General features: G+C 38.2%; 5 protein-coding genes and 1 long non-coding RNA gene across 7 annotated transcripts; 3 read left to right on the top strand and 3 right to left on the bottom strand.

The window, feature by feature from the left end:
• Positions 1-15,533: 15,533 nt before the first annotated feature.
• LOC135086077 (UDP-glucose 6-dehydrogenase) lies at positions 15,534-28,968 on the bottom strand. The gene is made up of 2 exons (XM_063980838.1): positions 27,357-28,968; positions 15,534-15,878 (listed from the first exon to the last, which is right to left on the bottom strand). The coding sequence occupies exon 1, from the start codon at positions 28,805-28,807 to the stop codon at positions 27,368-27,370; it is 1,440 nt and encodes a 479-aa protein (XP_063836908.1). The 5' UTR covers positions 28,808-28,968; the 3' UTR covers positions 15,534-15,878; positions 27,357-27,367.
• Positions 28,969-31,887: 2,919 nt separating this feature from the next.
• LOC135086148 (zinc finger protein 892-like) lies at positions 31,888-45,412 on the top strand. Of its 2 annotated transcripts, XM_063980951.1 has the most exons (9): positions 31,888-31,966; positions 32,290-32,414; positions 34,750-35,292; positions 38,101-38,250; positions 39,084-39,209; positions 41,283-41,408; positions 42,330-42,436; positions 43,035-43,133; positions 45,208-45,412. In XM_063980951.1, exons 2-9 carry the CDS (start codon positions 32,292-32,294, stop codon positions 45,239-45,241), a joined length of 1,308 nt encoding a protein of 435 aa, XP_063837021.1. In that variant the 5' UTR covers positions 31,888-31,966; positions 32,290-32,291; the 3' UTR covers positions 45,242-45,412. The 2 variants fall into 2 exon arrangements, with proteins under 2 accessions (XP_063837021.1, XP_063837020.1); XM_063980950.1 differs by lacking the exon at positions 31,888-31,966 and having other exon boundaries at positions 32,119-32,414.
• A 1,800-nt stretch (positions 45,413-47,212) lies between these two features.
• On the bottom strand, positions 47,213-82,130 carry LOC135085975 (U4/U6 small nuclear ribonucleoprotein Prp3). Its single transcript, XM_063980759.1, has 14 exons — positions 81,769-82,130; positions 78,247-78,613; positions 77,567-77,750; positions 76,525-76,605; positions 75,431-75,549; positions 74,317-74,508; positions 73,029-73,156; positions 72,509-72,696; positions 58,581-58,728; positions 57,346-57,499; positions 55,477-55,532; positions 51,361-51,510; positions 49,819-49,951; positions 47,213-47,401 (listed from the first exon to the last, which is right to left on the bottom strand). Exons 1-14 carry the CDS (start codon positions 81,894-81,896, stop codon positions 47,291-47,293), a joined length of 2,139 nt encoding a protein of 712 aa, XP_063836829.1. The 5' UTR covers positions 81,897-82,130; the 3' UTR covers positions 47,213-47,290.
• Positions 82,131-82,636: 506 nt separating this feature from the next.
• Positions 82,637-131,625, top strand: LOC135085951 (U4/U6 small nuclear ribonucleoprotein Prp4). Its single transcript, XM_063980735.1, has 14 exons — positions 82,637-82,976; positions 83,526-83,635; positions 84,783-84,877; positions 86,835-86,993; positions 88,767-88,872; positions 89,705-89,775; positions 91,512-91,647; positions 92,635-92,759; positions 95,828-95,958; positions 97,746-97,830; positions 122,602-122,743; positions 126,648-126,717; positions 129,024-129,145; positions 131,165-131,625. Exons 1-14 carry the CDS (start codon positions 82,811-82,813, stop codon positions 131,255-131,257), a joined length of 1,611 nt encoding a protein of 536 aa, XP_063836805.1. The 5' UTR covers positions 82,637-82,810; the 3' UTR covers positions 131,258-131,625.
• Positions 131,626-135,393: 3,768 nt separating this feature from the next.
• LOC135085950 (AT-rich interactive domain-containing protein 5B-like) lies at positions 135,394-244,054 on the bottom strand. Its single transcript, XM_063980733.1, has 16 exons — positions 243,535-244,054; positions 203,032-203,173; positions 201,647-201,756; positions 160,878-161,086; positions 159,266-159,455; positions 156,363-156,548; positions 155,468-155,669; positions 153,710-153,833; positions 152,124-152,289; positions 149,048-149,294; positions 148,036-148,112; positions 146,645-146,729; positions 144,881-144,997; positions 143,928-144,025; positions 136,494-137,316; positions 135,394-135,715 (listed from the first exon to the last, which is right to left on the bottom strand). The coding sequence occupies exons 1-16, from the start codon at positions 243,553-243,555 to the stop codon at positions 135,468-135,470; spliced, it is 3,045 nt and encodes a 1,014-aa protein (XP_063836803.1). The 5' UTR covers positions 243,556-244,054; the 3' UTR covers positions 135,394-135,467.
• On the top strand, positions 219,398-220,632 carry LOC135086016 (uncharacterized). Its single transcript, XR_010260262.1, has 3 exons — positions 219,398-219,556; positions 219,687-219,871; positions 220,374-220,632. It is a non-coding gene; the product is annotated as an uncharacterized LOC135086016 (long non-coding RNA).
• Positions 244,055-257,439: the final 13,385 nt, after the last annotated feature.

Raw genomic sequence — 257,439 nt, 5'->3', positions numbered from 1 at the left:
CAGGTGCTGTAATAGGCTGCACAGGTGCAGTAAAGGCTGCACAGGTGCTGTAATAGGTTGCACAGGTGCTGTAGGCTGCACACTCGCACTCCAGCGGCTCAGAGCGGGCGCGCGAGCGGCCTGTGCTGTTCCTGTAGAGCACAGGTACTAGCACAGGTGCTGTAGGCTGCACAGGTACTGTAGGAGAGACGCTGTAGGCTGCACAGGTGCTGTAGGAGAGACGCTGTAAGAGCACTGGTGCTGTAGGAGAGACGCTGAAGGCTGCACAGGTGCTATTACAGGCGCTGTAGGCTGCAAAGGTGCTATTACAGGCGGTGTAGGCTGCAAAGGTGCTGTAAGAGACGCTGTAGGCTGCACAGGCGCTGTAGCACAGAACAGTCAACCTCAGGCGCGCCGCTCGCACTCCAGCGGCTCCACTTGAAATAATCCAGCTTGGATTATTTCAAGTTGTTTATTTAAAACTTAAAAATACTGTTTTGTTTGTTTTACAAGGTCTTTTTAATTCACTACGCACTACTTTTTTATTAGTTTGTAACCAAAAATCATTTCTTTACAGAACCAAACCAACGCAACGCGGTAACTGCCAAATATTCCTAGGAGAACGTACGTTTGTATTTAGTGTCTATAGCACACTGGGAGCGACGCTATAGATATAAAATAATATATTTCATTATTTATTTTTATCGAAAACAAAGATCTTGTACAGTCAGCCTCAAATAATGACACCCAAAGTAGCCAAATCGCAACACGTCTTTGTTACAATGAGGGTTTTCGCGAATGAAAAATCCGCCAGATGGCAATACGTTGACGCGAGGTCCAAATGCTGCATGATTGGTTATTTTTGACATGACATTGACAGATATGTCAAAATCCACCAATCACGCAGCAGTCAGACCCCACATCCACGTCCCGCCATCTAGCGGATCTTTCATTCGCGAAAACCCTCATTGGATTATAACACACTTTGTACAGCACACAAGACAAGAAAAGAACGAAAGAAATATACAAAAGATAAAGAACAATTTGGATTATTCCACTTTGTTTGTTCGCCTGGGTGAAGATAAAACAACAATGTTTATGTCAAATTGACTGAATTTGACAGTAAATGACCGGTCATTTATGGTTTCTGACAATCCTGACTTGTCAGATTCAGTCATTTTACATCTCTATTCTGCATGAATTATTTAAAAATATTATATTTTATAGCGTCGCTTCACAGTGGATTGTGTACTTTATAAGTATAACATTAAAGTATGGAATAATAAGTTTTATACAACATCAATATCCAATTTGTATATTCGAAAATGTTCTAAAAACGCATTTATACAACACTAGCTTTTGCCCGCGACTTCGCCCGCGTGGAATTTTGTCTGTCACAGAAAAACTTTATCGCGCGCGTCTCTGTCTCAAAAACCGGGATAAAAACTATCCTATGTCCTTTCCCGGGACTCGAACTATCTCTATGCTAAATTTAATCAAATTCAGTTCAGTGGTTTAGGCGTGAAACCGATACAGACAGAGTATGGTTTTGCACATGGCAGGATTCAAACTACCCCGTTTATGGGGAAACTTCAAATAATATCGAAAATTCTAGAACATTTTTGAATATATCTCAAAATAATTTTTTAGTGGAAGATTACAGGTGATGTACATACATACATAGTTTAGATTAGCGTATAATACTGGTATATAACATTATATTTATAACATATAAGCTGTAGTTTCAATGTCAGTTTGTTTCTTTCCTAAATATACACAACTTTGCTTGTAATTATTTTTATTGCAAATTATATTTTATAAAAAAGTTTATTTCTTGAATAAAAATTGAAAATGTTTGCCATTTTTAATCAAAAAATAAATTTTATTACAAAAATAATTAAATCAACACTTATTTTGATAATTTATAAACAAATAAACGTAATTTTGAAGATAACCGCATCATAATCAGTCCAGCCAGCTTACAGACTTTTATCCTGTATTTTGATAAACTTTACGCGATATGAGTCGATTGTAATTATAATTATAATTTACTGTATAAAAATGTGTTTATATGATTTTTTAATTATGGAATTGATATATTTTTTTGATTATGTGCCATTATATTGTTTTATTAATATTAATGTGACAATGTATGAGACGCCATTTTGAATTTTGCGTAGTTTTTAAAGTGCGACGTAAAAAAATGATTATTTTATTTAATATAATTGCTTATATTAATAACGCCTAGAAGGATACTTCAAATTGTGCAAATAAATATTTGAATTTGAATTCGTACAAGCGCTTTGTTTAAAGTGAGCCAAAAATCATATGTCATCCAATGTCATACATACATTTTAACTAGTGTTTGACATTGTCAACTGTCAGTTTGAAATGCCTCACTTTTCTTGAGATTACTGAGTTTCTAGGCGTTATAATTCTTTGTTTATTGTTAAAAAATACGTTGGCTACGAGAAATTTTAATTTGAACAAGGACCGTATTACAAAATACTTGAATTGAGTTTAATTTTTTTGTTCAATTTAACGCATTTTTTTTTGCTATATTTTGGTACGATTTATGAACTGTCATGGTATTTTGACATAAAAATGGGCATAATGACACATAGTTTTATTACAAAATTATATTTACTCCAAAGTAAAAGACTCATTTTGAAGTCTCTTAACAAAACAAATTGATAATGATTTCAAACTGTCAAAAACTGTAATTTAGAAAATAAATGAATGTTTTTTACAATAAACGTACTAAACCACAGTTCCAACTGTTCATTTCCGGTCATGTCGTCTCGTTCTATCGCAAAGAAACACCGTTTGATGAGAGCGAGAAAAAAAACGGAAATGGGTAACTGGCACTGTGGCCCAGTACATCAATATTATTAGAGATGTGAATGTGACGTCACTTTTAAAGTCAACTGTCAACATTTTCAATGATTTCTTAGCTGTCAAAAATTAAAATTTAGAAAATAAATGAAACTTTTTTTATAAATACCTATGTGTTATTTGCTGTCATTTATATGAATTAAAAATGGTGTCATTGTCCCTATTTAACAAAAAATACTCTGGTTTTTATAATAGAATGTTGCTGTAAAAACAACTTTATGTACATATAATTAAGGGAATGGAAGGATTGCAATTTCGTTGTGAGCTCGCGAACAATTTTACAGTGAATTCATAATTGATTTATTGAAAAAACATAATATTACAATAGGCACACATAGTACTGGTACATTCAGCGTCAAATGGTTCGTGACACCCAAAGTAGCCAAAAAGTTCGCAACACGTCTTTGTTACAATAGGGATGTTTCCTGGGTCAAAAAGCAAGAGTTTTAATTAGTCCGTCAGTTAACTTATCAAAAAATACTCTACACGTATTTTTCACTTTTTCAAACTAATGAAAATTTAAAGAGATAAAGCGCGCCAAAGTTCATAAGATGAGGCCCGTGACGTCAATGCGTGCATAAAAGTGCCGCACGTTGTGACGTCGTGCGGAACTTCAACGCACCATAACTATGTAATTATTTGTTAGATTGACAAATAAAAATATATGTGTCCAATATTTTTTGATATTAAACATGACGGACTAAAAAAATTTTTTTAGGAAACTAGCCTATTGAAATAAGGTTGTGTTGTCAACTTTTTGGCCACTTTGGGTATCACGAACTAATTGACGCTGACTGTACTGATGTAATTTTTGAATACAAAATACAAAGCTTTGCTTGCGTTGATCGCTCCAACTAAAATAAACCATGCATTGAACAAATATACCGTAATAGTGACTACAAGTTGCTATTTCTTTAATGAACAAACGTTCCATCGAAACTGTTCGCGAACACGCTCGCGCGAGAACATTCGCGGTGTAACGTCAAAGAAGGTTGTATCGAAAAGTATTTGCATTTATTCGGTTTAATAATTTATTTGTATTCCATAAAAAAGTATTTATTGAATTGTGCTTTTAAAAAAATAGGGCACATTTGAAAATTTATGTATACGGGCAGATTTCTATTGATTGTAGAGTATGTATGAGGGTAATTGAATGTATGGGAAAGGAATAGAATGAATACACACGGTTATTGTAACCTCTGAGGATATTGAATTGAAAGATTTAGTTTTTTGAGTCAGTTTCAAAAAATCTACAGACTTTTAAAAGCGTCAAATGTCTCGTGACATCCCAAAGTAGCCAAAAAGTTCGCAACACGTCTTTGTTACAATGAGGGCTATCGTTTTTATACTTAACAGTTGGCACCCCTGGCGATTGACAGGACCTTACTCTACAGTGGCGCCATCTTGATGAGTGCAAATGCGATAGTCCTCCTACCACTTTCGCGCTCACCAGTTGGTGCCACTGTCTTCGCTACTAGCAAGTGACAGGACCTTACTCTACAGTGGCGCTAACTGGTGAGCGCTAAAACGATAGCCCTCATTGGAATAAGGTTGTGTTGTCACCTCACTTGGGGGGTCACGAACTATTTGATGCTGACTGTACGAGTATATGTAATAAGTTTTATTTTGAAACAAAAATGTATTGTCCGATTTGCAATCCACTACAAATGTGGAAACACCAAACTTCTCAATTACAATTCTTTGTAATCTTAAATGCAACTGTCAAAATTTCTCAATATTGAGGTTTCATTTTTTTTAGAATTATTATTATTTATTTATGCATGAATAGAACGGTAGTACCAATTCTATTCAAACAAGACGTAACCAAGTTCAGAATAACATTTAAGTACTTATAAACAATAATTTATAAGAAATTAAGTCTGTGAATTTTTTGAAACTGCGTTATTAGCTGCAGTCTTTGCTATATTATTTTTTTCATTTAAAGTCGCAAAATGTAAAGAAATGTTAATTTAATAAATTAATTTGTGAACATATCAACGGCTTTTGAAATGCTAAATTCGCCAAATCAATATTTATATTATTAATTGATTATAATTATTATTGTAAAAGAAATTACGCTGTTCAGCTGAGAAGTTATTTGGTGAAAATATAGATAAATTGATGTAAGACAGAATTTTCAGATAATCACAAAAAATGTACCATTTTCAATGACATTTTATCTCTTTGTACCCAACGAGTATAAAAAACTGTCATTGAACATTAATCTTAAAAAATATGTAACTCTTAGTAAAAAAAAATATGTAACGTCACCCAATTTTTTTAAAAATATATTTTCATCAAATAAATTCACGAAGCTATAGTAGATATTTGCAAATACATATGTTTATTGTTGATAGCTATATTAATCTAGTAGGTACTAAAATAATTATGGAAACACCATGTGTATCATATTCGTTATTTGTAAGGACAATTATATTATTTTCTTTATTTTTTTAGTCTTTGGGTGGTAATTTTAAACTAATTTATTTAATTTTTTTACTGATTTAAATCAGTCAAAAAAATGTAATTGACGTACTAAAAGTAAATTTACGCCATCTGGTCCCAAAATAATCAAAGTTTGAACTATAGGTACCAGATGACGGATATAAACATAAATACTTTTTAATTTACTTCAATATAAGTATTGTGCCATATTGCATTATAATTATACAGTTTGAAAATATTTTTCAACTTAAACTCACTTCTACTTTGACATTATTTTATTATTTTTCAAATTTTACATTTTATTTTTGATATTTTTACAAACGAGATTTTTTTTTCAACCTTTTTTCTGCTAAAAATATTTACCACTCACAGACTAAAATATAATAAAATTTCAAGCAATATTTAAACGATATTGTTTATGAGAAGTGTAGACCCATACTACCCACCCTATGTATGTCGATAGCAATTCAACTTACCCAAAATATTGTCTTTTGCATAGGGCTCAAAATTGATTGAAGCAATTTAGATTTTTACGAATTTCCTCAAGCGATTTTAAACCAAAAATCTTTAGCATTAAAGTCTAAAGTCGATTGAGGAAATTGTTCATTTTTACGAATATGTACAAAGGATTTTTGACCTTATGTTTTTTATGATAAAAAATGAATCCAGAAAATTCATATTTTCTACGAGTATTCTTACTGGATTTTGAACTACACATCTTTAGCATAAGGTTGGAAATCAAATGTTTTAAGTTGAATTGGTGACGTATGTAACTTGTGCTATATTTTCTGATTTTATTTAACGAATATAACAAATTGTAAATAGAAGTTCTTAATACTCAATTATTTTATAAAGTCACATTTATTATGCATTTTTATTGTATTTTTTCGACGGATTTTGGTAATTTTCAAACGCAATAATCCTATCTTAAACTGTAATAAACACAAATCATAGACTACCAAAACTAAACCATAGATTAGAATCGCCTAAACTGCCATTTAATCTATGGTTTGCGTCATGTATTTATTGGCGGTCAAGCTGTAGATCCTGGCTACACAGGAGTTGCAGTTCTTGAAATGAAATAGCATTTTTTCAAGATCCAATTTCGTCGAATTGTTTTATTAATCTCATAAATATTAATAATAATTGTTTATGTACTCTGTACCGGCGTTTTAAATAGGATCAAATTAAAATTATATTAATACTCAAATAATTTAAAATCAGTAAACAGTCAACAAACGCAGCGTGGGACGTCCACCCACAAGGTGGACCGACGACATTATAGGTAGCAGGAAGCGCTAGACACAGGCCGGTACCTACCGGGTAACATGGAAAGCATTGGGGGAGGCCTATGTTCAGCAGTGGACGTCCTATGGCTGAGATGATGATGATGAAATAGTCAATTGACTTTTTTGCTGCACAAAATCTAAAAGGGATAAGTCCACTGCTGGAAATAAGCCTCCTTAAAGATTTCCGCAAACGAACGGTCCTGCGCTGCCCGCATCCAGGTGCTTCCCGCGACCTTTACCAGATCGTCAGTCCACCTAGTATGAGGCCTACACTATGTCTTCCGGCCCCTGAGCCCCGATTACGGTAACTTTTAACGTTTCCAATCCAGACGCGCTTCATCGATTCTGCGATACGATTGGTCAAAACAGGTGACGTACGCTGTTGAACGACCAATCGTATCGCAGAATCGAGAAGCGTGTCTGGATTGGAGACGTTAAAAATTACCGTAATCGGGGCTCTGGTCGCCACTCGAGAACTTTTCTGCCTCAACGGCCATCAGCTCTACGAGCTATGTGCCCCGCCCACTGCCACTTAAGTTTGACAATTCTGCAGGCTATGTCGGTTACTTAACTTCGAACTTATATGTTCTCCTGATTAATTTCGTTGCGGGGTCCAATGACAGTAACTTTCCCCCGGGACAAACTTGACCTTCACTGGTTGGGTTTGACGGTCAAGCTGTAGATCCTGGCTACACAGGAGTTGCAGCGGTGGGAACGAGAGGTGGGAACAGTCCCGCTGTGTCGGTTACTTTGGTTCTTATTTTACAGTAAATTTATTATTATTATGAGATTAATAAAACACAATATTTTAGTTGTGATATAGGCAGCCCATAACACTGGTGTGTAGATTGTGTACATTGATGCTATATTATTATTTTTGGATATATTATTATTTAATGCGATAGCGATGTTTATGACATGTGTAATTTTTAATAAACGAATAGCATTTTGTAATTTAACTTTTGGCTTTCATTTCTCGTAGTTATTTGCAGTTTTTCATAACACTATTTTTGGTACAATCGGTTATGGATACGGTTACGGATATAGGAATAATATTATACCGTTTACGGATATTTTTTTATTTCGGATATCCGAAAGTTTTGGTTACGGTTACGGATATCCATAACATAACATCCCTAGTACAAAGTTGTAAAGATAGGTCTACATTTACCATCATTCACTTACAACTTTTTAAAGTGCGAACTGTAACGTGGCGTGGTCAGTTCAGTCTGCACATATTTGATGTACTCGAATTTGGTTATTCTTACCGTTAGATAATTCCTGGCAATTAGTGGTGACTGAGTTTGTTCCGGCGTTTCTTCTCAGCACTTGCCATATGTTTGTCTCGAAGCGCTGGTAGGGCCCAAAAGATAAGGAGACATGTAAAGTGCCCCATAAGGGCTACCTTTTCTTTTTTTATTATTTACTATATTTTGACGTTCATAAGTGCCACTTGTGGTCTAAACTGAATAAATACTTTTGATTTTGATTTTAACACTCATGTATATTGCTTCCTAAACCTAAAATTGTAAGCCCGTATTTTTTGCGTCTACAACGGATGTTAAGCTTTTTTTTAGTTTTTTTGCTCATCAAATAAGCTCTGAGTCAATATAATGGAATGTGGTTTTAGTAGGTCCATCTACATAAGCATTAAAATGACGACTGGGAATGCGAACATTAATTTAACCCTTACACAAAATTCGTCACAGAAAAGCATTTGTAAATTCGTCACACTTCTTACATCTTTCTTAACAATTTTTTTGAACGCATGAAACTTACAAGTGTGACGAATTATTATGACAAATTTTTAATTTCCCAGTTGAAACTCAGAAACTTACATAAACTGGGTTGCACCATCTTACTTTAACTTTGACAGACGTCAAAAATCTGTCAAACTCCATACAAAAAACACCAGTTATCGTTAAAGTTAGCTGGTGCAACTCAGCCTTAAATTGATACTACCGAATCTTCTTCTGTTACATTCCAACGTAAAGGAAAAAACGCAACACGTTTCCTCCACAGATTCTCGCTAAATCAATTTGCAGACTGGTTTCTGACGCAAAAAGGTCAAGTTACAAGGAATCAGCATTAAAACCTCTATACTAATCTTATCCTGGGGCTTCTACTGCTAAGCTGTCGTCACCATGGTGGAACACGTCATGCAATATTTTTCTTAGGATATTGTAGTGAAAATACTGACGTGAAGTGAGCATTCTGTAGGTATTAGGTACTGTGTGACGAATTTTCAATGAAATCCGTCACGCCTACTTTTCATAGTTGCCTATTGTAAGTAGGTAATTCGTTCGTTCGTTTCAGCCAAATGACGTCCACTGCTGGACAAAGGCCTCCAAGGTTTTCCTCAATGCACGGTCCTGCGCTGCCCGCATCCAGGCTCTTCCCGCGACCTTCACCAGATCGTCGGTCCACCTAGTAAGAGGCCTGCCCACGCTACGTCTTCCAGCCCGTGGTCGCCACTCGAGAACTTTTCTGCCCCAACGGTAGGTAGGTAATTACGAAATAAAAATAATAGTTTTTGCTACTACAGCTACGCAGTTAAAAAAAGCTTGTAATTAGTGATGGGCCGACTATGGTCTTTGCCGACTAACCGACTAGCCGACTAATCGGTTTTCACATTGCCGATTAGTCGGCCGACTAATCGGCAATGCCGATCATTCTGATACCTACTTGTCCGAAGAATAATATCTAGATTTCTCAAAGAAATATGAATATCTATATTTCTAAAGAGATAAATACACTCAACATCAAATAAACCGCACCTTCCGCGACGCGAACTTTAAAGATTTTCTTTTGACTCAATCATGGTACCCCAACAATATTGGTGTTATTTGAAAGCCCAATAAATATCCTTAAAGAAAAACACATTTTATTTCTAAATAAATGATTTACATATACCATAAATGTGACTTGAAAAGAGACCTCACTTTGGGCTCACCTCTGGGATCAATTAGACCAATTTTTATGCTTATAAAACCAAATAATGATCTCACGTATCCTCTTTAACAGATGGATAGCGATTAATCCCAACTTAACAGTTTTATAGCCATAAAAATTAGCTCAAGCGTAACTACCTATTTTTTGAAGAAGTGACTCTTGATCCTTCTAAAGACATATTTTTGGGGTAAAAACCTTTCCTTTAATGAAATTAAGTTTAGAACTAGACTTTTAAGTGGTGCCAATATTGGTGGGAAGTGGGGATTCATACGTTTGAAAGTGCTTGTCGCGGGAGGTGCGATTTATTTGATGTCGAGTGTATAAGTTCTTGAGAAATGAGATTTCTTTAACATGAGAAAAAATAAAAAGCAACATTACAATCACCTAACATTACCTAAGGTAGATGTCATAATTTTCGACGGCGGAGGGGTCAGATGATGTGACAATATGATCGCCTCCTGCTGGGCTAGGATGCGCACCGAGATAATATTATTCTTACTTATCGACGTCAAAGTATGGGCAAAATTGCGCTTATCGCGGCATGCATCCTAGGCCCACTGATTCCTCTCCACCATCCACGGCGATGGTCAGCGAGCTGGGGGCGTGGATAGCACGGACTACCACCAATTGCCGGGACGGACTGTGGTAGTTGATGGCTTTGTCCGGATTTCCATAGCTCTTCACACTAAGGGGAACGCGATCTCAGGGGTTATTTATGTGGGGATTCCTCATCCTTCCAATGGGAGGAACCGCACATAATCTACCACTTCCCCGCAGGATAGGTATGAAATTCCATGCATTATTTCCCCGAAAAAAAAAGTGTCATAATTTGTATATGGACAAATTACATAAACTTTACACACATTTTTGATGATTTCCTGGTAAACGTAACTAATCTTAAAGCCAAAATTTTAAATCAGATGAAACCACTTTTTACTGATTTTTGCAATTAAAAGTGGTTTAGATAAACGCATTGATCTACCTCAAATCATCTTGGTGATTATGAGTTCTATTTCATTCACATAAGTATTTAATTTTGTAATGCGCCGATTATAATCGGCATATTTTGCCGAATAGTCGTCACTAGTCGGCCGACTACAAATGATGCCGAATAGTCGGCTTTCCCGACTAGTCGGCGACTAGTCGGCCCATCTCTACTTGTAATTAATATTCTTTGCCCAATATAAAAAAATAACTAGTTTGCTATTAACATAGATTACCTAGCTTGTCTTAAGACAAAGATATCTTTGGAATTTAAAATATCTTACGTCATCATTTAGCATAAATAAAGAGTGGTGGATTGTGGAAAAATTGCCTCGACCTGCAAATTTTTCACCAAAGAAATTGTTTTCATTTACGATCTAAAAACAGTAGCAGTATCGTTTAGGTAAGAATTACGTATTGATTACAATAATACCCCTCTTCCTAAGTAGATAGGCATAGATTAGTAACATTTTTAGTTTTAAGATATCCACAGTAATGGATTGATAACGAAGTTTGACGTTCAACTACAGGGAGATTAATAGCCTAACGCCCGTATTCACAAACATTACTATGAGGTCTCACAGTGCGTGTGCACAGGGTGACACACGAACCAATCACAGAGCTCTATTCGACGCTGTGCGTTCGATGTGCAATCAAGCAAGCATCGTTCGTGAATACGGGTGTTACTCTTCACCAGGACAAAAATAAAAATCAATGCAGGATTAAATAAATTTGATTTATTTAAAATAAAACTATCGAATATATTTCAGAAAATAATCATGCTTACAAGTGACACAAATTACATACAAAACGAACTTAAATAAAGTAGGAACGCCACATTCTTTTTTTTTTCAATCAATATCTTTGCATTTTTCATTTACTTACTTAAACAAAAAAGCTACAAAAGTAGGTAAATTGTAAATACTGGGCATTTAAATAATAATAAAGAGAGACTGGAAATTGAAAAAAAAAATGTAAACGATTTATTTTTAAATTAGGTAAAGTGAGCATTGAAGTAAAATATTGTAAAAAATAAAAAAGAGTAAAATAAATGCTTTCTCTGAAAAAAAGAGTAAAAATTAAATAATTTTAAAACTTTCGAACAAAATAGTAAATTGTATTGTAGACATAAATTCTTAAAATTTAAGTAAAATAATGGAATAAAAGTTATTTATAGTAGGTCGACCAGCGTTTAATGCAATATCTACTATATAAAAATAAGTCGGGTTTTCCTCCCTGACGCTATAACTCCAGAACGCACGAACCGATTTCCACGGTTTTGCATTCGTTGGAAAGGTCTCGAGGTCCGTGAGGTTTATAGCAAAGAAAATTCGGGAAAAGGGGGTAAAACGGGATCCACGCGTACGAAGTCGCGGGCGGCCGCTAGTTTAGTATAAAAAAGTCGTAGGTTTTAAAATAGGGCTAGGCAGTACATTACAAGAACTTTTGTACATAGTTTTAAAAAAACTACAAAAATGTACACTCAAAAAACATTGTTTTTTAGCTAAGAAAAATTAAAAAATATTCTTTTTAAGAATAAATAAGCACTAAAAACCGGTCAAGCGTTAAATAAATTATAATTATTTTTGTGACTCATACAGATGAGAATATTTAGAATATTCTTACAAAAATACAGACGATGAATCACAATTACTTATGTTATTATAGACCTAGCGCATCACTCAGTAAATGCCTGAGGTATGGAAGCGGCACGGGAGGGGTGACATTGACATATTATGACGTGACAGAGCATACAGATCTGAAGCTTAACCTGAAGCAGAGTAAATACAAATGAGTAGGTCATCTTCATAGAAACGCACCGAGCGCGGTTTGTATGTGAGCGCGCCAATACGCGCCAATGCGGCGCGCATAGGGTTGCCAGGTCCAAAATCACAAAAGCCGGACTTTGTACTTCATTTGGCCGGACATTTTACCCTAAAAGCCGGACATGGTGTGTGTGTGCAAATAGTGTCAGCTCATGAGTGAGTACTATCATCATCGGTTGCTAATCAACATCCTGATGCGTGCGCTTCATATGATTCGCCTGGCGCAGCAACCAAATAAAAAGCCGGACAGGCCGGACAAGGCAATATACCCTAAAAAGCCAAACATGTCCGGCTAAAGCCGGACGCCTGGCAACCCTAGCGCGCACGCACACACTGACAAAATTCGGCGCAACCACGACTGGCTCTCCGCTAATCCCCGCTAAATTTTGTCAGTGTGTGCGTGCGCGCCGCATACGTGTTGGCGCGCTCACATACAAACCGCGCCCGTGCGTTTCTATGAAGATGACCTACTCATTTGTATTTACTCTGCCTGAAGTCTCGCTGACGTTTTGACATCACAAAAATACCCTCCCGTGCCGCTCATACCTCAGGCTCTGATTTAGTTAAGCGCTAGTAGACTTACGTTACGAGACAATATTGCTAACTGTGACATTTAAGATTAAGCGTTATTCTGATTGATTGACATAATATTTATGTGAAACAATATACAGACAGACGACGAAACATTTTGGTCTCTATGTAGTTGTAAATAGATTCTATTTAAAAAAAAAGCATTACAATTACAACTGATGTATTGTTTTAAAACTGAAAAATTGACTCAATGTGAATTGTAAGATTTTTTTTTGCACTGGTGTTTAATGTTTTTGTTCAAAAACAGACTGGGATTTTTTGATTTACCAATCATTTACTAGCTACTTTAAATAAATTATGCATTACTTGTTGCAGTAATGTCTCTAATAATATTATTGTATTGCATTAAGCGACGAATAGGGATGTTTCCTGGGTAAAAAGCTAGAGTTTGAATTAGTCCGTCGGTTAACTTATGAAAAAATACTAGATACATATTTTTCACTTTTTTTAAAGAGATACAGCACGCCAAAGTTCAAAAGAAGAGGCCCGTGACGTCAAGGCGTGCTTAAAAGTGTGACGTCACGCGGAACTTCAACTCATAATAACTTCGCAATTACTTGTTTGATTGACAAATAAAAATATACGTGTCCAATATGTTTTGATAATGCAATTGATGGTCTAAAAGTTTTTTTTTAGGACACTAGCCTATTCTTCATTAATAAGAACTGAGTTGCAGTAAAAACAACATAGAGAAGAGCTATCAATCTGGCGAATAAGTAGGTGAATTGAAATAGTTTTATTGCTATTGATTGTTGTCTATGGATCAAATCAAATGTATTTAGCGTTTGTTTGGTTCTTAAAAAACAAACTTGTATTGACACAATGTGTGTTATGTTTAACATTACATCAGTGAGTGAGGAGAACAGAGCGTAACACTTCAAATAGTCGTACAATGTGGTAACCGAACCTTAAATTCGAACTCCTATCTTCTTCTGATTAATTTCGTTGCGGGTCCAATGACAGTTTAACTTTCCCCCGGGACAAACTTGACCTTCACTGGTTAAGTTATTGGCGGTCAAGCTGTAGATCCTGGCTACACAGGAGTTGCAGCGGTGGGAATAGTCCAGTAACGTAGTGTTCAATATCAATTGATTGATTCATTGCAGGTGAAACTGACGATGATAGAGCTATAATAAAAAAAAAATAACCAAAACAAATCGTCATATTATTATCCTTATTATTCGTACGGAACTAAAGAGTTGTATTTACAATTTACAAATCGAGCGTAAATCACTGATAAGAGCTCACTAGAAATTGTGCTTAGTATATTTATTATTTTTTATTTATTTACGTAGGACATTTTGGGTCACTGTCAATTCGCCACACAGTCGATTCGTCACACTTTACAAAATGCCTTATCATCATTTCAGTCATAGGACGTACATTGCTAAACATGGCCTATGTTCCACAATGATTTCCATAATATTGCCCGGTTGGTAGCGGCCTGTATCCAGCGCCATCAACCTTTATGAGGTCGTCGGTCTACCTTGTGGGTGGACGTCCTACGCTGCGCTTTCCGGTACGCGGCCTCCACTCCAGAACATAGCTGCCCCATCGGCCGTCAGTTCTGCGTACTATGTGCCGTGCCCATTGCCACTTCAGCTTGCTAATTCTAAAAATCCCATTGCTAGATGAAATCACACAATCTTTTTTCGTGACGTAACTGTGGCAAATCCACTATAACCCATTTTAACAAATTAATTTAATGTACTGATTAATATCTTAATAGATATAATTCATAGATTAATTAACGTATGTATGTCTAATCCCTATCACAGGATATCTATTATCTACAACGTGTTTAATGCGTGATATTAACAAAACAGTCCACAGAAAAGAATGGTTAAAATATTATTTGTCAGAACGCTAAAAGGGATTTTTTTGCTCAATATAGCTCACCAGGCTGTATCGCATTAACCGTGATAGCTACACAGTTGAAATTTTCACAGATGATGTGTTTCTGTTGCCGCTATAACAACAAATACTAAAAATATAATAAAGTTAAAATTTAAGGGGGGCTCCCATACAACAAACGTGGCTATTCTGCCGTTTTTAGCTCGATATTAATAACGGCTACAGGTAGACGCTTGATATACCCACTTTAAAAAGAAATAATTGAATTTAAATAAAATAAATTAGGAGGGCTCTTATACAACAACAAAATTGTCATACGGTACCCTTCGCCCGACGTCCGACTCGCACTTGGCAGGTTTCTCTCTTTCTTTTTGAGAATTTAAGTAGGTATTATCTTGGACTAAATACGTCACCGTATTATACTTTTATTATCGTAGCTAATCCATAATCGATTATTATCATACTAAACTGCTATGCTGTGTTTTTTTAAATAACCTACTCATTAAGATATCGTATTTCATTTTGCACTTGGCTTTTTTGACGATAAATGGGCAAAAAATTACTACATATTGTGCTAGAGTCAAATAATAGATCGTTTCATCCACGAAGACGCGCCCCACCATTCTTCCGCTAATGTTTGAGTGTTATCAGTACACGCTAAATCATCCATGAGTGTGCATGAGTGCACACACACACTACAATAATGCTCGGATTGCTCGGATCAAACTCCCCGCACCCCACGCGACACAGACTAAAAATTGGTGGGGCGCGTCCGAGTGGATGAAACGATCTATGCTGAAAGTTGATACATAGGCAACGATCAATAAAATCAAATTGTTTTTAAATTGTTTCTGTATGCCCTAGCGCAGACCTAAAGCCAGATTGTAAAAAATATGTTGAATTACTTATTCTCTAATTGAACAATAGTATAAAAAATTACTGGATTATGTTTTAAGCTTATCTATCTTACACAGTAAATTCTCTTAATAATACTATTTTTAAGTAAAACTACTTAACAGTACTTGATTTGTGATTTTTCTTGCGACTCCGTTTGCTAGAGTACCTGGAAAACAAAGAAAAAATTGTCAGAAAAGATAATTAAATATTATTATACAATAAACAAGATACAAAATAAAGTAAAAGATAAGAAAACAATGAAACAATAATATCAGATGCCAACAATCATCCAATCACTGTGCAGGGTTCCGTAATTCCCAAGTTAAAAGTAAAAAAAAAGTAATATAGGTACAAAGCCAAAGTACGCTTTTAAAAATCACTTTTACACGTCTCAGTATTAACCCTACCACTGCTTCGGGACAATAAATATTATGGTAAAGTATTAGAATGAGTCGAATCGAATTTAGAATGAGTGGAGTTCAAATACGTTCACAAGTAAAGACAGCAGTCATCCACCCATCGGGCACAGAATCTTAAAAATATGTCAAGGTCATATTTGGAATGAATGAAGCATCAAAATATTACGTTAAAAGCATTTCAAGTAGTTTCATTTATAAGAGGAAGCGAAGTATTTATTTTTAACACAGGATGGATTCGCGGACTCAAGTGTTTACACGCAGGGAAATACCTAGTTATCTACACCCCAGTTGTTATCATCTGACGCATTGAAAATATTAGTACAGTCAGCGTCACATGGTTCGTGACACCCATCATCATTTCAGCCGCAGGACGTCCACTGCTGAACATAGGCCTCCCCCAATGCTTTCCATGTTGATCGATTGGTAGCGGCCTGCGTCCAGCGCTTCCCTGCTACCTTTATCAGGTTGTTGGTCCACGTTGTGGGTGGACGTCCCACGCTGCGTTTTCTGGTACGTGGCCTCCACTCTAGAACCTTGCTGCCCCATCGGCCGTCAGTTCTGCGTACTATGTGCCGCTTGCTAATCCGTCGGGCACCCAAAGCGGCCAAAAAGTTGCAATCTTCATCCATCATTTCGAAGCAAATGATGGATGAAGATTGCAACTTTTCTTTGTTCTTCTGATTAATTCCGTTGCGGGTCCAATGACAGTTTAACTTTCCACCTGGACAAACTTGACCTTCACTGGTTGGGTTATTGGCGGTCGAGCTGTAGATCCAGGCTACACAGGAGTTGCAGCGGTGGGAACTAGAGGTGGGAATAGTCCCGTATTCCACTGTAACAAAGACGTGTTGCGAACTTTTTGGCAACTTTGGGTGTCACGAACAATTTGACGAAGACTGTGCGTCGCCTCTTACGACATCCACGGAAAGAGTGGTGGTTCTATACTCTGTCAAGTGATAGAAAGTAAAAATTGATTATGTATTGTTAAACCATACAGGAACGTTTCAATCACGCAAACGTTTCACACGCACGTATCACATTTCACGGTTGACGAAGAAATCACTGATTTTACCCGACTTTTAGCACCAGGAGGGTTATGTTTTTGCTAATGAAATCATAATTGTGGATTCGAATCTCAATTTTTTAAAGTTTTTAAATATTAACCCGACGGATTCTTGTCCATTTGCAACAGACAATTCGTCACAATGTAAAGAATGAGTAAATTCGTCACAGTTCATACATTTTTGTGCTAATTTAATGTCTTTTATGTGCTTTATGACGTAAATTCGTCTTTCAATGAATAAAACTTAAAAAACGTGTGACGAATGTTTTTTTTAAATAACTTTAAAAAATCGAATTGCCTAAGGTGGGAAGCGAACGGGTTCTCCCAATGTCTTAGTAGCTTACATGGTGAAAACAGCCGCCCGGCAAGCGAAAGGTCGTGGGTTCGATTCCCACCTTAGTTAATTAGATTTTTTAGTTTGAGATGCGACTCTTAACGCTAGCAAACCGTTGCAGCTCGTAATGACAACTTCTCAAAATGACAACCGGGTCGCAAAATGTCCACTTCTCGAAGTGACAACTTCTTAAAATGTCAACTTCGCTAAAAGACCACTTCCCATATAATGTCCACAATGACAAATTCGCATTTGGTCAACTTCGCATCATGTAATAACTATGTTGTGACGAATGAGTGCCAATTATTGCCAACCCTAACAATCATTTAAGGTCAATGGATCTCAAGTGAGTAATCAATATTAATCAATGCATTACTCATAATAAATAAATACCAGATTCTTAGGCGATTACTGCACGGACATCACCGATTTAATGAATGTGTGTACTGTGTTGTGTGTGCTATAATGTGTTTTAATTTTTTTTGAGCCGATCGCGTCAAGGAGGATTCCTTTAGCCCGCTTGATTTTCTGAGTGATATAATTAAAACATATTTTGTTTTCAAACTCATATTTTCTCAATTCTCACAAAGACCGCCGCGCCGATTAGAAAAAATCAAGTTTTATTTTTATTTAGAAAGTCACTGGATGCGGTCTGTGATCAGGTCAAAGTGCCTATCGCCGTTTCAGCCGAAAGACGTCCACAGCTGGACAAAGGCCTCCCCAAGGATTTCCACAAAGACCGGTCCTGCACCGCCTGCATCCAGGCACCTCCCTAAATACCTAAAGTACCTACCTATAATCATACATTATGCGGGCTGCATTCTGACCTTGACTGCACTTTGACCTGGCCGTAGACCGCATCCAGTGTGACAAATCCTTATTAAGAGAAAAAATCATATACCAGCCACACCGTGACTGACCTGGCACCTGGCAACTTTCTGAAGGTTAAATTGAAAGAGGAAACATTTGGCTAGTAATTATCTTTGCAATTAGTCTTCATATCACGTTTATTGGCGATGACGCGACTTCGTGATGCGCCAAGGTGAAGGCAAGAGGTATGGCTTGCTGAATTATTGTTTGTATCATGGTCATAAAATCAAAATCAAAATTATTTATTCAGTTTAGACCACAAGTGGCACTTATGAACGTCAAATATAAAAAAGAAAAGGTAGCCCTTATGGGGCACTTTACATGTCTCCTTATCTTTTGGGCCCTACCAGCGCTTCGAGACAAACAAGTGCTGAGAAGAAACACCGAAACAAACTCATATGTCCGATAGTAATCGCCCGACTAAACAAAATTAGCATTATTTGTATAGACTAATTGAATTCGTTCGTTCAGTTCAGTTTCAGCCAAATGACGTCCTCTGCTGGACAAAGGCCTCCCCCATTTTCCACAATGAACGGTCCTGCGCTGCCCGCATCCAGGCTCTTCCCGCGACCTTTACCAGATCGTCGGTCCACCTAGTAGGAGGCCTGCCCACGATACGTCTTCCAGCCCGAGCACACAAAAAACGGCCCCTAGTCCCCGGCGGCCCCACTATTTTGGACCACGGTAACGGTGGGGCAAGGGTTGCGAAGAATCATTGGGGGATGCTAAGCTACCAACACCGACGATGGAGTGCAGGTGCGGTTTTGTTCCCCAGTCGATGAAGCACCTGATGTCGTGCCCTGAGTGCCCAAGCAACTGCACTCAGGAGGATTTGATGAGTGCTGCTGACAACGCCACCCTCGTGGCGGAGTTTTGGGCTGACACTGTGTAGGTTTGTTGTCGACACGAAAAGAAGAAGAAAAACACCGACGATGGATCTGAAACGTGGTCGCTTACTATGGGCCTCATAAGAAGGCTGAAGGTCACCGAAAGGGTGATAGAGCGCACTATACTCGGAGTTAATCTGCGTGATCGAATCAGAAATGAGATTCAGGAAAATATCCGACATAGCCCGCAGAACTGCCAAACTGAAAAATGGCAGGGCTTTCCTCCCATTTTTCATTGCCCACCACTTCATCATCATCATCATCATTTCAGCCATAGGACGTCCACTGCTGAACATAGGCTTCCCCCAATGCTTTCCACGTTGATCGATTTGTAGCGGCTTCCGTCCAGCGCTTCCCTGCTACTATTACGATGTCGTCGGTCCACCTTGTAGGTGGACGTCCCACGCTGCGGTACGCGGCCTCCATTCCAGAACCTTGCTGCCCCATCAGCCGTCAGTTCTGCGTACTATGTGCCCTGCCCACCGCTTTGTTTTGGAGTACATACCTATCATTATCATCAACATTTTTCACCTATTCTATAGAATCTTGAAAAGAGGCTGACAAGGGTCAAGTGACTGAGTTTCTTGCGCTGCTTCTTCTCAGCACTGGCCCATTTATTGTCCCGAAGCAGTGATAGGATTAAAGTAATACTTGGGACGTGTAAAAGCACTTTTTAAAGCAAAAAAAAGCTTATTTGCAGAAAATAAATGACTTGACTTTTTTCAGTCACAATCAATCAATCAAGCAAAGATTAGTGTCATATTTTATGATCCACAAGACTTGACTTACTTACAGAAGCTATAGGCGCTTCTTTATAAGATGTTTGTAACTTCTCATTATTTAGATCCCTCGGAACCGGTTTTCACTTCAAACATAAACATCTAGATACGTCTTTTTTACAGGCAAAGGCAGATCAATGACCTTAGAGGCGATGTGTGTACGTGACTATTCCCACCTTTCGTTCCCACCGCTGCAACTCCTGTGTAGCCAGGATCTACGGCTTGACCGCCAATAAAAACCACACCAATGAAAACGGGACTATTCCCACCTCTCGTTCCCACCGCTGCAACTCCTGTGTAGCCAGGATCCAGCTTGACCGCCATAACCCAACCAGTGAAGGTCAAGTTTGTCCCGGGGGAAAGTTAAACGAAATTAATCAGAAGGACATACGAGAAGTTCGAAATGAGGAGATGTGTGTAAGTAACATTAGATACGATTTGCGTGATTGGTTCGTGTGTTACCCAGTGCGTCCACGCGCTCTGTGAGACCTCATAGTAATATTTGTGAATACGCGCGTTAATTTACAAATGCTGTCTGACTCCGCACATAGTATGTTATCGTAATTTCCGCTGATAATGACTGCGCGCGTAAAAAATAATTAGCACCATACATGTGTAGATAAAGCCATTGTATAGGAACCACTGGTGGACCGCGGAACCCTGGGGTTCCGTGGAAAGGCCGCAAGGGTTACGTAAAAAATATGCCACGTTTCGTGACCGACGTTGTTCGCTCGCACCGACTTGTTTACGCAAAAGGGAGGGGCAGGGCGTGCGGGCGGAGTAGTACGGGGGTTCCGCTAGGAAAAGTATAGTCAATTAGGGTTCCTTGGCAAAAAAAAAATGGGAAACCCTGCCCTAGGGGTTAAATTTTACAAAATCCCGTATTTGAGACTCCTAGCACTTGTAGTTTTTGAGATTGCGTAATGAGTGAGTCAGTCAGTGACCTTTCGCTTTTATAGATGCATGTGCATTCGATTTGCTGCTTTACTTAAGCAAGCATCGTTTATGAATACGGGCGTAGAACTCTTTATGCTACGAGAATTTGGCTATGTTTTCTGCTTAGACGACTCCAATGTCAATATACACTTCTATTGTCAACTTACCTGCATTGTATTGTACCTTGATGGCACATCGGGCTATACGTTTTTGTTGAAAAATACCACTTATTTCAACTGCTTAAGGTATGTTATTGTTCTACGGTGATTGCCTTGATGTGCGCTCGCGCAAAAGACAATAAATGTATGTCAAGGAGAGTTATATTAGTACAGTTCAAGTAATTGATTGTTAAACAACTATTTTATCACGTAGATATACTTAATTGAATGTCTAAGCAAACTGCTTCACACAGGTGAAATTTGCTCAAAAGTTGGCCAAAATTACGTTAAGTGTGTTTATGCCTATATATTGCTGTAGTCTGTCTAAAATAATAGTTTAAAGGTGATTTAAAAAGAAAAAGTAACAAATGTTTTCATTGATGTATTTAGTCTTACTAATAATTTGTTAAAAATTTGATAAATTTTTAAAAATACAATTACGATGCAGAAGTTATTTTTGGTTCTTTTAAAAGTTTTATTACATCTTAAGGATAGGGAATACTATTGGAATGCTATTCTGGGAACTGCCTGAAAACATATTATGAGTATTTTTAAAATTCATAAAAATTGTCAGTTTTGCAATATTTTGTTTAGGTGACGCAGTTTGACGCAGCTAATTTTGGTGTCATATGAAAGCCATAGATATGTTCTTTCGAAATATGAAAAAGAAACGGGTTGATCGCGCTTGATCATGAACTTTTTCACTGTTTAAAAAAAATAAACTGTTAAAATATAGACTTCTATTCAAACCTATATATCTATAACATAGTAAGTAATGTAGACTGTTTAGTAATACAGAAATAATAAACTAACCTGGAAGTATAGAATCCATATGTTTTATACCAAATATCCACTAAATAAAAGTTAAACGTTGTTGTTAAACAAGAGCTAAAAATTATAATAAATTACTCAACAAGAAAAACTGTTTATAGCCTGACCAGGAACATAAAAACCCTGGCATAGAGGCGCGTCAATTGCATTTGATAGTGCAACACCGAGTACAGTCGTACCTGTGTTAAATTAATAGGCGAACTTTATGTATCAGGATTCAGGATTACGGGCTAATTTGATATTTTCATAAATTAACAAAAAAATATTATTATAGGTAACCTGATTTAAATAAATTAAATGAAGCCATCAATCGAGCTAGTAGATTTATTTTATTATTCATCAATAATCAAATTCAGAACTTGAATATTCAACTGCAATGTCTGCTCATGAACGCTTCAAACTCGGTACTTCTTTCCCAATCCCATAAAATTCAACACTTAGAAAGTGACAAATTTTTTAAAATAGGTAGTTGAAACAAACCACAGCTAATTTTAATAGTGGACTGTACTATACGATAAACATGTCAGTCAATTTGACAACCTTTGTCGGAAACATTATTCAATGAAAATATTGTCCGAACCCTTAGTATTTCTCTTCGACAAATACTTTAACACATTGTGAACCACTTTTCTTTCACGACTATAAAAATATTTTAGCAATTTAATTCATAAAACCAATTGCGCACATTTAAAATAAAGTTTGTTTACACTTTGACAGCAATAGACTGACATGCAAGGTGACATGTCAATGAAGTTTTCAGTTACTGTTGCCATTAAAAGAAATTAGTACCATTAGTTTTCCGCAACATGGCGAGGGTTTTTATGTTCCTGGTCAGGCTATAAATCAAATGTTGTGGGTATCTGGATAAAAAGTGTTCAACTTTTTAAATATCATTTATAGATGGCTCCATATGTCTTGTTCCTATATTAGGTTACTAATTTAGAATCGGAGTAACTTTGCTTTTTTTAATTTTGGCCACAAATTACGTACATTTCACCTGTGTGTGCTTGGTGGATTTTTATGAGAGAGATGTCATTTTTTGCAAATTGCAATTTTACTTTAACCCTAGCACTGCTTCGGGACAAATATGGGTCAGTGCTGAGAAGAAGCAGCGTCAGAAACTCATGCCCGCACAGGATGACACACGAACTAATCACAGAGCTCTATTAAACGCTGTGCGTGCGTTCCGTTGACGATGCTGCTTCACTTAAGCAAGCATCGTTTGTCAATACGGGCGTAAAACTGTACCTACAATACAGTGTTTAGTAACGGAGTAAAAACAGTTAATGACTGAATGAGCCTGCAAATCTCATAGTCGAAAATAACTAAAAACCCACTTTCTGCAACAGACATTGTAAATATTGTAATGTAAACATTTAACCGTGGATTGGCTGATCTACTTCCTTTGTCTACTTCACAAACGATGCTTGCTTAAGTATAGCAGCAAATCGAACGCACAGCGTTGAATGGAGCTCTGTGATTGGTTCGTGTGTCACCCTGTGCGTCCACGCGCACTGTGAGACCCCATTGTAATGATTGTGAATACGGGCGTTACTGTGCGTTTCTCAATAGAGAAATGTTTTTGTTGGATAATATTCATGAGGTGTGGAATTTTAGAAATTTTTGAAAACGCAACATCTTTTCATCCAAAATACCTAGTGCCTGAAGACGAAAGTCTACAAACAATGTGTGATACCAGTGATGACTTATGGTTCGGAAACGCGGCCTCTCACTATAGGCCTTATACAGAAGCTCAAAGTTGCACAGCGTGCTATGGAAAGGGCTATGCTCGGTGTTTCTTTACGAGATCGAATCAGAAATGAGGAGATCCGTAAACGAACTAAAGTCGCTGATATTGCGACAGATTAGCAAGCTGAAGTGGCAATGGGCAGGGCACATAGTACGTAGAACTGACAGCAAGGTTCTGGAGTGGAGGCCACGTACCGAAAAACGCAGCGTGTGATGTCCACCCACAAGGTGGACCAACAAAGGTAGCAGTGAAGCGCTGGATGATGATGATGATGATGATGAGACGTAGACACTTTTGTGTCCAGTGGCTTCCACTTGACACCATACATCTTGGTTTCCTGTGATGGTGTGCCTTGGCGGTGCCAAATAGTGTCCGTTTGCGTAGCCTTTAAACGGGACTATTCCCACCTCTCGTCCCCACCGCTGCAACTCCTGTGTAGCCAGGATCTACAGCTTGACCGCCAACAACCCAACCAGTGAAGGTCAAGTTTTTCCCGGGGGAAAGTTCGTTGTATTTACCTAATCGGACGATGAAGTAGATTAAAAATCACTCAGTCTAGCTCAGGCTTATCTGCCTATCTACACTCGCGAGCAAAAGTATGGAATCACTTACATGAAGTTGTTTCCACGCGATCTTGTGTACTAACGAATTTGTTAGTAACAAAAAAAGTAGCACCATTTTAAAGATTAAACTTTTAACTTTAAATTGATACCAAATTCATTTAAATCACACCAGTATTTAAAAAGATATCCCGGCTGATGTGAAGAAGTAAGAAAAAAGACATGTACCAACTGTTTGATACGTCGCGAGTTGCGGCCTATTTACCCCCTATAAAAGCACGTGTTTTCGGATTTTTGCGTTCACACGTTGATCCATACACATCTCGGCTTCTTTTGACACTTTACCTGGGATTCTACACCTACAGATGCAGCACAAATCGTTGCACTGTTGCAAATAGGGCTCAGCCAGCGGGCTGTCGCACGTCAGCTCCACATAAGCCAATCCTGGGTTTCGAAAGTTTTAAGACGCTTTTGGGAGACTGGTGGCTTTATCCCGAGACCAAGTTCTCAACAGCACCGGTGCACATCGCAGAGGGATGACCGTTTTTTCATGTCAACCTCTCTATGAAATCGTCATTTGACTGGTACCGACGTCCAGCAAGAGCTCAGAAATGTTCGTAAGATAGCTGTTAGCGAGTGGACAGTTCGTCTAAGATATGAGCAATAAAATTTGACTCCAAATAGGCCTGCCACAGGCTGGAAACTGACGGCAGGTCACCGACAAGCACGCTTTCAATTAGCTCGCTTTCGGAAGGCGAGTAATGGAGGCGAGTTTTGTTCTCCGATGAATGCAGACTGTTTTTGAAGTGCAGCAGTCGAAGAGGTGTCGGGTCTATAGACGGCCTGGGGAGCGATTTGTGCAGTGCTGGTACGCTAAAACATTGGCTTATGGGGGTGGCTTGCTCGACTTCCCATCGAGATGTGTAGGAGCAAATTGAAAGCGTGCTTATCGGTGACCTACCGTCAGTTTCAAGCCTGTGGCAGGCCTTTTTGGAGTCAAATTCTATTGTTTATATCTTAGACGAACTGTCCACTTGCTAGCAGCTATCCTACGAACATTTCTGAGCTCTTGCTGGACGTTGATACCAGTCAAATGACGATTTCGTAGAGAAGTTGACATGAAAAAACGGTTTTCCCTCTGCGATGTGCACCGGCAATGTTCAGAACTTGGTCTCGAGATAAAGCCACCGGTATCCCGAAAGCGTCTTAAAACTTTCGAAACCCAGGACTGGCTTATGTGGAGCTGACGTGCGACAGCCCGCTGGCTGAGCCCTTCTTGCAATAGTGCAACGATTTAAGCTGCTTCTGAAGGTGTAGAATCTCAGATAAAGTGTCTAAAGAAGCGGAGATGTGTATGGATCAACGTGTGAAAGCAAAAATCCGAAAACACTTGCTTTTATGAGGGGTAAATAGGCCGCAACTCGCGACGTATCAAACAGTTGATACATGCCTTTTTCCTTACTTTTTCACATCAGCCGGGATATCTTTTTAAATACTGGTGTGATTTAAATGAATTTGGTATCAATTTAAAGTTAAAAGTTTAATCTTTAAAATGGTGCTACTTTTTTTGTTACTAAAAAATTGGTTAGTACACAAGATCGCGTGGAAACAACTTCATGTAAGTGATTCCATACTTTTGCTCGCAAGTGTAGTACTTACATGATAGCTTGATAATTTTACAATATGATTGCGTTTGTACATTACGAGTAAATAACAATCTATACACACAGATCGCCGCTAAGATAGTGTTTGGTTAATAATTGTTATCCGTGTGTTTTCGGCAAAGCTATCAGAAACTTCTCTGCCGGATAAAGTTTGGTATAAATAATTCGACCAAACTTTTATCCGAGAATAACTCATGGTATAACTGGTACATTGACAGTTTCATTATGGGAAATACGACAAAACTGACAATTTATTCTGAGATTAATATTTACTCTTGTTTGGTCGAATCCACCCTTAGCAGACTTCTGCTCTTTTTCCCCATCAATCTCTAATTTTTAAGTGACCCCTATGAAAAGAAAATTGATGGTAAAACGGGCGATCGATATCAACTCCTCGGAAAGGGGTCAGCACCGTATTAACTATCGCGAGCTGTCATCGTCTTTCGCGCGCTGTCAACCGCCAGGCGAGGCGTTTACGGTGCGGATAAGTGTGCGTTGCAGTATGGAGTTTCATACAAAGAATACTGACCGCCTCGAGTTGAAACGGATACGATCCGTTTCCGGGTTGATAAGTGTGCTTTGTACTTAAATTACCAATTGGATTTTTAGTTTTAGCCTTTAATTATCTAGCTAATTATCCAGGTAGCCGCAACATAATATACATCATCATCATCAACAGCCCTTTACAGTCCACTGCTGGACTATGAGCCTCCTCCACTATAGTGGAGGGTTTTGCCATAATCTCCACGCTTGGCAGGCGGGTTGGAGATCGCAGTTTAAAAGATTGATGTTTTTCAGAGAGCGCTGCTGCCCATTCTCTGTTTGATGTGTAGTCCCTAAGTCGCCTCTTACGACACCCGCGGGAAGAGTAGGGGTTGGTGACAAATGTATTCTACTCTGCCGTCACCACACGGCTATACATATTCAAGTGTATTTCAGTGTAATATATTTTTCGTCAAATGACTACAGAGCTGTGTTTAGTTGTATTATCATTATAGGTATTTTATCAGCTTCAAATCAAGGTCAAAAGTGGAGTGTTACGAATTCCAATTTGGGTTTAACTGCCTCACATTCTTACACGGAATAAAAAGCATAACCCTCCTTCTGGCGCAGTCGGGTAAAAAAGTTATCACGGAGTTTGAGTCCCGGGAAAGGACATAAGATAGTTTTTATTACGGTTTTTGAAACAGGGACGCGCGCGATAAAGTTGTTCTGTGACAGAAATGAATATAATATCTAGTGCTGGACAAAGGCCTCCCCCAAGGATTTCCACAAAGACCGGTCCTGCGCCGCCCGCATCCAGGCACCTCCCGCGACCTTCACCAGATCGTCGGTCCACCTAGTGGGGGCCTGTCCACACACTGTTAATAAAAAATACCAAAAAATAACTTACCTAAGTTTATACTATGGCAACGTCTGACTCCCTTGAGCTCTGATGCTTCCAGTCCTGGACAACCGCTTGCCGATCGTTTGGACGTGGAAACCGATGTTCAACAACGCTTCATGATCCAGTATCTTCCTCCCATCGAATATGTACGCTGGCTTCATCATCACATCGTAGATCTTTTTGAAGTCTAACTCTTTGAATTCGTCCCATTCCGTACATAATACTATAGCATGAGCACCCGTGACTGCTGAGTACGCTGAATCGTGGATTTCTATGTTTTTCCGCACCATTTCTGGCTCTGACGTCACTGATGGATGTGTGAGATCGTAGTAAATCTGCTCAATTTCTACTTTTGGGTCGTAAATGTGTAGTTTTGCTCCTTCATCGAGTAAAGTTTTTGATACGTAGATAGCTGGTGATTCTCTAGTGTCACCAGTATTCTTTTTGAACGAAAATCCTAGTATGGCTATGTTTTTGTCCGTAACAGTGTTGAATAAGGACTCTATGACTTTACGTGTGAACCGTGTTTTCTGGTAATCATTTAAATCGATCACTTGCTGCCAGTACGCTGCTACTTCTGGCAAGTTTAAGCATTCACAAAGATAAATCAGGTTTAGGATGTCTTTTTGGAAGCAACTGCCACCGAATCCAATTGATGCTTCAAGGAACTTCGGTCCGATACGAGAATCCCGACCGACTGCTCTTGCTACTTCAGACACGTCTGCCCCAGTAGCTTCACAAACAGCGGACAACGAATTGATGCTCGATATTCTTTGCGCTAAAAATGCATTAGCTGCTAGCTTAGACAGTTCCGAACTCCACGTGTTGGTCGTTAGTATATTCTTAGCTGGGATCCAGTGCTCGTACACCCAGCACAGCTCTTGAATAGCTTTCTGACCTTCCGGAGTGTCTTCCCCACCGATTAACACCCTTTCTGCCTCAACCAAGTCCACGATAGCCGTTCCTTCTGCCAAAAACTCAGGGTTAGACAGTATCTGATACTGTACACCAGGTTTGGTATTCGCACGAAGGATTTTCATGATGATTTCGGCAGCTTTCACTGGCACGGTGCTCTTTTCGACCACAATTTTGTTGCTTGTAGCCAGATCTGCTATCATACGGGCCGCCCCTTCTATGTATTTTAAATCTGCAGCCCTCCCTTTGCCATTTCCGAACGTTTTCGTCGGTGTATTAACCGATATAAAGATCAAATCGGCCTCCTGTATCCCTTTAGCAATGTCAGTCGAAAAGAATAGGTTTTTACCTCGACATTTCTGCACTACCTCGTCCAACCCTGGCTCGTAAATTGGCAATTTCTCAGAATTCCACTGCCCTATTCGCTCTGCGCTCTTGTCGCACACAGTAACAGTAATATTCGGGCATTTTAGAGCTATAACACTGCACGTAGGCCCACCAACATAACCCGCACCTAAACAACAGATTTTCTGTATCACCATTTTCACTTAGACTTCTAAAAACTAAGCAGACGTTTCCTAAAACCGATGGGCGGAATCCGGCGACCGCGTAGCCTCAATAACGGAATGCATCTGATGGTAATTTATTAATTTAGCTGTATTCAGCCAATCGCAATGCAAGATGAGAACGAGAAGTCAATGACATTTGAAACTACTTAATCTGTGAACTGTAGTGATGTGTGTGTGATTTAAGAACTGGGAAAGACAGCACTGATTATGGGAATGGGGTGAAGTACGGGAATAAATATTTGGGACAGTTTTCTATGAGAGATGAACTGAATATTAAAGATTGTTATTCCTGCCTGCCTGCCTGAAAAGGAGTATGTATGTCAGTCATTAATTTAATTACATAGACAGACTGCTCTCCTTTATTGATTGTGCGCTCGCCGCTCTGTCTATACCTTTTGGTTCAAAATTTAAAACAACATTCAGTTGATTAAGTAATTACTATTTAATTGGTGCATGTTTATGATAATAATTAATAATACACTCGGCATCAAATAAATCGCACCTCCCGCAACAAGCACTTCTAAAACGTATGCATGCATCCCCACTTCCCACCAACATTGGTTCCATTTGAAAACCTAGTTATAAACTTCATTTCATTAAATGAAAGGTGTTTTCCCAAAAAATGTGTTTTTAGAAGGATCCAGAGTCCAAACCAAAGCTTGAGCCAAATTTTATGGCTATAAAACTGTTAAATTGGGATTAATCGCTATCCATCTGTTAAAAAGGACACGTAAGATCATTATTTGGTTTTATAACCACAAAAATTGGTCTAATTGCTCCCAGTGGTGAGCCCCAAGTGAGGCCTTTTTTCAAGTCACATTTATGGTATTAAGTGTTAATAAAAAAAAGAAATGTGTTTTTCTTGGTTTATTATTGGGCTTTCAAATAACACCATGATTATGTCAGAAGAAAATCTTTAAAGTTCGCGTCGCGGAAGGTGCGATTTGTTTAATGTTGAGTATACAGTGTGAGTCACGTTAAAGTGTACATATGAAAATAGATGAAACTAGACCTATTTTTATCGACAAAAAAGAAGTCAAAAAATTTTTGAGTTTTTTTTTTTAATTTTTAAAGAATTTTTTTTCTTCCAATTACTTATTGTAAAGAAAACGTAATAACTTTTAAACTAAGCGGTATATCCTGATAAAATAAAAACAGTAATAATGCTAAATAACAGGCAATACTAAAAAAATACATAAAATACACAAAAAAGGACAACAAATAATAAAAAATGGTACTTTTTGAAAAAAATCTGCTTTTAAATTCATGTTTTTTTGGTTATTTGATAATTTCTTCCATAAAATGCCCCTATAACCGGTAGTTTTTATTACTTTGTATTATTTTCTATCGTATTACCTTCGTAAAACCAAAAATCGCATGTCTCTATCCCTATTACAACGTTTGCAATGATCGTTTGAACTAAGCCTCTCCGGGCGCGCCATTCAAAGCTTCGTTAACAACGAAACTGAAAATGGCTCTAGATTTGTAATTTTGATAAAGTCAAGTTAGATTTCAAATAAAAACAAAAGATTTCGAAGTAAAATAAGCATTTTAGTTAAAATTAAAATTGTCTCTACCTGTAGCGGAGAATAATGTTGTGGCAGGCCTTTGTTCAAACGATCATAGCAAATGTTGTGATAGGGATAGAGACATGCGATTTTTGGTTTTACAAAGATAATACGATAGAGAATTATACAAAGTAATAAAAACCACCTGTTATAGGGGCATTTTTTGGAGAAATTTATCAAATAACCAAAAAAACACGAATTTAAAAGCAGATTTTTTTCGAAAAGTATCATTTTTTATTATTTGTTGGCATTTTTTGTGTATTTTATGATTTTTTTTAGTATTGCCTGTTATTTAGCATTATTACTGTTTTTATTTTATCAGGATATACCGCTTAGTTTAAAAGTTATTACGTTTTCTTTACAATAAGTAATTGGAAGAAAAAAAATTCTATAAAAAATTAAAAAAAAATCTCAAAAATTTTTTGACCTCTTTTTTGTCGATAAAAATAGGTCTAGTTTCATCTATTTTCATATGTACACTTTAACGTGACTCACACTGTATTATGTTCTTTCTTTAATTAATAAATTGTGACCATTAAATTCCCAGAGTATTCGAGTAAATGCCCCATCACTAACGGTGTTGCAAAGTTAGCAATCTCGCAAAACGTTGGTAATTATTACGCAACGTTTACTTGGCAAATTCCATCTGCATAAATGCATTATGAATGTTAAATAAAATTATGTAGAAGTAGAAGTGACCCATTGAAACTTGCAAGCAAGAACGCTTCTAGTGACTGATTTTATGCTTAAAATAAACAATCGAATTATATCTTCAAATCATAAATATATTATGATTTGTTAGTTAAGTTATAAAATTATCTTGTTGTAGGCTTATTACATAAATAACATGGAAACGAATGGCAATATTTATAGGAGCAAGCTGTGGGGTACGCCCCACGGGTTACTGGAGTTGCGCCTGGGAGTTGTTGAAGGCTCGAAGAAGAAGCGCCCGATGCAGAGATATCGCTGTCTCTCTCTCGCCGGTGTTCACGTAGCGGGGTAGCGGGGAGGGGGTGTAGTGAAATAACAACCCCTTATTTCTTGACTGGGCTTGTACTGGCTGCTGTTGGCTTCTAGGGACTTCTTGTTTCTTAGTTGTTACTTCGTAGCTATCTTCAAGTGGACTGTTTCTAACGCTATTTCTTTATACATTGCAGGGTCTATTACAAGCTACGAAACGAATACAAAACAAACTTATTTACATTTACAATCTATTACAAACGTTCTGTACACAAGCAAAAACGGCAACAAACATATCTGAGGAAAGTAAATCGCGAGGGGTTCAGTCAGTGGAAGATAGACAAATGGGACTTTTTGATCGAATCAAAAGTCAAATCCGTTGAAACTCCATACAAAAAAAGGCCTTTCGACCATCTTTCGACATTACATCTTTCACATTTTGCCACTTGTTTATAGGGGCAGAAAAATTAAGTGTGAAAAAATATGATTCAAAGTGGTAATTAAAAGTATTTACTGGCAACAATGAACTGTCAAAAATATAATTCATTCAGTTCTCGAAGACAGTGGAAGGCTTATTTGTTTTTTATTTAATATGGAAAATCGGGTATTTGTTTCTATTTTTATAAAAGTTCAAGAAATATTGTTAATTATCAAGTAGCTATAATTCCAAAGAATATTTTATTTATTTAAAGATTTTATAAATGAAAGTTATGAAATGTCAATGTTTATTTAAAAGAACGAGCTTCGTAAATACAATTTTTCCTTTATTTACTTTTCTCATCATTGCTTTTCTCTGCTCTGGATTTAACTAAAAATAAATACATTAATGTTGGTGTTGTTGTTTGCTTGTATGTTAATGTGCACATTGTTACGTGCTGTGTGGTGTTGTATATTAGTAGTTATTATTATTTCCGATTTGCACTTTAGCGATGTCCGACATATTATCGACTTGCTGTCGCCTCTGCTTATCATCTAAGGACTTGAGGTGGATATTTGTCGAAGAACCTTCAGAACTTCGGTCCAACTTACTGTATTTAGCAACTGGAGTAAAGGTAAACTTTTCTATTATACAAATTCAAAATGATCTTTATTCACTAGCGAATAAGGACCATAATGCCTTAGTTAGGGCGTTAAGTTCGCATAATGTAAAATTTTTTGCATTTAAGTATAAATAAATAAAGAGCCCCAATTCAACAGTATAATGGGAATGGGCCAGATTTAATAAAATTTATTTTGTATGAAAATTAAAAAAATTAAAATGATACCATTTAGAGTAGGCGCACACTGTTGATTTTTAGTTGGCCGATGGTTGTGCCCGATTTTAAATTGTATGAAGAATCGCCCAAATCGAATCGGCGTAGTGTGCGCACTCCCATGCATGCCCATACTGATCAACTGCCCGACTAAACTATCGGCCGACGAAAAATCAACGGTGTGCGCCTACTCTTATATGCCCATGTTAACATGGGCTAGTGTCGGCTCATATACCCATTTACCTAACACCCTGTATACAACGTGTCCCAAAATTCAAGGATAAGCCGGCGCCGCAGGGTGGACCTAGACATGACTGCTTCAGGAAAAATAAGAAAAAAAATCTATCTCAATTATTTTTTAAGTTACACAATAAATTATGAAATTCGTCGAAAATTGACACCCCTTATGATATTTTACATTACCACAACTAAAATTTTTCAAATACTTCAGTTTTTTTGTTTGTATCGGCAACTTAAGTAGTGCTGCTGTCCACCCCAATTATTAAAACCCTCAGAATCCTTGCAGTTTTTACACAAAAGTTAATCAAAATATGATATTTCCTTAAAATTTTGAACGATTTTTACTTACACTCCACTTTGACTCGTCGTTTTGTAAAAAAACAGTATGAACACTACTGCGGCAAGTTTTTTATAAAGTTGACGCAACTATCCAAGATTCCGAAATGGTATAATACACTAAGAAAACTAGTGGCAAAAAAGATATGCGTACCATTTTTACAAGCACTTCGCTTGTTAGTTTGTATGGGATAAATCTTGCAACTGAATTTAAAACCAGTTCTCCTTAACCAATTGAGCTGAAATTTGGTATACTTGTGTAAGTACGATGACAATGCAATATTATGGTACCATTGAGCTGGATGGAGTATGAAGGTGGCCATAAGAACTCTTAATGAAACGGCGGAATTACATCTAGTTTGGGTTCGTTGGACTTGTCTTTTCGAGCACTTTAGTGCTAGATGATGTTCAGGGTCCTGATGATGAAGTCAAGAGGTGGCAGGAGCTGGCCATAGGAACTCCTAAACGAAACGGCGGAAGCTTTTTGAGTTTGGGTTCGTTGGATTTGTCTTCCCGAGCACTTAGGCCATGAGATTGAGAAACAGCTAAAAAGCTTAAAATAAAGTTGTAATAAAAAAAACTTATTTAAAAACAAGCTTGACTTCGTTTGAAAATTATAATTGACTTCATCATCACGACCCTGGACATCATCTAGCACTAAAGTGCTCGAAAAGACAAATCCAACGAACCCAAACTCGATAAGCTTCCGCCGTTTCGTTTAGGAGTTCCTATGGCCAGCTCCTGCCACCTCTTGACTTCATCATCAGGACCCTGAACATCGTCTAGCACTAAAGTGCTCGAAAAGACAAGTCCAACGAACCCAAACTAGATGTAATTCCGCCGTTTCGTTAAGAGTTCCTATGGCCACCTCCATACTCCATCCAGCTCAGTGGTACCATAATATTGCATTGTCATCGTACTTACACAAGTATACCAAATTTCAGCTCAATTGGTTAAGGAGAACTGGTTTTAAATTCAGTTGCAAGATTTATCTCATACTAACTTACAAGCGAAATGTTTGTAAAAATGGTACGCATATCTTTTTTGCCACTAGTTTTCATAGAGTATTATACCATTTCGGAATCTTGGATAGTTGCGTCAACTTTATAAAAAACTTGCCGCAGTAGTGTTCATACTGTTTTTTTTACAAAACAACGAGTCAAAGTGGAGTGTAAGTAAAAATCGTTCAAAATTTTAAGGAAATATCATATTTTGATTAACTTTTGTGTAAAAACTGCAAGGATTCTGAGGGTTTTAAGAATTGGGGTGGACAGCAGCACTACTTAAGTTGCCGATACAAACAAAAAAACTGAAGTATTTGAAAAATTGTAGTCGTGGTAATGTAAAATATCATAAGGGGTGTCAATTTTCGACGAATTTCATAATTTATTGTGTAACTTAAAAAATAATTGAGATAGATTTTTTTTCTTATTTTTCCTAAAGCAGTCATGACTATGTCCACCCTGCGGCGCCGGCTTATCCTTGAATTTTGGGACACGTTGTATATTTAGATTACTTACATGAAACAGGTAACAGCATTATTTGTTTTTTCTTTCAGATTCGTCCAGACGATGGTCTTACCCAAAAAATATGTAAGTTCTGCACAATTTTGGTGAATCAATCGTTAAAACTACGCAATAAAAGTAAAAAAACAGACGCAGAACTAAGAAAACTAGTCGGTGAAAGTATCACAGATTCAGACGTTCAATTAGAAGAAGAGCATGATCAATTTACATCAAACTCTACACAGAAGAAATCTAAATTATTTGACGATTCAAAAACAAATCAGTCGTTCGATGTGCTTAGTTGGAATCACGATATCAAAAGTAACATTAAAAATGAGAATACTAAAGAATTGTCACGCTCAACAAAAATTAAATCACGAACGTCAAAGCGAAAACGGCTAAAACTCAGCGATATACCACAAAATACGAAGCTGGTTCAGAAGCTAAACGAAGAAGTGAACAATGATTACATACCTACATCCGTAGATATTACTGAGTCAGAATTAACGTACTATGAATCTTCTGATGATGCAAATTGCAACGTATCAAGCGAATCAAAGGATACTGAAGTTAGGCCGAGGCCTAGGAGACCAAAGGTATGTTTATAACTTGGACATCCTTGGACATTTTACACTGCACTTCTAGTCCCAAACTAAGCAAAGCTTGTACTATGGGTACTAAACAACGGATATAAACACTTTTTTTTTTTTTTTTTTCTCTTATATCCGTGGTCCCAGCGGCAATCTGTAGGGAACTACAATAATCCACTCCTGTGTCCGTTTGCACTGTTCTTTGTCATGGGTAGGGTGGAGTCCAGTGACTCAGTTGCCCTCAGTGGTCATGGTTTCTCAACTGTCCTGGAATCTACTAAGGAGACCCCTGACACTAGCTCTTTGCAGTCTGCTGAATAGGAAGCCTTCAATGGTCATGAGTTGTTGTACTGAAGAGTTTGGATGATTTGAAAGTCTATCCTTGTAGCGGAGTGTGTGGCTCTTTATTTCCTCTCTGACTGTGGGCTATGGCAAGTCCTGATAGATGAGCTTGTTGCTGATATACCATGGGATTTGGTAAATCAAACGTATGGCTTTTGTCTGAAAGCGCTCGATTATGTCGAGATTGGAGTTGGCAGCTGTTCCCCACAGCTGTATCCCGTAGGTCCAGATAGGTTTAAGGATGGTTTTGTAGACCATCATTTTGCTACTGGTGTTCAGCTGTGACTGGCCTCCGACAAGCCACATCATGTTTCTTAGTTTGGCATCTAGGTGCTTCCTCTTTGTCCATATATGCTTTCTCCAGGTTAGCCTGCGGTCCAGGTGCAAGCCCAGATACCTAACGTCCTCAGCCTGAGGTATTTGGATACCATTAAGTTTGACCGGTGGGCAGGAGTTTCTTCTGAGAGTGAAGGTTACATGCACAGATTTTTCTCCGTTCGCTTTAATACGCCATGAATGGTACCATTTCTCCATTTCCGTCAGGCTTTCCTGGAGATAGAGTGAGGCCGTGACTGGATCGTCGTGTGTTGCCATTGTTACCGTGTCGTCAGCAAAGGTGCCTGTGAATGTATTTGTAGTTGTTGGCAGGTCTGCGGTAAACAATAGGTACAGCACGGGCCCCAAGACACTACCCTGGGGTATACCGGACGCTATGTTGCATAGGCCAGAACAAGAGTCTCCAGATCTGACTTCGAAGCATCTGTCTCCCAAATACGACCCAAGTATTTCGTAGAACGGGCATGGGAGGTTCTGTTTCAGTTTGTACAAGAGCCCTTTATGCCAGACCTTGTCGAAAGCTTGACTTATGTCCAAGAACGCAGCTGAGCAGTATCGTTTCTTTTCTAGTGCTTCTGAGATGATGTTTATGGTTCTGTGGACCTGTTCAGTAGTGGAGTGTCTTTCCCGGAAACCAAATTGGTGTTCAGGTATCAGATCACCGATGTGGGGCTTCATTCGTTTCAACAGAATTTTTTCGAATACCTTCGACATCAGCGGTAGAAGACTAATAGGTCTGTAGGAAGATGTAGCGTTTGGGGGCTTACCGGGTTTGAGAATCATGATAATTTGAGCAATCTTCCATTGGCCCGGGTAGAGTCCAGTTCTCAAGATGGCGTTGAATATATATGTTATTAGCATGATTGCCCTTCTAGGTAGCTCCCTCAATACCCTGCCAGTGATGAGGTCATAACCTGGCGCTTTGTTTGGCTTTAGGTCTTTAATTATGTGCTGTATTTCTCTCGGCGACACATGTCGAATTGGCAGGGAGAGCTGGTTGCAAGACTCGAGGTACGTGTCTATCTCAGTTTCGCTCCTGGAGTAGTTAGTCGGTGGATTCGGTTTGAAGACGTTATTATAAAAACATTATTATAAACACACTTAAATACTTTTTTTTGTAAATACAATACATATTATACGTAGAAAACACCCAGTCCAATACAAACAAATATATTCATGCACACAAATGTTTGTACTGTGCGGGAATCGAACCCGCAACCTCCAGAATAGTAGTCCGTTTCGAACCACTACACCAAACGGCCGACTGACAAAAGTGACTGAGTTTCTTCCGCCACTTCTTCTCAGCACCAGCCCATATGTTGTCCCGAAGTGGTGGCAGGGCAAGCTATATTTGGGACGTGTATGTGCCCTGGAAAGGGCCTAACTACTAATTAAAGTATTTGATATAATTTGTATTTCTTAGCTTTATTAAAGTAATAAAATGTAGAAAGATAAATTGCTATTGCATAGATGGGTTTGACGCAGACTGTACTATTCGCATTTCGTCACGAATTAAAAAACAATCCCATTCGCATTTAGTCCCATTCGTGTCCTATTCGCATTACCAATTTGACGTTAACACTCAAGTAATTATTGACCTACTGGGCGGTTACCTGCGACCCGCTCCCGGGTATCGGTTGCTCATATCTGGGTCAAAATTTATTTTTACCAATAAACAATATTTTGTTCAGTCCCATTCGCATTCGGTCCCATTAGCATTCAGTTCCATTCACATTCCGCTCCATTCGCGTTTGGTCCCATTCGTATTCGGTCCCATAAGCATTCAGTCCCATTCGCATTCGGTCTCATTCGCATTCCTTCCCATTGGCATTCGGTCCCATTAACTTTCAGTCCCATTCGCATTCGGTCCCATTAGCATTCAGTTCCATTCGCTTTCGCTCCCATTAGCATTCAGTCCAATTAGCATTCAGTCCCATTCGCATCTGATGATCTGGGCCCAATTCACATTCGGTTTCATTCGCATTCCTTCCCATTCGCTTTAGATCCCATTCGTTTTTCGTCCCATTTGCATTTGGTCCCACGAATTAGAAAACGTTCCCATTGGGTCGAAATGCGAATGGGAATTTACTTCAAAATCTGCACAGACAAAAGGACGAGAAAAAAATACTTTTACAGGAAGTAATAGAAAAATACATGGCGTTAGCAGTCCAGCCGATAGCAAGCGAGGGGCCAGTGGAGTGTAACCTATGTGGGACGGTCATCAAGTATAAAAAGTTCTTCGTCAACCATGCGAGGACTCACTTCGAACCGGAGTACCCGTGTGATGTGAGTATGAAGACTAATTTAGGCTTTAAAATTTTATTTATTACATAAAAAAGTATATTGGACAGAATGTTATTTACAAAACTATAGTCACGATAGCCAAATGATCCGAAGGACGCGGGTTCGATCCCCGCCGTCGCTTGACTATTGTGGTCAACCCACTCTTAACACAAGCATATTTAGCTTACCACGAGTGGTTAACAAATTGCTTTTATTCTTTGCTAAAAAAAGATTCATCATCATCTCAGCCATAGGACGTCCACTGCTGAACATAGGCCTCCCCCCATGCTTTCCATGTTGCCCGGTTGGTAGCGGCCTGCTCCTTGTTGTCCTATGGCTGAGATGATGATGATGAAAAAATTAATTCCGACTTCAACAATCATTGTCATATTTCGACCAATTTATTTATCCAAAACTATTAATTATGTTTGTATTGTATTGATCGAATACCAATCGAATTCGATTCGATTCGGAAGGTCTAATAGCTAAGCCTAGCCACAGACCAGACTTTTAGTTAATCAGTATAGACATGTATGAAAGTGCGCATATTACACCGATTTGGTATCGGCCAATTCTTCATACAAATTAGAATCGGGCCCAACTATCGGCCAACTAAAAGACGGTGGTCCGCGCCTAGGCTAAATGTTTTACATATGTTAGTTTAAAGTTCAGGAATGACTTAAAATTGGTATGCCCTAATCAAAATCAAAATTATCTTTATTTGTTTAGACTAATTAAATTAGTAGTTAAAATCGTCAAATGCTCTTAAGGAGCCTATACATGTCTCATTCTTTTTTTCCCTACCAACGATACTAATGACCAGTGAATTATTCCAGCAATGCGACAAGAAGTTCTTCACTGGAAGCGTCCTGAAGTACCACCAGCAACGCATGCATGGCGCCGAAAGACGGAAAGTTTGTCCCGAGTGTCCCTTCCGCGCTGTGGACAATAGGCGTTTGCAGGTAACATTGCTCTGTTAGTCACCAACTGCCTCAAACAGTCCCTGAATACCCCAGATAGTCCCCGAATACCCCCGATAGTCCCCGAATACCCCCGATAGTCCCTCGAATACCCCCGGCAGACCCCGAATACCCCCGGTAGTCCCCTGAATACCCCCGATAGTCCACTAATACTACCGACACTCCCCAACTACCTCCGACAGTCCCGAAGTACCATCAGCAGCGGATGCATGGCGCCGTTAGACGGAAGGCCTGCCCCGAGTGTCCCTTCCGCGCTGTGGACAATAGGCGCCTGCAGGTAACAAGAATAACTATAGACCTAGTGCTTAATTGAGTCAGTGCCTGAGATGTCGGAGCAGCACAGGCTCTATCTACCTCCAACAGTTCCAGACTCTCCGGTAGTACCCGATTGCCTCCGGTAGTCCCCGACTGCCTCTGGAAGTCCCCAACTACATCCTGCTGCATTCGATAGTCCCCGACTGCCTCTGGAAGTCCCCAACTACATCCGGCTGCTTTCGGTAGTCCCCGACTGCCTCTGGAAGTCCCCAACTACATCCGGCTGCCTCCGGTAGTCCCCGACTGCCTCTGGAAGTCCCCAACTACATCCTGCTGCCTTCGATAGTCCCCGACTGCCTCTGGAAGTCCCCAACTACATCCGTCTGCTTTCGGTAGTCCCCGACTGCCTCCGGTAGTCCCCGACTGCCGCTGATAGTCCCCAAATACCTCCGACAGTCTATCTACGTCCGACAGTTTCCGACTGCCTCCGGTAGTTCCCGGCTGCCTTCGATAGTTCCCGACTGCATCCGGTAGTCCCCGACTGCCTCTGATAGTCCCCGAATACCTCCGACAATCTATCTACTTCCGACAGTTCCTTACTGCCTTCGGTAGTTCCCGATTGCCTCCGGTAGTCCCCGACTGCCTCTGGAAGTCCCCAACTACATCCTGCTGCATTCGATAGTCCCCGACTGCCTCTGGAAGTCCCCAACTACATCCGGCTGCTTTCGGTAGTCCCCGACTGCCTCTGGAAGTCCCCAACTACATCCGGCTGCCTTCGATAGTCCCCGACTGCCTCTGGAAGTCCCCAACTACATCCGGCTGCCTTCGATAGTCCCCGACTGCCTCTGGAAGTCCCCAACTACATCCGGCTGCCTTCGATAGTCCCCGACTGCCTCTGGAAGTCCCCAACTACATCCGGCTGCTTTCGATAGTCCCCGACTGCCTCTGGAAGTCCCCAACTACATCCGGCTGCCTTCGATAGTCCCCGACTGCCTCTGGAAGTCCCCAACTACATCCGGCTGCCTTCGATAGTCCCCGACTGCCTCTGGAAGTCCCCAACTACATCCGGCTGCCTTCGATAGTCCCCGACTGCCTCTGGAAGTCCCCAACTACCTCCGGCTGCCTTCGATAGTACCCGTCTGCCTCTGATAGTACCCAAATACCTCCGACAGTCCCCATCTAGTACTTCTGACAGACCATAACTACCTCCGACAGTCTATCTACCTCCGGCAGTCTTCTATCTATCTCCGAAAGTTCCTGACTGTCTCCGGTAGTCCCCAACTGTCTCTGATAGTTCCCGACTGCCTCTGGTAGTCCCCAACTGTCTCTGATAGTTCCCGACTGCCTCTGGTAGTCCCCAACTGTCTCTGATAGTTCCCGACTGCCTCTGGTAGTCCCCAACTGTCTCTGATAGTTCCCGACTGCCTCTGGTAGTCCCCAACTGTCTCTGATAGTTCCCAACTATCTCAGATGGTCCCTAACTGCCTCCGACAGTCCTCAAGTACCTCATACTCCTCGTGAGACCTCATAGTAATGTTTGAAATACGGGCGTGAATGACCAGCTGATGACGACTTATATTCTTAAGTCTTAAGTCGTCGTGTATGTAACAAACTATGTAATGGAATCTAAGAATCTGAATTACACGCATTTCTAATTCTTGTATCATCATGAAAGTTGGAAATTATATGACAATACAATATTATGGTACCATCGAGGTGGTCTGATGATGGGATTTTTGGCCTTTTAGTGAGTAATTAAAAGCGTGTTATTAGTTTTTTAAACTATTTTTTTATCCACAGCTTCATATGCGCTCCGTTCACACAGGAGAGCTGCCGTTCGTGTGTAACGAGTGCTCCAAAGCCTTCCTTGAAAGAGAGCGGCTTAAACAACACATGAGGACGCATTTCGGCGTTCGGAATGTGCAGGTAAGATTGTAGTCTATAACATTTTGAATTTTAAAATAGCTAGCTGACATCCCTACTTTTTGAAACAGAAAGCGCGCGATAAAGTTTTTCTGTGACTTACTTGACTTATGGTCCTATGTCCCCTAGATGGGGCAGAGGGCGTCCACAACAGTCCTCCATCGCGTTCGGTCTTGAGCTTCGCGTTTGATCTCGCTCCAAGTCTTGCCGATCTTCTTTGCCTCGTCTGTCACAGTGCGCCGCCAAGTTTGCTTGGGGCGACCACGTTTGCGTTTTCCTTGGGGGTTCCAATCCAGAGCCTGCTTGGGGATGTGATCGGGATCCCTTCGGAGAGTGTGGCCAATCCAAAAGTTTTTCTCTGACAGACAAAAATTTCACGCGGCCGAAGTTGACACAGAAATCTTACCGATTGTTCATAATGGTATTGGACACTGGGAAGAATAATTGAGTTTGTCCCTAAAGGTGGATATCGAAACTAGGGATGTTATGGATTATGTAGTTTCGGTTATGGATATGGTTACGGATATAGGAATAATATTATACCGGTTTCGGTTACTGTTACGGATATCTGTGCTTTAGAATGCAATTTGGTTCATCCATGGCCGCACACTTTACATCGAATAAAAAAATAAAAATTGATACCTGATGGCATTATAAAGGTAAATCAGGCTGTTATGCCTTTACATAATATAATGCTATACAAAAAAAAAAAAACAATTTAAACTGCCTACACCCGAAACTATCCGAAACTTTTGTATCGGTTACGGTTACGGATATTCATAACATCCCTGATCGAAACCAATAATGTTTGTCGTTTGAGAAAAATGGTGGAGAGCAACGGGAATAGACATGTGTCCAAATATGGATCGATTTTGATACGTTTTCTTTTCAAAACAGGCTTAAATTGTATATTGTCGTTCCCAGTGCGACCGCTGCGCCGCGCTGTTCAAGAGCCGCTCGGAGCTGGCCAGCCACAGAAACAAAGTTCATCTCATGAGCTACACCTACTACTGCTACCTGTGCCCGAGCAAGTGAGTTTATTTATAAATAAAAAAGAATAAAATAAATATCCCTGTGGCCTAATTCACGTACATATTTTGACAGTCAAGGTCTCGCTGACGTTCAGAAGTCGTCCATTGAAAAACAGTTCTAAATCCGTATTCACAAGGGTCTTTTCGATAGAACGATTACTCGATAGGATCGCATTCAGTGATTTGTTGTCTTCGAAGTTTTGTTACCTCCTGAATAACTAACTAAACAAAGCTTGTACTATGGGAACTAGACAACGGATTAAAATTAATCATTTCAATTTCTGCCCGGCCGGGAATCGATCCCGGGACCTCTCGGCATAGCAGTCCGTTCCGAACCACTACACCAAACGGCCGACGAGTTTGTTTATTTACTAGTAGCCCGCCCCAGCTTCGTACGGTTGCAATGGAATTTCCCGGCTTTTCTCTTCTATAATATGAATGTTTTATGTCTATAAACCTTCCTCTTGAGTCACTCTACTATTAAAAAAAACCGCATAAAAATCCGTTGCCTAGTTCTAAAGATCTAAGCATACATAGGGACAGACAGCGGAAAGCGACTTTGTTTTATACTATGTAGTCATTTATGTATCTATTTCAGGTTCAAAAGCGTCAGTTCGACGAAGAACCACATCGTGAAGGTCCACGGCATTCCTAGAGAGCAACACCCGCGTATCCGGCAGGACAAAGCTCGCAGACTGTGAGTTACATTCCTTTCATCTATATCTACAGGGTGGCCAAAACAGTGAGGTCTAAAAGAAAAATTTAGATTCCTTACATCAAGGTGTACCTAAATCACCCCCATGTATGTAATACGATTGTGCTTAGTTTAGGAGATAGAGTTAATTTTGTGATATTTTAAAATTTTGTGACCTAGTAGGTTTTAAATATTTTTATCTTTTTTTTGGGTTGACTTTTTTCGGATTTCCTTTTTTCGATAGATTTGATATTAATTTCAGATGTTTGAAAAAAATAATCACCTTCCTATCTTTGATTCAAGATACAAAAGTTTTGCTAGAAACATTAAAATTATGCTTTTATCAGAACACTATCAAATTTTCAACTTAAAAGTTTAAGTAAAAAAAAGACCTTCCATAGGTCCAAAACCATTTTAAAAACTGCGCCGTCTCCTGAACATTCATAATAATACAAAAAAACATGTACTTAATGGGCCACTATTTCCTGTATACGGTCCACTAAAGTGGTAAGTCGGAGATTCCGTTACATGTTTTTGACTTTTTTAGAGTGAATTAATATTGGGAATACTCTAAGTTTACATTACGTAGAACAGATTTAGAGCAGTAACTGGACAGAATATGTTTTTATTCTCAATAAGGAAGTTCTTGCCCTTCATCACACCTGGTGGAAACTGATGATTAGGCTGAAGGTGGAAGGGAACTTCAACTACAGAGGAACTATGGCTTCATACCTCCAAATTCTGGAACACATTGTTATTTTAAGTAAGTTTTAATGAACATAAACCAAATATCCCTCCTTCTTCTTCTCACTTTAGTAGGTATTTCAAGGGTAACAGTAAAATGTAACAACTGCCTCTGTCTTCAAGTGGTAAGAGGTAAGTTTCAGAGGTCCCGGGTTTGATTCCCAGTGGAGGTGAAATTTTCTGCTCGGTTTGGTTGGCGGTAGGGTTTGATCTAAGTCTGCCTGGCTAGCAACTCTATTTTCCTAAGTCTGTCACTATAACAATAATGTTAATAGCATTACTGTATTCCGGCATTTGGAGGAAGGAAGCTATAGTTCCTCTGTAGTTGAAGTTCCCTTCCACCTTCAGCCTAATCATCAGTTTCCGTCGGGTGTGATGAAGGGCAAGAGCTTCCTCGTTGAGAATAAAAACATGTTCTGTCCAGTTACTGCTCTAAATCTGTTCTACGTAATGTAAACTTAGAGGATTCCCAATATTAATTCACTCTAAGAAAGTCAAAAACATGTAACGGAATCTCCGACTTACCACTTTAGTGGACCGATTACAGGAAATAGTGGCCCATTAAGTACATGTTTTTTGTATTATTATGAATGTTCAGGAAACGGCACAGTTTTTAAAATGGTTTTGGACCTATGGAAGTTCTTTTTTTTACTTAAACTTATAAGTTGAAAATTTGATAGTATTCTGATAAAAGCATAATTTTAATGTTTCTAGCAAAACTTTTGTATCTTGAATCAAAGATAGGAAGGTGATTATTTTTTTCAAACATCTGCAATTAATAACAAATCTGTCGAAAAAAAGAAATCCGAAAAAAGTCAACCCAAAAAAAAGATGAAAATGTTTAAAGCCTACTAGGTCATAAAATTTTAAAATATCACAAAATTAACTTTATCTCCTAAACTAAGCACAATCGTATTATATACATGGGGGTGATTTAGGTACACCTTGATGTAAAGAATCTAAATTTTTCTTTTAGACCTCACTGTTTTGGCCACCCTGTATAAACGCGAAAGGTCACTGACTGACTCATAAAATCTCAGAAACTAAATATAAATATCCTTGGACATTTTTCACTACGCTTCTAGTCCCAAATTAAGCATAACTTGTACTATGGGTACTAGACAACGGATATAAACATACTGAAATACTTTTTTTTTGTAAATACATACATATTATACTAACACCAGACCCGTCACAGTACTATAAGTGCTAGGAGTCTTAAATTTTGCATGGGGGTTCGTTTTAGAACGTAGGTGCTCACTTTTTTTAGGGAGTTTTTACACGATTTTGCAAAATTCGATTTTACACAATAAAAATATCGTTTTATTTTCAGGAGCACGGACCAGCAAAGCGGCGGGACATCGTGATTATTAAATGTAGAGATTTTTTTTTGTTGTGTTTAATACTGTATCTCATGTTGGTAGCCCAATAAATAAATATCGTGCATCGTGCTAGTAATGAGCAATGAGCATATTGTGTAACTGATACCTTTAGGAAAAAAATAAAAATCCATGATCAATAAAACACCTATTCCAGTATCACTGATTTTATTTTCTTACTAGCTTTCCGCCCGCGGCTTCGCGCGCGTGGGCTACATTATCTACATATTTTACGGAACCCTATTTTTTTCCACAATAAAATTTTGCCTATGTTACCTACTCGTGGATAATGTAGCTTTCGAATGGTGAAAGAATTTTTAAAAACGGTCCAGTAGTTTTTGAGCCTATTCATTACAACCAAACAAACAAAGTTTTCCTCTTTATAATATTAGTGTAGATTACAGTAACTCCGTATGTATCTTATTCCGTGTTAAGGCGATGATGGCGCAGCTAACACCGCGCCACTGTAAGCCAAGTCCCAGTATAGATGTCCAACAATGTACTGTCGTAGCTGACATTGACAGGAGGGCGCTACTATAGATGACCCACGCTGAACTGTCCCACCAAACTCAATGACAGGGGGGCGCTACCATCGTTCAACTATATGGTTTCCAACATGGCAAAAATCTGAACCAGCGATCCGGTATAGACGGTGGCGCCCCACTGTCAATGTCATCGACAGGACAGTCCAGTATTTTGGAACTATACAGGGTGGAAACGATAAGTGATCTCACTCTATTATTTCTAAACTATACAAGATATCGAAAAACTGATTACTGATCCTGAAAGTGCTTGATAAGCTCTTTCAAACTGTACTAATAATAGGTTACAGAATAAACTGAAACTATCCGAAAATTCCATGTTTCCAGCTTCCATACATTTGGTAAAGTTACATAATATTAAAAACTACTCAAGATATCACAAAACTAGTTACTGATCCTAAAAGTGCTTCACGAGCTCTATCCAACGGTATCAACAATAGCTTACAGAATAAATTGAATCTATCCAAAAATTCAATGTTTCCCTCTTCCATACATTTAGTACTATCACAGTCATGGCACTAATCTCTTGATAATATTATAGCATGTAAAGCCTAAAACTAATGTTTTCCACAAATAATTTTAAATAACATGCAAGTTGCGAGTTTATTTAACCGACTTTTTAAGTTGATTATTTAACAAAAAATAAATTACACTTCTAATATTGTGTGGTTGGCATACATTTAGTATGGAAGCTGGAAACATTGAATTTTCAGATAGTTCCAGTTTATTCTGTAACCTATTTTTGGTACCGTTTGAAAGAGCTTGTGAAGCACTTTCCGGATCAGTAACCAGTTTTTCAATATCTTGTATAGTTTAGAAATAATCGAGTGAGATCACTTATCGTTTCCACCCTGTATAGATGACCCACGCTGAACTGTCCCACCAAACTTAATGACAGGGGGGCGCTACCATCGTTCAACTATATGGTTTCCAACATGGCAAAAATCGGAACCAGCGATCCGGTATTGACGGTGGCGCCCCACTGTCAATGTCATGCATAGGACAGTTCAGTATTTTGGAACTATAGTTCCGATTTTTGCCTCGTTGGACAACCCTAAAGTTATGACACTTATAGGGGGCGCTACTATCAATATTGGATTATTAGTTCCGGTTATTGCCACTTGACGTTTCAGAATAATTTCCTTTAAGCACAGAATAATATAAAAGCCTGGTCCGTGAGCACGTAGAATCCCGTCCAATGACCCCAAGCTACCCATCCTTATCGCTCGCGCGTAATTATATTGCTGTCGCGACTGTGCGACGGGCGCCCACAGTGAGTGTGCGAGCGCGACAGCAACATAATTACGCGCGAGCGATAGAGATGGGTAGCTTGGGGTCATTGGACGGGATTCTACGTGCTCACGGACCAGGCTTTAGCTTAAATTTATTTCATTTTAATTAAGGTTAAATAAAACGCTTATTCCAGTATCACTGATTTTATTTTCTTATCATAACTCCGTGTATCGTTATTCCAAATGTTTATTATAGTTCCGTGTTAAGGCGATGAAGGCGCGGCTAACACCGCGCCACTGTAAGCCAAGTCCCAGTAATGTTCCGCTCCGTGTTGTTGCAAAGCCTCTCGAGCTTGTTTCTCAGTCGGCAACACCTGGAAACAATGATTTATTTATAGAAACTAGCAAGGGAATATTATTGGATATGTTACGGTTAATGTGATAAATTGAAAATTATTAATATTAACCGGTTATTATGAATAATTACCGACAGTCGCGGTAAAAGTGATAAATTAATCACATTTAACAGTGATTATTAATAATTCAACCTTAGTACTAACAAATTTCATAAAAGAGAACAACATCTTTTGTACGTGCTCGTGTACAGCCAAACTTTTGAACGTTTTGATATCATATATTAATATAATTTGGCATAATGAGTTTGGAATGTTTCTTGCATAATATTACTTTTCCATGATGCCTATAACATAATGTTTTGATTTAAAGTGAAAAATAGGTTAAGGTGCGGCGGGGGTTTTATACACACATAAATGACCTCATATTAATCACATTTACCAAATCATGCGGTAATTATTCATAATAACCGGCGATTATTCATAATTTTCACATTTATCACTTTGACCGTAACAGATACACCCGTTCGCGCTAAGTTTGCCGGTCCGTGGAATGCGCGTCCCCTCCCCCAACCGCGATTAAACGCAATTAGTTAGCGATTAAACGCAATTAATGTGTCTTATTTTACGCAAATACACAATTTTTATCAATAATCTATCTATCTATATAAATAAAAATGAATTGATGTTCGTTAGTCTGATTAAAACTCGAGAACGGCTGGGCCGATTGAGCTGATTTTGGTTTTAAAATATTTGTCGTAGTCCAGGGTAGGTCTAAACGGTGAGCAAATACGCGCGCGATATTGTTTTTCTGTGAAAGACAAAATTCCACGCGGGCGAAGCCGCGGGCGGAAAGCTAGTAATAAATAAAAAATATTTTAAATATAGTTTTTTATAGTTATAGATGCTTCCCTTCGAGTGACGTCATATCGCCAGCGGCAAACTTAAAGCGAACGGATAGTACTTCAATGAAGGATCCAGGGAGATAATAAAAATTATCATCATCATCATCTCAGCCATAGGACGTCCACTGCTACACAAAAAATTGTCAGAATAGAATAGAATAATCTTCAAGGCCAAAAGTATACACCACTAAATTTTTATCACCGAAAAAATTTTAACAGGTTATGTAGAAACGTGTGGAATATTGAAAGCAAAAGAAAAAGAAATGGTTTTCATGAAGTTAATTTTTTTATTAAATTTTCGTTAGTCCGTATTTTACGCGTCACAGCTGGGTCACTCCGCTGCTCGCTAGAGTAGTCGTACGCGCTCGCACGTTGCATCGATCTGTCTGTCTCGCTCACGCCTCGACCACGCTTCCAGTGTTATTATTACATACTTAGCTAACTTAGACCAGTTTTAATTCTAATAAGTGTTACATTATCGTACTTAAATAGTGCTAGCGACGCGTGTGTCAATAAATTACCAATTTTAGGAGGATATTTTGAGTCACTTTATTTTACTCTTTTTTTTGCACAAATGGGATCAGTATCAATAACTCATTACCCAGAATTTTTTTTTTCGGTGATTAAAATTTAGTGGTGTATTTACTAGTTTCGCTATAATATTGTGTTCGCTCCATAGTTTTTAAAAGATCCTCCCTATCCCATTCACTTATGCCCGTTTTCACCATCAATCCCTAATTTTTAAGTGACCCCCTATGAAAACAAAATATGCCTGTTACCCTCCCTTGTACCTTTTGTATACTTGACTTGACCTTCTCCTCGTACTTGGCCCATTCCCCACCTTGTATACTTGGCCTAACTCTGTGTACTTAGCTCTCATATTTGGCTCACTTCTCACCTCTTACTTGACCTACTCCCTACCTCGTATACTTGGTCTACCTCTAGTGTCGTATACTTGGTCTACCTCTAGTGTACTTGGCCTACCACTTCCTTTGTCACCTGTCATTCGCTTTGCAATGGAAGGAATTCGAGCTTTAACTTCGAACTCCTATGTTCTTCTGATTAATTTCGTTGCGAGTCCAATGACAGTTTAACTTTCTCCCGGGACAAACTTGACCTTCACTGGTTGGGTTATTGGCGGTCAAGCTGTAAAGTACGGCCAACTAGCAGCGATACAAAAAGGTCGATACGACTATCGAGTTGACAATCTATTCTGTCTCTTCCCATCTTGTGTTTTTGTCGTAATGTCTCGTTCTCCCGTCAAAATATGTCAGACGGGTTCACCTATGACATTCGGTTTTGTTTACATTTGGTATCGCTTCTCGTTGGCCGTACTTTAGATACTGGCTACACAGGAGTTGCAGAGGTGGGAACGAGAGGTGTTTTAGCCTACTTCTTCTATACTTGGCCAACCTCTTGAGTACTTGGTCTACTCCCCACCTCTTTGTGTAATTGAGCCTTTTCCCCCGCGTACTTGACCAAGGTAGACCTACCTCTTAGTATGTACTTGGCCTACATTTTTGTGTACTTTACCTTGAACTTGATCTCTCCGAAGCTGCGTTGCTTGGTGACGCCCTCCCACACGAGCTGGCAGGAGTTCGGTACTTCATTGCCTTCCGCGTCCTTCACTAGGTCGTCTTCCCACTTGATGCGGTGCAGCATCAGTCTGAAGGAAATAAATAACTGGTAAGTATAATAGGCTAAAGCCCGGTCCGTGAGCACGTAGAATTTTGTCCAATGACCCCAAGCTACCCATCCTTATCGCTCGCGCGTAATTATATTGCTGTCGCGACTGTGCGACGCGCGCCCGCAGTGAGTGTGCGAGCGCGACAGCAATATAATTAACAGCCGGTCCGTATGGACATTTTGACACCTGCACATTCCAACCGTTGAGCGTTTTTTCGCATTGACTACCCACTCCCAGAATGGGCATCCCCATACCCGGCGGTCGAGACTCCTAAGGAGGGCTCGAGATATCGAGACTCCTTCTATCAACGGGAGCGCGTGGTAAGTAACTTGCTTCTGAATGTATTGTAACTTCCTACTTTTTTATATTTTTAAACCGGCAGACAGTGGTGACTGAGTTTGTTGCGGCGCTTCTTCTCAGCACTTGCCAAATGTTGGTCTCGAAGCGCTGGTAGGGTAAAAAGATTATGAGACATGTAGAGGCTCCTTAAGAGCAAAATGACGATTTGTAAGAACTATTTATTAGTCTAAACAAATAAAGAAATTTTGACTTTGACTAAGGAGGAGCGTGGAGGTTGTAAACCCTCCTGCGACGCCCTGGACGACGGCGGCGGATCATAGGGGCGTCAGCCGAAGCCTCTCGCTCCCTCTCCGCCGCTTCCTTCTGCGAGATAACTGGCCTACTCCCCCCACCTGTTACTTGGCCTACCTCTCGTGTACTTGTCTTGGCCTACCTAATGTACTTGGCCACCTATTAAGCACTTGGCCTACCACTTGTGTACTTGGCCTACTATCTACTTCTTACTTGGCCACCTATTATGTACTTTGCCTACTCCCATATACTTGGCCAACTCTTGTACTTGGCCACCTACTGACTTGGCCTACCACTTGTGTACTTGGCCTACCTCTTATGTACATACCTCTTATACTTGGCCTGCTGTTTAGGCCCGCCATGTGCAGTTGCTGTGCGTTCACCTCCACTTTGAACTTGAGCTGTTGCTCTAATGACTACCTATAGTTCATGGCTACTACTAAACTAATACTAGGTAAGTCTGTTTCACAAAGCCTATTGCCTTCACACTAACTCGGCCTCGCCCCACGGTGTATACTTGGCCTCGCCCCACGGTGTATACTTGGCCTCCCCACGGTGTATACTTGGCCTCGCCCCACGGTGTATACTTGGCCTCGCCCCACGGTGTATACTTGGCCTCCCCACGGTGTATACTTGGCCTCCCCCCACTGAACTTGGCCTCCCCACCTGTTATACTCGACCTATTGCCCTCTGAACTTGGCCTGTTCTCCTTGTAGTGGACCCTACCTCTAGTGCACTTGGCCTATTCTTCCCATATATTTAACCTACTCTCTCCCCCTACCTCTAACTTGGCATACCTCTTGTACTTGGCCTGTTGTTTCGGCCCTCCCTCCACCACAATCACGCAGCAGCCGCGGTGCAGTATCACGCATCCCGTCATATGCAGTTGCTGTGCGTTCACTTCCACTTTGAACTTGGCTGAAGCGCACTCGAACAGGTCTTTTACCCTGAAAATGGGAGAATAAATAGTCCAGTCATTTAAGCTTAAATTAGGTAAGAATCTCGGAATTAGAGATACCCAGCTGTAAGTCTGTAAATACTTGTATATTGACACCCTAAAAGTTGTCTCAAAACCTACATATGGTAGGGTGTAAGCAACTATTAAATTTTAAGGTCAAAGGTCACAAAAATCGGTTTTTTGCGCTTTTTTTGGAAATATCTCATTTCCTATGGGGTTTTTGCTATTTGTATTTATTATCAATATTGTAGAATACTAAATTCTCTACAAATTTTGTTTAAAAAATTTTTTTATACGGTGAACCGTTTTCGAGATAGAGGGCGGAGAGCGCGCGGTCACTGCATCACTTCAGGTCAACTTAAGCGGTTTAGGTTTTTCATACAAAAGGATTTTCCCGCTAATTCCTGTGGGAATTTCGGTAATTACTTGTTGTAAATAAGCTTTAAGTTTACTAAGGTACCTACATGCCAAATTTCAAGCGTCTAACTTCCGTTAAGCGTTTAGATTTTTCATACAAAAGGATTTTCCCGCTAATTCCTGTTCCCGTGGGAATTCCTAAGTAAACTATAACCTGCCCAGGTGTATGAAGAATAATTGTACCAAGTTTCGTTAAAATCCGTCGAGTAGTTTTTGTTTCTATAAGGAACATACAGACGGACAGACAGACAGACAAAAATTTTACTGATTGCATTTTTGGCATCAGTATCGATCACTAATCACCCCCTGATAGTTATTTTGAAAATATATTTCATGTATAGAATTCTGTCCGTCTGTATGTTCCTTATAGAAACAAAAACTACTCGACGGATTTTAACGAAACTTGGTACAATTATTCTTCATACACCTGGGCAGGTTATAGTATACTTAGGAATTCCCACGGGAACAGGAATTAGCGGGAAAATCCTTTTGTATGAAAAATCTAAACGCTTAACGGAAGTTAGACGCTTGAAATTTGGCATGTAGGTACCTTAGTAAACTCAAAGCTTAGTTACAACAAGGAATTCCCGAAATTCCCACAGGAATTAGCGGGAAAATCCTTTTGTATGAAAAATCTAAACCGCTTAAGTAGACCTGAAGTGATGCAGTGACCGCGCGCTCTCCGCCCTCTATCTCGAAAACGGTTCACCGTATAAAAAAAGTTTTTAAACAAAATTTGTAGAGAATTTAGTATTCTACAATATTGATAATAAATACAAATAGCAAAAAACCCACAGGAAATGAGATATTTCTAAAAAAAGCGCAAAAAACCGATTTTTGTGACCGTTGACCTTGAAATTTAATAGTTGCTTACACCCTACCATATGTAGGTTTTGAGACAACTTTTAGGGTGTCAATATACACGTATGTACAGACTTACAGCTGGGTATCTCGAATTCCGAGGTGAACTTACTATAATGACTGGACTAAAAACCGATCATTCCTTGAAGTAACTCATAACTCATAACAGTTATTTTTATGAAAGGCTCCAAAAAGGATTTTGTGAGGGCATCAAACGAGCCCAAACCAGGCCTGTTCATCTCCGCGAGTTTGAATCGAAAACAAAACACGCGGGACGGCAGCTACAGGGATATTTAATCGACAGGACACTCAAGAGCAAGCATTGACTCACGCACGCGTATTCTTCACCCATTTGCATTGTAAAGACAGTAAATTTATGTGAAAACGGTGGTGTAATTAATACTGTGCAGTATTTTAACTGCCTTTGTAATAATAGAAACACAAAATGAATAAGCATGAATAATTCATGCTTATTCATGTATTTCCTCCGCCATTTTCCGCAGTTTGGCACCTCACGTCACACATCATTTTACCGAAGTCAGCCCTATGGCACAAAATATAACAGAAGACAAACTCCATACTAAACGCGCTCGAGCCACGCACACATAGACACCGCTCTAGCAAGACTGTCTTGGACGAATGCGAGCGCGACGTGGCGCGACAGACGTTCGCCACACGTTCGCTGTGGTTCGCTTGAGTCACGCGCCGGTCAACCGCCTGTGATATTATTTTGTTTTGCGAAATTGACGAAAATGAGTGAACAGAAAAAGTCGTATTATAATTGTTCGGTATTTGGTTGCTTAAACTCATCATTAAATACCGAATTTTCATTTTTTTAATTACCAGTTGATTCGGGGAGGTAAGTAAGTTATTTATTTGAATTTCAATTGAAATTGAACACCAACTCAATTATTAGGAATATCGAATTGTTTTAGAGAGGTTTTAGGAATTATTGGATAACTAGCTTTTGCCCGCGGCTTCACCCGCGTGAAATTTAGTTTGTCACAGATCGTCATAAATTATAGCCTATATGTTATTCAGGGTTATAAACAATAATACTGTAAAGTTACATCAAAATCCGTTCAGTAGTTTTTGCGTGAAAGAGCAACAAACATCCAGACATCCAAACTTTCGCATTTATAATATTAGTTGGATAATAGTGTCAACCACTCAACTAAATACTACTTCCTTCTCGTGTATTTGTTTGCAAACTATTACTATAATAACGTACTAAATATAAATAAGTATACGTGGATATCTGTTATTGTCTTTCTTGCATAGTATTAAGAGTAACATTTTTCTATCATAACGAAATAAACGCAACACATGACAAGACAACCCTAGCGTGACGGCCGAGCGTGCGAGCGAGAGAGGTATGCAAAGCGAGGTACATACATGAGTTTACCTTCTGTTATATTTTGTGCCTATGGCTTCGGCGCAGTGCCGATCACTGACGTTTGTCAACAAAATGGTGTTCGACTCTTGAGACAAGCTAAATTACACCATATTGTTAACGACATTGAGCATACATTTTTTTTAATACCTTCGCGAAGAAAATCTTAGTACGTTCATGAATAATATTAACCACTTATTTACCTCTCAGTGTCTTCAGGCAACTTAAAAAAGTACATTCTGTTTTTTTATTATTATTTAGGCAGTTAAATATACCATTTTCTTTATTTTTTTCCATCATACACAAGAATACGCGTGCGTGAGTCAATGTTCGCTCGTATGTGAGGCCTTGTCGAATAGTAATCCTGTATAGTCCTCTCAACTTAAGCTGAGAATTGCATTTGTGTGAGTGCACACCGATAGTTTAGAGTGGCAATCGGCTTGAAGCGCGGCGCGTCCCGCGAATGGTTTATTATAGCAAGCGGCCTGAAGCGCGGCGCGTCCGCCACGCACCGCTTCCTTGTCGCTCACATACTTCACTTCACCCCCGGTACTGGTAGCAGATACGTGTAATTTTATGTAGTTAATTGTGTTCCAAATATTAGTGAAATGGCTCCTACTGTAAGTGAATTTCCTGTACGAAATCCATTAAGCAGCCAAGTGAAAGAAATTTTATGCAAATTGAATACGTATTTTAAAGGTGTGAACGAAAAGTTTTTAGTCTGTTTTTATTTTGTAATTTTATAAAGTTTGTCTTTTTGTTGTATTTTGTAAGGCTGGCTGGACGCCCTCTCTATAAACGGTGCTCGCAGAATATCAGCGTCGAGGTACTTCGTGCCTTGGCATATGCTGAGCGAGGACCTGCTTTTATTTATTTATTTATTTATTTATTTATTTATTTAAAAGGATGTGTCAAGTGTCGTTACATCGGCCCAATTGGTAGCAAGTGTTTTACTTCCTTCCTTTTAGTAGACTTCCTTTTAATAAAACATTAATTTTATTTGTATGTGTTTTACTAACGGTACTTTTGGCGATCACTCACACAAATGCAATTCTCAGCTTAAGTTGATAGGACTGTAGGGTGCCATCGTGCTTGTTTCGTTTTCGGTGTAAGCTCGCGGAGATGAACAGGCCTGGTATTACACTTGAAAATTTCGACAGGTTCATCCAGTGTCTAAGTAGCTCAGTTGGAAGAGCAGTCGCCCGGCAAGCGGAAGGTCGTGGGTTCAATTCCCGCCTTAGGCAGTTCGATTTTTTCAAGTTATTTATAATATTAAATTTTTACCTGTATACAGCGACATGCACGCCCATCGTCGTATCTTCTCTAAGTTTTCTGTCCACCTAGAAAAAGAAGCAAACAGAAAGTTACAAAAAAGAGCACATTGCCATTGTTTAAACAGAGGGCCTAGACAAGGTGACAGTCCTTCAGACCAGACTTCTAACTACATAAAAATACCAGAAAAAGTACCTTTAATGCCAGGAAAGAAATAATGCACAGTCAGCGTCAAAATGGGCAAAAGTTGACAACACAACCTTATTCCAATTGTAACAAAGACGTGTTGCGAACCTTTTGAGTACTTTGGATGTCACGAACTATTTGTACAAAATACATCAAACATCAAAACGCATAAGTAATCTAAAGTTCACTGTGTTCCACTGTGCATGTGTGTGAGGTGTGTGTGTGTGAGAGAGCATATGAAATAAAAACATACACAACTAAAGCCCGGTCTGTGAGCACGTAGAATTTTGTCCAATAACCCCAAGCTATCCATCCTTATCGCTCGCACGTAATTATATTGCTGTCGCGACTTTGCGACGGGCGCCCGCAGTGAGTGTGCGAGCGCGACAGCAATATAATACGCGTTAAATTTTGTGAGGGCATCAAACGAGCCCAAACCAGGCCTGTTCATCTCCGCGAGTTTGAATCGAAAACAAAACACGCGGGACGGCAGCTACAGGGATATTTAATCGACAGGACACTCAAGAGCAAGCATTGACTCACGCACGCGTATTCTTCACCCATTTGCATTGTAAAGACAGTAAATTTATGTGAAAACGGTGGTGTAATTAATACTGTGCAGTATTTTAACTGCCTTTGTAATAATAGAAACACAAAATGAATAAGCATGAATAATTCATGCTTATTCATGTATTTCCTCCGCCATTTTCCGCAGTTTGGCACCTCACGTCACACATCATTTTACCGAAGTCAGCCCTATGGCACAAAATATAACAGAAGACAAACTCCATACTAAACGCGCTCGAGCCACGCACACATAGACACCGCTCTAGCAAGACTGTCTTGGACGAATGCGAGCGCGACGTGGCGCGACAGACGTTCGCCACACGTTCGCTGTGGTTCGCTTGAGTCACGCGCCGGTCAACCGCCTGTGATATTATTTTGTTTTGCGAAATTGACGAAAATGAGTGAACAGAAAAAGTCGTATTATAATTGTTCGGTATTTGGTTGCTTAAACTCATCATTAAATACCGAATTTTCATTTTTTTAATTACCAGTTGATTCGGGGAGGTAAGTAAGTTATTTATTTGAATTTCAATTGAAATTGAACACCAACTCAATTATTAGGAATATCGAATTGTTTTAGAGAGGTTTTAGGAATTATTGGATAACTAGCTTTTGCCCGCGGCTTCACCCGCGTGAAATTTAGTTTGTCACAGATCGTCATAAATTATAGCCTATATGTTATTCAGGGTTATAAACAATAATACTGTAAAGTTACATCAAAATCCGTTCAGTAGTTTTTGCGTGAAAGAGCAACAAACATCCAGACATACTCCTACGCGCGAGCGATAAGGATGGGTAGCTTGGGGTCATTGGACAAAATTCTACGTGCTCGCGGACCAGACTATAGGCCTGATTCGCCGTGTGTGAGTGATGTACGAGTATAAATACTCGTGTTTATTGAACAAGAATTATATTACCTTTTCCCTTTTCTGGTCTTTAGTAAGCGCTCTAGCCTTGTTCGCCTCCAAATGCGTTTTCTGCCTTTTAGCGATCTGTTCGCGCACTTTCGCCTCGATGGCATGTCTCTCAATACTCAATAATTTATTGCTCTCTCTCTCTCTCTTTGTATGTAAATGTGAGAGAGAAAGAGATAGACATGAGTGTTAGTAAGTTTAAAAAATAACTTACCTTTTCTCTCTTCTGATCTTTAGTAAGCGCTCTAGCCTTGTTCGCCTCCAAATGTGTTTTCTGCCTTTTAGCGATTTGTTCGCGCACTTTCGCCTCGATGGCGGTTGGGTCCTGCACCGCTTCTGTGCCTAACGCACGCATCAGGTTCGATATCCTGTTGGAGCAAAAAGGGGGTAATTAAGAATTATTAATTTGCTTTTATTAAGTTAATATACCTAGCGGAATAGAGCAACAAAGAACTGAGCGAGCGAGATGTTACTAGCAGTAACACTGTGTGATAAAGAGATACGTGATGCCGTCGCCGTCACGTCAAACAGAACCGTTTTTTTTTTGCAACTATTTGACAGGTCAGAGGCTCTTAGTGGCACGCTGAAAATTTGAACTCTGATAATAATATATTTTCAGATTTTACGCGAGTGAAATCGTGGTAAAAGAGAGAGGGGAGGGTCAGAGAGAGAGGGGGAGGATCAGATAGAGGGGGAGGGTCAGAGAGCGAGGGGAGGGTCAGACAGAGAGGGAGAGTCGGAGGGTCGGAGAGAGAGTGGGAGGGTCAGAGAGAGGGGAAGGGTCAGAGAGAGGGGAAGGGTCAGAGAGAGGCGGGAGGGTCAGAGAGAGAGGGAGAGTCAGAGAGAGCTCGGGGAGGGTCAGAGAGAGGGTGTTACCTGAGCTTCGGTTCGGGCGGCGCCTCCAGTCCCAACCGGACCTTCTCCTGTTCTTCCTTCCACGCCTCCCTGCGGCCCTGCCGACGGAGTTTCGTGCGTTCCTTCTTGGTGAGGAACACTGGCATGTACTACTCGCTACAGAGGGAGAGGGAGAGAGAGGAAAAGAGACACTTACCTGAAGTTACGAGATTTAGTGACTAGTATGTGGCTGTCTCAGTCCTACCCCTAGAGAAAGAAGAGAGGGGTGGATGGAAAGTGTGAGAGAGGGAACGGAGATAGAAGAAGTAATAGAGAGAAAGGGAGGGAGAGAGAGAAAGGGAGAGAGAGAAAGAGAGCGAGAAAATGAGGTTAGGTTCCGGCAGGCGCGTACTTTAGGCTTAGTGACTGAGACCTTCTTGATAGCGTGTTGCTGTCTAACTCGTTCCTCTAAAGAGCGAAAGAGAGTGTCACCTGAGTTTTGATTCGAGCTGTGTCTCCCAGTCTCGATTGGATATCCTCTGCTGTCTCACTCATTCTCCTAGAGAAAAAGAAAAAAGAGGGAGGAGAGAGAGAGAGAGAAAGAGAAAGTATTACCTGAGCTTCGGTTCGGGCGGCGCCTCCAGTCCCAATCGAACTTTTTCTTGTTCTTCTTTCCATGCTTCCCTGCGGCTCTGGCGACGGAGTTTCTTGCGTTCCTTCTTGGTGAGGAACACTGGCATGTATGTCGGTTTGAGGGGCTCCGCTGTGGGCAAGCGAGAAATGAGACATGATTAATGTATTTAATATTTCATGACCATCATTCCAAGCATGCTGAAGTGGCATCTTCATCTTAGCAAGCGGAAGTGGCAATGGGCAGGGCACATAGTACGCAGAACTGACGGCCGATGGGGCAGAAAGGTTCTGGAATAGAGGCAGCGTACCGGAAAACGCAACGTGGGACGTCCACCTACAAGGTGGACCGACGACATCGTAAAGGCAGCAGGGAAGCGCTGGACGCAGGCCGCTACCAATCGATCAACATGGAAAGCATTGGGGGAGGCCTATGTTCAGCAGTGGACGTCCTATGGCTGAAATGATGATCATCATTCCAGCCAGCTGAATATAGGCCTTCCCCAATGATTTCCACATCTCCCGGTTCGTAGATTCATTGCCTTCCTGCTACCTTTATGAGGTCGTCGGACCACATTGTGCAACCGTCCACCCGGACGTCTGACGTACGAGGGGCGGCTGAAAAGTTTTGAGCCTAAGTATCTTCAAGTGTTATTATTGACTCGCGCTAAATTTAATTAATTTGCCAATAACCTCCTTAGTATATGTACAAAGTTTCATTTCATTAGCGTCATCACGCTTTTAGTAATTAATCCGTAAACATCATCATGTCTCAGTTATCCGCGCAATGTACGAAATTGAAGTACACAGTTGTCATAAAATTCCTCAAAAAGAGGAACAAAACGCTGACGGTAACATTTGAAGAGATGTCTACAGTTTATGGGGAGTCTGGGCCTTCATTTGTTATCAAGAAATATTGGATCCGATAGTTCAAGCATGGCAGGGAGTCGCTAAAAGATGACCTCAAGTCAGGGCGGCCAGATTTCGCCATTAACGAATAAAATAATAAAAATTTAAAGAATCTTGCTTTAGAGATCAGCGAATTAAGCTGTGACAGATAGCTGAAGCCATAGGCAGTAGCAAGGAACGTATCGGCGATATTTTTCACACTCATTTGCACATGAAATAGGGGTGCACGCGATGGGTGCCAAAAATGCTCACGCCGCTCGACAACCAGCGTCGAGTCACAACTTCGCAGGAGTTTTAGGACATCTTTGGCCATAATCCTAACAATTTTTTTTCTCACATTGTCACTATTGATAAATAATAGATCCGCCAGTACAATCTAGAGTCAAAATAAGAGTCAATGCAATGGATTTAAAAGGGAAAACGCCGCCGCGGAAATTCAAAGTGGAGCGATCGGCACTCAAGCTCATAGCCACTATTTTTGGGATTGTGGAGGAATTTTATTAATTAACTACCTATTAAAAAAAACTACAATAAACGGGGATTATTATGCTGTACAGTTGATAAGAGTGCGTTAAGTGGTTGTTGAAATATTAAGAGGCAAACTGGCGAAAGGAAATCTGTTATTGCAAGACAATTCGCCCGCGCACACCGCGCATGTTGCAAGGCTTGCCCCGGGTAAAACTGGATTTTAAGAAATTAATCACCCACCACACAGTTTAGTCCAAATCCTTAGCTATTTTGTCTAATTATCAAATTGGAAAAAAGAGCTCCAGGAACGAAGATTTTTGAGTGACAAAGAAATGAAGGCGGCGCGAAAGGCTCATTTCGAAGGCAAAGATTGCGAATTTTTTTTCAGTGGGTTAAAAGCTCTTTTATACAAATGTAAGAAGTCCGTTGTAGTAGAGGGAGATTAAATAGAAAAATATATTTTTTATACTTTTCTATCAGCATTTTTAATACCCTAGGCTCAAAACTTTTCAGCCGCCCCTCGTAGAACCAGGCCTGTTCATCTCCGCGAGTTTACATCGAAAACAAAACAAGCACGATGGCACCCTACAGGATTACTATTCGACAAGGCCTCACATACGAGCGAGCATTGACTCACGCACGCGTATTGTGTTGTGTATGATGGAAAAAAATAAAGAAAATGGTGTACTAAATACTGTGCAGTATCTGCCTAAATAATAATAAAAACACAGAATGTACTTTTTTAAATTGCCTGAAGACACTGAGAGGTAAAAAAGTGGTTAATATTATTCATGATAATTCATGCTTAATAATGTATTTCCTCCGCCATTTTCTGCAGTTTGGCACCTCACGTCACTCATCATTTCACCGAAGTCAGCCCTATGGCTTCGGCGCAGTACTGATCACTGACGTTTGTCAACAAAATGGTGTTTGACTCTTGAGACAAGCTAAATTACACCAATTTGTTATTGACATTGAGTATGCTCAATGTCAATAACAAATTTTTTAAATACCTTTGCGAAGTAAACCTTCTTTACGTAGTACTTATTATTATTCTGTGGTAGAACTAAAATGGAAATCGGATTTAATTCCTATAAAAGATTTTATTGTTTTGTTGCCCAATATGACTATCCAAGGTTGTCGACTTGTGAGAGCCTACAAAAGGGGTATTTTTGCGATTAACAGCCGTTTTCACAAACGATGCTTGCTTAAGTGAAGCAGCAAATCGCACGCATGGCGTTGAATAGAGCTCTGTGATTGGTTCGTGTCACCCTGTGCGTCCATGCGCACTGTGAGACCTCATAGTAATGTTTGTGAATACGGGCGTATATCTCGTAAATAACTTACAGTATCAAAAACTGAAAGCTAATGGTTCCTTTCTAGTATCACTACTTTACTCCTCCTATGTACCTAATTAATTTCGTTGCGGGTCCAATGTCAGTTTAACTTTCGACCGGGACAAACTTGACCTTCACTGGTTGGGTTATTGGCGGTCAAGCTGTAGATCCTGGCTACACAGGAGTTGCAGCGGTGGGAACGAGAAGTGGGATCGTCCCGTTTCTAGTATTTAAATCAACTTGTGTACATTTTACATAAAAAATAACTACACCAATGCCAATATTGGCCGACCTTTACCCAACTTATCTTTGAGTGTGTATTATTGTATATTAATTACTATATACGTTTAATTCTTCGAAACTGATAACCTATGAACCTATGCGTAATTTGTTTAGCTTAGGCATTGCATACTGGTTTGTTCGCACAACAAACTACTCAAATATCCAACTAATATTATAAATGTGAAAGTTTGTGATAAATGCGACAAACTTGACCTTCACTGGTTGGGTTTTTATTGGCGGTCAAGCTGTAGATCCTGGCTACATAGGAGTTGCAGCGGTGGGAACTAGAGGTGGGAATAATGCTGTATTATTATTGCCCTTGTATGAAATCTTGAAATAAAACCATACAGACAACATTCCCTATTTACTAACTATACTTAGTGACGCAACGTAAAATCACTAATAATAGCACAATTCTTATAACCGACGGCCATTATCAAATTTATACATAAAGCATCTTGTTTCTTCTGCAATATTATTTCAACCATTCATTTTGTTATTTACTGAGCATAAATACAGAACGATTTGAGTAAAATATCATATTTAATATTTGTGGAAAAAAATTGTAAAAGTGACTGCGTGAGCCAAAAATGTCTACGATACTATATTGATATGAAAAACAGTGACTTTTGTTACAAAAACCAATTTTGTGAGTTGAAAAAGTGATATGAATATGACATTGTTTAAATAGAAAGGAAAACCACTGAATAAATAATATTATAATTAAATAATAGTGTATAACAAAATGATAGCAACTCTGCTAATGGTAGTAGGTGCTATCAACATCATAGCACAGAACTATAACTATAATATAAATGTCACAAGAAACCCAGATTTTGATATACGGGTCAGAAGAAATGCAGAGGGATATGGAGAAGGTATTGTACTGCCCGAAGAAGAAGATATTGAAACGAATCCGGTTAAAAATGAACCACCGCTGCTTATAGACTTATTAAAAGGCATTAAAGAAGAATACCCACCTACCAAGGTTAAACGAGACACGTATCAGTATAATAAACAAACAAATAACCAAATAAACACGAATAACGGAAACTATAATAACGGAAATGGGAATAACGGAAATTCTAATATAGGACATTTCGAAACGAAACCAGATTTTATAACGAAAACGTATAACAAAGTGGCGCAGGTGTTTGGATATGCAACAGGAACGACGACGGTTGTACCTAGAATCAAAACTGCATATACTAAACGAGCATACAGCGTGAAAACAAGTAATGGACTGGCAAACCAAAATAACGGATTCTACGCAAATGGAAATCAAAATAACGATAGATTCTATAACCCGTTCAATTCTACTACTTTTTACAACGCATTGCCGTATGGATACAGTCAAAACGCGACTGCAAACGTTACTTCATTCAATAATTCTTCATACTATAGAAATAACAACATCCCAGTAATGCCATATAACAATTCATTTAGCGTATCTAATAACAGTAGAACGCCGTTAGCACCATATAATAATCAATTTAATTATAATACAACAGCAAATTCGTACAGCCCAATTTATTATAATGTACCAACGAATGCAACGTACAATACCTTCAACGGGGCGTTGCCTTACAATACAAACTTTAGCAGAAATATAAATAACGGTACCAACGGTACGCCATCGTTATACAACAATCAACTGTACAATAACACATATAACCCAGGAAATAATGTACAATATAATGCAACTTATTATAGAATCAACGGAACTGTACCTCATAATGGAAATGGAAATAACGATGCTTTGAAAACGACTACAACGGAAAGGATAATTGCCGAAGGCTGCATATGGTGCGCGACATTCAGCTGCCCCGAAGGACAGAAAAGAATAGGCTTCAAATGCGCGGAAATAAATAATTATTACGATGATTATGATTAAAAATGAATTTCAATACGATTTAGTATGTTTTATTTGTGTACACTTAAAAAAATATTTGTTCTTTTGACTTGTCGGCCGTTTGGTGTAGTGGTTCAGAACGGACTACTATGCCGAGAGGTCCCGGGTTCGATTCCCGGCCGGGCAGAAATTGAAATGATGAATTTTAATTTCTGTGACGGGTCTGGGTGTTACTATGTATAATATGTATGTATTTAAAAAAAAAAGTATATAAGTAGTGTATCCGTCAAGCTAGCACCCATAACACAAGCATTAAGTTGCTTACTTTGGGGCTAGCTGGCGCTGTGTGAAATTGTCCAAAGATTTATTATTTATTATTATTAACTTATTAAAAATAATAGCATCTGTTTTGAGTTTTTTCTGGAATTAATTAATCACATTTGGCGGCACGGGAAGGTGTTTTCTTGTTACATCTAACGTCAAATTCAAATTGTATATTTGCTCAAAAATAAGGTAAATTTATAAGTGGAGATGGCATTTTTCAGCGAAACTTCAAATTTGTTTGTTCTGTCACGTCATAGAAAATCAATGTGACCCCTCCCGTGCCGCTCCCATACCTCAGACACTGACTAAGTTAAGCGCTAGACATATAGCGCACCGTACTATAAGACATTGACGTAATCAAACTAAATTTTAAATAAACAGCGCCTAACGCCCGTATTCACAAACGATGCTTGGTTTTTTTTTATGTGACAGGAGGCAAACGAGCAGACGGATCACCTGATGGTAAGTGATTACCGTCGCCCATAGACACCCGCAGACCCAGGGGCGTTACAGGTGCGTTGCCGGCCTTTAAGGTAAAGATACGCTCTCCTCTTGAAAGCTTGCACTTGCTTAGGTGAAGTAGCAAATCGAACGCACAGCGTTGAATAGAGCACTGTGATTGGTTCGTGTGTCACCCAGTGCGTCCAGGCGCACTGTGAGACCTCATAGTAATGTTTGTGAATACCGGCGATAGTTTATTTAGTTTGAGAAGCGACTCTATTCGCAAAGAAATGTTAATAATGATTGACGTAATCATACACATAGACCGAATCATACTTTAAACTAAGCGATGACGCATTTGGATGATAAAATGTTTTTTCAGCAGACACTAGACTAGATAGTAGTGCCAGAGTCAAATCATAACTCATTAAAGGACTTGCCACACTGGATGCGTTATGCGGTCAGCGTTGTTGTTCATATGTATATTTTAAAGACTGTAAGCCTAGGCGCAGACCACCGACTTTTAGTTGGCCGATAGTTGGGCCCGATTTTTGTATAAAGAATCGGCTGAATACCAAATCGGTGTAATTTGCGCAGTTCCATACATGCTTATACTGATTAACTGCCCGACTAAACTACCAGCCGACAAAAAGTTTGCAGTCTGCGCCTAGACTAACCCTTTGCAAAAGAGGCTGACAATAGTGACGGAGTTCCTTGCGCTGCTTCTTCTCAGCACATTTATTGTCCCGAAGCAGTGGTAGGGTTAATACCAGGACGTGTAAAAATGGTTTTTAAAAGGTTACTTTCAAAAATAAAATGAGTTTTATGAGTTTTCTTCAAACGTCCTCACTAGTTTCCGCTAGGGGCGCTGTACAATCGTCATACATTTAATGACATCTTTTTACGCGCTCGTTAGTTAACGACTGCGTTAAAAAATATATTATTATTTCTTAAAAGTTTCCGCTAGGGGCGCTGTATAATCCGTCATACATTTAATGTCACTTTTTCACGCAGTCGACATCGAATGCCTTTGACGTAAACTGACACTACGCCCCCTGAGCCCCGATTACGGTAATTTTTAACGTCTCCAATCCAGACGCGCTTCATCGATTCTGCGATACGATTGGTCAAAACAGCTGACGTACGCTGTGTTGATCATTACGCTGACCAATCGTATCGCAGAATCGATGAAGCGCGTCTGGATCGGAGACGTAAAAAATTACCGTAATCGGGGCTCTGATCGCTGACCGCGGAACGCGTTCAGTGTGTCAAAATCTTAGCTCATGCCAATCTTAATTAGTTTAATTAATACGCTATCATTTAATAAACAAACCATTGCATTCTTGGAACTCAGTACAAGACATCGCGTATCAAATATTGTAAATACATTTACAATGAATATTTATCTATTTCTCGTGTTTTTTTCTGCGGTTGCAGCAAGACCTGAAAGTTTATCTTTGGAAGACGAAATTATCTACACGAGAGACATCGATGTAGACTTGAAGAGGATAAATACAGACAACGATTTTGAGAAACCGGACATAACGAAAGAAGAACGCAACGATGGTGGATTAGATAATGAATTGGGTAGCGACGAAATGGAGACGATGGTAAACGAAAACAACGGAAATAAAAAGCTAAGCCGGCAGATTCGTTCGAAATGTGTTATGTGCAAACAATTGAGTTGTCCGCTGGGCTATATCAGAATACAAGGTGAATGTATCTCTAAGTCCGAATTTCCACAATAAATTATTTTTATACAGGGTTACTTTGTAAACAGTATCCAAAATTTTTAATAAGCTCTATGGAACAATTTAACAATACAACTTTATCCTATTTATATTAAATCGTGGTATTTTTGGCGAAATGTAATTCGCGGGTGTCCATATCTTAAGTTTTAAAGGATAAGGATTATTTTCGTTATGTCTATTAAGCTTTGCAGTTAACTGTATGTACTTATTTTTCTATGAACGAAGTAAATTATCCACGTAAGCCAACTTTGAAACCGCGCGCAGTTGACAAAAATAATTAAATATGAAAAAAAAATTGTTTTCTCTACGTAAATCTTCTAAATCGCTCCTAAAAATTTGGACACTGATTGCCAATTCACTCTGTATAGCTATTGATACCAGTTAACAATATTTTAAGTAGGTACCAATAAAACTCTCCGCAGACTGCAGAGTTTTTGTCGGTCGATAGTTGGGCCCGATTATGATGAGTCGGCTGATGTGATGTGCGCACTTTCATACATGTCCAATTTCCATACTGATTAACAGCCCGACCCAACTATTAGCCGAAAAAAGTCTGTAGGATAAAAGAAGAATTTGATTCATATGTGTTTGTTAATATTTATTCATTTAAAATTGATTTAATTTTTTATTAAATAAGTATGTAATTATTTGGCCAGTTGACTGAATAACAGTGAAGTCATATTTTTTAAATAAATATTATGTATTTGTATTGCACGAAAATAATGATAAAATTACTAATGTGCATAAATAAGGTTGAGATAAGTCATTATATTATGTGAAAAAAACAGGTCAGAATATTAATTATTAGTTGTTATTTGAAATTATCATAGGGAAATAAAGTTTTCCTTATTTGACTATGATAGGTGTATAATTTAGCAGGAAATTAATACTTTTCAAGATTTAATAAATAAAAATAAATATTTGGTATTCTGTTGTTTTATTCCTCATTTCGTCTGTCTTTTTTAATTTTAAATTAGTAGTTAAATCTGTAGTCAAACATCAAGCTTAAACTCAGTCAGTGCTTGAGGTATGACAGCGGCACGGGAGGGTGTTTTTGGAACGTCAACTTCAGCGAGACTTCAAATTTACTATAGTTCCAAAATACTGAACTGTCCCACCAAACTCAATGACAGGGGGGCGCTACCATCGTTCAACTATATGGTTTCCAACATGGCAAAAATCGGAACCAGCGATCCGGTATTGACGGTGGCGCCCCACTGTCAATGTCATGGATAGGACAGTTCAGTATTTTGGAACTATAACTTCAGATTTGCAGTCTCTGTCATGTCAATGTCACCAATCCCTTACCTCAGCCACTGAGTTAAGCGCTAAATCTACAGTGTCACCACATTTACATTGTTGGTATCCTTTTAAACTAACGCCCGTATTCACAAACGATGCTTGCTTAAGTGAAGGAGCAAATCGAACGCACAGCGATGAATAGAGCTCTGTGATTGGTTCATGTGTCACCCTGTGCGTCCACGCGCACTGTGAGACCTCATAGTAATGTTTGTGAATACGGGTGTAAAACTACTCATGATACAGTCATTCGTATCAGCACCATCAGCCAAATGACGATTTCCACAAAGACCGGTCCTGCGCTGCCCGCATTCAGGCACCTCTCGCGACTATCACCAGATCGTCGGTCCACCTAATGGGAGGCCTGCCCTCACTACGTCTTCCGGCTCGTGGTGGCGATCACTGCGCGTGCATAGGCCAATGACAACGCATGCATGAGCAGTGATCGCCACCGCCGACGCGACCTGCACGCGTTAGTTTGACTGAAGCTTAATTGATATGTGTTAAAATGACAAACAATATGACCACACAAAAAACATAAAGTGAATTAATAATTTCTTATCTAATACGTGAGTTAATGGAATTACCTAATTCATGATTAATTTTGGTTAAACCAAAAGTTAAATGACGTATCACATATTCGTCTATACAGGGTGTGTAACAATAAAAAGGTTGTGAGGATTGCTGGATGGAATAAAGTCGCTGACACAGCCCGACAACTAACAAGCTGAGGTGGCAATGGGCAGGGCACATAGTACGCAGAACTGACGGCCGATGGGGCAGCAAGGTTCTGGAGTGGAGGCCGCGTACCGAAAAACGCAGCGTGAGACGTCCACCCAAAAGGTGGACCGACGACCTGATAAAGGTAGCAACCGCTCAACATGGAAATCATTGGGGGAGGCCTATGTTTAGCAGTGGACGTCCTATGGCTGAAATGATGATGATGATGAAGTCGGTCTTTTTGTGACAAACGCAGGAAGCCGCGGGCAAAAACTAGTACATAATAAGATAAGAAAGTTTTCCGAAACATATCAAACGTACATTTACAGAATACAATACCGAAAGGGAAGTGTTAGTGAAATTAGGTTGACCGAGTTAGTTTGTTTAAATAAAAGAGTTTTATTGTAATGCCACCTGAAGTCTTTTAAAAAATAAAGGAATGTTTTCTTTGAGTACAATCTGTAAGCTGTGTTTTCCAAATAAAGAAAAAAAAATTTAAAAAATCTATCTACAGTAATTGTACGTACTTTTTCTTTTACGAGTACTTTCTCTTCAGGTGACATTACAAAATACCACCCTGTATAACCGAAAAAGTTTCAATATCTCACAAACACGTCATAACAACGCAATGAGTATAAATATCGCCATTCATTCATGGGTAATCGTATGGAAAATAAGTATTCTTATAGTTTTTCCTCATAAATATTAATTTATACATTAATAGTGCAAAATGAAGACCATACTACTAATACTGTGTGTCATTGTAAGAGTTTTAACGATGGAAATCACAAATAATCCGCAAATCACGAAAAATAAGAACAACGATATTACTGCCCGATTCGGGGACGAAGGAACGAAGTTAACGGAAACACTGTTAACGATGCCGAGTGTTGAATTTAACGGAAATAAAGGGGTCGAAAATGTAAGAAGAAAACGAAGAATACCTAGAAAAAAAGAAAGAAAAATACCGGCATTTTCGTCCATAGCTCGATGTGCGATGTGTGGCCACTTAGGTTGCCCAGAAGGTTACATTTTAATCCAAGGGGAATGTGTTCGTATAGGTCAATGAATTTAATTCAATGTGTTGTTTTAAATTGGCATTAAACTTTATTTATTGCTTGTGAAGTGTTTGTTTTTTTTTTATATTTTTTTATTTTATTTATTTATTACTAGCTGACCCGGCGAACCCTGTTCCGCCTTAAAGGCAATAAATAAGCCATCGCAATTTTTCCTTATTTGCTCACCGTTTAGACCTAGGTACCCTGGACTAAGACAAACATTTTAAAACCAAAATCAGCTCAATCGGCCCAGCCGTTCTCGAGTTTTAATCAGACTAACGAACAGCAATTCATTTTTATCTAATAGATAGTTTTTTATTTATTGTTAATCAATATTCTAAATATTTCGTATCGGCAATCATCGCAATTGCGAATTGTGTATGTGAGAGAGAGGAGAGAGTAAGGCAGAGAGAGAGATAAAGAATTTATTATAGTGAATGTGACTAAACATATAAGCGCGGTTTTTCAGTAAGCTCAATAAATTGCGCATCGATAAAAAAGAGAGAGTAAGAGAGAGAGAGAGAGAGAGAGAGAGAGAGAGAGAGAATATAGTGTATGTGATTGGTGACTGCTCTCTGATTCAGGTTGTTGACTATATCATTATCTCCTATATTACACGCCGCCGTTCACTGCGTGTGAGTGAAAGAGAGGAAGAGATGAGAAAGAGAGTAAATAATTGGAGGTTTCAGTTACTGCGGGTGTTCAACTAGATTGTCTTTGTGTAAGAGAGAGAGAAATAGTGTGTGTGTCAAAATTTACTTGGAGGCCTCAATTATTGCGAATGTTCGTCTAGATTGGCGTATATGAAATAAAGAGAGAGAGAGAAAGGGAGAAAGAGTGAGAGAATACTCACTTGGAGGCCTCAGTTACTGCGGGTGTTCAACTAGATTGTCTTTGTGTGTGTGAGAGAGAGAGAGAGAGAGAGAGAGAGAGAGAGAATATGGGGTGTGTCACAAACCACTTTGAGGGCTAAAATACTCCGAATCTTCGACTGGATTGGTGTGTGGGAGAGAAAGAGAGAAACAAAGAGAGAATACTCACTTGGATGTCTGTTACTGCGGGTATTCATCTAGACTAGTGTGTATGTGACAGAAATAGTGTGTCAAAACTTACTTGGAGGTCTCAACTGCTGCGGGTGCTCGACTAGATTGGTCACAGCTCGTTGATTGAGGTTGTTGACTATATCGTCCTCGCCTGTGTTACACGCCGCCACTCTCTGCGTGTGTGTGAGAGAGAGAGGGAGAGAAAGAGAGAGAGAGAGAAATAAAGAGGGAGGGAAAGAGAGGGACCGAACAAGAGAGATAGGAAGACAGAGGAAAAGAGAGAGAGTACTCACTTGAATGTCTCAGTTGCTCAATAGTGTATGTGTGTCAAAACTTACTTGGGAGGCCTAAATTACTGCGAATGTTCGTCTAGACTGGTGTGTATGTGATAAAGAGAGAAAGAAAGAGAGAGTATTAATTGGAGGTCTCAGTTGCGGGTGTTCGATAAGATTGTCTTTGTGTAAGAGAGAAAGTAAAGAGAGAAATAGAGTGAGTGTGTCAAAACTTACTTGGAAGCCTCAATTATTGCGAATGTTCGTCTAGTAAAAGAGAGAGATAGATAAAGGGAGAAAGAGAGAGAGAGAAAGAGAGAGAGAGAGAAAGAGAGAGAGAGAGAAAGAGAGAGAGAAAATACTCACTCGGAGGCCTCAACTGCTGCGGATGCTCGACTAGATTGGTGACTGCTCTCTGATTCAGGTTGTTGACTATATCGTCCTCGCCTGTGTTACACGCCGCCACTCTCTGCGTGTGTGTGAGCGAGAGAAGAAGAAAGAGAGGGGAAGAGAGTAAGAGAGAGAGGAAGAGAGGGACCGAACGAGAGAGATAGGAAGACAGAGGAAGAGAGAGAGAGAGAAAGAGAGTACTCACTTGAATGTCTCAGTTGCTCAATAGTGTATGTGTGTCAAAACTTACTTGGGAGGCCTCAATTATTGCGAATGTTCGTCTAGACTGGTGTGTATGTGATAAAGAGAGAAAGAAAGAGAGAGAGAGTATTTACTTGGAGGTCTCAGTTGCGGGTGTTCGATAAGATTGTCTTTGTGTAAGAGAGAAAGTAAAGAGAGAAATAGAGTGAGTGTGTCAAAACTTACTTGGAAGCCTCAATTATTGCGAATGTTCGTCTAGTAAAAGAGAGAGAGAGATAAAGGGAGAAAGAGAGAGGGATAAAGGGAGGAAGAGAGAGAGAGAGAGAGGAAGAGAGAGTGTAAAAAATTACTTGGAGGTCTCAACTGCTGCGGATGCTCGACTAGATTGGTCACAGCTCGTTGATTGAGGTTGTTGACTATATCGTCCTCGCCTGTGTTACACGCCGCCACTCTTTGTGTGTGTGAGAGAGAGAGAGGAAGAGAAATATATAGAGAGAGAGAGAGAGAGAGGAAGAGAGAGTGTAAAAACTTACTTGGAGGCCTCAACTGCTGCGGGTGCTCGACTAGATTGGTCACAGCTCGTTGATTGAGGTTGTTGACTATATCGTCCTCGCCTGTGTTACACGCCGCCACTCTTTGTGTGTGTGAGAGAGAGAGAGGAAGAGAAATATATAGAGAGAGAGAGAGAGAGAGAGGAAGAGAGAGTGTAAAAACTTACTTGGAGGCCTCAACTGCTGCGGGTGCTCGACTAGATTGGTCACAGCTCGTTGATTGAGGTTGTTGACTATATCGTCCTCGCCTGTGTTACACGCCGCCACTCTTTGTGTGTGTGAGAGAGAGAGAGGAAGAGAAATATATAGAGAGAGAGAGAGAGAGAGGAAGAGAGAGTGTAAAAACTTACTTGGAGGCCTCAACTGCTGCGGGTGCTCGACTAGATTGGTCACAGCTCGTTGATTGAGGTTGTTGACTATATCGTCCTCGCCTGTGTTACACGCCGCCACTCTTTGTGTGTGTGAGAGAGAGAGAGGAAGAGAAATATATAGAGAGAGAGAGAGAGAGAGGAAGAGAGAGTGTAAAAACTTACTTGGAGGCCTCAACTGCTGCGGGTGCTCGACTAGATTGGTGACTGCTCTCTGATTGAGGTTGTTGACTATATCGTCCTCGCCTGTGTTACACGCGGCCACTCTTTGCGTGTGTGTGAGAGAGAGAGGAAGAGAAAAAAAAGAGAGGGAGGGAGAGGAAGAGAGAGAGAGGAAGAGAGGGACCGAATGAGAGAGATAGGAAGACAGAGGAAAAGAGTGAGAGAAAGAGAGTACACACTCGAAGGTCTCAGTTGCTGCGGGTGTTGTTGTGTGAGAGAGAGTAAGAGAGAGAAATAGTGTGTGTCAAAACTTACTTGGAGGCCTCAATTATTGAGAATGTTCGTTTAGATTGATGTATATGAGACAAAGAGAGAGTAAAAGAGAGTGAGCTAAAGGGAGAAAGAAAGAGATAGACTAAGTGGAAGAGAGAGCAAGGGAGAAAGAGAGAGAGATAGACAGAAAAACAGAGAGAGAGAATACTCACTCGGAGGCCTCAACTGCTGCGGGTGCTCGACTAGATTGGTGACTGCTCTCTGATTGAGGTTGTTGACTATATCGTCCTCGCCTGTGTTACACGCCGCCACTCTTTGTGTGTGTGTGAGTGTGTCTGAAGTTGTTGCACTCTTGGACGCTTCCCGTTCCTCTGGTGTCATCAGGATGACGCTGTCCCACCTAGAAGTAAAAACTCATTTATTTATACAAGTAGCCTTTAAAAAAGCACTTTTCAACTTTTACACTTTTATAAGTCCTAGTATTAACCCTACCACTGCTTGAGGACAATAAATGGACCAGTGCTGAGAAGAAGCAGCGCAAGAAACTCATAATAGTAAAGTTGTAGTAAACCTTCAGTGGCTGGGTTTTTAATGGCGGTCAATCACAATAGTTACGAGATCCAATCAGAAATGAGGAGATCCGTAAACTAAGATCCGGAAGTGCTTTGGAAAGGGCCTATGTACTGAATAAACTGTTGGAATTTTTTGGTGGGACGGTTCATCTATACTCACCACTCGATGTCAGGCACTCGGTCCGAGTCAGGCGCGTCTGCAGCGAGTAGAGCCAGCTTGGTGGCTGACGATATGCCGGTCTTGCGGGCTATCTGGGATATCTCGCTTTGTAACTTCTCTAGTTGTGCCTGAAATTAATAAATAATGTTGTGAAAATGAAGCCTCATAAGAAGGCTCAAGGTCATGCTTGGAGTTTCCCTGCGTGATCGAATCAGAAGTGAGGAGATCCGCAGGAGAACCAAAGTGACGGACATAGCTCGCAGAATTGCTAAAATCAAGTGGCAGTGGGCGGGGCACATAGCTCGTAGAGACGATGGCCGTTGGGGCAGAAAAGTTCTTGAGTGGCGACCACGGGCTGGAAGACGTAGCGTGGGCAGGTCTCCTACTAGGTGGACCGACGATCTGGTAAAGGTCGCGGGAAGAGCCTGGATGCGGGCAGCGCAGGACCGTGCATTGTGGAAAACCTTGGAGGAGGCCTTTGTCCAGCAGTGGACGTCATTTGGCTGAAACGAACGAACGAACGTTGTGAAAAACCGGCCAAGTGCGAGTCGGACTTGTATGATAATTTTGAGGTAATATGGGCCCCTTGAATTAAAACTAAATATTATGTGAAAACTTCAATAGTAGTCAGGTTCAGATTAGGTGAAATACTTAAGATGGAGATCTGACGTTGAAAATGGTCACCCATCATCTTTTTGACTCAATAAAGGTTGCTTAACATTCTTTTGGGTGCTTTGAAAATCCATTCTAAACAGTCATCCATCGTAAATCAGACTTGAGACAGGTCTCAGATTAGGTGAAGAGCTTAAGAGTAAGATCAGATGTTGCAAATGGTCACCCATCATCTTTTCAACACGGTGAAGGTTGCTTAACTTGCTTTTGATACACTCTAGTACCAATAAAATGTCGTCAATAAACGCTGCTGCCATTTTATAGTAACTTTTATCAATGTATACTGAATTTATAGACACTATTTCCATTTGACACAGTTTTGATAGCCATTATTTGCTATTATCCACCGATTTGATAGCCACTTTTATCATTTAAGCCGTTTCTAAACACTTTTTATTAAACATCAATCTGACAAAAGCCTTTTAGAAGCTCAACTAAAAGACACTTCCTTTTTTGACCGTTTATGAAAAAAACTTTTGATTTTTTCGCTTCTCCGCTACGCACCTTCATTCTTAGCCTCTCCGCCAGCTGCCTAAACACCGTTTTAAAGACACTTTTACTAATAGACACCATTTTGAAAGCCATTTTTACAAAATTTTCCTTCTCCGCTACGCACCTTCATCCTTAACCTCTCCGCCAGCTGCCTAAACTTGCCGGGCTCGTGGAAGCGGAGCGCTCGCTTGGCCCGCTGCGCCGGCTTGCAGGGCACGCGCGGGTCCTGCCACGCGCCCGGCTCCGCTCGAAGCTCCGCGGCTGGTGTGGCTAATTGAGCGCGGAACTCTTCGCGACGCTTCGCGCGGATGTTCGCCTGGAAACGTTTATTTATGTCGATGAACAACATTATAAGCTTACAGAAAAACCAAAGCGCTTACATGTTTAGTTACTTAATGTAATAAAAATACAAGTTTTAGAAAGAGGAGAGAGAGAGAAAATTCGTTATCAAGTGAGAAAGTAAATAAAAGGATATAGTGTCGAAAATAGGGGATGATTTTCAGTTTTTTTTTTTTAACTTTTATGTAGGGAAGTAACTTCAAAGCATACCCTATGCAGTAAAAAATATTCATATAAAAAAAATCTGCTTTTGGTGGGAGTTGGTACTGGAAACTTCTACTTTTCACTTGTCTTTTCAATTTCAATTGATTTTTCACTAAGAATCACCTCTTCCGACGTTCACCTTGACAGGATTCTACAGGGTGGAAACGATAAGTGATCTCACGCGATTATTTCTAAACTATACAAGATATCGAAAAACTGGTTACTGATCCTGAAGGTGCTTCACGAGCTCTTTCCAACGGTATAAGTAATAGGTTACAGAATTAACTGGATCTATCCGAAAATTCAATGTTTTAGCCTCCATACTAAATGTATGCCAGCCACACAATATTAAAAGTGTTATTTTTTTATTAAGTAATAAACACTTAAATTGAACTCGTAAATTGCACTTGTTTAAAATTATTCATGGAAAAAATTGGTTTTAGGCTTTACTTGCTACAATATTATCAAGACATGTGTGCCATGACTGTGGCAGTACTAAATGTATGGAAGCTGGAAACATAGAATTTTCGGATAGATCCAGTTTATTTTGTAACCTATTATTGATACCGTTGGATAGAGTTCGTGAAGCACTTTCAGGATCAGTGACAATTTTTTTGATATCTTGTATAGTTTAGAAATAATCAAGTGAGATCACTTATCGTTTCCACCCTGTATAAGTAAAAGACAATACTAACCTTAAGCGTAGGCGCAACATGTGTCAACTGCACTCTCTTGCCGCTCATATCTATGGTGCGTCCCTCCCGGTCCAGAATGAGCGGCGCCGGGCCACTGCCTGTGTTTGCTAAAGCGCCACCTGGTGACAGAAACACACTGTACTTAGGAACTAAGGCAAATAATAATTATATAAATGAGCCCAGTGGCTGATTCATTGCATGGATGATTGGAGAGTGATTGCATTTCTTGCCAAATAGCATATTAGCATTTAGCACAGAATAATTTCATCAATCATTATCAACATCCCTTTACAGTCCATTGCTGGACTATGAGCCTCCTCCACTGTAGTGGAGGGTTTTGCCATAATTCCCACGCTTGGCAGGCGGGTTGGAGATCGCAGTTTAAAAGATTGATGTTTTTCAGAGAACGCTGCTGCCCGTTCTCTGTTTGATATGTAAAATAAAAATTCATAAAATTCATTTATTTTTGCAAATAGGCTTTAAAAAAGCGCTTTTACAGTACAGCTTTTGTAGTCCCTAAGTCGCCTCTTACGACACCCGCGGGAAGAGTAGGGGTTGGTGACAAATGTATTCTACTCTGCCGTCACCACACGGCTGACAGAATAATTAATTTGAAAATATATTTACAAAGAAAATATATTTACAAGTCTACTCAATATTGTCAACAATATGGTGCAATCTCAGAGTCGAGTACCGTTTCGTTTACATACTAAAGCCTGGTCCGTGAGCACGTAGAATTTTGTCCAATGACCCCAAGCTACCCATCCTTATCGCTCGCGCGTAATTATGTTGCTGTCGCGCTCGCACACTCACTGCGGGCGCCCGTCGCACAGTCGCGACAGCAATATATTACGCGCGAGCGATAAGGATGGGTAGCTTGGGGTCATTGGACAAAATTCTATATGCTCACGGACCAGGCTTTAGACAAAACCATTGCTCTCTCGTGAAGTCCTTGCGGATTAGCCATGCCGATGGCCGCCACGAATTTGTATGAAGTAAACTTAACGAAATTGATGAATGAAATTTGAAAAGTTGTGTGTGACATGAACTTTCAAACAGGGATTCATTTTTATAGTACAACAAGATATACATACCAGCTAGTTTCCTCTGTATCCTGGCCTGCAGTTCAGCTATTTTCCTCTGCTTTTCTAGTTCTTCAGCCGATATTGGAGTCACTGAAAAAAGATTCCAATAGTTACAATCTTTGCTTCATCATCAGGTCATTTAGTGCCCATTCAAGGGACATGACCCTCTGTAATTTACACTAAGGGAGGACGGAGTAGACCGACGACCTTAGAAAGGTAGCAGGTGCTGGATGCAGGCCGCTACCAACCGGGCGATGTGGAAATCATTGGGGGAGGCCTATGTTCAGCAGTGGACGTCCTGTGGCTGAAATGATGATGATGAAGGGAGTATAACCGTAACGTAAACGCCTCGCCTGAGTTGACAGCTCGCGAAAGGCGATCCCTTTCCGAGTTGTAAGTCTGCTATGATCTTTACGATTCCAGACTGGAATATATCTTATAGGTAAGCCTTCCACTTGTTGGACTATAGACTAAATCAGTGTTCCGCAAAGGGTGTACCGCGGCACACTGGTGTACCGTGGTCATTAGATGGTGTGGTCAACTAGTGGTGACTGAGTTTGTTCCGGCGTTTCTTCTTAGCACTAGCCATATGTTAGTCTCGAAGCGCTGGTAGGGCCCAAAAGATAAGGAGACATGTAAAGTGCCCCTTAAGGGCTACCTTTTTTCTACTGTATTTTGACGTTCATACATGCCACTAGTGGTCAAATTGAATAAAATAATTTAGATTTTAAAATAAGATTACCTACCTTATTTTTGTAAGGGTAAGACAAATGTTTAAAGGTACTATATAAAAATACTTTATTTTTTGGAGGTACACCACACAAAAAAAAATAATAATTACATGTGTGGTGTACCTCCAAAAATTTTCGTTTTCCTACATATTATACCTTATACCTTGAACATAAAAAGTTTGCGAAACACTGAATAAAACCTGATAGTGATGATAAAAGAAGCATAATATACCAGGTTTAGAATCATAACATACCAGGTTTAGAAGCATAACATACCAGGTTTAGAATCATAACATACCAGGTTTAGAATCATAACATACCAGGTTTAGAATACAGCATAGGTTTAATAACGCTCGGCGGTGGGATGGCGTTCTGCTGTTGCATCTGGACCTTAATCTGCTGCGCGGTCTGCGCCGCGGTCGTCACGTTCTGTTTCTCGCCTTTAAGCGCGACGAGCGCACGTTTACGCTCCTCGATCTCTTTTTGAGCGTTGGCCATCATTAGCTGGAAGGAAATTGGTTATTTGAGTTTTTATTTTTTATTTATTTATACAGGGTGGAAACGATAATTACATTATATCTACACAAGATATCGAAAAACTGATTACTGATCCTGAAAGTGCTTCTCAAGCTCTTTCAAACGGTACCAATAATAGGTTACAGAAAAAACTGGAATATCTCAAAATTCTATGTTTCCAGCTTCATGAAGCACTTCAAGGATCAGTAACTAGTTTTTTGATATCTTGTTAAAAATAATCTAGTAAGATCACTTATCGTTTACATCCTGTATGTGGCGATAATGGTCCTGCTGAATTACAGATATCATTCTCCCATCTTTTTGCCAGTTCGACTTATTCCTTTTCCCTTCACAGTGATAAAATTCTGTTACGGCTCTTGGCCATTACTCTATCTTTTCCGTCTCAACAAAATCAAATTGAAGACATAGTTTAGATTAGTATAAATGTTTTAACAACAATTAATAAGCAAAAGGATAAACTAACCTTGATTCTGTCCGCACTTAACACAGCAATCTTAGACCCAACGGTCTCTCCTTCCGGCAAAGCCGCTGGCAGCGGTAACGTCTCAATACCGTTCCCTATTTTTTTATCTTTTTCCTTGTCTTTCTCCTCATGCCTATCCTTGTCTCTGTCTTCATGCTTATCTCGGTCATCGTGACGGTCTTTCTCTTTGTCATCGTGTCTGGATTTTTTAGAATCCTTCTCACGTTCAGGCTCGTGTTTTCGTTTGTGACTTTTTGACGATGAGACTAGTTCTTGAGCGAGAGCGAGCACTTTGTCGGCTAGTTTGCTCGCTTTCTTCGAGTCAATGTGAGAGGATATCTTGTCTATAATCTTGCGACGCTCATAGCTATAAATAAGTTAAATAAAATTAACACTTTTGTTAGTAATTTTAAATATTACCAGGCCTGTTCATCTCCGCGAGTTTACATCGAAAACAAAACACGCACGATGGCCCACCTACAGGATACTATTCGACAAGGCCTCACATACGAGCGAACATTGACTCACGCACGCGTATTCTTGTGTATGATGGAAGAAAATAAAGAAAATGGTGTACTAAATACTGTGCAGTATTTAACTGCCTAAATAATAATAAAAACACAGAATGTACTTTTTTAAGTTGCCTCAAGACACTGAGAGTTAAATAAGTAGTTAGTATTATTCATGATAATTCATGCTAAATCATGTATTTCGTAGGCTTTCTTGTAGGCTTATTAAGTAAAACTTATTTTTATATGCTATCTGTACTAAACTGCTATCATAACTGCTATGTTTTTCAAATACAGAAAATAAATAAATTTACACATGCATTTGGTTTGAAACATTTCTATCTAGATTACTGGTATTAATTTTTAACACATACAAATATATATAATTACAATTTCAATTTAGAAATAAGATTAGCATGGGTTTCTACACATTATTTGTGATTTGTTTGAAATAGTACACAGTTTCCATCAATTATTCCTGCAATTCTCTCATCATGCAGCTCATAAAACTTATTTATATTCTTACAAGACATAAAATTCTAAAGTGCTCTAAAGTGTTCGCAAGAGATCTGTCTGTTGGCCAAAGTCAACTGACCAAGCTGAAGACAGAGGATGGCAGAGCCATTTCGTCGGGGCCGGAGATATTGGAAGAGGTCGAGAAGTTCTACGGTTAATTATACACGAGTGTACGTGCACCTGTCACAAATCTAGCCGAAGACCCAAGAGCTAGACTGACCCGACACTATACCGAAGATATCCCGGACGTCAGTCTGTACGAGATTAGAATGGCTCTCAAACAGCTGAAGAACAACAAGGCACCGGGTGATGATGGAATCACGGCTGAGCTTTTGAAGGCAGGCGGAACGCCGGTACTGAGGGCTCTTCAGAAGCTGTTCAATTCCGTCATCCTCGAAGGAAAAACGCCTACGACATGGCACAGAAGTGTGGTGGTACTCTTCTTCAAAAAAGGTGACAAAACCTTATTGAAGAATTATAGACCCATCTCACTTCTGAGCCATGTCTACAAGCTGTTTTCAAGAGTCATTACGAATCGTCTCGCTCGCAGGCTCGACGACTTCCAGCCTCCCGAACAAGCCGGTTTCCGAAAAGGCTTTAGTACCATAGATAGAGAATACAATCCCGAGCTTGTTTTTCAATCCCGGGATTACGGGATTTTTGATGGGTAATCCCGGGATCCCGGGACTATCCCGGGATCAGCCTTATGTGGGAATTGGGTTCGATCATTGCAAACGTTGTGATAGGGATAGAGACATGCGATTTTTGGTTTTACGAAAGTAATACGATAGAGCATTTTATGGAGAAATTTATCAAATAATCAAAAAAACTCGAATTTAAAAGCAGATTTTTTTCAAAAAGTATCATTTTTTTATTATTTGTTGGCATTTTCTGAGTATTTTTTTAGTATCGCCTGTTATTAATGATTAGCATTATTACTGTTTTTATTTTATCAGGATTTACCTCTTAGTTTAAAAGTTATTACGTTGTATTTACAATAAGTAATTGGAAGAAAAAAAAAACTATAAAAAATTAAAAAAACTCGGAAAAAATTTTTGACCTCTTTTTTGTCGATAAAAATGACTCGCACTGTATAATTTTATGCTAAGGTATAATCTAGACAAGGTCATAGTCAAGGCGCAACGGATCGTAGAATGCAAAATAGACCTGTTTATATCAATCCCGAAAATACCGGGATTAGCCAAGTATAGTCCCGGGATTTTCAGGATCAGAAAAGGGTCGGGATCCCGGGATCCCGGTATTCGGGATCCCGGGATTGTATTCTCTAACCATAGACCACATACATACGCTAAGGCAGATTATACAGAAGACCGAGGAGTATAATCAACCACTTTGCCTGGCGTTTGTGGATTATGAGAAAGCCTTCGATTCGGTCGAGACCTGGGCAGTGCTACAGTCTCTCCAAAGGTGCCAAATTGACTATCGATATATCGAAGTGTTGAGGGATTTGTACAAAAACGCCACAATGTCGGTCCGCCTCCAGGATCGGGATTCGAAACCTATCCAGTTGCAGCGAGGGGTAAGACAGGGAGACGTCATATCTCCAAAACTGTTTACCACCGCCCTGGAAGATGTCTTCAAGCTTCTGGACTGGAACGGATTTGGCATAAATATCAACGGCGAGTACATCACCCACCTTCGATTCGCGGACGATATCGTAGTCATGGCTGAGACCTTGGAGGATCTAGGCACAATGCTCGATGGCCTCAGTAGAGCCTCTCAACAAGTGGGCCTCAGAATGAACATGGACAAGACAAAAATCATGTCTAATGTCCGTGTTGCACCCACTCCTCTGAAGGTTGGAGACTCTACACTCGAAGTTGTCGACAATTATGTATACCTGGGACAAACAGTCCAGTTAGGTAGGTCCAACTTCGAGAAAGAGGTCAATCGTCGAATCCAACTCGGATGGGCAGCGTTCGGGAAGCTTCGCCATATACTCATGTCCGAAATACCGCAGTGTCTCAAGACGAAAGTCTTCGAGCAGTGTGTGTTGCCAGTGTTGACATGTGGATCCGAAACGTGGTCGCTTACTATGGGCCTCATAAGAAGGCTCAAGGTCACCCAAAGGGCGATGGAGCGGGCTATGCTCGGAGTTTCCCTGCGTGATCGAATCAGAAATGAGGAGATCCGTAGGAGAACCAAAGTAACCGACATAGCTCGCAGAATTGCTAAAATCAAGTGGCAGTGGGCGGGGCACATAGCTCGTAGAGACGATGGCCGTTGGGGCAGGAAAGTTCTCGAGTGGCGACCACGGGCTGGAAAACGTAGCGTGGGCAGGCCTCCTACTAGGTGGACCGACGATCTGGTAAAGGTCGCGGGAAGAGCCTGGATGCGGGCAGCGCAGGACCGTTCATTGTGGAAAACCTTGGGGGAGGCCTTTGTCCAGCAGTGGACGTCATTTGGCTGAAACGAACGAACGAACGAACAAGACATAAAATGTACCAGCCAATTGGAAAAACAATAAAATACATACCCATTGGTAAGACATGAAGAAACAGTGGACAGCAACAAGTTATCCGACTTTCCTATCGTCCTGTAAATCGCTCTGTCCAAAGAGGAACGTATTTCATCAACCTCCCGGCGGGATAATTGCAAAGCCATTGTTAAAATACACTTTTATATCTAAACAAAACTACGACAACACACTCTTAGAGGTTATGTTCTTAATTATCTACAAAAACACTTTTACACACACAAGTTTGTGAATATAAACTACTAATTGCACAATAACACACGTTTGATATAAATATTCATGGTTTAACGATGAAAATAAGGCGAAATTGCGATTTGAAAATATTTCGCTGCTACATGACTGACGTAAACAATATCCATAGACAAATGGGGTACCCAGTATCAAGTCATTTCGCTCCCTATAATTCACAATATTTTTTGTTTATTTTTATCATTTTAATCTGAAGTTGCGCTATGAAGATCAACTTAGCTTTAATTTGTTGAATACGGAAATAAAATAGCACTACTTTTATCTGTTTTGCTGTGAATAAACGTTGGTTGTTGGAAGGAACGGAACTTACTTCCAAAACGTGATGGCTCCGAAATTGTTTTTCATGTTCCCTGATTTACGGGTAGTATTTTTACAATGGCATCATTGTTGTCTATGGTTTTATTTTTACGTTCCGTTCTACAAAGCCACAGTTTATTCCAAATTCTATTATATTCTTCAATTCTGCTTAAAAATTTACAATTTAACGTTGTTTATCATGTTTAGGTTACATTTTATATATTTCATAACTTTTAAGAGTAAATTAGTTTTTAGAAATAAATAGTAAGCCAACGCAGAAACATATGACACCAAATATTATTACATAAACAGAAACGTTTTGTGTTTGTGTTTGACGTTTAGGCGTCGCGATAGTTTACCGATTGTATTTCGCTATTAATATTTTAACCAATAACTAACTCAAGAAACAACTCTAAAATACCCTAATCCTATCCAAGTTACTCAATTTTCATATAATTTTTTTTATTTTCATCAACTTTATAAATATAACCTAAAAATGTCTGACGATGAGGATGTGGTATTGGTAAAAAAGAGCAAGCAAGTCCACTATGGATCCTTGGAGGAACAGGAGAAGGCTCGGCTGGCGGCACTGGCGGCTGCAGCCAGAGAAGGAACGGAGGATAATGGCGGGAAAGAACTTGGAGACATACAAATTTCAAATGGTATGTATAAAAAGAAATAAAAGTTTATTTTATAACTTATACAGATCTGTATCAATTTTTATATTAAAGTAAAATAACTTATTCTAACATGGAAACACTTGACTATAATGATAATACTAGTTTTGTTGTATATTCTTCAAGTTTTTGCTTATTTTAAATGAAGTTTTGGTTACCAGCTCAGCAGTAAATAATGCTTTTAAACAAACAGCACCTCTTGCATAAGATTTTAAACTTTCGCGTTCCATTACAGTGCCGTTAAGGTCGCATTGTGATCTGTATTTCTCTATTTTGTCACCTATTGTATAAAATATGATAGCACTTAGAAGTATTGAACTTCTATAGTACAAAATTGAATATGATTAAATTAAATATGTTTTCAAGGCGAGAGTGAATAGGCACTTACAGGGCAGATATGTACCATCCTAGACTGCATCTCACTTAACACCAGGTGCGATTGCGGTCAAATACCTGCCTTGTCTAGCATAAAAAAAAAAAAAAAAAAAAAAAAAGTATACTTAGTTTACAAATACAACTTTGATTTATTTATAGAATACATGGAGCTTGAAGAAGAGATGTCTCGTGACAAAAAAGCACTGCTCGAAGAATTCGAGCGGAGACGCAAAGCTCGGCAGCTGAATGTGTCTACTGACGATGATGAGGTAAGTTAATCATGCACTTTGTAACCTATTTATGTCTATACAGGGTGTCTCAAAAAGTAGTGTTAAGCCGAAGCCCAGAATCACCCCATTTTTGTGCTGCAAGTTTTAATAGTTTTCGAGTTATGATTGTTTTAAATTTCTATGCTTTGACAGTTTTTTGGTCACTGTGGCGCGGATAGTCAAGGTACATGCCTGATTTTTCTGCCGCTGGCCACTTGCATCCAGTTACTCCAGCATGTTACCAGATATCTGTCCATCTTAGGCGGTCTTCCTCTGCTGCAGGTGTCATTGCCAAGTCTTCACTCCTTTCTGGCTCAGCTCATATATTTATGTATCTGGCATAATTACTGTGAAGTGTAAAAACCCTAATTGAAAACGCCTTAGGCCGTTTTCTGACTTGTCGGCGCGGCACCACGCTCGGAATACGCGGTACCGAAAGCTTTTCGAGCGCCTATATTTCAATGGAGCGTTCCTGATTGGCGCGGCACAGACTCAGTAAAGCAGTGATGGCCAAGAGGTCGACCGTGAAGACTATTTTGGTAGCCCACGAGAGTTAAATAAACTGAACTGAATAATTGAAAATGAAAAATGTTTCATTTCACGCTTCTAAACTGCCTTGCAGTCGACCGCAAGAAATATTATAGCAATACACCGGATAGCCGGCAATACACGGACCGCTTGAAGCAGTCAGGGTCGACAGCTTCAAGCTGCGACTGCATAGTGAACTGCAGAGTTCTATGGACGCACATACACGAACCGCTCGAGCAGTTGCAACTGATTCGGGCGGTCGACAGCACGGTGAATTTTCATCGTGCGGTCAAGCAGTCGCCAGCCATACACTGACAGCTCGAGCTGTCGACAGCTCTCGCGCAGTGACCTCCGCCCACTTTCTTCATTCCAGGGCGCGCGCGCGTGATTTGTTGAGCAGTTAATACCAACTGCTCGAGCAGTTATCACTGGCAGCTTCAAGCTGTTGACTCTTGACTACAAGAGAAGTGCTCGAGCTGTCTGTGTATGGCGGGCCTAAGTAGATCTCACAGGTCAAAAGTTTGCAGTACAGTATACCGAGCGTTCTGATGTCGTACCACTGCCGCTACGACAAGACAGAAAACGGCCTTAGTTTCACGTTAAATTTTATTTTCCACAGGTACGCAGAAGTCTTCGTCAGCTCGGTGAGCCGGTGTGCCTCTTCGGTGAGGGTCCGGCAGAGAGGAGAGTTCGCTTGAGGGACTTGCTTAGTTAGTAAGTACATTAATTCGTTCAGCAGTAAGATTGAGATAGATAGAGTGACTTGACTTACTTGACTTATGGTCCTATGTCCCCTAAATGGGGCAGAGGGCGTCCACAACAGTCCTCCATCGCGTTCGGTCTTGAGCTATGTGTTTGATCTCGCTCCACGTCTTGCCGATCTTCTTCGCCTCGTCTGCCACAGTGCGCCGCCAAGTTTGCTTGGGGCGACCACGTTTGCGTTTTCCTTGGGGGTTCCAATCCAGAGCCTGTTTGGGGATGTGATCGGGATCCCTTCGGAGAGTGTGGCCAATCCAGTTCCACTTGCGGCGCTTGATCTGCTGGTCGATCGGAATTTCGTGAGATAGATAGAGTAGCCAGACATAATTTTTAAATCTCACTTTTGGACATACCTGAAAAAAAATCTTTTGAATAGGTTAGTGTGCATTTCTCACTTGTTTCTCTGATAGTTCATAAAAAGTGTGTTAGATTGACTGGTGTGGTTAACCTCATTCTTACCATCCTAGGATCTGTCATTCTTTACCGACTTCAATATAAGGAGGAGGTATACCGCGCGGTTTCTTGATGGTTCTCATTAGCGAAACACTGAGGTTTGATGGAAATGTACGAGAACTGCAACCGCTTGCCGCGCGATTATCGCTCTGTTCCTGGACTTAAATAGAATAGAATAGAATAGAAAAGGTTTATTGACACAGTAAAAAAAGACACAATACAAAAAAAAAAACAACAAAAACACATAATATGTAGGCTATTAAAACAAGTGGTGAGAAAAAAACTGTGCCAATAGGCACCCGCTCAGCATTTATCGTGACATGCTCAAAAGGGCAAGTCACGAAGCTGGTCTTCCGCGGACGCCCTTGCTTATTGCGCAACCCTTGGAGAAGACACCGTCTAAAAATAATGTAACCGTAAATTATAATTAGTGAAAGTTCGATGTCTCTCCAAGGGGCACGCAACGCAGGGTTGTGTGTATAATTCGGTTACAGTACGCATCAAGAATAAAAAAAAAATACAATTAACTTATCAAAACAACACAAGAGAAGAATAAAAATAAAAAAACAAGACAAGAAACAACAATAACCTCGAAAATCGAATTATCGATTAAACGCACAGATGATATCGTAATAAATTAAAATTAATCGGCTTGACAACTCCAGTGTGTACTAATTATTTAATTAAGGTAATTGACTGATTATTCCAAAGAAAGACATACCAAGTAAATAATGCTAAATACTGTTCATCGATAAAGATCGCATTACAGCAACTTTTTAAATTTTTGTTAAATATGGTTTTCAATTTTTTTAGCATTTAAGGCTCGGCGCAAATGGGCCACTGACCACAGCCACCGGTGGCCAGCGACGGCGACTTAACACACTTTTTGATATATTTTGTACAGTAGCGAGTCGCCGACACTACTGTAGCCAGTGGCCACGTGTGCGGCGCGTCTATACAAAATATACACTCGACATCAAATAAATCGCACCTCCCGCGACAAGCACTTTCAAACGTATGCATCCCCACTTCCCACCAATATTGGCACTATTTAAAAGCCTAGTTCTAAACTTCATTTCATTAAAGGAAAGGTTTTCACCCCAAAAATGTGTCTGAAAAATCCAGTCACTTCTTCGAAAAATAGGAAGTTACGCTTGAGCCAACTTTTAAGGATATTTATTGGGCTTTCAAATAACACCAATATTGTTGGGGTACCATGATTGTGTCAGAAGAAAACCTTTAAAGTTCGCGTCGCGGGAGGGTCGATTTATTTGATGACGAGTGTATTAAAATTTAAAAAGTGTGTTAAGTCGCCTTTGCTGGCCACCGGTGGCTGTGGTCGGTGGCCCATTTGCGCCGACACTAAGATTTGGATCTCAAACAAAATTTTATAAACTTAAAAAAAATCAATTGCCTCAGGTGTTCTCACCTCTTACTTATTTATTTTTGCCTCTTCCAGCCTCGGCGAAGATGCAATCCACAAGAAAATGGAAGAGGAGGAGGCCCGTATAGAGAGGGACAGAGGTCGCGAGGGCACGTGGTACCACGAAGGACCTCCGGAGTTGAGGGACGCGAGGCTGTGGATCGCTCGGTATAGCTTGCCGAGGGCCAAACAGAGGTCAGTGGACATTTTACTATATTCAGGTGTACCTAGCTTCTGAGGAAAGAAGGGGACAATGTGACTCAGAGGGGATGGTATGGTGTGACCCATAGAGGATGGTGTGACCACAGAGGTCAGTGGTACTTGTTCGCATTAGTCGAGTAACGAGTAACTTAGTAGATAAACTACCCCCTAAGGGGGTGTAAAAGGTATCAAAAGTTACCTCCTAAGGGGGTGAAACGGGTATCTAAAATTCACGCAAGCGAAACCGCGGGCAAAAGCTAGTATTATCATAATCGACTCAAGTAGGTAGGTATTAGAGGAGGAGGCCCATATAGAGACGGACAGAGGCCGCGAGGGCACGTGGTACCACGAAGGACCTCCGGAGTTGAGGGACGCGAGGCTGTGGATCGCTCGGTATAGCTTGCCGAGAGCCAAACAAAGGTCAGTGGACATTTTAGTATATTCAGGTGTACCTAGCTTCTGAGGAAGGAAGGGGATAATGTGACTCAGAGGGGATGGTATGGTGTGACCCATAGAGGATGGTGTGACCACAGAGGTCAGTGGTACTTGTTCGCATTAGTCGAGTAACGAGTAACTTAGTAGATAAACTACCCTCTAAGGGGGTGTAAAAGGTATCAAAATTTACCCCCTAAGGAGGTGAAAGGGTATCAAAATGTACCCTAAGGGGGTGAAAGGGTATCAAAATTTACCCCCCAAGGAGGTAAAAAGACTTCAAAATTTATCCCCTAAGAGGGTGAGAATGTCTCATAATTGACCCCCAAAAGGGGTAAAAAATGTATCAAAATGTACCCCTCAAGGGGGTGGAAAAAGGCGTCAAAATTTACCCCCTAAGGAGTTGAAAAAGGTATCAAAATGTAACCTCTAAGGGGGAGAAAAAGCATCAAAATTTACTCCCTAAGGGGATGAAACGGTAATCTAAAATTCACGCAAGCGAAACCGCGGGCAAAGCTAGTATTATTATAATCGACTCAAGTAGGTAGGTATTAGAAGAGAAGGCTCGTATAGAGAGGGACAGAGGCCGCGAGGGCACGTGGTACCACGAAGGACCTCCGGAGTTGAGGGACGCTAGGCTGTGGATCGCTCGGTACTCACTGCCGAGGGCGAAACAGAGGTCAGTGGACATTTTGCTATATTCAGGTGTACCTAGCTTCTGGGGAGATAAGGGGACAAATGTGACTCAGAGGGGATGGTATGGTGTGACCCATAGGGGACAGTGTGACCCATAGGGGATGGTGTGACCACTGAGGTCAGTGGTACTTGTTCGCATTAGTCGAGTAACGAGTAATTTAGTAGATAAACTACCCCCTAAGGGGGTGAAAAAGGTAACAAAATGTACCCCCTAAGGGGGTGAAAGGGTATCAAAATTTACCCATCAAGGGGGCGAAAAAGGCGTTAAAATTTACCCCTTACGGGGGTGAAAATGGTATTAAAATTTACGTCCTAAGGGGGTGAAAAATGTATCAAAATTTACCCCCTAAGGGGGTGAAAAATGTATCAAAATCGAAATTTATAACCTAAGGGGGTGAAAAAGGTATCAAAATGTACTCCCTAAAGGGTTGAAAAAGGTATTAAAATGTACTCCCTAAAGGGTTGAAAAAGGTATTAAAATTTACGTCCTAAGGGGGGTGAAAAAGGTAACTATCAAAATTACCTTTTAAGGGGGTGAAACGGGGATCAAATATTCATGCAAGCGAAGTCGCGGACAAAAGCCAGTATTATGAGAATCGATTTGTCAAAGATCTTAATCATTATATTTTTTGTATCCAGGCTTACTAAAGCCCGTGAGGACCTGCAACTGGCCGGAAGCGTGAGGGCAGCAGCGAAACAGGACTCCCAGAGAAAGGCCTCCGCCATCTCCATATATTGCAGCCAGGTATGTGTGTACCTGTCAACGTGAAATTGTGAACTCTGTCAGTTTATAATAACGCGTTAGTTAGATTGTAAACTAACAGTGGGTTAGGTTAGGTTAGATTGTAATTGAACTACGTCAGATTATAATCTGACGGAATTCACAATTTTACGGTGACATATAGTTCGTTTCTTCATCCACTCGGACGCGCCCCAGCAATGTGTGGTCCCGGTCGCGCGAGGTGCGGGGAGTGTGGTCCGAGCAATCCGTAAGGCATTATTGTAGTACCTTGTCTATTTATTCTTTCAAATATCTACATATTCGACAAATTCTTTTTCTTCTTATTCTTATACTAGCGGCCGCTCGCGACTTCGTACGCGTGGATCCCATTTTACCCCCTTCATCTATCTTACGCGGTTTAGATGTTTTCATATAAATGTTTTTTCCCGCTAATTCCCGTTCCCGTGGGAATTCCTAAGTATACTATAACCTACCCAGGAGTATGAAGAATAATTGTACCAAGTTTCGTTAAAATCCGTCGAGTAGTTTTTGTTTCTATAAGTAACATACATACAGACAGACAGACAGACAAAAATTTTACTGATTGCATTTTTGGCATCAGTATCGATCACTAATCACCCCCTGATAGTTATTTTGAAAATATATTTCATGTACAGAATTGACCTCTCTACAGATTTATTATAAGTATAGATTCATTATAAAGAATATGAATAAGTAATTGTATTGCACACATTACTACTTAGCCTCTTTTCAAATTAAAAAATAATCAAAAATCAAATCAATTTAAATGTTATTGTGATTTCCAAAACCTTAAATATTGCTATGAATGTTTCAGATAGGCGACACTCGGCCAATCAGCTTTTGCAGATTCAGTAGTGACAGCCAAATGCTGATAACTTCAAGTTGGTAAGTAAATATACAGTGTGAGTCACGTTAAAGTGTACATATGAAAATAGATGAAACTAGACCTATTTTTATCGACAAAAAAGAGGTCAAAATTTTTTTGAGATTTTTTTAAAAAATTTTATAGAATTTTTTTTCTTCCAATTACTTATTGTAAAGAAAACGTAATAGCTTTTAAACTAAGCGGTATATCCTGATAAAATAAAAACAGTAATAATGCAAAATAACAGGCGATACTAAAAAAATACATAAAATACACAAAAAAGGCCAACAAATAATAAAAAATGTCAATTTTTGAAAAAAATCTGCTTAAAAATTCGTGTTTTTTTGGTTATTTGATAAATTTCTCCAAAAAATGCCCCCATAACCGGTAGTTTTTATTACTTTGTATTATTCTCTATCGTATTACCTTCGTAAAACCAAAAATCGCATGTCTCTATCCCTATCACAACGTTTGCAATGATCGTTTGAACTAAGCCTCTCCGGGCGCGCCATTCAACGCTTCGTTAACAACAAAACTGAAAATGGCTCTAGATTTGTAATTTTGATAAAGACAAGTTAGATTTCAAATAAAAACAAAATATTTCGAAGTAAAATAAGCATTTTAGTTAAAATTAAAATTGTCTCTACCTGTAGCGGAGAATAATGTTGTGGCAGGCCTTTGTTCAAACGATCATAGCAAATGTTGTGATAGGGATAGAGACATGCAATTTTTGGTTTTACAAAGATAATACGATAGAAAATAATAGAAAGTAATAAAAACCACCGGTTATAGGGGCATTTTTTGGAGAAATTTATCAAATAACCAAAAAAACACGAATTTTTAAGCAGATTTTTTTCAAAAAGTATCATTTTTTATTATTTGTTGGCATTTTTTGTGTATTTTATGTATTAGTTTAGTATCGCCTGTTATTTTGCATTATTACTGTTTTTATTTTATCAGGATATACCGCTTAGTTTAAAAGTTATTACGTTTTCTTTACAACAAGTAATTGGAAGAAAAAAAATTATCTAAAAAATTAAAAAAAAAATCTCAAAAATTTTTTGACCTCTTTTTTGTCGATAAAAATAGGTCTAGTTTCATCTATTTTCATATGTACACTTTAACGTGACTCACACTGTATAGGGTGGATATTTGGTTTGTGGTTTATTCGTCCAAGATATTTGGTCATATTATTATACAGAACTATGAGCTATTTGTAAGAACTAGGAACTAGGACATTTATCATCAGAGTACACAATAGATCCCATTGTGAATACTTGACGTGTAAGTTTTTGAAATACATAATGTATGTTATAGGTTCTTTTTCATAAAACTATAAACTTTTAGTCAATTCACTGTGGTGTCACCAAATTTTTTCAGTTTAGGATTTTATTTATTAACTAGCGGCCGCCCGCGACTTTGTACGCGTGGATCCCGTTTTACCCCCTTAGTTATGCCTACGTCATAACATCTACCTGCATGCCAAATTTCAGCCCGATCCGTCCAGTGGTTTGGGCTGTGCGTTGATAGATTACTATGTCAGTCACCTTTGAGCTTTATACATAATATATTTAGTACATAATATATTTAGATGAAATTAGTTTTCTAAAAACTTGTTAGAAACTGTGTTCGCCAACCCGCCTGCCAAGCGTGGCGACCGAGGCAAAACAACCCATATGGGGGAGGCCTTTATCCAGCAGTGGACGTCATTTGGCTGAGACGAACGAATATTATTATTAATTTATCTACCTCCCAGGTCAGGACTCAGCAAAGTCTGGTCAGTACCGGACTGCACGCCGCTGCAAGTCCTCAAAGGCCACTCTTGCAACGTCAGCAGCGCTGTGTTTCACCCGCAGGCCGCGCTGCCTAACCACTTTAGAGATAAGGTACGTGTCGAATTAAATTAGATAGAGTCCGGCCGCCGAGCAGATAGAACTTCGTGCAATGACCCCAAGCTACCCATCCCTATCGCTCGCGCGTAATTATATTGCTGTTACGCTCGCACACTCACTGCGGGCGCCCGTCGCACAGTCGTGAAAATTCTACGTGCTCACAGACCGGGCTTTAGTATTAATTGTGAAAAATCAAAAACGCGCGGGGACTTATACAGGGTGGAATTTTGTAATGCCACCTGGAGGGAAAGTACTCTTAATATTGTAGCTAGAAACAATTTCTCAAAGAAAACATTACTTTATTTTTGAAAAGAAATAGAACTGCAATCAAAGATTTCCAAAATTTTGCTTACCACACCCGGGAATCGAACCAACTAAAATCTGTTAAAAATTACACCCTGTATTTTTATTACATCAATCGTTAGGGTTAAGTATAAGGATGAAGTCTCTCTTACAAACTTGATAAATCAAATGAAAGGAAAACCATGAAATCTTAAATTATTTTAATTATGTACAGAAAATTGTATGGTATGGTAGTGAATTTTCGAAAATTTTTCGAAAATCTTTGAATGCAGTTCTCTTTCTTTTAAAAAATAATGGAATGTTTTCTTTCAGTAAATTTTTCTATCTACAGTATTAAGAGTACTTTCTCTCTAGGTGGCATTACAAAATTCCTTGTATATTTTCTTGTAATGAGGGCTATCGTTTTAGCGCTCACCAGTTAGCGCCACTGTAGAGTAAGGTCCTGTCACTTGCTAGTAGCGAAGACAGTGGCACCAACTGGTGAGCGCGAAAGTGGTAGGAGGACTATCGCATTTGCACTCATCAAGATGGCGCCATTGTAGAGTAAGGTCCTGTCAATCGCCAGGGGTGCCAACTGTTAAGTATAAAAACGATAGCCCTCATTACTTTAATGTGTACTACCCATGAGATGGGCGTAGTTTTACAAAACCACCCTGTATATTATTTTCTTATTTTTCCATACAGATAAAGAACACCAAAGAAGGCACATCAGATACGCCTGAAGCGATGGAAGCCGACGAAAAGTCTGCCGCGTGCACCATGGCGTCCTGCGCCTATGACGGGACCGTGTATCTGTGGAACTTCAGCAGGTAGGCAGTGACTCGCCAGTGGCGCCAAATCACCGGATAGTGGCGCCAATTCACTATTTGGTGGCGCCAAATCACTACATGGTGGCGCCAAGTCACACAATTGTGGCGTCAAGTCACACAATTGTGGCGTCAAGTCACACTATTGTTTCGCCAAGTCATTATGTATGGGGCGCTAAGTAACTTATTAGGGGCGCCAAATAACTATTAAGGACGCCAACTCACTATCTAGCGGGCCTAGCGGCACCATGTCGCTTCCTGTCACTCGCTAGTGGCGCCAAGTTACTTGTTGTTTTGTTGTACAAATCTCTATTTACACTTACTGTCACTAGCTGAGGCGCCAAGTCACTCACTAGGGGGCGCTAACTCACTATCTAGTGGAGCCAAGTCGCTTGCTCACTCACACAGTCACTCGCCAGTAGCGCCGTTAGTAACAAGTTGCCAAGTCATTCGCATGTGGCAGCAAGTGACTAGCTGTGGCGCCAAATCACTAGCTGTGGCGCCAAGTCGCTCACTATTACTAGCTAGGGGCGCCCCATGTCACTCCCTAATGGCACCAAATGGCTCGCTATCTAGTGGCGCCAAGATAGTAAGACCGATGAAAAGTCTGCCGCGTGCACCGGCGTCCTGCGCCTATGACGGCACCGTGTATCTGTGGAACTTCAGCAGGTACGTAGAGTGGCGCCAAGTGACTCGCCAGTGGCGCCAACTCACTATTTACACTTACTAACGCTAGCTGAGGCGCGAAGTCACTGGCCAGTGGCGCCAAGTCACTTACTAGGGGGCGCCAACTCACTATCTAGTGGTGCCAAGTCGCTCGCTATTAATGACTCGCTGTCTATCTAGTGGCGCCAAGATAGTAAGACCGATGAAAAGTCTGCCGCGTGCACCATGGCGTCCTGCGCCTATGACGGCACCGTGTATCTATGGAACTTCAGCAGGTAGGTAGAGTGGCGCCAAGTGACTCGCCAGTAGCGCCAAGTCACTACAATAGTGGCGCCAAGTCACTGATTAGTGGTGCCAAGTCACTGATTAGTGGCGCCAAAAGTAACTCACTGTCACTATCTAGTGGCGCCCCAAGTCATACTACTATTACTAGCTAGGGGCGGCCCAACACACTATTTAGTGACGCCAAATCACTATTTACACTTACTGTCACTAGCTGTGGCGCCAAGTCACTGGCTAGTGGCGCCAAGTCACTATAATAGTGTCCTGCGCCTATGATGGCACCGTGTATCTATGGAACTTCAGCAGGTAGGTAGTGGCGCCAAGTGACTATTTAATGACGTCACATTTACTGTCACTATCTGAGGCCCCAAGTCACTGGTGTCAACACGTAGTGACGCCAAGTCACTATTTACACTTACTGTCACTAGCTGAGGCGCCAAGTCACTCACTAAGGGGCGCCAACTCACTATCTAGTGGAGTCAAGTCGCTTACTGTCACTCGCTAGTAGCGCCGTTACTAACAAGTTGCCTAGTCATTCGCATGTAGCGTCAAGTGTCTAGCTGTGGCGCCAAATCACTAGCTGTGGCGCCAAGTCGCTCACTATCACTAGCTAGGGGCGCCCCATGTCACTCCCTAATGGCACCAAATGACTCGCTGTCTATCTAGTGGCGCCAAGATAGTAAGACCGATGAAAAGTCTGCCGCGTGCACCATGGCGTCCTGCGCCTATGACGGCACCGTGTATCTATGGAACTTCAGCAGGTAGGTAGTGTGGCGCCAACTTACTATCTAGTGGCGCCAACTCACCATCTACTGACGCCAAGTGACTCGCCAGTGGCGCCAACTCACTATATTGTGGCGCCAAGTCACTCGTCACTAGTTAGGGGCGCCAAGTCACTCGCTGTCACTAGCTAGAGGCGCCAAGTAAATCTGTTTCACTGGATAGTGTCACCGCTGTCGCTATCTTTTTCCGCCAAGTCACTAGCTAATGGCGCCAAGTTGCTAGCTAGAGACTCAAGCCCGTGGCGCCAAGTTGCTAGTTAGAGACTCAAGCCCGTGGCGCCAAGTTGCTAGCTAGAGGCGCCAAGTCACTAGCTAGTGGTGCTGTCACTTTAGTGGCGCTAAGTCGCAGATTAGTGGCACCAAGTCACTGCTGCCACTAGCTAGTGGCGCTAAGTATTGCCAAGTCACTTAGGCGCCAAATCAAACCCCAGTGGCGCCAAATCACACCCCAGCGGCGCCAAGTCATTTAAAAGTCAAAAATCTACCTTTAAAGTTATAGTTAAGGTGGTTCAACTCAGCCTTGTTCTTTGTGTCCCGCAGCGAGGCCCCGATGGCGTCTCTAGACGGGCACGGCCCATCCCGCGTGTCCCGCGCGGAGTTCCACCCTTCGGGACGATTTCTGGCCACCACAGTGTTTGACCACTCCTGCGCCAAATTACTCGCTGTCACTAGTAATGGTACCTAGACACTAACAAGTGACGCCGAGTCACTTTAGTGGCGCCAAGTGACGAGCTAGTGGCGCCAAGTCACTTGTTATCACTAGTTAATGGCGCCAAGATACTAGATATTGGCGCCAAATCGCTATATAGTGGCGCCAAGTCATACTCTGCCACTAGCTAGTGGCGCCAATTCACGTGCTGAAGAATGTATTTTGTGTGTCCCGCAGCGAAGCCCCGATGGCGTCTCTAGACGGGCACGGCCCATCCCGCGTGTCCCGCGCGGAGTTCCACCCTTCGGGACGATTCCTGGCCACTACAGTTTTTGACCACTCCTAGCGGCTGGGATAGGACACTCTCTGTCATTAGGTAGTGGCGCCAAATCGCTATTTAGTGGCGCCAAGTCAAAAGCTAGTGGCGCCAAGTCAAAAGCTAGTGGCGCCAAGTCACCGCTGTCATTTGCTATTGGCGCCAAGTCATAAGATGTCACCAGTAATGGCACCCAGACACAAGCTAGTGTCGCCAAGTCACTGATTAGTGGCGCCAAGTAACCGCTGCCACTAGCTATTGGCACCAAGTCACTAGTTAGTGGCACCAAATCGCTATTTATAGGGCCAAGTCACTTTAGTGGCGCCAAGTGACACGACAGTGGCGCCAAGTCTAACTCATTTTTTGTGTCCCGCAGCGAAGCCCCGATGGCGTCTCTAGACGGGCACGGCCCATCCCGCGTGTCCCGCGCGGAATTTCACCCTTCGGGACGATTCCTGGCCACTACAGTTTTTGACCACTCCTGGCGGCTATGGGATTTGGAGACCGGTGAGTTTGAATCTTTATTTCTGACTAGCGGCCTGTCATGGCGCCAAGTTGCTATTTAGTGGCGCCAAGTCATACACTGTCACTAGTAATGGCGCCAAGTCATACGCTATTTCTAGTAACGGCGCCAAGTCACTCGCTAAGGCGCCAAGTCATTTAAATGTCAAAAATCTCTGTTCTTAATCTTTATTTCTGACTAGCGGCCGCCCGCGACTTCGTGCGCGTGGATCCCGTTTTACCCCCTTAGGGGTGGAGTTTCGTAAAAATTCTTTCTTAGCGGATGCCTACGTCATAACATCTACCTGCATGCCAAATTTCAGCCCCATCGGTCCAGTGGTTTGGGCTGTGTGTTGATAAAGCCTGGTCCGTGAGCACGTAGAATTTTGTCCAATGACCCCAAGCTACCCATCCTTATCGCTCGCGCGTAATTATATTGCTGTCGCAACTGTGCGACGGGCGCCCGCAGTGAGTGTGCGAGCGCGATAGCAACATAATTACGCGCTAGCGATAAGGATGGGTAGCTTGGGGTCATTGGACAAAATTCTACGTGCTCACGGACCAGGCTTTAGATCACTATCTCAGTCGCCTTTGAGTTATACAGGGTAGAATTTTGTAATGCCACCTGGAGGGAAAGTACTCTTAATACTGTAGATATAAAATTTTACTCAAAGAAAACATTCTTTTATTTTTGAAAAGAAAGAGAAATGCATTTAAGGATTTCTGAAAATTTTTCAAAAATTCACCACCAATCAATGCAATTTTCTGTAAACAATTAAAATAGAAAGAAAGATATATTTATTACAATGGACATCACACAAAAACAGGCAATTACATAGAAATGACAGTGGCACATAATAATGGAAGAAGAAAAAATAAAAACAAGAGTAAACTGAGCAGTGCCACCCATTCACCAACAAGATGCCCACTGCAACGGGACCCCACTCAGCATATGCCGTGGCCCACGGTGACGAAGGCCACGGCGCTGGTTTTCAGTGTGCCCCATGCCGAGTGAGGGTTACGGACCATTGGTAAAATAAATAAAATAGTAAGCTGCATAAAATTGTCTAAAATAATTTAAGATTTGATGGTTTTCCTTTCATTTGATTTAACAAGTTTATTAGAGAGATTTCATCCTTATGCTTAACCCTAACGATCGATGCATTAATAATACAGTGTGTAATTTTTAACAGATTTTAGTTGGTTCGAGTCCCGGGTGTGGCAAGCAAATTTTTGGAATTGTAATTGTATTTTTATTACATCGATCGTTAGGGTTAAGTATAAGGATGAAATCTCTCTAACAAACTTGATAAATCAAATGAAAAGAAAACCATCAAATCAATACAAAAAACCATAAATCTTAAATTATTTTAATTATGTACAGAAAATTGTATGGTATGGTAGTGAATTTTCGAAAATTTTTGAATGCAGTTCTCTTTCTTTTCAAAAATAAAGGAATGTTTTCTTTCACTAAAATGTTATATACTTCAAGTCAAGTTGTATACTTCCTGCACATTTATGTACAATTTAATGCTGTTGAAACATTGTTAAACAAATAAAATAAAATAAAAATAAATAAAATATCTACAGTATTACGAGTACTTTCCCTCCAGGTGGCATTACAAAATTCCACCCTGTATATTTAGATTTGTCAATCAAACAAGTAATTACGAAGTTATGATGCGTTGAAGTTCCGTCACAAAGTGCTGCACTTTTATTTAAGCACGCCTTGACGTCACAGGGCTCTTCTTTTGAACTATGGCGCGCTTTATATCTTAATTTTTTGTTTTCAGCAACTGAAGTTTTGCATCAAGAGGGACACGCAAAACCTGTGTACAGTGTCGCCTTCCAAATTGACGGCTCCCTCGCTGTGACTGGGTGAGTGAGTCCACATCCATCATCATAAATAAAATAAATAAATAAATATCCTTGGACATTTTACACTGCGCTTCTAGTCCCAAACTAAGCACAGCTTGTACTATGGGTACTAGACAACGGATATAAACATACTTAAATACTTTTTTTTTGTAAATACATACTTAGATAAGTATGTATTTACTATACTACTAATTTTCATACAAAATAAATTTTATGAAATCCGATTTGTATGAAAATTAAAATAATTAAAATAAAGATATCAATTTTCTGACTTCACCATACCATTTATATGACCATGTTAACATGGGCTAGTGTCGGCTCATATACCCATTTACCTAACACCCTGTATATAAAAAAAGCTTGTAATAAGTCGGGTTTTCCCCCCTGACGCAAGAACCGATTTCCACGGTTTTGCATTCGTTGGAAAGGTCCTCGGGCTCCGTGAGGTTATAGCAAAGAAAATTCAGGAAAATTTAACAAACGAAATTCCACGCGGGCGAAGCCGCGGGCGGAAAGCTAGTTATACATAGAAAACACCCAGTCCAATACAAACAAATATGTTCATGCACACAAATGTTTGTACTGTGCGGGAATCAAACACGCTACCTCCGGAATAGTAGTCCGTTTCGAACCACTACACCAAACGGCCGGCCGACAATCATCATCATTATCATCATCATCATCAGTGCATTTAAGGTCTTTCGCGAGCTGTCATCGCCTTTCGCGTTGTCAACCGCGAGGCGAGGCGTTTACGTTACGGTGCGGATAAGTGTATTATTATTTGTAACCCAGATTAACATATATTATATGGCCGCGGCGAATACCAGGCCTGTTCATCTCCGCGAGTTTACATCGAAAACAAAACACGCACGATGGCCCACCTACAGAATACTATTCGAAAGGCCTCACATACGAGCGAACATTGACTCACGTACGCGTATTCTTGTGTATGATGGAAGTAAATAAAAAAAATGGTGTACTAAATACTGTGCAGTATTTAACTGCCTAAATAATAATAAAAACACAGAATGTACTTTTTTAAGTTGCCTCAAGACGCTGAGAGGTAAATAAGTAGTTAATATTATTAATGATAATTCATGCTAAATCATGTATTTCCTCCGCCATTTTCCGCAGTTTGGCATCTCACGTCACATCATTTTACCGAAGTCAGCCCTATAGCTTCGGCGTAGTGCCTATCACTGACGTTTGTCAACAAAATGGTGCTTGACTCTTGAGACAGGCTAAATTACACCATATTGTTAATGACATTGAGCATACATTTTTTTAAATACCTTCGCGAAGTAAAACTTCTGTACGTAGTACTTATTATTATTCTCTGGTCTGGCGTTCACTAGCTCTTAGTCTATGAGCCGGTGCCTGAGTTAGACCTATAGAATAGAGAAGTATGTAGGTAGGTTTAGAAAAATACAAGAAAACTACAATTTTGAGTTTGCTAGCGACTTTAATAATTCAAGCTGAAGTTATATAGACTTTTAATATTACATTAAAAAAATATATATGTTTATTTCGAACCAGGGTCCATATAGTGTTAGTAACAATGTAAGCTTAAAACTATGTTAGTATTAATCAATTAAATAATATAAATTATTATTATTAAAGACATTTGTATATGTGTATACTATATGTGTAATAAGCTATTTTTAACCAATTGTCTAATCAACTCGGAAAGGCACCGTAACGTAAACGCCTCGCCTCGCGGTCGTCAGCGCGCGAAAGGCGATACGGTATTGACCTTTTTCCGCGTTGATAAGTATGCTGTGAGCTTAATTAACAAAATTAGTTTTTAATATTCATACATGTACTCGTCTTCAATACATATGTTTTGGTAATTAAATTGACCTTCTGGGCAACCGGGCATACGATTGTTTTTGATTTCATTCTCAATGAATTTTGAGTTGACATCTTCTTTTGGAAAACATTTAAAATTGACCCTGACATAGCCATATGGGCAACGTTTTAAATTGGAAAAGTTAAACTCAAGTCCTCGTGTCGTTCTTGTAAGTTCTTTTTCACCGATGGCCTTTTTAAGTCTGTTAAATGATTCTCCCACATTGAGTTTTGAGTTTTTTGAGGAATCAAATTCATCATAATCAATATCAATATTCACACACACCCCATTGATTGCAATTTTGCCTGTTGGACAATATTGGCTAACTGGTATGATATCACGTTTCGTTAATTTCTTTTCACCAACCGCCTGTTTATTTCCGTGATGTGCTTCCACTGTTTGTATCGTTAACGTTTCTTCGTTTCCGAGTCGGTCTGTGATATCGTTGTTCTTATTTTCAATGGTTTTTGTGATTTGCTGCGGCCGATGCGGGATTTCCATCGTGAAAACACTAGCGAGCGCACACAATAGCAATAATACGGTCTTCATGATGCAAGGATTGATTCCTCTATGCAGGAAAACTCGAGTATTAATGTCGGTTTTAATAACTTTGAGTTACTTTATATAGTGTGTGACTTATCAACATTGTGTTATGGCTATAGAGGAGGTTCTTTTGCTTACACTTTTGTATTATTCATCATCATCATCATCAACAGTCCGCTGCTGGACTATGAGCCTCCTCCACTATAGTGAAGGGTTTTGCCATAATCCCCACGCTTGGCAGGCGAGTTGGAGATCGCAGTTTAAAAGATTGATGTTTTTCAGAGAGCGCTGCTGCCCGTTCTCTGTTTGATATATAGTCCCCAAGTCGCCTCTTACGACACCCGCGGGAAGAGTAGGGGTTGGTGACAAAATGTATTCTACTCTGCCGTCACCACACGGCTTACATGCTCTGTCACGTCATACCGTGCAAAACCAAAAAATCGAAATCAAAAATATTTATTCAGTTTAGACCACAAGTGGCACTAGTGCCTCAGGCACACAGTGAGTTAAGCGCTAAAACTATAATTAAGTGGTGATATAAAATTACACACCTTGTATAAACATACAGAAATGAATAAATATGGTGATGTCATGCGATTAGAGCATTGACGAATTTCGTATTAACAATATTAATTAGTGACAAATATGCATATTGTTCACCACAAAATCGGTTGGTAGGTATAGATGTAGTGCATTGGTTCCCAAACTTATTCGAGACGCGCCCCCTTTCGACCATACAAAAAAATCCGCGCCCCCTCCTCCAGTCAAGATTATTTATTGGTCGTATCGAGCAGTCTGGAATGCATTCTCTCAGCGGTCGCAGGTTTTTTATACTTAAGTACACAGATGACCCGCGCCCCCCTTTAAAGGTCTTTGCGCCTCCCCTGGGGGGCGCGCCCCCCACTTTGGGAACCAATGGACTGTAGTGCATAACTCAGTGGGCTATTCCACTTTGTTCACCTAGGTGAATTTTCTCATTTCACCTCGGACGGAACCATTTGAGGACACTAACGCCCGCCAGAAACGTGGCCTCTCACTATAGGCCTTATACAGTAGCTCAAAGTTGCACAGCGTGCTATGGGGCGGGCTGTGCTCTGTGTTTCTTTACGAGATCGAATCAGAAATGAGGACTCCGTAAACGAACTAAAGTCGCCGACATAGCCCGATGGATTAGCAAGCTGAAGTGGCAATGGGCAGGACACATAACGCAGAACTGACGGCCAAAGGGGCAGCAAGGTTCTAGAATGGAGGCCGCGTACTGGAAAACGCAGCGTGGGACGTCCGCCCACAAGGTGGACCGACGACATCATAAAGGTATCAGGAAGCGCTGGACGCAGGCCGCTAGCAACCGGGCAACATAGAAAGCATTGGGGGAGGCCTATGTTCAGCAGTGGACGTCCTATAGCTGAGATGATGATGATGACGCCCGTGTTCACAAACATTACTATGAGGTCTCACAGTGCGCGTGGACGCACAGGGTGACACACGAACCAATCAGAGCTCTATTCAGCGCTGTGCGTTCGATTTACTGCTTCACTTAAGCCAGCATCGTTTGTGAATACGGGCGTCTAAATTCCACTTTATTCACCCAGGTGAAGCTGGACTTCTTCTCAGCACTGGCCCATTTATTGTCCCGAAGCAGTGGTAGGGTTAATACTGGGACGTGTAAAAGTGCTTTTTAAAAGTTTTATACTTTTATGAGGATATTATGAAGAAAGTGCGGAGGTATGGATTATGCTGAAGTCTTCCTCGATAAATGGGCTATCCAACACAAAAATATTTTTCAAATCAGACCAGTAGTTCCTGAGGTTAGCGCGTTCAAGCAAACAAACTCTTTAGCTCTATAATTAATTTTAAGTATGACGAAAACTGTTGTTTCCATGCAGAATTAAAATAAGGAAAACTTTCTTAAATGACTACTAATAAATTAATAAATTAATGTGTAAATGAATTAATATTTTAACCTGTTTATTTCACAATACAGGGTGTTAGGTAAATGGGTATATGAGCCGACACTAGCCCATGTTAACATGGTCATATAAATGGTTTGGTGAAGTCAGAAAATTGATATCTTCATTTTAATTATTTTAATTTTCATACTAATCGAATTTTATAAAATTTATTTTGTATGAAAAAAAAATTAAAATGATGATATTAAATTTCTGACTTCACCATACCATTTATATGGCCATGTTAACATGGGCTAGTGTCGGCTCATATACCCATTTACCTAACACCCTGTATATTGATTAATCTCTACATTATTCATTAATATTAGTCACTGTTATCATTATTGTTGAAATACAAATAAAATCATAATTATTATTTCAAACCTACCTATGCTCATACTAGCTTTTTCCCTTCTATGATCTGAGGCCCGCGGCTTCACCCGCGTGAAAGAAGAACGGTCACGCCCCATACAAAAAAATCCCAGACCCGACAGAAACGAGACATACCTCAGTTTTTTTGTCATGTCGTAATTAGTTAAATTATATATTTTTTATATGCGAAATCTATGTTTAACACCAAAATATTGCCCTATGTTTTTGTTCTGGCGTTACACAAAAACTAATACAAAATGCCTATTTATCTACAATGTATGTATCTAAATGTCTGTTACAGCTTCTATGGAATGTATCTAGGTGACCTGGTGATACAGCCGGATTATACAGGGTGGAAACGATAAGTGATCTCACTCGATTATTTCTAAACTTTACAAGATATCGAAAAACTAGTTACTGATTCTGAAAGTGCTTCACGAGCTCTTTCAAATGGTACCAATAATAGGTTACAGATTATGGAAGCTGGTAACATTGAATTATTGGATAGATCCAGTTTATTCTGTAATTTATTATTTGATAGCTAAGTATGTAGTTTTGCACGTAACAATTTTGGGGACTGTTTGCACGTATCTACTGTTGGTATCTGATCTTGTGCCTTGTTATTCTCATTATCATTGTCATGTTTGTTGTTTCTGCTTTACTTAAACTTATGCCAAAATGTGTATGTGTCACCGTTGCTCAGTTGCGTCTTGTTTTTTAATGTTTACCTGCGCCTCTCCACCACTACAATCAGGCGACCACTGAAAACCAGCGTCGTGGTGCTACGCACTGCGGCGTTATGCTGAGTGGAAGCCTATTTGGCATAATTTTTAATTTTTTTTTATCGTATTAATATTCTGTAATTTGTTGTTCTAATTTGCCAAATAAATGTATTTTCTCTCTTTCTTCTGATACAGAGCTCATGAAGCACTTTCAGGATCATTAACTATACAATGTGTCCGGGCATGTAGTGATCAAACTTTAAGGGCGTAATCTATGGACAATTTTATCGATGAAAATACTTCAAAGGGGCTTGACCCATTTCTCGAAAAATTACAAAGATTTAAGTTTTGAATTTTAAGTTTTCACCTCTTCCTTCAAAAACAAGTGATAGCGTGGGTAGCTTAACACTAATAAGCAAAAATATTATATCATGCGATAAATAGCCAGTCAATAAAATTATTTATTAGCAGAAGTAGAAAACAGATACAAGTTTCATACATTTTAATGTAGTAAGAATGGATTTAATTAGAAAAAAACGTGACTTTTTTCACTTCCTTTTCAATTATTTTCCAACACAAGAAAAACCAGGTCAGGAAACCGCTGGGAAGTATCTTTGTTCAAAAATTACGTCGAAACTAATTTGTAGAATAGCTCAAATACTAATAATACAATGCAAATAAAACATACCTTAACGACCTGGTTTTTCTTGTGTCGGAAAATAACTGAAAAAGAAGTGAAAAAAGTCTTGTTTTTTTCTAATTAAATCCATTCTTACTCCCTTAAAATGTATGAAACTTGTATCTGTTTTCTACTTCTTCTAATAGATAATTTTATTGGCTATCGCATGATATAAAATTTTTGCTTATTAGTGTTAAGCTACCCACGCTGTCACTTGTTTCTGAAGGAAGAGGTGAAAACTTAAAATTCAAAACTTAAATCCTTGTAATTTTTCGAGAAATGGGTCAAGCCCCAAATTTGAAGTATTTTCATCGATAAAATTGTCCATAGATTATGCCCTTAAAGTTTGATCACTCCAAGCCCGGACACATTGTATAGTTTTTTGATATCTTGTATAGTTAAGAAATAATCGAGTGAGATCACTTATCGTATCCACCCTGTATAATCCGGCTGTATCTCCAGGTCACCTAGCTAGATACATTCCATAGCAGCTGTAATAGACATTTAGGTACACACATTTACTAATTTTGGTGTTAAATAGGCATTTTGTATTAGTTTTTGTATAACGCCAATTATGGATTTCACAGCCGGAGGATCGAAAAAAAAACGATTTTTAATACTTATTTAATTAAAATAAAATAAAAGAATTACAATAAAACTTATTTCCTAATATATAGTATTGACCCGATCGATGTAAGATTATGAGTGGCGTGATGGCGCGCTGGCTCGGCGTCCGGTCGTCGGTCACGTTGGCGGTGCACGGGTGCGGCGTCAGCGTTTACTTGGTTTTGTGGTCTTACGAAATTGGGCTAGCTGATGGACTTTGGTGTCAGCAGCCTTCATACTAGTGGAATACGTAATTCGCCTGAACAAAAACAAAGGGTAATATTTTGGTGTTATACATAGATTTCGAATATAAAAAATATATAATTTAACGAATTAGGACATGACAAAAAAACTGAGGTATGTCTCGTTTCTGTCAGGCCTGGGTCACAGATGACCGTTCTTCTTTAGCATTGAATGATAATTTATGTTACTTGTAAGTTTTGCAGTTTGTTTGTGCTAATTTTGTTTTTTTTGAATAAATTTATTATTTATTATTATTCTTGTACGCTTTGGAGCTCACGGGTCAAAAGTGGCCCGGTCCTTTATAAGGCTTGCGTGGGGATACAGATCCAACACGTAGAGGCCGTTTTAAGCGCAAAATAATCGACAAAAGTGAAAGTGGTGCACATATTATTATATATGCAAAATTACACGCGGGTGAAGCCGCGGGCAGAAGCTAGGTATACATAAAAATCATATTTATTGGTATAACGTTAGCAGAATTACAGTCTATTGAATATACAGAAAAAGCCACCGTATAAGTTAGACTTACGTTATACCATAATAATAATTAGAAGTATTTTCCCCAACAATGAGACACTTTTGACAGTTCCAACTCCTTGCCAAACAGTTTTATTAGGGTAGCTCCTAAAGCCACCATGACCCAAACTTCATGATTCACCAATATTCTATCCTATATTGGGAGCATACACTGACAAACTTTCAGCTTTTATAAAATGACGTAGGTCTGGCGTTCACTAGCTCTTAGTCTATGAGTCGGTGCCTGAGTTAGACCTATAGAATAGAGAAGTATGTAGGTAGGTTTAGAAAAATACAAGAAAACTACAATTTTGAGTTTGCTAGCGACTTTAATAATTCAAGCTGAAGTTATATAGACTTAATATTACATTAAAAAAATATATATGTTTATTTCGAACCAGGGTCCATATAGTGTTAGTAACAATGTAAGCTTAAAACTATGTTAGTATTAATCAATTAAATAATATAAATTATTATTATTAAAGACATTTGTATATGTGTCAGTCAGAAATTTGATATCATCATTTTAATTTTTTTAATTTTCATACAAAATAAATTTTATAAAATCCGATTTGTATGAAAATTAAAATAATTAAAATGAAGAAATAAATTTTCTGACTTCACCATACCATTTATATGACCATGTTAACATGGGCTAGTGTCGGCTCATATACCCATTTACCTAACACCCTGTATATGTGTAATAAGCTATTTTTAACCAATTGTCTAATCAACTCGGAAAGGCACCGTAACGTAAACGCCTCGCCTCGCGGTCGTCAGCGCGCGAAAGGCGATACGGTGTTGACCTTTTTCCGCGTTGATAAGTATGCTGTGAGCTTAATTAACAAAATTAGTTTTTAATATTCATACATGTACTCGTCTTCAATACATATGTTTTGGTAATTAAATTGACCTTCTGGGCAACCGGGCATACGATTGTTTTTGATTTCATTCTCAATGAATTTTGAGTTGACATCTTCTTTTGGAAAACATTTAAAATTGACCCTGACATAGCCATATGGGCAACGTTTTAAATTGGAAAAGTTAAACTCTAGTCCTCGTGTCGTTCTTGTAAGTTCTTTTTCACCGATGGCCTTTTTAAGTCTGTTAAATGATTCTCCCACATTGAGTTTTGAGTTTTTTGAGGAATCAAATTCATCATAATCAATATCAATATTCACACACACGCCATGGAATTCAATTTTGCCTCTTGGGCAATATTGGCTGCCTGGTATGATGTCACGATTCGTTAATTTCTTTTCACCAACCGCCTGTTTATTTCCGTGATGTGCTTCCACTGTTTGTATCGTTAACGTTTCTTCGTTTCCGAGTCGGTCTGTGATATCGTTGTTCTTATTTTCAATGGTTTTTGTGATTTGCTGCGGCCGATGCGGGATTTCCATCGTGAAAACACTAGCGAGCGCACACAATAGCAATAATACGGTCTTCATGATGCAAGGATTGATTCCTCTATGCAGGAAAACTCGAGTATTAATGTCGGTTTTAATAACTTTGAGTTACTTTATATAGTGTGTGACTTATCAACATTGTGTTATGGCTATACAGGAGGTTCTTTTGCTTACTCTTTTGTATTATTCATCATCATCATCATCAACAGTCCGCTGCTGGACTATGAGCCTCCTCCACTATAGTGAAGGGTTTTGCCATAATCCCCACGCTTGGCAGGCGAGTTGGAGATCGCAGTTTAAAAGATTGATGTTTTTCAGAGAGCGCTGCTGCCCGTTCTCTGTTTGATATATAGTCCCCAAGTCGCCTCTTACGACACCCGCGGGAAGAGTAGGGGTTGGTGACAAAATGTATTCTACTCTGCCGTCACCACACGGCTTACATGCTCTGTCACGTCATACCGTGCAAAACCAAAAAATCGAAATCAAAAATATTTATTCAGTTTAGACCACAAGTGGCACTAGTGCCTCAGGCACAGAGTGAGTTAAGCGCTAAAACTATAATTTAGTTATGATATAAAATTACACACCTTGTATAAACATACAGAAATGAATAAATATGATGATGTCATGCGATTAGAGCATTGACGAATTTCGTATTAACAATATTAATTAGTGACAAATATGCATATTGTTCACCACAAAATCGGTTGGTAGGTATAGATGTAGTGCATTGGTTCCCAAACTTATTCGAGTCGCGCCCCCTTTCGACCATACAAAAAAATCCGCGCCCCCTCCTCCAGTCAAGATTATTTATTGGTCGTATCGAGCAGTCTGGAATGCATTCTCTCAGCGGTCGCAGGTTTTTTATACTTAAGTACACAGATGACCCGCGCCCCCCTTTAAAGGTCTTTGCGCCTCCCCTGGGGGGCGCGCCCCCCACTTTGAACCAATGGACTGTAGTGCATAACTGCATAACTCAGTGGGCTATTCCACTTTGTTTACCTGGGTGAATTTTCTCATTTCACCTCGGACGGAACCATTATTTTAAGGACACTAACGCCCGCCAGAAACGTGGCCTCTCACTATAGGCCTTATACAGTAGCTCAAAGTTGCACAGCGTGCTATGGGGCGGGCTATGCTCTGTGTTTCTTTACGAGATCGAATCAGAAATGAGGACTCCGTAAACGAACTAAAGTCGCTGACATAGCTCGACGGATTAGCAAGCTGAAGTGGCAATGGGCAGGACACATAACGCAGAACTGACGGCCAAAGGGGCAGCAAGGTTCTAGAATGGAGGCCGCGTACTGGAAAACGCAGCGTGGGACGTCCGCCCACAAGGTGGACCGACGACATCATAAAGGTATCAGGAAGCGCTGGACGCAGGCCGCTAGCAACCGGGCAACATAGAAAGCATTGGGGAGGCCTATGTTCAGCAGTGGACGTCCTATAGCTGAGATGATGATGATGACGCCCGTGTTCACAAACATTACTATGAGGTCTCACAGTGCGCGTGGACGCACAGGGTGACACACGAACCAATCAGAGCTCTATTCAGCGCTGTGCGTTCGATTTACTGCTTCACTTAAGCCAGCATCGTTTGTGATACGGGCGTCTAAATTCCACTTTATTCACCCAGGTGAAGCTGCACTTCTTCTCAGCACTGGCCCATTTATTGTCCCGAAGCAGTGGTAGGGTTAATACTGGGACGTGTAAAAGTGCTTTTTAAAAGTTTTATACTTTTATGAGGATTTTATGAAGAAAGTGCGGAGGTATGGATTATGCTGAAGTCTTTCTCGATAAATGGGCTATCCAACACAAAAATATTTTTCAAATCAGACCAGTAGTTCCTGAGGTTAGCGCGTTCAAGCAAACAAACTCTTTAGCTCTATAATTAATTTTAAGTATGACGAAAGCTGTTGTTTCCATGCAGAATTAAAATAAGGAAAACTTTCATAAATGACTACTAATAAATTAATGTGTAAATAAATAAATATTTTAACCTGTTTATTTGACAATACAGGGTGTTAGGTAAATGGGTATATGAGCCGACACTAGCCCATGTTAACATGGCCATTAAAATTAAAATGATGATATTAAATTTCTGACTTCACCATACCATTTATATGGCCATGTTAACATGGGCTAGTGTCGGCTCATATACCCATTTACCTAACACCCTGTATATTGATTAATCTCTACATTATTCATTAATATTAGTCACTGTTATCATTATTGTTGAAATACAAATAAAATCATAATTATTATTTCAAACCTACCTATGCTCATACTAGCTTTTGCCCGCGGCTTCACCCGCGTGAAAGAAGAACGGTCACGCCCCATACAAAAAAAACCCAGACCCGACATAAACGAGACATACCTCAGTTTTTTTGTCATGTCGTAATTAGTTAAATTATATATTTTTTATATGCGAAATCTATGTTTAACACCAAAATATTGCCCTATGTTTTTGTTCTGGCGTTACACAAAAACTAATACAAAATGCCTATTTATCTACAATGTATGTACCTAAATGTCTATTACAGCTTCTATGGAATGTATCTAGGGTGATACAGCCGGATTATACAGGGTGGAAACGATAAGTGATCTCACTCGATTATTTCTAAACTTTACAAGATATCGAAAAACTAGTTAATGATTCTGAAAGTGCTTCACGAGCTCTTTCAAATGGTACCAATAATAGGTTACAGATTATGGAAGCTGGTAACATTGAATTATTGGATAGATCCAGTTTATTCTGTAACTTATTATTTGATACAGAGCTCATGAAGCACTTTCAGGATCATTAACTATACAGTGTGTCCGGGCATGTACCTAGTGATCAAACTTTAAGGGCGTAATCTATGGACAATTTTATAAGCAAAAATATTATATCATGCGATAGCCAATAAAATTATTTATTAGCAGAAGTAGAAAACAGATACAAGTTTCTTACATTTTAAGGTAATAAGAATGGATTTAATTAGAAAAAAACGTGACCTTTCTTCACTTCTTTTTCAGTTATTTTCCAACACAAGAAAAACCAGGTCGTTAAGGTATGTTTTATTTGCATTGTATTATTAGTATTTGAGCTATTCTACAAAACGAATGTAAACTCATTAGTCTACGTCTATTAGTTTCGACGTAATTGTTGAACAAAGATACCCCTTCCCAGCGGTTTACATAGTAATCGGAATAGGTTGTGTGATTCTTTCAGGCAGTGCATTTTCGCATGTCGCGTGCGCTAATATAGGATAGAATATTGGTGAATCACCAATATTCTATCCTATATTGGGAGCATACGCTGACAAACTTTCAGCTTTTATAAAATGACGTAGGTCTGGCGTTCACTAGCTCTTAGTCTATGAGTCGGTGTATGAGTTAGACCTATAGAATAGAGAAGTATGTAGGTAGGTTTAGAAAAATACAAGAAAACTACAATTTTGAGTTTGCTAGCGACTTTAATAATTCAAGCTGAAGTTATATAGACTTAATATTACATTAAAAAAATATATATGTTTATTTCGAACCAGGGTCCATATAGTGTTAGTAACAATGTAAGCTTAAAACTATGTTAGTATTAATCAATTAAATAATATAAATTATTATTATGATTATTATTATTTAACACATTTTTATATGTATATAAATAGTATATATATTAAATAAGCTATTTTTAACCAATTGTCTAATCAACTCGGAAAGGCACCGTAACGTAAACGCCTCGCCTCGCGGTCGACAGCGCACGAAAGGCGATACGGTATTGACCTTTTTCCGCGTTGATAAGTATGCTGTGAGCTTAATTAACAAAATTAGTTTTTAATATTCATACATGTACTCGTCTTCAATACATATGTTTTGGTAATTAAATTGACCTTCTGGGCAACCGGGCATACGATTGTTTTTGATTTCATTCTCAATGAATTTTGAGTTGACATCTTCTTTTGGAAAACATTTAAAATTGACCCTGACATAGCCATATGGGCAACGTTTTAAATTGGAAAAGTTAAACTCAAGTCCTCGTGTCGTTCTTGTAAGTTCTTTTTCACCGATGGCCTTTTTAAGTCTGTTAAATGATTCTCCCACATTGAGTTTTGAGTTTTTTGAGGAATCAAATTCATCATAATCAATATCAATATTCACACACACGCCATGGAATTCAATTTTGCCTCTTGGGCAATATTGGCTGCCTGGTATGATGTCACGATTCGTTAATTTCTTTTCACCAACCGCCTGTTTATTTCCGTGATGTGCTTCCACTGTTTGTATCGTTAACGTTTCTTCGTTTCCGAGTCGGTCTGTGATATCGTTGTTCTTATTTTCGATGGTTTTTCTGATTTGCTGCGGCCGATGCGGGATTTCCATCGTGAAAACACTAGCGAGCGCACACCATAGCAATAATACGGTCTTCATGATGCAAGGATTGATTCCTCTATGCAGGAAAACTCGAGTATTAATGTCGGTTTTAATAACTTTGAGTTACTTTATATAGTGTGACTTATCAACATTGTGTTATGGCTATACAGCGGGTTCTTTTGTTTACTCTTTTGTATTATTCATCATTGCAAGAAAGATTTTTTTCTGGTGGCTTGGTGACTGGAATTGAACCGCCACCGGTGCAGACGGAGAAGATGGTGAATAGTCTGCACGTGAAAAGAGGTTGTCCGGCTTGCAAAAAATTATAAGAATTACCGTTCCTTGTAATGATATTAAAAATGTAAATAAAACAGCTCCCTCTTAATTGACACAATTTATTTTGTCTCGTAAGCTCGTATACAGTTAACAATTACGATATTATAACTACTGTAAATAATAGATAGTGCCAACCTCAAGGGATTCAGGGTCGTTAATTAGGTTCGGTTTGGTGAATATTATTGCCACTACAAATTTCTTAAAACTCAGCCTAAATATTAAAAGACTCTATTAGTTAAGATAACTGCGCGATGTCAGGTCGGAAAGACTCCTACTTGAAGGATGGAAAAGTGGGTACCTTGGAAGGCATGCGGTTATAAGCCGTTACCCTGAACGTTCCTCTCTTCTTCTGGGGTCCAACGGGTCTCGCACACTTTTACGCTACAAGCAGCGTCCTCCACGGCCTCAAGCGCGCAGTGCCAGATGAAGCGCTTGCATCTCCTCGGCAGGAAAGCGTTCAAACTCTTGCAGAGACAGAGGTTTGATGACAAGGAGGAAATGCGAAGAGATCAGCAGTTTAGAAAGGAGGAATAATTTATACGAAATGAAGAGAAGTTAATATACAACGTGTCCCAAAATTCAAGGATAAGCCGACGCCACAGGACGGACATAGTCTACTTTAGGAAAAATAAGGAAAAAAATCTATCTCAATTATTTTTTACTTACACAATAAATTATGAAATTAGACGAAAATTGACACCCCTTATGATATTTTACATTACCACGACCACAATTTTTCTAATATTCCTGTTTTTCTGTTTATATCGACAACTTAAGTAGTGCTGCTGTTCACCCCAACTCTTAAAACCCCCAGAATCCTTGCAGTTTTTACACAAAAGTTAATCAAAATATGTTATTTCCTTAAAATTTTCAACGATTTTTACTTTCACTCCACTTTGACTCATCGTTTTGTAAAAAAAAAGTATGAACACTACTGCGGCAAGTTTTTTATAAAGTTGACGCAACTATCCAAGATTCCAAAATGGTATAATACTCTAAGAAACCTAGTCGCAAAAAAGATATGCGTACCATTTTTACAAGCACTTTGCTTGTTAGTTAGTATGGGATAAATCTTGCAACTGAATTTAAAACCAGTTCTCCTTAACCAATTGAGCTAAAATTTGGTATACTTCTGTAAGTACGATGACAATGCAATATTATGGTACCATTGAGCTGGATGGAGTCTGGAGGTGGCCATAGGAACTCTTAACGAAACGGCGGAATTGCATCTAGTTTGGGTTCGTTGGACTTGTCTTTTAGAGCACTTTAGTGCTAGATGATGTCCAGGGTCCTGATAATGAAAAATGGTCAGGATGGATCAGAAATATTTGAAAAATGGTAGTCGTGGTAATGTAAAATATCATAAGGGGTGTCAACTTTCGAAGAATTTCGTAATTTATTGTCTAACTTAAAAAATAATTGAGATATATTTTTTTCCTTATTTTTCCTAAAGTAGTCATGACTATGTCCATCCTGCGGCGCCGGCTTATCCTTGAATTTTGGGACACGTTGTATATGAAATATCATAAAATATGAATATGTAAAATGTATTATGTAAAATGTAAAATCCCGCATCTGAAACGAAAAATACGAGTGTCAGCATCACATGTGGAACGTGGCATTAGGTTATGAAAAATCCAGCAATGGGAAACAAATACTTAGGAAGACTGCTCGCTATTTGAACTTCACTTGCAGTCTTCAGCATCCCAACCCTCATCCGAAATAACGTTTAGGAAATTTCTGAAAGAAAACGATCACATGAAATACCACGTACTGGAATACGAAAAATATCAATCACGAAAAATAAATAAATTCTCCGACGGGAACTTACCTCATGTGTGTTGATTTTTAAAATATATTAAGAAATTATCGTGGATGCATTTTGCATCACACGATTTGAAATACAGGGGATTACATCCCCGAAAATAATAAAATTGCGATTGCGCACGATCGACCAAAATTCAGTCGTGTCATTGACATCGCGAAACGTTTCGTTTCGCCGCTTAAAAAAGTAAATACTAATAATAATAATAAAAACCACGATGAAAACAATTTCCAGAACACTGAAAATATTCTTCGACATCGCGAAACGTTTCGTTTCGCCGCTTCAAAAAGTAAATACTAATAATAATAATAAAAACCACGATGAAAACAATTTCCAGAACACTGAAAATATTCTATTTAAAAATATAATAATCAAAATAAAAACATTAGGAAATGTTTCAATAAAATATATTTGAATTGACTGATCAAAAAGCGCCATCTATTGCAAACCACTTCTAAATCACGCCAATAAATGTCGTTAGTGGTATCCTAAATCCGAATATCGAGTAAGAAAATCAATTTGTGAAAAACTGCTAAACCGCAACGTTACAATATCATCATCATCAACAGTCCACTGCTGGATTATGAGCCTCCTCCTCTATAGTGAAGGGTTTTGCCATAATCCCCACGCTTGGCAGGCGAGTTGGAGATCGCAGTTTAAAACGTTTGTTAGTCGTATACCTCGAAATCAAAAAATCCTTGTAGTTTTTCACCTATTCGCATTTCGCCGCGATATCAAAACTTCTGAATAGATTTTTATTCCTGTAGTATAATTTTTGATCGCTAATTACAATTGTCTAAAAAATTCATAGTAGATTTACTTTCCTGCCTGTCTTCACTGTAGTCGCTTTTCACCTTGATAGATATTTGTTTGTAATGCGTTATTACATATCGCGATATTTCCTTTAAGCACTATACCTCTATAGTTTTGTTTTGTAAATGCATAAAATACTTGTTGCTATCTAAATAGGCTAATGACAATTCATGCTACATCGAAATTTGCTACTGTTGTAAAAATCTATTCAAAATATATGCGGCTTAATAAATAGGCTATTGATAATACATGCTACATCAAAATTTGCTACTGTTGTAAAAATCTGTTAAAAATATATGCTAGTAACAAAATATACTACCGATATTACACGCTACAACAAAAAACGCTATCACGGTGAAATGCGAATAGGTGAAAAGCTACAAGGATTTTTTTAAATTCGAGGTATACGACTAACAAACGGTATAAGTTAGACTTGCGTTATACCATAATAGTAATTAGAAGTATTTTCCCCAACAATGAGGCACTTTTGACAGTTCCAACTCCTTGCCAAACAGTTTTTTTAGGGTAGCTCCTAAAGCCACCATGACCCAAACTTCATGATTTACCAATATTCTATCTTATATTGGGAGCATACGCTGACAAACTTTTAGCTTTTATAAAATGACGTAGGTCTGGCGTTCACTAGCTCTTAGTCTATGAGCCGGTGCCTGAGTTAGACCTATAGAATAGAGAAGTTTGTAGGTAGGTTTAGAAAAATACAAGAAAACTACATATCTATCTACAGCTATCGACTTTAATAATACAAGCTGAAGTTATATAGACTTAATATTACATAAAAAAAATATATAATAATATGTTTATTTCGAACCAGGGTCCATATAGTGTTAGTAACAATGTAAGCTTAAAACTATGTTAGTATTAAATCAATTAAATCATAGAAATTATTATTATGATTATTATTATTAAAGATATATATACAGGGTGTTAGGTAAATGGGTATATGAGCCGACACTAGCCCATGTTAACATGGTCATATAAATGGTATGGTGAAGTCAGAAAATTGATATCTGCATTTTAATTATTTTAATTTTCATACAAATCGGATTTTATAAAATTTATTTTGTATATATATTATTGTATATATATTAAATAAGCTATTTTTAACTAATTGTCTAATCAACTCGGAAAGGCACCGTAACGTAAACGCCTCGCCTCGCGGTCGACAGCGCGCGAAAGGCGATACGGTATTGACCTTTTTCCGCGTTGATAAGTATGCTGTGAGCTTAATTAACAAAATTAGTTTTTAATATTCATACATGTACTCGTCTTCAATACATATGTTTTGGTAATTAAAAAGACCTTCTGGGCAACCGGGCATACGATTGTTTTTGATTTCATTCTCAATGAATTCTGAGTTGACATCTTCTTCTGGAAAACATTTAAAATTGATCCTAATATAACCATATGGGCAACGTTTCAAATTGCAAAACAAACACACAAAGCCACGTTTCGTTCTTGTAAGTTCTTTTTCTTTTTCACCAATGGCCTTTTTAAGTCCGTTAAATGATTCTCCCACATTGAGTTTTGAGTTTGTTGAGGAATCAAATTCATCATCATCATCAATATAAATGTTATCATTAGCACACACCCCATTGATTGCAATTTTGCCTGTTGGACAATATTGGCTAACTGGTATGATATCACGATTCGTTAATTTCTTTTCACCAACCGCCTGTTTATTTCCGTGATGTGCTTCCACTGTTTGTATCGTTAACGTTTCTTCGTTTCCGAGTCGGTCTGTGATATCGTTGTTCTTATTTTCGATGGTTTTTCTGATTTGCTGCGGCCGATGCGGGATTTCCATCGTGAAAACACTAGCGAGCGCACACCATAGCAATAATACGGTCTTCATGATGCAAGGATTGATTCCTCTATGCAGGAAAACTCGAGTATTAATGTCGGTTTTAATAACTTTGAGTTACTTTATATAGTGTGTGAGTGTGACTCATCAACATTGTGTTATGGCTATACAGGAGGTTCTTTTGCTTACACTTTTGTATTATTCATCATCATCATCATCAACAGTCCGCTGCTGGACTATGAGCCTCCTCCACTTTAGTAAAGAATAAACGATTATTTATACACAATGTAAATGTATCAAAATAACACTCAAAGTATCTATCTACAGGGTGTTAGGTAAATGGGTATTTGAGCCGACACTAGCCCATGTTAACATGGGCATATAAATGGTATGGCGAAGTGAGAAAATTGATATCTTCATTTTAATTATTTTAATTTTTATACAAATCGGAATTTATACAATTTATTTTGTATGAAAATTTAAAAAAATAAAATGATGATATCAAATTTCTGACTTCACCATATCATTTATATGCCCATGTTAACATGGGCTAGTGTCGGCTCATATACCCATTTACCAAACACCCTGTATACAATACTTGTATTCCATATCGAAAACTAGTACCGGATAAACCCTTAAGCAAATTAAGCAATTGCTTAAGACATCAACGTCTTGGGGGGCACCAAAAAGATCCCAAAAAGAAATTTTCGCGAATTCAAGACACGTAAAACTTACAAGTCGCGTTTAAATGTGTAATAAATGAGTTACGTTTCCTAGTAATTTATCATGGTGGGGTGTGGTGTGGATCACTTAGGGCATCAAGTAGTTTTAACCCGGCACTGGCGCAAACACGTTAAATGATTTATTTATAAGAAACAAATGATAGTTCACAACAAACCGTTGGATATTGTCACCAATTTTTTTCATTTACATTGGTTAATAGATATTTAAAAAAAAAATTAAACAAAATTTGAAGTCAGTTTTTTTGCTGATTCGTGATCAGAATAAGCTACTTAATCAACTCCCTAAATATGGCGGGTATTGAAATCAACACCCTGTATAATTTACACTAGGTATAGATAAAAGCTGTTCTTTCCATACGGAAGTAGAATAAGGAAAACTTTCTTAAATAACTACTAATAAATTAATTTGTAATATTATAAATTAATTGATATTTTATCCTGTTTATTTCACAACTAGCGGCCGCCCGCGACTTCGTACGCGTGGATCCCGTTTTACCCGCTTAGGGGTGGTTTCGTAAATCCTTTCTTAGCGGATGCCTACGTCATGACATCTACCTGCATGCCAAATTTCAGCCCGATCCGTCCAGTGGTTTGGGCTGTGCGTCGATAGATCACTATGTCAGTCAGTTAGTCAGTCACCTTTGAGTTATATATTTTTAGATATAGAATAATAATCATAAAAGCCTTTTATTCGGACAACAGTATATTATTACTGTTCGTCGGCCGTTTGGTGTAGTGGTTCAGAACGGACTACTATGCCGAGAGGTCCCGGGTTCGATTCCCGGCCGGGCAGAAATTGAAATGATGAATTTTAATTTCTGTGACGGGTCTGGGTGTGACTATGTATAATATTTATGTATTTAAAAAAAAAGTATATAAGTAGTATATCCGTTAAGCTAGCACCCATAACACAAGCATTAAGTTGCTTACTTTGGGGCTAGCTGGCGCTGTGTGAAATTGTCCAAAGATTTATTTATTTATTTATTATTATTTATTTACTGTACATTTATCATCACACTATTGTTAGTATGTGTGGGACAAATCTTGCAACTGAATTTAATACCAGTTCTCCTAAACCGATTGAGCTGAAATTTGGTATTCTTATGTAAGTACGATGACAATGCAATGTTATGGTACCATTGAGCTGGTCTGATGATGGAGTCAGGAGGTGGCCATAGGAACTCCTAAACGAAACGGCGGAATCGCATCGAGTTTGGGTTCGTTGGATTTGTCTTTTCGAGCAGCTTAGTGCTAGATGATGTCCAGGATCCTGATGATGAAGTCAGGAGGTGGCCATAGGAACACCTAAATGAAACGGCGGAAACTTATCAAGTTTGGGTTCGTTGGATTCGTCACACTTGAGCACTTTAGTTCTAAATGATGACCAGGGCCCAGATTGAGATACAACTAAGTGTAAAATAAAATTTTAATAAAAAAAAAACTTTTTTAAAAACAAGCTTTATTACTAAAAACTTTAGTACTACTAAAACGAAAAAATAATTGTATGCAATGGTCAAATAATGTCTAAAGCTTGTAGCGCAAACAGAAAAAAGAAAAATAAATACCATACGCGATACAATTATTTTTTCGTTTTAGTACAACTGCATGTCTGAAAAAAGCTTGTTTTAAAAAAAGTTTTTTTTTATTAATTCCTAAAACTTATTAATGTTTCTTATTCTGTCCCTTCTCTTTACTCCCAGCATACTTGCTCTCCTTTCAAGATATCAAAACTAGTTACTGATCCTGAAAGTACTTCATTAGCTCTATCAAAGGGTATCAATATCAATAATAGGTTACAGAATAAACTGGAACTATCCGAAAATTCAATGTTTCCAGCTTCCATACATTTAGTAAAGCCACGTAATATTAAAAACTACACAAGATATCGTAAAACTGGTTACTGATCCTAAAAGTTCTTCACGAGATCTATCCAACGATATCAATAATAGATTACAGAATAAATTGGATCTATCCAAAAATTCAATGTTTCCGTCTCCCATACATTTAGTACTAGCACATAATGGCACTGATCTCTTGATAATATTATAGCAAGTAAAGCCTAAAACCAATATTTTCCATAAATAATTTTAAATAAGAATGACTTTACGAGTTTATTTTAAGAATTTATTATTTTATATTTAAAAAATAGGTACACTTCTAATTTATGTGTCTGGCATACATTTAGTATGGAAGCTGGAAACATTTAATTTTCGGATAGATCCAGTTTATTCTAACCTATAATTTGTACCGTTTGAAAGAGCTCGTGAAGCACTTTCAGGATCAGTAACCAGCTTAGAAATAATCGAGTGAGATCACTTATCGTTTCCACCCTGTAGAATATTAGTCATTTCAAAGTCAAAGTCAAAATTTCCTTATTTGTTTAGACTAATAAACAGATCTTACAATTCGTTATTTTGCTCTTAAGCAGCCTCTACATGTCTCATAATCTTTTTACCCTACCAGCGCTTCGAGACTAACATTTGACAAGTGCTGAGAAGAAGCGCCGCAACAAACTCAGTCACCACTGTCTGCCGGTTAATATAAATAAATGGAAATAGCAGTAGTAGGTACATTCGATTCAGGAGCAGTTCACTGAATTTACCATGCATTCTTGTATGGTGTATCTTATAAGAATGGGTATACAAAATTGCGTGGTATATTAAACAAGGTAGTGACGTGCTAATATCTAGGCTTACAGATTAAGATACTTAAATACTAGTAGAAATGACTCGCATACATAAATTTGAATAATTTGGATTGACCAGTCCCCGAAAGCAGCGCCTGTTCACAGACATGACGAGTGAACCAGCCATCGCTTCACTCAACCATAAATAATAGAGGGAATGTAATTTGTTGTTAAAATTATTGTTGAAATACAAATAAATTAATAATTATTATTTCAAACTTACCTATACCACCTATACTCAAATCATGAGTTGCGCATGATACGAGTATGAGTGTAGGTAAGTTTGAAATAATAATTATTAATTTATTCGTATTTCAATAACAATAATGATAACGCTCGACGAAACACATTCTAGTTCTATAGGTCTGAGAGTGGCACGGGAGGGTCGGAATTCGGGAGAGTTTTTGTTTACGTCAAACGGCAGCTAGACTTCAGTGGGTCTAGACAAAGTGCAAATTATAATCGCAAACCAGTCGAAAAGTGGTCGAAAAGCCCCTTTTTTGTATGGAGTTTTGACGGATTCGATTTTCGATTCGTTCAAAAAGTGCGTTTTGTCTAGGGGGGCTGTGGGCACGGTAATACTATCTATACAGTATTCCAACTCGGCCATATTTTTGAATTAAATGTCAACAGCCGCGCGGTACGTCACCGTATGACAACATGCGATAGGGCTGCCGCCCTCCTGCAGACCCTATTTTCATTACATCTGCCTACTTAGAATTTCTATCTAGTTTCATGAATGTATTTTGTGATTGTAATTTTTTATTTTATTTTGACAAACAAAATAACTTAGTGAATGAAATAGGATAAAATGCATGTTGTTTTGTGATTAGTAGATTTAAATTAAATCTTAAAAATTTGCGACCGTAAAATGTATGCGCCTCGACTGAGGCGTACAAAATGCTTGATTATTATACAGGGTGTTAGGTAAATGGGTTTATAAGCCGACACTAGCCCATGTTAACATGTGCATATAAAATATGGTATAGTGAAGTCAGAAAATTGATATCATCATTTTAATAATTTTAATTTTCATACAAATCTGATTTTATAAATTTTATTTAGTATGAAAATTAAAAAAAATAAAATTATGATATCACTGACTTTACCATACCATTAATATGCATAATATGTTAGTTTATAATTATTTTTATAAAAAAAGAGCGCTTACTGTTTCAAAAACAACACATCGTCTGTTTATTACTGTGGCACATTCGCGACACCCCCGACTTTTGCATGTCGAGCGCATACCGAGATTTGAATATCGAAGGAAAGCTCGCGTTTCGTCCGTTGATATGAAGTTACAATACTGTATGATAGTATTACCGTGCTGTGGGTCTAGACAAAATGCAAATTATAATCGCAAACCAGTCGAAAAGTGGTCGAAAAGCCCCTTTTTGTATGGAGTTTTGACGGATTCGATTTTCGATTCGATCAAAAAGTGCGTTTTGTCTAGGGGGGCTGTGGGTCTAGACAAAGTGCAAATTATAATCGCAAACCAGTCGAAAAGTGGTCGAAAAGCCCCTTTTTTGTATGGAGTTTTGACGGATTCGATTTTCGATTCGATCAAAAAGTGCGTTTTGTCTAGGGGGGCTGATTTGTATGCTCTGTCACGTCATAATAATATGTCAATAGCACCCCTCCCGTGCCGCATACCCCAGACACTGACTCAGTTTAGCGCTAGACTTAGCTGAGCTTGACCTCTGACCTGCCACTGAAAAATAGGATTATTTTTTTATGCTAGCCTCCATAGCTGTTTGATTCACCCATTCTAGTAGTCTCTGTATCTTATTTAAATCTAAACCCTTATAATAATATGTATAGTCTGGTCCGTGAGCACGTAGAATTTTGTCCAATGACCCCAAGCTACCCATCCTTATCGCTCGCGCGTAATTATGTTGCTATCGCGCTCGCACACTCACTGCGGGTGCCAGTCGCACAGTCGCGACAGCAATATAATTACGCGCGAGCGATAAGGATGGGTAGCTAGGGGTCATTGGACAAAATTCTACGTGTTCACGGACCGGGCTTTAGATAAATTTTTAACGAAAAAATTAGATAGGTCCTTTAGACTCCCCGCTGGCTTTTAGTCGGCCGAAATTTGGGCCCGATTCGAATTCTAGGTGTTTTCTATGTAATATGTATGTACCTAGTTACAAAAAAGTATTTAAGTATGTTTATATCCGTTGTCTAGTACCCATAATACAAGCTGTGCTTAGTTTGGGACTAGAAGCGCAGTGTAAAATGTCTAAGGATATTTATTTAATAATTGCAATGTGCAAACAAATTTTTTTTCTGCTCACCCAAAAGTAAACTGGTCGAGAATGCTTTAGTGCATTAGTTCCTAAAGTGGGGGGCTCAAAGACTTTTAAAGGGGGGCGTGGGCCATCTGTGTACTAAAGTATAAAGAACCTGCGACCGCTGAGAGAATGCATTCCAGACATACGACCAATAAATAATCTTGACTGGAGGAGGGGGGCGCGGAATTTTTTGTATGGTCGAAAGGGGGCGCGTCTCAAATAAGTTTGGGAACCCCTGTTTAGTGCATTAAGTTCGCCTTATGTTCAAATTTTATTTGGCACTAGCGGCCGCCCGCGACTTCGTACGCGTGGATCCCGTTTTACCCCCTTCATCTATCTTACGCGGTTTACATTTTTTCTTACAAATGTTTTTTCCCGCTAACTCCCGTTCCCATGGGAATTTTGTAATATCCTGTTGTAACTAAGCTTTAAGTTTACTAAGGTACCTGCATGCCAAATTCCAAGCGTCTAACTTAAGCGGTTTAGATTTTTCATACAAAAGGATTTTCCCGGTAATTCCCGTTCCTGTGGGAATTCCTAAGTATACTATAACCTGCCCAGGAGTATGAAAAATAATTGTACCAAGTTTCGTTAAAATCCGTCGAGTAGTTTTTGTTTCTATAAGGAAAATACAGACAGAGAGAATTTTACTGATTGCATTTTTGGCATCAGTATCGATCACTAATCACCCCCTAATAGTTATTTTGAAAATATATTTCATGTACAGAATTGACCTCACTACAGATTTATTATAAGTATAATCTATATCTAAAGAAAGTCGTGTTAGTTACTCCACTTATAACTCAAGAACGGCTGAACCGATTTAGCTGAAAATTGTCAGGGAGGTAGTTTAGAGCCAGGAGAAGGACATAGGATACTTTTTATCCCGTTCGAAATTAAAAAAAAAGTCTGCTTATTTATTGCCATTAAGGCCGAACAAAGTTCGCCGGGTCAGCTAGTTATAGATAGATTAAAGTTTAAATAAATAAATAAATGTCAAAACAGTGGCATGGACGCGTTCGGTCGCGTCTGGGATCTCCGCACGGGGCGCTGCGTGATGTTCCTGGAGGGGCACCTGGGGCCCGTGCTGGGCGCCGACTGGGCCCCCGCCGGCCACCAGCTCGCCACCGCCGCCGCCGACCACCAGGTGAGATGACAGAGCATGTCTGACATGACATGACTCACAAGCTACCTCTGTTCACCCACAAGTTACCCCTGACACCCACAAGCGAACCCTGCTTACTCATAAGTTACCCCTGTTTCCCACAAGTTACCCCTACCTCTTCACAAGTTACCCCTGCCTCTTCACAAGTTACCCCTGCCTCCTCACAAGTTACCCTTGTTTCCCACAAGCTACCCCTGCTTACTCATAAGTTACCCCTGTTTCCCACAAGCTACCCCTGCCTCCCTACAAGTTACCCCTGCCTCCTCTCAAGCTACCCCTGCCTCCCTACAATTTACCTCTGCCTCTTCAAAAGTTACCCCTGCCTCCCTACAATTTACCTCTGCCTCTTCAAAAGTTACCCCTGCCTCCCTACAATTTACCCCTGCCTCCTCACAAGCTACCCCTGCTTACTCATAAGTTACCCCTGTCCCCCACGAGTTACCCCTGCCCTCCCTCACATTCTACTTCGCTACCCACAACCTGCCTCCTCCTGGCTCTAAGTGAGTCAGCATCATCAGTATCATATCACATCATCATCATTGATGATGTTCCTGGAGGGGCACCTGGGGCCCGTGCTGGGCGCCGACTGGGCCCCCGCCGGCCACCAGCTCGCCACCGCCGCCGCCGACCACCAGGTGAGATGACAGAGCATGTCATGACATGACAATATGACTTACAAGCTACCACTGTTCACCCACAAGTTACCCCTGACACCCACAAGCTAACCCTGCTTACTCATAAGTTACCCCTGTTTCCCACAAGCTACCACTGTCCCCCTCAAGCTACCCCTGCCTCTTCAAAAGTTACCCCTGCCTCCCTACAATTTACCCTTGCCTCCCCACAAGCCACCCCTACCACCCTATAAGTTACCCCTGTTTCCGACAAGTTACCCCTGACACCCACAAGTTACTCCTGCTCACCCACAAGTTACCCCCTGTCTCCCCACAAGCTACCCCTGTCAAGCTACCCCCGCCTGTTCACATGTTACCCCTGCCTCCCTACAAGTTACCCCTGCCTCTTCACAAGTTACCCCTGTCTCCCCATAAGTTACCCCCTGTCTCCCCACAAGGTACCACTGTCCCCCACGAATTACCCCTGCCCTCCCACACATTCTACCCCCCCCCCCCCTACAAGCTGCCCCCTCCTGGCTCTAAGTGAGTCAGCATCATCAGTATCATATCACATCATCATCATTGCGTGATGTTCCTGGAGGGGCACCTGGGGCCCCCGCCGGCCACCAGCTCGCCACCGCCGCCGCCGACCACCAGGTGAGATGACAGAGCATGTCATGACATGACAATATGACTTACAAGCTACCTCTGTTCACCCACAAGCTACCCCTGACACCCACAAGTTACCCCTGCTCACCCACAAGTCACCCCTGTTCACCCACAAGTCACCCCTGTCACCCACAAGTCACCCCTGTCACCCACAAGTTACCCCTGTTCACCCATAAGTTACCCACCCCTGTCAAGCTACCCCCGCCTCTTCACAAGTTACCCCTGTTCCCCACAAGCTACCACTGTCAAATCAAATCAAATCATTTATTTTGCGAAAATGGGTTTACATCAATAGGTGTTACAATTTTTGTCTTGTCCCCCACGAGTTACCCCTGCCCTCCCTCACATTCTACTTCGCTACCCACAACCTGCCTCCTCCTGGCTCTAAGTGAGTCAGCATCATCAGTATCATATCACATCATCATCATTGCGTGATGTTCCTGGAGGGGCACCTGGGGCCCCCGCCGGCCACCAGCTCGCCACCGCCGCCGCCGACCACCAGGTGAGATGACCCCCATCCCCCAGATGCCCCTTACCCCCTTAGCAGCTCCTGCTAACCCACAAGCTACCCCTGTTCCTCACAAGCTACCTCTACCACCCTACAAGTTACCCATATCCCCCTATAAGCTACCCCTACCGCCCTATAAGTTACCCCTGTTTCCCACAAGTTACCCCTGCCTCTTCACAAGTTACCCCTGCTCACCCACAAGTTACCCCCTGCCTCCCTACAATTTACCCCCGCCTCTTCACAAGTTACCCTTGTCCCCCACAAGCTACCCCTGCTCACCCATAAGTTACCCCTGTTTCCCACAAGCTACATCCGCGCCACTCTACAAGTTACCCCTACCACCCTACAAGTTACCCCTGCTCACCCTTAAGTTACCCCTGTTTCCCACAAGCTACATCCGCGCCACTCTACAAGTTACCCCTACCACCCTACAAGTTACCCCTGCTCACCCTTAAGTTACCCCTGTTTCCCACAAGTTACCCCTGCCCTCCCACACATTCTACTTCGCTCCCCCCACAAGCTGACCTCTCCTGCCTCTAACGCGCGTATTCACAAACGACGCTTGCTTATGTGAAGCAGCAAATCGAACGCACAGCGTTGAATAGAGCTCTGTGATTGGTTCGTGTGTCAGTCTGTGCGTCCACGCGTGCGACCTCATAGTAATGTTTGTGAATACGAGCGCAAGTGAGTCAGCATCATCAGTAGAGCGTCCTCTCCGCACGGGGCGCTGCGTGATGTTCCTGGAGGGGCACCTGGGGCCCGTGCTGGGCGCCGACTGGGCCCCCGCCGGCCACCAGCTCGCCACCGCCGCCGCCGACCACCAGGTGAGATGACAGAGCATGTCATGACATGACAATATGACTTACAAGCTACCTCTGTTCACCCACAAGTTACCCCTGCGGCCCTGTCACCCACAAGTTACCCCTGCTCACCCTTAAGTTACCCCTGTTTCCCACAAGCTACATCTGCGCCACCCTACAAGTTACCCCTACCACCCTACAAGTTACCCCTATCCCCCTATAAGCTACCCCTACTACTCTACAAATTACCCCTGTCCCCTCACAAGCTATCCCTGCCTCCTCACAAGTTACCCCTGCCCCCCACGAGTTACCCCTGCCCTCCCACACATTCTACCTCCCCCCCCCCCCCCTACAAGCTGCCCCCTCCTGGCTCTAAGTGAGTCAGCATCATCAGTAGAGCATCCTCTCCGCACGGGGCGCTGCGTGATGTTCCTGGAGGGGCACCTGGGGCCCGTGCTGGGCGCCGACTGGGCCCCCGCCGGCCACCAGCTCGCCACCGCCGCCGCCGACCACCAGGTGAGATGACCCCCATCTGCCCTCGGGGTCGAACTGCCCCCAGATAGCCCTTACCCCCTTAGCAGCTCCTGCTCATCCATAAGCTACCTCTGTTTACCCACAAGCTACCCCTGTTCCTCACAAGCTACCCCTACCACCCTATAAGTAACCCCTATCCCCCTATAAGCTACCCCTACTACTCTACAAATTACCCCTGCTCACCCGTAAGGTAACCCTGTCCCCCCACATGATACCCCTGTTTCCCACAAGCTACCCCTGCTCGTCCATAGGTTACCCCTGTCCCCCCACAAGCTACCACTGCCCCAAGCTTGCTGCCCCCACTGTCCCAAGCTAGCTGCCCCCATTGCTCCCCCACAAGTTACCCCTGCCTCTTCACAAGTTACCCCTGTCCAACCACAAATTACCCCTGTCCCCATACAAGTTACCTCAGTCCCCTCACAAGTACCCCTACCACCCTATAAGTTACCCCTGTTTCCCACAAGCTCCTCCACAGCCTCCTCACAAGTAACCCCTGTCCCTACACAAACTACCCTCTGCCCTTTCCCAATCCAGTTACCCCCCGCTGCCCCACTGCCCATCTTCGGACTAACCTACCTGCTGAGCAAAATTACCCCCCCTTGGGCCAGACTACCCCCCTACCCCCTTCCTGGGCCAGATTACCCTCTCTAGGGCCAGACTACCCCCCTCTTGGTCCAGACCCCCTGAAAATGGTACGCCCTACATAGCTGCCTATTTCATCCCGTTTCGAGACCCTTCTTTAAAAAAGTTTTTCTCTCTTTCAGACTAAAATCTGGGACCTCAGACGGAGAGCGATACTGTACACCATACCAGCGCACACGCATCTAGTCAGCGGTAAGTAGAAAAAACCTCATCATCATCATCATCATCATCTCAGCCACAGGACGTCCACTGCTGAACATAGGCCTCCCCCAATGCTTTCCATGCCCGGTTGGTAGCGGCCTGCTTCCAGCGCTTTCCTGACTGACCATGGGGCAGCAAGGTTCTGGAGTGGAGGCCGCGTACCGGAAAACGCAGCGTGGGACGGACAAGGACAACGGACAAGGTGGACCGACGACATCATAAAGGTAGCAGGAAGGCGCTGGACGCAGGCCGCTACCAACATAGAACAATCATACAACTCATTTATTTTGTAAGTAGGCCTTTAAAAAGAGATTTTACACGCCCCAGCATTAACCCTACCACTGCTTCGGGACAATAAATGGGCCAGTGCTGAGAAAGCAGCGCAAGAAACTCGGTAACTATTGTCTTCCTTTGAAGGGTTTACAGTAGCGTTTTCTGTGGCAACCCTCATTAGAATTTTACATTTTGTAGGGTAAAGACACCGGTTGTGATCAATGTACCCCCTTAACCAATTAGTTTTTTTTTTTATTAAAAAATATTATTTTAATGAAAAAATTGATTTACACGCGTACGAAGTTGCGGGCCTAGATAGTAAAAAATAATTATAAAAAAAACTTTAATGCCTCGTTTTTACATGTTTTCTTCAAATAAATCGTGGGTTGAATCACAAAAAGACGTCACTGATTTTTATCAATTTTAAAGGATACATTTAAAGATAATTTTAAGTATGGAAAATGTTCATTTCGATCCTTTTTAACTGGCTTTCTGACAAAGAATTCAGCTACGATCTATTGTGAGGTTATAATTTATAAATTATTTATTACTATTTATTTATTACTAAGTTTCCGCCAGCAGCTTCGCCCGCTTGGAACTTTTTCTGTCACAGGAAAACTTTATCACGCGCATCCCTGTTTCAAAAACCGGGATAAAAACTATCCTATTATAATAATCCAGTTCCGAGAATCTTTAAGAAGAAAATATAAATAATAATAATAATAAATAATTTATTTCAGACTTTCATCCATAGTTTGTTAGTAGGGACACAGAATAATAATAAGTACTACGTAGAGAAGTTTTACTTCGCGAAGGTATTTAAAAAAATGTATGCTCAATGTCATTAACAATATGGTGTAATTTAGTTTGTCTCAAGAGTCAAGCACCATTTTGTTGACAAACGTCAGTGATCGGCACTGCGCCGAAGCTATAGGGCTGACTTCGGTAAAATGATGTGACGTTGGGTGCCAAACTGCGGAAAATGGCGGAAGAAATGCATGATTTAGCATGAATTATCATGAATAATATTAACTACTTATTTACCTCTCAGGGTCTTGAGGCAATTTAAAAAAGTACATTCTGTGTTTTTGTTATTATTTAGGCAGTTAAATACTGCACAGTATTTAGTACACCATTTTCTTTATTTTCTTCCATCATACACAAGAATACGCGTGCGTGAGTCAATGTTCGCTCGTATGTGAGGCCTTGTCGAATAGTATCCTGTAGGTGGGCCATCGTGCGTGTTTTGTTTTCGATGTAAACTCGCGGAGATGAACAGGCCTGGTAGGGATTAGTAACAATTTTTCCTTACCTATATTATGTTAGTTGAGTTAGTGTATGTCCTTTCCCGGGACTCAAACTATCTCTATGTCAAATTTCATCAAAGCCGGTTCAGTGGTTTATTTATTTATTATTATTTTTTTATTTATTAGGTACACCAACGATAGGTACAACAATACACAAATGTTTAGGCGTGAAAGCAAGACAGACAGACACGAGTTACTTTCGCATTTATAATATTAGTAGCTGACCCGGCGAACTTTGTTCCGCCTTAATGGCAATAAATAAGCAGACTTTTTTTATTTCGAACGGGATAAAAAGTATCCTATGTCCTTCTCCTGGCTCTAAACTACCTCCCTGACAATTTTCAGCTAAATCGGTTCAGCCGTTCTTGAGTTATAAGTGGAGTAACTAACACGACTTTCTTTTATATATACAGGGTGTTAGGTAAATGGGTATATGAGCCGACACTAGCCCATGTTAACATAGGCATATAAATGGTATGGTGAAGTCAGAAATTTGATATCATGATTTTAATTTTTTAAATTTTCATACAAAATAAATTTTACAAAATCCGATTTGTATGAAAATTAAAATAGTTAAAATGAAGATATCAATTTTCTGACTTCACCATACCTTTTATATGACCATGTTAACATGGGCTAGTGTCGGCTCATATACCCATTTACCTAACACCCTGTATAGATATAGATTATAATTATATTACTATTCTTCTTTCCCAGATGTAAGGTACCAACGCAGCCACGGTCATTTCTTACTGACGTCATCGTACGACAAGTCGGCGAAGCTCTGGTCCAACCCAGCCTGGCATCCGCTCAGGACCTTATCAGGACACGATAATAAGGTAAAAACACTAAATAAAATTAATGTTATTCAATTTTGACCTAGATTGTGCACTTCGTTTCAGCCAAATGACGCCCACTGCTGGACAAAGGCCTTCCCCAAGGCCTTCCATAACGACCAGTGGGCTGAGTGTGAGTTTACGCGCGTTTATCAAACGCGCTCACTAGTGAGCGTAATTAAAAAATGTGTGAAATTTTTAATTTTTGAACGTTTCCCGCTAGGGGCGCTGTACAATCCGTCATACATTTAATGACATTTTTTTTACGCGCTCTCTAGTAAGATGTACACGTTTGATGTAAACTCGCACTAAGCACACTGGACAAAGGCAGGCCCCTCTTTCCCACTGGGCACTTTGGGCACGTGCCCAGGGCCCCGCGACCGAGGGGGCCCCCAGTGGTACCAACTCTCAAAAATATTTATGCCTAAAGTTGTGTCAAAACCCCCTAAAATTAATTATTGAGTTTTCCCCCTAAAAAATGTATTATACAGGGTGTTAGGTAAATGGGTATATGAGCCGACACTAGCCCATGTTAACATGGTCATATAAATGGTATGGTGAAGTCAGAAAATTGATATCTTAATTTTAATTATTTTAATTTTCATACAAATCGGATACCTATTATAAAATTTATTTTGTATGAAAATTAAAAAAATTAAAATGGTGATATCAAATTTCTGACTTCACCATACCATTTATATGACCATGTTAACATGGGCTAGTGTCGGCTCATATACCCATTTACCTAACACCCTGTATATTTGTATTTTTTTTTTTTTGTATTTTTTACCCCCTAAATCTGGGTGGAAATCCCCTAAGTTGGTAACACTGGGTACTCAAAAGACCTTTCTCCAGATGATATGGGCCCCCCTTGATCTTTATAGTCTTTTTCACGTAAGATGATCCGTATGACACTTCAAGGTTATCCATATTACGCATACTACATATGCAGAATATTTTTGAAAAAATATTTGTATTTAATTAGCAATAAAAAAAAATTAACTACTTGTCTTGAAATATATAGTAAAATCTGAGTCTATTGATTATATTTTAATTAAATACGATGTAAAAATATTTTCTATTTAATGTACGCAATGTGTGAAACGGAATAGATTTAGTGCTGGGGTATTTTTTGTATAATAAAATCTATTATTTCCGCGGTTCATTAATCGATTGCAGTGAATACTTAGTTATTAAAAACATCACAAAAATCAACTATATTTTTCGATTATTGACTTTAATAAACGCATTGAAAATAAATTAATAGTTTTTAATTTAAAGAAACAGAACCAGTAGTATTTAGGAATCGTTTTTTTTAACACGAACCATGAAATTTGAATATTATCAATAAAAAAATATTACAATAATATTTGTAATTAAAAAAAACATGTTTTTTGTTAAATAACACCTATACAAAATATTTCTCTAAAAGTAGGTTTTACTAACTCTTCGAAAAAAATCGATAGATAAATCGCTATGGTTTAGTTATGTGACATCTCTAAATCTTTCAAACTCGAAACGTCATACGGATCATCTTAGGTGACAAAGACTATAAGTGCCCAGGGCCCCCCTAATAGGTTAAAGACGGCCCTGGACAAAGGCCTCCCCCAAGGCTTTCCATAACGACCGGTTGTGCGCTGCCCGCATCCTGATTCTTCCTGCGACCTTCACCAGGTCGTCGGTCCACTTAGTGGGAGGCCTGCCCACATCATCATTTTAGAATAGAATGAATCTTCATATGACTCAAAATAGAAAAAAATATCCGAGTAAAAAAAAATTGTGACCGAGTTTCTTGCGCTGCTTCTCAGCACTGGCCCGTTTATTGTCCCGAAGCAGTGGTAGGGTTAATACTGGGACGTGTATGTGCTTTTTCAAAGCCTACTTGCAAAAATTAATGAGTAGGTAGGTTATTATACGAGAAAGACTTTTTGTGCCAAAAAGGGCACAAACTCATTTTCGTGATTATTACTTCTAAAAGTAGTTTTTAAGTCAATAAATAAGTGAATAATATTTACCTTTCAGGTGATGAGCGCTGACATATCATACGACAACAAATACATAGCCACATGTTCTTTCGATAGGACGTTCAAGCTATGGGCTCCGGACTTATCTTAGAACCAATAAACATCTAAATACATTCACTGTGTGTAATACAACTCGGTTAACTGCGCATCTGGCAGCCGTGACGTCACATCGCCGCTCTGTGGCCTAATTCACGTATTTTGACACTCAAGTTCTCGCCGACGTTCAGAAGTCGTCCCATTGAAAAACAGTTCTAAATCCGTATTCACAAGGGTCATTTCGATAGAACGATTACTCGATAGGATCGCAACTCAGTGTTTTGTTGTCGTTGAAGTTTTGTTACGTGAATAAAGCTACAGGTTGCATTTGCCTTTTATTCATACCAATGTTAATGTATTAAGAAATTGTAAATGTATTGACAGGTTAGTTTGTAAGTTTCTTAATAAAAATGTAAAATAAGATTGATTTTTTATTTATAAATTATCTATAGTCTGTTCTGCGAGCACGTAGAATTTTGTCCAATGACCCCAAGCTACCCATCCTTATCGCTCGCGCTTAATTATGTTGCTGTTGCGCTCGCACACTCACTGCGGGCGCCCGTCGCACAGTCGCGACAGCAATATAGGTAGCTTGGTGTTATTGGACAAAATTCTACGTGCTCACAGACCGGGCTTTAGAATCTAGATATCACTTCTTAGCTATAAGACCGCCCAGCTGTTATGTTATTTGTAATATAATTTTCTGTGGCGTACAGTCAACGTCAGATAATTCGTGACGCCCAAAGTGGTCAAGTTGACAATTGACAACACAACCTTATTCCAATTGTAACAAAGACGTGTGCCGAACTTTTTGGCTACTTTGGGCGTCACAAACTATTTGAAGCTGACTGTACGTACGTGTGTGTACGGTGTATATGGGATATTTATTTATAAATTACTAGCTTTCCGCCCGCGGCTTCGCCCGCGTGGAATTTTGTCTATCACAGAAAAACTTTATCGCGCGCGTCCCTGTTTCAAAAACCGGGATAAAAACTATCCTATGTCCTTTGCCAGGACTCAAACTATCTATCTATATGCCAAGTTTCATCAAAATCGGCTCAGAGGTTTAGGCGTGAAAGCGTGACAGACAGACAGACAGACAGTTCGCATTTATAATATTAGTATAGATTAGAAAAGAAAACAAATTCAATTTTAATCATTTATTTGTACGGCAATCTTTATCTTACAGACTTACGCACGAACTTACACGAATATATACAAACTCGTATTAGAAAACTTATACTAGAAACAACATTCATCGAATAACAATAATCTAATGTCGGATTCTTCATAAACCATAGACAAAATGCCATAGACATTTTAAAAGAAAAATAAATCTTAGACAAGAGGTTTAAAACACTATGGATGGCAAGGATTAATAAAATTATTTTATTAATTAAGTAAAAGTCTCAACTATGGCTCATTATTTTATTTTAGGGTGTTTGTCCCAGTAATATTTTTTAATGATGATATTTTTTTTGTTTTAAAATTGATGATTTGAATGTAACTAAAATTAGTACAGTAGCGTCTTCAGACAAAATTAGAAAAAAAAATACAAAAAAATCATTAACTACGTAACTGTCCTCACTGGGTTTATTGGAAGAGACCGCTTCCCAGTGATAAGACCGCCTAAATTATGCCACAGTAAGTTCCTCTTGCCTATTAAAAAACTAAACTTCAATAAATACAAAATTAGAACCCCATATTAGTTATTGTTATCAAAGTATTTAAACTACAATTGCGCTAAAAATATTTCCGGTCAAAGTTTCTTTTAAGATAAGCCCTTGAAAATTACAATTCTCACTAAAATTAATTTGTCGTTGGATAAAATATAGAAATCCCTTTTTTGGGGTAAAATCACATATGGCGATACATCGCCAAAAAATCTCACGTTTTCAACTTTTTTTTTTCATTTTATAAAACGAGTCATTTTTAATTAAAAAAAAAATAGTAATATAAAAAGAATTTCAAACAAAAAATATAACTAAAATAAATCAAATAACGTTTTAAATGTCAAGGACTCATCAAAAACTTTCGAAGTGCATAACTAAATAAACTAATATATACAAAAAACCTAAGGAGATATCGTTCCCTTAGTATAAGAGATCAACAAATCAGGAAACAGCATAGCATGTGTGACTGCGATAGCGAATCTACAGTAAAATAGATGCCCAGTGAAAGGGACCGATTTTCATATTTCCACTAATTTTTATGTAGGGTCATGACGCTTGTTTGCAACCACCTAAAGTCCGGTCGCCGAGCACGTAGAATTTCGTCCAATGACCCCAAGCTACCCATCCTTATTATCGCTCGCGCGTAATTATGTTGCTATCGCGCTTGCACACTAACTGCGGCCACCCGTCGCACAGTCGCGACAGCAATATAAATACGCGCGAGCGATAACGATGGGTAGCTTGGGGTAATTGGACGAAATTCTACGTGCTCGGCGACCGGACTATAATTAACATAGCGTTCAAAAAACGGATCAATTTTAAAACACAGTGAAAATGTTTGAGTAACACTAATATATCCAGCCGGGCTATGATGCGCGCCGTGACAAAATCTTATCGACGATTTTTACGATAAATTAATATACTGACTTATCACGAAAATCGATAAAATGGCGTGATAAAAGCTTATCGCGGTGCGCATCACCTGGTATTCATAAAAGTTTATAGAAGGCTTTCGATTTTGTTAGTGTGTAGGTATGGTCATTTTTCACTGTTTTTAGAGGTGGACGCGAACAGGCAACATGACCCTAGTAATCAACCAGTCAATGGATGCTATGAGTTGTTACGAAAAACGGGTGTGAAAAACCTATCAAAAAGCCCAGAATAGGGTATTTGACTCCTTTAAACCAATAATTTCAAGACACAAATGCTTTCAAAAAATGTGGTCACGGTCTAAAAACACAGCACCAAAATCATTTTAAAATAAATAACTAAACGACACTCATAAGCGCCCAATGACTGGAGTTTACCCTACTAAAATTCAGTACATCTCTTTCAGGCTAAGTTAATAAAAAATAAACTTATTGTTTAATCTTTTACATACCACAATAAATTTTTTGAATAAAATACTGCATCTTTAAATGTGCCAAATTTGGAACAATGATTTTTAGAGTAGGCGCACACCGTTGATTTTTAGTTTGCCGGTAGTTGTGCCCGATTTTAAATTGTATGAAGAATCGGCCAAATCGAATCGGCGTAGTGTGCGCACTCCCATACATGCCCATACTGATCAACTGCCCTACTAAACTATCGGCCGACGAAAAATCAATGGTGTGCGCCTACTCTTATTGGCTAAATTGATTTCATTTTTTATCACAAAAAAGATAAAGAGATGTACTAAATTTAAATTCATCGGTTTACAGAAGTCAATGAATGAAAAACAATATAATATTTTATTGCAATGTATTATTTTAAGGAACTAATGAAAATTTTATTTATCTATGTTTTTCATTCGCTGGCCTATGTTACTATTTCTATCCATTATGGTTATCAAAAAGTGTATTTCACAGAAATACTTCAAAGCGGAACGTGGAATGTATAGAATTAAGGTCATAGCAGACTTATCAACCCGGAGAGGGATCAACACCGTCTTTCGGTCGCTGTCAACCGTGAGGCGAGGCGTTTACGTTACGGTGCGGATAAGTGTGCGTTGCAGTATGGTTTCATACAAAGAATACTGACTGCCTCGAGTTGATACGGTTACGATCCCTTTCCGGGCTGATATGTGTGCTACGTCCTTGTTAATTGAACAACGACACGTAGACAAATAACTAATATTAATTATTAAAAATTTTTGGTCAATTCATCTAATTAGATTACTTACTGGCCTTTTTTATTTTAATACACACGTGTGAGGCGTTTACCTCAAGAGACCTCACCTCTAGGGGGAAATACCTTATTTGTGAATGTCCCATATATGACCCATTGTGTCAGACTCCAATATTTATGTATCTCTTCTACCACAAGTCTAGCATTTTAGTTAAAAATAAAATCTTTAATGGTAACAAAAATGTTTGTTTCGAATACCAATATAAAGGTGTTAGTTTCTTCCGCCACTTCTTCTCAGCACCAGCCCATATGTTATCCTGAAGTGTTTTTGGGGCAAGCTATATTTGGGACGTGTATAAGTGCCTTAAAATAAATCTAGCAGAAGAGATACCTTTAAATAGCCTTTTTTGAAAAGTTGTTCCCATAACGGTGACGTGGCCCATATATGGCACATACCGCATCGCAGTCACACATTTCGGACTAGACTCAATTCTTAGTAGTGGGTGTGCCTACCCCCATATTCAGGAGTCCCGTGTACCTCATCTGGCTCGCCATAAAGTCTCTATACATAGTCAATTGACGTTGGTCCAAATTCCCTAGGCTGCTGTATAGCGCGCTCATGTAGACTGGGTCCATAAGTGGCACACTTGGTACAGATTTCTGCATCTCTAGTATTTGCGCTAGATTGGTTGGCTTGAACACATTGGTGGAGTTGGTTTGGCTGTCCCTGGACCCTGGAAAGGAAGACTTTTTATTTTATTTATTTAATTATATTTAATCGGAAAACCAATAAAACATACACTGAAACAATGTTTTTCGAACTTAATCTAAGTGCTGCCTTTAATTTATAGGTTCCACGGCATGCAATGGTGGACTTTTAAATATTAAAAATTGTCTACACAAAAAAAAGTTTCATAAACGTGTATAAACTGTGGTATTAGTAGATGTGATAGCATTTCTCCATATTTTAAGCCAATCATCAGTAATTACATTTCTTAGCGATTAGAGTCGCTTCTCAAACTGAACAGATCTCCCACTTGGTGGACTGATGAACTATTGGAGGTACCGTAGCGTTAAAACTATTAAGTAAATTAATTAGGACGAAGCACACTTATCAACCCGGAAACTGATCGCAACCGTATCAACTCGGTCAGTATTCTTTGTATGAAACTCTGTGCTTAAACACTTATCCGCACCGTAACGTAAACGCCTCGCCTCGCGGTTGACAGCGACTGAAAGGCGATACGGTGTTGATCCCTTTCCGGATTGATAAAATGTGCTAAAGTCCGGTCTCCCATCCTTATCGCTCGCGCGTAATTATGTAGCTGTCGCGCTCGCACACTCACTGCGGGCGCCCGTCGCATAGTCGCGACAGCAATATAATTACGCGCGAGCGATAAGGATGGGTAGCTTGGGGTCATTGGACGAAATTCTACGTGCTCGGCGACCGGACTTTAGCACATTTTATATGTGTATTTATTTTATATGTAATATGCAAATTTTCAAACTTACCAGTAGAACTCGTAGGCGACACGTTATCCCTCGAATTGATTTGATAATTGGGCACTACTATAGGATTCTTCTTCAGTCCAGACGGCGATGGGAATTGCTTGGGGTTTTCCTTCGGCGGTGTTGGAGTTTTGCTCGACACAAACTTCCCGTTAGACGACCTTTTCTGATTCTGTCTATTTTTGTTGGGCGTCTGCACTCTAGGATTGACTAAAGTGATTTCTAAATTGGACCCGACGACTGCTTTTCCGTCAATCAAAGTATAATTTTTGCTCAGATTCTGGGGAGAATTTTTGGATGGGGAGGGAGCGGTCGGTATTCTTACTATTTCGACCGCTGGTTTTTGGGAGGGCACAGGACTTTTGCAAGTTAGGTCTAGGATGTCTTGGGGCCCTTGTGGAGGTGTGGTGGTGGTGGGGATGTTTCTTTGGGGTTTCACAGGGGTGCCTGTTAAGATATGAGGAGGGGGCATGAAGGGGTCTTTTGGATTACCATAAACGGTCTTCTCTGGACCAGAACTGCCGTAAAGGCTCGTTGCTTGGATCACTTTAGGGGGTTGAGCGCCATTATAGTTCGGCGGAATGATGTTATACATCTGAAATATTTGGGCCTGGGTCATTATTTGGTGTTGGACAGCTGGGTTTAGGAGCATGGGGGTGGGATTTAGAAGGGGGGTGATAGGGGGTTGAAGAGGCCAGGTGGGGATCGCGGTGACTTCTAAACCCCGTTCTTTGAGGATGTCGAGCTTCTTCTTCTTGGTCGATATTGGGCTTTCGGGGTATTCATCCAGGTCGATTATTTCTGGCGTTTTTGGTTTGTATGGGACCTGGAAGTAAAAGAGATTGGTTGGTTACTTGGTAGTTTTACTTTTTAGCCAGTGGTATATGACAATATGGTAGTTAACACAAATGTGTCTAATGTCAATTGACACACTTTTATGAGTCCAACCTATCAACCACCAATCCTATTTTGTATAGTAATATACAAATACCTGAGCTATGCGTCACTATTACGAATTGAGCTGTTGAAATCGTATTAATCAGAAAATTAAAAACGAACTCTATAAAAGCACATTTTAAAGTAAGAGAAACAATAACAACAAACACCGCAGACTACGCTCACTAGTGAGCGCGTCAAAAAATGACATTAAATGTATGACGGATTGTACAGCGCCCCTAGCGGGAAACTATCAAAAACTAAAATTTTCGTGAACGTGTTTGATGTAAACACACTCAGCCCACAGACTTTGTCGGCCGATAATTTGGCCGGGCTGTTAATCAATATGAACAAGTATGAAAGGGTTCTACCTTTTTTCGCTGAACTTTTTCAATCATAATTTTACTATGCATAACAACGGATGGCATAATCTTCTTTACGCAGAAATTCGTTAGGCATACACTCATTTGGTATACATTCAAAACTAATAATTTTGTATTAATTTCTCATACAAATTAGAAGCCGACCAAAAGTCTTTAGTCTGCGTCTTAATAGAACTAACTCGGATTCTAATGGGACTATAGTCTGGTCGCCGAGCATGTAGAATTTTGTCCAATGTCGCTCGCGTAATGAGGGCTATCGTTTTAGCGCTCACCAGTTAGCGCCACTGTAGAGTAAGGTCCTGTCTCTTGCTAGTAGCGAAGACAGTGGCACCAACTGGTGAGCGCTAAAGTGGTAGGAGGACTATCGCATTTGCACTCATCAAGATGGCGCCACTGTAGAGTAAGGTCCTGTCAATCGCCAGGGGTACCAACTGTTAAGTATTAAAACGATAGGGTAGCGCATTTTCTTACATAACTTTTCAATTCCTATCATTGGAGGTCCGAAAATATTTCTCATACAATTTGATACCATAATGATCATTCTTCATAAAAAATTTAAAACCTACATATTTAAAAACATAATCATTGATATACATAATATCACTAATCATACACTTAGTTTTTACTAATATTTGTTTTCATATATTTTTCTATACTAACGATCGAAACTCATAATCATTCGAATAAATAACTATAATATTCATAAATGTGATGTATCCTAATATTTGTTTTCATAAATTTATTACTCATAAGTGTATTTATCCATATTATTGAAAATCATGATGTCTATATTCGTATTAAATCGTATTTTAACATTAAATTAATTTGAAATGGTCCAAAACAGGCAATATTTTGTGCCACAAAACTAACGTGACAGAAACGAATCGCTGCAAAACCGACTCCACGTAGTCTTGTCTGCCCTACCCCTAGAGTGTAATTTAAAAGCCGGAGGCGCGGAGGGAGGGCAGCCCTCGCCCGCTGTAACGAGGCTCAGGCGCCCGGGTGAGCTGGAGCGGCTGAGGCTGGTCGCCGAGGCGCCGAAGGCGCCGATGGCGATCCAAAAAGCCGAAGCTGCGGAAGCAAGCGTGGGTGCCTGAGCCTCGTTACGCAAGGGCGGAAGGGCTGCACATCCCGCAGCGCCGGAGACGAGGAGATACCAATGTATGCTGCATGCTTGCTTTCATGCTGCATGCTCTGCATGCTTATCTCCTCTATTAAATTATATATGATTTTTTTAAAGATACGAGTATGTCTGTTATAAAGTAAATTATTCTGAACAACAACATTATGAGTTGAAGTATGTTCTTAGTAACAACATTATTAATTAAAACAATATGATCAATGAATGTTATGAAGAAAAAAGATCTGAAAATAAAAATTATGTATTTTAAATGGTTCTTGGTAGAAACAGTATTGATAAAAAAATTATGATTACTAACTGTTATGAGCTCCGATGGTAGTAATAAAAATGTATGAATAAAAAAAGTATGAAAAATAAAATTATGAAGAGAGATTATTATGAACACAAATCGGTAGTAAGACAAAGAATAGGATTTAGAATTTTATGTGAGCCAATATAGAACCAACGATAGCCCTCATTATATTGCTGTCGCGACTGTGCGACGGGCGCCCGCAGTGAGTGTGCGAGCGCGACAGCAACATAATTATGCGCGAGCGATAAGGAAGGGTAGCTTGGGGTCATTGGACAAAATTCTACGTGCTCAGAGACCGGGCTTTATAAGTAAAAAAATCATTTTCCTTGTGTATTTACTACTTACCTCGACGATCTCGTCGTCGCTGTGGTTGGCGGGCGGCGGGTGGTGGATGCCGAAGTTGGTCAGCGGGGGGGATGGGCGCTGCGGGTGTATGTATCTAAGCACTTTATATACCGGGCGACGTTGCAAGTCCAGTCGATTAAATTACTTAACGTAAATCAATTAAATTACTGATTCTAACGCCCGAATCATAAACATTACTATGAGGTCTCACAGTGCGCGTGGACACACAGTGTCACACACGAACGAATCACAGAGCTCTATTCAACGCTGTGCGTTCGATTTGCTGCTTCACTTAAGCTAGCATCGTTTGTGAATACGGGCGCAAGTCGCTCTTAAAGGCTACACCTTGCGAAAGTCGCCATGTATATTAGCGACTTACCTCTGAAGGCAGCGGCGACGACGACTCAGCTCAGACCCGGTTTCCATCAAGGCGGAGCGGAGTAGAAAAGTGTTTTGAAAACCCAATAAAATTTCATTATTTCTACATCTCCACTCCGCTCCGCTTCGGTGAAAGTAGCAAGACTGATAGCTGAGGGTCCGTGGCCGAGTCCCCCAGTTTTCGACGCACCCGTGGTCGACGCCCCCGATTTAAATTAATTTAATATCATATTTTTTTCGGCTTTTGCACTAAGTACAGTCAACGAAAAGTAATGAAAAATATAATAATTTTGTTATTATTACAAAAATAAAAATGTTGTATTTAATTTTTGATTATAAATACTTAATAAAACTTTTATAATTTCAACTTTTATTTGTAGAGAGAGTAGAGTTATTTTAAAGACTTGTTATTTAATTGTTATTATACAGAATGTTTGGCGAAAGGGTAGACAAACTTCGTGGGTTTATAGATAGGGACGTCGCGGGCACAACTAGTTCGTTTATAAACATTTTTGTGCCTGACTGTACATTTAATTAAAAATTGCTTCAAATCAAATTTAACTGACCGGGGGCGTCGACCACGGGTGCGTCGAAAACAGGGGGACTCGGCCACGGACCCATAGCTGAAAGTTACGCACAGCTTACATACACGTCTCCTCTCCGCTCTTTTCCGCACCGCTTTGGTGGAAATAGCCTGCCAGCTGCGCCCCACATCTCTCGTCTAACACTGAGCTTAAGAGAGTTGTGGGTGTTTATCTAATCACCCTGTGTATACTAGCAACTTACCTCGACAATGTCATCGTCGCTATAGCTCGCTACACATCATTACTTGAATAGATCGTCTCAACTCTCGCAGCGCGACCTACACTAAACTTTTTCGACCTGTTTCACGCCCTGTATATGACTTCGACGATCTCGTCGTCGCTATTAACTCGCTACAAATCATTTCTTGTATTGATCGCCTAAACTCTCGCAGCGCGAGTTATACTCGATATCTCACACCCTGTATATTATCAACACCCTGTATGACTGACCTCGACAATCGTCGCTATAGCTTGCTAGTATTGATCGCCTAAACTCTCGCTGCGAGACCTATAGGTACTTCTTGTCTCACACCCTGTATATTGCGACTCACCTCGACAATCTCGTCGTCGCTATAGCTCGCTACACATCATTACTTGTATAGATCGTCTCAACTCTCGCAGCGCGACCTACACTAAACTTTTTCGACCTGTTTCACACTCTGTATATTGCGACTCACCTCGACAATCTCGTCGTCGCTATAGCTCGGTACAAATCTTCACTTGTGTTGATAGCCTCAACTCTCGCAGCGCGACCTACACTAAACTTTTTCGACCTGTTTCACACTCTGTATATTGTGACTCACCTCGACAATCTCGTCGTCGCTATTAACTCGCTACAAATCATTTCTTGTATTGATCGCCTAAACTCTCGCAGCGCGAGTTATACTCGATGTCTCACACCCAGTTACGCACAGCTTACATACACGTCTCCTCTTCGCTTATTTCCGCACCGCTTTGGTGGAAATAGCCTGCCAGCTGCGCCCCACATCTCTCGTCTAACACTGAGCTTAAGAGAGTTGTGGGTGTTTGTCTAATCACCCTGTGTATACTAGCAACTCACCTCGACAATCTCGTCGTCGCTATAAATCGCTACAAATCTTCCCTTGTGTTGATAGCCTCAACTCTCGCAGCGCGACCTACACTAAACTTTTTCGACCTGTTTCACGCCCTGTATATGACTGACTTCGACAATTTCGTCGTCGCTATAGCTCGCTACACATCATTTCTTGTATTGATCGCCTAAACTCTCGCAGCGCGAGTTATACTCGATATCTCACACCCTGTATATCATCAACACCCTGTATGACTGACCTCGACAATCTCGTCGTCGCTGTGGTTGGCGGGCGGTGGGTGGTGGATGCCGAAGTTGGTTGATTCAGTTACTAATTCTAAGTCGCTCCTAAAGGCGACACTCTCAGATCATAGAAGGGAATAGATGTGAAACGGGGGCGTGGCGCGTGTCTCCGCGATATGCCCAGAAACGAACATCGCCCGCGACGCCAGGTTAGTCGCGATTCAGTCGTACTGAGGAAATGTTCTCCGATATTGTTGGATAATGCGTCGTAACGTGCAATAACATAAGTGAAACGAAGAACTACAGGAACAATGAAGTCATTTACCACATGTAAGTATTGCAAATCCATTGGTATTTTGCTTATAAATAAAAAAAACTAACCATTTTTACGAACGAATTCAGTGCCGTGACATTTACTGCGATATCGAAATTAGTGGTGATAAAAATTCAAACACGTTGTACATTGACGATTTAGTTAGCAACCACTTTATGTCATGCGTAACTACTGCGCAATGTATTTTATTTCTTCCGATATCCACTGACGCGTGAAAATACACAGTACGGCCGCATGTGCCGGTCGTAACATAGTGCAGGGCTCGTGTTCTAATACGGTTTCCTATTATCGATAAATAGAAGTAAATTATTATTTTCTATTTTCTAATTTTGAATGAAAAAATCATGAGTTGCTTGCGATTTTTAAGTTTTTACAAAAACAATAACAATAGTAGAAGGGATTAGTAACTGTCAACTATGTAATTACTATAAGAGCTAGTTGAAAGCCTAATATAGGCATTATTTTTGATAAACATAGGCGGTACGAATTTCGCCATAATTAAAAAGTTAATGCGCGATAGTAGTTAATAATAATTACAGTGATCCTGTTATTATTATTAAAGTAAATAATAATATATTACCAATATTGTAAATACTGTTAAAATCGCAAGTACCTACTTAACCCATGACTTTTCATACAAACTTTGTCAGTCTATAACTTCTATACTCCATCGATAACGACATTGAGCTTTGGTTGGGGTAAATTAATATAAGGTAACTTCATTTAGTCCCAATAATTGATTCTGAGTTTTTCGTCCATACAAAATGGAACTGACTCCTTTATGCAAAAATCGTTAAAGAACATAATAATAACGTATAATAATAAAAAGGTTTTCATACAAGCATTTTTTAAACCAATTTCGAGCCTTGCCCCCAGGATTTAAAGTATCGATATCTTATCGACTCCATTTTATCTTTCTTCTCTCTAATTGCTTTTTTCAATGTGTGCGTCACGTCACGCGGCCATTGATTGGCCATAAGGCACGCCTTCTGGCCAATCACAGCACTTTTAAGCCGGTTGCACATGTTGTCGTAGACTCTCAGTCGCTTTGTTTTTACACAGTTGAATGTGTGTGTGGGAGCTGTGGTGGGGGAAATGTGGGGACACTGGTTCTCGTTGTAGTTACGCGCGACTTCATATCTATTCCCTTCTATGATCTGAGGCGACACTTTACAAATTCCTCATAGCAACTCACCTCTGAAGAAAGAGACGACTCCGCTCACACCTCTGGGCTGAGTGTGAGTTTACATTAAAAAATGTATGAAAAAAATTTTTTTGAACGTTTCCCGCTAGGGGCGCTGTACAATCCGTCATACATTTAATGACATTTTTTTACGCGCTCACTAATGACAACGTTTGATGTAAAGTCACACTCAGCACCCTGTATGACTCACCTCGACAATCTAGTCGTCGCTATAGCTCGCTACACATCGTTAGGTACTTGTATAGATCGTCTCAACTCTCGCTGCGAGACCTACAGGTACCCTGTATATCATCAACACCCTGTATGACTGACCTCGACAATCGTCGCTATAGCTTGCTAGTATTGATTGCCTCAACTCTCGCTGCGAGACCTACAGGTACCCTGTATATCATCAACACCCTGTATGACTCACCTCGACAATCTCGTCGTCGCTATTAACTCGCTACAAATCATTTCTTGTATTGATCGCCTAAACTCTCGCAGCGCGATTTATACTCGATATCTCACACCCTGTATATTATCAACACCCTGTATATAGCGACTGACCTCGACAATCTCGTCGTCGCTGTGGTTGGCGGGCGGCGGGTGGTGGATGCCGAAGTTGGTCAGCGGGGGGGGCGAGCCGCGCGCGGGCGGGACGGGCGCTGCGGGTGTATGTATCTAAGCACTTTATATACTGGGCGACATTGCAAGGTGCTGCCAAATTCTTATGTGGTATGACAACATCGACGCGCCACTACAAACTAAAGCCTGGTCCTCGCGACTGTGCGACGGGCGCCCGCAGTGAGTGTGCGAGCGCGACAGCAACATAATTACGCGCGAGCGATAAGGATGGCTAGCTTGGGGTCATTGGACAAAATTCTACGTGCTCACGGACCAGGCTTTAGTGCCAATCATCAACCAACAAATGGCGCCGACACCTACAATGACTGGCTTACGTTACCGCACCTACAATCCTGCATCGCGGTGTCGGAGTTTTTTACCCTGACAAGAATATATAGGAAAACCAAGATGGTTCTAGTAGTGCTTTGTATAAATCGATTAAGTTACTATTTCCTAGTCGCTTCTAAAGGCGACACCTTGCAAAGTCAGCCTGTATATTAGCGACTTACCTCTAAAGGCAGCGGCGACGACGACTCAGCTCACGCCGAGCGTAAGATTAAAAGAGCTGTAAGTGTTTTCGAAACACCCTGTATATTAGCAACTCACGTGTGTAGGGAGCGAAGATGACGAGACGACTCAGCTCACACGAAGCTGCGGTGTTATTTCTAAGAAAGCTGTAATATTACACACGGTTCTCGCCAGTTCTGTTGCTTGAACTTGGCTAACACGCGAGCGCGTGTCTACATACTAGCAACTTACCACAATCTCGTCGTCGCTATAGCTCTTTACACATCATTACTTGTGTAGATCGTCTTGACTCTCGCTGCGCGACATCGCCTAACTCTCGCAGCGCGGCCTACACTAAACTTTTTCGACCTGTACGACCTGTTTCACACCCTGTATATTGTGACTCACCTCGACAATCTCGTCGTCGCTGTGGTTGGCGGGCGGCGGGTGGTGGATGCCGAAGTTGGTCAGCGGGGGGGGCGAGCCGCGCGCGGGCGGGATGGGCGCTGTAGATAATACAAATAAAATTAATACAGGGTGTACGCGATGGTACAAGATATGTGTTGTAGTTGTCTTGATAGAAGGAAACTCTTGAAACTCTTGATTATTTATTTAAGATAATTACAATATAAATCTTGACAATTGTATGCACACTAATTAACAGGTTGAGAACTTGTGTAGAACTGATCGGCGAATGCGAATGTAATTCACAAATGGTTTACAAACAAATCCTTTAAATTTTTCACAAAAAAAATTCCTGTTATGGTTTGCAGAGTAGATGGTGTGCAATAATATAATTGTGACTATTTGTCTACTCAATTCATTACATTTTCTGCGCAATTTTCGTATTTTTTTCCCTAAAAACCTTCTACAAAGCACTCCAACTAAGTTATAGGCGTTACTAAGAGAAACAGACATTTAATATTTGCAAGTACAAAGAGTAGTACAACTTTAACTTACAATTTGGATTATTTTTTAATTATACTACCCTTTATCTATACAGGCTGTTGATTTCAATCCTCGCCATATTTATTTAGGTGATCTATGACTTAAATAAACGCATTATCCACCAAAAAAGTTTATAATTGTTTCAAAGTTTATAATTATTTCTTAAGCCCTCATAACTTTATTCTCGCTCAACATCTAGAGAATTGGGCATGGCTGAAAACCAGTGTTGCAAGGATCTGTCCTTACAACGTATACTGAGCCAGGTCCAATTGCCTTCGGTGTACTTATTAGTTGTAAGTCTAACTACCTGTACCTATGTCTAATGGTTCGAAGGCAATAAATACATTTTTTATTTTATTTTATTCAACAAATATTACAAACGAAAGTGGATTTTTTTTCAACTGTAGGTACTGTGGATTGCAATACATACTGCAATAAGTTTACACTGCGGCACCATCGAGCTACGCGGATCGCTCGCTTATTATGTCGGATAGCCTACACGTAAAGTAGGTAGTGTAAATAGGTATTTTTCTCTAAAGTTAAAGTTCGTTTTAAATTTTTTTCAAAGCCAATTTATTTACTGATTAGTGATCAGAATAAGCTGTAATCAACTCCCTAAATACGGCGAGGATTGAAATCAACACCCTGTATCCAACAATACTAAATGGTCTATCTGTGAAGAATATGGGGTTCTTTAGTGCTATAAATTGTACAAAACCCTGGTCTTCCAAATATTAATAAACTAGCATTCCGACCGCGGCTTCGCCCGCGTGGAATTTTGTCTGTCACAGAAAAACATGATCGCGCGCGTCCCTGTTTCAAAAATCGCGAAACAGGGACGCCAGTTTCAAAAATCGGGATAAAAACTATTTTATGTCCTTTCTCGGGACTTAAACTATCTCTATGCCAAATTTAATCAAAATCAGTGGTTTACTACTTTTGCATTTATAATATTGGTATAGATAGATATAAAGCCTGGTCCGTGAGCACGTAGAATTTTGTCCAATGATCCCAAGCTACCCATCCTTATCGCTCGCGCGTAATTATGTTGCTGTCGCGCTCGCACACCGCGGGCGCCCGTCGCACAGTCGCGACAGCAATATATGTACTTACGCGCGAGCGATAAGGATGGGTAGCTTGGGGTCACTGGACAAAATTTTACGTGCTCACGGACCGGGCTTTAGATAAAGCCCTAGAATACTCACGTGTGTTAGCAGGAGTGTGCTGCGGTCGCGTGGGCTTCACTCGCACCGCGCGCAGCGAGCTTCGGCCCGCGGGACGAGTCTTCTGCTAAAACACAATCAAACTAACGTTAGAAAAAGATACTTATTTATACGTAGTATTTAATATACTAATGGCAAACAAAATTAAAATCGTAATAAAAACTCATAAAACTCATTTATTTTTGCAAATAGGCTTTTAAAAAGCACTTTTACACGTCCCAGTATTAACCCTAACCCTGCTTCGGGACAATAAATGGGCCAGTGCTGAGAAGAAGCAGCGCAAGAAACTCAGTCACTATAGGTAAATATGATTTTGAGATTAAAGTTTTTGCCGCTCTAAATTTTAGCTATAATGTAAAATAGCTATAGAATAAATATTTGTAAAGCTTTATATTATTACTATACTTTTATTTATCTTTAAATTAATCTTTGGAAGTTTTAACATTTTTTTTTATAATTAAATGTTAAAAAAATTACAGTGACCATAAACGGGGTCTCTACCCTATAAACTGTTAAATTGAAAGTAAAGGTGAGTAGAGACTAGAGCATTACTATGTAATGTAACAGTTCTTACGAATGGTACAATACAGGTAAAATATACGGTCGTTTGGTTCATGAAAGTGTGACACTAACATTTCATAGAGCGGCACGTTGTTCTGTTACAATTAAAGGTATTTTCCACTTTGATTGATCACTTGGATTTAATCACCCAGGTGATTAAAGTGGATTCTTGGCGACACTTTGGTGTCATTTGATCACGCATGGATAAGATCACCTAGGTCAACCCTGCCAACTTGATCTACCACTTACATACTTCTTTGAATCTTAAGTGAAACAGCATAGTTTAGTACACAATCATGCAGTATTTTTTCCTTCCTTGCCACGATCGACTGGACTAAAAGTGATCTTATCCATGCGTGATCAAAGGACACCAAAGTGTCGCCTGAAGTCCACTTTGATCACCTGGGTGATTTAATTCAGGTGATCAAAGTTTAACAGACCCAATTAAATGTTCTAGAGAGACCCCTGGTCTCCAAACGTTGAAGCCTTGACATTATAATTTCATATTGTAGTAAGTAATTCGTGGGGTCAATTCCCGCCTTAGCCAGTTCGATTTTTTCAAGTTATTTATAATTTTCATAATAATTTTTCGGTATGTTGCAAGAACCATAAAAAATTTAATTTTTCCTCCCACCACATAGACTTAAGTCTTTCTTAAGCTGTCGCGGGCCGGATTGATGGCAATGGCCCGCGGGCCGTAGTTTGGAGACCCCTGCGCTAGTCTATTCTCACCTTAAGAAACTACGAGTACGAACGGTTAAATAAACATAAAGAAGAAAGAAAAGAAAGAGCCAAGCCCGACAAATACTCACCTGTTCGAGGGGCTTCGCGTCGTGACCGTTGAGTCGAGTCTCGGGCGCCACCGCTACGTACGGGCCCGCTGGGTTGCCTGAGGGGAAGCGGGGATCAGTATAATGTATACAGGGTGTTAGTTAAATAAAATTTATAAAATCGGATTTGTATGAAAATTTGAAAAAATAATATGATGATACCAATTTCTGACTTCACCATACCATTTATATGCATAATTATGTTAACATGGGCTAGTGTCGGCTCATATACCCTTTTACCTAAAACCCTGTAGAGGGAGTACACGGTATGTAGAGGAAGAGGGGATCGGTGTACAGTATAGTATAGGGGGAGAGGGGATCAGTACTTAATATGGGGGGAAAGGGAATCATTATTATGTATAGGAATCAGTACACGGTATGGGGGAATCAGTACACAGTGTAGGAGGAAATGGGTATACGTAAGAGGAGGGGGGATCAGTACAATGTATAGAAGGGAGAGGGGATCAGTAATAATGTAGAGGGAATCAGTACACACTACACAGTGTAGGACAACGGGGATCGGTACATGGTATGGCGACGAGGGGATCAGTACATGGTATGGCGAAGAGGGATCAGGACATGCTATGAGGGGAAGGGATCAGTACACACAATGGGGGAGGGGATCAGCCGACTTAGGATGCACGCTACGACGTTATCATAAAATTTTACATGACAAAATTTGGCTCATCGTCTAAAATCAATAAGGCGATATTATGGCGTGTATCCTATGCTAGAAGTAGAGGCTGTCGTTATTTATACCTTTTATGCATTTATCGGTGATATAATTTATTGATGAAACATTAAAGTTGTGAATAGAAACAATCTCTATTCAAATCAAAAATAATTTTTTTACCAATATAAAATAGAAAAAAAATTGCCTCAGACGGTGAAATTGGGATAATTATGTTCAGATTTCCTAAAGCAATCAAGTTGTACAAAAACTTTCAAAATACATCTCATAAAAATGCAAAAATATTAACTACAAAATACTCACTCAAATTCAACTTATGCGCGAGCTCATTAAGCGTCGCTCCGCTCGCTTCGCTCGGCTTCCGCTCGCATTCCTTCGCTTCTTCGCTCTGCTTCGCTTCGATGAGCTTCTCTACCGGCTTGACAGAGATTTTCAGAGGTTTCTCGTCTTTGGGCAACGATTCCAAAAACTCCCTGTTCAGTTCTTCGGCTGGTTTGGAAATGAGGTTGAGTTCGTCTTTCGACTCGCCGGTTTCGTTGTCGATTGTTGTCTGTGGAATAGATTATTTTGTTTATTTAGTTGCGTTCACCCAATGATATTATATAAAAACAAAAGCAGATATGTTATAAGCGCTCGCGCTGTGAATACTCAAATACGTCCCAATTGGGACGTCTTGTGTTTAGTCTTCGTGTGGCCTGCGTCGTGCGCAATCGCGTGCGTACCACACCGTAAGTTCCTGTGTTCTTACCAAAATAAATAAAAAATGCCATCGTGTGTGTTTCGAAAGTGTACCAATTATGACTCTAAAGTAAACAAAATACAAGGGATCTCTTACCACATGTGATTATGCAAAATTATTTAGTATTTATATTTTCAATTATTTATGCAAACAATCAAGACGCCATGCGCCATGTTCAAGTTAAGAAAGAGAAAGCGATCTTGTTTTGACGTTAGAGCGATAAGGATGCGTGCGCTGCGGACATAGATTAGTTAGTGCAGAATCGTTAAAACTATAGCTATCTCTTTCATTTGCGTGCTATTTCGTATCTTTTGTTTCACTTATCAGTTACATTTGTCAATGTGTGCAATTTGGAATAGCTCGGCACGGATTCAAATCGTAATTTCTATGAACGTAACATATCTATAGTTCTTTAATATCATTGCGTTCACCCGTGGCTTTTCCCGCTTAAAATTATAGAGTAATATTGGGGGTGGGACCAATATATTAAAAAAATTGTGTTTGAGCAGCAGAATAACCCTCAGAAAGATTAGTTTTATTAAATTATTTAATATTATGCTTTGTTATTGTGTTAATTGTATTGTTATTGTTTGTTCTCTGTAGCTGGTCTGGCCTTAACTTAAATAAATAAATAAACATTTTCGTAGCATGGCTATAGTCTGGTCTGTGACCAGGCTTCAGAAGTCTTAAAATTAAATTAGACCAGCGATTCCCAAACTGTGCGCCAATGCCCCCAAGGGCATTAGAGAACCCTTTGCGTTTTCAAATTCTAAGAACTTACCACCGGCGAAGGAGTACTCTCCGTGACCTGACTTGACCACAGTCAAAGGTATTCCTAAACCTTCCTACATTTGAGTTTGAAGGGGGTACGAGATAAGTAGACGATTGTGTCAAAAACATCTATCTTTATTTATGGCAGTGTTTTTCAACCCTTTTCATGACACGACCCCCCTAGTATGAAAAATATTTGGCGACCCCCCGACCACAACCCCAACCTTTCGCTTTTTTTCATGCATTTTATAATGTTACAAAGATGTTGTAGGGACCGAATACTTCAATCCATACAACATTTACGCATTTCATCATCATCATCATCATGTCAGCCATAGGACGTCCACTGCTGAACATAGGCCTTGCCTAATGCTTTCCACGTTGATCGATTGGTAGCGGCCTGCGTCCAGCTCTTCCCTGCTACCTTTACGATGTCGTCGGTCCACGTTTACATTTACATTTACGCATTTACATAATTAGATTTCGGACAAATCTATCTTAAAACTTTACTGACTTTTTTACTGAGGTAGTTTTCGACCTCTGGCGCCCCCTCTATAGATACTTGGCGACCCCCACGTTGAAAAACACTGATTTATGGGATAAAATATCATACTTACCACCGGCGAAGGCGTCCTCAGTCTCTTAGCGACCTCAGTCTGCGAGGGGGGCGGCGGGGATCGCGGGGGGGAGGTGACGTCGATGGTCGCGACGGTCCGCGGGGGGAGGCGTTGTTACTTATAATGTACACTATTATGAGACAAAGAGGCACCTTTTGTGTACAAAACTCCTAAAAACTGCCTTGACATCCTACAATCTAACCACAATCGAAGGTCTTTTATACACTTGGATAGTTTACTTTTGGATACTAAAACCTAGCTCTAAAGGTAAGCAAGAAGGGTAGAGACTTGTGTGGACAAAATACTTACCACCAGCGAAGGTGTCAGCCGCTTAGTTACCTACCTTGGTCGGTGTAAGTGGTGCTGGTAACTTAGATGGATTGGTAGCACTTTAAGTACCAGGTAGAGCTGAAGCCTGTCTCAAAAGTACTTTCGGGCATGAAACTGTAAACAACTTACCACCGGTGAAGGAGTCCGCAGTCTCTTAGAGTTTAAACTTACCACAGTGTTCTCAGCCACTTATAGATGGCGCGATGAGGAGCGAAGTGTCATCTATGGCGACCTGGCTGGCTGTATCAAAAGCTTTATTTAAAACTTACCACAGGCGAAGGCGTCCTCAGTCTCTTAGCGACCTCAGTCTGCGAGGGGGGCGGCGGGGATCGCGGGGGGAGGCGTTCGTTTTTTCTTATAATGTACACTATTAGGAGACAAAGAGACACCTTTTGTGTACAAAACTCCTAAAAACTTACCATGGGCGAAGGTGCCACTTTCAGCCGCTTGGTTAGTTCACTTTTTTTTAAGATTTTACAAATTACTAATAGTCTTGTTAGCCCCTCGTACTAATCTAAATATGCTTGTATCACGAGTGAGCTCACCACAATAGTCGAGCGGCGGCGGGGACCGAACCCGCGTTCCCCGGATCACGAGTCGGCCAGCCCGACCCCTTCACCATTCGGCTGACTTCGGCTATCATGGCTATTCGTATAGTTCCAAAATACTGAACTGTCCTATGCATGACATTGACAGTGGGGCGCCACCGTCAATACCGGAACGCTGATTCCGATTTTTGCCATGTTGGAAACCATATAGTTGAACGATGGTAGCGCCCCCCTGTCATTGAGTTTGGTGGGACAGTGCAGCGTGGGTCATCTATATTCTTAGTTCTTCGTCAAACCAGCGATTCCCAAACTGTACACCGGTGCGCCCTAGGGCGTTTAAGCATCCTTTGGCTTTAAAACTTCTATGAACTTACCACTGGTGATGGAGTTCTTAGTCTCTTAGCGACCTCAGTCTGCGAGGGGGGCGGCGGGGATCGCGGGGGGGAGGTGACGTCGATGGTCGCGACGGTCCGCGGGGGGAGGCGGCCGTTGTGCGTCAGACCGTTGCGGCGAGAGTGGTTCTCGTAGGGCAGAAGGAATCTGTGGGTAGATAGATAATAATATAATAGAATTCGCTGCCTGCTGCTGTATTTCCTGAACACTATAATCCGGGCGTTTTCAAGGCGAGAGTGAATAGGCACTTACAGGGCAGATATGTACCATCCTAAACTGCATCTCACTTAACACCAGGTGCTATTGAGGTCAAATACCTGCCTTGTCTAGCATAAAAAATAATAATAATAATATCCCTGGACATTATACACTACGCTTGTCTACTCACGGACATTGCCCGCGGGCGGCGTGACCGGAGGGAGCGGCGAGCGTTCGGCGAACGAACGATCAATGTTCGGTTCGCGAGCGAACATCTAAGAAGACGATCCTGACGCACTCTCTTCAACGACTTTGCACTAAACGGTCTCGATATCATTGTAAATTTATACCGAATAGACAATTAATTTTATACTTTATATTATATTTTTATAATTTAAATGTGAAACCTAGTTAAGTTATCATTGTAATTTTATTGAATTGTATTCTGTGGTTGTGCCTTTAAATAAATAAATAAATAAATAAATACAGTCCACTCTTTTCATTTAATAACTTCCACTACACTCACTATCGAAGTAACAACGCTTCTAGTCCCAAATTAAGCAAAGCTTGTACTATGGGTACTAGACAACGGATATAAACATAATTAAATACTTTTTTTTTTGTAAATACATACATATTATACATAGTAACACCCAGCCCCATCACAGAAATTAAAATTCATCATTTCAATTTCTGCCCGGCCGGGAATCGAACCCGGGACCTTTCGGAATAGTAGTCACTCAAGATTATTTATTGGTAGTATCGAGCAGTCTGGAATACATTCTCTCAGCGGTCGCAGGTTTTTATTACTTAAATACACAGATGGCCCGCGCCCCCCTTTAAAAGTCATTGCGCCTCCCTGGGGGAAGCGCCCCCCACTTTGGGAACAAATGCTTTAGAGGATTTGACCTACTAGGGAGGAGGAATCTGTAGGAAGACATACATAATCATCAGGTCATATTTAAAGCTCATAGCAATCTTATAAACTCGAAATGGGATTAAAACCATATTGCCTTTCGCGCGCGGTCATCCGCGAGGCGAGGCGTTTACGTTACAGTACGAATAAGTTTACGTTGCAGTATGGAGTTTCATACAAAGAATACTGACCGGCTCGAGTCGATACAGTTACGACCCGTTTCCAGGTTGATAAGTGTGCTTCGTCTTTAAATCAACAGTTTGAAACCGGTTTGAAATGGTCGCGATATGTGTTCTCTCAACGGAATCTATGGCAGAAACTTAGATGCAACTCAAAAGTAACTAGAAGTTGCAGTTTCGTTGCAATTGCGTTTCACCGTGTGTTCTCCTAAGGTGTTGACTAAATATTTTTTCTTCATTTCTTCCCAATAAATAAACTACAATTCTCCATTACCTTTCATAATGCCTCCTCGCTCTAGCGGGGTGTTCAACGCTAAGAGCTCGCCACAGCTTATGCCTGCAGACCGCCTCGTACCCGCCTCGGGACGTCACCGACTCGTACAGCACTCGGAGAGATACTGGAATGAAGAAACCATCTGTCATCAACATCGGTGGTAAAACAAGCATATAGTTCCAAAATACTGAACTGTCCTATCCATGACATTGACAGTGGGGCGTCCGTCAATACCGGATCGCTGGTTCCGATTTTTGCCATGTTGGAAACCATATAGTTGAACGATGGTAGCGCCCCTCTGTCATTGAGTTTGGTGGGACAGTTCAGCGTGGGTCATCTACAGGGTGGAAACGATAAGTGATCTCACTCGATTATTTCTAAACTATACAAGATATCGAAAAACTGGTTACTGATCCTGAAAGTGCTATACGAGCTCTATCCAACGGTATCAATAATAGGCTACAAAATAAACTGATTCTATCCGAAAATTCAATGTTTCCAGCTTCCATACATTTAGTAAAACCACATAATACTAAAACCTATACAAGATATCCAAAAACTGGTAACTGATCCTGAAAGTGATTCACAAGCTTTATCCAACGGTACCAATAATAAGTTACGAAATAAACTGGATCTATCCGAAACTTCAATGTTTCCAGCCTCCATACATTTAGTACTGCCATAGTCATGGCACTCATGTCTTGATAATATTATACCAAGTAAAGCCTAAAACCAATGTTTTCCATGAATAATTTTAAATAAGAATGCAATTTACGAGTTCAATTTAAGTGTTTATTATTTAAAAAAAAAAACACTTCTAATATTGTGTGGCTGGCATACATTTAGTATGGAGGTTGAAAACATTGAATTTTCTGATAGATCCAGTTAATTCTGTAATCTATTACTTATACCGTTGTACTTATTACTTGTCTAACTCCCGTATTCACAAACGATGCTTGCTCAAGTGAATCAGCAAATCGAACGCACAGCGTTGAATAGAGCTCTGTGATTGGTTCGTGTGACACCCTGTGCGTCCACGCACACTGTGAGACCTCATAGTAATGTTTGTAAATACGGGCGTAAGTCTACCACTACTACTAAGTCGTCGCCATGACAACATTGTTAACAGCTGTGTTTTAGCAGTTGGAGGTAAGATAGCCAGTTCCTCTGTGGTTGAGGATTCTGGATGTAACTCACTTCCACCTTCGGCCTGATGTCACTTCCTTTTTTTTTTCAAGAGATTATTAGTAACATCACAGAACCTTCTCAGCACTTGCCATATGTTTGTCTCGAAGCGCTAGTAGGGCCCAAAAGATAAGGAGACATGTAAAGTGCCCCATAAGGGCTACTTTTCATAAGTGCCACTTGTGGTCTATAAACTGAATAAATTATTTTAATTTTGATTTTTTTTTGATTTTGAATAATAATAAGTTGGTAACATGCCAAATTTCAGCCCGATCCATTCAGTGGTTTGGGCTGTGCGTTGATAGATCACTATGTCAGTCAGTCACCTTTGAGTTATAATATTTAGATTTGTTATTACACAAATTACTAATACTTCCGCTAGCCCCTCGTAATAAACTAAATATGCTTGTATCACGAGTGAGCTCACCACAATACTCGAGCGTTGGCGGGGACCGAACCCGCGTTCCTCGTACCCGTCTTCTTCGTGGATTTATTACATCAATTGTGGATTTATAACTTCGTGGATTTACATAAGCATCAATAAATAATTTGAATTTAATTTAATTTACTCACAGTCTTTCAGCGTATGCCCGTGCATAGACTCGTTCCTCTCCCTATAAAACTGTCTGAGCTGCAGCAAGAAGGCTCTATCCTCGAGGGTGGTGTCTCTCTTCTCCTCTCTCTTTTCCTCTCTCTTGTCCTCTCTCTTGTAGTCGTCCTCGTCGCTGTGCCGGTCCGCTCCGTTGCGGAGGGAAAGACGGCGGGGGGTCGCGACCTGTTATAAGAGGATTATATAATATTAAATAAATAGGATATTTATATAATAGACATTTTATTTTAGAGAAGGTATGTATCTACCTACACAATCAAAATACTAATAAGAAGGATAATAAACAAATAAATGCCCTTCTGACGACAAAAAGCAGGTCGCTTTTTGTCAGAAATTAAGAATACATCGAGACTACCAAAGGCATGTCTCGAAACTGATTTTCAGCGGGGGCTCTCGTTGATCCCTGCTGACGGAGATACTAATAAGAAAAAAAAATTGATATACTCAAGGAAGTCTGGACTCAACTAAAAAGTATTGAAATAGAGCAAACTCTTGCAATCAACCAAAAATAAGTAGACGGCAGTAAATATTATTATATGACAATCTATAGTATCAAACATACTAGCTTACGGGCACACACAGGACACTGGTGTAGATAGCTAAAGAGTTTAAAGTAGGTGATCCAGCACTGTATTAGTACCTAACTAGTGTTAAATTGTAAAAAAATCTAAAACGTTCAAATAACGGTAACATCATTATAGCGAATGAGCTGCTGTCATTGTGGACGACTCCCCGCACTTTTGTGCTAAGTGATGAATTGTATCTTAAAATGAGGCAATATAATGTGAGAAAAAGTTAAATATCTAGTGTTTTAATCATGAGAATAGATCTACTCCTAACAGTAGTACGGATACTCACACTGGGCGTGCTCCTCTGATCGTCCGAGTCGTGCTCCGACGACGGCCGCTCGGGCGAGGGGGTGGGGGACGGGTCGCCGGCGCGGGGGGGGCGGCGGCGGCGCCCGCGCGGCCGGCCCTTCAGCTTCGGCGCGAACTGGTTGCACACGAACTCGTGGCCTTCTAGCTCGGCGTATTCGAATGTGTCCTGGGAGACAAAATTAAAATGTTAAATCGAAATTCCTTTGTTTTCATGGACTATTATATAGTGCTTAGAAATCATCAAATATTAGGTAAAATAAGTGCCCAAGCAACTGCACTCAGGAGGATTTGATGAGTGCTGCTGACAACGCCACTCTTGTGGCGGAGTTTTGGGCTGACACTGTGTAGGTTTGTTGTCGACACGATAAGAACAAGAAGAAGAAGAAAAAGAAGAAATTAGTAAATGCATATAACTCCTCATGGCAATGTGTCCTGGGAGACGAGGATGATCATTATAGCTTCAAGTATCGTCGAAGTATTAGCATGGGATAAAAAGGATAGGTAGGTACCATTTTTATTAAAAGCATATTCGATTTTTTTAAGCATATTATCCGATCAACTGCACGCCGGAGGATTTAATGAATGCTGCTGACAACGCCACTCTTGTAGCGGAGTTTTAGGCTGACACTATGCAGGTTTGTTGTCGACACGATAAGAACAAGAAGAAGAAGAAATTCGTAAATGCATATTATAACTCCTCGTGGCAAGCTTGTGTGGATGCAGGCCCCTATTTCCCACTGGGCACTTTGGGCACATGCCCAGGGCCCCCCGACCTAGGGATCTGCTCAAAAGACCTTTTTCCAGTTGATATAAGATATCCATATCCATAATCCATAACAGCCCCCTTAACCCTTAAGTGCCCAGGGCCCTTTAGGTTAAAGACAACCCTGTGTAGGGGTTCACCACAAGAGACAAGCGGTGGCGGGGATCGAATTCTTGTTCCTATGATCACGAGTCGACCAATTCAACACCTTCACCGTTCGGCTATCGTCGCTTCCTACTACCTACACAGATATTATACACTCGCGAGCAAAAGTATGGAATCACTTACATGAAGTTGTTTCCACGCGAACTTGTGTACTAACGAATTTGTTAGTAACAAAAAAAGTGGCACCATTTTAAAGATTAAACTTTTATCTTTAAATTGATACCAAATTCATTTAAATCACACCAGTATTTAAAAAGATATCCCGGCTGATGTGAAGAAGTAACGAAAAAGACATGTATGAACTGTTTGATACGTCGCGAGTTGCGGCCTATTTACCCCCTATAAAAGCACGCGTTTTCGGATTTTTGCTTTCACACGTTGATTCATACACATCTCCGCTTCTTTTGACACTTTACCCGGGATTCTACACCTTCAGAAGCAGCACAAATCGTTGCACTATTGCAAGAAGGGCTCAGCCAGCGGGCTGTCGCACGTCAGCGCCACATAAGCCAGTCCTGGGTTTCGAAAGTTTTAAGACGCTTTCGGGAGACTGGTGGCTTTATCCCGAGACCAAGTTCTGAACAGCGCCGGCGCACATCGCAGAGGGAAGACCGTTTTTTCATGTCAACCTCTCTATGAAATCGTCATTTGACTGGAATCGACGTCCAGTAAGAGCTCAGAAATGTCCGTAAGATAGCTGTTAGCGAGTAGACAGTTTGTCTAAGACATAAGCAATAGAATTTAACTCCAAAAAGGCCTGCCACAGGCTCGAAACTGACGGCAGGTCACCGATAAGCACGCTTTCAATTTGCTCGTACACATCTCGATGTTAAGTCGAGCAAGCCACCCCCATAAGCCACTGTTTCAGCTAACCAGCACTGCACAAATCGCTCCTCAGGCCGCCTATAAACCCGACCTCTTCGACTGCTGCCCTGCAAACACAGTTTGCATTCATCGGAGAACAGAACTCGCCTCCATTACTCGCCTTCCCATCGAGATGTGTACGAGCAAATTGAAAGGGTGCTTATCGGTGACCTGCCGTCAGTTTCGAGCCTGTGGCAGGCCTTTTTGGAGTCAAATTCTATTGCTTATATCTTAGACGAACTGTCCACTCGCTAACAGCTATCTTACGAACATTTCTGAGCTCTTGATGGACATCGATTCCAGTCAAATGACGATTTCATAGAGAGGTTGACATGAAAAAACGGTCTTCCATCTGCGATGTGCACCGGCGCTGTTCAGAACTTGGTCTCGGGATAAAGCCACCAGTCTCCCGAAAGCGTCTTGAAACTTTCGAAACCCAGGACTGACTTATGTGGCGCTGACGTGCGACAGCCCGCTGGCTGAGCCTTTCTTGCAATAGTGCAACGATTTGTGCTGCTTCTGAAGGTGTAGAATCCCAGGTAAAGTGTCAAAAGAAGCGGAGATGTGTATGAATCAACGTGTGAAAGCAAAAATCTAAAAACGCGTGCTTTTATAGGGGCTAAATAGGCCGCAACTCGCGACGTATCAAACAGTTCATACATGTCTTTTTCGTTACTTCTTCACATCAGCCGGGATATCTTTTTAAATACTGGTGTGATTTAAATGAATTTGGTATCAATTTAAAGATAAAAGTTTAATCTTTAAAATGGTGCTACTTTTTTTGTTACTAACAAATTCGTTAGTACACAAGTTCGCGTGGAAACAACTTCATGTAAGTGATTCCATAGTTTTGCTCGCGAGTGTATTTGATTTATCTACTGTGCTACCTACCTACCTATTGCCATGGATGTTACTTTTTCTACGAGGATGGGTTTGCGGAGCCACTGATATCAAATTTGGTGGTGTGAGCAGTGCCAGGGTACAGGATGCAGATTAGTAGAAATGACTGATTGAAGATAATATGACTATTTTTCAAGGGCGCAGTCAAAAGCTTGCACCAGCGTATAATACCAGTTATAGCACTGACGTACCTTGCAGTAAAGGATCCTGGTGTTATGCGTGGGCGCGGCGTACCCTCCCAACGCGGCGACCAGCGAGTCTCTCAGCCAGTCGCCCTGCACGCCCTCCAGTCGAGAGAGTAGCGCTCTGTACCGGCAGTACCGGGGGTAGGAGAACACTACCACGCCTGGGCTGTCTGGGTCCACTGTAATAGAATAAACACTTGTGATGAAACGACCCAATAAATATTTTAAGACAATAAAAAATAAATCGTACCGAAGAAGCGCAAAAAACGGTTCCTAGCCCTTTTTTGCGCTTCTTCGGTAAGCTTTTCTTCCTAGGAAAAGCCTACCCTGGAAATGGTGCCCCTCCACATCACTCAGAGCCCCCTACCGCCATTCACAAGCTGAGTAGGTAGGTATGTATCCTTAGATTGACTTACCAATAGAATTTTTCTCCTTCTCAACATCGCTGAAGTCCAGCTTAGTGTGGTGTAAGGAGGCCGTGTGTCGAGGGTCAGCAGGGGGGGCACAGGTGCCCCTCCACACCACTCAGAACCCCCTACCGCCATTCCCAAGCTAAGCAGGTCATAATACATCTAGAGTGACTTACCAATAGAATTCTTTTCTTTCTCAACATCGCTTAAATCCAGCTTAGTGTGGTTTAAGGGGGCCGTGTGATGGGGGTCCGCAGGGGGGCACAGGCGCCCCTCCACACCGCTAGGAGCCCCCACCGCCGGTCTTCGATATAAACCCAACTCATCAGATTATAAAGTTACTTACCGATGGAATTTTTCTCCTTCTCAACATCGCTGAAGTCCAGTTTAGTGTGGTGTAAGGGGGCCGTGTGTCGAGGGTCCGCAGGGGGGGCACAGGCGCCCCTCCACACCGCTCGGAGCCCCCTGCCGCAAGTTATCGATACAAACCAAACTCAGCAGGATAAAAGTGACTTACCAATAGAATTCTTCTCCTTCTCAACATCGCTGAAGTCCAGCTTAGTATGGTGTAAGGGGGCAGTGTGGTGTAAGGGGGCCGTGTGCCGGAAGCCCACAGGGGGGGCACAGGCGCCCCTCCACACCACTAAGAACCTCCTACCGCCATTCACAAGCTGAGTAGGTTATAAGTATACTTAATTGACTCACCAATAGAATTCTTTTCTTTCTCAACATCGCTTAAATCCAGCTTAGTGTGGTGTAAGGGGGCCGTGTGGCGGGGGTCCACATGGGGGGCACGGGCACCCCTTCACACCACTCAGAACCCCTTACCGCCATTCACAAGCAGAATAGGTTATATGTATCCTTAGATTGACTTACCAATAGAATTTTTCTCCTTCTCAACATCGCTGAAGTCCAGCTTAGTGTGGTGTAAGGGGGCCGTGTGACGTGGGTCCGCAGGGGGGGCACAGGTGCCCCTCCACACCGCTCGGAGCCCCCACCGCCAGCCATTGATTAACTGAGCAAGTCATAATACATCTAGAGTAACTTACCAATAGAATTCTTCTCCTTCTCAACATCGCTGAAGTCCAGCTTAGTGTGGTGTAAGGGAGCCGTGTGTCGAGGGTCCGCAGGGGGGGCACAGGCGCCCCTCCACACCGCTCGGAGCCCCCACCACCATTCATCAGTTAGCTGAGCAGGTTATAAGTGACTTACCAATAGAATTTTTCTCCTTCTCAACATCGCTGAAGTCCAGCTTAGTGTGGTGTAAGGGAGCCGTGTGTCGAGGGTCCGCAGGGGGGGCACAGGCGCCCCTCCACACCGCTCGGAGCCCCCACCGCCAATCTTCGCCGTTACACACCCAGCTGAGCAGGTCATCGGCTCGTAGGACCACTTTCTCGTTGATGGCTAGGACTTCGTCCTGGAAAGATGGAGAGGGAACGTTAGAATAGGACAGGAAGAAAGGGACTTTTATTACAAAAAAGTGAGTTAAAAAAAATCTATACAGTTCAGTCGACTAAAAAGTTCGTGACACCCAAAGTATCAAAAAAAATTTGAGCTACAAGTTTCAAACAAGGCTGTATGTTTCTTCAATAAAGATAATTATGTAAATAAATAAAATAAAAAAACACGTCAACTTTGTGTTGTTTAACTACATTATGTTGCAAGATAAGGAGTTAAGAGCGTTTGAAAATAAAAGAAAGAAAGGCAAGAATCTTTCTTTATTTTAATTTCAAATACAAAATAAAATTTTGATTTGATAAGATTAGATATACAGGGTGTTAGGTATATGGGTATATGAGCCGACACTAGCCCATGTTAACATGGTCATGTAAATGGTATGGTGAAGTCAGAAAATGGATATCTTCATTTTAATTATTTTAATTTTCATACAAATCGGATTTTATAAAATGTATTTTGTATGAAAATTAAAAAAAATAAAATGACAATATCAAATTTCTGACTTCACCATACCATTTATATGCCCATGTTAACATGGGCTAGTATCGGCTCATATACCCATTTACCTAACACCCTGTATAGTTATTTTAACCACAATGTTCAACATTTCTATTAAATTAATTAAATTATAAATATTGGGGGTAAAGAAAAAATTTTTGAGAACCCAAGACCAAAAACGTAACAAAACAAACAGCTACGTTGCTAGGCAACGGCCGAAGCTAGCTCGGCAGATGGCGTTGACTAAAACTTTAGTTCGTTATGAACATAACAGATGGCGCTAAAAGGTACTTTTAGCTTTTATAGTGAAGCACGTGACTAATCTACAAAAGAGATAAAGTAAGTTTGTTTGTAACAAGTAATCTATGCAACTAATGAACCGATTTTTTATTTGTATTATAGGTACACTTATTAAATTAGTTCATCAACATCAGTATCACAATAGTATGTATTTTAAAATATTATGTAAGGTATAGTTCCAAAATACTGAACTGTCCTGTCCATGACATTGACAGTGGGGCGCCACCGTCAATACCGGATCGCTGGTTCTGATTTTTGCCATGTTGGAAACCATAATATGTAGTTGAACAATGGTAGCGCACCCCTGTCATTGAGTTTGGTGGGACAGTTCAGCGTGGGTCATCTATACTCCTCATATGATTACAGTGTTAGGCACCATCTTAATTTAAGTTTGAAACAAACGTCAAAAATCTGTCAAACTCCATACAAAATATACCGGTTATTGTCAGTTATTGTGATAGTTACGGTACGGTTAAAGTAAGTTGGTGTCGTGTAAGTAACATTAATTCGGACGAAACGATGTCGAACAAAAATTATTATTGTCTACTAATACACTGTTTATCCAGGATCCTCGGCCAGTCGGCCTTCTGAAACCCGACCAGTGAAGGTCGCAATCCCGGAGGATAGCTAACTGTCTTCGAACCCGCAACGAATTTAATCAGAAGAATTAAGTTCGACAAGGGCTTGTTCTAAGTCTGCCTGGCTAGCTACCACCATCTTACCGAAGTCTGTCGCCATAACAACAATGTTAACAGCATTGTTGTGTTCCGGCAGTTAGAGGTAAGATAGCCAGTTCCTCCGTGGTTGAGGATTCTGGGTGAAGCTCGCTTCCACCTTCGGCCTGATCGTCACTTACCATCAGGTGAGATGCAGGCCAAGAGCTTCCTCGTTCTGGATATTTTTTTTTTTTTAAAGTACCTACGTACTAAATACATATTATAGAACTCATAAGACTATTTTTATTTCTGCAAGTAGGCTTTTAAAAATCACTTTTACACGTCCCAGTATTAACCCTACCACTGCTTCGGGACAGTAAATGAGCCAGTGCTGAGAAGAAGCAGCGCAAGATACTCAGTCACCATTGTCAGCCTCTTTTTCAAGGGTTTAGTCTTTGAAATACATAGTTTTAAATATTGATGCGAGCTAGAAATTTCTAAGGCTACGTTTTAGCCAAATATTTATGTTATCAAGGACATTAATAACTTCCAATAAATTAATAGTAATTTTGTAGGTTTCCTGATTCAGAAAATCCTAACATTTTTTTTAATTACACTTTGTTCTTTGATGTAAATGAAAATGTTTGTTCTCTGTCTGTTACGCTTTCAAGCCTAAACCACTGAACCGATTTTGATGAAATGTAGTATAGAGAGATAGTTGAGTCCCGGGAAAGGACATAAAATAGTTTTTACTTTTTATCCCGGTTTTTTAAACAGGGACAAATTAGTCCCGGGAAAGACAAAATATTTTTTACTTTTTATCCCGGTTTTTGAAACAGTGACGCGCGAATGAAAGTTTTTCTGTGACAGACGAATTTTCACGCGGGTGAAGTCGCGGTCAAAAGATAGTTTAATTCAAAATATCTAATAAAGTAAAATTAGCATACTGATATTAAAAGAATGGACACACAATCCTGAATACTGAAACTATACCAGAAATGAGCGGAAATGTGCGAAGCCAGGGCACTGATATAGTATTATTTTTGTCTGGAACGACTTATTCCTAAAATCCACGCGGGCAGAAGCGAAATTATTGAACAGGGGGCGGTGGGGGCACAGGGGGGGATTAAGGGACATTATTTTTATTAAATGGATGTTTTTTTTAGCTATAATCAAATTACTAACTAAATAACTCAAAGGTGACTAACTGACTGAATGACATAGTGATCTATCAACGCACAGCCCAAACCACTGGACGGATCGGGCTGAAATTTTCATGGCAGGTAGATGTTATGACGTAGGCATCCGCTAAGAAGGGATTTTACGAAACTCCACCCCTAACGGGATCCACGTGTACGAAGCCGCGGGCGGCAGCTAGTTATGTATATTAATGCTAATTTAGCTGTCTATTGTTATCTTTTCACAGCTGAATATTTTTTGATAAATTTTGACCGATTTTAATTACTTTTAAGGTTTTTAAAAAAGAAAATTCTGTTGGGACAGTTTGACCTTAAAATTAAAGTTAAATAAATGTGTCTGTAACAATTATTCATTTGTATTCTTTTTCCAATATTTCTAGAAGTCCAAAGAAAGTTAATAATACAAAGCTATAAAAACTCAATTAAGCACTCCATTTTTCTATTTCCTATCCAAGTAAAACATAAATACAGAACATTTTGAAGCTTAGATGATTTTTAACTGAAGAATAACTATGGAACATTGACAGATTAATGGGAAATAAGTCAAAATGACAAGTTTATGTTTTAGTTAAAAAAATATCTGACGATTGAAAAATAAACCCTAATTTGAACCTTAAAAAATTATCCACCCTTAATCCGGCCCTGCTTCATTCTAAAAGGTGGTGGGGGTAGAACTAAAATTGCTTTCAAATAAGTAACCAACCCCTGGGGATTATTCTGTGCTTGCGGCGCGATCTCGTAACCATATCAAATCAAATCAAATCAAATCAAATCAAATTTCTTTATTTGCGTAATTCCAGGTACATAAGTGGTCTTACATTTTTAAATTGAATTACAAGTCATAATATTATAATAGATTTTTTTTTATGTGACAGGAGGCAAACTTTTATTATTGAGTAATTAATATGATAATACAATATTTAATTTAAATTCAAATTCAATTACTATATGTACTTGTAAAATTGCAAACTCAACTTTAAGGCTGAGTTCCGCCACATAACTTTGACCGTAACTATGACGATAACCGGTGTTTTTTGTATGGAGTTTGACAGATTTTTGACGTTTGTCAAAGTTAAAGTAGGATGGTGCAACCCAGCCTTAAAGTTTAAAATGTAACTAAGTACTTACCTATATTTTATGTTACAAAATTAAACTGTTTTGCACTTTAATATTCGTTTAAAAAAATTATAAGTAACATACGAGTAAGTACGTAAGAAATCCTAAAAATACCCTTTATATTTCGTTAAAATACATTTTTGCTTTTTAGTGGTTGGAGACGGTTGTAACACTTTGTCAGAAACATTTTTTTATTTTACGTTTTTAAGTTGCTTTTTTTGTCTTAAAAAAGGCTTTCCCGCCAGAATACGGCTGCCAATTTATGGGAGCCATTCAGCTCAGATGTTTTAAACTAATTTGCCCTTTCGTAATACATAAACGATTCCTAAATTACAAGAAAGACACGTGGTTTCGTCTGTAATTGATTAACACAAACCTTAGTGGTTTCCTGAATGCTGTCAAAACAATTTTTGTCTGTAATTCTTTTTATTTGGTAAATAAATGAAAAAAAAAAGTACATAATTGTTAAAATGCTCTATTTATTCATCTATAAAAGCGAAAGGTCACTGATTGACTGACTGACTCATGCACTCATCACGAAATCTCAAAAACTACAAGTGCTAGGAGTCTCAAATTTTGCAAGTTTCCTTTTAGAACGTAGGTGCTCACTAAGAACGGATCTTACGAAACTACACCCCTAAGGGGGTAAAACGGGATCCACGCGTACGAAATGGATGTTTGCTACTCTTTCACGTAAAAACTACTGAATGGATTTTGATAAAACAGTATTATTCTTTATAACCCAGAATAACATAGGCTATAATTTATGACAATCAGTGACAAACTAAATTTTACGCGGGTGAAGCCGCGGCGCGGGCAAAAACTAGTAATAATAATAAATTGGTAGATTTCTAATAAACTTGAATAATCAAATCAACTCAAACGAAACCGCGATATATTACTACAGTGACTATACCATTAACTATAACTTAAGCACCTTAAAACTATAGTTTTCGTGAAAAAACATACCTCGTACAAGGATAGATGTATTAACAATTAAATTTAACACACGGCCGATGTGTGTGTGAAGGTAAACTGGTATAGGGTGTTCTAAAAAACGCGTTTTTTGCGCCAAAGTGCTTTTTGAAAGCCTATTTGCAAAAAAAAAATAGTTTTATGAGTTTTAGTAGACGGCAAAGTAAGTTTTTTTTTTAATGCAGAACAAGGCAGGTATTTGACTACAATCGCACCTGCTGTTAAGTGGGATGCAGTCTAGGATGGTACATATCTGCCCTGTAAGCTAAGTTAATGTAGCTAGATGTTAATATAATATTGGTTCGTGTGTAGGAATAATATGAGAGGTCGCAGGTTTGATCCCAAAACAATACAAATATTTTAAACTAGTAATAGTAGTAATTATTAACATGGCACTAGATGACGCCATGTAAAGTAGGTACACAAATTATTATTAAATTAAATTGGTGGAATCTACATTATTATTCGTGGTTATTATTTGACAATTTCAGATATTACTGGGATTTCTTTATTTTTTTAGGAATTTGTATTGCACAAATTAGTAAGTTAATTCCTCGTACCTACTAAGCTAAAATATTATGCTCGTGTTAAAAGTTGTCTCACCACAATAGTCGAATTTGAATGTTCTTTGTAATGTAGTCGCGTACACTATTATAAAGAGGATAGATTTGACCTCAGATCATAGAAAGAGAATAGATATGAAGTCGCGCGTAACTACAACGAGAACCAGTGTCCCCACATTTCCCCCACCACAGCTCCCACACACACATTCAACTGTGTAAAAACAAAGCGACTGAGAGTCTACGACAACATGTGCAACCGGCTTAAAAGTGCTGTGATTGGCCAGAAGGCGTGCCTTATGGCCAATCAATGGCCGCGTGACGTGACGCACACTTTGAAAAAAGCAATTAGAGAGAAGAAAGATAAAATGGAGTCGATAAGATATCGATACTTTAAATCCTGGGGGCAAGGCTCGAAATTGGTTTAAAAAATGCTTGTATGAAAACCTTTTTATTATAATACGTTATTATTATGTTCTTTAACGATTTTTGCATAAAGGAGTCAGTTCCATTTTGTATGGACGAAAAACTCAGAATCAATTATTGGGACTAAATGAAGTTACCTTATATTAATTTACCCCAACCAAAGCTCAATGTCGTTATCGATGGAGTATAGAAGTTATAGACTGACAAAGTTTGTATGAAAAGTCATGGGCTTAACCCATGACAAATTCAAATTCAAATTCAAATCTTTATTGCGTACTAAGTGACAATTATTGTAATGGTGGAAATTACATACACATGGGCTTAAGACTTAGTGACCTAGGAGGTATTGCAACAGAGTAGGTGGCTATATACATTCATTATACATAATAATAATATGAGAAGTAACATAATTGCATACTTCGATGCTAAAAAATAACAAAACAAGCAGATTACAAATTAAAGTATCTAGAGACATTTTCGGTGGTCAGTAGTTAGATATTCGTTAATTGATCGATTTTTACCAGTATTTACAATATTGGTAATATAATTATTATTTACTTTAATAATAATAACAGGATCACTGTAATTATTATTAACTACTATCGCGCATTAACTTTTTAATTATGGCGAAATTCGTACCGCCTATGTTTATCAAAAATAATGCCTATATTAGGCTTTCAACTAGCTCTTATAGTAATTACATAGTTGACAGTTACTAATCCCTTCTACTATTGTTATTGTTTTTGTAAAAACTTAAAAATCGCAAGCAACTCATGATTTTTTCATTCAAAATTAGAAAATAGAAAATAATAATTTACTTCTATTTATCGATAATAGGAAACCGTATTAGAACACGAGCCCTGCACTATGTTACGACCGGCACATGCGGCCGTACTGTGTATTTTCACGCGTCAGTGGATATCGGAAGAAATAAAATACATTGCGCAGTAGTTACGCATGACATAAAGTGGTTGCTAACTAAATCGTCAATGTACAACGTGTTTGAATTTTTATCACCACTAATTTCGATATCGCAGTAAATGTCACGGCACTGAATTCGTTCGTAAAAATGTTTAGTTTTTTTTATTTATAAGCAAAATACCAATGGATTTGCAATACTTACATGTGGTAAATGACTTCATTGTTCCTGTAGTTCTTCGTTTCACTTATGTTATTGCACGTTACGACGCATTATCCAACAATATCGGAGAACATTTCCTCAGTACGACTGAATCGCGACTAACCTGGCGTCGCGGGCGATGTTCGTTTCTGGGCATATCGCGGAGACACGCGCCACGCCCCCGTTTCACATCTATTCCCTTCTATGATCTGAGGATTTGACTGTTTGTTTATTTTTATTGAATAAGCTCCGACACTGCTGAACCGATTTCGACTGTTTCACCGTTATAATCCTACTATTTTCTGATGAAAATAGACGGTACGAAGTTCGCTGGTCAGCTATAATTGCATTTGGGACGTGTATAAGCGCTTAAGCGCACTGGAAAGGGCCTGAGTACTGAATAACTTTGACTGTACAACCTAGCCTTAGAAATTTTAAAGGCCAATATGTAACCCACTTAATTTTAAGCTGCATGTGTCAAACAAGGCTGTATAGATTTATGTGTAAGGCTGTATGTTTCTTTAATAAAGATAAATAAATAAATAAAAGCTTCGACTATGAGTGATGTTTACAGCCGAACCCGCGTGCGATCGCTAGTACACCGCAACATTTTGGCAACACCCTATGCACTGACATGTGACACGCACACACACGCGGAATTGATAGCGAGTCGGATCTATGCGGTGCAACGCCCTGGTTGGGATCGGGACACACCGGGCGGGTTTGTTTTGTGAATATTTTTTTGTTAATTTTTTTAACAAAATACTGTTTCTGACCCACATTATTGTCAAGATGCTGGGGTGTTTGTGTCAGGAATACTAGTAAGCGAAATATTTAAAAGAAACAAATGATGAAAACAGATTTTTTCTGTCAGAACGTTCTCTTAATATTTGTAAATAAAATAATGGTTAATGGTTTGATTAAACTACCATTTTAACTACTATTATATTACTAATATTTAATAAAAAAACGTTTTTAAGTGGGTAAGTTTGTAATATGTAATAATTTTATCTGTTATAAATATCTGGTGCCTAAAGTGCAAGAAACATTGCTTATTTTGAGATGGCCGAGTAAAATGTCCAACGAATAGGATAATATAATTTTTACTTACTAAGGCTAGTAATTTATTTATTTATTAAAAATCTTTACATTTTGCCTAGACCTACTAGGACTAGCTAATAGCAATTTAAGCAAATTTAATGTAGCATATTTTTAATTCCTAGCAGCCTAATAAAATATTACCATAACTTACACAAATTGCAAGTGTGTCTTTCTCAAATATAAATCATTATTTTTATTTACTATTTACACTAAAATTAATCCGTTTTTAGTCTTTGTCCAGATAAACCTCGCGCCCGGTGTGCCGCGCCCGGGCCGGCATAAATTCCCAATAACACGAAATGGCGGCGCGGGGCGGGGGGAGGCGCAGGCACGGACTAAGGGCACGGATTATTATTATTATTACTTCCTTAATTTTATTGCTTTGAATTATCTCGATTATTTTGATAAAAGAACTTAGATGCGCATATTAGCGGGACTTTCTAAGTAGTCTTACATATTTTTTCTAAATTTTGTTTATAATCATCATTATTATTTCGTTGTTAATTTGACTGTAGCTGAATAAAGAGTTTTATTTTACTCAATTTTAAAGTTGTGTTTTATTTCGAAACTTGCTTAAGCCCGCGAATTCTTCCACGTCCCTATAAAAAGGAGCATCATAGCCTGTGTGTGTCTAATTTAGTCTTTGAAATTAATATTTCATTAAAATCGGATAGCCATGGAAGAAAGACCCGTCATTAGGGGATTGTTTGTAATAGATACATTTGCAACTTGTGACAAGACAATCAATTACTTTGATAAATCTAACAAAATAAGAGATGAACATGTAAATTGAAATATTACATCAAAAATATTACAAGCTAAGTTCATCATTTTATAAGAAACATTAGGACTAAAATTTTCGGTAAGAAACCTTTTGCCAAATACATTATTATTACCTTACATTTGCAATGATGTTTATTACACAGATACACAGAATATGCTAGATAATACGTAATTAAGTTCTAATAAACATTCACCAATAGAAAGAAAACACAAAGAAAGAAATGCTGAGCGGGAGCCTATTGACACAGTGGCCCACTATTTTCTATAGGTATTCGTTTTATGTTGTTATTGTATATAATTTGTGCTTACTGTGTTAATAAAGTCTATTTCTTTCTTTCTTTCTTTCTTTGATACATCAAATAAATAATCTCTTATTAATTTATTATTAGCACAATAAACAAAAACCAGTAGCGGTTTCGCCAAACCATTAAAATTTACTTCCGAGTGCGGCCCTGCCCCAAAACAGAGAAAGATGAGAGTCGGTCTCGTACGCCGACCGAGACCGCTTGATCCTTGCTGTTATATAATCGAGTTGTAACAAAGAATATTAATTTTTACGTTAATGTTACTTTAAATATTTTTTTCAGGATCAAAGTTACATTAAAAAAGGTGAGGCAAAATAAAGTTAAAAGAAAGAAACGTTTATTTGCTACGAAAATGTAACTATTTCAATAATAATTATTAAAATAAGGTAAGGTAATAGTAATACAACTGATAAGCAACTTTTAATTTCAAAATGAATTTAAGTGTGTAGGGATTTAAATATAAATATTATCTAAATAATGAAAATGTATAAGTCTTGTACCTTTTATTTAATCATTTAGATAAAATTGTGATCAAATTTTTTTTTTAATAAATATACCAGGACCACAACTAAAACAAGACAGAACATTTTTATTGAATATGTATTAATGTTTGACTATTTACTTCACACCTAACACCAATCACGATAAATCCAGCTAAGAATTTTCTAGACCAAGCATAAAATAGAGAAGGCATGCATGTTCGTAATTTTAATATTAAATGAACAGCTAAGCCTAAGAGATTAGAGAAGCTTTCTTCAGTGAAATTCATTTTAATCCGAGTCTAATTCTTGTATCTTTAATCTTAAATGCTTTTATTTAATATGACTTCGGCTTAAGTTGGTGGATAGAAACTTTTTATTCACAACATAAACGGGACTATTTCCACCTCTCGTTCCCACCGCTGCAACTCCTGTGTAGCTAGGATAACTTTTTTTTACAACAAATTTAAAACAACAACGCACCTATTGTAATTTGAAATAATAGCACAATTTTGGCAGGACTTTCGTTAAAATACCATCCAAAACAAGGCAAAGGTTTACAATAAAAAAAGAATACGCCCAAAAAGTACAGTAGACAGCACATCACACTACTACACACTATTATTGCAAAATAACCCTTAATGAACATATAATAAGATGCCACCATATTTATCTTGATATCCCGTTTTCCGTACATAACTTTAGACCCAATTAAATAAAAATAATTAAAAATGCAAACCGCTTCGAAATCAATCAACACTAATGATTTTCACAAAAAGAGTGATTACAAAAAAATCATCGCTCCTTTTGAACAAAACTTTTGAATAAAAACCATAAGCTTGCCCTTAAGTAGCGTTGAAATCAATGCACCAGTCCAATTAGGAGTCGCTCATTACGTTCGCATTTTATTCAGTAATTTGTGTCGATTAACATTAAAATTGCTGCAGATTTATGCACGGAGGAAGGAAAGCTGTAGGTACACTTTAATTAGGTGTTTTAGATAACATAATATTCTTGGAAAATCGAGTAAAACTTCTCGACTGTCGTGGGCAAGGGAGGTTTATTTCAACACCTTTGGAGAGACAATCTCATAAAAAAACTCAACTGATTTTATTTTTGCTAGTAGCTAGGCTTTAAAACTAACTTTTACACGTCCCAGTATTAACCCTACCACTGCTTCTGGACAATAATAGGCCAGTGCTGTAGACAATAGAATCAGTCTGATAACACAAAAATGTTGTGAGGAGTCACTCTAAATTTTAAGATAGAGCTCTCTCACTCTTTTTAATCCTCCCATGTATGATATAAAACACTAACCCCCTTACTAATAAAAATACACACTCGCTGAACAGTGTTTTAAAGTAACGTTTAGTATGAAAATGACATTTTAAAACAGTGTTCAACAAGCGTGTAACTTTTTATTAGTAAGGGGGTAATTTATTATCTACAAAAAATACGATGTTCAAAATTTTTCCTTCAAAAAAGTATCAAAGCAAATATGTAATTGAAATACCTAATAAACAAACGATAATTTTCAATGTCAAAAAACATCCTAAACATTGGTTATTTGCATAAAAAATAATGAGTTCAAAAGTTAACATGAAACATAGAACCTAAAGTTTTGTGATAATTTGCAAATTGCGTTCCGTAGTTGTATCTATGATGAATAATAATATAATAATAAAGTTTATAATAATAATAATAACCTTAAGTCAAAGTCATAATTTAAAACAACGACAAATTACCGCAAAAATACTTTCCCAACCCAACAACTTAATGGCTTTTTAACATCACAATTTAATGTCATTTTTATTGCAATGCGACGATTTAAACATGTCCATTAAATTTTATCATCAATTTGCTTTGTAAATACAATAATGGTACGTGCGTAAGAAGTTAATAGTAAATACAGACACCGACACACGAAAAAAGTGATTATTTATGGGCTCTTTCAATAGAAACATCCCGTTTTTTGCAGGAACTGCTTTTGCAGGATACTGTTTAGTAGTATACGTGTTTTTAAGGGTTCCGTTTTTTCCTCTTAAGGTATGGGACTCTAAAAAATACTTGTTCAAAGTGTGATACACAAAATAACAATGGAAAAATAATAAGAGTCAAAGGCTGTAACAATACCTAGTACATTTATCTAATATTTACATATTTGAAGTTGTTGTAGTAATTAAATAAATACCTACCGTAAGTTTAATGTTTATGTTTCTAAGATCATAATATTAAAATTTTATAACTAAAAAGAAGAAATAGTCAAAATTACATATAAAAATAATAGATATATCCATCCAAACTAATATTTTACGTGCGAAAGTTACTCTACATGTATTATATAACTTTTCACGATTAAATCACTAAACGGATTTTGATGAAATTTGGCACAGTTAGTTTAAGACCAAGGAAAAAACGGGACAGTTTTTTCCCGGTTTTTAAAAGGGGAGGGAAGTCTTCCTGTAACAAATTTACGCAGGCGTAGCCGTGGGCGAAACCTAGTGTTTTATTAGTCTCATAAATTAAATAATTTTGTTCTAACAATAAGTAGGTATTACCTTGAACTCAATTCAAAAACCATTAAATTGCAATTGAATATCAGTATAAACAAATTAAACATAAAGTATCAAGACCCCTCCAACCATTTGCACGACTATTCACAAAGTTTTCAAACTGGCAACACTCAAAACAGCGTAAGTGCCAAATCTGGTACGCCATTCTGGAACATAATGAACTTTAACTCGACGTCTTAGAGTTCGTTTTGGCAGTGTTGTTTGTTTAACTTATTAATGCCGTAGCTTATATACAATTTGGAGATTAGGAAGATATTTTTTTTTTCGGTTTTTGGAAGCCATGTTTTTATTTGACTATTTATATTGCAGTCCTGGGTTTAGGTGAGCTGTGACGTAGCATTGTTAGACTAAGTGCGATTTATAAATAGGTACATTATGTAGGTTACTTGAGTATTAGAATCGATACACATACTACACTAGCTTTTGCCCGCGGCTTCACCCGCGTGAAATTTAGTTTGTCACAGATCGTCATAAATTATACTAGGTTATTCTGGGTTATAAAGAAAATACTGTAGAGTTTCATCAAAATCCGTTTAGTAGTTTTTGCGTGAAAGAGTAACAAACATCGATCCAGACATCCAAACTTTCGCATTTATAATATTAGTAGGATAACTATGTAATTTATTTTAATTTGACCCATTTATTTGAATCGATTTATAGAGGTTGCAATAAGCGATTGACGTGAGGTTTTAGTTATTTTATATTACAAGTATTCTAAGGGTTGTACCCTTTAGAAAACTTAGCTTAAAACTTTAAAAAAACTAAATGATAGGAAATATTATTATGTAGGTAACTTCATTGTCCTTCATACGAGTATAATAATATTATGCTGTAGTAATGTGTGTTATCTTTTTTTTAAACTGTATAAGTAAAATAAGATAAGAAATAAAAAAAAATCTTATCAATCACTCTTCTCTTCGTTTTAACCTCTTTTATTATTTATTCATATTATTATACATTTCTATGTACTCTTTTAGACTACTAAAAACCCATAGCTATCACTTAATATACACACAGTTAATATGTTTGTCCCACTTCAACCCCGGTAAAGTCGTGATTCCCCAGGGTGCTTCAGGTATCTTATGGAACAGATTGCTAGCGTATATTCCAATATTCCGGTCGTGTCGAATAGTGGCTTGTTTAGATTCTAAAGCTGAGTTTAAAACAAAGAACTAGGGAAAACAAGTTTTCAATTAAAGAGTCTGAAAAAAAAATACTTTTTTGATGGGTGATTAAAGGGTTAATCTTGGAAAGTTTTAAAAAAAATGTGTTATTGTGCACTATATTGCTATTTGAGGACTTAGTTTCGAAAATAAATTACTTTTAATGAAATTAAACTATTTTAATAAATAAATAAATAAAATCTTTTGAAACCTCATTTGGAGTATCTTGTGGAAATCTGGGGATCGGCATCAAAAACGCACATTAAGGATCTACAGATATCACAGAATAAAATAATAAAAAGACTTTATAACTTTGACTTTTTAACACCTACAAAACAGCTTTATACAAAAACAAACTTTTTCGATATAACACAACTATACACTTACAACTTGTGTTTATTGATCAAAAAAATTCTGGAAAACACTATTCAAACAAATATAACTCTTACTAAAAAAACATTCACACACAGTTTAAGAAACACAAACAAATTATTTCTTCGTCAACCGAGAACAACAAGGTATGGAAAAAAGAATATAATATATGAAGGTGTTCAACTATATAATAAACTTCCGGATTCAATCAAAAATAGTGAAAGTATACAAATCTACAAACGAAAACTCAAAGAACATATACTAACTATTACTTGAATGACAAATTAATTTAAAAACTAAATCTTACACCTACTTATAAAGTGAATAAAACGTAAAACAATAAATTAAAATACATAATCCTCTATTATTTTTTGCAATCTAATTATGAAACTTTCATCTGTAGAAAGACTCATAAAATACATTAAATAAATAAATTAATTAATTAATAAATTAAATATATAAACTTATTTTGAAATATAAACTACAAAAATATAATAACTAAACAACTATTTGTAAATATGAATTTTGGTACACTGTCTCCTACACTACACAACTCCAATGCTCACTGTTAACTTGCCAACTTGGGCGAACCAAACACTATCCCTCCCGCACAGTTTTCTACGAGTACCCGAACAGTAAAAATAAAATAAAATCTCGTATTCTTTTACAATCTTATTTATTTAGTAGGTGGATACTTACTCACTACACCTAGTCACACCTACCTAGTCCTGACTGAGTAAATGATAGTTAGTTTGAGGGCCATTATTTCTGTGTCAACGGAGTTGCAGATCTGATGTTTACTTATTCGAAATAATGTTAATAATTATTTATGTACCTACATTATTTTTTGTTTGTGGGCTTTGCGCATGCTTCGTCACAAGACAATTGTTGTAAATTATTATAATCTCATGTAAGTGAACTACCCTGTTCTTATGAGAATAAAGATTCTTTAAACCGATTTGACAGTTTAAACTCTAGGCTAATCTTATGCTACAAAAGGTAAAATTATACGTGTGCCTGAACAAGGATATTTTTTCCTGTATCTCAGTAATTGAATATAAACAAAGAGTTTTTAAAGTACAGTCCAATCCAGAATAGATTTTGCAAAAAAAATTCACTGTCTTTAATTATTTTTTGTCAATTTTACTTACTTTTAAAAGCGAAAAATTATTTAAAATCAATCAATCAATTATGAGAAGGCACATTGCAGTACCTACATTTCTGATTTACAGTGTTTTATATTTTTTGTTACAAAAGTACCAATTGTTAGGTACTAAATAAAGACTCCAAAGCTTTTAGGATTAATTTACCTGGATTATGCTGTCTGTACCTTAATTATTTAATTATTATTAAAAGTATTGTTATTTTTTGCTGCTTTGTTTTTTCTACATCACGTAATCTGCTTATCTAAGGATCTTTGAACCGGTTTAGTTTTTTAATGTGAAGGATAAAAATGAACTTTTTGATGTTTAATGAATACTAGCGTCTGCCTTCGGCTTTGCCAGCGTATAAAATAATACGTTTCAATGTTCAGTCCCGTTTGCAGTCCCACAAAATTCGATCGGTTTTGTCATAAAACTGGACCAATAAAAAACGGGACTTTTGGACATCGCATTCGCATTTATAATATTCTTAAAAGGAAAAAAATCCTTAGATTTTGAAACATTCTTCATTGGTGTTCCGCTCCTATTGGTCTTAGAGGTGGGCGCCGATATATAATTGGCCGGCGGCGGCGCGCCGACTTTTTGACTTCGGCGGCGGCGGCGTCGGCGGCGTGACCATGTTTGACCTTTATTCATTAGGTTTTTTTTTTCAAATCTGCTTTTTTAGTATCTGTCGTCAAGACTAATCAGGTGATTTGCAGTTGGTTGGGGTTTGACACGGTAGAACTAGGTAGCCACTGAAGCAGTGGTTTACCCTAGTAAATTAGCTCTCTTGATCATAGATACTTTGATATTTGGATAGCGGGTTTGGCTGAGATCAGATTCTCGTGTATTTCCTAAAGGCTAGCGTACCAATGTAATATACCGATAAAAGTACCCTTAACATGCATTTTTGAGCTCTTTGGAGACACATAGTTAATGTTGGATTAGCTGACTGTCGGTCGAATATTATGTTCAAATCTGTTTTATTTATATTTATGGTCTTTCCATGTCATCCTACTGTCCAGGTTTTTAATGCAAGTTGATTGCAGCCTATGTGTCGAGGTCACTTGGTCAGCCAACCATTAGTGGCATTTAACTGACTTTGCAACAGTCTGGTCAGATCACAATTACATTTGAGGATGGCCGCAGTTTTCTGGTATCTGAGCTACTTTGCTAGTAAATTTTATAGAGTACCGGACCAAGTACAGTCCTGGGGTACTCCAGCTCTGCAGGTGAAATGAGAAGATTTTGTCACGGAGTTTTATTTAAAACTGTCTGTCACTGAGATAAGACTCCATCAGCAGGTAGTAGAAGTGTGCTGGAAGGTACTTTTTAATTTCATAGATTAGTCCTTTATGCTAAACCCAGCTGAAGCTGCAGCAAAAGCAGCCGTACAGGATTCTTTCTTTTCCAAACATTATACTGATTATGGTTGGTATGGTTTCTGTCAAAATTTATGGTTGAGCATACTATATTACATGGGTATAGGCAAGGGAATAAACGAGAAAGAATGATTATTTTCCATAATTTTAACAATATAAATGTCAGATTAATTGAGCGATAGGATGAGAATTCGTTAGGCGACTTGCCAGCTTTATGGATCATTTCCAAAGTAAGAGACTTGTGAGGTTCTCACTCAGTGTGTCATTGTCAAAACCATGGACTTCATGGTGATCAGATCAAATGCAGGTGCTTTACGAGGGTCCATTTTGGTCTTTCGTCCTCACTTAGCGTAGTAGAAATCAATCTTCTACTTTGAATTTGAGGAGGATAAGCGGAAACATGGCGGTCAACTCCTCAGATAGACAGGTACAAAGATGTCCAGAAGCAGCATGTGAAAAGATGGAAAAGATGCAAAATGGGCCCTCTCTAATTACAATGAAAAGGTTTGGCAGCACAGCACCTAGAATGGCGGGAGATTGTGAAGAGCCAAATCTGCGAGTTCTAGGAGCAGCGCACAACTGAACTCGACGCGAAACGCGATGATGTAAATCCCGTCCATCTGCCGCCATTCACTATAATTATATTGGCAGCGTGCTCAGATACTCTCAATGTGTGAGGAATTTGCCGCGAAGATCGGCTATGTAAGCTATCTTCGGGCGCGCCAGCGTTGCCAAGACAGCTAAGTCAAAGTGGTTACCACGATCGAAATCGGTCGGATGAATCATTATCAACGATCAGTAGGAATCAAAGGCAGGCATAGCTGTAAGTCTCGCTTGATCTTATTTTTTGGATTGAATTGTGGATTTTTTGGATTATCCGTGTCAATGGGTTTAAATAAACCGGCTTGTCAAAGCAAAGCAAAGGTCTGAGATTTTTCTTGTCAGTTCGCACTCGTGTATTATCGGACCTAACAGGCGGAGAAAACTTTGAGGGAGGTACTTTGTTGCCTTTCAGAGGTTGTGGCTCCCATTTGCATTCCGAGACATATTTGCCAATGTCTGTGCGAGTGATTCGCTTAAAGTATAGTCCAATAGTGTGGGTTGTCTGCCAGACGAAGGCGGCGATTTTTTTCTTGACAGCCGGACGTTCGGACCGGCGCCTCTCGCGATCAATTATTTACTAGACCAAACAGCAACTTGAATAATGTACTGGATTAACAGTTAATATTAAGTCATTCAATCAATTTATTAGTATATCAACGGCATTAAGTTCGCCTTGTGTACCAATTTATATGGCATATTTATGTAGAATAAATATTATAGTTAGTTCTTCTGCATTCGAAACACAAATTCAGAAAGTACAGTATAGGAGAGGAATAAATTGCAAATAGTTGGTACAGTATTAGTATCGGCGCGCCGACAGTTGCTCGTCGGCGGCGGCGGCGTGAAAAAATTCGCGGCGGCGGCGGCGCGCCGGCGTGGCGCCCACCTCTAAATTTGGTCTTGGCGTTATGCTTCCTCGATAAATTGACTTTCTAACACTGAAAGAATTTTTGAAATCGGACCAGTAGTTCCTGAGATTAGCGCGTTCAAGTAAACAAACAAACAAACTTCAACTTTATAATATTAGTAGGTATAGATAAGAAGTAGGATTCAATCTAGCGACTTGGCCCGTGGACCAAGCCAAAAGTGGGTCAAGTCACTGGAAGACTCGGCCAATAAATGGTAACTCCAGTTAAATTATCTACGTTAACTACGGATGCACACATATCGAGATTCCAGTTAGTATCTGTCATGGGCATACGTCATTTAAGCACGGTATATCGATCTATATTCTAACAATAGACTCGTTGTATGGCGTAGACTGTGAGAGGAGCGGGGAGCGGGTTAAATAATATTTTAACCCTTTATCAGTCATAGCATGGTCAAATATTTTCATTGTTTTTGGACCTAAAGACAAGCGAATAATAATAATAATTTCTTCACTTACACTCCGCCATCTCTGACAAATTTTATCAAAATCGGTGCAGCAGTTGAGCGTAAGGATGGTTTAAAATAAACTAGCACAATTGACATTGAGTTTTAGTCTGTAGAAAAATTCATCAAAATCGGTTCAGCGGTTTAACCCTAATTTGGCAGACTCATTATTTATCAAAAAATAAAAACACATCGTCGGATTTATGTTCTTAGGGTTATTTATAGGTCAGAAAAAAATATATAAAAAATCGGAACTTCACCAAATAGAAAAAAAACTATGTTCATCCCAATGAACACTGCCAAATAAGAGAATTTTAACTGTTCATTGGGGTGAACATTGCCAATTTAGGGTAGCGGCATTAAATTAAAACAATTATTCATATAAAAAGTAAAATTTATATTAATAAACACTTTGACACTAAAGCCTGGTCTTCGCTATGCCGGCATTTTAGCTAAAATTTAACACTTTCAGACTGTGGCTAGCACATAAAAATATTTTTCTACCAAAACTTAAGTATATTTTCTAGTGAAAAAAAAAACTTACCAGAAATTAAGACGTATGCACTCAGCATATTATTTTTTACAATTTAATGTTCATCCCAGTGAACAAAATCAAATTAAGGGTGAGTGGAAAGGTAACGGACAGTCCTACTTTAATAAAATAAAAAGCTTTTTTTAAGCCCGTATTGGACTGTCACAGAAAAAATAATCACCCATGTTACCCCATTAAAAAATCGGAAAAAATATCCTATGGTTTTTTTCTAGACATTGCACCGGCTGCTAAATTGTACCACCTTCATATTTCGTTCATATTATATGTATTCTTTAACTCTATATTTTGGTGAAAACCGCATGAAAATCCGTTCAATAGTGGTTGATTTTATTCCAAACAGACTCGGCGGAGGACTAAAATATTTTATGTAATGTGTCAACTCAAATATGAATCATCATCATCATCATTATTTCAGCCATAGGACGTTCACTGCTGAACATAGGCCTCCCCCAATGCTTTCCATGCTGATCGATTGGTATCAAGTATGAATAGATATTGTTATTAGATTTTTACCAAACAATGGGAAAAACTACCCACGTTTTCACCTACTGTGGAAAAGTGAGTCATGTTTTCCAGATGTCGACATGTATGATCCAATTTAGGTACTAATGACGTGTTAATGTGTTAATTATATCTTTCTTTTCACCACTCAATCTCCAGACAATATTAATTGGCATACATTTTCGCATTCACAAACATTACTATGAGATCTCGCAGTACGCGTGGACGAACAGGGTGACACATGAACCAATTACAGAGCTCGAGTCAAAGCTGTGCGTTCGATTTGCTGCTTCACATAAGCAAGCATCGTTTGTGAATACGAATGTATTGGAAAAAAAGGGACTAGGGCGATTGCTATAGTAATTAGCCTATACATAGTTATTGGCGTATTGGATTGTTAATAAGTAAGAGACAAAAATATTTACTACATTGGACTGCATATTGCTCAGAAAACATATTCGTCTCTTTTCTTCTCTTAATAACTTCCATTAGGCTTGTTTCTTTTCATTTTAGGCAAGTTGGCCAATAACTATGTATTAGGTGTATTATACCCTATGTAGGTAGGTACATTATAGACTACAATATTATTCTAAAAAGATCTTTACAATGTATCAATATGACGCAACAAATGTACATTAACTATGGATTGATTATAACTGTAGGTATTAAATGATTCATATACGAAATCGAGGTAAAATAATACAATATTCCGTACACATAATTTACCATACAAATTATTAAACTCGAATGAATATTTAATTATTAAAAACTCAAATGAAGTTGCAATTAACCTTTTAAAACGAGTATTGTTACCGAAACTTTGCATCAAGTATCAACGCGTGTTGGTCGGCGTACAAAATGGACAATGTTAATAAATAACTATGTTTGGGCTCTTTAAATAAACTAAATCGATACTTGCTTCTAGGTTTTTGCTACGTTAGTGTTAGGTAGGACACACACACACTTGAATAATCGGGTAATGTAATTATGTGTTAGTGATAATGACTCGTGACGTCACTACGGGTTGTAAGCTTCGGTTTTATCTTTCTTTCTCGCTCATTAGGATATCCGAGGGTGAGTGAAAGAGGTAGAACGATTTTTGACACGTGTCAAAGTTCATGAGCCGCCAAAGATCCAGCTATCCAAAGAAGTATAGCATGTAACTAATAAGTAATTAAATTATATTACCTTGTATTTTTTTACTAAATTGCAATTAGGCGACCTAATATTCATACTTAGCCAATATGATTTCTCGAAGTTAAAAGTCTTTAATCATTTAAAATCATTCTATTTTTTTTATTGTGCTGTGTGCTAATAAATAAAATTTTGATTTGATTTTATTTCCTTGTACAAGTTGACTATTTGAAAGTTTAAATTCACCTGTCAAATAAATCAATTATTGATTTGGAATTCAAGAATAAGCATTCACTGTAATTTGAATCAATCAATTTCAATTTTAAAATAACAAAACAATACGACAATACTTTTCTTTGGTTCACCGTTTTGACTCAACTTACTTAATTAAATGAAATATTCTTGGACATTTCTTGATATTTTTTTTCAACTCTGTAAGCACATTTTTGGATTATGAATAAATTATTACTATTTTAAATTAATCTAACGCTAATGTTAACCACAAAAACTAATATTTAACACGTTTCATTAATTAGAAAACGATTAAACGATCAAAACACTAAAGTATTATTTGCGTCGAGTATCAAGAGGCGCGGTCGCGCTACACTCTCGGGATCCGACAACGCGCGACGCTTACGAAATGTCCTTACGCTTGTGTCGGAAAAGGACGTAGCTGGGTTTAGTCGAATTCCGATTTTGGTGATCTATTGAAAAAAACTAATTTTTATTTATACTACCTATTTAAAAAAACAGATTTTCGCAATTTGCAGTTTGTCTTAGTTTAGTTTTAATATTTTGACTTTAATTAATGCATTTATTGTGGTCACCAGGATAATGTGAGATGATAAAAACATAACCCTCCCTCTTTCTACCGGTTCTGGCGCAGTCGGGTAAAAAATAAAATATTCTTTATTTCATAATCCATTATAAAAATATGGGACTGTCTTTATTTTACTTTTTATTAGTTTTTATTAAATAAACTATTCATAGTTGAAGTCAGCCTATAAATAAACAACGATAACGTAAAAAAAACTTATCAGCATAGTCTTAAAACTGGATAAAAGTTGTGTTTTTCTTAAATTTCAATAACCTTTTACTGTTTACGCTAACATAGCGTCACCATAGTCGATTTTATATTAAGCACACATATTTAACGTAATAAATCCTCTACGAAACCATCAACAACAATTACCTTGAACTTGGCTGGTTACTTAAATGTCCAGTCCAAGGACAAATTTAATTTTATTATAATTTCGTGATTTTTCAATTGCCAGTTGCCACCTTGTGCGCGTGGCCCGCCGTAAGTAAAGCAAGCAAACGAAGCGGGCCGAGGGCACAGGGCTGACACAAATATCCTATTTACATTTTGTGCATCACTATTTTTTAATTTAATAAATAACAAATGTTATAAATAAATAAATATAAACTCAAAGGTGACTGACTGACTGACTGACATAGTGATCTATCAACGCACAGCCCAAACTACTCGATGGATCGGGCTGAAATTTGGAATGCAGGTAGATGTTATGACCTAGGCATCCGCTAAGAAAGGATTTTACGAAACTCCACCCCTAAGGGGGTAAAACTAGGGCTTGAATACCGGAATTCCGGAATTTCGTAACTCCGGAATTCCGGATAGGTTTTTTCCGATATTTCAATTCCGGAACTGAAGCCAATATCGTATTCCGATATTGAAATTTTTCATAAATTATTTTAAGTTTTCAAAATGATTTTTATCCAAATCGGTCCTTCTATAAGGAAGTCCTCGAGACAGTCATGTATTCGCAATTTTATTACTAATAGTATTAAAGAGGCGATAGAGAAGAATCAAAGCTCCAAAATGTTCGCAAGAGACAACTCTAGCAAAGCCAGCTGACGAAGCTAAAGACAGCGGACGGTAATGTAACATCAACAAAGGGTTCTGGGAGAGATCGAAAAGTTTTTATGGACAGCTATATACCACGGTCACCTAACCTGTTAATAGCTCAACCACAGGATAGTTCCACCAAGAGCTAAGCTAACTCGACAATATATCGAAGATATCCCGGACATCAGCCTATACGAGATTAGGATGGCTCTCATACAACTAAAAAACAACAAGGCACCGGGTGATGATGGAATAACCTCGGAGCTTCTGATCGCGGCGGGTGGAAAACCGATACTGAAAGTCCTTCAGAGACTCTGTAACTTCGTCTTCTCCAGGGAATAATGCCAGAGGCATGGAACAGAGGCGTAGTGGTGTTTTTCTTCAAGACAGGGGTAAAAGCCTTATTAAGGAATTACAGGCCCATCTGGGTTCTGAGTCATGTCTACAAGCTGTTTTTGAGAGTCATCACGAATAGTCTCGCGCGTAGGTTCGATGACTTATAGCCTCTCGAGGAAGCCGGTTATCGAAAAGGTTAACAGTACCATATACCACATCTATACGCTACGGCAGGTTATACAGAAGACCGAAGAGTCTAACTTGCCATTATGACTGGCGTTCTTGGACTATTAGAAGGTCTTTGAGCCTGGCTGAGCACGAGGGCGATTCTATATTACGTTATAATACGTCGAATCCAACTCGGCTGGGGAGCGTACGAGAAACTACATAACATCTTTTCAACCAAAACACCTCAGTACTCAAAGACGAAAGTCTACAATTAGTGAGTGTTACCAGTAGTGATGACATTATGTTTTGAAAACGTGGCCTCTCACTATAAATAGGCCTTATAATAAGCTCAAAGTTGCACAGCGTGCTATGAAGAGGGCTAATGCTCGGTGTTTCTTTTCGAGATCGAACCAGAAATGTGGAGATTACTACAGTCGCCTGACATAGCGGTCGGATTTGCAAGCTGAAGTGGCAATGGGCAGGGCACATAGTACGTAGAACAGACGGCCGATGGGACAAGGTCCTGAAGTGGATACCACATACGTGTACATGTTTGTCGGGTGGCGCTTTCTTTTTTTAACCAACTCCGGAACTAGTTCCGGAATTCCGGAGTTGAGTGCCCAATATCGGAAATCAGTTCCGGAATTGAAAACTATCCGATTTTGCAAGCCCTAGGTAAAACGCGTACGAAGTCGCGGGCGGCCGCTAGCTAGTTACAAATAAATATCTTTGGACTTTAGACGAGTTATGTAGTCCTAACTCCTAACTAATCATATCGTGTAGGTAAGTATTATTAACATTATAACTATTGTTTTTCTACACCTAAAATGTGAAATTATCGAGAAACGTTCTATTAAATGTAAAATTTACTTCTCGCTATCACAAACATTACTTATCAAAGATTACGAAACTAAGTTGATTAAACAAAAATTTCATAACATCAATGATTTCATTTTCCCCAAGATTCTTGGTAATACCTATGATCCATAAATTATAAATACAAAATTAAAAAGTATTTAAATAGGTAGTAAGGAAAAAGTGTGACAGGAATATTATAAAAGAAATAAGGAAGCTAATTATAATATTTATACCAGTAACCAGATTTCCTTTTCAGTCATACATCAGAGTTGAAAACTTCAATTTTAAAATGCATTCAACTTAAAATTCCAAATATTTAAATATTTTCTTACAAAATCTTTTTTCGTGCATTTTTTCTATAAAAAGCGGTTGACTGGTAGATAATGTAGACCCAGCATTAAGTCCTCCACTGTACAATATTTAAATGCAAAAAGATTAAATAATAATAAATAAAATCACGAATAATAATTATCTAAAAAACAAAATAAAATGCAATGTAATAATAATACTAAAGCTCGCGGCAGCCCTGGCCACAGCGAGTGTGCGCCGGCCGATATTTTTTCACCGCGCACAGAGTATAGTGGAGTCGCTACTGCAATTATAATTTTATTTTAAAACTTTATTGTAATTTATAAAAAATCGTTTTAAGACGAACATTTGCATGCTGTGTTATCATTTGGAAACCCTATTTATAGCAAACAATGAATTACAATTAGAATTTATTGTTGGACATTTTTCTGTGCGTTTCGTTTATTTTATTTTGACGGAAAGAAACAGCTTGCATCAAACCATTCTAGTGTTCTATGTAAAAACAACAGAAAATTATACACACGAAATAATTTTGTCATAAATCAACGGAATGAAGATTTATTAGAGCTGGATTTATATTTAGAAGTCTGAAATACCTATAAAAAAAACAGAATTAAACATGTTTAGTATTCAAAGATTTATTGGTAACTAGAATTAAATCCTACTAATGTATTAAATGCGAAAGTTTGTATGATGTTACTCTTTCACGCAAAAACTACTGAACGGATTTTGATGAAACTTTACAGTGGGTATTTTTGTTTATACGAGTACATCAGAATAACATAATTATTATCGGCTATAACGATCTGTGACAATTTTAATTTCATACGAGCAAAGCCGCAAGCAAAAGCTAGTTGAAAATAAAATCGAAATTATTTCAAATTGAGAAATTAAGTATTAGGAAGTTAAATGTTACATTTGTAATATTAATTAACACGCTGTAAAGACTGTAAACGTAACATTTGTTAAGTTTTCATGCACAATTAAACGTATTTATTTCGGTAAAACTTTTACTCATAATCGTGTATCATTTCGATTTTCTCTCATGTACGTAAGTGCAAGTAAGTGATTTCTTTAATAAAATATTTATTATACAATTATTTATATTGAAGGGTAAATAATAAAATACTAAGCAACTTTCTAGTTTTAATAAGTTCTAATTGTTTAGTGTTTTTTTATATTGAAATGTATTTTAGGTAGGAAATATTGTGAATTCAAATTAATCTTAATCAAAACTTTTATTTTATCAATAGATTAATGTCACACACATCTGCAAATTACAAATTCATCGAATAATTAAAAAAAATATTCGATGAATTTGTAAAAAACTTGAAAATAAACAACAAACAAAACTACTCCATAGAATTCGTTTGGAAGTAATATTGCTGTCTCGCTTCCACCTCGCCCCCCTCCCCCCGCGCAAGGGTTCAGTGCGTTGTGGTATGTAGCAGTTAGATAGCGCTAAGTAAGCGATTTTTAGTTTTTATTTAGATCTGTTACAAATACATAGTTTTAATTAAAGTAAAAGGGATACTATAATTTGCGTTGTTAACTTATGTTGATCCTAATATAAATAAATATTTCAATAATAATAAGTATCTAATAGAGATTTGCATGGATAGATTTATAAAAAAAAAACATTAATTTAAGTAAAAAAAATAGCGACATTAATAATATTAATATTTTTAATAAAATTTAATAAAAAAATACCTTTAAAAATTTAAAATACTGATTTCCGGCACAGTATTTTTTTCTTCTAATGCTTGATCAATATTTGACCAACGTTTAGCAGCATAAAAACTTTTTCCTCGCGAATAAGAACAAGTAATATACTTTTCCAACAAAAACTAATGTAACTGTCATAAATGATAAATTTTCAATCATAAGAAATTTAAAAAATACATAGCAATAGAAAAACTAACCTCCCACCCGGCTACATACCACACCGCGCGACCATGTGACCGTCGACGCCATTTTTTTTATAGTCGCAGCATTTTTTTTATTTAAATACTTATTACCTGCACAGTAGATAAATTAATATATATACTGTGTTACCTGCTTGCGAGATTACGCTGGATATGGATAACTTATATTTTAATTGTATAATATGGGAAAATAGTTTTTCATAGAGCTTTGGGTTTTTGGTGCAAGAAATGACGTGGTTTCAAGTTTTTTGTGGTTGGTTCAATCGGTGAAGTAGGTTTTCCTTGTTTTTATTTCCTCACTAAAGAGTTTTAGTTTAAAAATTTCTTAGTGTAAATTATGTTCATTTAAGCTTAGTTTGCGAGTTAGAAGCGCTGGATGCAGGCCGCTACCAATCGATCAACGTGGAAAGCATTAGGGGAGGTCTATGTTCAGCAGTGGACGTCCTATGGCTGAAATGATGATGAAATGATGATGATGAAATGATGATGATGATGATGATGATGATGATGATGATGATGAAGCTTAGTTTAGAGACTGGTTTTTGGGTTATCGAAAAATATTTTTATACCGGTATAAAAAAATACATAAAAACAGTTAAATAAAATGACAAAAAAAATCTATCAAGGTTACTTTTTATCCCAGTATAAAAAATCTAGTCAAATGTCCATTACTAACCTGGAAAATTTCATAACTCAAACAATTTAAACTTTATCGTCGTAACAGCAGTGCACAGTGCATAAAATGTTATCAATTGGGTCAAAACACACATAACTATTGTGTTTTGCACACGTATGACATTTAGGAAGTTTATACACTAAGTAAAATAAGCAATATTTAGATCTTTTGTATGAATCTCCTAACAAAGCGACTCACATTCGAATATTGATCCTCCTCCTTTTTAAAGGCGGTTAAAAACTACTCATAGATTTTGTCCTAGGATTGGTCTAAATATGTATTGAAATTAGACCAAGACCTCAAGTATGTTTGAGAATTAATCTAGTTTCAAGATTTTAGTAATTCAGACTCAAGACTTGAAAATCTTAGGAAATGTCGTTTAAAACTCAATCGAAACTCAAGATTTAAGTCTATACTTTTTTGAATTTGTATATTTAGACTAATCATAGCTTTAAATCTATTCCTAAGTCTAGATTTAACACCTAAATATCGTTTCTACGGTCGGTGTAGTCACGACTTTACAGAGCACCGTCAGTGCACACACCGCCTTAAGCCCGATATAGCCAGAGAAATTACCCCGATTGTATTGATATTTATGCCACTGAGACCCCTCGGGTCGCAACTCGGAAACGCCGATACCTACACAGGAAATTTTGTACGATACGAAATAAAATGCATTTTTGTTGTTGATAGTGGACTTTACGTTTGGTAATGTGCATTTATATCATTAGTAATGTTTTCGTCAAGTTTTCTTAATTGCAATTGGGTTACTAATTGATCTTCTTTTAGTAAAACATGGTATTTATAAAGTTAATACCTAATGTTACAAAGTACATAGTTCACAGTCACATTAATGCACTCAAAGAGTTGCAAAACTGGTTCCTAGTCATTGTCGCTTTTATGATCACTTTACAGAGTTGATAAGTAAATGTTAGTGGAACAAAGGTATAAAATGTCTGTTTTTCATACTAAGATATTCTTTCACATTAAAGTTCTAAAAACTCGCACCATAAAGTGTATAAGTTCATAATTTGAATTTTTTAATCATGAAACTTCACCTGTGCAAAGCTACGGGCAAAATCTAGTAAAATCATTAAGATAATTCAACTTAGCAGGATTTCGGTAAACAAATAAATAATTTAGAAACCGAGCTGCAACCCTACAACAGTCATCGGTCTAATATACGCACACAGGCAAAACTAATTTTACGGGCACAAACACAAACGAACATTTAACCACAAAGGAAAATCGATTTTAACCTTCCAGCAATACAGCCCAAATTCGCCTGCACAGGTTGTTCTATTAGTCTGTTTGAATTTGGAATCGCCGTAATGATATAAGCACATGGGTCGTGAGTCGAATCTTCCGAACCGTCCAAGCGATATTCAACCTTATCCTCCAAGATAAAAGGCAGAAAAAAATCTATACGACTTTAAAATTACATTCAAGCGGTTTTGGCCTTTATTTAAATAAGAAATTAAGTGGTCATTTGATTGTATAAATACAGCTGACGTAACTCGGTTATAAGTTTTTTTTCTTTGCGTATTTTTGAGGAGTATTTATTTTATCGATTTTAATCTATGGCCTATCTTTATGATTTGAGTATTTAACCGACTTCAAAAAAGGAGGAGGTTCTATGTTTGATTGTATGTATTTTTTATGTATATTCATTGATTTTTCCATATCATTATGACTTCATAGTGATATCGCTGATATGGGATTTTAAATCAATGAATTGACGTACTTACCTAATAATGTTTTTATCACTATGATAAAAAAAAATCATTTTACATGATAGATAACACTTTTTTACTTCAAATTCATTAATCATTTTATGAACACCTCTTGACCTTAAAATGTGCAATAAAGATTTAAACACATTAATAAATTAAAACTCAATCATATTCATCAAAAACCCAACCATTCGATTTTTTATATTGATTTACACCGAGAAGTTTCAATTTCAAACCAGTGGATTTTGAGTTTACATAATTTCTTTTTCAAAAGATTAAAAAAAAGAAGTTTATAGTGCCTATTATATTTTAAACAAAAAAAACGTTTTTAAAAAAACTGCGCTTCTATAAGCAACAATTTTTTTATTCGTTTTTAATGTATTTTTAATTAAAATGGAACGAAACGAGTTCTAGATGTTATTATAGAAATACTATCAAGATCAAATAAGCGATAGAGACTTGTGTAAAGTTATTTATAAGATAAATCAATCAAACTATAATAGTATATTACTTGAGTATAAAGATACCTTTGGACTGACTGACTGACGTAGCGATCTGTCAACGCACAGCCCAAACCACTGGACGGATCGGGCTGAAATTTGGCATGCAGGTAGATGTTATGACGTAGGCATCCGCGAAGAAAGGATTTTACGAAACTCCACCCCTAAGGGGGTAAAACGGGATCCACGCGTACGAAGTCGCGGGCGGCCGCTAGTTTTAAATAAACTAGGTTTTCGTGGGGCAAGCTAAGAATATTTGGCACGTGTGTGTGCTGAATGTGTGTTGAAAAAGGCCTAATATAATAAATATTTTGATTTTATTTCATTTTCTCCGCACTTTGCGTGAATATCCCCTTTCAAAAACCGGGATAAAAACTATCCTTTGTTTTTCTCGTTTTTTTCTTCATAACTCACATTTTTATTGTGAACAATTTTAATAAGATTTTTAGTTACCTGGATATGCTGTCGTCTATACCCAATGATATTATATAAAAATTTAATACAAAAGGACTTGGATCGTTTGCTTCAGTACTATAGGCAAAATAATATAACTGTCAATGCAGGTAAGTGTGAGTGTATAACATTTACGCGGAAACCAAAGCCGGTCACACACAGTTATCACTTCGATGGAGTAGAAATCAGTCGAAAACTAAATGTAAGGGATCTAGGCGTGTATTTCGATCATAAAATGATACTATCCGACCATATTGAATATGTTATCGGCAAAGCTTACAAAAATCTGGGTTTTGTTCTTCGCATCTGTAAGCCATTCTCAGATATCGATGCAATCAAAATGGTGTATTTTGCATACGTTAGAAGTGTCTTGGAATATGCTGGTTCCGTATGGTCTCCGCAATACAAAGTTTACAAAAACCGTCTTGAACGAATTCAAAAAATATTTATAAATCACCTCAACTTTCGCTGTCGTAATAGCATTAGTAGTTACACAGAAAGCTGTATTGAGCATAACCTCTTATCTCTGGAGCACAGGCGTGTTGTCCTGGACATGGCTTTGTTGTCCGATGTAGTGAATAGCAGGATTGACTGCCCGGACTTGGTCTCGATGATCACGTTTCGTACTCCGAAATATCGCACCCGCAACGTATCTTTGTTGGATACTCCCCAGCACTATACAAATTACAATCGAAACTCAGTCTTGTCGCGACTTGTTAGTGCATTCAATAAACAATTTGCACACATCGACCTTTTTGCAAGTACTAAATTTACAGTTAAAAGGGACGTCATTAAGGCACTCAGAAACCATTGACTATTATTGACGCAATGAATTGCTTCTTTGTGAGTTTTTGTTATTTTTAATTATTATTATTTTTTAACATCTTTTATTCATATTTTTTCCCAACAACAATGTACTTTTATAAAAAGGGAAACCTTTCATTGGCTATACTATCAGTCTAAATCTTATAACTAATATTTTCAATGTATCGCTGTTGGTTTCTATAAAATAAATAAATAAATAAAAAACAAAAGCAGATATGTTATAAGCGCTCGCGCTGTGAATACTCAAATACGTCCCAATTGGGACGTCTTGTGTTTAGTCTTCGTGTGGCCTGCGTTGTGCGCAATCGCGTGTACCACACCGTAAGTTCCTGTGTTCTTACCAAAATAAATAAAAAATGCCATCGTGTGTGTTTCGAAAGTGTACCAATTATGACTCTAAAGTAAACAAAATACAAGGGATCTCTTACCACATGTGATTATGCAAAATTATTTAGTATTTATATTTTCAATTATTTATGCAAACAATCAAGACGCCATACGCCATGTTCAAGTTAAGAAAGAGAAAGCGATCTTGTTTTGACGTTAGAGCGATAAGGATGCGTGCGCTGCGGACATAGATTAGTTAGTGCAGAATCGTTAAAACTATAGCTATCTCTTTCATTTGCGTGCTATTTCGTATCTTTTGTTTCACTTATCAGTTACATTTGTCAATGTGTGCAATTTGGAATAGCTCGGCACGGATTAAAATCGTAATTTCTATGAACGTAACATATCTATAGTTCTATAATATCATTGTCTATACCTAAGTGTAGAGTAAAAAAAAAGCGTTAAATGAGTTTCAAGTGAACACTTTTTACTGCATTTACCTGTCAATGCCAACGTAATTAACTTTTTTCGACAAATCAAAAGTAAATTAAGTAGGCGATACGTTAAATAGTTTTTTTTAACAAAAAAATTGGTAGTTCAGCAAAATGGTATTTATATTGACGTCATACGTCAATTTGGGTTAATTTGATTGATTATTATTGTGATTATTTTTATTTATTTGAAATAGGTATACAAACAGTTTGCAGTCTAGCTAGGCTTCATTGGAAAAAAAGTGTTAATAAATTATATTTTACTCTATCATGAATATTTTTTATACCAGGATAAAAGTAATGTCTATTCCCATTGAAAATGCAATAAGTAATTTTCAAACGACTCCAAGAAGTTTTAAACAAATTTTATCCTGGGATAAAAATTATCCCTGTTGAAAATTAAACGTCATTACTTTGCCGTCATCGCCTAAGGACCGCCATTCATCTAAAACCAGTTTGGTTTGTCGCATGACAGTAACGTCACGGGTCACATGCCACTTTCTACTGGTGAAGGCGTGTCCTCAGTGTTAGCGACAAGTTAACAAACAAATAAAAAATATTTTGTTTAAAATCAATTTAAAAAAATGCCTAAATAGTTCTAGTTTCTGTTATAACATATCAGTTTTTGTGTAGGCGCAAAAGCAAGAGTATATCTGTATAGTTTGGTTCCCCAGCAGAGTTGAATAGAACCACCCCCACTCGTCTCGTCGATGTCGTAAAAGGTACTAAGGAAGGGACAAATATGCGAACAGCAGGCTTCCCCAATCTGTCAGGCCAGCGTCTTTAAGATAATTACTATAAACAGTATCTGTCTGTCAATCAAAAATCAATTTTCGTCATAAGACCGGTATCATACAAAAATTTTGGATATAACTTAATGTTAACCTTTTAACCTTCAATTATGTGAATTTAAATAAGTACCTACAAACTTACAATACAATGTAATTTATTATTATAACTCATAAAAGTAAAATATCTTTATTAAAATCATTAACATTAAGCAAGCTTATGGATATCACTACACTATGTTGCATTGCTGCATCGATACATTAAAAATACCTAGAAACTAACTTCTTTATAAAATTAAAAACATTTATGTACCTACATAGTTTTTCCTATTGAATGCTAAGGAGACACTCTGACTTAACATTGGTTCATTTGACCCGATTACCCGACTGCGCCAAAAGGAGGGTTATGTTTTTGAATTGAGCTTGAGTGTGGTCATATTCCACTCAAGTATGAATTTAACATGAAAAGTTCATACTTTATTAGAGCCAAAAAACTCAGATGAGAAAGCAACTGCAGCCGGGCTAGGATGCCCGCCGTGATAAAACTTTATCGATGATTTTAGACGACAAAAGTATGGGTTTATCGCTAAAAAGTAGGCCTACTGGCCAGTGTTAAAAAGAGACCCAACACTTGAGACTTTTATTTTTATTAATAAGCATAAAGGTTATATTATAAATATTGTATTGTAATATTTGTCAAAAAGTGAATAGCAATGTCAGAATTTCACTTACACAAAACAATGTGTGCATAAGTGTTATTAGAACAAAAGAAGAATATTTACCAATACTGACTGTCCTTTACGTTAATATGCAAGGTCAACAACAATAAAAAATAATAATGTATGTAACATTTTAACATTTCAATTTCACTCTGTTTTTTTATCTATACTTATAATAAATCTGTAGAGAGGTCAATTCTGTACATGAAATATATTTTCAAAATAACTATCAGGGGGTGATTAGTGATCGATACTGATGCCAAAAATGCAATCAGTAAATTTTTTGTCTGTCTGTCTGTCTGTCTGTCTGTCTGTCTGTCTGTCTGTCTGTATGTTCCTTATAGAAACAAAAACCACTTGACGGATTTTAACGAAACTTGGTACAATTATTCTTCATACTCCTGGGCAGGTTATAGGATACTTAGGAATTCCCACGGGAACGGGAATTAGCGGGAAAATCCTTTTGTACGAAAAATCTAAACCGCTTTAGTTAGACGCTTGAAATTTGGCATGCAGGTACCTTAGTAAACTTAAAGCTTAGTTACAACAGGATATTGCAAAATTCCTATGGGAACGGGAGTTAGTGGGAAAAAACATTTGTATGAAAAAATCTAAACCGCGTAAGATATACTCTTGAAATTTGGCATGCAGGTACCTTAGTAAACTTAAAGCTTAGTTGCAACAGGATATTGCTAAATTCCCACGGGAACGGGAGTTAGCGGGAAAAAACATTTGTATGAAAAAATCTAAACCGCGTAAGATAGACTCTTGAAATTTGGCATGCAGGTACCTTAGTAAACTTAAAGCTTAGTTACAACAGGATATTGCAAAAATCTCACGGGAACGGGAGTTAGCGGGAAAAAACATTTGTATGAAAAAATCTGAACCGCGTAAGATAGATGAAGGGGGGGTAAAACGAGATCCACGCGCACGAAGTCGCGGGCGGCCGCTAGTTGCTAAATAATTTTGTATATTTGTAAAAATATTTTTATACCAGGATAAAAACTATCCCTCCGAACAACTCATGGAGTAATAAAATTATATCAAAATGGTTTTATCTTTATAATGGTAATTTATATAAATATTAATAGACCTTGTAGACTAGTAGGTAGGCTCTTGCATAATAAATATTACTACTCCAAAAACATTAATTAACAACTAAACAATTAACTAAACTACGTCAGTCAAACTAAACTGTTTTAACAGCTGATCAAGTGACCTCTGACGTCATAGACAAATAGACAATTTGACAAAACTTAACATTCATTCAACTATAAAATGATTTTTAGATAGATTTTATAGGTACTTCCTCCTACTGTTTTGTATGGATTTCTGGATGTTAACATGTTTGTTACTCTTTCACGCAAAAACTACTGAACGGATTTTGATGAAACTTTACAGTATTATAGTTTATAACCCAGAATAACATAATAATAATTTATGACGATCTGTGACAAACTAAACTTTTACGCGGGTGAAGCCGCGGGCCTAAGCTAGTACTGTCTTAAGTATACTTAGTTGTCGTCAAAACTGAACCGACCCAGCTATGATATTGTCAAGAGGGCGCTACTATCAATAATACTGGAATATTTGTTCCGACTTTTGCCACGTTAGACAACCTTAGACATTTACAGGAGGGCACTTATCAAAACTGGGTTATTAATTCCTATTTTTGCCACTTGAAGTTTCAGAATAGTTTGACTTTAACAGCTGATTGAATGACCTGACTCTGACGTCACAAAGAATAGACAACTTGACAAAACTTAATATTCAAATGTTGGTATCATTAAAAATATAATCGCGCGGTTGGCAGCCCTGGCCGCCGCGTCACTGGCTCACTGGTAAATAATTGCTTAACTGAGAATCCGTGGAGTCGAAACGGATTTAGAGTTTTTATTCTAAAAATAGATAAAATCGATATTTTTACATGATTGAAATAGATTTTGATAGATAGATATTTTCTTATAACGTCTGACACGAAATTTGTGAGTTGTTGTGACCTTTTAGTTGTTAAAAACAACATGATAGTAAAAGATTCAGTCAGAAATAAATACAGAAAATTATACTGAAAGTAAAATAAAATAACATAATATTTTAGTAACTATTTCAATAGATCCAAAATCCACGCTGGTGCATATTATACACATTTCAACGAATTATTCGCAAATATACATAATAGAAATGTGTATTTTTTTACTTATACAAAATGACATCTTCGATTTTTGGTTAAAACATGTACCGAGGTACAAATACTAATCACTTTAATATTAAAAATGTGAAATACAATTATTATTTCAAACACAAATCTTACTTGATGCAATCACTATCATTGTCCAATTAAATAAAACAATAAACGATGTTTGTTTTTTAATGACGGAATGTTTGTCAGTTTATTATTCCTGTACTGAATGAGTTAACACAAGACACTGTTATATTACTGCAGTTTATAAATATTTCAATCTATGTATACTAATATCTATATGGACTAATAATTAAATGCGAAAGTAACTCTGTCTGTCTTGCTTTCACGCTAAAACCATTGATCCGATTTAGATGAAATTTGGCATAGAGATTGAGTCCCGGGAAAGGACATAGGATAGTTTTTTATCCCGGTTTTTGAAACAGGGACGCGTGCGATCTAGTTTTTCTGTGACAGACAAAATTCCACGCGAGCGAAGCCGCGGGGGGAAAGCTAGTTAATAATAAATATCAGATTATAGTAGATAATTATGTAAATTGAGTAATAAATGTATAATGTGGAGACTAGACTATGTAGAACATAGATAAATTGATTCCTGGTGTTTATTTAATTTAAATTAAATTAATTATGCAAACAGTGATTACAGATTAGAAATTAACAGCAAATTACATTAGGTTGAATGAACTTCAACTATATTTTATCGGTTTTAATTAAAATAAACAATAATGTAAAATAATTGAGTATTCTAAATATTAAGCTAATGATTTGATTAAACGATGCAGTTAAATGACGATAAATTAATTATGTACTATGTTAAATACTGATTAAATATTCGATGATTTATTTGAATTTAAAATTTATAACAATACATGTAAATACATAATTATTACATGAAAATATTTTTTTCATAAAAATTCACTTTAGGGGGACTTTCAAGTCACGAATCCCTGTTTTAACAGAAAAACCTAAATATATAAACTACTACAAAATATAAAATTCCTAGACCTACAATGTAAACAATAAGTTTAAAAGTAAACAATTTGACCTTTTGTTTTACAGTTACCTGTCACCTAAACAACAAGTTTGAGAAACGTAGAAGTACATAGCTGCTTATCGACATGGATATTTAAAAACCGTGTTCTGTACCAATGACTTACAATGTACGATTATTATTACTTTCTGTACAAGTGAGCGCGAAATATATATTTATTTGTCTATTAAGATAACAGTTCTTGCTTTAAAGCTAGATCAAAGTCCGAACCAAAGGCTCGTTTCCACCGCAGTCAAGTTTTGCTGGATCCAGTAATACAGGATGACGAAAGTAATTTATGATCTGTGATTAGCTTTAAATTAATATTGAAATTAACCAATCAGACTTGAAGGTGAGATGCAGGCTGCAGCCAAGGGCTTCTATTAAAAAAATGCAGTCAATAATTAAAATCAATGACTAATTTTTACACTGTAATTAACACACCTTGTTTAAAACATAGGTAAATATTTGATAATCCTCAAAAATGATTGATGTTTTATTTCATTCAAGCAAAGCATATTTCAGAATAATTTATAATGAAAGACCATAATAAACAAATACAACAGCTCTTCCAATAAAAATATCAAAAAATAATGACCGCTGAGTCCAAAATAATTATCACTTAGTTAATTCATTCATCAGTGAAATTATCGCAGCGATCACAAAACTGTTGCATTCGACTGTACTAAAGCAGTCCGGTGCGTTATCAGTTATTTACACAGGGAATGAACCCGCGATAACGCGCTCAAATACCTACGTGCAGGCTGGCAGTGTTTCTCAAACTTGCTGGTGATAAACAAAATGCTAAAAAATGCAAGTTTGTTTTTTTATAAAAGGCGATGTCAAAATTTTATGGGTACACAACTAAAGTACCAACAAAACATGAACCTAACCTGCTTTAAAGTTGGTTTATGGTTTTTTTTAATTTATTCTCGACTGTAGGAACATGACCGTCTATAATTTACTAAAGACAAAATGGAGGATTCGGCCTACTATATTAAAATAGTAGAAACGTCAAGCCGTGAGTACATAATGTAACTCATTAATAAACGTCGCGTTAAGACCCGTGTCTTACTATTTTAATTAAACAAAGAATTTACCAAAACGATAACCCCGTTTCCTTAAAAAAAAACGAAAGGGCGTGCGTAAGTCTGAGGCAGTTTATTTTTTCAATCGATAAATAATGTTCTAATAAACGATAAGAGATGATTAGAACTAATTACATCACTATCTATGTTTCTTATCATAATAATTAATAGGAAGTTGCTATCGATTCACTGACTTAGTTATTTTATTTATGTTATATTGAATTATGGAATATTATTTAATTTATAATTTTGATAAAATTAAGAAAATACCCCAATGATTAAGGAACCTTACTTTGAGTTGATATTTTAACATTATTTCAATTAGATGCAAAAACAAATAAAAAATATTGAACATTTCGTACAATGTAATTCATTTACACGTTAAAAAATTTAATTGCATTTTTTTTTAATAATAGGCATAGTGCGCAAAATATTATAAAATTGATATTCCAAATTCTAGATACATTTTAAGTAAAATCAAATAGATTACTTAAATTGTGTCGTTAAATTATATGTTTCGTGTGTTTTCCGATAAAAACTATCCATTTTTCACTAAAACCCTCTTATCTATGCTGCCTTTATTCAAATTAAAATGCATTTTAAATTTAATTGTAATAAAAAAAAATATTCCACGGCGACTCAACTGCACCTCTGTTCTGAAGTCGTCACATGGCGCGTCGCAGAGCGAATGTATTGTGTACCGGAGTTAACGGTCTTGGTACTTGCTATTATTATTACTTTTAAATTACTTCAGGTTTTCAAAAAATAAATGGTAAATATTTTTAAAGAGTAGAGTTTTTAAGAAACTAATTTAATTTTGTAGTGAACAAAGTATCTTTTAGTAATAATTACTATAATTTTATAGCTAAGCTAAATGCTTATGTTAGAGTAGAGGTCGGGTGATAGGTTATCTTAATAAATTAAGTATCAATTATTACCGTTATTTTTATACGATAATAGATAATAAGAATAATAACATCAAACTATTTAATTGTTCCCATTTGTTAACTGTTTCCTGTTTACGTAAAGTCTCACGAATGAAATAGCGTTGATAATTATACTTAACAATTTATTATTCTAAATTATACTCGACTAACAGTACTCGTGATTTACAAAAATTCAAACTAAAAATAGGCATTGAATTCCTTCATACCCTTATCTCTACAGTGATAAGATACTATTGAATTACACTGCAATAAACTTACAATGTTTCATTCACAAGTCAAATTACAATTTAAATTAAAATTGTTAACAATCCTAAAAATACATTAAAATATTCTCAAAAATTCAAACAAAGAATAATAATCAACAAATACTCAAAATCTTTTGCGCGCGCTACAAAAATCCCATAGCGTTCAACAAAAATTGTTAACAATCCTAAAAATACATTAAAATATTCTCAAAAATTCAAACAAAGAATAATAATCAACAAATACTCAAAATCTTTTGCGCGCGCTACAAAAATCCCATAGCGTTCAACAAAATTACTCTTCGCACTACCCAAGCGATTCCCGCCGTTATTGCGACCGCACAACGTCCAATTCAGCTTGCATCCTGCAGCATAGGTATTGCCGTATGGTCCAAGGAAAATTTATATTGGATCGTAAATAAAATGATTTTTAAAATTAAGCTGGAAGTGTGTGTTATGGGTTTTTATGGCGAGATTATTATAATAAAGTGGGAAGGTTCCTGTAGGAAGGTTCGTTTTCAATGTATTTTGCATAGATAAAGATTAAAAACTGTGAATTGAGCAGAATAGTTAAGATAAATGTGTGTCACCACCACCAGAACAAAATAAATACCATCATAGACTGCATATCACTTAACATCAGGTGCGACTGCGGTCAAATACCTGCCTTGTTCTGCATAAAAAAGGTTTTATTTTGTTGAGTTACGTTTAAATTTTTAACTAAGATTTGCACTCGATTTCGAAAAAAAGAAGCCTGAGTAAATTTTGCCTATTTCTCTAAAATGATGTTTCATCAAAATCCGCTCGCTCATTTTAGTGTGAAGAGTGAAGTAACAACAAAATCCAACCTTACAAATTGCGATGCAAATGCAATACTAAAAATGTCATTACTAAACAATAACAGTGACATAATAATAATTAATGACTCATCGACAGACGGTGAATCAAATACCTCATACTTATCATTATGTTTCAAACAAACTTGAGTTCTAACATAATCAAACAGAACACAAATTCCTGTGTCACATTTTTGTAAAGTAGGTCAAAAAGTCAATACTTCTAAGAATCGCTACCGCAAGTAAACTCGCTATCGCTTGTGTTTCCCGCCAAATCCTACCCGTAATTTCATCCATGAAAATAGTTGGCGTTACCAAATAGGGATTAGAAAGAGACGGCGCGACGAACCGCTCAAGTGCGAGCGGGACGGCAACGCGCACTTCGCACCGCACTCAATTTTTGAGGTTTCCGCGCGATGTTTGTGTTCTTTTTTTAAAGTTTTCGATAATAGATTAAAGAGGTGACATGATACTGCACATTTATTTTTAAATTACTTTGAGTTTTGTTACAAGGAGTCGACATACACGTTATTATTGACCTTTATGATCGATTTGGCCAGATAACGTCTCCTCTAAACAAAATTGCTTACAAAAATAGGAATACATTAATTACCTACCTAATGAAGTCACGATTTTTACTTATAGTATTTGCTAGCTTAAAGCCTGCGGGTTTGTCTGCATACTTTTAGGAAATATCACATCACATAAAGACTTTTCATCTTGTGCGATCAAGTGGTCGTAAAATCTAAACTACCTAAATTGCTTAAGAAATTCTTTATTTCCAACCAAAATCATTTAAACATAAAGCCTCCAACTTGAATGGCTTCTATAATACAAACTTTCAACCCCATTTCAAACCCTTTTGCATGTTTTTTTGCCACAAAAAGTACCTCATATCCTTTTCCATTGTCCAATGTACCTCTACACCAAAATTCATCAAAATCGGTTCAGCGGTTACACCGTGAATACGTGACAAACATACATAATTAATTATTCACATTATGTAAATGCTTAATTAATACACTACTAACTCGTAATAATTGATCATGATGATTTGATATCATTAATTCTCTAAGTTTGAAATCATCCAAATTGGCAACCACATCAAACAACTGTGATATTTATTTGATTAATAAATCATGCTGACAAACTGGTTTCGATGGAACGGGTCAGCCATGTTTGTTTATATTCATGGCTTATTAAACCACAGAATAGCGTGTGCGGGTTCGAACCTCGCCGGGAGCAAAACAATAAACTTCACACCATATTGGTAACTAGCTGGTCCGGCGAGTTTCGTTTCTATGTTCATGAGAAATAATGTACGATTCAAATGGTGAAAGAATTTTTCAAATCGGTCCAGTACTTTTGGAGCCTATTCAATGTAAACAAACAAAGAAATCTTTCCTATTTAAAATTTAGTGTACACTAGCTTTTGCACGCTGCTTCGTGCTCGTGATATTCGGTGACAGTTTGACATTACTGTCAAAACGCTCCTGTGCCTTGGTTTTGCGGTCAAGCTGTAGATCCTGGCTACACAGGAGTTGCAGTGGGAACGAGAGGCGAGAATGGTTTGTCCCTTTTTTCCATCGGGAAACGCTTTGCGCATACCCACAGGCCAATGGCGACGGTCAGTGGGTTATGTGGGACTATCGGGCGAGCCTGGAGATATGCCCACTAAAACCCGACGGTATCCTCCGGGGTCATTGAAACAGAACCGCGAATTCGTCCGCAGCTTCGTCTCAAAGAATGGTTTGCTACGCGGCGTTTCTTCTCGGTACTTGCTTGCTCATCTTGGTTTCAAAAAGGTTTCAAAACACTAGTATTTCTTGGGAAATGCGAAATCTCTGTCAAAATTAAATTAAGACTAGAAGCTGTTTTCTTACCTCTCCATGCTGGCTTCGACCGTCAGGAGTGTTCTCTGGCAGGAAGTACAGTCGGAGGCTGACCAGGGTCTGGCCGGAGATCCTGTCGGTCCACAGCAGTTGGAGTTCACCTGGAAGGAAGGCTGTGATCAGTTTCCATGAAGAAGAAGGAAATATTGGGGTTACTTAAGTCAATGTTTCGGCAATTGGAAGAAAGATATCCTCAGAAGAATGATTGGGGCTTGTGTTCCAACGGGTTTTTTGCAGGATCCCGTATACTGGTCCCGCAAAATCACAACAAATGACTGTGTTTTCACCTGACAGTACGGCCTCTGCAGTCTAGTGGTAAGACCACCTGCTTCAGACGCAGAAGTCCCGGGTTCGATTCCCAGTGGGGGCAGATTTTTCTGTTCGGTTTTGTTGGTGGTAGGGCTTGTTCTAAGTCCGCCTGGCTAGCTACCACCATCTTACCTAAGTCTGTCGCCATAACAACAATGTTAACAGCATTGTTGTGTTCCGGCAGTTAGAGGTAAGATAGCCAGTTCCTCCGTGGTTGAGGATTCCGGGTGAAGCTCGCTTCCACCTTCGGCCTGATCGTCACTTACCATCAGGTGAGATACAGGCCAAGAGCTTCCTCGTTGTGGATAAAAAAAAGTCCGAAAAACTGGATTTCCGTGAGAATGAGCGATTACTTTGTTGTTGAGGATTTCGGGTGAAGCTTGCTCTACCTTCGGCCAGATCATCATTCATCATTTTCCATCACATGAGGTGCAGGCTAAGAGCTTCCCCATTAAAAAAGAGGTGAGAATATTCCCGTAAACACTGGTCGTTATTATCAAAAAAAATATAACCAGTTGCGTCAAATCATCTTTGCTTCTAGTAAATTAGACAGGATCGTTCTCCAGCAGTGGAGAGTGGAGACTAATGACATGAAAAGATGATGTACCAGTTGTACTTTCTTACCAAACTAGGTCGTAACTGGTTGGTTTTTTTGACGGTTAAACTATAGATCCTGACTTGGAGTTAGGAGTGCAACGGTGGGAAAGAGAGGTAAATAGAGGGGAAATAGGAGTCTTATGTACGTTTTCACCATCAATCCCTAATTTTTAAGTGACCAATATGATAAAAAAATTCCATAATGTGTTTCCAATCCATAGGGGTCACTTAAAAATTAAGGATTGATGGTCAAAACGATCAAATCCTCTCTTTTGCCTCTGACAAACAGAGGGTCTCCTCCAGTGGAGTCTTACGCCCGTATTCACAAACGATGCTTGCTTAAGTGAAGCAGCAAATCGAACGCACAGCGTTGAATGGAGCTTTGAGATTGGTTCGTGTGTCACCCTGTGCGTCCATGCGCACTGTGAGACCTCTTATGCGAATTAAAGTGATAATAAAGCAGCACTTACCGACGGAGACCAGCTCAGAGTCCTGCCATATCCTGACAAAGAAGAAGTCTCCGATGGCAATGATGCGGTCCTTCTCTCCGCAGAGTCTGATGGCTTTGTAGAAGGTGTACTGGCCGTGGTGACCGCAAGGGGAACCCACCAACTGTTGGAGAAAAATTACAATCAGTTAAGACTCTAGCTAGATAAACCAGAAAAATAGGAAAATGAATAGACAGTTACTTGGCAGGTAACTATGTACCACCCTAGACTGCATCTCTAATAACATGACGATTTGAAAGTTCTAATTTAATCTAAGAATATTATTAATGCGAAAGTAACTCTGCCTGTCTTGCTTTCGCGCCTAAACCACTGAACCGATTTTGATGAAATTTAGTATAGAGATAGTTTGAGTCCTGGGAAAGGACATAGGATAGTTTTTTATCTCGGTTTTTGAAACAGGAACGAATGTGCGAAACGTCCCTTTTCAATAATAATAATATTATTTTAGTATGCGTTTCGCCCGGATGTATTAAAAGTATTAAAATCGCGTGCGAATCGACACCTTCGAGAACTAGTAACCGCGTGTTATTTTGTCTGTCAAAGAAAAACTTTATCGTTAAACGAACGCATACTAAAATAATATTATTTTTATTATTGAAAAGGGACGTTTCGCACATTCGTGCGAACGAATTTTGTTAGAATCGACTACTACTAACTCTACGGTTGATCTGACACAGCAGGCCTTCATAAGGATGTCTATTGAACCCGAGCGAAACCGGGGTGCAAAGTATGTAAAGTCCGCTCTGCTGTGCCCAGCGCGTCATTGGGAACTCAGCCTAAAGCACCTAAAGTGGTGATTACAATTCGACTGCATCTCTCACAATATAGATGAAGCAGTAGGTCTATAAAGTGAAATAACATTCTGCGTAAAAAAATTTATGACATATTGTGCAGCGCCCCTAGCGGCTACTTTCAAGAAATAAAATCTTCTTAATTTTTTTTGACGTACTCGCTAGCGAGCATACCTAACGTAAACTCATGTTAAGCAAGCACACAGTACTTAGACCCTTTCCAGGGCACTTATGTACACGTCCTTACGTGTAATAAATAAATAAATAATAATAAGTACTACGTACAGAAGTTTTACTTCGCGAAGGTATTTAAAAAAATGTATGCTCAATGTCATTAACAATATGGTGTAATTTAGCCTGTCTCAAGAGTCAAGCACCATTTTGTTGACAAACGTCAGTGATCGGCACTGCGCCGAAGCTATAGGGCTGACTTCGGTAAAATGATGTGACGTGAGGTGCCAAACTGCGGAAAAAGGCGGAGGAAATACATGATTTAGCATGAATTATCATGAATAATATTAACTACTTATTTAGCTCTCAGTGTCTTGAGGCAACTTAAAAAATACATTCTGTGTTTTTATTATTATTTAGGCAGTTAAATACTGCACAGTATTTAGTACACCATTTTCTTTATTTTCTTCCATCATACACAAGAACACGCGTGCGTGAGTCAATGTTCGCTCGTATGTGAGGCCTTGTCGAATAGTATCCTGTAGGTGGGCCATCGTGCGTGTTTTGTTTTCGATGTAAACTCGCGGAGATGAACAGGCCTGGCTAGACCTTTAAAGGGTCAAACCGAGCCCACTGTATTCGCCTCCATTGTGTCCGAATGAGCTAATGAACTGCATAGCAACGGAGGACGCCGCCATTTTGGATCGTACAGATAGCAAAATATACGTTACGAAAGGCTGACCTACTCTTGTTACAGGTGGATAAAAATACGAATTGTAGCCGTTTTAATGTTTTGATTAAATACTATTATAGATCTAGCTCTATAACTCGTCCGTATTCACAAACGATGCTTGCTTAAGTGAAGCAGCAAATCGAAAACGCACAGCGTTGAATAGAGCTCTGTTGCCCGTATTCACAAACATACTATGAGGTCTCACAGTGCATTTGGACGCACAGGGTGACACACGAACCAATCGCAGAGCTCTATTCAACGCTGTGCGTTCGATTTGCTGCTTCAGTTAAGCAAGCATCGTTTGTGAATACGGGCGTAAGATTGGTTCGTGTGTCACCCTGTGCGTCCACGGGCACTGTGAGACCTCATAGTAGTTTAAAGCGGTAGACTTATAGATTGCGGTGGTGTTATACCTCACATAGTTTTGGAAGTATAGCTGGTCTGGTAGGGCACATTATGGTCATGGTAATGGTCAACAAAACAAACTTTTTTATAATTAGGTTTATTAATTAAATTAAATCAAAAAAATAACATTTTATTAAGAATTTGGCGATTTCTAAAGCAAAAATATTATTGATTGCCGGAAGAAAAAAAATTAAAAATTTAACCCATCGACTTGGCCCGTGGACCAAGTTAACAGTGGGCCAAGTCGCTGGAAGAGTCGATTAAGTCTGTAATCTGCGGGAAGTCCTCAACCCATTTGCCAGTTAGGTAGCCCATAATATGATGTTTTTTTGCATCTTCAAACAAGAATACAAATAAAACTAATGAATTTTTATCATCTATAGCAGTGTTTTTCAAACTTTTTCATGACACGACCTATAAGTATGAAAAAATATTTTGCAACCCCCCGACCGTTCGCTTTTTTTATGCATTTTATACGACCCCCGGGGGTACGTAAGTAACGAGATGTTTTTTGTCTCATCACTAGTGCATAGACTAAAAATACGTTAATGGCAGTTGGCCATATCCATATTTGTTTACATTTCTGCTGAATTCTATAGAGTTCGAGTCGACTTTAGACAGATAAGCAAAACTACAAATAAGTTAACCGACGTCAGTAACGTAAGTAATCCCAGTGAACTAATGAAGTGTGCACCCGGCAACAATCACGCCGGAGGTGGCCATTTTGAAACGTAGCGTCAGCAAAAAAGGCGGGAATGAGTGAAAAAATTGAGTCTTCCAGTCACTTGGCCCACTTTTAGCTTGGTCCACGGGCCAAGTCTTCCATTTTTTTTTCTTTCAGTAACTAGGCCCACCTTCAATGTTTTTTAAAATAAAATAAACACCAAATCAACCAAAATCTACTCTAGGATCTTAAGAGTGGGCCCAGTCGCTGGAGAAAAAAAATTTAAAAATTCAAACCGCCGTCTTGGCCCGTAGACGAAGTCAATAGTGGGCCAAGTCCCTGGAAGACTACTAAAAGTCTGAAGTATGCTGGGAGTAAACCCATTTGCCAGGTAAGTCCTATACGAGGCACCACACGCCTCTAGACAGATAAGGAAAACTACAAATAAGTTAACATAACATCCGTATTCACAAACGATGCTTGCCTATGTGAATTGTGAAGCAGCAAATCGAACACGCAGCGTTGAATAGAGCTCTGTGATTGGTTCGTGTGTCACCCTGTGCGTCTACGCGCACTGTGAGACCTCATAGTAATGTTTGTGAATACGGGCGTATGTTAGTAACATTAAGTAATCCCAGTCAACTAATGAAGTGTGCACCCGGCAACAATCACGCCGGATGTGGCCATTTTGAAACGTAGCGTCAGCAAAAAAGGCGGGAAAAAATAACAGAGCCGTCTAACGTGCGAATGAACAAAACATTCTTTAATAGTATACAGGGTGTTAGGTAAATGGGTATATGAGCCGACACTAGCCCATGTTAACATGGTCATACATGGGCTAGTGTCGGCTCATATACCCATTTACCTAACACCCTGTATAGGGCATTTATACACGTCACAAAATAATGTTTACATAACGCTAACATACATAATAAATAAGGGAGGTGCCTGGATGCGGGCAGCGCAGGACTGATCTTTGTGAAAAACCTTGGGGAAAGCCTTTGTCCAGCAGTGGACGTCTTTCGGCTGAATGAAACTAACGCCATAGATGGTTAGTAATTTAAAATCTTCGATTCTGCTATAGTAAATTGAAGTGCACTATTTACTTATACTACCCGTCATTACAAAGGAAATATAGGAATTCAATTAGACGGTTACTTGCCAAAAATTGAAATATTATACACACAGATAAAAAATTACTCGGGTTTCAGGACTAAAATGAAGTGTTTTTCAGAGAAGTTTTGTCTTGTCTAAAATTTGATTTTGAATAAATAGTTTAAAAACAACAAATTCGAATTTTCCACCGGTTTCTTAAATTCTCAAATAATCTAAGACACTCTCTTAAAAATAACTTTATTTCTAGCTAACTGTAAAATTAGATTTTAGTATCAAATAAAATTGTCAATTCTTTGAGGTCACTACCTGATGACGTCACATCCCTTATTGCAGCTCAAAAAAGTATGTCAATTGACTAAACAAAATTAAAACATTTTAAATTAATTCCAATTTGTATGCCGACCGTACGCGAACGACCTCAGAATCAATAAGTATAAAATTGATACAAGCAGTGCGAGCGAGACGGTACCGAGCGAGCGGGACGGCAACACACGCCTTCTAACTGTGACCATCATTAAGGAAAACTGTTTTAATAATTTTATCAAGTTAAATGATAAGTCGATTTATTTTGGTAAGTTGAAATAGGTATGAGGTTGAGGAATGATTAAATTAATTATTTTTAGCTATCATCATACAAATTGGGTAACACCTAACTAAGCAAAACTTCGTAAAATCTATGTATTACGTAATATTAATTAATTCACTTAATAAATCATGCAATGCAGCCAATCTAAATACACAAAATGTTCGTCGAAATATACAGTATATAAAAAAAAATGTCATAACTTATTTTAGTATTCAATTAACTGAATTAACTGTGAAAATAAATTGCTGTGAAATTTTTATATTAACCCATTTTTTTCAAAGGTTTAGGTACAGCAAAAATTTCATTTTTGTAAAATTAGATTTGATTCTAAAAACTGGAACTTTTTGCATTTTAACCGACTTTAACAATAGGAGGTTCTCAATAAATCTAAAGCACAACTTTTTTAAACAGATACTTCATTCTGGTCCTAAAATTTTAATTAATTTTAAATTAGCTGTAAATTAAGATTTTTTGCTGCATTGTAACTGAAAAAAGAAGTTCAATTGAGTTGACAAAATAGTAACGTCACTACTACCAGTATTGCCATACAAAATCTATGGGAGAGTCTCGTTTTGACAGTTTTAAAAAGTACGTCAGAATAATAGTGACGTCACAGGCCTATACAAAATTCATGGGAGTCTCGTTTTGACAGTTTTAAAAAGTACGCCAATTGACTAGCAGTGTAAGTTGACTGTCAAATAGGGATGTTTCCTGGGTAAAAAAGCAAGAGTTTTAATTAGTCCGTCAGTTAGCTTATCAAAAACTACTGGACACGTATTTTTAACTTTTTAAATCTAATGAAAATGTAAGGAGATAAAGCGTGTCAAAGTTCTAAAGAAAAGGCCCGTGACGTCAGTGAGTGCGTAAAAGTGCAGCACTTTGTGACGTCGCGCGGAACTTCAACGCACTATAACTTTGTAATTATTTGTTTGATTGACAATTAAAAATAATATACGTGTCCAATATTTTTTTATACTAAAATTGACGGACTAAAAAAATGTTTTTAGGAAACTCGCTTATTGTAGTCCTTTGTGTCCTGCCCCCATATGGCGTGTGGACACCGCACTTTCCGTACCTGTCTCTGAGCCAAAACTTCCGCTTGCGTTTCTAAACGCGCGAGCCGTCGGGCATCGAGTGGGTTCCGTATTAAATAAACTTTATGATAAATTGGGGATCGTCTCTTTTAGGTCCATAATTTTTTTAAGTTAAAATAAAAAAGGGTCTAAAAATTTAAATAATCAACGCCCGTATTCACAAACATTACTATGGGTTCTCACAGTGCGCGTGGACGAACAGGGTGACACATGAACCAATCACAGAGCGCTATTCAACGCTGAGCGTTCGATTTGATGCTTTACTTAAGCAAGTATCGTTTGTGAATACGAGTGTAAAACTCCCCAAAGCATAAAACGACCATGAAAACCAGGATGTACAATACTTGACCTCAAATGTGGAAAAATATTAAAATAAGTACTTAATCGTAAAACATTTTTTTTAATGTAAAATGTTAGAACTTGTTACTTTATTCCAATATCCTTCTAAAGACTAGCCTATACCAGAATTCATCAAAATTGGCTCAGCAGTTTGAACTTACAATACACAGAATAGAACACACACCCACACAAGAGTTACAATTATTTTATCTGTATAGATTTTGGACAATCATACAATGTATAGTTCCAAAATACTGAACTGTCCTATCGATGACATTGACAGTGGGGCGCCACCGTCAATACCGAATCGCTGGTTCCCATTTTTGCCATGTTGGAAACCATATAGTTGAACGATGGTAGCGCCCCCCTGTCATTGAGTTTGGTGGGACAGTTCAGCGTGGGTCATCTATAGGTAATGTAAGTACCTAAAAATAAAACTGTCACCATTGAGTTTCGTTTTTCTCAAAATGGCTGCCAATTAAGTGACGTTTATTTTCATGCAATTCACTTTCTATTTACCTAATTGTTTTTGATTGGCTGTAGATTCCATTATTATCATTCAAACAAAATACATACAAAGACATGCCAGCCAAACCAATGGAAAAAATACAAATGTTTTTTTAGTATGGCTTCATGCTACACTGGACCGCAAAGAAAAAATCTTAAATATATCCTTAAAAGCACATAACTTTTGGTACATAAACATAACCTAACTTTATGAAATAAAGACTAAAGTATAAAAATAAAAAATAAAGGCAAGCTTTTTATATTTAATATAATGTAAAATAAAAAAGCGTAGATTTTCCTGTATGTTTTGTTTTATAAAGCATGGTACATTTAAAGATATAGATTTTTCAACCGCTATTTTTCATTGGTATCCAGTGAGTTTCCAGTGAAAAATAATTTATTCAATAACTTTTGTTGATGAGCACCTTCATGCTGTATAACGTAGAGCTGGCTAGCTGGAACCGCTATGATAGAACTGTCATTTATATTCAAATGTGATGTTGTCTTTAGCTGTGTAATGGCTGTGCCGAACTCTCTATTGTAAATCATGGACCTATAAAAAAAGGCGGACGGAACTCGCGCTACAACAAAACTGTGACGCAAAATTTTGGCGTTTGTCTATTGTGTGAGTGAATTTAGGGATGCCATGTTAGCCAAAACATTTTACCCATTTATTTTAAGAAAAACATAGATCGGCAGATGTTACTTGGAAATGTAGACAGAATTATTCCGTGCCATTTTAAAAGGATGAAAGGTGAATGCGTTGAGGTAGGCGCGAAATTTTCAATGTTCAAATTTTCTTACATTGTTTGCAAGTCAGTGTGTCAGGGTATGTACATAATGTTGATCAAAAATGATTCACGCAGTTACAAATTACGAATCTTGTGTACATTATAATCATAATCTTATGCATCATCAATATATTATTATTATCTCTGATAGATTTTTTTTAACATACAACCTGACACTGACTTGCAATCAATGTAAGAAAATTTAAATTTTGCAGTTCCACATTTTTGGGAAGGATCAAATTTGCCTATGAAAATATATCCCATTAAAACACAATTATTATGATAAATTATTTTATTTCCATAGTATGCGTAATAAATAACTAAAAAGTCCTAAAATTATTATTAATTTCCCATATTTCGGGTAATTTTCCCACGTAAATAACTGAGAACACTAGTCTTTGACGTATTATTTTTTCGAGTGAATGACGTTTGATTTCAATTAATTTCAATATTTTAATGTCGGGAAATAAGTGATTGGATTATTATTTTGCCTGTGAAATGTGATTCCTTAATTTTTGTTTGTTCGAACAGAACGGTTTTTACACAATTTCGTCACACAAGACATGTCGTATTCGTGTTGTTTTTTCGCTGCTTAAATGTGTCAACTGTGTGAAGTTTGCACTCGAAGTGGTGTATCAGGGTGTGAATGTGTGCGTGCCGGCCTGTACGTACAGGCAAGCTGGTGTATCCTAATGTCACAGTATTTTGTTGATGAGAATCCGTCCGACTTTTTTTATAGGTCCATGTTGTAAATATTCTACGTGTGCTTTGATACCAATATATTTATTATGTTACTACCAACCACTGTGTTTATTGCTCTGTAGCGGACTTAATATATCCCTAACAACTTTATTAAAAATAATGGATTTATGTCCAATAATTTTCCTCATTTTACTTTAACTTTGCCTAATTAATCAATATCGCAATTAATTAATACTTTGATTTAATTACCATTTCATTTGTCAGTTTTTGCTCACGTTCATTGTTTTTCTCGGCACGCCACACCCCACAGATATGGATTAGAGTAGATACAGCAAGTTGATCGTCAAAGCGTGCCATTCCGATATGTCCAAATGGACATACATGGTCGAGTGATGTTCATGTAATCCGATTACAACAATCGGTTACGATGATTTTACGAGGACAGTAGTACAAACACGGTAGAAAGAAGAAATTATTTACGGATTGAGAATTATAATTAACAGCACAAGTAACAAATAATTAATTAGAATAAAGTAGCAGTAGAAGAAGTATAAAGTAGCATTGTTTTTAATACATATCCTGCGATGTACTCTTAAGAGTTAAAACCATGGTCCCTGTATGTGGTGCACTCATACCGATCCCAAGGAACCGTACTTACTCATAACTAGGGTTTGCTCCCGGGAAATCCCGGTACTCATTTTTCCCGGGAATTCCCGATAATCTAATCCTTTATCTAGTTCCGGTACTGACCAAGCAATTCCCGGGACTTTCGGTACTTTCGGGACTTCAATAATTTATTTTTAATAACAATTGTTTGACTAGATGCCATCATCTTTTTACGTACACACTATCAACAAATGAAAAAATATTAATAATTTTCCTAATTTATTACTATCCTTTTAAGACTGATTGTTTTATCTGATTGTACTTAGATACTACTTATTATTTCTTTCAACAGCGTGTTTTTTTATAAACCTAATTTAGTTAATTTATGTTTTGTCTCTAAGAGTAGGCGCACACCGTTGATTTTTCGTCGGCCGATAGTTTAGTCGGGCAGTTGATCAGTATGGGCATGTATGGGAGTGCGCACACTACGCCGAATCGATTTGGCCGATTCTTCATACAAATTAAAATCGGGCACAACAACTATCGGCCAACTAAAAATCAACGGTGTGCGCCTACTCTAACTCTTGTCGCTGCCAGTATTTGACATTGATAGAAAGTGAGAAAACATATTTTAACTAAAATAGGTTGATTAAACGATTGTTGCTTTTTATGAATATGGCGGTTATGATTTTTAATAGGCATTTATAACTAGTTTTGTCGTGTTGTGTAACTGTTTGGACTGATTTATTATTAAGGTAACAAACCAATTGAACTGAACAGAAAAAGTTTAGTATTTTTGTTAACCTATTTACATTTTTATTAAAATTACGTACAAATTAGGTATTTTGTTTTAATAAATAATAACCATTCACGTGGGTACCGAAAATTCCCGAATTTCCCGGTTTTCCCGGTACTGGCTTAGACCTGGTACCGGGAATTCAGTAACACTCCTTAGTACCGGGACTTGCAACCCCTACTCATAACAATAAGACACACACTGATGCATGTATTCATGCACTTGACAAATTTATGTCTTGAAACGCTGGTAGGGTAAAAAAAATAACGAGATTTAACGATTTGTAAGAATTAATTTATTTTAAAAAGGTAAATAAAGATGTTTTTGGTTTTGTATTTAACAAATTATCAGTTTTATCGGAATTAATTAATTTTCGAATCGAGTCACACGATATCATTCGATGACTTTGCAAATGCAGTACGATGATACGATTACTTTTACGTTGCGGCAATCACTAAAATTCGCTAAAATGACACTAATGACGTTTAAAAAGTGGCACGCTCGGCTTCATACAATTTTTGACACATGCTGCATCTATCCATATCTGTGCCACACCCCAAAGGGTGAACGCTCTGTTCAAAAATGTATGGATCTACGCAACACACCACAACAGTGAGATTTGGCTGTTCTAATATGAAAGTCAAGTATGCATCTTACGGCCGTTTTCAGCATCGATTCCTAATTTTTAAGTGACCCCTATGAAAACAAAATTCCTGTTATATCACCATAGGGGTTACTTAAAAATTAGGGATTGATGGTGAAAACGGGCATCACTGTCTGTACCTAAGAAGACGCAGACCACTGATTTTTAGTTGGCCGATAGTGGGTCGGGCTGTTGATCAGTATGGAGAAGTATGAAAGTGCGCACATTACACCGATTTGGTATCGACCGATTCTTCATACAAATTAGAATCGGGTTAACTATCGGCCAACTAAAAGTCGATGGTCTGCGCCTAGGCTTATACGAATACAATCTTAGAGCTTGTTTCCTCGGAGATATCCTGCTTTTGCAGTGTCCGGCAAAAAACCGGACAGGATGTTACCAAGACAGTCCAGTTTTACGGGGTCCTGCTTCCCAGCTACATTACTGGATTGCCGTGTGATAGGGCTCTATAATGCTACAACTATGAGCGGAACATAAAAAAAATGTTGCAATCATCATCGTCATCATCATTCCAGCCACAGGACGTCCACTGCTGAACATAGGCCTCCCCCAATGATTTCCTGATTGGTAGCGGCTTTCATCCAGCGCCTTCCTGCTAGAAAGGGAAAAATTATTCAAAAGATTTTCACGCGATAAAAAAATTAATCGACAAAATTCTCGGTACGAAATACCAATATTATGTTCTTTGTTTTCAACCTAGTTTCAGTGCGGGTGACCTAAATATTCCAAAGCTAGACTTCAATCGAAGACACGTGTAAGTTAAGGGCCTATTACAAAACGCTCAAACTCGATTCAATCTGTCTTAAGGGCTCCAGACACTATCTGTAATGATTATGTCATTCCTTCATTGACATTGTAAATCTCCCAAAAACGATTAGAATAGGGTATTTGACACCACCAACACAACAACCAATCAATTGACGTATTTTTTAAAACTGTCAAAACAAGACTCCCATAGATTTTGTATGGCAATACAAGCCTAGAGGACTACACTAACCCTGGCCAGATGGGTTTTGAAGGCCTAGGCGTAGACCACCAACTTTTAGTTGGCCGATAGTTGAGTCGGGCTGTTAATCAGTATGGAGAATAATGGAGATGTATGAAAGAGCGCACATTACGCCGATTTGGTATCGGCCGATTCTTCATACAAATTAGAATCAGGCACAACAACTATCGGCCAACTAAAATTCGGTGGTTTGCGCCTAGGCTAAGGTTCACGAAAACTTTCTAATATTATAAAGAGGAAAGATTTGATTGTTTGTTTGTATTTAATAGGCTCCGAAACTTACTGGACCGATTTGAAAGATTCTTTCTCCATTAGAATACTGCATTATTTCTGATGATAGGCGGTACGAAGTTCGCCGGTATTGTATGTATGTATTTATAGCAGGCTTGTCAATGACACGTCTCGACTTTTGACCTTGCGCAGTCGTTTTTAGTGAAAATGCCTCTGCTCGGACCGAAATATTTAAATCTGTAGGGTCACCACGCATCTGGAAATGGCAGGTTAGAATAGATAACCCGCAGATTATAGATTTATTGTCGACCAATAGTTTGGTCGGGCTGTTGATAGATATGAACATGTCCGGGAGTGCGTACATTACACGGATTTGGTATCGGCCGATTCCTCATACAATTTAGAAGCCGATCTAACTATCGGCCGACTTAAAGCCTTTAGTCTGCGAAGGGCAAAATTCTCCTTAATTTAATATTATAACATTCTCCTTAAGAGCAAAATTTCGAAGATTTGTAAGTACCTACTATTTAAATGTATAATATAAAAATGAATCGCAAAATGTGTTGGTAACATAACTCAACAACGCCTGGACCAATTTTACCAATTCTTTTTTTTTATTTGAAAGAAATCGAATAATTTAAACAGCCCTTTTGCACGCAGGCGAAGCCGCGGGCTGAAAGCTAGTGGTCTTTACGTAAAGAAATTTTGACTTTGGACTTTATTATTGGCGTTCCGAAGATATAAAAATCCATTTTTCCAAAGCCAATACTAAATGGTAGTTTGACCCAGCTTTTGTCCTCAGCACTTGCCATAATGTATTAATAGGTAATAGGCCTTTAATAAGGGCTACCTTTTTAGTCTAAGTAAAATGGTTAAACATTAATTTTTTAATGTGGCTCTTGGTAAACACTTTTGTCTTGATTTTATGAAGTTTAGCAAATGAGTACTTTAATGCATAGTGACGACAAAATAATATTATCAGCTTTACCCGCACTTGACAGATTTTTGTCAGGACTGTCCATATTTCCTTAAAACAATGGTCACTCTACCTCAATGCAAATTAGATTCTTGAAAATTAACGAACACAATGCTCTGTTCGTAGAGCAGGTGTGTTGTGTCGACGATTTATAAAGTTATAATGAACTTTACAAAACCGAGATAAAATCCATAATTGATTGACAGCAATGACGAATAGCCCGACGGATTAGCAAGCTGAAGTGACAATGGGCAGGGCACATAGTACACAGAACTGACGGCCGATGGGGCAGCAAGGTTCTGGAGTGGAGGCCGCATACCGGAAAACGCAGCGTGGGACGTCCACCTACAAGATGGACCGACGACATCGTAAAGGTACTTAGCAGGGAAGCGCTGGACGCAGGCCGCTACCAATCGATCAACGTGGAAAGCATTGGGGGAGGCCTATGTTCAGCAGTGGACGTCCTATGGCTGAGATGATGATGATGATGAATGACGAATAGAAAAATGACATTGATACACGAAAATGTACAGTCAGCGTCAAATAGTTCGTGACACCCAAAGTAGCCGACGCTGACTGTACCTACCATGAAAAATTATTTCTGTGTTACAACACGTAAGGCCCAGAACAGACGGTGAAACGCAACTGCAACGAAACTGCAACTGCTAGTTACTTTTGAGTTGCATCTAAGTTTCTGCCATAGCGTCCGTTGAGAGACTGAGACCACACATGACGCGACCAGTTTGAAACTTTCAGTTTCAGTTTCATTCATCAGAATCATCAGAAAGTTGCAGTTGCGTTTCACAGTCTGTTCTGGGCCTAACTAAACTGGTGTTTCTTTCTACTGGTGAAATAATTTTCAAAATCGGGCCACTAGTTCCAGAGATACTTGCAAACAAACTTTACTCCTTTAAAATAAAGACTAGCTTCTGCCCGCTTCTCCTCTCGTGAATTACGGTCTGCTATAGCCTATGTTACTCTGAGATAATGCAGCATTAAAATGGTGAAAGAATTTTCAAAATCGGTCCAGTAGTTTTTGAGTTAATTCGTGACAAACATATAAAAATATTTTAAGCCTATGTTACTCAAGAATAATGTAGCTTTCTACTGATGTAAGAATTTTCAAAATTGGTCCAGTAGTTTTTGAGTTAATTCGCGACAAACATACAAAAATATTTTTCTTTTTATGATGGACTTAATTTCAACAATCCGTTATTTTTTCGATTAAGAAATGCGAATTGCACGACCTTGAAAATGAAATACAGAGGGAAATTGATAAATTTATCAGTAACTTATCTGAAATCGTGGTTTATCTACGGACTATTATTTCTAAAGATTTAGTAATAATAACTAGCCTTTGTCCGCGTCTTCGCCCGCGTGACGTTCAATTTGTCAGAAAGACCTTATACTTCACATTTTAATTTAATCGTTGTAATTTGGGCTATAAACTCAATATTGTTATAAATAAATTATAAATGTGTTATTCTGATGTCTAAACATTGTAAAGAAGAAAGAAAGAATATAATATACTGTAGTTTCATCAAAATCCGTTCAGTAGTTTTTGCATGAAAAAGTAGGTAGGTTAGGTGCCTAAGGACTTGTTCCTACGGAGACATCCCTAATTTTTAATGAATTGATGTAAACTCACACTACGCCCACAGAGCAAGCACAGTCAAGTAGTGTTGCATAACTATCGATAATACAATACTTCGACAACTTTTGATATCAATAGTACTGTTGACTTGACAGCATCTTGAGGATCATTTCGATTTTTAGCTGTGAATGCAGATTTATAGGGCTAAGAAATCCTTAATACACAGTCCAAAAATTTTTGTTCTACGACAAAAATTGACGAAGTTATGGCCAAATTACTAAAAAAGTTCACTGACCGCCCGGCGCGGGGACGATGACGTCACTATATCCGATCCGAACGTTCCCGGCGTACTGCGTGGATAGAAAATATTTTTTTCTAGCCAAACTATCAGTTTTAGAGAAAAACTTGTAATGACATTTATTCATCAGAATAAAGTAAGCTATCGATAAGTAATTTTTAAAAATAGAAATTGTGAAAAATATCGCAAAAAATCCATACGCTCATACGATTCAATGGAACGCAGAGACGCGATTGGGGTCTCCGCGGTGGTATATTTGGCGATATATTCAAATAAAGTGTTCATAAGTGTTGTTAGAGTCATATCTTCTTCCAAGTAAAATATAAAAATGTATAAGTATTAATTTATTTACTTCTAACAATAAGGTATAGCTGAGGCAGATACACTCTGCCTAGGCTACAAGACATTGCTATGAAGATCATTTCGATGTACACGCAATACCTACCTGTTATTTAGTTTTTCTGAGTTTAACCTACGTACCTACCTATCTATTCGCCGTTCCCATGGGCGGGCCAGCTGGTCCCTCCTGGAAATTATTTAATCTTAGCCTAGAAGCTGGGTATGACTCCCCCGCCCCCCTCCTCTCCCCAGGTCATAAACTGGGCATGACTTCCCCCCCGGCCACAACTTGGGCATTACTTACCCCCCCCCCCCCCAGGCCAGAACCAGAAACTGGTTATGACTTGATCCCCCCCTCCCCTCAGGCCAAAAGCTGGGTAAGGCTAGCCCCTCCCCCCAGTCCATAAGCATAAGCTAGGTATGACTCCCCCTCGGCCAGAAGCTGGGTATGACTTAACCCCCCCCCACGGGCCAGAAACTGGGTATGACTTGCCTCCCCCCCCCCCCCCCCTCCCACCAAGGCCAGAAGCTGGGTAAGGCTTGCCCCTCCCCCAGGCTAAAAGCTGGGTATTACTTATCCCCCCCCCCAGCCCCCCCCCTAGGCCAGAAACTGGTTATTAGCATTCATATTATGTATTATTATGTTCAATACAAACAATCATAAAGTTACACTCACCCCAACCGCGTCTCCGCATTCCATCGAATCCTATGAAAATGTGGTCTTTGGACATAGGGATACTTATTTTTCACAATTTTTATTTTTAAAAATTACTGGTCGATGGGTTACTTTATTTTGATGAATAAATGTTATTATAAGTTTTTTTCTAAAACTGATAGTTTAGCTGGAAAAAAATATTTTCCATCCCAATAGTACGCCGGCTGCGCTCGATTCGGATATAATGACGTCACGCGGCCCTGCGTACGTTGACTTTTAGCGGCAAAAACGGCCTATGTTTATTACTTAATATCTTCGTAAGTAATGGTCCGATTTGGATAATTCAAAAAGATATATCTTTCTTATGTCTTAAAGATTTACGTAGATACTAGTTTTATTGCATTTTCTACAACAGTACTGATCCTCATTATGATGAGCGTGTGTTCACACGACAGTCCAGTTTTGCCGGATCTTTGCATTGCCGTGGGAACGAGCTTCTTCTTCTTTCTTGCAGAACATTTTGAAACATTCTCAATCAATCATCCTCCAGCAAGGTTCAGAAATGGAGTGACAGGACATCGGAAAACGCAGTGGGACGTCCACCCACAAGGTGGATGACGAGTCAACATCATAAAGGTAGCAGGAAGGCGCTGGACACAGACCGCTACCAACCGGCCAGGAAATCATTGGGGGAGGCTTATGTCCAATAGTGGCCATCCCTTGACTGAACTGATTGATGAATAACTGACTGAACCCTTTCATAACCTACCTGAGGTGCGATTGTGTAAAGTTGTTCATGGATGGACAATGAATACAATTGATCATCGATCGTATAACTAAATTCGAATTGTGTAATTTTGTCCATTCCATGAAGACCGAAAAGTGACCGGTCGTATAAAAACGTTTCATGGATTTGCGTTTTATTATTGAAAAACATACGCTAAAACTCATTTTTTTTTAACAAATAATAAATCAAATTCTTGTTTAAATGCAGCTTTTTTATTAAAATTTTATGATTGCACCTTAATAACATACTTTTATTCATAAAAACATTGAATTTGAACTAAAAATTTACCTCTGCAAATCAATAACCAAACGCATAAAACGAATGAAATTCGAGTTTCCACTACCCGTTCCCAGATGGCAGGCTAAGTTGACTACTACTCTACAATAGGTGGCGTTAATGGACTACGTAAAACGACGTAAAATGTTTATTTATTTTTATTTATTTATACTTTAATGCCAAAATTTTAACATAAAGCGAACTTAATGTCATATTAAATAAGTTATACATTATTAAGTGTTTTGAGAAGTGGTATTTTAATCTATGTTCTGTGAATGACAAGTGTTATCTGTCAAGTGTCAAAAAACTTGAGAAACTTTTAAGAAGTTTGAATTTGTAAAATTTGTTTGTAAACACAAGTAAGTATAGATTAATACACTAAATTAAGGCATTCTATCAAAAATTATAACAACCCAAGCTTCAATAACAGTCGTATTATTCCTGTTACCTAATGGATACTACAATCAAAAAATAAATTTTTGTTTTCAGTGCCAAAGGCAAGAATAATTTCCCACGCCAGGTGGAGACCCTGCTAAATAATGCAGTAACAGCGCGTGGTCGTGTGATGAGGGTGCCTTGGCCAGTTAGCGCCTCGATGAGCTCTGGCGCAACACGGCCCGGATACTAAACAGCATGGGGGTGGGACGACTTAGGAGGCACAAGCTTGGAAAACGGTAAGGCCTATTTTTTATTGACATTAACTTGAACAAACTGTTCAACATACTAACACAACATATAATCAAGACTCGTTTAAAATGCGAACAGCTAGGGACTGGAATTTGTTGCCTGCTGCTGTCTTTCCCAAAGACTATAATCCGGGCCTTTTCAAGGCGAGAGTGAATAGGCAATTACAGCGCAGATATGTACCTTCCTAGACTGCATCTCACTTAAAATTAGGTGGGATTGTGGTCAAATACCTGCCTCGTTATGCATAAAAAAAAACAGAGACTAAGATTTATCACAGTAAAAAACTCAGTATAACTCATTTATTTCTGTAAGTAGGCTTTAAAAAAGCACTTTTACACGTCCCAGTATTAACCCTACCACTGCTTCAGGACAATAAATGGTCCAGTGCTGAGAAGAAGCAGCGCAAGAAACTCAGACACTATTGTCAGCCACAATTTTTCAGCCACAACCTAGCTAGCAGCTAACATGTTTTTTTGTTTGTCATTGCAGCTCTCATCTTGTTCTACAGCAGCGCCTGCACCTGTCCCACCATCTACCAGTGTTGGAACTCTTCCAAGTGCATGAGAGTTTAAAACAATATATTTTATTGCATAATTATTTGTTTGTAAAAACGATAAGTACAAATGAGTAGGGAGGCTGTTGATTTTTTCATGGTTATTTTAATATATTATATTGTTAATTGTTCGAATGCTGTGATTATATTAAAATTATATTTTAAATAAAAACTTAGTTTGTAAAGAGATGAAGGCTGACCACATAAGAAGTAGGTTCGTTTGTTCCTCCGAAGTAGGTATGTACTTATAAATGTCTAAAGAATTTTAATAAAAAGATGTGTATATTTAAACAGTTTTATTTATTTCATAAGTCATTTATTTCTGTAAATAGGCCAACAGGGGGCACTTTTACACGTCCCAAATTAACTTTACCCTACCACTGCTACGGGACTATTGTGGGTTACGGCTGATTTACATGTGTTAAGGAGATAAGTAGGTACCTAACCAAATTATTAACTTAATTTTAAGTAATTAATAGCGTGTAAACACATAATTTAGTAGTAAATTGCAAGTTAAAATTTAGGATGTGCTTGTGTTTTAAGTACTGTTTACATGCAATTTAATCGCATAATATTAAGTTAATAATTTAGTTATACCTACTTATCTAACATGTGTAACTTAGCCTTTAGTAGTTGTTGATTAAAAAGAACTCTTGTGTCTCACTAAAGCACTCATCGCTTACCACACTTTATCTTTCAAATAAATAAATATCCTTAGACAATTTACACTGCGCTTCTAGTCCCAAACTAAGCGAAGCTTGTACTATGGGTACTAGACAACGGATATAAAGATACTTAAATACTTTTTTTTTGTAAATACACAAGTATTTATTATACATAGAAAACACCCAGTTCAATACAAACAAATATTTTCATGCACACAAATGTTTGTACTATGCGGGAATCGAACTCGCTACCTACGGAATAGTAGTCCGTTTCGAACCACTACACCAAACGGCCGACAAAAAGAAAATAATAAAGAATTTGTGTACGAGGACGAGGATAGAATTGATAGAATTACACCTCCATGAGAATTTATACGATTGTCATGAGTTACGAGTCACCGCAATCATTTGACATTAGCAATGAGCTCATAAACCTTAGACAATTCGAATTTGCTGTCAAAATCATATTCATCATTCACTCATCGTATAAATTAACGATCAAATCGTTATCGTTTTATGAACTCCGTACACAATTAGAATTAGCCGTTTGACACATCATAACGTACGTTATGAACTGTCAAATGAATACGATTGCCTTACACAATCGCACCACTGTTCCCCCAAAATAAAGTTAAAGATAAAACAAGCAGTCCTAGCGCGTAACGCAAAACGTTTTATAAATAGCCCAGCTAAATATACCCAAGCTATATGGGTTACTGAGTGTTATAAAATATAGGAATTGTGTGTTTGTAAATAAATATGAGTTAGTGGTTTTGAGATTAAGACTTCATGGTTTAGAAGTCCTAGGTTTGATTCCTATAAGCGACCATTCATCATCATCACCTCAGCCATAGGACGTCCACTGATGAACAAAGGCCTCCCCCAATGCTTTCCATGTTGCCCGGGCCCGGTTATATTTTGTGGTAGCCTGCGTCCAGCGCCTTCCTGCTACCTTTATGATGTCGTCGGTCCACCTTGTGGGTCGACGTCTCACGCTTGCCTTTTTAACTAAGTCCTAGTCCTACTTATTTTTACTTATAGTAAAAATTGAAGTAAAAATACTCATTTATCATAATATTACGTTACTTTATCATAAATAGTTCAACCGACTGTACGCTGACGTTTACACAAAATGGCGTCGCACCAACTTCACGAATGACAAAGTATAAATCGAATTTGACAATCAATCAACCCAAATATTCAAGAGTAATTTTAGTGCTTAACCACCAGAGATATGGGCCATATTTGAACAAAATATACACGGTCTTGGGCACTTGCCAAATCTATGGTCAGTCAATGTTTATAAACAGTAAACACTGAGTACAGTCTGTGGCAGAGATTCGTACAGAATTTAAAGTTTGTGTTCTTAATTTGAATTTGAATGTGACAATGTCAAAAATTAGTGCTGCTCCGTGTCCTTAGAAACTTACAATATCATATCATTCTTTATATGAAAGTCAAAAAATTGAAAAAAAAAAAGTGCTGCTCCGCGACTTTAAGATATCGATAAATGGAGACAAAAGCCCGGTTTCCGAATTGATATTTTAACTTGGACGTGCGCATCTGCTACTCAAGGATGAATTTAATATGAAATTTCATACTACATGAGAAAATGAGCACGCTCAAGCCAAAAATCTCAATTCAGAAACTAGGCCAAAGAAAGACACAAATACACAATAAACAAAAGTGTAGTAGATAATGACTAGTGGGTTGCCCTTACAGTAAAAAAGTCGGGTTAATTACATCATTTATAATTTAAGAATGGCTGAACCGATTTGAATGCTCTCTGAATGTTGAATGCGTATAGTATAGCAGAACAACTGTTAAAATATCGAAAAATCTAAAACGCGATATTTATTAACTCTTAGTCTACGAAGTTTGCGGGGTCAGCTAATTAAGTGTAATTATAAAACGACACTTCAGCACAGCGCTACCTTCGTGTGTGGCAAAAATCCCACACATTTGGATTAGAAATAGCACGCAGTAACTAGATTAAAATGGTTTGGAATTGCGGATTTTTTGTTACTTTACGATTTCCAGTTTAAATTCCGCTACTTTATTATAATTTAATAAGAATACATCCAGAAAAGATTACTACTTTTACTTTATACTGCGGACTAGAGGGAATTTGTCGCAGTTACCGTAGCCGAAAGCTGCTTGGGAGAGAAGTAAGAATACATCCTACAAAAAAGTACAAAAAATTATATTTATAAAATACCGTTTTAAATTGAGTAGTTATTATTATTACTTACAACAATCAATTTAAATAAATCTTATGTGATCTGTCAAACACGATTTCCCCAAAGATTATTACAGTAAAAAACCCTATGACATCATTTGTTTACTGATTTGAGTAATTTATTGAATAAAATAATTAAATCTACATCTATCAGGGGTTCCCAAACTGTGTGCAGTGTGCCGCACAAATACATTGCAAACCTCCAAGGGTACAGTAGTCATAGGTCAAAGGTCACATTAAAAAAAAGTTTGGTAAGCCCTTATCCAGTTTAAAACAAAACGAATAGTTTTTTTTTAGGATTATGAGTGTTGTTTAGAGATTTATGCGTTTTTTTTAAATATTAGACTTGTACAAAACAATACAAATAGACCCGTTAACCCCTCCATGCTCGTGTTACACCACAATAATCCCACGGACATGGAGCAAGCCCCGACTGACCCACGATTGAGGGCAGTCTGTTGTAATTTCTAAACGCAAATACAATTTTTTTTTTTTGACATCTGTCACTTGCTGTTTCCGGTCTCTCTGTCTGTAAGGCTGTCTAGTGTCTGTAGTTCCTGTGTAAATCTATTAAAATCTCTGTTATTCTTTTATCATTTTTCAATTAACACCTATAACCCATCAGGTTATGGGCCCAGGATGTCGCTATAATTCGTATTTCCAAGAAATAGTACAATTGACAAACAAACTAACTTATTACAATACGGTGAGATTTTGTCAGCATCATGTCTTCTGCTTCTCCAAATGTAGTCATCGAGAAACTCAAGGGCATTGACAACTACAGTTCATGGAAATTCATGATGAAAATGGTTTTAATTCAGGACGACCTTTGGGATTGTGTGGAAAACGAGGAAAGTGATGGGAAGAAGCAACAAAAGGCTTTGGCTCGTATTGCACTAGCCGTTCAACCATCAGCTATTCCACACATTCGAAACGCTAAGACAGCACACGAGGCCTGGAGCAGCCTCGAGAAGGCCTATGAAGATCGAGGTTTGTGCCGGAGGCTAGGGCTCCTCCGAACCTTATTTTCGACTAAATTGGACGAGAGCGACAGTATGGAGTGTTATATCAACAAAATTACTGAGTTGGCACAACAGCTAAGCGAAATTGGATCACCCCTGGAAGATGACTTCGTGGCTGTTATCATGCTTAGCGGCCTGACATCAGACTTCGAGCCACTCATCATGGCAATGGAGAACTCGAATGTAAAACTGTCCAGTGAAATTGTGAAAGGAAAACTACTCCAAGAAAATATTAGAAGAACCGATAAAAGTGAAGCTGCATCTGCCCTGCTTGCTAGAAAACAACCAAGATGCTATAGATGCAAGAAAGTAGGACATTTCATCAAAGATTGTCCTCAGTCATCATACAATAAGACTATGAAGACCAATCCAGATGCATCAAAGGCGCTATTGATGGCGCTGTCAGCAAACATCAAACACGGCCAGTGGTATGTCGATAGTGGTGCAACGGGACATATGTGCGGAGATAAAAGTGTGCTAAGTGATTTGAGTGATGAAAAGTCAATTGAAGTTAATGTAGGGTAGATCCGCCGATTTTATTCCGCGGGATTTATTTTACGTTTTTTGAAAAACTTAACAGGGATGCGTGCAAACTAGCTTAAACTGAAAGGTTAAGCAATAAGCTTTTTAGATCAGTGTGAGGCTGTTAGATTCAATCGTGATTTTAGAAGTAACAAGCGTCCAAATATTTTTTCACAAAATGGTAATGACGTTTTCCTAATGGTAATGATTTTATTAAAATGGTAATGATCTTATGTTAATGGTGATGACGAAATATATTTTATAGTAATACATTAAATTAAAATTACTTAAAAACTAAAATTTAAATATAATTGTTTAGCTAAACACCAATTTTATCTATGTTATTTTCCTAGCTAAGCACGTACCTATTAAAGAATGGGTTGGAAATAAAAATAAATGTATTCAATATTTTAATGAATTTATTGAATTTGGAACAATACGGACATTAGTTAAATTTTTTTTACGTTCCTAATATTATTCAGAATCAGAAAAAATATATATTTACACCAATGAGGATTTTGATTGAAAAATATGCCTAGGTACTCTTACTTAGACTTACACAATAGTCAACATACAAGAAATGAATAAAAAAACGTCTTTTCGTAAACTAATAAAAAACCTTCTCATTTAAAAACAAAGCTTAAAGAACAATGGGACAAAACGTCCCCAGAACTGTAGCACTTTAATACCTACCTTGTATGATAGACCATGCTAATACCCGACCGATCTCTCTAGCTACAATCACGGCAAAGGTCCTTGACAGTGTGCTTGACTCTCTACTAGATAAATATTTAAAATCACATAATGCTCAATTCGGGTTTAAGCCTGGACTGTCGACCGAGAGCGCCATCCTTAGTCTTAAGCACACTGTCAGGTACTACACGGATCAGGGGACTTCCATTTACGCATGCTTCCTCGACCTCTCCAAGGCGTTCGATCTTGTGTCTTATGACATCCTTTGGGATAAGATGAGGAGGCAGGGCGTCCCGTCAGAAGTATCACAAATATTCCATTATTAGTATGCTAACCAGATTAACAGCGTAAGATGGGCTAACGTTTTTTCTGAGGAGTATGGGTTGCAGTGCGGGGTGAGACAGGGTGGGCTGACGTCTCCCAGGCTTTTCAACCTATACGTAAATGACCTCATTGTTGCCCTTAGCAGTATGCGTATCGGATGCTGGGTAGATGGTGTTTGTATCAACAACATAAGCTACGCTGATGATATGGTACTGCTGGCGCCAACAATGGGGGCTCTCAGAAAGATGGTGGGTGTGTGTGAAGCGTATGCTAAATGCCATGGCTTATTTGTATAATGTGAAGAAGAGCGAATACATGGTATTTAAGGCCGCCAGTAAATGTCCAAACGTGGTACCCGACCTCTTGCTGAATGGGGTAAAGTTAAACAGAGTCACTAAATTTAAATATCTCGGACACTACGTTACTGATGACCTTAAAGATCATGTTGATATCGAGAGGGAACGAAGGGCGCTGGCAGTAAGGTGTAATATGTTGGCTCGCAGGTTTGCCCGATGTAATGACCATGTCAAGATCACTCTGTTTAAAGCATACTGTCAGAGTCTATACACGGGAAACCTATGGACCACGTACTCGCAGAAATCGCTTGGCGTCCTTCGGGTCCAATATAACAACGGTTTCAGGGTGCTGTTGGGCTTGCCTCGCTTCTGCAGTGCTTCGGAAATGTTTGCTCAGTCGCATACTGACGGCTTCTTTGCTGTCCTATGCAAGAAGACTGCCTCGTTGCTCAGTAGGATACGGGCGAGCCCCAACAGTATCCTGAAGACCGTGGCGGAGAGGTACGACTCTCCTATTATCCGACATTTCCTTCGGCTACTTCTTACCGAACGGGTTGGATAATTAGTGGTATGTTATAATAAGTAAATTACTAACATAGTTGTATAAGGCACCCATTTACTAACCATGTGGATCATTGTTATCTTTAAATGAATAAATTGAATTGAATACTATAATTTTATTATATGACAGCTCAAGTGTGACATGTCTCAGAAAAGTTATATCAAAAATAAAAATTCATAAGCAACCCTGAAAAAATACATACAAAATCACTTTTGACCAACTTCAAAGGGCACGACAGCTTGACCCCGGGACAATTCGACCCCTGCTACAACTCAAACCCTGCGACAACTTGATTTTTTTCAACACTCAACACTTTTAACTTACTTCAAAATAATGGTTTCACGACTGCTGGACAGTGGCGGCGTAGCATGGGTTGGCACCCGGGGCATAGCACAGCACAGCATCCCCCGTCATAAGTCCTTAATGTAAGTAAGTTGGGTATACATATAGTGGGGAGGTAAGACACCCCAAAATGGTCTGGTGCACCCCCTCTTTTGGGTTACCGATTGAATGAAAGGTGTTAGTTCGAATGAGCTATATGATACTAATCGCAACACCCCCCCCCCCCCCCCCAAGCATGGCATATCCTCGTTATACTAGCGCCAGTGAGTACTAATCTGCGTGACTTTTGACACCCCCTGATGAGTGGCACCCGGGGCGGACCGCCCCCCCCTTACGCCGCTAGTGGCTGGACCCTACGACTGCTTAACCCTACGACCGAACCCTCCGACAACTTGTACTTGTGACCCTGTGACAAGTCGAACACTGTGACACGTCAACCCCTGCGACTACTCTGAGCATTCATTGTAGATACAGTTCAGGCATTGATTGATGGAGCTAAATGGTTTACAATAAGTATCATAGTTGAATATTTTGGACTTGTCGTAGGGGTCGAGTTGTCCGGGTCAAGTTTTTGTAGGGTCGAGCTTCGTTTAAAGTAGGTTAAAATTAATTTAATCTTGTTATCGCAGGGGTCGAGTTGTCACAGGGGTCCAGTTGTCGAACTGTCGTAGGTTCCCTATGACAACCCGATGACAACTATGATACTTATTGTAAACCATTTAGCTCATTTATAATCAATGCCTGAACAGAATCTAGAATAAATGCTCAGAGTAGTCGCAGGGGTTGACGTGTCGCAGTGTTCGACTTGTCACAGGGGTCGAGTTGTAATAGAGATCGACTTGTCGCAAGGATCGAGGTGTCCAGGTCGAGTTTTCTTAACGCTCAAGCAGTCGTGATACCGTTTGAAGTAGGTCAAAAGTAATTTAATCGAGTTGTCGCAGGGGTCAAGTTGTCGGAGGGTTCGAGTGGTCGTAGGGTTCAGCTGTCGTATGGTCCAGCAGTCGTGAAACCATTTGAAGTAAGTCAAAAGTGTTGAGTGTTGACAAAAATCAAGTTGTCGCAGGGTTTGAGTTGTCGCAGGGGTCGAGTTGTCACAGGAGTCGAATTGACCCGGGGTCAAGCTGTCGTGATACCCATTGAAGTCGGTCAAAAGTGATTTTGTATGTATTTTTTCAGGGTTGCTTATGGATTCTTATTTTAGATATAACTTTTTTCTGAGACATGCATGTCACACTTGAGCTGTCATATTATAATAAAATTATAGTATTATCATGTACTATCATATTATAAGGTAGGTATTAAAGTGCTACAGTTCTGGGGACGTTTTGTCCCATTGTTCTTTTAGGAAACCATTCATAGTCATCATTACCATATACAAAGTGTCATCACCATAAGCCTAAATGATATGGTAATGATGTTAATGGTAATGACGAAAACGATTTTAAAATTATATAAAAATAATTGTCACCACTATTGGGACACCTCAATATCGCCATTTTTTTATTGTAATCACATGCTACAAAGTGCTAATTATTAGAAAAATATCGATATATAAAACTTACCAAATCGCACAAAATGGGAATGACGCGAGCCGATGACAAACTGCGAGTGTCTCTCGTTTTCCGAGTTTAAAAAGTCTCGGAGCTGCGTAAATTTTACGTGCATTCTGTTCTGTTACGAGCAACGAATTGAAGAGTGGGACGCGCGGACACAAGCGGGGATAAGTCGCGTCGCGGCCACATTAAAGAACCTTTGATGCTGCCGCGATGGCTATGACGATTTCTCGTGACAATATTTCAATTCATGATTCCATTTTATTGGCTAATACGATTTCAATATAATTTTGTTATTTTGTCACGGTAAATATGTACATTTTAAATTTATAATCAAAATCTGGTCTGTGTATAGGTAAAGTAAAAAAAATTAAAAGACAACGGCAAAGGTCAGTATTTTTACTGTGATGGTAATGACGTTTAGTGCGTGTTTTCTTGATTATCGAAATAACTTGAAGTATTTAATCAATATGGATCATGGCGCCTTATGTGGAAACTTGTATGAATCGTTATTCAGAAGTTTAATTTACCAGAACTACAACAGTTTTTTTTTTATCGATCGGAACATAAGTTTTTTACTGTTTCGCGGATTTACCCTGTAGCAAATGGTGATAAATTATACACAGCTGGTAAAGGTTTTGCAAAAGTGCACTTGAAAAATGGTGATGTAAGGACAATAAGTGACGTATTTTATGTACCAAATTTAACAGTTAACTTACTGTCAGTCAGTGCCATGGTTAATAAAGGATTTAAAGTAGTGTTTAGTTCTGGCACGTGTAAAATTTATGATAGTGGTATAATAGTTGCTACAGCCACTCAACATGATGGCATTTATCAACTTGACACAATTGAACCACCTAATCTTGATTGTAACTTTGCCACAAAATGCGAATCTTCTCTCGTTCCAACAGATTTAGGTAATACTGACAAGATATATTGTGAAAAGGAGCCAGTTTCAAGCAGTGCAGATTCATCAGCAACTGCAATGACAGCTGCTACTGAGAAGAAAGAAGTTTCGCAGCAGGTTTGGCATCGACGACTTGCACACCTCAATCATCGCAGCATGGAACTTATGAGAAAAGGTATGGTAATGGGCATTTCATTTGATAATAGTACCATAGAAAAGTGTGTATCGTGTGTCGAGGGAAAGCAAACTCGATTGCCATTTCCCAAAAATTCTTTTAACAGAGCCACGGAGGTATTAGAATTAGTTCACAGTGACCTATGTGGTCCCATGCCTTGTAAATCCTTCAGTGGAGCAAGCTACTTTGTAACATTTATAGACGACTTTACTAGAAAAACTTATGTATATTTTTTAAAAGGGAAAAATGAAGTGTTTGACACGTTCAAAGCTTGGAAAATTCTAGTTGAAAATCAGACTAATAAGAAACTTAAAATCATTCGAACTGACAATGGAACTGAATACTGTAATTTGAAATTTCAGAATTACCTAAAGGAGAATGGTATAGTACACCAAACCACTGTACCATACTCCCCTCAACAAAATGGAGTTGCTGAACGTGCTAATAGAAGCATCATGGAGAAGACACGCTGTATGCTCCAGGAAGCCAGGCTTGGACAAGAGTATTGGGCTGAAGCTGTGAATACAGCTGTGTACTTGAAAAATCGGTCACCAACTAAAGCTGTCAAGGGGCACACTCCTGAAGAGAAGTGGACAAATCGCAAGGTATCAGTTTCATATTTAAAAACATTTGGATGCATCGCTTATGCACATGTAAATAATCGTACCAAATTGGAACCCAAAGCCAAGAAGTATATTTTTGTTGGATATTGCGAAAATACAAAGGGCTATAGATTGTTAAACCCTGATAACCCTAAAGATTGTATAAAGGCACGAAATGTTACCTTTTTTGAAAATAAATATATTAATGACAAAAATGTGTCAAATGATGATAATTGTACAAAAGAATCATCCACAGAGGTAATTATAGATGAGAAAAATATGACTGAACCTCCCTCAGAATCATTAAGCGAGGTAAATTCTGATGACACATATTCAAATCAGCTTGAGCCGAGACACAGTGTTATATCTGTTGATGATTCTATGAGTGAGGAAAGCTTCTATACAGATAATACTTCGGATGAAACATATGTTCCAGATTTTGAAGAGGAATCTTCGAGTTCATATTCAGAACAAGAAACTGGTCCTGAATACATGGCAGCACAGCTTGTAAAAGGAACTGCGTGTGATGGTGACACCGATGAGCCACAGACGGTGCACGAGGCGCTGGGTGCTCCTGATGCAGACTGCTGGAAACAAGCAATGGCAGATGAGTATGAATCTTTCAATGCCAACCAATGCTGGACACTTACGGATAGAGTTCATGGTCATACCCCTGTAAAATGTAAATGGGTATTCAAGAGGAAATTGGGTGTAAATGGTGAGCTCCTGAAATATAAGGCTAGATTAGTTGCCAAAGGATTCACACAACGTTATGGAATAGACTATAGTGAGACATTTTCACCAGTTGTTCGATATTCTAGTATTAGAACACTGTTAGCTATCGCTGCTGAATATGAAATGAATATTGAGCATTTGGATGTTAAGACAGCATTTTAAAATGGCGACCTTTATGAATCGGTATACATGGAGCAACCTGAAGGATTCGTTATAAAAGGCAAAGAAAATAAAGTTTTCAAACTTAATAAGGCCATCTATGGTTTGAAACAAGCAGCAAAAGCGTGGTATGAAAAGATAAATAAAAAATTATGTGAGAAATTAATGTTCAACAAGTCATCATTGGAACCATGTGTATATTATAAATCTAGTAATGATAGGCTCATTGTAATAGCCCTGTATGTCGATGACATTTTGTTGATGTCCACAGCCAATGCTCATGAAGAGGTTATTGATATAAAACAGAAATTGAGAAGTGAGTTTGAGATAACAGATTTAGGGCCAGCTAGATACATCTTGGGAATTAGAATTTCTAAATATGATGACAAAATAACTTTAGATCAAACAAACTACATTGAGAAGGTATTACAAAGATTCAAAATGGACGATTGTAATCCATCACCCACACCAATGGAATCGGGAATAAAACTGCCAAAGGGTAATCAGAAAGATGATAACCTAGATTACCGAGGCCTAGTAGGTTGTCTTATGTACGTTGCTGTCTGCAGCAGACCGGATATCGCTCATGCAGTCAGCTATTTAAGCCAATTCAATGAGTCTTTTTCAGAAATCCACTGGAAGGCAGCAAAAAGGGTTCTTCGTTACCTGAAAGGCACGATGAACTATTGTCTAGTTTTCAAAAAGGGTGGCTTAGACGTCACGGCCTTCGCAGATGCTGACTGGGCGAGTGATGAAGGAGATCGCAGGTCATATACTGGGTATGTGTTTCAGGTTGGTAGCTCTGTAGTGTCATGGGAAAGCAGAAAACAACGAACTGTGGCCTTGTCGAGCACGGAGGCGGAATACATGTCACTCTCCGACTCTTGTAAGGAGGCATTGTTTTTGCGGAATTTCTTGCAGGAAATATTGGGTATGTTGTGTAAAGTTACAATCTATAATGACAATCAGTCAGCACAAAAATTGTGCAAGAATTCGATGTTCCATGCCAGAACTAAACACATCGATATTCGTCACCACTTCATTAGGGATCACATATGTAATGGTTCTATTGATGTAAAATATCTATGTACAAAAGATATGTTAGCAGATTTGTTAACAAAACCACTGCCTAAGGAAGTTCATAACAAGTTTGTGAACCAGTTACTGTTAAAGTTGTAAACATGATAACTGTGTAATTCTAAGATTGTTCTAAAATTGCATGCGTGTTATTTTTTTTTTGTCATGAAACTATTACAAAATGTTGTGTAAATCAAGCAAAATACTGTGAACTATTCTATGTTTGAGAACCAAAAATTGTATTGGTTTAAGGGCCAGTGTTGTAATTTCTAAACGCAAATACAATTTTTTTTTTTTGACATCTGTCACTTGCTGTTTCCGGTCTCTCTGTCTGTAAGGCTGTCTAGTGTCTGTAGTTCCTGTGTAAATCTATTAAAATCTCTGTTATTCTTTTATCATTTTTCAATTAACACCTATAACCCATCACAGTCCGACACTGACTGTAGCTATTGTAGCCTCAATTATTGGTAACTAGTGTTAATCAACTCAATTGTAACAGCTAGTACAAGTTAGTAGTACCTATCTCTTCCCTACTAGACCTTAGTACTAGACACCAGTATCCCTACTCGGCCCATGATTCTTTAGTAAGGGCCCATTCCTATGGCAATCCAGTTTTGCAGGATCCTACTTTACTGGATCCTGGACTTGTGTGTTCACACGACGTAGCTGGAAGCAGGTACGGTTTTTTGCGATGCGGGTTTACAAATGTATTGTTTTTATGCATAACAAGGCAGGTATTTGACCGCAATCGCACCTGGTGTTAACTGAGATGCAGTCTAGGATGGTACATAATTATCTGTCCTGTAAGTGCCTATTCACTCTCTCCTTGAAAAGGCCCGGATTATAGTGTTCAGGAAAGACAGCAGCAGGCAACGAATTCCATCATGTATGTAGGAACCTGCTAGTGGGAAGACTTCTATTACACAATACTTTAAATTAAAATGGATCCTATTTTTACTGGTCCAGTTTAATGACAAAACTGAGTCCCAAATTCCAGCAGATCGTTTTTGCGGGACTGCAAACGGTAGTATGAAAAACACGAAACTTAACAGGGTCCTACAAAAAAACAGGATCCGTGGGAAATAACCCTAAGTTATGCGCTAATTTCAGTCAAATTCCCAGACTAAAGATAAGCATAAGATTAATTATGCTCGTGCTTTGTCCTCGAGATTAGAAATAAGAACTATGTAGTATCACGTACGGTGATGCCAGTTTACGCACTGTTAGTTGAGGATATTTTTTTTTTTTTTTTTTTTTGTGGGTATCTCAGTTTACATCCCATTTGACATTGGTATCCGTCGTCAGTCACGATTCAGTGCTCTGCCAGTTCGCACTTCTTCTACTTAAATACGTACCCAGTGTTAAAAATAGTGTTTTTGTGTCGTCAAAATGCCGAACGAAAAACGTCAAATGAGGATAAGGAACATTTGCTGAAGAAAATAAATAAATTGGAGCAGAAGATATTGGGTGCTGAACGTCGTTCAAGCGGTTCAACAGAAGATCATCGTTACACATTACCATAATGCGAACAACCATCCCGGGTTGTCTCTTTATGCCAGTTGTGTTTTTTGTCTGAGGGTTTGCGGTTTAACGTTTGAGTTCTACTCCTACCCCTAATTCAGACAATTGGAAAAATCGCAAGTTCATCGCCTTCAACCAAAAGAAGAAGAAGAAGAACATCATCATTACACATTACCATAATGCGAACAACCATCCCGGGTTGTCTCTTTATGCCAGTTGTGTTTTTTGTCTGAGGGTTTGCGGTTTAACGTTTGAGTTCTACTCCTACCCCTAATTCAGACAGTTGGAAAAATCGCAAGTTCATCGCCTTCAACCAAAAGAAGAAGAAGAAGAACATCATCATTACACATTACCATAATGCGAACAACCATCCCGGGTTGTCTCTTTATGCCAGTTGTGTTTTTTGTCTGAGGGTTTGCGGTTTAACGTTTGAGTTCTACTCCTACCTCTAATTCAGACAATTAGAAAAAACGCAAGTTCATCGCCTTCAACCAAACGAAGAAGAAAACAGATGCAGTAAGTTCTATCCATTATTACACATACTACCATGGTGCGGGCAACCATACCGGGTTGTCTCCTTATGCTAGTTGTGTTTTTTGTCTGAGGGTTTGCGGTTTAACGTTCGAGTTCTACTCCTACCTCTAATTCAGACGAATACAGTAAATTCTATTTACTTAATACAATATTATCATTACACATACTACCATATTGCGGGCAACCATACCAGGTTGTCACGTTATGCTAATTGTGGTTTTTGTCTGACGATTTGCGTTTTTAACGTTTGAGTTATTACCTACCTCTAATTCAGACGAATACAGTAAATTCTATTTACTTAATACAATATTATCATTACACATACTACCATATTGCGGGCAACCATACCAGGTTGTCACGTTATGCTAGTTGTGGTTTTTTGTCTGACGATTTGCGTTTTAACGTTTAAGTTATTACCTACCTCTAATTCAGACGAATACAGTAAATTCTATTTACTTAATACAATATTATCATTACACATACTACCATATTGCGGGCAACCGTACACGGGTTGTCACGTTATTTAATTTGTGTGGTTATTTTTGTCTGACAGTTTGCGATATTAATATATACTTGCCTCCAAATCAGACGTTCGTAATGTAATGATTTATCTATATCTAAGGGTTTGCGGCACTAAAAACTTTGCATTAATAACCTACTTCTAAATCAGATGTTCGAAGTTAATTATTTTTTTAAATAATAATTACCCATACTACCATACTGCGGAGCTGTGTGATTTTTATAATATGATGGTTTGCGGTATTATCAACAATACCTACCCTCTAAATCAGACGCAGAATCCTAAAAATATTACGATACTTACGGTATTGCGGGCAACTACAACGGGTTGTAATTTTACTGTCTTACCTACTTACTTCTTCAAGTCAAGTAAGCTCAAGTCTAAGTTTTTCGGTGATAACAATTTGGCGATAATATTTAATTTTAAATTGATATAAACGTTAATATTACTAGGCATGCAGAAAATTCGTGTTAAGTTGTTACCTACCCGCTACATATTTTAGCAGGCAGTCAAAAGGGCTGTTCCATACTTGTAAAAGTACATTATCACATTAAAAAAAAAAAAATGCAATAATGCATACCTACTTGTTTAGAAATTGGGAGTTGTCTTAATAAGACATGATTTGATGGGTTCATATCCACACTACGGGGCGGTGATAATTATGATACACGCCAAATCGTTAGCAGGTGAAAAACCATTAGTAGCTATCGAAACATTGGACTCAGAACCCTTAGCCTCGAACCCTGCCGCCGCCGACGCTGCTGCTCTCGTTGCCATCTGCGCCGCTTCCGCTGCTGCTGAAACTAGAAATCAATTAGATTCGACACCTACAACGCTGTTGGTCTGAAACAGCTGCGCCCCTTCATGATGAGATTGTAATATTGGTGATGATCCTGTGTAGGACAAGCCTCAACACAATTACCTTAATATGAATTTCTTATCGATGCCAATCGCATTTTTTCGACTGTCTACTAAGAATTCCTTATCAGAAAAAACGTAATTCTACTTAGACTCATTAAAGATAAGATCAATTATTACCTACTTTGGTGCCAGCTGGCGCTGTGTGAAATTGTTCAAAGAATTATCTATTCTCTAAAGACTTATCTATTTATTTATTTATTACAAACACCGAAGATTGACTCCATGTCTTTTGATAAAAACTTTCCAAAACACTAAAAACTGCCTAGCGAACTTCAAAGTTTGGGGCTGATCTGAAATTGAATCCCAAAATCAAATCAGCAGCCACCAAAAAAGTCCTTTCTTATACGAATTTAACCTTGAAGGGACTTCCCCGAAAGGCAGACAACCGATGAAAACAGAGGACTTGACCTCCTGACTTTCAAAACAGTCATCACGTGTCATGCTCGTGAGCGCACCAGCCGCATCCAGCTCAGAACCGCAACAGTTGAATCTCGTAAAATATGTCGGTTGGCTTTTAAATTTTTACCATCAGTGGTCACTAGTAATAAGTGACTCTGTTGTACTAGGATAGAGTTATGTGATTTCAATCTCACAACCAATAATAAATGTCAGTATAAATCACATAATACATGATTATATTCGGACATAGAAAAATTGCAATTATATCAGGCTATTCATAAACTTATATAAAGTGTCATGAAATATAGTACTCCGATGTCTCAACTACGGGATGGGGGGCGGCGTGTTACGGGGAAACTTCTGGGGACCCATGGTCCAACATCTATTTTATTTTATTAATATTATCTAATATTAAAAACATAATATAAGAATTAATCTGCAAAGATTCCAAACATTGACCTTTCTTGGCCTTAAAGTATTTACTAAGGATCTTCAAAATTCTCAGTTTCTCAGAATGAAATTCAGTTTTGTACACCGCATAGGTGGCGTGCAGTTTCCCCCCACTTAACACAAATAAAAATAATTGTGGCAATGATGCGAAACTAGAAAAATCATTATAATCATCAATACACAATGATGTGTCCTATCTAATGATCTATCTTATCTAGATAATAGCATGGTAGATACCGAATCTTGAAGAGTCCATTCAATATTAGTATGGACTCGACATTACCAAATTCACCATTTTATCATTTTTACATTTGGAGAACGTGGCATCGTTAATTTTGCTAAATTCGTTATCGTTATACAGTGTGAGTCACGTTAAAGTGTACATATGAAAATAGATGAAACTAGACCTATTTTTATCGACAAAAAAGAGGTCAAAAAATTTTTGAGATTTTTTTTTAATTTTTTATAGAATTTTTTTTCTTCCAATTACTTATTGTAAAGAAAACGTAATAACTTTTAAACTAAGCGGTATATCCTGATAAAATAAAAACAGTAATAATGCTAAATAATAGGCAATACTAAAACATTACAAAAAATACACAAAAAATGCCAACAAATAATAAAAAATGATGCTTTTTGAAATAAATCTGCTTAAAAATTCGTATTTTTTTGGATATTTGATAAATTTCTCCAAAAAATGCCCCTATAACAGGTGATTTTTATTACTTTGTATTATTCTCTATCATATTACTTTTGTAAAACTAAAAATCACATGTCTCTATCCCTATCACAACATTTGCTATGATCGTTTGAACAAAGGCCTGCCACCACATTTTTCTCCGCTACAGGTAGAGACAATTTTAATTTTAACTCAAATGCTTATTTTACTTCGAAATCTTTTGTTTTTATTTAAAATCTAACTTGTCTTTATCAAAATTACAAATCTAGAGTCACTTTCAGTTCCGTTGTTAACGAAGCGTTGAATGGCGCGCCCGGAGAGGCTTAGTTCAAACGATCATTGCAAACGTTGTGATAGGGATAGAGACATGCGATTTTTGGTTTTACAAAAGTTATACGATAGAGAATAATAAAAAGTAATAAAAACTACCTGTTATAGGGGCATTTTTTGTAGAAATTTATCAAATAACCAAAAAAATACGAATTTTTAAGCAGATTTTTTTCAAAAAGTATCATTTTTTATTATTTGTTGGCATTATATAGGTATTTTATGTATTTTTTTTAGTATCGCCTGTTATTTAGCATTATTACTGTTTTTATTTTATCAGGATATACCGCTTAGTTTAAAAGTTATTACGTTTTCTTTACAATAAGTAATTGGAAGAAAAGAAATTTTATAAAAAATTAAAAAAAAATCTCAAAAATTTTTTGACCTCTTTTTTATCGATAAAAATAGGTCTAGTTTCATATATTTTCATATGTACACTTTAACGTGACTCACACTGTATACCCCAAATTAGATAGGTACCCCGATGCATACGCAATTAAAAATTTTAAGACAACAAGGTCAAGCTTATTTCTGCGGTTTCCTTCCTTTTTTGTATTACACATACATTGCGAAAAATCACAAGATCAAGCGACGGGTATACTAGCAGTACCCTTATAACGTAGTCTAGCTTTGTTTCTTTAATTGAATAAAAATAAAAACGCTACACGTACACGTGTCTAAATGTCTCATATAAAACGAAGATTACATCTTCATTTATCTATGGATATTATATCTTCATCATTGTCTGATGATCAAGCAGTACAAAACAATTTCCTTAAACAATTTCAAGGAAATTGTTTTACTTTTGCCATAACTATCATTCATTGAGGTATTAGATTCCACTATTTTAATAAAAAATTGTGAATTTCGATAGCTGTAATAAGCTTGTCTTTTAATTTGGCTGTCATATTGGAAACATAATCAGATATTATGGTTTCCGAAAAATTTAAAATATTTAGAAATTAGCCATTTTACTGTCATTAGTTAGTGTAATTATTACACACATTGTTCAAACCTTCCTTAGAAGCATTCAAATATTATGCATACAAATATTCAATCTAATCACGACATCGCGCCCAAGTGCACAACAATCAATCTTGGTATTGTCTTGACAATTTATGTCATATACAAGCATTTTGTGCAAAGTGTTGCTTACGAAATTTTTTACCGCTCTAACAAAGAGCACTTAGTTTAGTCACAAGTTTAGTTCAATTAACATTGCAGGCTTGTGATATTGACACCTTGATATTCACCACTCACAGCACGAGGCATGCTGCCTCGTCTAGAGCATATACATTAGGAATTAATCTTGATTATCAGAATTACCCCCGGTTGGAGCGTTATTTCAAATAGGTACTTTGGGCAAATTCTTTAACAGAATGCCTATTGCGTCCAGAAATAACAATCAACATTTAATTGACAGAAGAACCTAATACTGACAATTGATTTGGGAAACAATAATTAACTTTCCCACTTACATTATGGCTAATATAACAGCTAATTATACTTGCCTTTAATTACTTACCCTTAATTATCAATTATACGAAAGTATTCACTCGGGTAACTATGACAGTTATGTCACACTTAATAGTAATTATAAAACAAGCATTGTATTCTTACCAATGATTTATTATTTTTGCAAAGTAATAAACAGCTTTGTTTTTATTATCATTTCACATCAGTTCTCTCAAAATCTACATAGTTCTTATTTCTAATCTCGAGGACAAAGCACGAGCATAATTAATGATTAAACGAACTTAAAAAGTGAAGTTCTATCATAATTATGCGAGGGCTTTGTCCGAAGAGATTAGAAACCCTCCCACCCGTCTTTAACAATCATATATTATTAAAAACAAACCCCCATATTAGTGAAATGATAAAAAATACAAATTACTACTCCAAACTAACTGACGACGGATACCAATGTCAAATGGGATGTAAACTGAGATACCCACAAAAAAAAAAAAAAAAAAAAAAAATATCCTCAACTAACAGTGCGTAAACTGGCATCACCGTACGTGATACTACATAGTTCTTATTTCTAATCTCTTCGGACAAAGCCCTCGCATAATTATGATAGAACTTCACTTTTTAAGTTCGTTTAATCATTAATTATTGAACGATAAACCCGATCAATACGACACCATGTTTTCGATACATTCAACACACGCTGAAACGTCATCATGACTCACGTAACCGAGTTATTGTTGTTGGTTTAATATTACCTTCTCGAGAAGTTGTGAGACTCACTTCTGCCCGTGGCTTTGCTTGTTATAGTTACAAATTAATATGCAAAAGCTGCACTGTGTGTATTTCTGTTTGTCTCAGATAATCTTTAAATTCATTACCAATGCTAGATTTTTTATGTTATTATGTTTGTAATAAAAAAATAATAGATTTTCCAAACACACAGTCATTATTTCACCTAATTAAAGAAAGAAAGAAAAATTTTTAGATATTCAAGTTTATTTGTTTATCTATGTAAAATCTTTATTGCACACAAAAAATTCCAAAAGGCGATATTAATGCCGTGTGGTACTCTCTACCAGTTAACCTTTAGGCCAAACAGAGAATTTGAGTAGGTAGGCGGTGCATAATAATAACAATACTTCATAAAAAATACTAATGCAATAAGTTTCAATTCACAACCAAAACAACTGTACAATATTCCTACTATTCCACTCCACAATCTCCTTATCTCAATAAAATTGTTTTTTAACCTTACGCCGAAGTATTAAAGTTCAAATCGTTTATTTTTAATGGTCAGTTAATTTCTTGACGACTGTACATATTTGTGACGTGGCAGATGTCAAAATATTCAGGGTAGTTGACATTGCAAAAAATACCTTATGAATCATAGCCTCAAAGTCGAATACGCTTCGTGTGAAACACTTGTAAATTGAGTAGTAAACTTATTATTATGATCATCATTTTGTTACAATAACAGGTTTAGTAAAAACTATTTTAAACAATTAAGAACGAACTCACAAGAGTAGATCAGATCTAGTACAGTGACCTTGAGGTCGTCCTTATTGCTAACTAAATACGAGCTACTTTTTTATTGCGAATGTTATACTTGTAGTGACGGTTGAATTTAGTTATGAAAATATTTTATTTTTAGCTTTATAAAAGCGCTATAAAACATCTTATTGATAATTTTACTGTATTGGGACAAAAATATGGGCTAATGCTTAGAAGATGCGCAAGAAACTCAGTCACTATTGTCAGCCTCTTTTTCAATGGTTAACAAAAGTACCATATTGATGCGAGCTAGGCTAGGCACAATATTTTTGTCTTCTGCACTAATATTATAAAGATTTGATTGTTTGTTTGTATTGAATAAGCTCTGAAACTACTAGAACAATTTGTAAAATTCTTTAACCATTAGAATCCTGCATTATTTCTGATGAACATAGGCGGAACAAAGTTCGCCTGGTCAGCTATTTATAATCTTCTAATGATACAAAAAATCTTTATCCACACGGGTGAAGCCACGACCCCTAACTAGTTATTATATCACAAAGGAAGCGTCACTTCTCGTGAAACTAGACTTTAAGCCGAGTAGATAAAGTCTTAGTTTGGTCACCAAGTGCGCATGCCTGTACAAATTGGTCTACGTTCGCGAACATTCTACGAAAGGCTTTATTATCTACCAGATAAGGGTTATATTTTGAATCTACACTCAAGAACAGATTTGAGACTGAGTTTGGTCCAAATATGAAATAGAACAATCACAATCTTGAGTTTGAGACTTGAGTCGAGTTTTGAACGTTGTTAGTACATTATCACAGGCTTAATGATCATTAATTAAACTGGTTTTTGCTTGTAGCTTCACTCCCGTTTTAATTATATCATTAATAAAGCAATCACGTATTTGCACAACTTAATATTATCAAAAAAGCTAATAATAATTTTTTATTGCTTACACGAGAAAAAAGGGGTTAAGCATAAAAGTTCCATCCCCTATTTCACCCTTTTTATCGATAAATCAATGGCTTGCCCTTCTCCTAAGTTCCATCCATCTCTATTTTGGTGTCTTACTTATTTTTTTAATTAAAATTAAGTTTTTTTTTGTGAAAATAAGTTTTTCTTGTTTTTTTTTCTATTCCAACACAATTTATCAAAAATGATTCAGCTGCATAAACGTGAAGACGTAACATACAGACAATTTTACTTTCGCATAATATGAGTATGGATATCCAACAGCTTTGCTCGCAACTCCGTAAGCGTGGAAATCGTTATCCAGTCAACCACGACCCCTAATTTATATGGGACTGAGTTCAGTAGAGAGTTCAAGCTGCAGTTTACTATCGACACAATCATCGACAGTAAAAAAACATATTATTTAGGTGAGTAATGGGTTTTATTTATAGAGTCAGCAATATTAATTTTTTAGTGAGCAGAAAAATGAAAACTATAAGCAAAAATAATTGGTCAGAAAACCATATTAAATCGATCAGCGTCCTGCAAATCCCGCAAAACTGGATAGCCGTGGGAATGGGAACGAGCCCTAGGTAAAAACATAATATCTCAAAAAACTACTTCTAAACTCCACTAGTGTTAAATATGACCCTGACACGTTTTTCTGCTAACTAGCCATAAGCCAACGCGCATCGGACGGACGTTTTTTGTTGCATAATCGCCTTTGTTACAACGGCACAAGGTACTACTGTTTATTAGTGAAGATTCACATTTCTAAAATACTCATTAATTCAATTTATCGATAACTAAGCCAAAGTTATCAAAAAACATTATGGTGTGTGAATTTATATTGATTTATTAAAATTAGTCGTCACAAGTAAAATAAAATTTTAAAATTGACAAGCAGATTTAAATGTTTATCTGCTTGACAATTTAAATTTACAATGAGAAAACTAAGAACATGTTAAAATCCCTAAAATATGTTAAATACGTAAAATGACGACATTTTTTTTACTTATAATTAACTTCCAGTTAATAGAAACATTGGTTATGGATGGAATCATATTTTATACATTACAAAATAATATGTTTGGAGTTTTGGATTCTTATGACGTCATGTCACTTTAAAGTTTATTTATTTTAACTCGACCTACCTCTTTCACACTGTGGAATGAGTGGAATGCATTAAACCTTCCTCTTGATCACTAATTATTGCTGAATTGAATTGCAATCCATTACGTAGTTTAACAAATCTAAATGCAGACCAAGCGACATTACCAAAAAAATGCATCAAACAAAAATAGCATTTCAAAATGTTTATGTAATATAAACTAAAACAAATGTAACACTCAATTTTAAATATTATTTGTTAAAGTTTATGAAATTCGTGAAATGTCATACTATTACCATTACAAGAAACAAATCATCGATATCGATATCCTAGCTACGCGCCCCCATCATTAGCGCTGCTGATATGGCGGAGCAGGGTTGAGTTTGTTCATAATAATTACGTTCTTCAATTTTAATTCCTGATCAATCGTTCTAATTCATTCGAAACAACTTTGATTTGAATTGAATTATTAATGAAATTATTCCATAAACATACTAAGAAATCGATTTAGGCAAATCGTATCGAAAAGTAAGTAGGTATTGATTATGTAAAAACGTAAAGAAAAAACACTCATTGTGTACACAGGTTTACGAGTCGGAAACAATGGATGACGTCACCAACTAAAGTAGAATCATAACATTTAGGATTCAATTTTAATGTTTTCATTTATGCTCATTGTCTTCTCGATTATTATCTCATTTTAATCATTTATTTTAATTTCTAATTTGTTCTTTTGTTAATTAAATTAATTTAAAAGTCACTCAATTGATGATGATAATGATAAGTGTCAAGTTCCGTGGACGAATTTAAAAACACAGATAAAAAATAACAAAAAAGGTACCTTGAAAGTAGGTTTCTCCATTTCCGAAAAAATCCAAAAAGGCGCTGGCAATCCAGTAAGTAATTCACTTTAACTTAACAAAAACACCGAAACTGTACATAACAAATGTATTTAACATCATGTCCACACAACGAAGACAAATGCAATTTTATTTTTAACATTCAGCGTAGACATTGCACTATATTTAACACACTGACTGTTCTCAAGTTATTTTTTTCACGTGCTAATTCTGGCACAACACAAGAAACACGCCGGAAAAAAAACAATCACTTTTTAAATTTCACTAGGATACGGAACTCCGAAATCGATTATAATTAAAATAATTATCTCCACAGATAACGCAACAATAATAATAAGCACTTAAATTAGTTGATTGTTATTTTTTAACTGCACGTCGCGTGTAAATCGGAAATTGGTAATGTGGATTTTTATGGTGGAATTATGGTTGACAATAGACACAATATGGCGTACGATGACAAAAATAAGAGTCCGCGACGATACACACGCCCGTCTCAGCCCGCGGCCGACGGTTGTCTGTGTGAATGTAGTTAACATTACTCTGTATTTTCTTGCACGCACACATAGACCGTTAGGGTTGCCTGCCGATTTCAGGAGTTGTTTAATAATAATAATTAAGTTCTTTTGTTGTTGTTAATTATAATAAAATTGATAAAGTGCTATAATCTATAAAACCTTTTTAGCATTATAGTTATTATGATGCTGTAAGTGTTATTATCCTATTTTATGCCAAACATGCTAACTGTAGAGTGCTTATACTCGTAGTAGATTTATTAAGTCGTTTAGTTTTGTACAAATTAGTATGTATTATTTATATATTAAATATACACTGAGACAAAAATAATAGTTGTAGGTAAATAGCATTAGTCCTATAAAACAATAAAAGTTATACTTTCTCCTTTGTTTCTGTAACAAAGGGTTTTATGAAAGCATTGTGTAGTATCCAGTTATGGTGTTTTTTAAAAGAAATAGGCATAATTTTGCTTTCTTATGTTGGCAATGTTGGCATTATTGTATTTTGAACCTTTACGCCAAGTAGTACAGGAACAATACTATTATGTTCAATTCTACATTATTAATAATATCACCTCAGATGATTGTTGTAGAGAGTTACTTATTATGTAGGTAGGTAGGGCATAATAATTTTAAAATTAAAACCAAAATTAATTGTTATTGAACAAATCTATTTGTCAATATCCCACAAACATTGCACATTGATTCAACGCGAAATATTACATTTAACTCTAAAAGTCTCAAAAATTAATAATAAAAATATTAATAAATATCAGTATCGATCGGTGGCGGCCCTGACTCCGTGCCACGCACACAAAGCCGCTCACTCACACATAAACAAAGCGTGCGTACAGCATTTTTTACGTAAACACAGGCAGTGTCATAGTACACCCACAGTTTGGGGTATGAAACCAGTTTTCCTCATTTAAAAATTATTATTATTATAATTGTCAAGTAATTGATTTGCTAATTTGTTAATCTGTGCGATTGTGTAACAAACGATTTGGCAGTCGTGGCGTCAATTTGAAGTACACTTAATTACAATAGAACGAATATGTTTTTTGTTATAATAAGAATAATTTGTGGTTCAAAATACCACCAATCATTAAATATGGATCAGTCACTTAAAAATAAATATCTTAAAGTTTATTATTCTAAACGAGTTTGAATAGTGTTGAGTTACATTAAAATCAAAAAGACTCAAAAAACTTATTTTATTTTTGCAAGTAAGCCTTTAAAAAGCACTTTTACATGTCCCAATATTAACCCTACCACTGCTTCGAGACAATAAATGAAAAAAAATAAGGTATCGTGTTATTTTTTGTAGACTTAAATAAAAAGTAACACACTTGTTAAACACTGTTTTAAAATGATATTTCCATACTAAACGTCAGTACAAAACACTGTCCAAGCGTGTAAGTTTTATTACTAAGGTAGTTTAGGTAGTCAGCATCATCATTATTTCAGCTACAGGTCGTCCACTGCTGAACATAGGCCTCCCTCAATGACTTCGACATCGCCCGGTTGATAGCGACCTGCATCCAGCGCCTTCCTGCTATCTTTCAAGAGTCATCACGAAGGGGATAAGGGTAAGAGACTACAATAATAGCCAGTGTCACTCTCACGATTAAGACAAATCTAACGACACCTCTCACGCTAAAATCGGTCAAGCCGTTTAGGCTGTAGGCCGTGCCAAAGAAATATACATACATACATACATACACTCGAAAAACAACCCTCCTTCTGGCGCAGTCGGGTAAAAACATAACCCTCTTTCTGGCGCAGTTGGGTAAAAAAATCTTCCCAGATTATTATGTGTAACTTTCACTTATACTGCGCGCTCATACAGTTTGTCCGGTATTTAGTTAATTTATTTTTAGACCAGCGCTAGATTTCCGCAAAAACCGATTTGGTCGATGCAAACTAACGATTTCCAATTCTATACCTTTTCTAAGGAAGAAATACATTTTTTCAGTCTTCAGTAGGTTACTTCAGTTTTGAAATCATATCGCGTGTATGTGTGAGTTTACGCTTTACGTGAACATGTAGCAGTTGTGGCATTATCGGCGATGCCATGGCCGTGCTTAATTTTTGAATTTCGAATTCATTTGAATTTTGAACGTGAATGTTTTTGTATCTGTTAAGTTATTTGATGTTTGAATATTTGAACTTCGAATGTTTTAAATCTGGATGAACAAAGGAGAATAAATAATAATAAAGTACAGTCAGGGTCAGGTATAGGGGTCAGGGTGGGTCAGGGCTATTCATTAATAGTAGATTTAATTTTATTATAAAAAATGCTGTATTTTAAAATTAAATAATATTATTAATTTATTTTTTAATTTATTTAAATTGTTTAACGATGTTTCAATAGTAATCTTAGAATTACTTAGGCTTATATAGAACAAATTAAACTGCATTCAAATCGGTCTAGCCATTTACGAAAAAATAGCGAATAAAGAAATAAAAAATTACATTATACCGTTTACATAAAATTTGATTTCTGTTTGAAACTTCGTTTACCTATTTATTTATTTCATTTTACATGCATTCGGGATTCGGGTACTTACTTTTACTTTTGTATGAAAAGTAAAAAACAATAACAGAAAGTTAACTTAATTTAGTAGGTACCTATCGATCTATCATCTTTTTTTTCACGGGATACCTACCGTGCGGTGTTGGGAACATGAGGTGGGAATAGTCTCTCGTTCCCACCGCTGCAACTCCTGTGTAGCCAGGATCTACAGCTTGACCGCCAATAACCCAACCAGTGAAGGTCAAGTTGACCTATTTAAAACAATTAGAAAAATATTTTTAGTCTGTGCGATCACAAGTTAGGTATTTTCGATATTTTCTTATCGATATGACGCGATATGAGTCGATAACCACTTCTTCCAGATAAATTATGGTGTTGACGAATACTCGAGCTTGAATTATCATAAGGGCTGTATTATTTATTATTATTTTGTGTTTTAGGGTTCCGTGGCTTATAAGGACCCCTAATTTTTTATATGACTCCATTTTATTCGTTTGACGATTGGCCGACTTATTTGCTTGTTCTGAACTCTGGGCGATATTTGATATTTAAAATTGACAGTAAATACTAAGATCTGTGGTCTCTTGTAACTGTAAAAAACCGAAAAAAAAATACAATAACAATAAAAAAGAATTAATTAACAATTTCCTGTAGAAAACATAACAATACGCTATCCTATGAAATGCAAATTCAGAAAAATTAAAATACTACTGACATTAATAAATAAAATAATAAATAGCCTAATTTTAAAAACCATTAACATAATAACCAGCCGAATGTCGGCCCTTCTGTTACGTCATAGTTAAAACTTAAAGAACTCGTTTTCATCAAATTTATACATCCGCAGTCAGTCAATTTATCAAGTTATTTATTTATATAGAAATAAATTTGCATTGATACATCGTTAACACTAATTTAAGTTGGTAAATAACCTATATGTTACATCATTTTATAGGTTGATAATTGTTGCCCTTTCCTATTTTTTGACATTTAAATAGTCAATTGATCTACATTCTAAGATAGAAATGTAATAACATTATGTCAACAATAGCACATAGGTATTTTTCGTAAATAGGTATTTAAAAATAATACCAGAAAAATTTTACTGACACACTTTTCTACTAACAGATTCATTCGATGTTTTTTTTTACAGGTTTCTTATTTTGTTTGTATTGAATTTTAATTAACATGCAACATTTAAAATTATTTTTTCTGAAGTTTTTACAAAAAAAAAAATCTTTGAGACTTGAGTGCTCAAAATATTGTTATTTTTGAAGTTGACTGTATTTATTTTATGAAATAAATAATAAGTTATGACATTGGGAAACCACCGACAAAAGTTTTCAATTAAATAAGGTATAAGGTACTTCTTTTTTAACTGCCTATATTATAATAAAAAAATGAAAATTATGCATTTTTACAAGCTTTATATTGACTTCACTTGTTAGTATGTGTGGGACAAATCTTGCAACTGAATTTAAGACCACTTCTCCTCAACCGATTGTGCTGAAATTTGGTATACTTATGTAAGTACGATGACAATGCAATATTACCATTGAGCTGGTCTGATGATGGAGTCAGGAGGTGGCCATAGGAACTCCTAAACGAAACGGCGGAATCGCATCGAATTTGGGTTCTATGGATGTGTCTTTTTGAGCACTTTAGTGCTAGATGATGTCCAGGGTCCTGATGATGGAGACAGGAGGTAGCCATAGGAACTCCTAAATGAAACGGCGGAAACTTAACGAGTTTGGGTTCGTTGGATTCCACTTCCCGAGCACTTTTGTGCTAAATGATGACCAGGGCCCAGAGATTGAGATAGTTACAACTAAAAAGTGTAAAATAAAATTATAATAAAAAAAACTTTTTTAAAAAACAAGCTTTATCCTGAAATGCAGTTGTACTAAAACGAAAAAAATAATTGTATGCTAGGTTCAAAGAATTTCGAAAGCTTGTAGCGCAAACAGAAAAAAAGAGGAATAAATTCCATGCGCGATACAAGCTTTCGAAATTCTTTGAACCTAGCATACAATTATTTTTTTCGTTTTAGTACAACTGCATTTCAGGATAAAGCTTGTTTTTTAAAAAAGTTTTTTTTATTATAATTTTTATTTTTAAAGTCGAGAACTGCTGCTGTTTACTATTCAAATTCATAGAAAGTAACTTCTTTTTTCGTCCACAAAAGTCTTTTTTAAAGTTGTTTAAAAATAGTTTTTACTGTAAATACCTACATTTAGAAAAACTATTGACATAGCACGTAGACAGCTATCAGAACATTATCGAGAATTAAAGATAAACACAATCAATAAAGATAAAAGAAAAATTGACAGGATTCTTACCCGACTGCCAGAAGGAGGGTAGTGTTTTCAAATACTTCTTTGTTCATGGACGTAAGAGGAAGGGGAGGGCAGCTGTCCCCTAGAAATTGTAAGAATTCCTACCTTATATTTTGTTCCTAAGTGTCTAACTCCCGTTTTCACCATCAATCCCTAATTTTTATGTGACCCCTATGGTAACACATATCAGGACTTTTGTTTTCATAGGGGTCACTTAAAAATTAAACGGGCATAAGACCCGGGATAAAAACCATCCTATGTCCTTTCCCGGGACTCAAACTATCTCTATGCCTTTCATCAAAATCGGTTCAGCAGTTAAATATAGTCAAGCGTGAAAAGTAGAGACACACTTTCACAAATTATTTATGTAAGGTATTTTCTGTTATTCGGAGAAAGATTAGTACTTATAAGAGTAGGCGCACACCGTAGATTTTTCGTCGGCCGATAGTTTAGTCGGGCAGTTGATCAGTATGGGCATGTATGGGAGTGCGCACACTACGCCGATTCGATTTGGCCGATTCTTCATACAATTTAAAATCGGACACAACTATCGGCCAACTAAAAATCAACGGTGTGAGTCGGTGTGCGCCTACTCTAAATAGTATTAATTAAAAGTAACTCAAACAACACTATCTCTATAATAACATCCATTCAAAAGATATAAACCATTTTCTCCGTTAACTCGTAATAATTTAGTTAATAAACACACAATACTTTTTTGTGCGATTGGGTAGAGTCCTACAGACGGAATTCATTGAAATGTATTCCCGTAAAAACAGAACAGCGAAGCTGTGGAGTCGTCTTGCAAGTAAAGATTTTATAGATTTAATAAATTTCTGTTTGATGCAGGCTTGTGTCAATTTTTGGATTCGATTTATTGAGTCCTTCTCGTTACTTTCGAGTACATTCATCACCAGTAGGCCTAAGATGCGCGCCGTGATAATTTTTATCGACGTCAAAATGTATGGGCAAAATCGATAAAATGGCGTGATAACCGCTTATCGCGGCGCGCATCTTAGGCCTACTGGACTATTCCCACCTCTCGTTCCCACCGCTGCAACTCCTGTGCAGCCAGGATCTACAGCTTGACCGCCAATAAAAATCCAACCAATGAAAGTGAAGTTTGTCCCGGGGGAAAAAAGTTAAACTGTCATTGGACCCGCGACGAAATTAATCAGAAGAACATAATAGGACTTCGAAATGAAGGTTCGACTTCCCTCCAGTGCGCAGTGCAATCGGATGAAATTTGTTGTACTAGAAAGGCTTTGACTTTCGGCCTATGGTCTGAGAGTGTGTTTACTTTACATCAAACGAGCTCACTCACTAGTGAGCGCGTTTAAAAAATGAATGAAAATTTTAGTTTTTGAACTTTTCCCGCTAGGGGCGTTGTACAATCCTTCATACATTTTATGAAGATGAAACAGCGCGTTTGATGAAAACTCACACTCAGCCCTCTGATCATCACTTTCGACGGCCCGATGTAATTCTTAGTTTTATTTACTTTAAGCTACTCCACAACACCTCTGTTCCACCCATCCCTTCCCGGCAAGCCTTCGCGACAAAACTTTTAATTATATCGCCGTCTCTGTCGCTCCCGCATCACTCAGGGCTGCCTCTCGCTCGCTCCCCGAAACGCTATAATAATGCGCTGTAGAGATGCAACTTTTTTGTTTATTGCAACATTTTTGATGGTATTATTATTTTTTTGCCTCAAAAGAGTACCTACTATTTATGTAAGTTATTATTTATCAAACCTTTTTTTGAAAGTGGTAAGTTTTAAGGAATTGATTAGGTATTATTCTTGAAGTTATTATTTATATTATAAAAAAGTTTCTTTAATTTTTTTCACACTCTTATCAACGTTATTAATTTAATTTTGTCTTACAAAAATATTGTTTTTATTAGTAATTAACGTAATTTTTTATTCCCAAATACTTTGCCTTATTTTCAGTATTATTAATTCTGCAATGAGTAGATAGAGCTAGAGAGTATACAAAATTATATTCAACATTTTTAAATGAATTTATTTCAGTTTGAAGAATGTATTCCATTCGCTTGCCCTATTTATCGCATCTCTGTGGCAGAAAATCCCATCGTCTAACGATTAGCTTGCCGTCTCGCTCGCACCTCTGTTTTTTGCATGAGTCCGTCCAAAACGTTGTATGGACCATATCTCTAAGGATTTGTTGTAAAAATACTTTTTTCTAGCATTCTTTGCTGATTAGTTTTAGTTTTAACGGCTTTTTGATTTGAAAACTACATTTTTAATAGGTACTTTATGCGTGCTTTAGATTTGATAGTCTTGATAGGTTTTATGCATGACTAGCTTTCCGCCCGCGGCTTCGCCCGCGTGGAATTTTGTCTGTCACAGGAAAACTTTATCGCGCGCGTCCCTGTTTCAAAAACCGGGATAAAAACTTTCCTATGTCCTTTCCCGGGACTCAAACTATCTCTATGCTAAATTTAATCAAAATCGCTTCAGTGGTTTAGGCGTGAAAGCGGGACAGACAGACAGACATTCGCATTTATAATATTAGTATAGATTGTGGGTAACAGGTTCGAATCTCGAAAGGAGCATTGTAAAAATCAGGAAAACTTGTACCTGGGTCAGTTACGGATGTTTTACCGTTATACGGACGTATTGAGAGTATTTGAGAGACCCTTCCTCCCCTATGCCACCCTTAAAACGAGTACTGGCATTGGATTAGAGAAATCTTACAAACAAATAAGACCTTTCGCTTTTCTAATATTATTGTGGATTAAAGATGCTTGTTTGTTTATCTTAGCCTGTTATTTGCTAATGATGGTTATTTGCTGAAAATCATATAAATCTTAGAAAGAGGTATTGTTGGCTATTTTTTTAAAATAATTTGTTAAAAAAAAGCTGTAAAAAAATGTAAACAGCTTCTTTCTACTAGTCCAATTATTATTTTTTAAAAACGGGATATTTCCTAATTTTTTGTTAAAATAAAATAACACACAGTTTTCAAAGAGATTCTATAAACTACACAAAGTCCAAGAATAAGCTTCTTTACAATAATCAATACATTTAATCCAATAATAAGAAACAAAACATCAATAAAAACATATTTCTGAGTCGAACGCGTTGCACAAAAAACTTAACGATAACAGTTTATAATGTGTTCACAAAAAATATATAATTCAAGACGAACTACCCGGTTTAGCGCTAACACACTGAAAGCGTATACGCCACTTGCGAGGCTTTGATACTTGAACTATTTATTAGGTGTATTAATTTCTGCGTTATTCATCTATTTTACATTGTTTATTTTTATATGAACATCAGGAGAGGATCGTGCTCCTACAATGGAGCTTAAATTAATGCCCTAAAGATAGTGGAATCGTAATAGAGTGTAACAAAAAATTAAGCTCAAACCTAGGTCCAACTCCGTTAAGTTCAACTTGACGTCGATTTTTTTATTCATAAATTATGTTAAAATGTTAAAATATCGATCAATGAAGTATCAAAAAAATTTAATACAGCTCAGCTGGGTGGCGAAAGAATGTTTTTTTTTGTCAAAAAAATCATTACATTTATTTCATTGCAAACCTTATTAAATCGATTAAAGTATCAAAAAAGCCAATCGTAGTGCACAACGAACCAATATTGTGTCAGTGGCCACTGCTAGTGTGTAAGTTGTTTTCCAGCTAGCGACACAGTGAGGATCTTCAGTCTCAGATATACCTACTTAGTAGATAGATAGGTTGTTTTTGGAGATTTTAAATCTTTAATAACGTATTTTCTTTAAAAAATTAATAAGTAATATTGGTATTAACTACGCGAACAAGAATTGAGAATGCAAAATATTTCAATTATTAATAACAACGATAAAAAATTAAATTATTATGTAAGTGCCAACCCTACAAAAAAATAATTTTGTCGTGCCATTAAATTATGTAATTTTGCACATAAATGTGTCAAAATTACCAAAAATTCTTGTAATAAATTAATAGACAATAGGAACTTCTTTATGGTAATTATTTATTACTATTTATTTATAAAAAATATTATAGCGTAACTCCGAAATCAAAATTGTGTTGATTTTAGATGCCACTTTGAATTGTCCGCCATTTTGTACGTGTATATCCAAACCACGCTATAAATGCTGTCCTATAAATGTTATTTAGCCTTTATTACAAACCAACAGAGTCCAAAATTGGGTCAAATTTTTATTTCAGAATCGTCCAAGTAAATTGGTTAAGCAATATCCAAAATGCATCCAGGGAAACGGTCAAACAGCTTTTATTGCAAGCTGTTAAAATTGAAAATCGAATGGCTACAGTTTTGACAAGTTATGTGTGTAGGTAACAATAAAGATGTCCTTTGCATGTGTGTATGCGTGTAGTGATGCGAAACGGTTATAGGTTCATGCCGCGGTAAAAGTGGGAAAACAGAAAAAATATAACTTGAAAATTATTATTCTATTTTTATTGAAATTCTGTATTTTTTATACAAATACCTATGTTGGGGCCATATAATAATTAAAGGTACATATTTGTATAATTTATAGGGCTTAAATTCCTAACATTGTTTTTTTTTTTAACTCACACTCAGCCCTCGGGTGCCTTATTAACCATATTTTTTTCTTCTATATTGTGGTCTTTCTAGTTACTTCACTCCATAAGTGAAGCAATTTCATCAACATAATAAAACCGTCTCGATTGTAACTTTGCCTAGGAAATCGGGTGTTTTCAGTTTTAAAAACCGCACAAATCCGCAAGAATCACTAGTAAATGAGATAAATAAAATTAATTAATTAATTACGCTAGATATCTATTAATGAACTTTCTTTCACGGCCGATGAAAACTGATGTACTTACCACAGCACATCAACCTTGATTCTGTTGCATCTTACGTGAGTTGTAATAAGGGTGATATTGCAATAACAATGTATACCTTCATGTGCTGTCGTACGTTTTTTTATTATTTTTTTTATCCACAACGAGGAAGCTCTTGGCTTGTATCTCACCTGATGGTAAGTGACGATCAGGCCGAAGGTGCTGGATCTTACCTCTAACTGCCGGTACACAACAATGCTGTTAACATTGTTGTTATGGCGACAGACTTAGGTAAGATGGTGGTAGCTAGCCAGGCGGACTTAGAACAAGCCCTACGACCAACCAAACCGAACAGAAAAATCTGCCCCCACTGGGAATCGAAGCCGGGACCTCTGCGTCTGAAGCAGGTGGTGTTACCACTAGACCACAGAGGCAGTTACTAACTTACTACCCAGGTATCGACTTTCAGAATCGATTAAGTTAGCCTTGACTACGTTTGCTCACTAACTCACTAGTTAGGCGCTCTTTGTTTTATTTTAATACTAGACTAGTTTTCCGCCCGCGTCTTCGCCCGCGTGGAATTTTGTCTGTCACAGAAAAACTTTATCGCGCGCGACCCTGTTTCAAAAACCGGGATAGAAACTATCCTATGTCCTTTCCCGGGACTCAAACTATCTCCCTGCCAAATTTCATCAAAATTGGTTCAGTGGTTTAGGCGTGAAAGCGAGACAGACAGACAAACAGACAGACAGACAGAGTTACTTTCGCATTTATAATATTAGTATAGATTAGTATAGATAGATAGACTAAACCTTTAGTTGTGAACTAGCGATATACCCTGGCTTTGCTCGGATGGAATAACTTTAGAATGGAAAAAATGTAAGTGTAAAAATTGACACATTGGTTTCTATTACCACAGAATAAATAATAGTAGTAGGTACCTACTATTACGTAAATTCGTTGTAAATATTGTTTTTCTTTTAGTGTGTCTTGTTGTCCTATTAAATAAATAAAGTAAAATAACATCCTACATAGAATAGTATAGAAAAATCTTCTTTTGATACAAAAAATAAAATTTTGTATTGTTCGCTTTGTCCAATATTTAATTTTTATAGGCATTTTTATACTACTGGGATAAAAAGTATCCTTCTCACTCAGTGTAGTCAGGGAACACATACCCCAAATATAGCTTCCACTTCGGGAAAACAATAACGCCTGTATTCACAAACATTACTATGAGGTCTCACAGTGCGCGTGGACGCACAGTGACACATGAACCAATCACAGAGCTCTGATACATGAATCAATCACAGAGCTATCAACTCTATTCCACGCTGTGCGTTAGATTTACTGCTTCACTTAAGTAAGCATCGTTTGTGAATACGGGCGTAAATCAGTTCTCGCTAAGAACTATCGCACTTAAAGTGGAAAAATCTCAGTCACCTTTGTCAGCCTTTTGTTCTTTCCAGGAAATCGTTTAAACACAATAAATAAGTAGGTAAACTTGAAATTTCTAGGCTACAAAATGTGATTTAGAATTAGATTTTTTATTTGCGAGTGAATTCGTCTCATTATAAAAAAAACCGATTATAAATAAAAATTGAATTATGAGAAAACTGGAAAAAATGTATTAGTCTAAAATTAACTATTATTTAGGGATAAAATTAAATATTATACAGGGATATAATTTTATATCCCTGTATAATATAGGGATATAAAAATATTTGTAAGTATAAGTAAGATACCTACTTAGCGCTTATTTTCAGTTTCATACTTTAGGTATTTTTAGTGATAATTTGTATGAGCCATGTCATATTTAATTGTCGACTACGTTTCTATGAACCAATGCTAAATAACAAATAAACAATACATTAAGTAGGTAATTTATTCATTATCAATACGTTATCTCCTACGTGGTAGTAAATGACGTCAAAAATGTATTTTAGATAAAATATAGGTATTTTAAACGCTCACAACTCGACTACACTTTCTTTTGCCCACGGCTTCGCCCGCGTGAATAGCTTGTCGGTTGTCAGTTGTCACAGATTTCCGGAAGAAAAAATATTAAAAAATTCTACTGACTTGGCCTGTGGACCAAGGTAAAAGTGGGCCAAGTCGCTGGGAGACTCCAACCTAACCTATTTAATGAATAAATTTTACGCGAATCTCACAATAAAAAACGTCCAAAACCATCGTATGGTAGCGCATTTTCTTACATAACTTTTCAATTCCTATCATTGGAGGTCCGAAAATATTTCTCATACAATTTGATACCATAATGATCATTCTTCATAAAAAATTTAAAACCTACATATTTAAAAACATAATCATTGATATTCATAATATCACTAATCATACACTTAGTTTTTACTAATATTTGTTTTCATATATTTTTCTATACTAATGATCGAAACTCATAATCATTCGAATAAATAACTATAATATTCATAAATGTGATGTATCCTAATATTTGTTTTCATAAATTTATTACTCATAAGTGTATTTATCCATATTATTGAAAATCATGATGTCTATATTCGTATTAAATCGTATTTTAACATTAAATTAATTTGAAATGGTCCAAAACAGGCAATATTTTGTGCCACAAAACTAATGTGACAGAAACGAATCGCTGCAAAACCGACTCCACGTAGTCTTGTCTGCCCTACCCCTAGAGTGTAATTTAAAAGCCGGAGGCGCGGAGGGAGGGCAGCCCTCGCCCGCTGTAACGAGGCTCAGGCGCCCGGGTATGCTGGAGCGGCTGAGGCTGGTCGCCGAGGCGCCGAAGGCGCCGATGGCGATCCAAAAAGCCGAAGCTGCGGAAGCAAGCGTGGGTGCCTGAGCCTCGTTACGCAAGGGCGGAAGGGCTGCACATCCCGCAGCGCCGGAGACGAGGAGATACCAATGCATGCTGCATGCTTGCTTTCATGTTTCATGATGCTTATCTACTCTATTAAATTATATATGATTTTTTTAAAGATACGAGTATGTCTGTTATAAAGTAAATTATTCTGAACAACAACATTATGAGTTGAAGTATGTTCTTAGTAACAACATTATTAATTAAAACAATATGATCAATGAATGTTATGAAGAAAAAAGATCTGAAAATAAAAATTATGTATTTTAAATGGTTCTTGGTAGTAACAGTATTGATAAAAAAATTATGATTACTAACTGTTATGAGCTCCGATGGTAGTAATAAAAAAATATGAATAAAAAAAGTATGAAAAATAAAATTATGAAGAGAGATTATTATGAACACAAATCGGTAGTAAGACAAAGAATAGGATTTAGAATTTTATGTGAGCCAATATAGAACCCCATCGTATTTGATCACACTTGAAGAACATTGTGTTAATTTGTGTAAAACCTTTAAATGTTAGTGTCTATCCACTAAATATGGCTACAACAGAATACCAGCGTTATGCTCTAGGTCCTAGAGCATAACACATAGATACTGAGTGGCTGCCATTTTGGTTCAAATAAGCAAATTAAGTTGGTAACTACGTTGTAGTAGGATTTTGGACTAAATAAAAATCTCTCTTTCTTTCTTTATTTTGAGTCGATATCGTCCAAAGTTTCAATACTTGAATAATCTTAATGTTCCGTTGGCAATGGTCGATAAGTTTCTCTCATACACAGGTTATCGTATATTATAGCGTAGCTTGTAGTGTGTGCAATGTTTTTAGGTAATAAAAA

Source organism: Ostrinia nubilalis, chromosome 30 (assembly GCF_963855985.1).
Source record: "Ostrinia nubilalis chromosome 30, ilOstNubi1.1, whole genome shotgun sequence".
Lineage (NCBI taxonomy): Eukaryota > Metazoa > Arthropoda > Insecta > Lepidoptera > Crambidae > Ostrinia > Ostrinia nubilalis.
This window is presented reverse-complemented; position numbering and strand designations above follow the sequence as displayed.

Excerpts from the sequence above, each read along its gene's own strand:
- LOC135086077 (XM_063980838.1), bottom strand. The coding sequence starts at position 28,807 with ATGGTGATACAGAAAATCTGTTGTTTAGGTGCGGGTTATGTTGGTGGG.
- LOC135086148 (XM_063980951.1), top strand. The coding sequence starts at position 32,292 with ATGTCCGACATATTATCGACTTGCTGTCGCCTCTGCTTATCATCTAAG. Across the intron at positions 35,293-38,100 it reads CGAGGCCTAGGAGACCAAAG|GAAGTAATAGAAAAATACAT; the intron begins GTATGTTTATAA and ends ATACTTTTACAG. Across the intron at positions 43,134-45,207 it reads CAGGACAAAGCTCGCAGACT|GAGCACGGACCAGCAAAGCG; the intron begins GTGAGTTACATT and ends TTTTATTTTCAG.
- LOC135085975 (XM_063980759.1), bottom strand. The coding sequence starts at position 81,896 with ATGGCTTTGCAATTATCCCGCCGGGAGGTTGATGAAATACGTTCCTCT. Across the intron at positions 77,751-78,246 it reads TAAGTGCGGACAGAATCAAG|CTAATGATGGCCAACGCTCA; the intron begins GTTAGTTTATCC and ends ATTTCCTTCCAG. Across the intron at positions 51,511-55,476 it reads GTGCATGTCGCTGTATACAG|GGTAAAAGACCTGTTCGAGT; the intron begins GTAAAAATTTAA and ends TCCCATTTTCAG.
- LOC135085951 (XM_063980735.1), top strand. The coding sequence starts at position 82,811 with ATGTCTGACGATGAGGATGTGGTATTGGTAAAAAAGAGCAAGCAAGTC. Across the intron at positions 84,878-86,834 it reads TTGAGGGACTTGCTTAGTTA|CCTCGGCGAAGATGCAATCC; the intron begins GTAAGTACATTA and ends TGCCTCTTCCAG. Across the intron at positions 126,718-129,023 it reads GCACACGCATCTAGTCAGCG|ATGTAAGGTACCAACGCAGC; the intron begins GTAAGTAGAAAA and ends CTTCTTTCCCAG.
- LOC135085950 (XM_063980733.1), bottom strand. The coding sequence starts at position 243,555 with ATGGAGAAACCTACTTTCAAG. Across the intron at positions 203,174-243,534 it reads TGGAGAAACCTACTTTCAAG|TTGGTGGGTTCCCCTTGCGG; the intron begins GTACCTTTTTTG and ends TTTCTCCAACAG. Across the intron at positions 152,290-153,709 it reads GCGAGGAGGCATTATGAAAG|ATTCCTTCTGCCCTACGAGA; the intron begins GTAATGGAGAAT and ends ATCTACCCACAG.